Below are 288,358 nucleotides of genomic sequence, written 5' to 3' on the forward strand. Positions count from 1 at the left end.
ATACCCCCTGTTAAACTAAATTTAGGGGTATTCCCTGAGACTACCCAAGAAAAAAAAAGCAAGCCTGTCTTACAAAGGGGAGGCTAGCGAAGTACCGGAGGCCGCTGCGGTTGATAAAAAATATCAAAACTGATTTTTTTATCGCCACAGTGCGTGTAAAGTGAATGTGCAGTGATCAAAAAAAAATTTTTTTTTTGTCACTGCGGTGGGGCGGGTGTGGGCTAACGCACGTGTGGGCGACCGATCAGGCCTGATCGGGCAAACACTGCGTTTTGGGTGGAGGGCGAACTAAAGTGACACTAATACAATTATAGATCTGACCGTGATCAGTTTTGATCACTTCCAGATACTATAAAAGTACAAATGCTGATTAGCGATACGCTAATCAGCGAATAACGGACTGCGGTGCGGTGGGCTGGGCGCTAACTGATCGCTAACTACCTAACCAAGGGACCTAAACTATACCTAAAACCTAACGGTCAATAACAGTGGAAAAAAAAAAGTGACAGTTTGCACTGATCACTTTTTTCTTTTCACTTGTGATTGACAGGGGTGATCAAAGGGGTGATCAAAGGGTTAATTGGGGTTCAGGGGGGTGATCAGGGGCTATAGTGTAGTGTTTGGTGTACTCACTGTGAAGCCTGCTCCTCTGCTGGATCCAACCGGCGAAAAAAACCAGCAGAGGAGCAGGCAGCCATATAACAGATCATATTTACTAATATGATCTGCTATCTGGCACTTTGATTGGATTTTTAAAAAATCAGCAACCTGCCAGCCACGATCATTGACTGGCAGGTTGCTGACGAAATACTTCTCGATGAAATGCCGGCGCGAACTGCGCACGCGCGGGCGCATACTCGCGTCATCTCGCGTCTCGCGAGATGACGCGTATATGCGTGACTGTGCGCAGCGCTGCCACCTCCGGAACGCACATGTGCGTTAGGCGGTCCGGAGGTGGTTAATGGCTGTGTGTTGAGTTATTTTGAGGGCACACTAAATTTACACTGTTATACGAGCTTATACGTACACTGACTAATTTACATTGTATCAAACTGTCATATCCTTAGTGTTGTCCCATGAAAAGATATAATAAAATATTTACAAAAATGTGAGGGGTGTACTCACTTTTGTGAGATACTGTAGAAGGAAAGGCAGGGTTATGAGGTATATCAACAAGTAGGCTTTCCCAAGTGCTGTGTATAGGCAGCACCAATGATTGTAGTAATCCTCCCTGTGTCTTATTCTAAATACACTTTGCAATCTTGCTAAATAACCACTGGTGTACAATTTCGTTCTCATTAACTATTTCTGAAATTCCCAGGCTGTGTGGTGCAGATCTTAGTTCTGGATGGGCAATCCATGTCAAAGTGTGGTTGGTGCCAAAATACCATTTCCATAAGCAGTAAAGTCTCTCAGTTAAAAATGTTCTCTGGCAGGTCTCAGCCTCAGGAATGAACGTTCCCTGGGCCGGGTTTCTCTCCAGGCCTACTTCTCACACATGCAAATGTTGCTTCTAGTTCTGATAACTAGACACTCTCTGACCAGAAGGCAGGGCCAGCACATCACCCTGGAAAGTAGGCTTACACTGCCAGTGTTAAATATATGTTACCCATATATAACCATTTGGGATACACATTTAACAATACATCACAACATTTAACTGCAGTTATCCACTGAGTCACTGCAGATGAAACCCACCCCTAAATATTTTGGTTATGATTTTTAAATTATTATTGGACATGATAATGACAGCTGCCTAGTAAAGTTCATTATATCAGACTCACAGTAGCACCATAATGCAAACCTTATGAAAGTCTCTACAGTGCCAAATTTGTAGCAGCGCGCATAGTGCCAACCACTTATAGGGTTCACTGCTAAAGTGTAATGTCATGGTTCACATTGTAAAAGCTGTTAAAATGTTTACTGAGTTGATCTGTGCACAATGTATCACAAAATGCTATGTATAGGTAACAAATAGTTAACTGGCAGTGGTTTCTTACAGTTGCCGGGTAATGGACTGGTCCTGTGATCCTCTGTTTGGTTGGTAGATGGTTTGCTACTGAACAGGCAAGAGACGAGACCTGTTTTGTGTGTAGGCCAAGGCAGAAGTTCTTCCCCACAAAAACAACATGCCTGAGAGTGGAAAACTGCCAGAAAAGCAACTTTACTATGGATTATCCTCTAACATCGGTAAAGAGAAACTTTATATTTACTTCCAACCAAACGGGCCTGGTCAATGCCTCCACCATCTGCTGGCCCTTCACGTGTTCTTCTGCCTTGCAACCTGATACCCATTCAACACCTAGGGCACCCAGGTAAACACCAGGCAGGAGACCCCAGATGCAGGGTGTGTCCTGATGGGAAGAAGGATTGCACCCCTTCATTCACTGTCCACATAACTGGGATAAGCCATTGTGAGGTGGCTGGTGCCTTAGCCACCACTCACATCTGGTTTAAAAACTCCATGCCTCCTGCTGCGGGCCGTGGCACATTGATGCCTCCAATTAGAAATCTGCAGTGAAGAAGAATATCAATGGGTACCTCTTCTAGAGAATGCTAAATATATAACCCTTTTGCTTACTGGAAGGATGCATTGACATGGAAGTAATTATGGACGTATGGTTAACAGCAATGTATGTTAAAGGGCGTATACTACAAGTCTATGGTGATTGCATGTTTTATGTGGCTTCTGTAGGTATTCAGATACAAAGGTATGTGCAATAACTTTCCTAATCTTTACACCTACAACAATTCACTATGTCTGTATTCTGGGCGGAAACATAAGCTCTGTTTTATCTTTATTGTGGCCGCTCCTTGTAGCAAAATAAACTGGAAGCAGAATTTTACATGCACTTATGCCCTGTATGGGATTAGAGAAAAAAGGGAATATGAAACATTAGTGGATTAAGAGATTTCGTGAAGTTCAGAATATACTTTGCAGAGACAACACAACCACATTCTGAAATAGTAGGGGAAAATGCAGGTGTATTTTATAATAACCATTACAGGAGCAGAAGGCATTGAAATGAAGAAAGCAGATACTGTATGTGGCTGGAGAAATAGTGCAAATGAGAAATGAAGAAAGGATGTTCTCAAACTTATCAGGCTCCAGTTATTAAACTAATTAAAACTGACTTTGTAACCTACAGCAACCACTCATTTTTCAGAGCAATTTAAGAAAAAAATATTGAGAATTTTATTAGGCTTTTTTAACATACTAACAGTTCGTAAGGCTGAAAAAAGACATCTGTCCTTCCAGTTCAGCCTGTTATCCTAACTGATCCATTTTTTTTTTTTTTTACAGGATCTGTAAATAAAGGATTCTTTATGTTTCTGTTCTGATGGATCAGAAGAACGGAAAAATAAACGGTGATGTGAACCCAACCTAACCTATAATATTATTACACTCCAGAAATACATCCAGGCCCCTCTTGAATTCCTTTATTGCACTCCCCATCACCACCACCTCAGGCAGAGAGTTCCATAGTCTCACTGCTCTTACAGTAAAGAATCTCTTCTGTATTTGAAATCACATTTTTCCATCCCTCCCTAGCAATATTCTTTTTATGGTTTCTCTCTATATTGTATAATACTGTACATTAAAGAGCACCTTTCAGCAGAATCAAACCTATTAAACCAGGTATTCCTTCTAATTAAAATGATACCTGTCTTGTGAAAATCGGTTTGCGATAATCCCAACAATAGAAAAACACTTTTATTCTTTATGCAGATTAGGGTTTCCATGCATGGAGGGATGGGGCCTAGCCTTTCAGTGCGCATCAGCTCCTCAGCTTCCCAGGGCTGGCCACACTCCTTGGTACACTGAAACCCTCATATGCATAAAGAATAAAAGTATTATTTCTTGGCAATGCAAGACAGAAGAAAAATAAAAACGTTATGGCTGTTGAAATGTGCTATTTTTAATAATGCCTTCTTCTTGTGCAGTAGTGGGGCCTATAGACACCAGGGCCCAGGTTAGCCTGCAGCCTATGCACCCTCTATGAAGCTAACTGGACATTTCTGTTGTGTTATGGGCTGATAACATGACTTTAATTTGCAGGTACTGCCCCCTTTACAATGTTACTGTTATGATTTGCACTGTATATGATGGGCACAGTGACTGGCATGGCTTTGTGTCATGTGTGCAGATACAAGAGCATTGCACTACAACTTATAGTGTGCATTGAGAGTACAGAATGCTGTCCATTGTGGGGCAAGGGTGCATGGTACTGACAGTGCAGCTGGCAACCAGAGGAGATCTGTGGAGAGAATCCCGTGATTATGGAATGCCTTGACGCTACCTGACTGCTGTTACTTGGGTCTGCCCTTGGGGACTGGTGAATGCTCTTTGTATCCTACAAGATTGTGGAACACTACCAGCAGTACGGCATACATATTAGGACATCGTCAGACATCATCCACAACTCCATCCTCCGTCAGGCAAAACTCCATCAGCCCTCAGACATCAGACAAAACTCCGTCCTCCGTCAGGCAAAGCTCCATCAGACATCAGACAAAACTCCGTCCTCCGTCAGACAAAACTCCATCAGCCCTCAGACATCAGACAAAACTCCGTCCTCCGTCACCCAAAACTCCATCAGACCTCAGACATCAGACAAAACTCCGTCCTCCATCAGGCAAAACTCCATCAGACCTCAGACATCAGACAAAACTCCGTCCTCCGTCACCCAAAACTCCATCAGACCTCAGACATCAGACAAAACTCCGTCCACCATCAGGCAAAACTCCATCAGACCTCAGACATCAGACAAAACTCCGTCCTCCGTCACCCAAAACTCCATCAGACCTCAGACATCAGACAAAACTCCGTCCTCCGTCAGGCAAAACTCCATCAGACCTCAGACATCAGACAAAACTCCGTCCTCCGTCAGGCAAAACTCCATCAGACATCAGACAAAACTCTGTCCTCCGTCAGGCAAAACTCCATCAGACCTCAGACATCAGACAAAATTCCGTCCTCCGTCCCCCAAAACTCCATCAGACCTCAGACATCAGACAAAACTCTGTCCTCCATCACCCAAAACTCCATCAGACCTCAGACATCAGACAAAACTCTGTCCTCCGTCACCCAAAACTCCATCAGACCTCAGACATCAGACAAAACTCCGTCCTCCGTCAGGCAAAACTCCATCAGACCTCAGACATCAGACAAAACTCCGTCCTCCATCAGGCAAAACTCCATCAGACCTCAGACATCAGACAAAACTCCGTCCTCCGTCAGGCAAAACTCCATCAGACCTCAGACATCAGCTAAAACTCCGTCAGACCTCAGACATCAGACAAAACTCCGTCCTCCCTAACTCAAAATACGCCCTACTACACACACTCTTCACCTGACGGAGCTGCTAGCTGCTGGAGAGGCAAAGGACCTGTGATGACGTCATGACCATGTGACGAGTCACGTGTGTGGGAGGGGTCAGATGTGCACAGCAGCTGGTAGAGTGTACAGAACAGTAGCCATCAAATAGAGCTCTGTACTAGAGATGTGTGTGTAACCTGCATGTTGCAGGCTGTGTACTGTGTTACAGAGATGTATGTGTAACCTGCATGTAGCAGAGCTGTGTACTGTGTTACAGAGATGTATGTGTAACCTGCAGGTAGCAGAGCTGTGTACTGTGTTACAGAGATGTATGTGTAAACTGCAGGTAGCAGATCTGTATGTGTAACCTGCAGGTAGCAGAGCTGTGTACTGTGTTACAGAGATGTATGTGTAACCTGCATGTAGCAGAGCTGTGTACTGTGTTACAGAGATGTACGTGTAACCTGCAGGTAGCAGAGCTGTGTACTGTGTAGCAGAGCTGTATGTGTAACCTGCATGTAGCAGAGCTGTGAACTGTGTAGCAGAGCTGTATGTGTAACCTGCATGTAGCAGTGCTGTGTACTGTGTAGCAGAGCTGTATGTGTAACCTGCATGTAGCAGAGCTGTGTACTGTGTTACAGGGATGTATGTGCAACCTGCAGGTAGCAGTGTTGTGTACTGTGTAGCAGAGATGTGTACTGTGTTACAGAGATGTGTGTGTAGCCTGCATGTAGCAGAGCTGTGTACTGTGTATATAGAGCAGTGTGTGTAACAGCATGTAGCAGAGCTGTGTACTGTGTTACAGAGATGTGTGTGTAACCTGCATGTAGAAGTGCTGTGTACTGTGTAGCAGAGCTGTATGTGTAACCTGCATGTAGCAGAGCTGTGTACTGTGTAGCAGAGATGTATGTGTAACCTGCATGTAGCAGAGCTGTGTACTGTGTTACAGAGATGTATGTGTAACCTGCATGTAGCAGGCTGTGTACTGTGTTACAGGGATGTATGTGCAACCTGCATGTAGCAGAGCTGTGTACTGTGTATATAGAGCAGTTTGTCTAACCGCATGTAGCAGAGCTGTGTACTGTGTTACAGAGATGTGTGTGTAACCTGCATGTAGCAGTGCTGTGTACTGTGTAGCAGAGCTGTATGTGTAATCTGCATGTAGCAGAGCTGTGTGCTGTGTAGCGGTGCTGTATGTGTAACCTGCATGTAGCAGAGCTGTGTACTGTGCTACAGGGATGTATGTGCAACCTGCATGTAGCAGAGCTGTGTACTGTGTATATAGAGCAGTTTGTCTAACCGCATGTAGCAGAGCTGTGTACTGTGTTACAGAGATGTGTGTGTAACCTGGGAACTATAAAAAAGTGTAAAAAAAACCCATAAATATTCAGATCACCCCCCTTTTCCCAAAATTAAAATAAAAGACACATCATGGGTGTCGCAATGTGTAAAAACGCCCATTGTATAAAAATATATTCCCTATACGGCAAACAGCAAAACAGAAAAAAAAAAAGAGTCCAAATGTCCGATTCGCCGTTTTTGGTCACTTCATTTGCTACAAAAATGTAAATAAAAAGTGATCAAAAAGTCTTAAACACTCCAGAATGCTATCAGTAAAAAGTTTAGATTGCCCCGCAAAAAATGAGCCCCCATCCAGCTCTGTACACATAATTACAAAAAGGTTATGGGGCTCAAAATATGGCGACAAAAAAAATCGGATATATATATTTTTTTTTATCACTATTAAAACGCAAGAAAAACTATACATATAAGGTATTGCCGGATTCCATCTGACCTGTAGAATAAAAGTAATCAGTCAGTTTTATCGCACATCGAATGTCGTAAATAAAAATCACGTAAAACTGTGGTGGAATTGCTTTTTTTTTTCAACAGGAAGAATGGGCAGTTTTACCATCTGAGAAAATAAAGAGCCTCATCCACAACTACTACAAAAGACTTCAAGCTGTCATTGATGTTAAAGGGGGCAATACATGTTATTAATAACTGGGGCGTGTAAACTTCTGATCAGGGTCATTTGGGGAGTTTGTGTTGTGATTATGATTTATAAAGAGTAAACACCGTTGTTTGACATAAATGGCTTCAGCCGACAACTAACCACGAGCGAGAGAGAAGTGTCCGTGTTATCAATCATATTCTCTAAACAATGGTTAAAGGGGTATTCTCATCTTAATGATCACTGTTAAATCTGTTAATGATTTGACAGTGATAATTTTTCTAAATACATTTTATTACCCAATTCCCATCCTTTTTTAGAAAATAAGTCCCCTCTTACCTGATGTTGTCTTTGGTCTCCCCTGGTCACGGCCACCTCTCCTGTCGAATCCAGCCGGGCCACGCTTGCGCAGAAGACGGAAAATTCTCTCCCGGCTGGGCCGCGCAATGTCCTGAACGCGCATGCCGCTGCACATGCGCCATGATGACTTCTTCCTGGCCAGTATAGTACAGAGCTGCGAATGCGCACGCCGACTCTGTACTATACAGGCCAGGAATAAGTCACCATGGCACATGCGCGGCGCTGTGCGCGTTCAGGACATTGCGCGGGAGAAGAATACAGGAAGTGAACATCACGCTCAAGGAAGGTAAGTATGAAAAAGGGAAGATGAGAATACCCCTTTAAGAAATCATAAATTCTGCAAGGGTATGTAAACTTATCAGCACAACTGTAAGTAGCTGTGTGATATAAATCTGTGGAATATGGGAAGCACAAGAGGATGTGCACCTTAAATCCCATCTTTGTAAGGCCTCTTGCACATGGTCGCTGTGTGCCTGTGGTCGAATTGTGGACCACATACGGCGGTTCCGCAATACACAGGGCACCAGCCGTGTGCATCCCGCATCCGTGATGTCGACCCATTCACTTGAACGGAACAGAAACACGGATCTGATCCCCACAGAAGCACTACAGAGTGCTGGTTCCGTGGTGTTTCTGGCCGTGCCTCCGCACAGCAAAAAAGTAGAACATATTCACGGACCCATTCAAGTTGAATAGGTCTGGATCTGTCCCGGCCGATGCACGCACGTTGCCCGTGCATTGGGGACTGCAAATTGCTGTCCCCAATGCACGGAATGGACCAACAACGTTCATGTCCAAGAGGCCTAACACTTGTGATCTGTGTGAAGCGGCATATATGCATTCATGTTGCATGTATTTATTAATTAGGGTTACCAATTCTGAGTAACTCGGAGTGACTTTTTTTTTTGTCGTCATATTTTGAGCTCTATAACTTTTTTGTAATTATGTGTACGGAGCTGGATGGGGGCTCATTTTTTGCAGGGCAATCTGAACTTTTCACTGATACCATTCTGGGGTGTTTAAGACTTTTTGATTACTTTTTATTTACATTTTTGTAGCAAATGAAGTGACCAAAAACGGCGAATCGGACATTTGGACTCTTTTTTTTCTTCTGTTTTGCCGTTTGCCGTATGGGGAATATATTTTTATACAATGGGTGTTTTTACACATTGCGACACCCATGATGTGTATTTTTTTAGTTCTTTTATTTTCATTTTGGGAAAAGGGGGGTGATCTGAATTTTTATGTTTTTTTTTACACTTTTTTATAGTTCCCAGGTTACACACACATCTCTGTTACACAGTAAAAAGCTCTGCTACATGCGGTTACACACACATCTCTGTAACACAGTACACAGCACTGCTACATGCAGGTTGCACATACATCCCTGTACACAGCCTGCTACATGCAGGTTACACATACAGCTCCGCTACACAGCACACAGCTCTGATACATGCAGATTACACATACAGCTCTGCTACACAGTACACAGCTCTGCTACATTCAGGTTACAAATACAGCTCTGCTACACAGTACACAGCACTGCTACATGCAGGTTACACATACAGCTCTGCTACACAGTACACAGCTCTGCTACATGCAGGTTACACATACAGCTCTGCTACACAGTACACAGCACTGCTACATGCAGGTTACACATACAGCACTGGCACACAGTACACAGCTGTGCTACATGCAGGTTACACATACAGCTCTGCTACACAGTACACAGCTCTGCTACATGCAGGTTACACATACAGATCTGCTACACAGTACACAGCTCTGCTACCTGCAGGTTACACATACATCTCTGTAACACAGTACACAGCTCTGCTACATGCAGGTTACACATACAGATCTACTACACAGTACACCGCTCTGCTACCTGCAGGTTACACATACAGATCTGCTAAACAGTACACAGCTCTGCTACCTGCAGGTTACACATACAGTTCTGCTACACAGTACACAGCTCTGCTACCTGCAGGTTACACATACATCTCTGTAACACAGTACACAGCTCTGCTACATGCAGGTTACACATACATCTCTGTAACACAGTACACAGCTCTGCTACCTGCAGGTTACACATACATCTCTGTAACACAGTACACAGCTCTGCTACCTGCAGGTTACACATACAGATCTGCTACCTGCAGGTTACACATACATCTCTGTAACACAGTACACAGCTCTGCTACATGCAGGTTACACATACAGATCTGCTACCTGCAGGTTACACATACATCTCTGTAACACAGTACACAGCTCTGCTACATGCAGGTTACACATACAGATCTACTACACAGTACACAGCTCTGCTACCTGCAGGTTACACATACAGATCTGCTACACAGTACACAGCTCTGCTACCTGCAGGTTACACATACAGATCTGCTACACAGTACACAGCTCTGCTACCTGCAGGTTACACATACATCTCTGTAACACAGTACACAGCTCTGCTACCTGCAGGTTACACATACAGATCTGCTACCTGCAGGTTACACATACATCTCTGTAACACAGTACACAGCTCTGCTACATGCAGGTTACACATACAGATCTGCTACCTGCAGGTTACACATACATCTCTGTAACACAGTACACAGCTCTGCTACATGCAGGTTACACATACAGATCTACTACACAGTACACAGCTCTGCTACCTGCAGGTTACACATACAGATCTGCTACACAGTACACAGCTCTGCTACCTGCAGGTTACACATACAGATCTGCTACACAGTACACAGCTCTGCTACCTGCAGGTTACACATACATCTCTGTAACACAGTACACAGCTCTGCTACCTCCAGGTTACACATACAGATCTGCTACCTGCAGGTTACACATACATCTTTGTAACACAGTACACAGCTCTGCTACATGCAGGTTACACATACGGATCTGCTACCTGCAGGTTACACATACATCTCTGTAACACAGTACACAGCTCTGCTACCTGCAGGTTACACATACAGATCTGCTACCTGCAGGTTACACATACATCTCTGTAACACAGTACACAGCTCTGCTACATGCAGGTTACACATACATCTCTGTAACACAGTACACAGCTCTGCTACATGCAGGTTACACATACATCTCTGTAACACAGTACACAGCTCTGCTACCTGCAGGTTACACATACATCTCTAACACAGTACACAGCTCTGCTACCTGCAGGTTACACATACAGATCTGCTACCTGCAGGTTACACATACATCTCTGTAACACAGTACACAGCTCTGCTACATGCAGGTTACACATACATCTCTGTAACACAGTACACAGCTCTGCTACCTGCAGGTTACACATACATCTCTAACACAGTACACAGCTCTGCTACCTGCAGGTTACACATACAGATCTGCTACCTGCAGGTTACACATACAACTCTAAAACACAGTACACAGCTCTGCTACATGCAGGTTACACACACATCTCTAGTACAGAGCTCTATTTGATGGCTACTGTTCTGTACACTCTACCAGCTGCTGTGCACATCTGACCCCTCCCACACACGTGACTCGTCACATGGTCATGACGTCATCACAGGTCCTTTGCCTCTCCAGCAGCTAGCAGCTCCGTCAGGTGAAGAGTGTGTGTAGTAGGGCGTATTTTGAGTTAGGGAGGACGGAGTTTTGGCTGATGCCTGATGGAGGACGGAGTTTTGTCTGATGTCTGAGGTCTGATGGAGTTTTGCCTGACGGAGGACGGAGTTTTGTCTGATGTCTGAGGTCTGATGGAGTTTTGCCTGACGGAGGACGGAGTTTTCTCTGATGTCTGAGGTCTGATGGAGTTTTGCCTGACGGAGGACGGAGTTTTGTCTGATGTCTGATGGAGTTTTGCCTGATGGAGGACGGAGTTTTGTCTGATGTCTGAGGTCTGATGGAGTTTTGGGTGACGGAGGACGGAGTTTTGTCTGATGTCTGAGGTCTGATGGAGTTTTGCCTGACGGAGGACGGAGTTTTGTCTGATGTCTGAGGTCTGATGGAGTTTTGCCTGATGGAGGACGGAGTTTTGTCTGATGTCTGAGGTCTGATGGAGTTTTGGGTGACGGAGGACGGAGTTTTGTCTGATGTCTGAGGTCTGATGGAGTTTTGCCTGACGGAGGATGGAGTTTTGTCTGATGTCTGATGGAGTTTTGGGTGATGGAGGACGGAGTTTTGTCTGATGTCTGAGGGCTGATGGAGTTTTGCCTGACGGAGGATGGAGTTGTGGATGATGTCTGACGATGTCCTAATATGTATGCCGTACAGCAGGTTTCTGTACCTCTGCCACCCCAGCTTGGAAATGTGACCAGAAACTGAGACTGCAACAGGCTCACAGATGCCCTGCATACTTCACATACCATGACTTGCTCTGTCAGCTTAAAGGGAAGCTGTCAAGTGGATTAAGAACTATTATCTGCATTGCCACTTCAGTAGAAATGCAGATAAGAATACCCAATCAGTACTTTTTATTTTCATACTGCCCTCCATTCCCCTGATGTGTGCTGACAAAGCTTTGTTGAATTACACTGCTGAGCCGATTATACATAATGAAAAAGACCTCCTGAGCGGTAGCTCAACAGTCCAGACAATGTATTTCAAAGGAACTTTGGCGGTACACCCCAGGGGAACAGGGGGAGAAGTATGAAAATAAAAAAGGACCAATCTAAACTCACTATCTGAAGCACTATTTGTATGGAACTGCAGATAATAGTCCATAGTCCAACAGACAGACCCCCCTTTAACAGAGACCGCCCTGCCAAGTTGTGTGCCATTATGTTTAACCATCAAGCAAAGTGCCCATTAGAGACTGTAGCCACCAAGCTATGTGTCCAAAAGAAACTGTAACTACCAGGCTTTGTGTAAGTGCTTGTAAGTGCCAAGTTGCGTGCCCAATTGTGACTATAACCACTAAGTTCAGTGCCACCGTTTGATAACTATAACTGTTATTGCCTGAATAGGGGTTAGTTCTGTTGCTTTGAAACCTGCTGTATCTTCTTTAACTGAGGTCTCGTCCTCAAGTAAAGTACCATATTTTGGTCAAGGGCCACATCAGAAAATGACCTTCTTACAAGCATATCTAGAGTATACCCTAACCCTGGGTTCACACCTGAGCGTTTCTGAGACGCGCGTTTTACGCGCATATTTGTCACGCGTTTTTATGCACGTTTTTTGCAATAGTAAACGCGTGTTTGTGTGATTGACTGCAGTGTTGTCCAATGAGTCTATGGCCAAAACGCGCGACAAACGCCCCCAAAAAAGCTAAAAAACTTGTTTATGCGTTGGGCGTTTTACAGCGCATTCAAACGCGCTGTAAAACGCTCAAGTGTGAACCAGGGCCATAGGGAAGCATTGGTTTTCACGTGTTGAGCGTTTTGCAGCGCGTTTGAACTCACTGTAAAACGCTCAGGTGTGAACTTAGGGTAAAAGCTATTTTCACAGGATAGCCCTGGGGTGAACTCTTGTGTGCAGCTGTGAGCTGTGGGTCTCTCCATACTTTTAAGCCTCATTTAGACGGCCGTGTGCGTTCCGCAATTTGCGCACCGCAGATGGCCACAACCATAATAGAAAACGCCTATTCTTGTCCACTATTGCGGACAAGAATAGGATACGCTCTATCCTTTCCGCGTAGCCGCGTGGAATAGAACCACGGATGCAGACAGCACACGGTGCCATGTCTGCATCTTTGGCGGCCCCACCGAAATGAATGGGTCTGCACTCTTTTCGCAAAATTGGATTTAAAAAAAAGCCACTTCAACTTCTGCGTTTAATATTCCTTCCGAATAGTCTTGTGTGTACCCACTGTAATGCTGATACAATGGCAATTTATTTTTGTTTTTTCAGCTCCAGTCTCTATATTTTTAAATAAAGAATCCAACTGCTCTTTCATATACTGCCTGCAGATTGCTCTTCATTTTCACAGGTCTTGTAAGCAATCATTCAGGACAATTTCTTAAAAATGTTAAACTTTATTATATAATGCTAGTATTTATGACTAATAGGAAGTAGACAAGAATGTCTAATACCAATAGAGAAATCTATTACTTTCTTCTGCATCAATTGTATCACCATCCCGATGCAGAAAGATTCACTGACCTATCGTCACGTATGTGGCCCATTCATGCAGGGGCAGACTAGACAAGCTGAGTGCTCTCATATACTGAAATATTCTCTCTTAATAGTGTTCTTGTTTTACTTCTACTTCAGGCCTTTACAGTTGGTGTGCTGCCAGCTACTTGGGGCCCTCTCCCTCCCTCTTTGTGGTCCTCGGGCATATACTATAATTGCTATGCTTCCAATCTTCCTACACATGTCACACTGAATATACGTTTCCATATATAGTCTGCAGAGTTCAGCAATGTCTGCTAGAAATGGCTGTCATTCCAGCAGGTTAGCCTGTGGCCTGTGTAGACTCTACAATGTAGTTAAACCCTCTTATCCGGTGAAGAAAGAGGCTGAATGCAGAACCCTGAAGAGTAGTGATAAATGAAAAATACAAGCATCTGATCATATAGAAGGTTTAAGAGAGCATTATTGCAAATAGTGTAACACAAGATATGTTAAACAATATTTGTTACATGGGCTATCCAAAAAGATTTCTGGAAAATTTTTTGGGCAGAGGTATCGTTCAGAAAAAGAGAATAGTCTTGATAGTGCTACCTACTGGACATGACCTACCACGACAAGTGGAAATAGCCAAACCATATATCCATCCACAAGAGGAGCCAGTACCTCCCCTCAACAAAAAAATGATTAAATGGGTTATTCTATGACTAATGTAAAAAATTAAAACCAGATAATATATAGTACATAACAACCTCTTTCTAACAAAGCTAAAACCAGCCCTGTACCTGACATGGATCCAGAGATCTCCCCATTCATTGCTCTGCTAGATTTATATCAAGCTGGCAGCTGAGGGGGAGTGTCCTTTCTGCTGCAGCTCTCCCCTATCACAGCTAAAGAGGTAGTTGAAGATGAAACTGAGCATGTGCAGCCATCTCGGTAAGCCGGACAAAGAAATAAGAAAAAAGAAAACAGCAGGTGGCGCTATACAGATATATTTCATTGAATAACACAGTAGCACCAGGAGAGGTGTGGAGTGGGCTCGGCATGCATGTTGGTACCTGCATTCCCTGGATATAATGGATGCCATTTTGGCACCAAAGATGATAAAAATTAAAGCAGGCCCAGCATGCATGTGGAACTTATACTCCCTGAATTGTATGGTAGCCGTCATGGCACATAACAGGTAGAATTTAGTCTTAGGTTCCCGTCTTACAGAGATCGCCTTGACGTTTGGCAGACGGGCTCAAAAAATGTTGTACAAAATGTATGTAGTGTTTTTGGCACCAAAGATGATAAAAATTGAAGTGGGCCCAGCAAGCATGTGGAACCTACACTCCCTGAATTGTATGGTAGCCGTCATGGCACATAACAGGTAATTTAGTGTTAGGTTCCCGTCTTACAGAGATCGCCTTGACTTGTGGCAGACGGGCTCAAATAATCTTGTACAAAATCTATTTGCCAAGCATCTCGAATTTATAAGCATAGCATTAGCAATTATAATGTATTTTTGTACTTTATTTGGTTTGCAGAGAGCTGTTGCATTGTATGTTTAACTCAAGGGGAGGGTCCTTTATGCTGCAGCTAAGGGGGCGTGTCCATGCTCTCCTATCAAACTTCAGTAGTCAGCTGAAGGATGAAACTGAGCATGTGTGACCTTCTCAGTGAGCAGGTCAAAGAAATAAGAAAAAAGACCAAGAGCAGGTGGCGCTATACAGATAGATTTCATTGAATAACTCAAGGGCTATGCAAAAAAATTGAATTACATGCAATTACAAAAGTATTCAGATCTAGGTGCTGGTTTGAAAACTGTTGAATATTTTTCAAGGGACAACCACTTTAAAGATGTCAAAACTTTTGATGTCATAGACCCCCAACGATTATTTTAGTTATAGTTGGAGGTCTCAGCACACCGAACCCCACCAATCACTAAAATGAGGAGTAAGACGCGCTGTTTATTGTTACTTATGATGACAGGAAATGAAGATGGCCTCAGGGGGTATTCCTATCTGAGACATGGGGGGCATATTGCTAGGATATGTCCCCATTGTCTGATAGGTGCGGGTCCTACAACTGCGACCCACACCTATAGCTAGAACGGAGCGGGGAAAGTGTTGGATGGAGGACCCCACGTCTGGCCACCACCAAGCACTCTCCCTATTAAAGTGAATGGGAGCGCATCGCGCACGTGCAGCCATCGCTCCCGTTCACTTCTATGGGCCTGACGGAAAAAGCCGAACCAGCACTCAGCTATTTTTAGCGACCTCATAGAAATGAATAGAGGGTGGTTGCACATGCACTCTATCACTTTCATGGCTCCGTTCTCGGTGTAGGTGTGGGTCCCAGAGGTGGGACCTGCACCAATCAGACAATGGTGGCATATCCTATCGATATACCCCCATTGTCTGTCTTCAGCAGGAAGGAGAGACAGCACACAGCTGTGTGATTCTTACTCCTCGCTTTAGCGATCAGCAAGGGTCTCATCATTCAGACCCCCACTGATCAACAACCGTTTGATGTTGCTATGACAGATAAAAAGTTTTGCAGTTACTCTTTAAATAATAAAAGTTGAATATACTACCTTACTGGTTTTACGCTATTTCCCTTCAGTACCTCTTTAATAGCATGACTACCTCGGTGAGCAGATGACATGTTACCACATAGAATTGTTAGCAATGAGCAGGAGGATGCCAAAGGACTGACAGCAAAGGAACTGTTAGAAAAGTAATCATTCTCTACTATTGTCTCCTCGGCTTATCCTATATTAATGCATGTGTTTCTTGGTGCAATAGTGGTACTTTATATTAACAATGTTCTTAGAAGTGTTTTTAAAAAAAACATATGATGGTACCTGCTACAGGTGAAGTCAGTTAGACAGCAACTGACTGAACTGGCAGCGCTTATAATCTGGGTTCCACCTTGCATTGAAGACCCCAAAACAGCTCCTTTTTTTTCTTAACTAAAACATGTGAAAACGTGTAAGAAGTTTTGGATGAAGGATCTATAATGATGCTTAAGAATTTTATGCTTAGGCACCCTCCCACTGGAGAAAATGCCTGAAGTACCCCAGGGTTCCCAGCCACTGGCTGTTTAAAAGCCGGAGGAAGCGCGTGCGCCCTATAGTATCACGATCGGCGTAACTGTCACATACGTGACACGGAGGGAGGAAAAGAGGGAGGCCCTGCCCTAGTGAGAGGGAAGGTGGTGACCCCTGACTCACCTTGCGACTGGCGCCTGGCTGCCCTGTCGTCCCTAGACGGGTTCCTCACCCGTACGCCGATCACGTGCCTAAAACCCTGGCTTTCCCTAGGATGAGCCCTAGATAGTGAACAGGGCGGTGGGAACACTAGTCCGCACCACTAGCTCTAAAGGAAAACACCAAGGGGAGGACAGACAATACAAACTAAACATATAATCCCAGGAGGGCAACAACAGGAGACAACAAAAGCCCAACAGGGATCCGGAGGGTAGCACTCTGGAACAACAACCAGATTCTCAGCTCCAGTGGGTCAGCATAGATGTCCAGGCAGGAAGCTCTATAACTGGCAACAAGAGAAGTGTGAGAGGAGAATATAAGGAGTTTGGGAGTGGCAGACAAGAAACAGCTGAGGAGGAGAAGCTACGGATCCCTGAGTGAGACAAAAAGGATAGCAAGGCAAACACAGAAAACAAACACTAAGAAACACCGTGATCTTTAGACATAGAGCGCGCAGCCACCCGCTGCGACTTCCTGACCCCGGGTATAACGGAGTCAGATGTGGCTCTTGACACCCTCGTGACAGTACCCCCCCTTTCACGAGGGGCCTCCGGACACTCAGGACCAGGTCTCTCCGGATGAGAGACATGGAAAGCCTGAATCAACCTGTTGGCGTTTACCTCTGACGCTGGAACCCACATTCTTTCCTCGGGACCGTAACCCCTCCAATGCACCAGATACTGAAGAGAGCGGCGGACCCGACGAGAATCAACAATTCTGGATATTTGAAACTCCAGATTACCATCCACAACAACAGGAGGAGGTGGCAGCGGTGATGGTTCTAGAGGTGGAACATACTTCTTGAGCAGCGACTTATGGAAGACGTTATGGATCTTAAAAGTCTGAGGTAGCTCCAGGCGAAAAGCCACAGGGTTAATGACGGCTACAATTTTATAAGGACCAATGAACCTAGGACCCAGTTTCCAAGAGGGAACCTTCAACTTAATATTCCTAGTAGACAACCACACATAGTCATTCACTCCTAGGTCCGGACCTGGCGACCGTTTCTTATCGGCCATGCATTTGTATTTACCACTCATATTTTTCGAGTTAGCTTGCACCTTCTGCCATACCGATGAAAGAGATGAAGAAAACCGTTCCTCTTCGGGAACCCCAGAAGACCCCCCCTCTTTGAAAGTACAAAATTGGGGATGAAAACCGTATGCACCAAGAAATGGTGACTTGCCAGTGGATTCCTGACGGCGATTATTTATGGCAAACTCGGCTAACGGTAAATATGATGACCACACCTCTTGGTTTTCAGACGCAAAACACCTTAAATATGTTTCTAGGTTTTGGTTGGTACGCTCAGTCTGTCCATTCGACTGAAGATGGAAAGCTGAGGAAAAGGATAAGTGTACCCCTAAACGGGTACAAAAAGCTTTCCAAAACTTAGAAATAAACTGGGTTCCCCGATCCGAAACCACATCGGAAGGGACCCCGTGAAGCTTCACGATTTCACTGATAAACACCTGAGCAAGAGTCTTAGCATTAGGAAGTGCGGGTAGCGCAATAAAGTGTACCATTTTGCTAAACCTGTCTACTACTACCAAGATAACTGTTTTACCCGCAGACAAAGGTAAGTCAGTGATGAAATCCATTGATAGATGTGTCCATGGTCTATTGGGGATGAAAAGTGGCAATAAAGACCCTGCTGGACGTGTATGAGAGACTTTCGCGCGTGCACAAGTAGAACAAGTAGACACGAAATCTATTACATCCTGACGCAACCTTGGCCACCAAAAACGACGAGACAATAGCTCCAAGGTTGCTTTACTACCCGGGTGCCCAGCAAGTGCCGAATTATGATGTTCCTTCAATAACTCAAGACGCAGGTTTAACGGTACAAACAATTTCTCTGAGGGGCAAGAGGCCGGGGCGTCCCCCTGGGCCTCTAACACCTTTCCCTCTAGAACAGAGTGTACAGCAGAGACAACCACTCCTCTTTGTAAAATAGGTACCGGATCACTAACATTACCCCCTCCAGGGAAACTACGAGACAATGCGTCTGCCTTGGTATTTTTTGCCCCAGGACGATAGGTGATTACAAAGTTAAATCTGGTAAAGAATAGCGACCACCTAGCTTGTCTAGGGGTGAGACGCTTAGCCGATTCTAGGTACAGAAGGTTTTTGTGATCCGTAATTACCGTGACGGGGTGGATTGCTCCCTCTAAGAAGTGACGCCACTCTTCAAACGCCAGTTTAATCGCCAACAGTTCCCTATTTCCAATGTCATAGTTCTTTTCTGCTGCAGATAATTTTTTGGAAAAGAAAGCGCAAGGACGCCATTTGCCAGGAGACGGACCCTGAGACAATACAGCCCCCACTCCCACCTCCGACGCATCAACTTCAACAATAAAAGGCTGGGAGACATCAGGTTGAATTAGGACAGGTGCCGAGGTAAATCTCTCTTTTAGAGAGGAAAATGCAATTTTAGCGGCGTCAGACCATTTAGAAAAATCAGTCCCCTTCCTAGTCATGTCAGTAAGGGGTTTAACGATCACTGAATAATTTTTAATAAACTTTCTGTAGAAATTTGCGAAACCCAAAAACCGTTGTAGAGCTTTAAGGTTCTCAGGAAGATCCCAATCTAAAATTGCCTGGACCTTCCCAGGATCCATACGGAAACCTGAAGCAGATAATAGATATCCCAGGAATTGTATTTCCTGAACGGCGAAGACACATTTTTCAATTTTCGCATATAATTTATTCGTCCGTAGGACCTGCAGTACTTGCCTGACATGTACTTCATGTGTTTTCAGATCAGCCGAATAAATTAAGATATCATCTAGGTATATGACTACAAACCTGCTGATGAGATGACTAAAAATATCATTAACGAAATGTTGGAAGACAGCAGGGGCATTGGTCAGACCGAAAGGCATGACTAAATTTTCGTAATGCCCCTCAGGGGTGTTAAAAGCTGTCTTCCACTCATCCCCTTCCTTGATACGAATCAGATTGTAGGCCCCCCTAAGATCAAGTTTGGAGAACCACCTAGCACCCGCAATCTGATTAAAAAGGTCAGGAATGAGAGGAAGAGGGTATGGGTCTCGGACGGTTATCCGGTTTAGCTCACGGAAATCTAGGCAAGGACGCAGGCCCCCATCTTTCTTTTTAACAAAGAAAAACCCTGCAGCCACGGGTGAAGAAGAGGGTCTGATGTGTCCCTTGGCCAGACTCTCGGAGATATAATCTTTCATGGCTTGTCTCTCGGGACCCGAAAGATTATACAACCTGGACTTGGGTAATTTTGCACCGGGAATCAGGTTAACCGGGCAATCATAAGGACGATGAGGTGGTAGCTTCTGACAACCCTTTTCAGAAAAAACGTCCTCAAAGTCCGAAATAAATGTAGGTAGGGAAGCTATGGAGGCGATTAAGCAATTGTTATTTAAGCAATTCTCTCTGCAATGCTCACTCCACTCCAATATCTCCCTGGCCTGCCAATCCACCACTGGATTGTGCGCTACCAACCAGGGAAGACCCAATACCACAGGAGAGGGAAGGCCCTCCAGAACGTAACATGAAAGACGCTCCTTATGGTGGTCCCCTACCCGAAGATGTAAGTTATGGACAACGTGAGTGAGGTTTCTCTGAGACAGAGGAGCAGAGTCAATAGCGAATATGGGAATGGGTCTCTGCAGCGTACAGAGAGACAAACCCATAGTGCGGGCAAAATGGGCATCTATCAAATTTACCCCTGCTCCACTGTCTAGAAAAAAAGAAATAGACTCCGTCTTAACACCAAAAACAATAACCGCTGGCAACACAAATTGAGATGTTCGTATGGAGGAAACGTATACCCCCCGGCTGACATCCTCCGCACAGCCTGGGGTTAGTAGTTTTCCGACGGTCTTTTGTTTTTGGGAAAAGGAGGGACAGACATTAATGAAATGACCCTTCCCCCCACAGAAAAAACAAGCCCCCCACCTACGGCGAACCTCAGGAGGACGGACCTGACGAGAAGTTCCTCCTAGCTGCATAGGCTCATCCAAGTCAGTACAGACTAACTGCTGCTTGGGAGAGGTTACCGATTGCTCAGGAATTTTCGATCTCTCCCTAAGACGTCTATCTATCCTGATAGAGAGGGACATAACAGCATCAAGGGAAAGGGGGGTCTCATACAGCGCCAGCGCATCCTTAACCCTTTCAGATAACCCAGAGCAGAACTGACTCCTGAGAGCCGGGTCGTTCCACTGAGTATCCGTAGCCCACCTGCGGAACTCTGAGCAATATTCCTCTGCTGGCCGATCTCCCTGTAGGAGTCTCCGTAACTTCGACTCAGCCAGGGCGACACGGTCAGGGTCATCATATATGAGACCCAAAGCCCCAAAAAATCCCTCCACTGACCGGAGAGCCTGGGAACCAGGGGGTAACGAGAACGCCCAGGATTGCGGGTCCCCCTGAAGCAGGGAAATAACAATCCCCACCCGCTGTTCTTCATTACCTGAGGAGTAAGGGCGCAGCTTAAAATATAATTTGCAGGCCTCACGGAACAACACAAATTTGTCCCTTCCCCCAGAGAATCTGTCAGGAAGAACAACCTTGGGTTCTGTAACAACCTGGTTACCCATAGCAACCGCTGGGCTTACGGTCTGCTGCATTTGCTGCTGCTGTTGGAGGACAGACGCCTTCAATCCTGCCACCTCCAAAGACAGGCCTTGAAGCTGTTTTGCCAAAGCAGCAATAGGATCCATATTGGATTCTAAGTAGAGAAAAAAAAAAAAATTATATATATATTTTTTTTTTCTCAAAAAAAAAATAAGGGCCAGTTATAATATCACGATCGGCGGAACTGTCACATACGTGACACGGAGGGAGGAAAAGAGGGAGGCCCTGCCCTAGTGAGAGGGAAGGTGGTGACCCCTGACTCACCTTGCGACTGGCGCCTGGCTGCCCTGTCGTCCCTAGATGGGTTCCTCACCCGTACGCCGATCACGTGCCTAAAACCCTGGCTTTCCCTAGGATGAGCCCTAGATAGTGAACAGGGCGGTGGGAACACTAGTCCGCACCACTAGCTCTAAAGGAAAACACCAAGGGGAGGACAGACAATACAAACTAAACATATAATCCCAGGAGGGCAACAACAGGAGACAACAAAAGCCCAACAGGGATCCGGAGGGTAGCACTCTGGAACAACAACCAGATTCTCAGCTCCAGTGGGTCAGCATAGATGTCCAGGCAGGAAGCTCTATAACTGGCAACAAGAGAAGTGTGAGAGGAGAATATAAGGAGTTTGGGAGTGGCAGACAAGAAACAGCTGAGGAGGAGAAGCTACGGATCCCTGAGTGAGACAAAAAGGATAGCAAGGCAAACACAGAAAACAAACACTAAGAAACACCGTGATCTTTAGACATAGAGCGCGCAGCCACCCGCTGCGACTTCCTGACCCCGGGTATAACGGAGTCAGATGTGGCTCTTGACACCCTCGTGACATATAGTCAGAGTAATAGAGGCCTTACTGGCAAGCAGGCTGGAGCCTGCATGGAGGGACAAAGTGAGCCTGACTGCCCACCGCTGTAACATTTAAAGATGGTTCTGTAATTTTATCCAGCCTGATGAGCATCAACAACTCTTCTTCTGAGGTCCTAAGAAATCTCATTTGTTCATGTCATGATACACTTCCACAAACGTGTTAAGAAAGTCAGACTTTAATAGATCCATGTTTTTTAAATAAAGCAGGTCGCCCACTCATACCTTATTGTCATCCCATTGATTTAAAACACTGACACTAATTTTACCTTCAAATTATCTGCTAATCCTAAAGGTTTACATACTTTTGCCACTCACAATCATGTGATATTCGATTATTTTTCTGTGATGTATTTTTAGGTAAAATGTATGCAGAAATATGGGAAATTCTGAAGGGTTCACAAACTTTCAAGCACCACTGTATATGATGGAGAAACCTTGGTTAACATTAGCGTGTTGCTTTATACACTTACCTCAACTTTGTTATTTCCGCTATCAGTTCCTTTAAGATGTACCAGTACTTGATCTCACATGGATCTTGGCATTACAATGAATAATTGAGTGAGTCACTATTATGTTTAGATCTTAATTGGAAATGCATATGGTGTAGATTGCACTAGAGCATAATTAATGCAAGGCAGACTGAAACCCGATATAAAAATAAATATGATGTGTTTGAATAGTTAAACCAAGTAAATAATGAATGTATGATATGCACGTTTCTCCTAACCAAGCCAAATCTCCAGAGCTTGAGGACGCTTGAAATACTGAATATTTATTTTATATGTATAATGTTAAAGGGGCTGTCTGGGTTTAGATGTGAACCCGGACATATCCTCTTCTTCCCCCACTCAGCCCCTCTGACATGAGCATTGAAGCATTTCAGAGGATGCTCTCCTTTGCCCTGTGATAAATCTCGAAGGGCCAGGGTTTTTTTGTTTATATTTTTACACTGCTAGGCAGAGGCTTCTGCACAGGGCAAGGGCTTTTTCTCGAGATCCGGTGACGTACCAGGCTCTCCATGGGTGAAGCTAGGAGGAGGTTTCCGCCTAGCAGTGTTCTTGGTGACGTCACCGGCACTGATGGGCGGGCTTTAGCGCTGCACTAGCCATTTTACGGACTACGGCAGCACTAAAGCCCGCCCATTAGTGTCGATGGGATAACCGGGCTCACTGCTAGGCGGAAGCCTCTGCCTAGCTTTACCCATATAGTGCCCGGTACATCACCAGATCTCGAGAAAAAGCCCTTGACCTGTGCGATGCAGGGCAAGGGAGAGCATCGGAGCGTAAAGCGAATGGCTGAGTGGTAGAAGAAGGGGCTATGTCTGGGTTCAGATCTGAACCCGGACAACAACTTTAATAAAACAAACATATTACAAGACTTCTATAATCAGCAAGCATAAGATATACTGTCACTCAAACTGACTTTTCCAACTTGTTTCAGACGGAGAGACACTGGATGACTAGAATTTATATGGCTCCATATAGAAAAACTGTAGATGGGCCACATTTCTGAATGTAATGCAATCATAACTATTATTAGCTACAGCGATCAGTTAAATGCTATATTATATATTCAACAGAGAGGGAACCCTTATAGGAATAATAAACATCAGAAAGCCACCAATTTGTTTCTCCAAAAAAAGACAATGGCCCTGATTTATCATACCTACACTACAGAATTCTGGCATCAAAAAGTTTTTAATATAGTGCTTTTGCAACTTTTTGCACTTGCTCAAAATTTAATCGATTGCGCAAAATTTTGCGACTTTTTGCATTAATCTGAGACTCACTCCAATTTTATAATGTGGGTGGAAAACTGAGTGTGGTTAGCTATCTTAATGAGTTTCACCCCAGATTTATCAAAAAAGTCGCAATTTCACTCCAGAAGGAGGGTGGAGTATGAAAACTGGAGTAGCTTCTCTAGACAAAAGTGTTAGGTCTAAGGAGATGACAAATTTATCAGGTAACATGATTTATTTGATAAATATTGCATAAAGTGCTCCAATGCAGACTCAAGCAAAACTGACTTCAAATTTCCCGCTCATGATAAATTCCCCCCAAAGTTCTTACACCTGATTTGGCCCGTGAATCTCTAGGTGGATAGGTTGTATATTTGTCCAAGGTTCCTCACTTCATTTTACTAAAACTAACCAGAGTATGTGAATGACAGAGATCTGTGCAGATGTCTCTGTAATAGGGTTTGTTGAAAACACACTTTCAGGGCCTGTGTTGCTGGAGTGGGGAGAGAAGGGTGAACCCCCACTCTATGCGGACAGTCCGGGTCTTGGACTGTCCATATTAATTAGTCCATAGGTGTGCTGGTCTTATTTAAGGTCAGGAGCCCAGTCACACCTTGCTCTCAGCCTGGGAACAGGTCATCTGCTTGGAGCCTGTGAGAGCACATCAAGTGTATGCTGTCTGTTATTAGGCCAGTACTGGGTCAGTGAGGTTATCCTGCTGTATAGTCTGGTGATCAGGGGCACATTTAGATGGGCAGAATGTCAGGAACGAGTGGTCTCAAGCAACGGTCGTTCCTGATAATCTGCCTAAAAATCAGGCAGTCTAAATCCACCTTTAGGATAGGGCATGCCATAGTTTGACTACTCTAACTGTAAGGAATCCTTTTCTGTCTTGATGTCTATATTCCCGTTCCCCTACATATATAGATATAGGTATTCGAGATGTGGTCTTACAAGGGATTTATAGACGGGTAATATTACATGAGGATTACAGGTTTGTAACTCTGTTTTCTCATATATGCCTTTGCAGCAGCTGCTTAAAGGGAGTCTGTCACCTACTTTGAACGTTTTACACCGCTCATATCACATCATAGCACAGTTACCCAACATAAAAATAGTATCTGTATTGTATCTTTCACAAGCAGAAAAAAACACTTTATAAAGATATGCAAATTATGTCCCGCAAGTGCCCAGTGGTGGCGTTATGGCTGCAAGTGCCCAGGCCCCTCTCTGATGTGCCGACATAACCACTCCTCTTGGAGTCCTCTGGCCCACCCTCCTCTCCTAATTCATCCTCCTCCTCTGGCTTAGATCTCATGTGAGTGCCGGTTACTGCCGGGACCATGCGTGGACACGATTTCTATGCAGACAGCAGAGCAAATAGAATAGAAAGTCAACAAAGGCTATATTAGTAAGTGCCATATAGTCATCTTACATACACATTTCCTAACAGTAGCCAAAAAGTGCCCAACCCCTTTAAATATTGGGACAAGACCAACTTCTCAACTCCAGTCCTCAGGACCCACCTACCAGTCATGTTTTCAGGATTTTCTTAGTATTGAGCAGGTGATATAATTAGTGTCTATGCATCAGGATTTACCACAGGTATTCATTCTGTGGGATTTTCTCAAATCCTGACCGGTAGGTGGGTCCCGAGGACCGGAGTTGAGAAACCCTGGTCTAAAGAGATGAGATACAATGGTCTATCAATTACCAAGCTGAATTCCCTCAATACCCATAGATGAATGTCCTCTGGGCATTTGCTCAGATCTAGCAGTACAGTACTTTATCATGTGGTAAAATTGTGATATTTGGAGGAGAAGTTGAACAATAAGTATTAACTGGAAGACATCTGGCACTGGTAGTTCACTGGTAAACTCAGATGAAAATTATGTGTTTAATATCTCTGCCTTTGTCCTCAGCAATGACAATGCATTTGGAAAGTCTTCAGACCCTTTCAATTTTTTTAAATATTTTGTTATGTTGCAGCCTTGTGCTAAAATGAAAAACAAGATCAGTTTTTTTTTCTTCACGAGTCTACACTCAATACCCAGTTATGAAAACAGAATTTTAGGAATTTAAGCAACTTTATTAAAAAGGAAAAACTAAAACTTCACATCGACACATAAGTAGTCAGACCCTTTGCTATGAAACTTGAAATTTGGTTCTAGGGAGCTCCCATTTCTATTGATCATCTTTGAGATGTTTCTACACCTTGACTAGAGTCCTTCTGTGGTAAATACAGTTGATTAGACATGATTTGGAAAGACAAAGTTCTTTCTATATAAGGTCTCATCATCTTTTAGAGGGGCAATATTATCAGATTTTGTTTCTTTTTGGCATTTATAGATTCATTCAAAATGTGTAACTTTGCTAACTCAGATTCATGTTTACATGTCCTATTGAGTATTGAGTTCTTTGTAAGCCTGGAATGCTTGTTCTCGGCCTTTGATGTTTTAGTAGCGATGATAATGTTTGTAAAGCGTAGTGGAATCTGTTGGTACTATATAAGCAAGTTAAATAAATAAAAACATATTTTATATTTGTCTAGCTTTATTCAGTACACTCTATTTAGCCATATTGGTTTCCTTATGTTCCTGTGCATATTGTTAGCAGAGGGTATACATTTACCGCATGTTTCTTGTAATGTATCTTTCAAATTACCCACTAAGTTTATTAACCCTATTTACCCAGTCTGCAAAACTAAAACCAGCCATTTACTTGAGATAAATGTTGACTGACAAGCATTCAGCTGACGGGTGCCTTTCCTGATCTCCAAATACATGCATGCTGGGCTCAGCTGAGCAGTGTCCCCTCTATAGAGATGAGTGAATTGATTCTAAAATAATTGAATTAAACCCAAATTTTCCCAAAATTTGTGTCAAGTTCTAATTTTTGATAATTCAATTTAGGCAATTTTCATTAAAATGGTATTTCTAGATCAGAAGACAGGAAAGGTGAGGAAAGAGGATCACATGACCCCAGGCGGTGTGTGTGTGTACACACCAGCATGTATTTGCAGCCATAAAGCACACATTTTTGGACTATTTTTATAGACATAAAACATTATATAATTTTTTTTAAAGAGGCTGTTTGTTATCTGCAGCAGCCATTACGCTTACCCATATATGTTACTATGGTTGGCTTGGCGTTAAAGAGCTTCAAATCTGTTGTTTACAGTCTTAGGAGACCCCAGTATGTCATCCACAATGTTTCAGGGCCAATCGAGCACTTTTGATTCAGGATCAATTTATGTGTATCCAAATCAAATCGCCCAGCCTATTCAGCAGAATCAAATCTGAATGGAACTTCTAGAAATTCACTTGTCACTACTCCTCTATGCCAGGCAGCACCACCAATTAGGCAGGTGAGGCAATCGCCCCAGACGGCAGAGATGAGAGTGTGTGAGTGTGTGTGTGGGGTGGGGGAGTAGGCGGCGTCAGGGCTAAAGGAAATGAGCGCTTCCATTGCGGAAGCTCTCATTTCTCAATATTCAACTGGATGCTGTCCTCAGGACAACATTACAGCTGAGGGGCACAGGAGCAATGTCTCCCTGCCCCACTGTTCCTTCTGATAGGCTTCAGGCCTAGTGCCTGTAGCTTACCAGAGGCTGGTACATGCAGCACGATGACATCATCATCTCGCTGCCTCAGCCGGGCAGTGTACGGCGTGGGACTGCATTACTGACAGCTGCATGGAGGTAATTATATATGTTTATTTTTTTCATTTGACACTATGCTGTTGTCCAATATGGGGAAGGGGGAAAAGGAGCTCTATGGGGGCTTTATATACTGGCAAACATTATGGGAGGCACTATGGGAAAGAGGAAAGATGAGTACCATGGGGCTTCTACTGGGGGCACTATATAGGGGCATTATATACTGGCACAAATTTTGTGGGCACTATGGGGGCACATACTGGGGGCATTATATACTGTCACACATTATGTGGGACACTATGGGTAAGGGAGTGAGGAGCACTATGGGGCTTTTACTGGGGACATTATATAGGGGCATTATATACTGGCACACATTATGGGGGCACTATGGGTAAGGGGGGAGAGGTGCACTATTGGGCATCTATTAGGGGCACTATATAAGGGTATTGTAAACTGGCACACATGGGGGCACTATGAGGACATTTACTCTACTGGGGGCACTGAGAGGGTTTGTTTTTTGTACTGGCACAGATTATGGGGACATTTTTTGTACCAGCTCACATTATAAGGGAACATTTCTTGTACTGGTACACATTACAGGGACATTTTTGTGCTGGTGCACAGTATAAGGGGGCATTTTCTTTTTTTACTGGCCCATATTGTAAGGGCACAATGGGGAAAGTTTTGTGTACTGTACCAGTACACCAAATGATACCTTCTGGCGCAAAGACACGACCTCAGTAGATAAAGGATCTTTTATTAATGAGTGACCTCTTGTCACTCATTAATAAAAGATCCTTTATCTATCTACTGAGGTTGTGTCTTTGCGCCAGAAGGTATCATTTGGTGTACTGGTACAGTACACAAAACTTTCCCCATTGTGTTCCATATCGTTCCTCTGGAGAATTTGCTACTCCACCTACGAGGACTGAGAGATACCGGCTGCACCAACCCCCTGTCCTCACGAGTGTTGTGCCTACGTAGGTACAACACCATAAGGTGAGCACAACTATTGATGTCCTACGTACATACATTTTTATCGAACTTACTACCCTATGAGCGCCTTCCCATATTTTTTCGCCATAATTGCCATATTATAAGGGGGTATTATTTGTACTGGCTCACATCATGAGGGGGTATTTTTTTGTATTAGTGCACATTATAAGGGGGCATTTTTCTAGTGTCACACATTATAAGGAGAATTATTTCTACTGGGGGCATTATGGTGGGCTTTATTAATACTGGGGGACTATAGGGAACCTGATTACTAGTATGAGCACTATGGGAGAATTATTACTTCTGGGGCACAGTAGGGACATTAGTACTGTTAGAGGTACTATTACTACTAAGTGCACTCTGGCAGAGAATTATTACTATCGGTAGGACTTTGGGGAGCACTATTACTGTGGGGGGTACCCTGGCACAGTATCAGTTTAGCACTGTTATTAGAGTCAGGAGAACTCTTTACTGGGTGCAGTTATTTTTTAGGGCACTGAGTGCCAATATTGTTAAAGGGGGCACTATCTGCATGGTACTAGTATTTTCAGGGGGACAGTTTCTGTGGTAAAGAATTGGGGAGCACAGCTGGCATAGTATTGGGGTGGCAGAATGGGCTGTCCAGAAAGTGGGAGGATGATGAAAAGTAGGAAACTAAGATGTCTTTTTGTCAAACTCTGCAGAGACGAGATGCGGCTGAAAGAAATCATCATGGCGGTCTGGTGTGAAAGGAGATGAAGAAATAAAACATCTACATCAAAGGAGACTCACTGGATGTAATAGATATGCGGCGCTGTATTACCCTGTATGTTTTGTATTGCTGTATGTAATGTTAGGAGGGAAGAGGTTAGGTTGAGAATTTTTCATGGGTCACCGTTTAAATTTTTGCCTCAGGCAGCAGAAAGGCTAGGTGCACCCCTGAATGTAGCAAAAGAAAAATCGTGCTATTCCTATTAAAGTGGTTTTCCTTGTGATCCCTATTTCCCCTCTAAGCAACGGCAGTGATCACATGCGAAATGCTTTCATGGAGGGCATACTCAGATGCTTCTGCTATGGCCAATCATAAGTCAATAAGTTGATGATTTCTAGCAATGAATTGTACGTATGTATCACATTGAGCCACATGACAAGGCACACTGTTACGTATTGTAATAACTTACAATAACCTCTCTGTTCCCTGCTCAATTACATCTCACGATATATAGGGGAGCACTAAACCCTTGCAATACAGTAAGTGCACTGGCTTCTGCCACACAAGGGGTTAAGTCCCGCCTGCCAGCTGTGGTGAGCACTCCACCTCCCTGCCTATGAAGGAAGGTCTGGTAACAGGAGCCGCCTGTACTATCAGCTGTTGCTGTGTATTGTGTGTTTTCCCTTACTGCTGCCTGCATGCTCAGCATCCCATGTCTGTGTAACCTGTTGATATCGAGTTTCCTGAAATACATGTTTTAACATCTAAATTTAATTTGATGAGAATTCTAAAAATAATCTAGAAAAAGGTAAAGCGAGAAAAGATTCATATGTTTTAAAATTGCATGCAAAATAACAAAAGAAAAAAGAAAAACCTTTCTCGAGATCCCTTTTATTTTGGTAAATATACAATGCCTATGGTCAAATCCGAGGACAAATGGCACCAGGTGGGAGCAGCTTCAATGCCACTAGAAGTAGTTAAAGAGCTGTAATTATTCTAAGCCTGGGTGGAACTGACAGATGGTATTTGGCATTGAAGGTGTTAATAATTCTGAACGATTGACATGACAAGGCCCCACCCTCATACTGGGAGGGTGTTGTCGCTGACTGCTGACATGCGGATGTCCAGGTAAGCAGCTGCAAGATCTAATATGAATGCTGCCTGACAGGTCGAGTAGGAAACTACATGGGAGATGACCTGCAGAAAAAAGCAGTGCGAGGGCGTTTCTTGGCAGCATGACAGTGGTCAGTGCAGGTGTTCACAGCCCTAAAGCAGACTGAGAAGTTGTCTACTATGCTGGGCAAAGGGCAGACACTTGTGTGCTGAGGATTACTGGAGGAGGACATCTGAAGCAGCAGGAAAGGGGTGGAGAGGAATTAGCAGGACTTCCACTGATCATTGTGAAAATCCTTTCTCAGACAGTCTCGGAAACTCTTGGACATGTTTGAAGATGTGAAGTGTGGCTGAAGCGAATACAAGAATCAGACGTTTGGGTTACTTTTGGATTACTTGAACCTAAGCAAGATGATGCGATATAAAACAGCTTCAACAGTGACGACGACCTCAGAGACTTCCCAGAAATCAGTGAGTAGATATGCTTCTTTTGAGATACATATATGTTAACTTCCTGAATCACATATTGATATTATTTATTTCTCAGTAAGGGTACACTCACCGTTGCGACAGGGTATCCAGCAGAGAACAGCCTGCCAAATTTTGCTGGATTCTACAGTTCACCGCTAGATCCCCTTTGACTATAATGGGGTTCGGCAGTGATCCATCCACTTTCCGGCATAAATGCCAGAAAAAAATCGTTGCATGCAACGTTTTTTGTCCAGCCGTCAGCCGACATTTGTGCTACTAGATCAGGCATGTCACAGAGGCAAACGTACCCTAAGAGTGCGGACTAGTGTTGAGCGAACTTGTGTTTTAAGTTCGGCGTCTAAAGTTCGGGTTATCGAAGAATTGCGTTATGGATTCCACTAACACGGGCCATAACGGAATTTAGAATTATTCTTCAATAACCCGAACTTTAGACGCCAAACTTAAAACACAAGTTCGCTCAACACTAGTGCGGACGTATAGCTATGGCCACATGCGGCTGAAAACAGACTAACGTGGTTGGCACGGTTTTTTAATTTCATTGATAATGGGCACAATATTTTGCAGATAAGCAGCAGTTAACCATTAATAGCCACATAATTTTGCAGGTAAAACTGCGCGTGCTTCCAAAATTGTGCATCAGTTAACAATTTGAAAACGGAATTGAGCACATGGGTGTCCGTACCCTATGGGATCCTACAGTTAGGTATAAAACGTGTGTCAGATCATTTAAAATTTTTATAGCAATAAATCCCGGATATGAGTACTGAGAATATTATATATATATATATATATATATATATATATATACATATATTTTTTAATGGCTTATATTGCACCAGCGTATTCCACGGCGCTGTACAGATATTGTCATCACTCATAGGAAGACAGTCAACCTATCAGAATGTTTTTGGAGTGTGGGGGAAAACAGAGCTCCTGGGGGAAAGCTACACAAACACAGGGAGAACGTACATACTCCATGCAGATGAATCAATTTGTTGGATTCAAAACCAGGACACTAGTACTGCACGGCAACTCAGCCACCATACTGCCCATAGAGATGTATATACATCTCATCCATGGACACACAAATGAACCTTTCTGCCCCCATAGTAATGGTCCTCAAAATCTGCTCTAAAAATCTACAGTAGCTATTGCAGAAGACAAGTCATAAAGTGTAAGCAAATAATGGAGTTGCTTCAATGAAGTTTATTTCCACAAACTGAGAGAACATGTTAAATTGTTAAAGGCACATGGACTAGATAGAAGAGGGTCTACCAATCAGGATCCCCATCTATGAGAAGGAGCAGCTCTTTGCTGTGGTACTCTGCCCTAACTGTTCTGGACTCATTAAAATCTTGTACTGTATGGTCACCCATTCATTTTAAAGGGTACCAAAATACTAAATTAACCCTGCAGTGGGGGGGGGGGGGGGGGTCACTGGGGTTTGGAGAAGCCAGCCGAGGCCTTGGAGAATGACGCTGCCTTCTCACAGCTCACCCTACTTCACTTTTATTGATCATGTGGCCTAGGCGCAGATCAGTTCTGTTCGAGTGAATGGGCCTGGGCTACAATACCAAGCACGACCGATATATGTAACAACCGACAATGTACAGCGCTGTGACAAGTAAATTGTGAAGAGGGCAAAGCGTTCACTGGCGCTCCACAGCCTCCTCAAACAGCTGATTGGCAGGGGTCCCAGGTGGATCCTGGGTGTCAGAACCCCACCAATCAGATACTGATGACGTATCCTGAGGATAGGTCATCGGTATACCAGTTGGAGAACCCCGACAAACCTGTCGTGTTAATATTTAGCTCCCCAGCTCTACCTTTTTGAGCATTCACATCTATGGTAGCAGTCTAGCTATTTTAGGAGATGGATTCTGTTATGAATAATGTTATAAAATAATGCATAAATCTCCTGGATTCCAATGCAAAATCTATTTTAAAGCCCCCCAGCTACCATGTGCTAGCTATATTAATGCTGTCTACCTATGTCCATGAAGTCTTTCAGGCCCCATCAGGCACTAAAATCAACTATTAACTCTGCACCCCCTATAGCTACCCACCTGCGCACAATCGATTTTACCCTACCTTCATATTGATTTGTATTGTGTATTGTATCAAGAATAAAGACTTTGCTTTGGCTATTAGTATAAAACATATCAATGTTGGTAAACCATAATGAAAAAATGTTGTGTTTTATGTATTTCCTAAAACCCCACAGTGATATGTGTGGTTCAATTCAGGGGTTATCATATGGACACCAAAATGCATTCGTACTATGGCGGTCTTAGAATACAGCATAAATGTGGAACACAATGTGGAGACTTATCCATGAAATGGCACCAGTTTTCTGAAGGCTCGTAACACTTGCATACAGTTTATAATTTTGTGCATATTTTAATTCATTAGACCCTCTCCAGAAAATGAATGTGACCAAACCATGTAGTTTCCAAGCTTCAAATATGACGCACATACAGCACTATGTGCACTATCAGTTTTGCGGTCTAATGTCTACACTTCAGCTTTCTTGAAATAGCTCCTAGGCATCTTGATAAACCTTGGCTTTGGCCGCTTTTTTCATTCCACTTCTGAAGTGTCCTTGTCAAACATACAACCTTCATTTTGGAATGCTGGATTGCCGCATCGCCCTGTGTACGATCACACGGATGACTAACCATTACTAAACTACGTGTACAAGACTCAGATACTGTTTATGTAAATGTACAACGTCATAAAATGAGTTCTATGTAAAACTATGCTACCTGTGATTAGTGATTTGTCCAATATGACAGTGTGTGACAGTGTGTGGCTTTATTTGTCATCTCATTACATCTGTACAGTAGGGGGGAGATTTATCAAAACTGGTGTAAAGAAAAACTGGCTTAGTTGCCCAGAGCAACCAATCAGACTCCACCTTTCATTTTGTAAAGGAGCTCTGAAAAATGAAAGATGGAATCTGATTGGTTTCTGTGGGCAACTAAGCCAGTTCTACTTTACACCAGTTTTGATTCATCTTCCCCTATATATCACATCTTAATTAATTATATTTTCACATATCATTTGCTGTTGGCCGGTTCCAGAATGCATTTTAGTTTTGTTGGCCTAACCTTTCCATTTTAAGTGGAGCCGGATGACAGCTAATGTTTATGGTGAGATCCTGGCTATCCATGGACAGATGGTGTCAGGAAAGAGAAGGATCAGGAGAGCAATGAATTTTAATGCCCACTCGCTTTCTCTTGTCTCCCCAGTGAAAACACATGCACGCTCAGCCTAGCACGTATGTGTATGGGGGAGTGTAGAGAAATAGCTGTTGGCAGAACAAGTATACGACCAGAAACTACTGAAGGTGTCTGGGCACCTTTACAATGTAAATAGGCAAAATTTGTGTATCACTGTGGTGTCTGGGGCTACAAGTTGACATCAGTGCCCCACAGTACCTCATTTGTCTCGCAGTGGTCAAGGAATGGAATTTAACACTTGCAACTGGGTTCCCCCACAAATTTAAGGGAATGGATCCAAGTAAGAGATGAAAATAATGCTTGTAATTATACTTTCCTGCTAAAAAACCCTCTCCTCCAAAGAAGCACATTCATGATACCTTACATCTGCACCATGACTAGATTCATAGCATTTTTTGCAGCTATTTGGTTGTGTTTGAAGAAGTCACAGATATAGCATGGGCTCACCAAGATATGTGTAACCCCCCTCCCCATAATAAACAGTAACTAACATTATTAGGTAATTAAGCACCTAGAGTATTTGTGGGCCTTCAGGCCGATACATTGAATATTAGTTTATGGGCAATATTAGCAGGAGAATAAACATTGACCTGAGGTTTTTCAAGGGAACATACTCACTAGCTTGTTCTGTTACTTTTCTAGAATTTCATGTAAGTGATAAGTAAATATACATTTAGGGGGGACTTTATCGTTGTAGGTGTATTTGTGGCTTTTTAGACTAGAATTGCTTTGCGCACCTGTGCCAAATTTATGAAGATGGCACTCAGTTTTATAAATTTGGTTCAAGTGTCAATTGGTTTTGCAACTGTCAGTTAAAGTATGCCAGGGGGTTGTCTGGAGTGGAGATGCATCTTTTTGTGACTTTTTAAAAAGTTGTACATCATAAATGAGACATAAAAGTGTTCCAATCTGTAACCCAACCAACTTTTTACTCCACTTTTGAGGGTGGCAAAGCTCATCAAAACTTGCAAAAAAAAGGAGAAAAATCACTTGTGACATTTTTACTCCACAAAACTGTGATATTTGATAAATATCCCCCTTAGTCTACATAAATCTATGTGTAAAAGTCCTTTTACATGGACCAATAATTAGGTCAATTATTTGGGATGAACGTTTGTAGGAATGCTCGTTCCCGATAACTGGCCCTCTTAAAAGTGACAACAATCACCGGATGAACAGGCAAACAGCATTCAGTCGGTACCAAAAATCATCATTTCTGGGCAGCAGATTGTCCTGTATAAACAGGGATCTGCTGCTTAGAAACAATGATTCTCTATGGGGACAAGCAATCGCAGTAGCAATTGCGTGTCCCCATACAGAGATGATGATTGCTACATGTAAATGCAGCTCTCCGCTACCCTGAATATATCAGGAAGGAGATAATTATCAGGAATATTTGGTTTGTTCCTGATAATTGCTTGTAACATTGGTCCAAAGGGACCTTTAGTAACAAAGTTATGAAACCCACACAGTAGTCTCAGACCCTCCACCTTTCCATTCCCAGTTATGCTTGCATAAAAGGCAACAGATAAGCATTTGGCATCCAGGCCCTTCTTATACAGTGATATGGCCGTCACAATCCCCTCTGGCAGTGAGTCCCATGGTCTTCCTGCTCTTATAGGAATGAACCCTATGAAAGTGAAACCTTCTTTCCTTTAGACGTACAGGATTTCCTCTTGTCATGGTTACATGCCTAGGTACAAAAAGATCATTAGAAAAATCTCCGTACTTTCCATATTTGTACATTGTAATTAAGTTAGAAACCCCTAAGGTTTCCTTTTTTTTTAAACGTAATAACCCAAAGTTTAAGGGTACGGCTATGTGTTGCAGCACCTAAGAAAGGCCCAGTGCGGTCAAAACTGTGACGCCCTGATTGCTTTTTAACTGTGAATTGTTAATGTTCATGGGTAACCCACAAAACTACGTACAGTAATCATTAACAATGCACAGTGATAAAACGATCAGTTTGTAATAAACCACCCAAATACTGGCATGGCTAGAAGGGTTGCACAGTTCTAGCCACACCACAGCTCCTTCTGCGCGGCTGCATGGTCTCGCTGTGTGGCCATACCTTAATAACCTGTCTAGGTACTGCAGTGCACCCATTCCCTTAATTACTTTTTTTTTACGTTTTTCCTCCTCAGCATCTACTCTAATTCAGCTTTGTCATTCTTATACACAGGTGCCCAAAATTGTGCATTCCATGTTGTCTGACTAGTGAATTGCATAGAGACAAATTTATGGGGGTCAATGTTAGTCATATTTCAGGTGCAGATTGAGGCGCAAAGGTTAGTTGCGCGGCAATCGGTGACTTCTCCCCGCTTACGCTAGGTCTAAAAAAACTGTGAATGTGGCGTGGGTGGGGAATTGCCTGTCTCAGTTACCGTTTTCTACGCCTTTTTCAGGCGTAGAAAAATATCTAAATGTAAGATAGTCCTTATAAATGTGCCCCTATGTTTTTGTGATAAGCATCTTTGCCTCTTTTGATGCTTCCCATTGTTTTATTTGGCTTGGTATCAGCTGCCCGACAAGGGTGGTCAAAGTTCTGTTTACTTCTAACTAATGCTGAGTGTTTTACAATTTTTTACATAATTGTTAATCTTGTTTCCATCTGTAAAGGCAGTCTGATATTAAGAGACAAACGTCAGGGTACATAAGAGAAAGGGTTTGGATTTTTATAGCACTTTTTGGAATAAATGCACTTCAAAGGTTAGGATGCCGTGTGAGGCCTAAAAAGATGGAAATAAGTAAGAAATAGGTTACATTATTAAAGACATCATTCTGTTAACCATATCAGCCATAAGATCCTCAGTTCTCATGGCTTTGACTTCTCGGGATCTTGCTGTAACTAATAATTTTATTACAAGTCACGTCATTCAATGGTAATCACTCTTCAAAAGACGCAATTTACGAATAAACTGATCCTATTGGGTTAATTCCCTCAATTATGTACAAAGCTTTGAAAATTAAACTTTCTACGTTTTTTTTTTTTTAAATGAGCAAAATAGCTATAACTGTTGAGCAGATAAAAGAAGACTTGTGCTGGTTAATCAAATGATTTCTTGTGAGTCAGCTGCTGTGATCATCTGCTCTGTACTGTGCGTAAACTCTGTCTTGGGAGGACAGAGGCTTAGGGAATGTCTTCACGAGTGCTTCAATTCTCTACAATTTGTTTTGTTATTGAAGCAATGGGATTTCTGTCACAAGTTGAAATAATTGGCATGTATTCCATGTTTCAATTGAAACAGCAATGTAAAGGTGTTGTGTTTCCATGCAGGAGAACGTTATTTCAGTGCTGAAAAAGTCCTGCATCCCACACTTTACTCTACATCAGTGATGGTCCGTTCGCAGTGTTCACCAGCGAACACATGCGGACTGCCATCTTTAGTAAGGTAGACTCACCCGTCCTGCGATGCACAGGTAAGCCCTTACCTGTGCTGGTCTGAAATCAAATGCAGTCACCGGGAGCAGGCAGTTCCGAGAACAGCCGCCGGGGGGCCTTCATCAGGCTGTTCTCGGAACTGCCTGCTCCCGGTGACTGCATTTGATTTCAGACCGGCTCCCGGCACAGGCACAGATAAGGGCTTACCTGTGCATCGCCGGACGGGTGAGTTTACCTTACTAAAGATGGCAGCCCGCATGTGTTCGCTGGCGAACACTGCGAACTGACCATCACTGCTCCCCATCATTTGTGACAAACTCTGTGATGGAGCATTAAAGGCATTGTCTCACTTCAGCAAGTGGCATTGTCTCACTTCAGCAAGTGGCATTTATAATGTAAAGAAGGTTAAGGGCTCTTTCACACCTGCGTTATAGTCTTCCGGCATAGAGTTCCGTCGTCGGGGCTCTATGCCGGAAGAATACTGATCAGGATTTTCCTAATGCATTCTGAATGGACAGTCCGTCCTTCAGGATGCATCAGGATGTCTTCCGTTCCGGAACGGAATGTTTTTTGGCCGCAGCAAATAGCGCAGCATGCTGCGCTTTTTGCTCCGGCCAAAAATCCGGAACACTTGCCGCAAGGCCGGATCCGGAATGAATGCCCATTGAAAGGCATTGATCCGGATCCGGCCTTAAGCTAAACGTCGTTTCGGCGCATTGCCGGATGCGATGTTTAGCTTTTTCTCAATGGTTACCATGGCTGCCGGGACGCTAAAGTCCTGGCAGCCATGGTAAAGTGTAGCGGGGAGCGGGGAGCAGCATACTTACCATCCGTGCGGCTCCCGGGGCGCTCCAGAGTGACGTCAGGGCGCCCCAAGCGCATGGATCACGTGATCGCATGGACACGTCATCCATGCGCATGGGGCGCTCTGACGTCATTCTGGAGCGCCCCGGGAGCCGCATGGATGGTAAGTATGCTGCTCCCCCGCTCCCCACTACTACTATGGCAACCAGGACTTTAATAGCGTCCTGGGTGCCATAGTAACACTGAAAGCATTTTGAAGACGGATCCGTCTTCAAATGCTTTCAGTACACTTGCGTTTTTTCCGGATCCGGCGTGTAATTCCGGCAAGTGGAGTACACGCCGGATCCGGACAACGCAAGTGTGAAAGAGGCCTAATACAAGGCACTTATAAATGTATTGTGATTGTTCATATTGCCTCCTTTGCTGGATTCATTCATTTTCCCATCACATTCTACACTGCTTGTATCCAGGGGTTATGACCACCTTGCAATCTAGCAGCAATGACAGTGCTTGCTCACTATAGGAAAAAGCCCTGGCCTCTCTGGTGGCTGAGACCGTGGGCGTGCCTATAAGCAACATGGCCAGCTATTCTGGCCATGTTGCAGTACTGATATGAGTTGGCAGGTACGAGAGTTGGGGCACATGCATGGAAACCTCTGGAAGCAAGCTGTGTATAATGCGATGAATGAATGTGAAAAAAGAACAAAGCCAGAGGCAATATAAGCAATCACAATACATTAGTAAGTGCCTTGTATTAACTTTGTCTATATGATCAATCCATTTGCTGAAGTGAGACAACCCATTAAAAGTGTAGGTCAATTTGCTTAAATTAACGTCAAAAACCAGATCCATTAAATGACAAAGAAAGTACATGTTCAGGTACCCATACACATTAAAGTTGATCAAAACAGGTGATTTCAACCAAAATAATCAGCCAACCTTTGTCAGATAAAACATCTTTAGTTCAATAAAAAAATGTTTATGGACGAAAGATCTTTCTTTGAAAGAATGTTCCCAGAATATCTTTCATTCTTTCCCTATGTAACTGAACTTGTACATCCAGTTTGGACAACTGTAACGGCCAATATGGACTAAAATGTGTATGGCTGTGTCTAGGAAATGATCAACTTCTATCCAATGTGTATGGCTAGCTTTAGAACTTGTTTTAAAGGTGAGCATGTCATGTTAAAGATTTTACTACTTTATATTTGTCAGCACAAATCTAGGACCCTGATAATTATGTTATTGTTGGGCCCCTGGATAACAGGCAATTGTTCAACTGAAAGTGAAAAATTCAAGATGGCAGCTGGTGATCACTACTGAGTTTTCACTTGCCCTTAACATATCTTCCAGACAATAAGACCATTATTAATTTCTAGGTTTATTGTTCCTTTAAATAGAACATCTTGTTATTCAGTATGTAGACTGTGGCACAACTAGAAATGACCGGGTCTCACAGCAAATTTTTGAACTGCCCCCCCTCCCCCAGCAACTTTTTTGCAACTCCCGACTCCTGTGCAACCCCTACTCCTAAGGCTAGTCAAGATCGCGCTCTCAGTTGAGACCCGTCAGCCGCTCCGTCAGTTTCCTACAGTCTCACTGTACTGTATGTAATGTAATTGTATAATACTGTTGAGTGGGCCCTGACAATACAATCTTTTAGTCCTCCTCCTAGGTGGGCCCCTTTTAAGTTTGGGTCCCAAAGCAGCCGCTTTCCCTTTAGTTATGTCCCTGTATGTAGACAATAGCCATTCCTGAACCTTGAATACCTCCATAGAACAAGGACAAAGTGAGGGCTGGTAACATTTTTGAGCATGTCTCTTGCTGTGACTCTGTGGAAGTATAGAAGGGAAGCTGACACAAGCATTTCCTGTATATACACAGTCAGGATCAAAGTAAGAGTACAGCGGTCCAGCTATCATACATCTATTGTTACTAATATATTTATCAGTAAACTGGCTATTTCCGCCTTATTTATAAGTTTAATAAATATGATACCATACAAATCTCCTCAATATCATGAACTACAGTCAAGAAATATAGATGTTTTATTCTAGCTGCTGAAGTCAACGTATCCAGGAAAGTAAAGTGATTTTATGGTTGTGGTTCCGTGGTACTGTTTACACCCCTAGATGAAAGCTATCCAGCTGAATGTCATCTCTGTGGTCTGATTTATTATGCATTGGTAACTTTTGTTATACAGGTAATGCGATATGCAATTCTTAAGGCTACTTTTGCCATATATGTTGGGGTCCAGACCAACATCGACTCAGTCTGCATACCCCAGATTATTAGTGACCCACTGATACTTTCCTATTTCTCCTAGTTAATGGTATCATGCCATTTTAATATATTGTTTTGTAAAGATATGTATATCAGTTATATTTTATGCCTATTCAGCACTGATTTTCTTGTGCAGGTGTGTGGTATTCTTTACATGTTTAATGATGATCTCCGTTAATTCGATTCTCAAAATGAATCATACAAAATTCAGGTCCATTACAATCAGGGCTTTTTGAAAAATTTGGGTTGAATTTCTGAATTTTGGAATCAATTCACTAATCTCCAGAATAAATAAATGCAGAAGGTATTTGCTACTAAAATCAAATTACAAAATGTAAACTTCAAACTTTCATCAATTTATTTAAATGTTGTATTTAGTGTTTAGCACCGTCTTCTTGAAGACTCGGGTCCTGGGTTTAAATCCAACCAAGGGCAAAATCTCCATGAGGTTTGTAAGTTCTTGAGGTGTTTGCTCCCACCCTATAAAAAACTTACCAAATATGGGTCCAGCGTGTGCCTGACCTGCGTGTAAATCAGGACAGTCTCTGTACAGTTAAGTGGTGTATGTGCTATATAAACACCAAAAAATATGACAAACACAGTATTATGAATAAGGTGGTTTCTATCTCAATTTTACAGTCTATGTTAGGAAAAAATATATGCATGTGTTGTTTTTCAGTCACATTTATCAGTTACATGGCCTTTGTGCTGCTCAGTCCCATTACTGTAAATGGGATTGAGCTACAATGCCAAGCTCAGCCACCATACAATGTACGGCAATGTGCTTGGTATAATATTAAAAGGGTTTCTGGTGAGTGCTGCGGCCTCCTCACAGCTACCCAAACACAGCTCTGTACATTGTATAGCAGCTGTAGTTGGTTCTGCAGCTTAGGTCCACTCACTTGACTGGCACTGAGCTACCTATAGGCCATGTGACTGTGACGTCACTGGTCTAGGAAGAAAATGCGGCAATCACTGGAGCGTTTCAGCCTTTTCAAACAGCTGATCGACAGCTCTAGGAACAATATATAGGGGGGGCACATAAGATACCAAAGTCAAAAATGGGGGGCACTAATAATTCTCATCACTAAATCATACTACTGAAAAAACGAAATAAGTATATATAAATAAGATTACAAAATACGAGAGTATTGCGGTATGCAGGGATACCTTTTTATTGTACTAACCTAATACTTAAAAGACAAGCTGTCAAGAGTTTTCCTATCTTCCTCGGTATTGCTTCAGACCTGGGAAAGAGAGAAACACTCTAAAAAAAATTCTTTATATTTTAAAGCAGTTTCAGCAAACACCAGGGCTGTGTAAATAATCCTATATATTAAACATGTCACTAAAGAAGACCAATGAACAGACGCTCACAGGCTTATTCACAAGAGGGTGAAGAGTTTGGAGAAGGGAACAATCTAGGACGACATAACTGAATAGGAAAGTGAGCTGAACTGGAGAATGTAGTCCTATATTGTTCACTTCTCCTGACTTCTCCAAACTCTTCACCCTTTTGTGAAATAACCCTGTGGGTGTTGTTGGTGTGTGCAACTAATACTACTTATTCTGCTTTTAACACAGAATGCGGTGGTCAGGGGTGCATGTACCACAGGGGGCGCTGGTCAGGGGTGCATGTAACACAGGGGACGCTGGTCAGGGGTGCATGTACCGCAGGGGGTGCTGGTCAGGGGCGCATGTAACACAGGGGGCGCTGGTCAGGGGTGCATGTACCGCAGGGGGCGCTGGTCAGGGGTGCATGTAACGCAGGGGTGCTGGTCAGGGGTGCATCGCAGATAGAAAAGGTACTTCTGATGTGCTCTGTCCTTGTGCCTTCTTCCTCTTGGCGTGGTGGCAGGGGGAGGGGCGCACAACAATGTTTCCTGATGTTAAATCCCCAAGCCGTATTATTTTCTGCCTCTGCAGGTCCTGCTAGGCTGAAATACACAGGCAGCCAATGGCAGTGCTGCCGTCTCCCTCCCTGCCAATAGCAGCTGAGGTGGGCGGGGGAAGATTCACTTGGCTGTTGACTGCTGTGGAGCCTGTAGTGAAGCTGGTGGGCATCATGGGCAGTACTTTCAGTTTGGCAAAACTGACGGATCGCTGCTGTACTCAGGGCCGTCTTAAATTATGATTGGACCCTGGGCAAGAATTTACTTTTGCTCCCGGGATCCCGTCTTCCCACACCCTAGCATGCAATCACGCCCTCCACCACAACACACACACACACACACAAAAATCCACACACTTCGTAGCGTAGTAAACTTTAATAATGATGAGTGGCCACTAGAGGTGTTCCTTGGCAGTAATGTAAATACTGCCTTTTTTTTCTGAAAAGGCAGTGCACTGTTTACAACTAAAAAGCTTGCAGAGACATGCTATAGACACCAGAACTACTACGTTTAGCTGTTGTGGTTCTGGTGACTATAGTGTCCCTTAATATAGAGGGGAAAAAGAATCAGCACAAAAGTATCAAATGAAATGGCTGTATCATTATTCTAAAAATTAAAAAAGCACAGCTGACACAAATATATAGTATTTTGCAGATTCCTTTTTTTACTATGTGCAGATAGTACTGTACTACTAACCCCTCCATCCACCCCTACATACAGGGTAATACAGCACCACATACCCTTTACATCCAGTGACGTCTCTTCCCTCTTTCAGACCAGACCACCATTTTTCAGCCATTTCTCATCTTTGCAGTTTGACAAACAAAATCTTAGTTTACTACTTTTCCATCATCCTCCAATCATCTGGACAAATAATCCTACAACCCCCAATACTTTGCCGCTGTGCTCCACAATACTATACTGCAGAAACAGATAAACCCCCCGATAATAGTAGTACCATGCAGATAGTGCCCTTCAATAATTATTGGAGTATATAGTCGGCTGGATCACAAATGGCGCAAGTAACCACCTCACCAGGCACTTAAGTAGAGAATGAAAAATCTTCTTTATTGCATATTCTTTTTGCCATATAAAACAACGCGTTTCGGGGGTCTAGAGCCCCCTTCATCAGGTTAAAAGGCACCCAGCAAATAGTGCCCCTGACACTAATAGTGTAAACATAATGTCCCCCCTATAGCTACGCCCCTGTTTGGAGAAGTCCAGATATACGACATCCATTGATTCTCTGCGGTCAAGTCTTACCTTCTCATAGAAACTGATTAAATTAGTTTGACATGACTGATCATGAAGCCATGCGGCTATAGCGTTATTTGCTTATTTTCATTGAGGTACTCCAAGATAGCATCTCTTAGAAAACCTTCAAACAGTTTACCCATGACAGATGTTAAACTTACTGGACTATAGTTTCCGGGCTGTTTTTGGATCCTTTTTGAATATTGGCACCACATTTGCTATGCGCCAATTCTGTGGAACACTCCCTGTCAGTATGGAGTCCTTAAATATCAGAAATAAGGGTCTGGCTATAACATTACTTAATTCTCTTAGGATACGGGGGTGTATGCCATTTGATCCTTGCGATTTGTCTATTTGAATCCTTTTAAGACGCCGCTGTACTCCTTCCTGGGTCAGACAGGCCACTTTTAATGGGGAATTTACTTTTATATTCAGAATTTCATCTGACAGTTTATTTTCCTCAGTGAATACAATGGAGAGAAAAATATTTAATAGCTTTGCTTTCTCCTCATTGCTGCCTGCAACTCCCCCCTCATTACTCTGTAAAGGGCCGATACCTTCAGATTTATACTTTTTACCATTTATATAATTAAAGAACATTTTAGGGTTAGTTTTACTCTCTTTGGCAATCAATTTCTCGGTCTCTAGTTTGGCTGCTTTTAATTATCTTTTACATATTCTATTTTTTTCCTTACAGTTTTTCAATGCTTCCTTGCCACCCTCCTGTTTTAGTGATTCTTAGTGATTCTTTTTGTCATTTATTGCTTTCTTTACAATTCTATTTATCCACATTGTTTTTTTCTTGTTCCTTACCCCCTTTTATTCCCATAAGATATGTACCTCTCACAATTTGATTTTAGGATAGTTTTTAAAATATCCCATTTTGTAGCTGTATTTTTATTTTTGAGGACTTTGTCCCAGTTAGTTAGGCCTATGGCCTCTCTTAGTTGGCTAAATTTTGTTTGGTATTTTTGTTCCTCCCTGAGGAAACAATCTGGGAATCAGACCCCACCAATCAGATACTAATGACCTATCCCAAGGTTTGGTCATTGATATTTAATTCCTGGAAAACCCCATTTAAAATGTACATTAATTTTTTTTACGCTTATGTAATCTATCTGTTTTCTTTTTCACATGATTTTAACATTTCAAATTGAGTAGAAAAGTAGAACATCTATTTCATGAAGTAACTTACTAACCATAAGGGCCTGTTCCTTAAGGTAAAGTTCATGTGAACATTGAACTATGTGTCATCCCTGTGAGATTTGCAAGTCAAAGTGCAGGGTTGGGATCTATTTGTTACTGGAACATTACAAATAGAGAAATAGTGCTTTGCTAAACGGGGCTTAATGTGGCAATGGCAAGTATAAGCAAGGGAGCTTTTCAAAGTGAGTTCAGAAACGTCATCTCACTTCAGACTAAATCTCTGTAACTTCCTTTTTAGATTTAGTTATTGGCTTATAGAAACTTCCATAAGCTAGTTACTAATGTGTGTCTCTGGAAGGGTTGCCTTGGAATGAACTGTCTTGGGTATATATTTTCATTGGAACATAATTCAGGACTAGATTTTATTGAATGGGAAATGAAAATATTTCAGAAATTCGCTTTGAATATATTTATTTAGATATGAAGTAAGTTACATTATACACTTAGGGGACCATAATAAAGCAAATATCTTATCCACTGGTCCTACAGAAGCAACTCATTAAAGTATAAAAGCATAAAAGTATACAGACATAGTTAGGGCGCATGTAGAACCATAGACTGGCTGGATTCTGCCCATCTCAGCCTTGCACAGAAGTCACTAGAGAAATAGTGTGCAACTTGCAGCCCTCATACTCATTTGGATAAAGATACGGCCTTCCCTCAGTCCACAACACATATCCACATAAACACACTCTTCTGCCCTGCCATATTTATTGCAAAAAAATAAATAAATCACTGATTAAGCACCAGCTTGGTTGTTGCTTGTCATCGAGAATGGTTCAAGTTGACAGGACAGTGAAGGTAATCATACATTAATATTCAGATGGACATCTCGTGATCAGGCCAAAGCCTGTGATCCGGTAATCTCACCTTTCTGCTTCAAGACAAAGTGCACTGTTTTATTGGAAACCCTGATGTGACATGTGAGTAAGAAGAGTGACGCACCAAGTAACCACAGATAACCAATACTTTTTAGTTACAGTCTTCACATAGTAACTCATTGATTTACAACTACAATCCAGATAAAGAACAGGACAGTGGAATAATGAGGTCACGTAAAACAGAAGTACTGGATTTAGTTGAATATTATAAATCAAAGAAAATCATTTAAGAGCTGGAGTAAAGATGAAACCCCATGGCTGTCATGTGCCAAACACTTTGCTGACACATTGCTCAGGGTGGTTTTCAAATGAATTAAAAACGGCCTGTTTTTGAGGGCAAAATGGCTGTATACCTGTAAATTCAGTGGAAATTACCGTAATGATCAGACCCTTTAATGGTAGTGAGGACCATAAGTTGCTGGACGTCTGGGACACTGCAGGGAAGTAGTCAAAAACTGCACTGATGCTATTCGGGACTGTTAATGGACATGGTTTTTGTGTTTTGTATAGAACTATAATGCAGATTCTGTAGCTCTATATAAACTTTATCAGCAATAGTGTGTATGAAGACCACATGAATTGTGCAGAGTGAAATGTTAAAAGAAGAACTTCAAGGCTTTCGCCACAGAATAAAACTGGTCACGCACTAAAGATTTTGAATGGTCAAAAAGGCAATTTTTAGTCAATTTTCTACCAACTGTCTGTGCCTTTCCATGACTTAACCTATCATGACTGAAGCAGACCGAATGCAGTTATCTGTTAAAAAGTTAATGGTTGAGTACCTTTTTTTTTTTTACGGCTGTTGTGGAGTGCAGTCAGTTGAAATTTGTTCATGCTAAATGACTGTTCTGCCTCAATGGAAGTTCAGAGTAGGCCACAGATCAAGACAGAGATCTTTTGTCAAATTGTCATGCTTTTGTTGTGTCAAACCGCAACCTTCATAGACAACCATGAAGGACAAGTTGGCCTACTTAGGTGATCATGTTCCATGCTGCCTTATATGAAGGTCCTCTGTGATGTAACGAATAGTATTGTAAGAAAAAGAATCAAGTTTAAAGGGGTCCTTAGCGCTAAAGATATTGTTGTCCTATCCTATGGATAGGTCATCAATTTCAGATTACAGGCAGTCCAACATTTACCCCCCCCCCCCACAGTTCAGCTGTGGTTTGCGGTCCACAGCACCAGGAGCTATAATGTTTACGGAAATAGAGGCAGACAGATCCATACACTGTGTAGTGGCCGAGCTGAGGTACTGCCACTTAGCTCCCTTCAAGTAAATGACAGTTTAGCTTCAATAGCGCAAGAAACGACACAGTGTATGGAGCCTTCTCTTTCTGCTCCACATGGTTAGCTTCCAGTGACACAGCAGTCTGAAACAGCTGCTTGTTGAGGGGCTGGACAGGGCCGGAGCAAGGAATTTTGGTGCCGTAGGCAGATGAGGAAAATGGTGCCCCCCCCCCCCCCCCACCTTAAAATAACCAACAGGGCGAACAAAAAAAAAAAAGTACCCTCCTAACCTCATAATACACAGTTCAACTGCTGCAAAACATCACAGACACCTCAGCTGCTGCAGAACATCATAATACACCCCCAGTTGCTACAGAACCTCATAATACACACCTCTGCTGCTGCAGAACATAATAGAGTCTCATAGGACACATCTCACCTGCAGAACATCATACTAGAAGGTATGTATTATGATGTTCTGCAGCAGCTGAGGTGTGTATTATGAGGTTCTGAAGAAGCTGAGTGTATTACGATGTTCTGCAGCAGCTGAGGTGTGTGGTAATTCCTCAAATGATAGAATATGTTCTATTCTGTTCTGTATTGTGGAAGGAATAGTATTTTGCGTAACACGAGTGAGAAATATGCGTAACACGCATGTATCATCTCATACATTGGGGGCATACTGCTAGGATAAGTCACCTGATGTCTGATAGGTTCTGAGACCCGCACCTATGCTTAGAACGGAGCCCGCAAAGTGAAGGAAAGTGGACCGTGTGCCCTCCATTCATACTTGACACGCTGGGCTATTTTCCAAACTTCTACAGAAATGAATGGGAGGCTCACTGCGGAAGAACCGCCACGCTCCATTCATTTCTATGGGGCTGACAGAAATAGCCGAGCCAGCAGTCAGCTGTTTTTGGTGCTCTCACAGGAATGAAAGAAGGGCGGCCGCGCATGCATGGTCTGCTCTCCTTTACTTTGTGGGCTCCGTTCTAAATATAGGTGCAGGACCCAGAGGTGGGACCCACACCTATCAAACATTGGGAGCATATCCTAGTGGTATGCCCCCAATGTATGAGATGAGACGATCCCTTTTATCATCACAAGACTAGTAGGGCTGGGCCTCTGATGCCTCCCCGAAACCGTGCCTTTCCTGCTAATTTATTCTCTGCAGACTGCCACTGTGCCTGCCCTCTGCCCTGTCTGTCTTTTTGGCTCACTCTTGCTTGGGTGCCCGTCTCCCATATTTCAGGTAAAGGAGCCGGCTGTTTGCACCAAATCAGTCGCGAATGACCCATCACTAGTGACTGCCTGCCTCGCTTCCTGGGTGCTGCTTCCCACTGTCCCGACCCCGTACCTAGAATTAGGGAGGAGCTTTCTCCTTCACACTGATGGAAGCCTCAAGCTAACTGACAGACCAATGAGTGCTCATATCAGTATGAAGGGGAAGCGTTCATTGCCTACAGGCAGCCCACACTGAGACAGCTTGGCTTTCTTCTCCCCCGCACTGCCGATGCTTCCTGAATCCCACTCACTTGTCCTACACCCTAACAATGGCGCCCTCATGTGCAGGTAGCCTGCCACCAGCACTTCTTCCTGCCATGTCTCTGTCCAGCCCCCTAGCCAGTGATGATGCTATAGATTAGCCGGACCAGAGCTGGCTGAGCGCTTCTTCCCTGCTGCCTAGCCAGGGCACAGAGGAGATACTGACAGGAAAGGAGCGGACAGCGTGAAGCAGCGCAGCAGGGCAGGGGAGAAGCACTGACTGAGAAGTGAACTATAAGGAGGCCGCACTAGCCACTCATTAGGAGCATTTTTGCGCCCACTTATGGCTGGTAAAAGGTGGCGCCCTAGGCGACGGCCCACGCCCGCCTACTCTTCGTCCCGGACATGGTGCTGGATTTCGGACCCTCACCATTCTGATATTGAGAACCTATCCTGAGGACAGGTCGTCATATCCGTTGTCCTCTCCAGTTCACAAGCTCATGTTTGTGACACCGGTCAGAGTTAAGGGGCTTGTCCAATGTAGACCTGTGTAGCTGCTGCCTTCTGTAGTGGGATGATCACGTTTCAGAATAATACAAGGTATAATGTAGGTGGGTACTCCTGTCAGACTGGTGAAGAAGGATTATGATTCATATTATATACCTGAATCTTGTCATTTTTTTTATTGCTTTTGTAGACTTTCTAGGTGTGACAAAATACAAATGTGTGACAAGATATACAACTAGTTTCAGCAGGACTATAATAAATGTCTTCATATAATTAACAAAAGAGAATAATGAATAATTGTATTCTTTTAGGCTGAGACCACAGGTTCTTCTACTCCGTGATGCAAAACCTTTAATTGACCAAACCAAACCCTTAAACGTGGCACTAATCCTATTCATTAAAGGGAACCTGTCACATTAAACATGGTTTCTGGGATGCAGGCAACATATTACAGAGCAGGAGGGGCTGAGCAGATTGATATACAGCCTACTCTGTATGACTGTGCATATAGAGAGTAGTGTTGTGCACGAATATTTGAAAAGCAAATTTTTATCGCGAATATCGGCACTTCAAGAATTTGCGAATATTTAGAATGTAGTGCTATATTTTTGTAATTATGAATATTCGTTTATTTTTTTTAACGCAGTACACATTAGGTGATCATCCCTCCCTTCTTCTAGCTTGTGGGCCAATGAGAAGGCTTTGTCACAGCTTAGAAACATCCCTATCAACCAATAGAAAAGTTGCCTGCCCCTAACTATACAAGTTGCACGTATTGCGAAAAAATATGCGCATAATTAATTGCCGAAAATTCGCAGGCGCAAATATATTGGAGCACGCTATCTGCATATAAAGCTATTCTAATGTTCTGCCGTGTCAACCATTTTCTCCAGTCTTCGGAAACTTATACCAGCTTGAAAACTGTAGCATAAGTGACACACGCCGGTATTTTGCGCGCATTAAGCGAATAATACATTGACGATTTTCGCAATCAAGAATATAATCTCGAATTCTCAAATTCATGAATATGCGACAAATATTCTACAAAATATTCGTGAAATATCGCGAATTTGAATATTGCCCCTGCCGCTCATCACTAATGGAGATGTTAATAACTGAGGCACACGCCAAAAGTCCAGGTTTACATTTATTATTAAATCTATTTATGCATGAACCGCTACTCAAAGTAACAGTGCATGTGCGAGACTAATGAAGTGTCGCATTAACGGCAGCCATCTTGAAAGAGCCTTATTGGATCCAACACATTTTAATGCATAGAACGATATAAGGATAATAATGAACATGAATAATGAAGATGAATGAATTGGGTTCGTCCACAGCAGGGCAAATCAGATTCGCTCATCAATACGTCTTCCTTTTGACTCCAAAGCCCAGACTGAGCAGGAATTTAAATTTAAGGGGTTGTCCCATCTCCCAGTCTCCACAGCGAGATGGGATTAATCATCGCCCGCACCACATGCCTGGGCTTACGGAAAGAGCCAAGCAGGCCAACACTCCACTGTTTCCGTAACTCCAATTGTATTGAATTGGAGCTAAACAAGCTCTGAAACTTTGTAATGGAATCAGCTAAACTTGCTCTGCTACACTGTTTCCGTAGTTCCCATTCACTACAGTAGGAGTTACGGAAACAGTGGAGTGAAGGACTTCTTGGCTGTTTCCTTATGCCCAGCCGCCTGGGGCGGGCGCTTAGTCCCATTTCACTGTGTAAATGGTGAGATGGGACAGCTCCTTGAATAATATATACGTTATACTGAATCTTCTCCCATAGAATGATATATCAATCTGCTCCGCTCCTCCTGTTCTATAACATGCTGCCTGCATTGCATTGTCAATGTGAATGATATACAGTCATGAATGATAGTAAGATCATTTGAGCTCAGTTAATTGCATTTTTCAACATTTGCACCAAAATGGTCCACCAGCTCTGTACATGTCTGATAATCTTCTAAATACTTCTCATAAATAGTATATGTGCCTAGAGATGGCGTTGCGGATCGCCCGGTGGTTGTTTCACAGCGCTTGGCTCGCTTTCGGTTCGCCGAACAGGAGAACATATGGCGATGTCCGCCAGGACAGCCAATTCAGACATTTCAGCACATGGATACACCCCCTACCCTATAAATAAACCTGATCTGGCTGCCATTTTACATTCAGTATTTTGCCAGTGTAGGGAGAGGTTGCTGTGTGGAGCAGGGACAGACTGTTAGGGATACAAATCGCTAGCTAATAGGGCCATAAAAGTCCTTTCAAGGACTGGTATAGATGTGCTATCTGTGACATACTGAGGGGTGTGACATACTGAGGGGTGTGATATACTTATAATATACTTTCTAACATAGAAAATATATTATAGTGCATTTGTATTGTGCTGCAGTTGTATGCGGTTCTGCTGAGATACTGCAGCTATACAGAGGGACAAACGCTATTAGAACAACTAATTGCAACTGTTGTGATATACCAGTTGCCCCCCAAAAAACTGATTAAGGCACGGGTGTGATATACCTATAATATAATTTATATATAGTGCATATGCAGCATTTGTGTGCGGTTTTGCTGTGATACCAAAGCTATACAAAGGTAAAAATGCTACTAGAACAACTAATTTCAGCTGGTGTGATATACCTATAATATAATTTCTATGTAGTGCATTTGTATTGTGCAGCATTTGTGTGCGGTTCTGCTGCAATACCGCAGATATACACAGGGACAAACGCTACTGGAACAACTAATTGCAACTTGTGTTATATACCAGTTCCCCCCCCAAAAAAAACTGATTGAGGCAGGGGTGTGATATACCTATGATATAATTTCTATATAGTGTATTTATATTGTGCAGCATTTGTGTACGGTTCTGCTGAGATACCGTAGCTGTACAGGGGGACAAATGCTACTGGATCAACTATATTCAACTGGTGTGATATACCAGTTGCCCCCCAAAAAACTGATTGAGGCAGGGGTGTGATATACCTATAATATAATTTATATATAGTGCATTTGTATTATGCTATGCAGCATTTGTGTGCGGATCGGCTGAGATACTGCAGCTATACAGAGGGACAAATGCTATTGGAACAACTAATTGCAACTGGTGTGATATACCTGTTGACCTAAAAAAAACGTATTAAGGGGTTTGATATACCTGCTTCAAGCAAATACTCAATAAGGGGTTCTATATACCTGCTTCCACAATACTGCTCTTCTATAGGGACTTTCTAACAGGGTCATTTTGAATATAGGGACTTTCTCACAGGGTCATTTTAAAAATGATAGGCAAAGGAAGAGGCAGGCCATTCCACAGGGGTGGTAGGGGTCGGGAAGGTGCACCAGGTTGCTCCAGCAGAAACGTGCCGTTAACGACTATCTGTACGAACTCTGCGGCAGGACATCCTAAGTGGGAAGTTGGAGAAGGTGCGTGTGATTACGTCAGAGGATGCACCAGAGTTGGTTGAGTGGCTCACTCAGCCTTCCGCTTCTGCACCCTACTCATCCTCTGTATCTGCACCCTCCTTACTCTCTGCTGTGTGCACCCTCAAAGACACCACCACCACCACCACCATAGCCCCTCCACTTGAGTCAGAGGAATTATTTTCCCATCAATTTCCAGCCCATACCAATGCGCAGCCATTCTTGGCATTGTATGAGGAAGAGGAGGTAGCAAGGCCGCCACCCAGCGGTCTGACGACAGTACCCAGATCAGCCCAAGGAGGGTAGTGCCTGCTGTTGCTGTCTACTCCAAGATCTCTAATGTCAGTGTTGGTGATGGTGACGATAAATGACATGTCAATGGATGTCATGTGGGTGCCCACAAGAGAGGCAGAGGAGGGGAGTTCAGAGGGAGAGACGGAGCAGCAGATAGGGAGGAGAATGAGGAGAAGCAGGCAGAACTCGCAGTGCACAGTAGGCAAACAGCAGACTGCAAATGTATCTGGAGTGAGCCATCCACCATGCTTGGTCACATCTGGCGTTCCCAGGACGCCGGCACATGGCTCCACAGTGTGGGCTTTTTTTTTACATGTCAGCTGCTGACAATAGTGTTGCCATCTGCAGCCTGTGCTGTCAACGCATAGGTCGCGGTAAGCCCAACACTCACCTAGGGACGACTGCCTTAAGAAGGCACCTGGCCTCCCATCACAGAGCCCAGTGGGAGCAACACCGTCAGAACCCACAAAGCCACACTCCCGATGCTCCACATCCTGCCTCTTCTCCTTCTCCTCTCATCTCCAATTTGTCCTCCACTCCACCTTCCACCGTGCCTTCGTCGCATTCATCTGGCAAAAGGCAGGCTTCTGTGGCCCAAATGTTCGAACGTAAAAAGTTGATGACGCCGGATAACCCTCTTGCCCAATGGCTGACCGCCAGCTTGTCGGAGCTCGTAGCCTGCCAACTAGCGCCATATCAACTGGTGGACTCGGAGGCCTTTAGAAAATTTGTGGCCATTGGCACACCGCAATGAAAGGTCCCCAGAAGGGCATCCCAGAGCTATTTGGCCATGTTCAGCGGCAAGTGAATGCATCTCTGGCACACAGTGTCGGTGCCAAGATACATCTGACCACAGACACGTGGTCTAGCAAACACGGGCAGGGAAGGTACATAACTTTTACTGCCCACTGTGTGTACCTTCTGACAGCCGTCAAGCATGTAACCTGTGGCACCCATGTGGATTTGGTGTTACCGCCACGGATTGCACGCAGGCCTGTCTCTTCTTCTCCTCCTCAGCTGACTCCTCCTTTTCCACTGCTACCGCCTCTTCTGCTGCACCCCCCAAGCTCCCTAGAACCTATTCGACGTGCCAGGTGAGACTTTGCCATGCTGTGCTGCAGCTGTTGTTCCTGGAAGCCAAGAGCCACACCGGTCCTGCACTCCTTTCAGCTCTGCGGTCACAGGCCGATCAGTAGCTAACCCCGCTCAATTTGACAGTTGGTAAAGTGGTGTGCGACAACGACGCCAATCTGTTGAGAGCGCTGAAACAGGGCAAAATGACACACGTGCCGTGTGTCCCGAACTTAGTTGTTCAGCGATTCGTTGGCAAACACCCCAGGGTCCAGGACGTCTTGTGGCAGGCCAGAAAAATCTCTGGCCATTTTAGAAGATCTTACACAGCCATGGCTTGCCTTGCTGAGGTTCAGCGGCGACACCACTTGCCCGTCAGACGTCTGATTTGTGACTGCCCGACACGCTGGAACTCCACCTTGTATATGCTTGATAGGTTGCTCCAGCAGAAACGTGCCATTAACAACTATCTGTACGAACTCTGCGGCAGGACAGGTTCTTGAGAGCTTGTTTTTTTTTCACTGCGTCAGTGGCTGCTCATGCGCGATGCATGCAGACTTCTGCGGCCATTTGATGAGATCACCAAACTGGTCAGTCGCAGCCAGGGCACCATCAGTGACATCATACCTTACGCCTTCTTTCTGGAGCGTGCATTGCGTAGTGTCATTGATCAAGCCATTGAGGAGCAGGAGCAGGAAGATGAAAAACTAGCAATGCTGAATAAATTCCCAAGGGGGGCTACTCCATCTGAGACAAGTCAGCAGGAGTCTAAGGAGGAGTCAGAGAAGGATGGTGCCTGGGGGAGAAGAAGGAGCAAGAAGAGCAGGCTTTGAGGGGGACTTTAAACTTTTTGGGGATCCCTGGTGTTGTCCGTGGCTGGGGGGAGGAGATCGAGGATGACATTCTCCTGGCCGATGAGCAGGAGCCATGGCGCTCCACCGCTTCCAATTTAGTGCAAATGGGGGCCTTCATGCTCCAGTGTTTGAAGAGGGACCCCGTATAAAATGCATAAAGGCCAAGGACCAGTACTGGGTGGCAACGTACTTAGACCCCCGGTACAAACACAAAATGGCGGACATGTTACTAGCATCACAGATGGCTGTCAGAATGCAGCATTTTCAGGCCTTGCTGCAAGAGATGCTGCATTCTGCTGTTGCGGGCGCTGGCAGAGGAATTTACACCCACAGCGAAACAGGTGCTGGTACCAATCTTACCGCGCCTGCAGAAGGGCGGTTTGAAAATGTGTTGGTCACTTCGGATATGAGATCATTCTTGCAGCCAACCCATTGACAGCCGCCTTCCAGATCCAGCCTCAGGGAACACCTAGACCGTCAGGTTTCCGACTTCATCGGGTTAACGGCCAATGTGGCTGCTCTGAGAAGCGAGGAACATCTGGACTACTGGGTGTGCAGGCTTGACCTGTGGCCAGAGCTGGCACAATTTGCCATGGAACTCTTGGCTTTCCCCTCGTTGAGTGTCGTGTCCGAAAGGACGTTCAGCGCAGCAGGGGGGATCGTGACCGATGAGCGCACTCGCCTAGCTCATGACAGTGTAAACTACCTCACATTTATAAAAATGAATGAGGCATGGATCTTGGAGGAATTCAACACCTGTGATGACCACATTTAATTGAATTTCCTCATGCTAGCCCACTCATATCCGCACCACCCAGAACAAATAATGGTCCCTGTCTTTTGTAAATACAGTGGCATAAAAGGCCTTTTCTGTCGGGTGAATGCCTAATGTTTGGCACCTCGGAGGAATTCAACACCTCGTGTTATCGAATTTCAACTATTATAATTTGGGGGGTTTTCAATGGGGGGATTTAGTTAGCCATGTTTTTAATCCATTTTTATATTTTTTGTTCTTTTAAAGGGAGTTTGTCACCACATTTTTACATTATAGACCGCTTGCTGTCATGGTCTTACCTCCTTGCTGTTCCCTTCGTTTGACATGTGCTGGCGGCCATCTTGGTTTCTGGGTTTTCTTGTAGCCTCCCACCCTGCGGCTCCTCCTTCCCACTGGGAGGAGCTGGATGCCTAGCTCATATATATAGGAGGTCTGTGGCTTCAGTTCCTTGCTTGGTCCTCCTGTGTTCACATGCTTCCAAGACTGCTGCTGCTTCTGGTTCCTGATCCTGGCCTCGTCTGACTACCCCGTTGGTTCCTGATTCCGGCTTCGTCTGACTACCCCGTTGGTTCCTGATTCCGGCTTCGTCTGACTACCCCGTTGGTTCCTGTTCCTGGCTTCGTCTGACTACCCTTCTGGTTCCTGACCTCTGTCTCCGCAAGACCCTGCTTCGGTTTAGCCATCCGTTCGGACTTTGCTACGGCTTGCTCTTCAATAAAACCTTCTTATTTTCCACTTATCTCTTGTTGTACGTCTGGTTCATGGTTCCATGACATTAGGACCAAGCCATGAATTCTGACGGTACAGGGCCACCCTCGCTACCTACGCTGGTTGCCAGACTTGATCAGCAGGATCACCTGTTGGGTCGGTTCGCTGTGGCGTTGCAAACCCTGCTTGAACGCACGGCTCATTTAGCTTCCGTTGCCGATGGGTCGGTTGTCGCTCCTGGGCCCGCTCCTACTGCCGCTCCGGTTGTTGCGCCAGAGTCTACCCTGACACCTGTTGCTGCGCCTGTGGTGTTTCAGGGTATGACCGGTTCTGCCCCCCTTCCACAGCGCTTTGGGGGAGAGCCAACTCAGTGCCGAGGTTTCCTTAACCAGGTGGGCATTTACTTCGAGTTGCTGCCACATGCCTTTCCTACTGAGAGATCAAGGGTGGGCTTCTTGATCTCGCTGCTCTCGGACAAGGCCTTGGCCTGGGCCAGCCCTTTATGGGAGAACAACAATCCGGTGGTTGCCGAGTTTTCCGGTTTTGTTGCTTCTCTTCGGAAGGTATTCGATGTGCCGGCTCGTGCTGCCTCTGCTGCGAAGCTCCTTATGTCCATCAGACAGGGTTCACGATCCGTAGCTGAATACGCCATTGAGTTTCGTACCCTGGCAGCAGAGGTGGGCTGGAATAATGAGGCTCTGGTCGCTGCTTTCTCTCATGGTCTCTCGGATGCCTTGAAGGATGAGGTTGCAGCTAAGGACCTACCAGTGGAGCTCGAGTCTCTTATTTCTTTCCTGATTTTGATTGACACCAGACTCAGGGAGAGACCTTCCTTTAAGGAGAGCCTGCGGAGGTCTCCTAACAGATTGGCGCCTACGTTTGCTGTCCCACCCGTGCCTCCCTCTCCTCCCACGCCTCCTGGGGATGACTTGTCTGGGGGTGAACCCATGCAGCGGGGGTTTGCTCGCCTGTCTGAGGGGGAGAGGGTACTCCGGAGACGCGAGGGCCGATGCATGTACTGTGGTCTCGGTGGGCATTTTCGGTTGGCATGTCCGAACCGTCCGGGAGAACGCTCGCACCTGAGGTCCTGTCGGGGGCAGATCTTGGGTGGAGTCTCCTCGTCCCCGGTTTCCCGTGTTGACAAACCACTGATCACGGTTGTCCTCTCCTGGGTCGGGGGCTCGGTGACGACCCAGGCGTTGGTGGACTCTGGTGCTGGTGGTTTGTTCATTGATAGAGTGTTCGTTGCCGCCAATTCCATTCCTCTGCAGCCTCGAGGTTCCCCACTGGCTCTTGAGGCGATAGACGGCAGACCCCTTCTGCCGCCACACGTGACTCATGAGACCCTTCCAGTGGGGATGGCCATTGGTGCCGTTCACAGAGAGTCGGTCTGTCTCCAGGTTATTTCGTCTCCACACTACTCGGTGGTCTTGGGGTACCCCTGGCTCCAGAAGCATAATCCGACTTTCGATTGGAGATCGGTCGAGATCCTCTCGTGGTCACCGCAGTGTGGGGCTAGTTGCATCCATGGGCCTGTCAAGTTGCTGTGTACTTCCTCGGACTCTCTGTTGCCTCCTGAATACGAAGAGTACCGGGATGTATTCGATAAGGTGCGCGCGGTTGCCCTACCTCCGCACCGCCCATACGATTGTGCCATAGAGTTACAATCCGGTGCCGTTCCTCCTCGTGGCAAAGTCTATCCACTGTCGGTAGCGGAGAATGAGGCCATGGAGGAGTACGTGAGGGAGGCGCTTTCACGCGGACACATTCGCAAATCCTCGTCCCCGGCAGGGGCTGGATTTTTCTTTGTGAAAAAGAAGGGCGGCGAGTTGAGGCCTTGCATCGATTACAGGGGTCTCAATCGCATCACGATCAAGAACGCTTACCCGATACCCTTGATTTCCGAGCTGTTCGATCGCCTCAAAGGGGCCACGGTCTTTACCAAACTCGACCTGAGGGCGGCATATAACCTGGTAAGGATCAAGGCGGGCGATGAGTGGAAGACCGCGTTTAACACCAGGACCGGTCATTATGAATCCTTGGTTATGCCCTTTGGGTTGTGCAATGCGCCCGCAGTCTTCCAGGAATTCATCAACGATGTTTTCCGTGACCTGTTGCAGCAGTGTGTGGTGGTCTATTTGGATGACATCTTGGTATATTCTGCATCCATGGAGGCCCACATTCTGGATGTCAGACGAGTGTTGCAACGCTTACGAGAGAACAAGCTGTTCGGTAAGCTTGAGAAATGCGAATTTCACCGATCCCAGGTAACCTTCTTAGGTTACATCATTTCCGCTGAGGGGTTCTCCATGGATCCTGAGAAGGTTTCGGCTGTCTTACAGTGGCCCCAGCCCAGTGGGCTTCGTGCCCTGCAGCGCTTTTTGGGCTTCGCCAATTATTATCGGAAGTTCATCAGGGACTTTTCCATGCTAGCCAAGCCTCTCACGGATCTGACCAGGAAGGGCAGTAATCCTCAGGTCTGGCCGCTCGAGGCCATCCGAGCTTTTGAGGCTCTAAAGTCCGCCTTTGTGTCGGCTCCGATTCTGTCGCATCCCAACCCTGGGTTGCCTTTTGTCCTCGAGGTGGACGCGTCTGAGACGGGAGTAGGCGCCCTCCTGTCTCAGCGTAGAACACCAGAGGGTCCTCTGCTTCCTTGTGGGTTTTACTCCCGGAAACTGTCTTCCGCGGAGTGCAACTATCAGATTGGTGACAGGGAGTTATTGGCCATCGTGCAGGCCCTTAAAGAATGGAGGCACTTGCTCGAGGGCTCGGTGGTTCCGGTTCTCATCCTGACGGACCACAAGAATCTGACCTACCTCTCTGAGGCCAAGAGATTGACACCACGTCAGGCCAGATGGGCTCTGTTCTTGTCACGTTTTAATTACGTGGTCTCCTACCTACCCGGCTCCAAGAACATCAGAGCGGATGCCTTATCACGGCAGTACTCCGAGCTGTCCGGGGAGGAGTCGATTCCGACTACGGTCATACCCCCGAATCAGATCCTGGCCGCTATTCGCACCAGCCTGACTTCTCCTCTGGGTGAGCAGATTTTGGCGGCTCAATCTGGTGCTCCCTCTGGGAGACCCAACGGCAGATGTTTTGTGCCTGAGGAGTTGCGCACTCGGTTGTTGCGAACCTACCATAACTCCAAGGCCGCGGGGCACCCTGGAAAGAATCAGCTGTCCTGGGCGGTTTCACGTCTGTTCTGGTGGCCTTCTCTACGTTCCGACATCGCCGCATATGTAGCGGCATGCTCCGTTTGTGCCCAGAGTAAGTCCCCTCGGCACCTTCCGTTGGGCCTTTTGCAACCCATAGCCACCGGGGAGCGTCCATGGTCACACCTGGGGATGGATTTCATTGTGGACCTCCCTGCATCCCGAGGCCATACGGTCATTCTCATGATTGTGGATCGGTTTTCCAAAATGTGCCACTGTGTTCCTCTCAAGAAGTTACCCTCTGCACAAGAGTTGGCCTCGATTTTTGCCAGGGAGGTCTTCCGGTTGCACGGTTTGCCCAAGGAGATTGTGTCGGATCGGGGGAGTCAGTTTGTGTCCAGGTTCTGGCGCGCCTTTTGCTCCCAGTTGGGGATTCATCTCTCTTTCTCCTCGGCCTACCACCCTCAGTCCAATGGGGCCGCAGAACGATCCAATCAGGCCTTGGAGCAATTCCTTCGTTGCTATGTCTCCGATCACCAAGACAATTGGGTTGACCTCCTGCCTTGGGCTGAGTTTGCCAGGAACACGGCGGTGAACTCTTCCTCTGGGACGTCTCCCTTCATGGCCAATTATGGGTTCCAACCTGCCGTGTTACCGGAGGTATTCTCTCCCCAGGATATTCCGGCTGTGGAGGATCACCTTTCCGTCCTACGTGCTTCTTGGGTACAGATCCAGAGGTCCCTTGAGGTCTCTGCGCAGCGCCAGAAACTCCAGGCTGATCGCAGACGAGCGCCCGCTCCTTCCTACCAGGTCGGAGACCGCGTATGGTTGTCCACCCGCAACCTCAACCTTCGAGTGCCCACTCCCAAGCTGGCGCCTCGCTTTGTTGGTCCCTTCCGAGTGCTTCGCAGGGTAAACCCGGTAGCCTATGCCCTTGCGCTTCCTCCTGGCATGCGGATCTCCAACGTGTTTCATGTCTCCCTGTTGAAGCCACTGGTGTGTAATCGTTTCACTTCCTCGATTCCTCGGCCTCGTCCGGTCCAAGTGGGCAATCGTGAGGAGTATGAGGTGAGCAATATCCTGGACTCACGCCTGGTCCGCGGCCGGGTGCAGTTTTTGGTCCATTGGCGTGGTTATGGTCCAGAGGAGCGTTCCTGGGTTCCCTCCGCAGATGTCCATGCTCCTGTCTTGCTCCGAGCCTTCCACGCACGCTTCCCTCAGAAACCGTTCCTTACTCCGCGGAGGAGGGGCCCTTGAGGGGGAGGTACTGTCATGGTCTTACCTCCTTGCTGTTCCCTTCGTTTGACATGTGCTGGCGGCCATCTTGGTTTCTGGGTTTTCTTGTAGCCTCCCACCCTGCGGCTCCTCCTTCCCACTGGGAGGAGCTGGATGCCTAGCTCATATATATAGGAGGTCTGTGGCTTCAGTTCCTTGCTTGGTCCTCCTGTGTTCACATGCTTCCAAGACTGCTGCTGCTTCTGGTTCCTGATCCTGGCCTCGTCTGACTACCCCGTTGGTTCCTGATTCCGGCTTCGTCTGACTACCCCGTTGGTTCCTGATTCCGGCTTCGTCTGACTACCCCGTTGGTTCCTGTTCCTGGCTTCGTCTGACTACCCTTCTGGTTCCTGACCTCTGTCTCCGCAAGACCCTGCTTCGGTTTAGCCATCCGTTCGGACTTTGCTACGGCTTGCTCTTCAATAAAACCTTCTTATTTTCCACTTATCTCTTGTTGTACGTCTGGTTCATGGTTCCATGACACTTGCATAGCGCTGTAGCATAACTGTAGATGATTCAAATGGTACCTTTGTTGTGTTCTTGTGAAGTTCACCCGAGGCAAAAATGGACTTTTATTCATATGTAAATGAGGGGTCACAAGTGCCCAGGTTTGGCGTTCACTTCTTTACTCATATGCACGCCCCAGCCTCTGCCTCTGCCAGTCCTTCTCTTCCCTTGCGTCCTCCTTTTCTCCCAGCGAGATCCTGCGCCTGCGCTCTCCCTTGCTGGGCCGGGGCATGTGCACTGCATCACTATATCAGGAATATTAGATTTAAACTTGGCTATACACATTCAATAGTTCTCAACTCCACTGGAAACATGCACACATGGATCAGATGAGCATACTTGTTTATTTTAATGGAAAGAAGGGAATGGTCTTTTCCGATACATCTGCCGTCAGTAGGCTTCCATAAGTGTTATATAGTCGCCCAATCCCAACCTTTTAACTAATTTGTATGTAGCTTAATTCTATATGTAAACCAAAGTTCAATGATGAACATTTTAATATCCTACAGTCTACACTGACAATGACAAAATCCAGACCATAGTTCAACTGAGAATTTACAGCTGGACGTGAAAGTAGCTGCTCACTTATGGTCCCTCACAATTTGTTTAGTTTTACAGGAATGTGAGGCATTACTCATATACGTTATAATAAGCTGATAAGAGACTATTCACACAGACTCAAAGTTCTGTCAAGGGTATCTCTACTATCACACTGAGTTCAAGGCGTTGCCAGGTTAAGACAAGTATGGCCTTCAACAAACTTAAAAGTGCAACCTCAAATGCTGAAATATCGTACCTACAACGCAGTCACATTATATATTGTAGTCACTATACAGTACTAACAATATCACCACTATACAAGGCCTAGATAATAAAGCCAAACCTTAGCATTACCACTCCAACAGTGACTCAATACCATCATATTGTGAATGCATAAAAATCATATAAATATACAAGTACCAATATCATCACCATACAGTGACCACATATTGTTATATACCAGTTATACACTGGTGCCCTGCAGACTGGGATTACAGTACATTTAGAATGAATGACTCACAGGTGATGTATCCATCTTTTCCACCTGACCCAGTCCACCATGTAGACTTCTTCCAGCCACAAGTTATGTCTGCAGAGTTTGCAAACAAACATGATTGGTTCCTTATTTCTCCACCACCCTACCCATCCTGTTGCTACCCTTATTACTGTACCTACTTTATTGCACAGTGAACCCAAATGCTGTACTTTAGAAATAATGATGTCATAACTATATTTAGTCCCCCCAAAAAGTGCCACATGTGAACAGTATAGCAGCAGAAAGATAGTGCCCCCAACAATTATAGTGCCAAACAGTGCTACAGACATTAATTGTGCTCCAGATAGTAATAGTGCACCACATACTAAAAGTGAACACCTTGTGTTCCATAAAATAATAGTGGCCCCATAAACTACTAGTGATATTCTCAAAGTCCCCAAGCAGTCATTGTTCCCATTTTAGGTCCCATACAGTAAAAGTACTTTTCATAGACTGCTTTCACATTAGCACTAATGATTTATGTTGTTTGGCTCCATTGTAGGATCAGAACAATGAAGAAAACAGAAGTGCTGGATCCAGCATATAACTGAAACTAGTGGCACCAGATGGATCCCATTGACTACAATAGGGTCCATTAGGTTTCTATTAGGGAGGTTTTCATATTACCAGAGAAAATAGTCATGCATGCAGGACTATTTTGTCTAGTATTTTTGATGGACCCAAACTGAGCCTCCCACACAGATATGAGCCTTAGTGAAGCTGTTTTTTCATTGACAGTATTGTCAGACAATTATCTATATTGTATACCGACTACACTGTGAATATAAATCTGGCTACAGACATATTGATACACACATCGGTGTAATCAGGAACATGGGATTTTAACCTCATTGTTGACCATTGTAGAGGTTTTTAATGATCATGTATAAAAGTGAATCAAGTATTAGGTGGTAAGGAGATTTTTTCACCCATTGTGGTCACATGAATGGGTGATCTGGTATTATGTTAATGCCCCAAACAATAATAATGGCAGCTTTGACAACTATATGTCCCCTTTCTGCCACAATACAGTAATAATGCTCTCCTTTTGGGCCTCCTAGAAAACAGTGCATCATTATTAGTACAAATCCCTTTCTGCCCAAAATATTAATAAGAACCCACTTTGAGCTCCCACACAATAAAAATGCCCACCCATGTGCTCCCTAATAAGGAATAGTTCCTGCTCATGGGAAAATCATGCCCCCTCAGTACGAATTCTACTCCCTTTACCCCAATCCTACAGAAAGTGCAGTGAATTCAGTGTCCCTGGGCATTCTGTGTGCGGTTTTGTAAGCAACATGTGGCCTAGAGAATGGCCGTGTCAGGGTCTATGGCTCCGTGCTCTGCCATAGGAAAGAGGTGCTCCCCCTCCCCCTATAAAGGGGAACCGGGGTAAATGTCCATTGTCCAGATCTACAAGGGTGCTCCTGTGGGAATGGGGCCCTAGGTAATTGCCCGCTTCTAATGCCAGTCTTGTTTGGAGTTGAGGAATAATCATGCCTTGAATTATTTGTGTTTATTACTTGTTATGATTATTGATACTTTGAAAAAACATGTTCTCACTTTAAGGGTCCATTCACACGTCCGTAATTTGGGTCCGCATTTCTGGGATCCACATCCACATTTTCGGGATCCACATGAGTTTTTTCGGGATCCGTAATTCCGTTCCTGAAAAAAATAGAACATGTCCTATCCTTGTCCGTAATTGCGGACCAGAAAAGGCATTTTCTATTATAGTGTCTGTGATGTGCGGTCCATGTTTTGCGGATCCGCAATTTGTGGATCTGCAAAACACTCAGGGGCGTGTGAGTGGACCCTTAGGCCTTTTTCACATGACCCTTTTTTTTTCCCATTTACGGGACGTTTTTTGCGGTCCGTATATGGAACCATTCATTTCAATAGTTCCGCAAAAAAAACTGAATGCACTCCGTATGCATTCCGTTTCCGTATTTCCATTTTTCTGTTCCATTGAAAGATAGAACATGTCCTATTATTGCCCGAAAATCACGTTCCGTAGCTCCATGGGTCCAAGTCAATGGGTCCGCAATAAAAACGGAACACATAGAAATGCATCCGTATGTTTTCCGTATCCGTTCCATTTTTGCGGAACCATCTATTGAAAATTTTATGCCCAGCCCAATTATTTCTATGTAATTACTGTATACTGTATATACCATACGGAAAAACGGAACAGAGAAATGAAAACGCAATGAAAACAAAAAACGGAACAACGGAGCCGTGAAAAATGGACCACAAAACACTGAAAAAGCCATACGGTCGTGTAACATTAAAGAGGTTTTTTCTGTTGATCAATGTCAAAAAGCCAAATTATATCAACTGTAGTTCAATGTTCTTATACAGACATGTTTTGACAAAGGGATGAACACTTTTTATTAGAAATATATACAGATGACATAAGTTTCAATTTGACAGATATTTCATGATGGCATGTGAGCTAAGCTCACATTAAACATGATGATAGTTGGGGTCTGTTCACATCACGTTTTTGTCCCACATTTAACATATACTTTGGAGAAATGGAAGCAAATGTGTAGCACTCTACCTTTCCATCCTGTACAGTCCAGCAAACAAGTATACATTAACAGATACCTGTTTTTTTAAATGGAACCCTATGATCTTAGGCTACTTTCACACTTGCGGTAGCTTGTTCCGTCGGCGGAATAGTCTGCCGGATCCGTGCTAACACAAGTCCACCGTGCTGACGGAAGTCCGCTCCGGCCTCATTCACTATTATGAGGGTGGGCATTTATTGGTTCTAATTATGTCTTAATAATATTATTAAAAGTTATATTTTAGTGAATTTCATAAAAATATATATATAATGCTATCACTCATGTATAAACACAACTTATTCGGTAAAAGACTGAAAAGACAGGTACACTTTTTAGGCTACTTTCACACTAGCGTTCGTCGTTCCGCTCGTGAGCTCCGTTTGAAGGAGCTCACGAGCGGACCCGAACGCCTCCGTCCAGCCCTGATGCAGTCTGAATGGAGCGGATCCGCTCAGACTGCATCAGTCTGGCGGCGTTCAGCCTCCGCTCCGCTCGCCTCCGCACGGACAGGCGGACAGCTGAACGCTGCTTGCAGCGTTCGGGTGTCCGCCTGGCCGTGCGGAGGCGTGCGGATCCGTCCAGACTTACAATGTAAGTCAATGGGGACGGATCCGTTTGAAGATGCCACAATATGGCTCAATCTTCAGTCGGATCCGTCCCCCATTGACTTTACATTGAAAGTCTGGACGGATCCGTACGAGGCTATTTTCACACTTAGCTGTTATATGCTAAAATAATGCAGACGCATCCGTTCTGAACGGAGCCTCCGTCTGCATTATTATGATCGGATCCGTTCAGAACGGATCCGATCGAACGCTAGTGTGAAAGTAGCCTTAACTAGACATATGATTGCAAAAAAAAAAAAAGGAAAATGCAGCAAAAAAGGCAAGTAATGGCAAAAGCACTAAAATAAATGAGTGAAACCAGCCTTAATAAACTCTTGAGGAATTCTTGAGACATTTATAGCATATATACAGGATGTGAGTCCCAACTCTGGAGCTCCAACCTTCCTGCAGAAAGAGGATGAATCAATGGAGGTATGAAAACGATGTGCTGTCCTGAAGATAGATTGTGGTCCCACCCCTGGGACCTGTTTCTATGAGACATTTCTGGTATGTTATGTGGTTCTGCCATAAATGTTTACGGTGAGAATACATCTTTAATAAACTTGAATAACCAATAGGCCAATATGTTCTAGTACTGATAATATCACATTCCACTATGCTGTTTTTTCTTTTCAAATACCTTGCCAGACCTGTTGTGTCATATATTAATCACTTGTGGCATGTGGCTCTAGGAACGCGGCGCACACCCTGGAGTGTCCCTGTTACATAATTGCACTTCTACCTTCCTTCATTTGATAAATCTCAGCCTTATAACAGCATTTGCAGTAAACTGGACAAGAGAATTATGTTCTTTGTACGATGTTTGTTAAAAGATGCTGTAATAAGTTGTGTCCCGTCTCAAGTGTAAAGGATCTTACATGGTTGTAAGCAACATTAATCCTGTGTACAAAGTAATAGATTTTTTTCACAAAGGCAAAACCTGCAGCCGGTAAGGAAAGCCTTAATGTCCTATCACTAAACACAAACATAGAAGATGCTAATAAGCCTTCATGAACAAATAAAAGACAATAAGTTTGGTGGGACATCCTCCCCCCCCCCCTTCCCTCGCCAAACACCCCCATTTTGGGAAAGTGGTGAGGCTGGCAGAAAACCGCCACTTTGCAACTCCCCCCCCCCCCCACAAAAGTGGCATCTCCTAATGATAAATCAGGGCCCATAATCTACTCATAACCACTTTTATATCCTCTTAATCACAACTGCATGTCATTTGTGTAATGCCGGTCATTACTGACTTCCAGTTACTGTAAAAATATAAAAGATATACATGGAATAGGAAGTAATGAGCTTGCCAAACTGCTAGGTAAGGGTGGGGTGGGGTTGAGTGGAAAAATACCTTTTGTGTAGATTATATCATCCAGAGTAGTGTGAATATGAACTGTTATTCTGCTAGGTTCTGCCCCTGCAAGTGCACTGGAGGTGGATCTGAGCTAAGAAGTGCTGCCATAGGGAAGTGAGTGGACGATGGGGGTGGTAGTTGTAGCTTTGAATGTGATGGTACTACTCCCATGCAGTGAAAGGAGGGCGCATTCTATCTTCCCTTGGGGCACACCCCGGTATTGGGGATCCTGCCTGGTGGTAGTTCGGGTAGATGGATTAATTGGGTGCAAGGCAGGATCAGTGGATACTGAAGACAATAATCAGGATGTTGGTTGTAATAAACAAAGTCTCTCTTTACTAGGTTGATGAAAGGGATTGTAGTACAAGTAGCAGCAAGGCACAGTTCCAAAGTACATCACAGTGTAATACCGCAGCGGTGGTCATACATACACACTATAGAAAAAAGCACCAGCCTATGTGAGCTCCCACGGCCCTGGCCACCAGAGAGGCCGACACTTTTTCTGGTAGTGTGCAAGCATGGCCAACGCTGATGGATTGCAGAGTGGTTGTAACCATAGAAACGAGCAGTTTATAATGTGATGGAAAAATGAATCCAGGCAGCTCAGGAGACAATATGGACAATCACAATACATTAGTAAGTGCCTTGTATTAACTTTCTCTACATGATAAATGCTATTTTCTGAAGTGACAGAACCCCTTTAAAGCTCCATCACAGAGTTTTTCACAAATAGCACTGAAATAACGTTCTCCTGAATGGAAGCCTAACAGGTCCAATTATAGTCTCCCTTCCTGTCGGTTATGTGCCGTATCTGGCACTTCCTTTATTTTAATTCTTCTGCCGCTATAATAGAGAAAAAATTAAATAAAAAATAGTGCTGATCTGAAGGAGCCCTAAGGGTCCATTCACACGTCCGCAATTCTGTTCCGCATTTTGCGGAATGGAATTGCGGACCCATTCATTTCTATGGGGCCGCACGATGTGCAGCCCGACTCCGGAAATGCGGACCCGCACTTCCGGGTCCGCAATTCCGATCCCTTAAAAAATAGAACATGTCCTATTATTGTCCGCAATTGCGGACAAGATTAGGCATTTTCTATAAAGTGCCGGCGATGTGCGGTCCGCAAAATGCAGAACGCACATTGCCGGTGTCCGTGTTTTGCGGATCCGCGGATCTTAAAACACACACGGATGTGTGAATGGACCCTAACTTTATTAAGAGTAATTAACCCTTTGCAGAAGTCCTTCTGGGGTACTGCATCTGTATTGAGCTGCTTCGTAGCCCCGCCCCTTTGTTACGTGTGACAGCTGTGGTTGGTCTCCTGGTTGGATGCTACTGCTATCACTCTGAAGCAGCTCAATGCAGAAAGAAAATATCAAGTTACAGAGAAGCTCCACCTCCTGAGCACTTGCAGGAGCAAAATGTGGCAGAAAAAAAATCATATTCACACTACTCCTTTTTTTGTGTAGCTTATATTATTTTTTTACTGCTCTCCCCAATTCCTACCTAGTGCTATCAGCAGTGTAGCAAATACTGTACTGCAGTGATGTCAGTATACAATAAGTACTGTATGTCAAGTAAGAATAATATACAGAGAATAATAATACATGCAATGAAAATGGGAAAAAGCACATTTAACACAGTATAGACTGCATTGAATATTCATTGTACATACTGCATTCCCAGTATACTATTCTCATGGGATATAATGTACTGTCCTGCTAGTAAAGTTCTTACCGTAAGGAGAGTATAAATGAAATATGTATACCATGAAGATATGGAACTGTATGTTTACTATCTTGACTGTGTATACTTTCTGCAGTCTGTCCTCGCTGTATAAAGTGTGCATTGTAGCCACTGTAAGGACTTTACAGTCATGGCAATTTATCAGGAATATTTGGTAAAAGTGTGTATTATGACAAACCCATATAATAACATTTGCAAAGACAGGTGCACTCTGCGGTCTTACTAAACCCTCATACTGATGTTAAAATTGAGAGATTAGTCAACATATCCTACTGTGGAGGACATGTCTGAGCCCGAGCACCGCGCCAAGGTTTCTCAAGTAGCCCGGGACCTAACACTCTCCTACCTGAGCCGTATGGGCGATACCAGGAGCCAGTGGGCAAATTACAGGAGCATGAGGCCGACTCACAAACAGCTCACCAGTTACCTCCAGCATGTAACCATGCTTACAATGGGAGGAGGGAGGAGTCTGCGAGTCCCACTCAAGACTGGCTGGTATGGCCCAGGCCTCACAGGTGCACCTAAATGTGGCCTGTGGATGGAAAACAGGCACATTTAAATTGGAGTTTATACACCTCCAAGCATTTTTGCTGGGGATCGCCATTAGAAACGGGCTACAAGTGTAGTATTTGCTCCCCTGTATAGACATGCACAACTGCATATGGCTTTGAGCACTTCCTGCTTGTTTAACACCACGCCATTTTTTCTTATGACAAACCCAGTCATAAGGCAATCCATGACCCACCCACCGCACCCCTGGCAAAATCACACCTTTGACAAACCCTGCCTCAATGCGTTTATGTAACCACAGTGTTCCTAAAAAAAAAAAAAATCTAATCTTGCCAACCATGAGTTAGTGATTTTGAAATGCTGTGCTTGCACAATAAGCAATACACATAAAGATCACAGCAGTGAGTCAATCCTAGAGGGGTTGACTACAGTGGCCTCCATGGCAGCATGGGAATCCGGTGTAGTCACTCACTAGCTGTGGTGTGTGCTGCTTGGCTGCAAGCTAAACATGGCTGGAGACTGTCAAGGGAATACAACGTGTGAAAATATAGTTCATTAGCAGGTTTAAAGGAATCCCTAATATATTTTATGATTCCAGTTGGTTATAGACATACAAAATCCTGACCCATTTTTTTATCATCGTAAACATTCTGGTTAATTGAGATGATCACAGCAAGACATGAGTGTGAGACTCTTGAGGGAGAACATACTTTTTAGACCAAGACAGGAGAAGCACAAGTAAATTCTCTGTACATGTAGCAAGCTTTACGCCAGCCAGGGGAGAATGCATGCGTAATATGGCAGTTATTTTAGATTCCATCGAGGGAAAAAATGTCAGTGTGTAAAAGTGATGACACACACTAGTGTAGTAGGGGCCAATAGTCGTTATTAAGGTATGCATGCGTTATCTTATTAACAAACAAAGCAAATGTATGATTATGAATAGTGGCATTAAGAAATTAATAAATAGGACACCCATAAAAACCAGTAAGTAACCATTTAGTTGTTTTTGTCCTTTTGTAATTTTTTGGTTATATTTTAGTACTTGCATTATATATACTGTATAGAAGACACTATTACTAACAACATGTCTGCAATGTAACATATTATCATTCTGTGATCTACAGGGGAACATCTGCCGGCTACGTCTCACATTACCTGCCGATGGGGCATCAAAAACAGAACAGAAAGATTTTACCAAGGAAAAGCAATCACATGTAAGTAAAAGGGCAGTAAATAGTTAATTATTAGGGTTGTCCAAATAATTCTAAAATCCTCTTTATGCCACTAAATGCATTGAAATAAAAAAAATCCTATACTCACCTGTTTCTTTTCGCGCTTCTCTCAATAGTTAAAGGTAAAACCACACTTACCAACTTTTGGGAAGACACATGAGGGATATTCCAAAGTGGACTATACAAAATGTCAGAGCTTTATGCCTCACCCCATTCATATAGACCCTCTTAACATATACAGAATCCAGACCACCGTAACAAAGACCCCTTAATAACTGCCTATAAATGAATACTAATTCTACCCAGAATCCCCTAAACTAATGGAAAGCCTGGACCATACATTCTAAATACAAACCACGACCACCTAAATAAATATGGACCACAGACCATACCCACTAAAAATACAAACCCAGATTTGATACCCCTGAAAAGGCAGACCTCAGAACCCCTGGGGACTATATAAAGTTTTGCTATATAAGTTCTCGTGTCTGTATACAAGAAGGTCAAGGACTTCTGCAGATCTCAAACCAGACATGCAGATACTTACTTACTGCCGGCAGTGGTGGCTGGGAGAGGAGAGAGGTGCAGAAACTGGAAAAGGCTTCTTTCACACTAGCATTTCTATTTTCCGGTATTGAGATCCATCATAGGCTTTCAATGGAGTTCATGATAAATCCATCATTGTATGTTAAAGATAATACAACCAGATCCGTACATAACAGATGCAGACGGTTGTATTATCAGTAACGGAAGCGTTTTTGCTCATCTCTGCCGGATCAGGCAAAACACAAGTGTGAAAGTCGCCGAAGTTATGTCTGGCACCTGGGGGATTTTACAGCTCTTCTGGAAGATATCCCCTTTTTCTGTGATTCCCCTGCACATGTGAATTTTCTGCAGTGGAATTTCGAGCAGGAAAGTAGATTCTATTTTCACAGGAATTCCACAAGAAATACGGCAACAAAATCTATACAATTTAGTGTGGACTTTGCTGTTGCAGATTTGCGTCAGATATGATCCACAGCGAACATACCACATATGGTCCTACATTTTCAACTTCATAACAAAGAGTTTGCATGACACACTGTGCTGCTGGCTAGCTCAATGTCAATTATGGGCATCAGCTCAACATATAAAAGGTTTACAAGTTCAAAACACATTCCTCGACTGTGTAGCTGCTCTTTAATTGTGATCTGTGGTCACCTAAAGTAGTCCGATGGCTTATATATAATATTACTCATTAATAAAAAATAAAAATCCTGCAGTTCAAAATGGTCAGAGACAATAATGAAGAGGCTATAAAATTAAAGATTTTAAGGTGTGGTTCAGAAATTTTCAGAAATTTAAATATAAGCAAGGAACAGTATAAAATAAAAAATAACCAGTACTCACCTGTTAATTCTCCCTGCTGCTCCAGTGGCGCATCTCCGGTGCTGGTCCTGCATCACATACACCCTTCTGATGACTGCTACAGCAAATCACTGGCCCCTGTTCACATGTTGTATATGCAAGCATCAGCGCTGAGGCCAATGATTTGCTGTAGAGGTCAACAGAATGATGTATGATCATCATCATTGGTCATCGTTGCAGGACCATCAGGTAACCAGAGCTGCACCACCGGAAGGGCTGGGGGACTTAACAGGTTAGTAATAGATTTTTTTAAATTTATATTATTCCCTAGTACGTATATGTCAATTTCAGAAAATTCCATTTAGACATCTTCTGAGAGGTCACTGACACATCAGATCCATGAACCTGTGACTCTTACTGATCTCTAGACAGAAAGGTCTACAAAGCTCATCTGTGCCCCGTGGTGCTATGTTCTGGAGATCTTTGGATCTCTGAGTTTAATATCGGAACTGACACAACTCAGCCAATGTAACTGTATCTGATGGACAGACACTTAAATCATGTACCTGCTGTCCACTCTAGAAAAGAGATGATCCTGGATAGGACCCCTCTCTCAATTAACTTGGTATTTCACAAAAGTGTATGAGAAAACATACTGGACAACCCCTTTAATGAAAATATTGAATCAGTCAATTACATGCAAGCAACTCAATGCATTAAAATGTGCAGCTATGATTACTACGTGTTTAAATGCAACATCATATTGGAGAACAAAATGTGATCTTTGTGACGATGGGATGATTGATGGTGTAAAACAGGTTGGTTTGAATATAAAAAATTATTGGCCTCTTTTAGATCAGTGAATCCCGGACTTGTGCCGTCTATGTTCTCCATGGACAGCAAGTGACATCAGTGTTTTTTCATGGACAGTGGGTCTGTGGTGACACCACGGAAGCATGCCCTATTTATGTCTGTGATTACCGATCCCTCATGCACATTTTATAGGTTTTGGGTCTGTGAAAACCATGAAAACATAACACAGATGCCATCCATGTTTGGTCTGTAGTTTTCACAGATCATTATTAGAACATTCTCAGAAAACCAATTTTCAGCTTAGCCGTGTCCATAGAATACAGATGACAAATGGAGGACAAAAATCTGAGACACGGACCAAACACACATCCTTCATGGACAACTTCACGGAAGAACCACTGACCAACTTGCCATGGATCTCATCATGGACATGGGTGTGTCAAGGAGGACTAGCTATGTCTGCAGAGTTTACAGAGAATGGTGCACAGAGAAAAGCATCTGCCCTCTTACACCAAGAAACTAGGGTTTTCATTTTTAATAAACCATATGTACATTATGCTGTGTGGTGCTTGTCCATGCAGCCATCTGATGTAATTTCATGAATGCATTGTCCATCAGCTTTGAAAAGAGCCATTAGAACATGCAGTCAGGTGACAAGGACAGTGTGTTAGAGAATGGAGGAATAAACCCAATGGGTGATATATATATATACAGTATATATATATATATATATATATATATATATATACCATTAGTGTTCTTAATACGTATTTTAATTTTTGTGCCCTGGGAGTAGAAATTTTTGGAAACTCATGGCCACAATAATACATGATATCAAGATTATCAGCATTGGCATTGTATAACCTAGAACTTTGTTATGTAAAACAAGACACATACAAGTAGCTCTTTGTTGAATTATTGGCAACATGCTAATGTTTGCTTTTCTGCACAGTTTTCTTCCTGTATAATATTTATGTGTCCTTGCCATTCTGTTTGTTATTTTTGGCAATTAGTATGTGAAACACATTACTTCAAAGACAATGGGATAAAAATCCCTAAATAAGAAGTAGACCTTGTAGAGAACAGATGTTATATCATACTGTAGCTTGGCATAAAATTTTATTCTAAATAAGTATATAATTGTAGCCTGATTCTTTACACTGTTACCTCTCGAATTTCCTAACACCATGTCATGAACCATACTAAAAATAAACTCCCACGTGACGGGGAGACGTGATGACGTAGGTGCAGCTGCGTCGCCCCCTCCTCCTCCTCCACCTCGCCACGGTCTATTTTACTTGCCGGGCGGAACATGCCTTTGAGCGCTGGAGACGCCACACGCGGACCTGACTTGATGACTACCTGCGGGGGTGCCACGCTGTAACATCCTGCTTGGGGCTCCCTGGGGATGGTGCACCCGGCTTCTTCTGGATCTGGTCTCCCTGTCTCTCCTTCCTGCCAGCATCTAAGTAGGTCTGAAAACCCCTAGCCTCGTACCTTTTGCCTCCATGTTTAAGCCACCTTGCCTTGCTGCTTTATATTTGCCTCTCCGATCCTCCTGCTAACATCCAGGAATTAGTGGCTTCCCGGCTCATCCACAATTTACACTCTTGCGGCTTCTTGGTATGGATTCCTACGAGCCTGACAGTGGATTTGTGATGGTACCGCTTTAATTGAATATGAACTGCTGCTACATTTCTTCTACTGTATGAAGGCCAGTGAGATTAGCCCATTCCGTTTTTTTTTCTGCTTCTTTTTTCTTTTGCCTTTTGCTGTGGTTTATATCAACGAATAGGACACTGTAGAATCAGATAGAATCAGAGAGAAGGGGGGGAAAAATAAGAAAACAAAGGGAAAAAAGGGGGAGAGGAGAGAGAAAGGAGAAAAAAAAAGGGTCCTAAGCAGAAAAAAAAAAAAAGGCCTGAGAGAGGTGAATAAATTAACAATGGGGCATGGCTGGGCACAACCGGCCGGAGGGACAGCCCTTTGGGCACGTTAGGAAGGTACTTACCATATACATAAAACCTATTTTTATCACAAATAAAACTATAGGTGGGGGTAAAACTAGTATATGTTTAATGACATAATGGAGACTGATATGATGATACCAATATCTCTGTATATCGGGCTGACAGAATCCCTTTAAATGCGGATGTGAAGCTTCTCTCAAGGGTTTAAATCAATTATACATGCTGATCAGAATGGCTTCATTCAGAATAAAGGTACCCATTATAATCTGCATTGCTTGTTTGCGAATATACAATATACAATCCTCCGGGGAGTTTCTCACTCCATCCTGTCTCTTGATTCCTCTACGGCCTTTGATAGGGTGGAGATTTCTCTGGAAGGCTTTAGAAAAAAAGGATTTTGCCGATAGGTTCATAAGTATGATTAAGCTTTTGTATAAGTCCCCTAAGGCGAGTTTGAATATTAATGGGAGCTTGACAAATAGCTTAATACTGAATAGGGGTACCCGTCAAGGGTGCCCACTTTCTCCTCTACTATTTGATATTTATATTGAGCCTCTTGCGGCTAGGATAAGGCAAGATTCTAGTGTTGAAGGGTTTGGGATATCAGGAATAGAGGATCACATCTCGTTATATGCAGACGATGTGTTATTTTATATACATAATACTAATATTACACTCCCAATAATTATTCAAATAGTTAATTCTTTTGGTGAAGTTTCGGGTCTTGATATTAATTGGGCAAAAACTTTGCTTATGCCTGTAGACAGATTTGAGCTCCCCAATGAGGGGTCTTTGAGTACGTTAAAAACTTTGGATTCTTTTGAATATTTGGGTATGATGATATCACCTAAGGTCAAACATTATCTGCACCTGAGCCAATAGAATATTCCTAGTTAAGATGGTGATTTTACCCCAGCTCCTCTATATTCTTAGGAATTTCCCAATATGGATTGAGGATACATTTTTTAAACTAATGGAGAGAATTATTAATGACCTACTCTGGGGCAGGAAGTGTGTAAGACTCAAAGTGCAACATCTCTATAAGCCGATAGAGCAGCGAGGGCTGAATCTTCCATATTTTAAGGGCTATTTTATATCTGTACAGTTATGGCTTTACTGCGAATGGAAGAAAAGTCCACTATGTAGTACCTTGGTTATTAGCTGTGCGCTGCTGTTCCCCTGCTTTCCATTTTCCATGATCCTGGGTGCCGCACTCAGCGGTGATCTATGGTCAGTGCTTCCTAGTCACCGCTGCAGTCCTGGGCTCTGTCTGTGTGGGTGCTGTGGTTCTGGCATCTGCTCCACAGTTTCCTCTCAGCCCTCGCCACAGCATGCTTGCTGTTTGTTTTCTGCAGCACTTCCTTAAGGGCCGGCGTACGTCTCTTCCTGTGCTTTATGGGTTAGGTCATGTAACCTCGCTGACCAATCCTCGCCCTTCTGCACATATATAAGTGGCTCAGCCTCATTACCAGATGCTTCAGTGTCAAGGTCTTTGTGCTCTGCTAAGGCTCCTGATAACCACTTGTGTTCCTGTGTTCCTGACTCGTATTTGTGTTATTGGATTCTGCTACCCGTCTGATCCCTGCCTGCTAGTCTTGACTCTCCTATTGCCGACCCAGATTGCCTGACCTGTACCTGTCCTGCCTGCCCTGACCTTTTACCTGTCTGACTAAGCCTCTGCCTCATACTTCGGTCCTGCACTGTTGCTCCTGGTAACAACTCCGCCTGCTGACTATGCCTGTACTTCTGGTACCTTTCTCTGGTACCTCCTAGACCAGCTGCCTCGTGTGCCTATCCTCCTCAAGAGGTAGCGACCTGGTGTTACCCTTGGGAAAGTCTATCCCCACCATCAGGGGTACTGTGAAGAATCGAGGGGTTCACTTAGACAACGCCCTTAGAGAAGGTAGGACATGTGGCACAGTGGGCTCACACCCGCTGGTTCGTGACACATATGATAGCATGTTTACCTTATTGGAATCTTGACAATTATTTAATATAAAAACGGGATTATAGAGAGGCTGGGAAATTGTTTACCAAGTCCTGGTGTACTATTAGAGGATGGTTGGGAATAAAGGGATCTTTATGTTGTACCCCTCTTAATAATTATTATTTTCAGGTGTTAGATGAACTGGTAGGGTAGGGTAGAGTATTGGGTAGAGTATTGGCAAATATGTTGCATAGGTGGTGAGGAATGGAGATGTACTTTCATTTTTGGAGTTAGCACAGAGAGACAATATAACTAATCTATCTTGGTTTAGATATCTTCAGTTACAATCAGCACTTTCTAGTGTTAAAGAAAAAGTTGCCAGTATGGCTTAATAAATGTGGGTTGAGAAATACTTCTAATTGTTCACGGTGTGCCTCACTTAGGGCTGATTATTTGCATATGTTCTGGTTCTGTGAGAACTAAAAGAATACTGAGGTGCAGTTGAACTTTATTACCCAAAAATTGAAAGTAGCGATTCCTTTAAGGGTAGAATGTTGGATTTTGGGTGACCTCTCCAAGATAAATTGCCATAAATATAAAAAGATTCTTCTGATAAAAATCATGTTTTTGGCAAGACTCTTGGTTACACGGGTGTGGTTTTTACAAAATACTTCAAATCTGGGTATATGGTTTAACTTGGTCAAAAAGACTAAAAGGTATGAGAAGGTGCTATATAAACAAAGAAATATAGAGGAAAAATGGACTATGATATGGGGTGTGTGGAGATTCTAATATTCCTGGCCTTAACTTCTCCTCTTTAGGGAGACGCATTGCAAGTGGAGGGAGGGTACTACGGAGTGGGTTTTAAAAGGAAGAAAAGTAATAATGATTTTGGTATGGATTTGTATAGAAAATAATTGTTTGATTCTCAATGAAAAAAATAAAAATAAACTCTCACAAACCCAGTGAGGAGGATCACAAAGGAACCTTTTGGAAAGAAGCCAGAGACCTTGATTATATTTTATAAATGGAGTGGGTTCTGACAACTGATATTAATACAACACTGGTACCTACTGTTATTTAAAGGATTAATAATGAACTTGCATACATACTAAAATAAATCCAGCCATCAAAACACACATTTATTCACACCTAAACCGATACACAAATTGGAAAGTATGCACGCATGTATCTCATGTAATTTATTCTGTATTACTATGTTTTCTCGCTCCTCTCTATTATCATACCATGCTTTATGAAAAGAAAAAGATGCAGACGAGCGCTTAACAAGCTCTGGTTCCAATGCCACCAGATGTAAAGCAGCTATCCTATAAGTCAATATTCGACCCTTTAAATAGGCCCTGAGACATGAAATAATCCAGCACCTCATCTGCAGACAGCTGTTTCGGGTGATTGTCCCTCATCAATGCAGAGCGGAGAGTACTGGCTTAACTGGTTGAGAGGCATAAGTCAGGATTTGGGGGATAACGAGAGATAGTACCCCCCCCCCCCCCCCAAATCCTGACGTGTGCTCTTCTCATGTTTTTGCGGCCCTATTGAAGTGAATGGGTCCAAATCCGAGCTTAAAAAAAAATGCAACTCGGATGCAGACCCAAACAACGGTTGTGTGCATGAGCCCTTTGAAGGACATTTCACATAGGAGAAAAATGACAGAAAACACATGTTTGAGAGGGATAGAGAAAACATGCTGAGAAAAATGAAATAGGAAAGCATCTGAAGAGAGGGAATGTCCTGAACAAGTATCGGTAAATGTAAAAAAAAAAAGTGCTTTGTAATTGGAATAGCAGCACAATACTGAGGCTCCTGAATGGCATTTAGTGACTTGTTTTTGTATACATCCGTGAATCAGAGATCATGTTCCCAGGGAAGCAGGAAAAACACGTCACCAGAAAGCTCTTATCAGTATAGCCGCCTGCAGCTGCTAAATGAAGGCTAAATACACTACAGTATATGGATAATTTATCAACAGTTTATCAGAAAGTTAAAAATCTCGTTCTTTCTAGTGTGGGAACAAAATTCAGGCCATGAGTTGGTGTGAAGGGAAAATGTATAATTTAATAATGGTATTTCTTCTGCGAATGCTCTTTATCAGTTTATATACTAAAGCTGTGCTGTCTCTGCAAATGATGCAGAGATGAATAGATCAGCACTATGTATACTGCTAGCAATTTTATATGATTTATCATAATATAGTATATACACTCCTCTAAATTGAAAATTGCAGCACCAAGGACAAGCCAGAAGGTTATACAAATCGAGGAAGTAGCAGGTATCGCTAAGATCTGCAAATGATCACATTTTCAAGCACCTAGCTCCAATCTGTGGCTTATGGGAGAGTCATAAAAGCCAGATTGATTGCACCGTTTTTTTTAGGCACATGATACCTGAAAAATAGGATCAAGTTGTGTGTGATGCCTTCTGTTTGTCGACATGCCAGTTATCTCCAAACTGAGAGGGACAGAATCCGTGAACTGAGAGTCCTTAGTTTATTACTTCAGCAGATCCTGGTGGTTGGGAGAACATCAAAGAACTGTAATGACAAGGTGAACCGTATGTATGCATGAATTGCCTGATTAGAAGAAGAATGTGTAGTAATCCATTCTGTACTACAAGTAAAATTGGACATCACATCTCAAGCCTAGGGCGACAGTGTCTACACAAATCATCAGAAGACGTTTGCATGACAATGGGCTACAAGCCAGATATCTAGCTATAGATGTCCCATTGACACCATGCCACTGCTCTGAAATGCTATCACGTTGAACAGCAAGATAGCAATGAAGGCTGGAATGGAGCTCTATCCACTTCAATGATGAGTCCTGCATTTGTCTCGGATACAATAACAGGCGGAGATTGGTCTAGAAAACACGTGGCCAATGCAACAAGAGAACATAACACCTGTCCTACTCCTGGGATTATGGTGTGGGGTGGTGTTGTGTAACCGGACCCCTCTAGTCTTCATGTCAGGTGCACTAACATCTTGGCGATACATTGATTTCATTGTGGAACCAATGATACGGCCATTTCACCAAAATGTCCCAGGAGCTGCCAGCAGTGGATCTTGTGCATTCAGTGTGGCAGAACATTCCTCAGACAACTATTAATAACCTCACTGTTATCATGCTAAGGCATGTATGTGCATGTATTTCTGCTTGTGGTGCTCAAACTCAATACAGAATAAATTGAGATGTTTTAAATATTATTATTTTTTTTACATTTTTTGTCATTTGCTGGTTACTCACATGTCTATCAATCCTGTGATTACCATAATTCCACGACTTTACCTTCTTGGTGTTGCAATTTCAATGTTCAGGAGTGATATAAAAACATTATTACTATTACTGATAATAATATGATTACTGCCAGGAGTCCTTAGTCAGTTCTCACCACTGATTGACAAAAGACAATGGGGCAAACCTGAACCAATTTAAGGTTTGATTTCTTTGTTTGATTCTCTAACAAAACCCAGGTTACTTACTCATTTGATGGTCTCCATGAAACACAATTAATTAGCTAGTCTTCATGAGGGGTACAACTGAATAATTTGGTCTCCAGGTAACCCAGTCTACACTGAAGCTTCTACCTATGGTACACAGAGTTGTACATGTCACTATCCCTTTTGGTCCCACTAATAACTAAAAGCCTCCTATGGGTCAACCCCACTTAGGCTGGCAATGCTCTTAGTCTATACCACTTCAAAAATGGATTGCACAATGAGCCTGAGTAGTGATTGTTGAGTTAGCTTACTGTCTGCTTTCCTGATGACTTGGTCTTGCATGGTAGAACCATATTACTGCACCATTCAGAGGTTCACCTCAGAGGCAGGGAACCTTTCACATAGTTTTCTGCAGACCACTATCGTACCTCCTTCCCTCAATTTGCCTCTGCAGAATGTTAACCTTTCTTAGGCTCTAGATGCGCCATGCTCCTAAATGGTGGAATAGACTTTTGGCCTGATTGTCAACAATAGGCACAATGCAATGAATTTACAGGCTTTCTGCTATTGGTGTCAAACCTTCCCTTTTATCATTATACATTTTTACCACCATGCACATTTTTCAATTAGGTTTTTCAAAATAGGTTCATTGGACTACTCAATACTCTAGTAGTTGCCAAGAGTACTATCATTCTTGGAGTGAACCACTGCAGCCTATCACTGCAGCACCCAGGAGGATATTGTGACCTGCCATCCGGACAGCTTGCAAAACAAGGGCGTCCAAAACAACATAATACAATATATAATGGTATTATGTTGGATTTACCTGCTGGAGATGTGAACATAGCCTTAGGCCGAATGCACACGGCCGTGAGCGGTCTGTGGTAACACGGCCTGGATTCCTGCTGAGAGCAGGAGCACACGGCGTCATTGGTTGCTATGATGCTGTGCGCTTCATGCCGCCGCTGCACTACAGTAATACACTCGTATAGATCATACCAGTGTATTACTGTAGTGCAGCGGCGGCATGAAGCGCACAGCATCATAGCAACCAATGACGCCGTGTGCTCCTGCTCTCAGCAGGAATCCAGGCCGTGTTACCACGGACCGCTCACGGCTGTAAAAACACGGCCGTGTGCATTCGGCCTAAGGCTATGTTCACATCTCCAGCAGGTAAATCCAGTAAGTCTGTTACAACAGAGGGACAGACTACCAAAGTTGCTGCATCGACCATAATGGGATCCAACGAGTTTCCAGCATAAATGCCGGATTTCTGCATTTCTTGTAGAAAGACGATATTTATGCCAGAAACCTGCTGGATCCCCGTCGGATTCCTATATAGTCAATGGGAATCTGGTGGTGTGCAGCAGTGTGTAGTGGTGTCTGCCTATTCAGGATACAGTAATTGCAGTAGTTTGTTCTTCTGCTAGAATAGACTATTGGATGTACCTGCCAGAGATGTGAGCATAGCCTTAGCTAAGTAATCAGTCCATTAAAGAATCAGATAACCATTGTAAATAACACAACTGCAGTCCATATGCTGTGGTGAGTACACAGTTCACCCTCCTTACTGGAGTAAAAGTATATTACTGTCACATAAACATGGTGTGTGTAGGTACATGGCAAAGTATTTTGATCTATTAATGCTATCAATTTGCCTTTTCTGCCTTCATCTACATAGTGGGATAATCATCCACTGGAATAAACTAGAATTTGTTCTTACATGGTTAACACATTTACTTTTTTTTTTTTTTTTACAAACATCTGAATGTGTTTTCAGCAATGTCCATTGATGCTTTTGTAGTGACATCTCATTGACGCCATGTATGCAAAACAACTTGAAGACTGCATGTACAACCATTATGCAGTTTTCATAGGATCAGTTTTTTATAGGAGCAGTTCTAGTGACAATTTCTTTGAACAGTGTCTTTAAAAACACAGTAATATATTGCTTATGTTTTTACAGTAGCAGACCTAGTCTGTGCACTCTTGGTGCCATTTTGTGGCCAAATCCAAAGGGCATGAATATAGAAAGTTCACTTAAAGCAAAGAACGGCAAACAGGAAAATACTTTAGATCATAAATTAAGTTTATAGAGATAAAACTAGAGATGAATGAATTGATTCTACAGAAATCAAATATGTTACGCATTTCCTAAAAGATTCTAATTTTGGCAAATCTAAAATTTTTCTGATTCATCTTGCGCAAATTTCTCAAAGTGGCAGACACCATTATGAAGATCAGAAGGCATCAACCACCAAAAAAGGAAAATATCTTTAGCAGTTTTTTTATGGAAAAAAATCTTAAAGTGCAGTGTGTTATTAAACAGGCTGTTTATAATCACCGGCTGCCATGCTTTACCCATATCTGTTGCTGTCACTTTGACATTATGAATTTTGTATTGACGTTAAAGAGCTTGAAATGGGTTTGGATACGGTCTTAGAAGAGACTGAACTCATTGAACTTGATAGCTGATTCGACCAAGTTGGACCCAAAAGTACTTTTGTGAAATTCGCTCATCTCTAGATACCATCAAATCATTAAAAGCGTTTTACGAGATTTAAATACTGATGACCTATCCTCTGATCGGTGAGGGTCTGACACCTGGGGCCCCCGCCCATCAGCTGTTTGAGAAAGCACCGTGGCTCCTGTGAGTGCTGCAACCTTCTCTGTGCTCACCAAGCACAAGGTCGTAGGTTTGATAGCAGCTGTGCTTGGTATCGCAGTTCAACCCCATCCACTTATATGGGACTGAACTGCGCCAAGGCGACATGACCAATGAAATTGTCATCACTCGGCCTAGGTAAAGCTGTGAGAAGGCCGCGGTGCTACTGTGAGTGAAGCTGCCTTCTCAAAAAGCTGATTGGCATGGGTCCTGGGTGTTGGACCCCCACCAATCAGATACTGATGACCTATCCAGAGGATCATCTTGGAAAACCCCTTCAATATGTACTGTATTGTTTTACTATGGACAGACTTAGTCTGCATTGAATCTCATCATAGTAGTAAATTAAACCCTTGAAGAGAATTTGGCAAGATGAGATCTAAGCAGAGAGAGACACTTGAATGAAATACTTAGAAGCTGTATCTTTTGCATGCAATAGGCTGACAATGTTCAACTGGCTTTAGTGAAGTAGAAGTTAAACATGAAGCAATGACTGGAATGTTAACTGATGCTGAGGTCTAGGCATATAGTCATATTAGGATGATTTGTTCTAAGGACTGAATCACAACTAGCACTGACTAGCTGTAGGCACTTTAAAGAGGACCTTTCACTCGTATACAAACTAAAAACTAACTCTATCTGTGGGCAGAGCGGCGCCCAGGGGCCCCCCTGCACTTTCTAGTATGCCTGGGCGCCGCTCCGTTCACCCGGTATAGGTTCAGGTGTCTCAGCTCCATCTGTTGTATTGGACTGATTTTTTGTAGGAGGCGTGTCCCTTGCTGCAGTGCTGGCCAATTGCAGCACACAGCTCATAGACAGTCTATGAGCTGTGTGCTGCGATTGGCCAGCGCTGCAGCAAGGGACACGCCTCCTACAAAAAATCAGTCCAATACAACAGACGGAGCTGAGACTCCGGAGCCTATACCGGGTGAACGGAGCGGCGCCCAGGCATACTAGTAAGTGCAGGGGGACCCCTGGGCGCCGCTCTGCCCACAGGTATAGTTAGTTTTTAGTTTGTATACAAGTGAAAGGTCCTCTTTAATGTCCATGTGTAAGATAGTTGAAAACTGTTAGCGTTAGAATCAACTGTAAAGCATAAAAAACAGCAAAACCCTGTGATGGATATCTGCCATGTGCTTACTGGAGTGCAGGAAAGTAGTAGCTAAAATAATAAAACTAGATCTCTTTGGCAATAGGTGACTTGTAAGGAGCACAAAAATTCTGACCAAGTCCTTAGGATAAGCCAACAGTGGTCGTTGATGACACCGATCAGTTGAATGAACGGGCTGCAATACAAAAACAGCCACTTGTGTATGGACATTAATGTGTCAGTACTGCCGTCATAAGGTCATACATTCTGCTAATTACTGGAGGTCCCAGAGGTGGCACCCCGTGATCATGCATTTATTTTTCAATATAAAATCATGGAACACTCCTTTGATTATTAGCACTGTTATATGTGACAAATGTACTAACATATCCAAAATCATATGAAGTCAACTGCACCTATGGCCAACCTCATAGTATTCATTAATTGGATTGGTACAGATACACAAACCCACCAGCAAAACCAAGGTAAGTTGTCAAGCCAATTGTCAGTGCTTCTGTGGCCAAAGGTCCTTTAACATGGCCAGATTTCTGTTGGTAGTTCATGCAGATTGACAATATAGCAAGCTGATTGGTGCTAGGTTAAGGAGCTTCACAAAGCAGAGCCATTTGTATACACTGTTGTCGGCAGCACATCCTGTGTTAACACAAGGCAATGTGTTGCTGACAAAAGATAGTTTTTATGATAGCATCAAAGATTCAATTAGCTAAATGATTGACATATTACAGGGGCCAGTGATCAGGAATGAACTTCTCTTTGGCTTGTGTGAAACGGCCCACCCCCCTCCCTCACATCGACCATACCTCCAAGGTAATTTACTGGGAGCAGAATGCCCCCTTCCCCATGCAAAAACCTTGTGGTAACCATTTGGTTGCTATGGCAACCCGGGGCCTTTTGAAGGCTTCAAGGCCTGTCATAGTTATAAGTTCCTATTAAGCCCTGCCTCATCGGGGAGCACATCAGAGAAACAGAGTAAGCAGTTGTTCTATACATGTATTACTTTAATAAACCCACTAATGACCAGACTTTAAAAGGTCTTAATGACCAGAAAAATGTTTTTCTTGTTTTAATTTTTCATTGACTTGGCTATCTAATGCCTTGTTTTATGCAGGAGAAATTGTATTTTTGTTTGGAATTTTTTGGGAGTTCATATAAAGGCAAAAAATTTTTGGGAAGTTTTTTGTTTTTATACCATGTCTTACACCAAATTACATTATCCATGATTTTTTCAGGTTAAGGTTATATAAATACCTTATGTGTCATTTTTTAAAATTAACATTTAGAGGGGTTCTCTGATGTTTACACATTGATGACCTATCCTCATAGGTCATCAATGTGTCATCGGCAGAGGTCCAACTCTCAGCACCCGCCGATCAGCAGTGATGAGCGGCAGGGATAATATTCGAATTTGCAATATTTTGCAAATATTTGGGCGAATATTCGTCATATATTCACAAATTCGAGAATTCGTGATCTCCATTCATTATTTTCTTGATTGCGAAAATTGGTAATAGGAAAATTCACGATAAAAATTTGCAATATGAAAATTCACAATCAACACTACTCCTAAAGTCAACGATATTGCAGCCTTCTCATTGGACCACAAGCAAGAAGGAGTGAGGGATCATGGGTACTGATAATAGAATAGAATATTCGCGATTACGAAGATATAGCACTATATTCTACAGGGTGGGCCATTTATATGGATACACCTTAATAAAATGGGAATGGTTGGTGATATTAACTTCCTGTTTGTGGCACATTAGTATATGTGAGGGGGGAAACTTTTCAAGATGGGTGGTGACCATGGCGGCCATTTTGAAGTCGGCCATTTTGAATCCAACTTTTGATTTTTCAGTAGGAAGAGGGTCATGTGACACATCCAACTTATTGGGAATTTCACAGGAAAAACAATGGTGTGCTTGGTAACTTTATTCTTTCATGAGTTATTTACAAGTTTCTGACCACTTATAAAATGTGTTCAATGTGCTGCCCATTGTGTTGGATTGTCAATGCAACCCTGTTCTCCCACTCTTCACACACTGATAGCAACACCGCAGGAGAAATGCTAGCACAGGCTTCCAGTAGCCGTAGTTTCAGGTGCTGCACATCTCGTATCTTCACAGGATATGCTGCATGGGGACATTCCACTGCTGAGGCCAGTCATTGACTGCAGTGGTGAATGTGACTCTGTCCATCCAGAAGTTGAAAGGACAGGAACCATCGCAGAAGAACAGCAGAATAGAGCGGTAGGGAGCAGGCAAGTATCCTGTTTTCAACAGGTGCAACAGACTTCACTTCAAATTAAAAAAAGTACAAACATCTGGATAACACCTTTAAAATTGTTGGGTGGTGCAAAGCATTTTGCTAACATCAGCTTTACATGAGAGTTGTGTGGTCACTACATATAGTGGATTATTTAGGGCTACACCAAATCTGGTATAAAATATCTCAGGCATAACAAACCATAATTAGGTCACTGTGCACTTTCTCCAATGTTATATTCTGTTTACTAATGGCTGGCATGTCTTTATATCTTATCAATAAGCAAACAAAGTAAGTTCCCCGTTGTACAACAGATTAATAAGGGAATGGAGACTGCCTAGATTTTTGTTATGCATCAAGTTAAAGCTCTTTTACACTGGCCATGGGTGGGGCCAAATTATCGGGAATTAATGATCCAACAAACACTCATTCCCAATGATTAGCCTATGTATATGTGTCGCCGATCACCCACAAACAAATAAAGACCTTTCATTGCAGGGACACCTGATTATTTATACAGCACATAAAATCATCTTTAGTTAGAGGGGATGATTGCTGCTGGGCTCTGACTGGCACACAGGGGAACAAGTGAATCCCCCGGTTGGCCTCTAGTCCCCCACCCTCTGCACATGGCACATTAGACTGACTACATCTAGGCAACCCATAACATTTCAACAAGCCTATGTTCATAAAAAAACTGGGTAGATTATTTGAATAGCCAACTACCCAATTTATTATTATAGATGAATTGGATGGCCGAGGTGACAACAGCCAGTATCCTGTTTTATCAGGAACCTGCCTTCTCGAAGTCTCTATAATCAATCATCCTTAGGGTCTTGCTGCTGCCTGCTGCTGTGTGGGCGGATAATATTTGCATGCAGCTATACAGTGGGCCCCCAGAACGAATTTTACAGGTGGGCCCAAGGCACCCAGTCCGAGACTGATGGTTACATGTAAATGCAGCGAACGAGCAAGCAATGACTGATAACGAACGGTTTGTTCCCGATCATTACCCTGTGTATCGGCCATGTTTATAGACCCTTAGCATTTTTTTTATCTTTAGCGTTCTCTAGGCAATATCTTAGAAAGGAGGAAGATCTCACAATTATACTGTAAGTTGATGCTTGATCTGGTTATAATGGTAGATGGAGTGAAAAAAAAGCACAAATTCACACCGTTTTATTAGAGAGTGACTCAAAGGATAGCTCAGTACTGCATTATTTCCTAGAATATACTCTAATTGCCCTTCTTCTACATGATTGTGAGAGACCGAAGACTTGTATGCCACTTTGTGTAGCTGTGTGACTAAGAGAACAATTTTCTACTCAAATATATTGGTTGTGAACTCATCAGACTCTATCATCTCATGAGCTCCTCATCTCATGATTTGTAATTTTTCAGTCTTCCCTAGTCATAACAATGATAAGCACTAGAGCAGTCTGAAACGCGTCAGCTTTGTTAGTCCATGTGTTTTAAACTGAAAAAATAAAGCTACTGTTTTATTTCTTTTGGATTTTACGTATGTTCCAGAACTTCCAGTGTCTCTGCGTTACGCACATAGAGATTCTGGTCATTGGTAGCCAGTCATTGGGGTGCTCATGCTGTAGGTGGCATAGACAGTACATATTTGTTGGCAGGAACAATTATAGTTGCTGAGATCACCTCACCAGTCTGTGGCCGGTTGCAGACATTGGATTTATAGCAGATCCCACCAAATTTATTTGAACTGCCAGACAAGTTCAAATGTCTATAGCTAGTGCTACTATGAAAACAACATTAATACAGAACCTATCAGCATTGTGCCATGATTGAACATCCATCTGCTATATAGGACATCTGATCCTGCAGGCGTGCTCCCTTTTATCTCTCCTTCCTACTTGGTAATTGACATTCGGCAGCTTAGCAAGAAGTAGGGAGTAGATAGGAGGATGTACTGCAGGATGCTTGTTTGTAGTCTGTTACCATGAAGACACATAGGTCTAAACAGGAGCTGTAGACCCAAAATGGTATTTTCCAAAGATGTGCAGTACATGGCCTTTAAATTGAATCTTTCACCAGAAATTCACTTTAAAAGTGTACCTACACCTTCATACAGTTTGCTTTTAAACTATTCAAAATACCATTAATTCAATTTTGTAAAGTATTTTAGCAATACTAATACAAATTTTAGCATTTTACTGTCTTCATGTCAAAATAGGCTCCCAGAGTTTGATCCCGTCTATAGCACTTTTGACCGTTGCATATACAGAATCTGTACACAGTTGCAATGCATGTGTGTACTGATTGCACCGTTCTACGAGGATAGGTGCTGCAGTGTGCTCAGTACTGACAGGAGAAGACAGTGCTGCTCCTGTCCGTCGGCTCTGCTCAATGCTCTGCATAGCACATCACAGCAGGTTACCCTACACCGATGTGCACAGGCAGGAACAGAGATGTGCTGTGCAGAGTCCCGTTCCACTAAAGCCTGTAGATTGTATAAAAGGGTAGGATACTATAAACCAGGTGAAATGTCTTGTAGGGCTAGCTCATCTGAATATAATTATACCTTTTACGTAGCACTCTGTAGCTTCATTTTGGAGATAAATTACTTTATAATATAAATGAGCAGTTTAGCATAGAGGATGGGCCCAAGTCACTTGGTGCACCCTTGCTCCTCCTGCTTCCTCTGACAGCCCCTCCTTTTCCTTCTTGAGTGACAGGGCCAGGTGAGATGACTGTGCAGGATTGGTTATGTCAATCAAGAAGGACAGGGAGGACTGGCAGAAAAAGCGGAAGAAGCAAGGGTGCACAGAGTGGCTAGGGCCTCTGCTCAGTGCACTAAACTGCTTAATTGAATATGGATTAAAAGTTTTTTCATTTTTTTCCAAAATGATGCAATCAGTGTTGAACTGACCCACCAGAGCACCGGAGAATCCTCAGGTATGCCCAGGCTCTGGGAACATAGTGGGCGGCAAATGTCCAAAGAAAAAAAAATTGGAGCTACTTTTGGATACAATAACCTGCCACTGGGGTAGTTGAATCAAAACCTATTAGACTTTATTGATGTCCAGTCTGACACTGGAAGCAATGGTATCTAAGTGAACAGTATCATTACATTCAGATGAGCTAGCCCTACAGTGAATTTCCTAGTGACAGAGGCTGGACGATCAGTATTCAATCATCAGGTAATTATTTTTCTCTGACACAGAATAACTTCATAATCCAGAAATAAGACTGGTGATTGAACATAGAACATATAATGTAATACAATATAATCAATTAGAAAACAAGTGATATTAGGATATTACAGAATATCTTCTCGGATGTTCTCTGCTCTTCAGAGATATCTGTCAGAAATAGAAAGTTGCACCTTCCAAAGAACAACCTTTAAATTGGTGGCGTCATCACTTCATCTATAGAAGGCCAGGTCAAAGAGCAAGACAGAGATTGATTGGTCAATTGTCTGTGATTTATCGATTTAACCTATGGAAACTTTTGGCAACTTACATGAGCAGTAAGTTGTTCAGGCAGTAGTTGTGTAAAATCTCTTAAGAGGAGACATAGTAGAGTCAAGTAGGTACTGTACCTCTAGAGACAAAGTGAGGTGTGTCATAATCTCCACTGGTGTCTAAAAGTCTTTGAGCAATGTTCAGCAACCTGTAGTCAAAGGTGGAGGGATTATAAAAGGATAACACTGATCCAATGTATTTCCTCCCTTCCTAATTATAGCAATGTAATGATGGCACATGTTCCACTTGTTCTTAGGTTTGGTTTCATTGAGAGGGAAATCTGGAATTATGTCCATAAATAGCACATGGATGAAATTTTGTATTACATAATATTTCACATTCAATTATCGTAATTATCTTTTTGTGTGGGCTGAACTATTCGCTACCTACAGTTCTTGTTTGTAGTATTTATATGCTATGAGTCAGTGGCATAACGATGCTTCAGAGAGAACATGAGACAATTATTATTGTCAATAGTACTGTACAATTATTATTAATAATTTTTATTAGAATTCTTCTAGTACACCTTGAAGAATTCCTTTTGTATGACACATTGAAACTTGACTTTCAATATTATGCACGTTATTATCCTGCAGTCTACTGAAATGAATGTGGTGCAGTGTGTGCTTTGTTACATAATATAAAATTGCTAGTCATCACTAGATTTTCCTAGCACGCTAAACTGTACAGAGAAAGAGATGGGGGGATTTATCATAGACCAATATTTTACGGTGGTGTATGATAACCCTTGTTCTTCTGCAGTACCCCGGAGCAGGGGGTATCTGCAAATGGTTTGTGATGTTATGTTTTTTACTGTTATGTGCACATAGCATGGCCTGGTATGGCTGGCAGGGACAGAGTGAACCACTGTGTTCCACCCCTCTCAGGAAGGGCAGGAGCGGGCTGGTCCTACTTCCTGACTAGAGAGATAGAGGGGAGGCTAGTGTGTGAGGAGGGAGGAAACAAGTCCATGTGCTCATTCTCCTTAGGCCTCAGAATCCAGAGACTAACTGATCTCTGTGAAAGTTACTGCTTCTCCTACAGCAAGGAGGAGAGAAAGAAAGAAGAATCTGCATGGGAGTCAGCAAGGTAACCTGCAACTATAGCTAACCAGACTTTTCTGCTTGTGAGAGATTACAGTTAAGACGCCCATCACACTTAACCACGAGCTGGCCAGACATGCCTCTAAAAACCTGTATCCCGCAGTGGACACTACAGCCATAATTATCCAATCACAGTTGCCAGACAGAGATTCTAGTGAGAGAGACTTTATCAGGATATCATACCAAGAGTGATATTATTTGCCATTTTGCCAGCCTTCATACTTCACTGTAAAAAGAATTTGCACTTTGTCCAGATTATTGTTGGATGTACTACAACCCCTGTTTAGCACTCAGGAAAAAGAGATGTTTATTCTTCTATCTCTGTCCTGGTTTTCTGACTCCTACTTCCTGACGCCTACTCCACCGTACGCTGGCCATTCCACTACATGCCCTGCCTTGCACCCATCCAAGCACCTAACACCACGAGAACCCCAGCGACCATTAGGCAGGAACCCCAGAATCAGGGTGTGCCACTGCACAGCCCTAGGGAGCAACAACCTGAGGGAGACCACCGCAACACATCATATTGTAAGAGCCACTACCATCCTCCATTCTGGCTTCTCACGGGCTCACAGCACTTCCAGAGGATGATTTAATTAATGACGAGGCACATGCCTTGTCATAAATTAGGCACAGCTCTTGCAGTCTGTGCGTGTTAATTGAAAACTATACCAGCACCTAGCTGGCGTAGATTTCAGTCTTCTTTTCACCAGAAAACTGGCATAAAGGGCAGCAGAGAAACATTACTTGAACAAAATGTGTCTCAAGTGGCATTTAAAAAGTCGCAAACACTGTGTTTGCAACTTTTTCACGCCAGTTGAAGGGAATGATAAATTCTCTGCTGCCCTTGCCACTTTCCCAAATAACACATTTACATTGATCTATTGTATAAGCATAATTTAGAAACCTCTCCATTGAGGCATTTTGTATACCTTTTTATCAAAATGCACAGACCCACTCACCATGTCAAGGTGGCCTCTTTTAAGTGGGTTCCTACTCTAATCTGTCACAAAACGATATAGCAACCACTGCCGCACATGCATTTGGCAAGACCCGGTAGCCTGCCAACAGCTCTACTGTCAGGCCAAGCCTCCATGGCACTTTTCCCCACCAGTCCACATGCACAGCATTACAGCAGTGATAGCCACCATGCAGCACAGCACAATGTGAAGAAATGTGAACCCAGATATTTTTATGTAAGGGTTAATAAACTCCTACTCAGTCTCAGTTTGGGTTTCTGAGACGACATAGAGAGGTGGGCTTTTGTGATTTATTCACATGATGCAGTGCTACATGATGGCCACTGTTAATGTGATTCTGTGTCTGTGGGCTGGTGGGGCCCAGTGCCAAGGGGGCTTAGCCTGATAGAAGGGGTGATGCTGGGTCTCTCACAGCTTGCAGGTGCTGTGTTGTGGTGGTGGCCTTCACCATGTGGTACTGCATGTTTTTAGAGTAGTGACCCACTCATGGGGCCACCTTGATGTGGTGAGTGGACCTATACTAAGAGCCTCAATGGACATGTTTATAAATGATGCTTAGAAGCAATAGATCAATGCCTGGCATGTGGATGCGCGATCCATGTTTTTTTTTTTTTTTACAGACTGGCACATTTTATAGAGCATGCCAAGTAGTCAGTTAATGAACAGGAGGATATGGTGGAGAAGACTCCACAAAACTGAAAGTTAATACAAGGTTTGCAGAATTAGAAAAAGGGCCTTTTACTGAAGCGTGGCACCGTTCCTGTAAAAACACAGATGCCACTTTAAACATAAGGTACACAATACTAGTTAAAGTGGTTGAGAAGTACTAGTATTGTATATTGATGACCTAGCCTAAGGATAGGTCAACAATATCAGATTGATGAGGGTCCGACTGCGTGAAGAGGCTGCAGTGCTCATCAATGATTACCTGTGCACCGTCTAGCTTGTAGGTGCAGTGCAGTTTAACTATAATTGCCCGTCCCATTCACTTGAATAGGACAAGCAGTTGTAATTACCTCTACTCCTCATTGCTTGCAATCTCTATTTGGGTCTCTCTCCAAATGTCTCAGCATGAATAAGGGTCCATTCACCCTTCCACAAGTGTTTTGTGGTCCGCAAAACACGTACACCAGCTATGTGCATTCCGGATTTTGCGGACTGCACATGGCCAGCACTATGATAGAAATGCCTATCCTTGTCCGGTGCTTCGGAGAACAATAGGACATGCTCTATCTTTTTTTTAAATTAATGGGTCCGCACCCATTCTGCAAAATTGCGGAATGGATGCGGACCCATTTTTGCAGATGTGTAAGAATAGGTTGCAGGCAGCCATTTTAAATAATTTCCAGAGAACCCCTTTAAAGATACAAAATTCTGTTTTAATGTGACACCAAGTATAATCTGAACTTGTCCCCAAAAATGTCTAAGCACTGCTCTGTTTCTATTCTGTTGCTATCGTCATGCCGTAAAATGGATAAGGAGTATAAGGAAAAGACCGGTTAGAGGATTCCACTCTGTTTAAGAAATTTGTACCGGTATACTTTTATTTCAGGAATTGAAGATAATAGAGTTTAGGATAATGCTGGGAGAACAGGGTAAGCAACTGATCCGTGGCAGTGTGCGTGACCAGCAGGTGCATTGTACTATCAGTTGCTGCAATTGCAGAACACTATGACACTTGATATGTTCAGTGTTGAACATACAATTTGAGGAAGTAGATGCTGATTGTTAGAGAATAAGTAATATGAACTCACACATACTTAACATTCATTCTATTTTTCAAATTATTTCATATTATAGCAAAACATCGATTACATACACCACTAAAACTTAAAATAAAAAATAAAAAACCTGTAAAATGATGTATAGATTTGAACTGTGAACACTTAAGGACAGTGTTTTCCCAGACATCCAGCCTTGCTTCTTTGTACCAAAAATCCAGAGCATTATGTTATTACTCTATAAACTGTTAAAGGATAACTGTCACATTTAGACCCTAATTTCAATTTTCATATATGTAGTTACTAATAACATGATATTCCAGAATCAGTTACTATTAGACTGACTTACCCCATATTTAATAAGATTCATCCCTTAGCAACCAGTCTGCATAAAACTGCAATCTCACTATTCAGTTAAGATGGTCGCCACTGCCTTCACCCTGAGGCTAATCCCGCCTGCCCTCACTAGCCAATAACAATAGCCCCCAAAAGTGTCAGTAACCAGAGCCCTCCCCCCTAAAGGGTTAATCTCCTGCAGCACAAAGGGGTCCTTTTACCACATGTTGCTTTCATGTATACACTGAGCAGATGGCAGATCTCCCTTCCTTGGTCTGCGCTGCTTCGACTCTGCATTCTCCAGCTCTGCTGAGTGAGGGAGCGTCTGCCAAGAGCAGGGACAGGGAGAAGTGCACACAGCCCAGGCACTGTTATCAGCTGCTGGGGAGGTCCTGGCTTTAATCATTTACTTACAGTCCCTGGCTATCAGTAATGTGACCTTGCACGCTGCGTGCTTCTGCATCCTCCGTCCTTCAACAGAAGGACCATGCCTAGCAACCCCTATTTTAAGCACAGGTAAAAGTAGGCAGTACAGGGAACAAAAATGTGGAATTAAGGGGTAATTGAATGCACAGTGAAAAGTTGAAATAGGGCCTCCAAGGAGATATTAATCACCACAATCCAATACTCCCAAAAAATATATATACGACAGTTATCCTTTAAGTAAAGATAAAAACATGACACTCCCTGACTTGGCACATCAATTTGTTGGGTGTTTTACATGGCATCAGACCTATCTTTTATGTTAGTATTGATCTTTGTTCTTTGTTCATTTTAAGTCAACTCAGAAAGGATTTTAGCTGTCCTTTCAGATTATCACTTCCCTCAATGCTGTAACATTGGAAACACTGTAGATCCTCTATAATTAATGAATTACAAGTGGTTCCTGCTGGGTTCCAGCTACACAATGTAATGCTTTATGTGCAGTGTCAATGCTTTAGGGATTGTATCTATACATTACTGAGTTGTATCAGTTTTCTATTTTAACTGTTCACTATTGTGTATGTTTTCATGTATGTAAAAATTTTTGAATTTGCTTTACTTGACTGCCTCGTTGGTATAAAACCAAATTGCAAACACCACACATGTAATATGAAAACATTTTTATTGTGTCACATATGAAAGACTTACGCATAAGTAACAAAAGATATATAAAATCACTGCAGATAAGTGCTGAGAAGGTGAGAACCCCACAGTTACTAGGTCCCCAAGTATGTCTCTTTTATAGAAATGTCACAGTTAAATGAGATGTGAAATCCCTAATACAAATGTACCATGAAAATGACCCCTAACATTGCCCTGTCAATCAAAACAAAATTATTTTTACTATATTGTCCAATGTATCATCAGAACATGATATATATCATTTTGAGCGGTAATAGGGGATAGGGGTCAGTAAAAGCAAAAAAAGGAAGAGACCACTGTGGTACTCAGCAGAAGTGGCCCAAATCATTAAAAATAAAAAGCATTTTGTAATTATAAAAAAAACAGAGCAATGAAGATAAGGAAATCTACAAGATTAGGCAGAAAGAGGCCAAGCAAGTTATAAGAACTTCTAAAGCACAGGCAGAAGAAAAACTAGCTCAGTCTATGAGAAATGGGGATAAGACATTCTTCAGATATATAAATGAAAAAAGGAAATTAAAACAAGGAATAACTAAATTAAAAACAAAGGACGGAAGGTATGTAGAAGAGAATAAAGGGCTAGCCGACTGCCTTAATGAATACTTCTGTTCAGTTTTTACAAAAGAAAAAGAAGGAGAAGGACCTCCACTAGAAAGGATGACTAATAAATCGTTTGATGCATGTGTCTTTACAGAGGAAGATGTTCTAAGTTTGCTGTCTAAAGTGAAGACAAATAAGTCACAGGGGCCTGATGAGATACACCCAAAATTATTAAAAGAGCTTATTGGTGAGCTGGCAAAACCGTTAACATATTTATTTAACCAATCATTAGTAACAGGAGTCGTCCCGGAAGATTGGAAATTGGCAAATGTCGTGCCTATTCACAAGAAAGGTAGTATGGAGGAATCGAGCAACTATAGACCAGTGAGTCTGACATCAATAGTAGGCAAATTAATGGAAACCCTATTAAAGGATAGGATTGTGGAACATCTAAAATCCCATGGATTGCAAGTAGAGTTGAGCGAACACCTGGATGTTCGGGTTCGAGAAGTTCGGCCGAACATCCCGGAAATGTTCGGGTTCGGGATCCGAACCCGATCCGAACTTCGTCCCGAACCCGAACCCCATTGAAGTCAATGGGGACCCGAACTTTTCGGCACTAAAAAGGCTGTAAAACAGCCCAGGAAAGAGCTAGAGGGCTGCAAAAGGCAGCAACATGTAGGTAAATCCCCTGCAAACAAATGTGGATAGGGAAATGAATTAAAATAAAAATTAAATAAATAAAAATTAACCAAAATCAATTGGAGAGAGGTTCCATAGCAGAGAATCTGGCTTCCCGTCACCCACCACTGGAACAGTCCATTCTCAGATATTTAGGCCCCGGCACCCAGGCAGAGGAGAGAGGTCCCGTAACAGAGAATCTGTCTTCATGTCAGCAGAGAATTAGTCTGCATGTCATAGCAGAGAATGAGGCTTCACGTCAGCCACCACTGCAACAGTCCATTGGCATATATTTAGGCCCAGCACCCAGGCAGAGGAGGGAGGTCCCGTAACAGAGAATCTGTCTTCATGTCAGCAGAGAATTAGTCTGCATGTCATAGCAGAGAATGAGGCTTCACGTCAGCCACCACTGCAACAGTCCATTGGCATATATTTAGGCCCAGCACACACACAGGCAGAGGAGAGAGGTCCCGTAACAGAGAATCTGGCTTCATGTCAGCAGAGAATCAGTCTGCATGTCATAGCAGAGAATGAGGCTTCACGTCAGCCACCACTGCAACAGTCCATTGGCATATATTTAGGCCCAGCACACACACAGGCAGAGGAGAGAGGTCCCGTAACAGAGAATCTGGCTTCATGTCAGCAGAGAATCAGTCTGCATGTCATAGCAGAGAATGAGGCTTCACGTCAGCCACCACTGCAACAGTCCATTGGCATATATTTAGGCCCAGCACCCAGGCAGAGGAGGGAGGTCCCGTAACAGAGAATCTGTCTTCATGTCAGCAGAGAATTAGTCTGCATGTCATAGCAGAGAATGAGGCTTCACGTCAGCCACCACTGCAACAGTCCATTGGCATATATTTAGGCCCAGCACACACACAGGCAGAGGAGAGAGGTCCCGTAACAGAGAATCTGGCTTCATGTCAGCAGAGAATCAGTCTGCATGTCATAGCAGAGAATGAGGCTTCACGTCAGCCACCACTGCAACAGTCCATTGGCATATATTTAGGCCCAGCACACACACAGGCAGAGGAGAGAGGTCCCGTAACAGAGAATCTGGCTTCATGTCAGCAGAGAATCAGTCTGCATGTCATAGCAGAGAATGAGGCTTCACGTCAGCCACCACTGCAACAGTCCATTGGCATATATTTAGGCCCAGCACCCAGGCAGAGGAGGGAGGTCCCGTAACAGAGAATCTGTCTTCATGTCAGCAGAGAATTAGTCTGCATGTCATAGCAGAGAATGAGGCTTCACGTCAGCCACCACTGCAACAGTCCATTGGCATATATTTAGGCCCAGCACCCAGGCAGAGGAGGGAGGTCCCGTAACAGAGAATCTGTCTTCATGTCAGCAGAGAATTAGTCTGCATGTCATAGCAGAGAATGAGGCTTCACGTCAGCCACCACTGGAACAGTCCATTCTCAGATATTTAGGCCCCGGCACCCAGGCAGAGGAGAGAGGTCCCGTAACAGAGAATCTGTCTTCATGTCAGCAGAGAATTAGTCTGCATGTCATAGCAGAGAATGAGGCTTCACGTCAGCCACCACTGCAACAGTCCATTGGCATATATTTAGGCCCAGCACCCAGGCAGAGGAGAGAGGTCCCGTAACAGACAATCTGGCTTCATGTCAGCAGAGAATCAGTCTGCATGTCATAGCAGAGAATCAGGCTTCACGTCACCCACCACTGCAACAGTCCATTGTCATAAATTTAGGCCCAGCACTAGTGTTGAGCGGCATGTCCCATATTCGAATTCGCGAAATTTTGTGAATATTCGAAAGAATATTCGTAAAATATTCGCGATTATTCAAATTCGTTATTATTTCGCATATGCGATAATTCGAATTATCGCATAATACATATGCTATGCAAAATTCACATGTGCGCTAATGAAATCGCCTTACGAAGATTCGCAACTCAATTCAATCACTAATGTATGAATGCAATGCCCTTTGCCTCTGTTCTGGGACAAGTGTAGATATTCGCATGTGCGCTAATAAAATCGCCTTACGAAGATTCGCACCTCAATCACTTTCTAGGGAATGTGAGACTTTTGGGAATCAATCGAGATACAGTGGGGGGTGATGACAGTAGTTGACAGAGTACAGATCAATGTAATCTGTAAGGTGGAAAGTAAAATAAAAAATACGAATATTCGTAAATCGAATTTTACGAAGTTCTACGTATTCGCGAATATGGTGCTATACTATATGAATGCACAGGCCTTTGCCTCTCTGTTCTGGGGACAAGTGTAGATATTTGCATTTGCGTTAATAAAATCGCCTTACGAAGATTCGCAGCTCAATTCAATCACTAATGTATGAATGCAAAGCCCTTTGCCTCTGTTCTGGGACAAGTGTAGATATTCGCATGTGCGCTAATAAAATCGCCTTACGAAGATTCGCAACTCAATTCACTAATGTATGAATGCAAAGCCCTTTGCCTCTGTTCTGGGACGTGCCGATATTCGCATGTGCGCTAATAAAATCGCCTTACGAAGATTCGCGCCTCAATCACTTTCTAGGCAATGTGAGTAAGATCTGAGCTGTTGGACCTTTGGGAAACAATCAATTATATGTGTACTGTAATTTTGTGGGGGGGGGGGGGAAACAAAAAACGAATATTCGTTTTTACGAATATATAGCACTATATTCGAAATATTCGCGAAATCGCGAAGTTGCGATATTCGCGAAAAAAATTTGCTTTTCGAATATTCGCGCTCAACACTACCCAGCACCCAGGCAGAGGAGAGAGGTCCCGTAACAGAGAATCTGGCTTCATGTCAGCAGAGAATCAGTCTTCATATCATAGCAGAGAATCAGGCTTCACGTCACCCACCACTGTAAGAGTCAATTTTCATAAATTTAGGCCCAGAACCCAGGCAGAGGAGAAAGGTCCCGTAACAGACAATCTGGCTTCATGTCAGCAGAGAATCAGTCTTCATATCATAGCAGAGAATCAGGCTTCACGTCACCCACCACTGCAACAGTCAATTGTCATAAATTTAGGCCCAGCACCCAGGCAGAGGAGAGAGCTCCCGTAACAGAGGATCTGGCTTCATGTCAGCAGAGAATCAGTCTGCATGTCATAGCAGAGAATCAGGCTTCACGTCACCCACCACTGCAACAGTCAATTTTCATAAATTTAGGCCCAGAACCCAGGCAGAGGAGAAAGGTCCCGTAACAGACAATCTGGCTTCATGTCAGCAGAGAATCAGTCTTCATATCATAGCAGAGAATCAGGCTTCACGTCACCCACCACTGCAACAGTCAATTTTCATAAATTTAGGCCCAGCACCCAGGCAGAGGAGAGAGGTCCCGTAACAGAGGATCTGGCTTCATGTCAGCAGAGAATCAGTCTGCATGTCATAGCAGAGAATCAGGCTTCACGTCACCCACCACTGCAACAGTCAATTGTCATAAATTTAGGCCCAGCACCCAGGCAGAGGAGAGAGCTCCCGTAACAGAGGATCTGGCTTCATGTCAGCAGAGAATCAGTCTGCATGTCATAGCAGAGAATGAGGCTTCACGTCACCCACCACTGCAACAGTCCATTGGCATATATTTAGGCCTAGCACACAGGCAGAGGAGAGGTTCATTCAACTTTGGGTAGCCTCGCAATATAATGGTAAAATGAAAATAAAAATAGGATTGAATGAGGAAGTGCCCTGGAGTCCAATAATATATGGTTATGGGGAGGTAGTTAATGTCTAATCTGGACAAGGGACGGACAGGTCCTGTGGGATCCATGCCTGGTTCATTTTTATGAACGTCAGCTTGTCCACATTGGCTGTAGACAGGCGGCTGCGTTTGTCTGTAATGACGCCCCCTGCCGTGCTGAATACACGTTCAGACAAAACGCTGGCTGCCGGGCAGGCCAGCACCTCCAAGGCATAAAAGGCTAGCTCTGGCCACGTGGACAATTTAGAGACCCAGAAGTTGAATGGGGCCGAACCATCAGTCAGTACGTGGAGGGGTGTGCACACGTACTGTTCCACCATGTTAGTGAAATGTTGCCTCCTGCTAACACGTTGCGTATCAGGTGGTGGTGCAGTTAGCTGTGGCGTGTTGACAAAAGTTTTCCACATCTCTGCCATGCTAACCCTGCCCTCAGAGGAGCTGGCCGTGACACAGCTGCCTTGGCGACCTCTTGCTCCTCCTCTGCCTTGGCCTTGGGCTTCCACTTGTTCCCCTGTGACATTTGGGAATGCTCTCAGTAGCGCGTCTACCAACGTGCGCTTGTACTCGCGCATCTTCCTATCACGCTCCAGTGCAGGAAGTAAGGTGGGCACATTGTCTTTGTAGCGTGGATCCAGCAGGGTGGCAACCCAGTAGTCCGCACAGGTTAAAATGTGGGCAACTCTGCTGTCGTTGCGCAGGCACTGCAGCATGTAGTCGCTCATGTGTGCCAGGCTGCCCAGGGGTAAGGACAAGCTGTCCTCTGTGGGAGGCGTATCGTCATCGTCCTGCCTTTCCCCCCAGCCACGCACCAGTGATGGACCCGAGCTGCGTTGGGTGCCACCCCGCTGTGACCATGCTTCATCCTCATCCTCCTCCACCTCCTCCTCATCCTCGTCCTCCTCGTCCTCCAGTAGTGGGCCCTGGCTGGCCACATTTGTACCTGGCCTCTGCTGTTGCAAAAAACCTCCCTCTGAGTCACTTCGAAGAGACTGGCCTGAAAGTGCTAAAAATGACCCCTCTTCCTCATCCTCCTCCTCCTCCTCCTGGGCCACCTCCTGTTCCATCATCGCCCTAAGTGTTTTCTCAAGGAGACATAGAAGTGGTATTGTAACGCTGATAACGGTGTCATCGCCACTGGCCATGTTGGTGGAGTACTCGAAACAGCGCAACAGGGCACACAGGTCTCGCATGGAGGCCCAGTCATTGGTGGTGAAGTGGTGCTGTTCTGTAGTGCGACTGACCCGTGCGTGCTGCAGCTGAAACTCCACTATGGCCTGCTGCTGCTCGCACAGTCTGTCCAGCATGTGCAAGGTGGAGTTCCACCTGGTGGGCACGTCGCATATGAGGCGGTGAGCGGGAAGGCCGAAGTTACGCTGTAGCGCAGACAGGCGAGCAGCGGCAGGATGTGAACGCCGGAAGCGCGAACAGACGGCCCGCACTTTATGCAGCAGCTCTGACATGTCGGGGTAGTTGTGAATGAACTTCTGCACCACCAAATTCAGCACATGCGCCAAGCAAGGGATGTGCGTCAAATTGGCTAGTCCCAGAGCTGCAACGAGATTTCGCCCATTATCACACACCACCAGGCCGGGCTTGAGGCTCACCGGCAGCAACCACTCGTCGGTCTGTTGTTCAATACCCCGCCACAACTCCTGTGCGGTGTGGGGCCTGTCCCCCAAACATATGAGTTTCAGAATGGCCTGCTGACGTTTACCCCGGGCTGTGCTGAAGTTGGTGGTGAAGGTGTGTGGCTGACTGGATGAGCAGGTGGAAGAAGAGGAGGAGGAAGCCGAGAAGGAGGAGGTGGCAACAGGAGGCAAAGAATGTTGCCCTGCGATCCTTGGCGGCGGCAGGACGTGCGCCAAACAGCTCTCCGCCTGGGGCCCAGCTGCCACTACATTTACCCAGTGTGCAGTTAGGGAGATATAGCGTCCCTGGCCGTGCTTACTGGTCCACGTATCTGTGGTTAGGTGGACCTTGCTACAGATGGCGTTGCGCAGTGCACACTTGATTTTATCGGATACTTGGTTGTGCAGGGAAGGCACGGCTCTCTTGGAGAAGTAGTGCCGGCTGGGAACAACATACTGTGGGACAGCAAGCGACATGAGCTGTTTGAAGCTGTCTGTGTCCACCAGCCTAAATGACAGCATTTCATAGGCCAGTAGTTTAGAAATGCTGGCATTCAGGGCCAGGGATCGAGGGTGGCTAGGTGGGAATTTACGCTTTCTATCAAATGTTTGTGAGATGGAGAGCTGAACGCTGGCGTGTGACATGGTTGAGACGCTTGGTGACGGAGGTGGTGGTGGTGGTGTTGGTGGTACATCCCCTGTTTGCTGGGCGGCAGGTGCCAACGTTCCTCCAGAGGCGGAGGAAGAGGCCGAGGCGGCAGCAGCAGAATAGGCCGAGGCGGCAGCAGCAGAAGAGGTAGCAGGGGGAGCCTGAGTGACTTCCTTGGTTTTAAGGTGTTTACTCCACTGCAGTTCATGCTTTGCATGCAGGTGCCTGGTCATGCAGGTTGTGCTCAGGTTCAGAACGTTAATGCCTCGCTTCAGGCTCTGATGGCACAGCGTGCAAACCACTCGGGTCTTGTCGTCAGCACATTGTTTGAAGAAGTGCCATGCCAGGGAACTCCTTGAAGCTGCCTTTGGGGTGCTCGGTCCCAGATGGCGGCGGTCAGTAGCAGGCGGAGTCTCTTGGCGGCGGGTGTTCTGCTTTTGCCCACTGCTCCCTCTTTTGCTACGCTGTTGGCTCGGTCTCACCACTGCCTCTTCCTCCGAACTGTGAAAGTCAGTGGCACGACCTTCATTCCATGTGGGGTCTAGGACCTCATCGTCCCCTGCATCGTCTTCCACCCAGTCTTGATCCCTGACCTCCTGTTCAGTCTGCACACTGCAGAAAGACGCAGCAGTTGGCACCTGTGTTTCGTCATCATCAGAGACATGCTGAGGTGGTATTCCCATGTCCTCATCATCAGGAAACATAAGTGGTTGTGCGTCAGTGCATTCTATGTCTTTCACCGCTGGGGAAGGGCTAGGTGGATGCCCTTGGGAAACCCTGCCAGCGGAGTCTTCAAACAGCATAAGAGACTGCTGCATAACTTGAGGCTGAGACAGTTTCCCTGGTATGCATGGGGGTGATGTGACAGACTGATGGGGTTGGTTTTCAGGCGCCATCTGTGCGCTTTCTGCAGAAGACTGGGTGGGAGATAATGTGAACGTGCTGGATCCACTGTCGGCCACCCAATTGACTAATGCCTGTACCTGCTCAGGCCTTACCATCCTTAGAACGGCATTGGGCCCCACCATATATCGCTGTAAATTCTGGCGGCTACTGGGACCTGAGGTAGTTGGTACACTAGGACGTGTGGATGTGGCAGAACGGCCACGTCCTCTCCCAGCACCAGAGGGTCCACTAACACCACCACGACCATGTCCACGTCCGCGTCCCTTACTAGATGTTTTTCTCATTGTTATGGTTCACCACAACAACAAATATATTATTTGGCCCAATGTATTGTATTCAAATTCAGCGGGATATAAATTTGAGGCCTAGTATTTAGGCGCTGGGTGACCGGTATGGATTTAGTGACAGAATTAGACTTGGAAATGCACAGAAGCGTGTGTGTGAAGTTATTCTGAATGACCCTATGTGCACCTTCAATATTATATACCCTTTTAGGGATAGATTTCAAATAGCTCTGATATAGCAGAAACCACTAAATTATGAAATTGCTAAATTGGGAATTGTACTTCAACCCAGAACAAAAAATGTGCTTTGACGGACACTAAATATCTTGCCCAGCAACAACAGTACAGCGGTGGGTAACGAGAGATTTAGAGGGATTTAAATTTGAGGCCTAGTATTTAGGCGCTGGGTCACCGGTATGGATTTAGTGACAGAATTAGACTTGGAAATGCACAGAAGCGTGTGTGTGAAGTTATTCTGAATGACCCTATGTGCACCTTCAATATTATATACCCTTTTAGGGATAGATTTCAAATAGCTCTGATATAGCAGAAACCACTAAATTATGAAATTGCTAAATTGGGAATTGTACTTCAACCCAGAACAAAAAATGTGCTTTGACGGACACTAAATATCTTGCCCAGCAACAACAGTACACCGGTGGGTAACGAGAGATTTAGAGGGAATTAAATTTGAGGCCTAGTATTTAGGCGCTGGGTCACCGGTATGGATTTAGTGACAGAATTAGACTTGGAAATACACAGTAGCGGGTGTGTGTGAAGTTATTCTGAATGACCCTATGTGCACCTTCAATATTATATACCCTTTTAGGGATAGATTTCAAATAGCTCTGATATAGCAGAAACCACTAAATTATGAAATTGCTAAATTGGGAATTGTACTTCAACCCGGAACAAAAAATGTGCTTTGACGGACACTAAATATCTTGCCCAGCAACAACAGTACAGCGGTGGGTAACGAGAGATTTAGAGGGATTTAAATTTGAGGCCTAGTATTTAGGCGCTGGGTCACCGGTATGGATTTAGTGACAGAATTAGACTTGGAAATGCACAGAAGCGTGTGTGTGAAGTTATTCTGAATGACCCTATGTGCACCTTCAATATTATATACCCTTTTAGGGATAGATTTCAAATAGCTCTGATATAGCAGAAACCACTAAATTATGAAATTGCTAAATTGGGAATTGTACTTCAACCCAGAACAAAAAATGTGCTTTGACGGACACTAAATATCTTGCCCAGCAACAACAGTACAGTGGTGGGTAACGAGAGATTTAGAGGGATTTAAATTTGAGGCCTAGTATTTAGGCGCTGGGTCACCGGTATGGATTTAGTGACAGAATTAGACTTGGAAATGCACAGAAGCGTGTGTGTGAAGTTATTCTGAATGACCCTATGTGCACCTTCAATATTATATACCCTTTTAGGGATAGATTTCAAATAGCTCTGATATAGCAGAAACCACTAAATTATGAAATTGCTAAATTGGGAATTGTACTTCAACCCAGAACAAAAAATGTGCTTTGACGGACACTAAATATCTTGCCCAGCAACAACAGTACACCGGTGGGTAACGAGAGATTTAGAGGGAATTAAATTTGAGGCCTAGTATTTAGGCGCTGGGTCACCGGTATGGATTTAGTGACAGAATTAGACTTGGAAATGCACAGAAGCGTGTGTGTGAAGTTATTCTGAATGACCCTATGTGCACCTTCAATATTATATACCCTTTTAGGGATAGATTTCAAATAGCTCTGATATAGCAGAAACCACTAAATTATGAAATTGCTAAATTGGGAATTGTACTTCAACCCAGAACAAAAAATGTGCTTTGACGGACACTAAATATCTTGCCCAGCAACAACAGTACACCGGTGGGTAACGAGAGATTTAGAGGGAATTAAATTTGAGGCCTAGTATTTAGGCGCTGGGTCACCGGTATGGATTTAGTGACAGAATTAGACTTGGAAATGCACAGAAGCGTGTGTGTGAAGTTATTCTGAATGACCCTATGTGCACCTTCAATATTATATACCCTTTTAGGGATAGATTTCAAATAGCTCTGATATAGCAGAAACCACTAAATTATGAAATTGCTAAATTGGGAATTGTACTTCAACCCAGAACAAAAAATGTGCTTTGACGGACACTAAATATCTTGCCCAGCAACAACAGTACAGCGGTGGGTAACGAGAGATTTAGAGGGATTTAAATTTGAGGCCTAGTATTTAGGCGCTGGGTCACCGGTATGGATTTAGTGACAGAATTAGACTTGGAAATGCACAGAAGCGTGTGTGTGAAGTTATTCTGAATGACCCTATGTGCACCTTCAATATTATATACCCTTTTAGGGATAGATTTCAAATAGCTCTGATATAGCAGAAACCACTAAATTATGAAATTGCTAAATTGGGAATTGTACTTCAACCCAGAACAAAAAATGTGCTTTGACGGACACTAAATATCTTGCCCAGCAACAACAGTACAGTGGTGGGTAACGAGAGATTTAGAGGGATTTAAATTTGAGGCCTAGTATTTAGGCGCTGGGTCACCGGTATGGATTTAGTGACAGAATTAGACTTGGAAATGCACAGAAGCGTGTGTGTGAAGTTATTCTGAATGACCCTATGTGCACCTTCAATATTATATACCCTTTTAGGGATAGATTTCAAATAGCTCTGATATAGCAGAAACCACTAAATTATGAAATTGCTAAATTGGGAATTGTACTTCAACCCAGAACAAAAAATGTGCTTTGACGGACACTAAATATCTTGCCCAGCAACAACAGTACACCGGTGGGTAACGAGAGATTTAGAGGGAATTAAATTTGAGGCCTAGTATTTAGGCGCTGGGTCACCGGTATGGATTTAGTGACAGAATTAGACTTGGAAATACACAGTAGCGGGTGTGTGTGAAGTTATTCTGAATGACCCTATGTGCACCTTCAATATTATATACCCTTTTAGGGATAGATTTCAAATAGCTCTGATATAGCAGAAACCACTAAATTATGAAATTGCTAAATTGGGAATTGTACTTCAACCCAGAACAAAAATGTGCTTTGACGGACACTAAATATCTTGCCCAGCAACAACAGTACAGCGGTGGGTAACGAGAGATTTAGAGGGAATTAAATTTGAGGCCTAGTATTTAGGCGCTGGGTCACCGGTATGGATTTAGTGACAGAATTAGACTTGGAAATACACAGTAGCGGGTGTGTGTGAAGTTATTCTGAATGACCCTATGTGCACCTTCAATATTATATACCCTTTTTGGGATAGATTTCAAATAGCTCTGATATAGCAGGAACCACTAAATTATGAAATTGCTAAATTGGGAATTGTACTTCAACCCAGAACAAAAAATGTGCTTTGACGGGCACTAAATAACTTTCCCAGCTACAACAGGACAACGGTAACGAGAGATTTAGAGGGATTTAAATTTGAGGCCTAGTATTTAGGCGCTGGGTGACAGGTATGGGTTTAGTGACAGAATTAGACTTGGAAATACACAGTAGCGGGTGTGTGTGAAGTTATTCTGAATGACCCTATGTGCACCTTCAATATTATATACCCTTTTTGGGATAGATTTCAAATAGCTCTGATATAGCAGAAACCACTAAATTATGAAATTGCTAAATTGGGAATTGTACTTCAACCCAGAACAAAAAATGTGCTTTGACGGACACTAAATATCTTGCCCAGCAACAACAGTACAGCGGTGGGTAACGAGAGATTTAGAGGGAATTAAATTTGAGGCCTAGTATTTAGGCGCTGGGTCACCGGTATGGATTTAGTGACAGAATTAGACTTGGAAATACACAGTAGCGGGTGTGTGTGAAGTTACTCTGAATGACCCTATGTGCACCTTCAATATTATATACCCTTTTTGGGATAGATTTCAAAGAGCTCTGATATAGCAGGAACCACTAAATTATGAAATTGCTAAATTGGGAATTGTATTTCAACCCAGAACAAGAAATGTGCTTGAACGGACACTAAATAACTCGCCCAGCTACAGCACTAGGGACAGATTTAGCTGGATATAAATTTGAGGCCTAGTATTTAGGCGCTGGGTGACCGGTATGGATTTAGTGACAGAATTAGACTGGGATATGGCCAAAAAATGAACAGACTATTGCTGGTTAAATGCACTTGGTGTGACAGCTTCACCCTGATGTAGGCTTTAGCCAAAAAACAACCACACCATTGAGGGTTAAATGCACTTGGTGACAGGCGCAGCTTGCCCCTGATTTTGTATATGGCCAAAAAATGAACAGACTATTGCTGGTTAAATGCACTTGGTGTGACAGCTTCACCCTGATGTAGGCTTTAGCCAAAAAACAACCACACCATTGAGGGTTAAATGCACTTGGTGACAGGCGCAGCTTGCCCCTGATTTTGTATATGGCCAAAAAATGAACAGACTATTGCTGGTTAAATGCACTTGGTGTGACAGCTTCACCCTGATGTAGGCTTTAGCCAAAAAACAACCACACCATTGAGGGTTAAATGCACTTGGTGACAGGCGCAGCTTGCCCCTGATTTTGTATATGGCCAAAAAATGAACAGACTATTGCTGGTTAAATGCACTTGGTGTGACAGCTTCACCCTGATGTAGGCTTTAGCCAAAAAACAACCACACCATTGAGGGTTAAATGCACTTGGTCGCAGCTTGTGCTGGCGCACCACAAGACACAAAATGGCCGCCGATCACCCCAGAAAAATGTGACTGACAAACGGTCTGGGCAGCCTAAAAACAGTGAGCAATTGAGGATCAGCAGCTCAATGATCCACAGCTGCAGATCGATCAGTTAATCAAGTCCTTTGGAGGAGTTAATCTGCCTAATCTCGCCCTACTGTCGCAGCCGCAACCTCTCCCTACGCTAATCAGAGCAGAGTGACGGGCGGCGCTATGTGACTCCAGCTTAAATAGAGGCTGGGTCACATGGTGCTCTGGCCAATCACAGCCATGCCAATAGTAGGCATGGCTGTGATGGCCTCTTGGGGCAAGTAGTATGACGCTTGTTGATTGGCTGCTTTGCAGCCTTTCAAAAAGCGCCAAGAAAGCGTCACAAAAGCGCCAAGAAAGCGACGAACACCGAACCCGAACCCGGACTTTTACGAAAATGTCCGGGTTCGGGTCCGTGTCACGGACACCCCAAAATTCGGTACGAACCCGAACTATACAGTTCGAGTTCGCTCATCCCTAATTGCAAGATGAAAAACAACATGGGTTTACTTCAGGGAGATCATGTCAAACAAATCTTATAGATTTTTTTGACTGGTTGACTAAAATAATAGACGGTGGAGGTGCAGTAGACATCGCATATCTAGATTTTAGTAAGGCTTTTGACACTGTCCCACACAGAAGACTTATCAATAAACTGCAGTCATTGAGCATGGACTCCCATATTGTTGAGTGGATTAGGCAGTGGCTGAGTGACAGACAACAGAGGGTTGTAGTCAATGGAGAACATTCAAAACAAGGTCATGTTACCAGTGGGGTTCCACAGGGATCTGTACTGGGACCAATTTTGTTTAATATCTTCATAAGTGATATTGCAAAAGGCCTCGATGGTAAGGTTTGTCTTTTTGCTGATGACACAAAGATATGTAACAGGGTTGATGTTCCTGGAGGGAAACACCAAATGGAAAAGGATTTAGGAAAACTAGAAGAATGGTCAGAACTCTGGCAACTGAAATTTAATGTGGATAAGTGCAAGATAATGCACCTGGGGCGTAAAAACCCAAGGGCAGAATATAGAATATTTGACACAGTCCTGACCTCAGTATCTGAGGAAAGGGATTTAGGAGTAATTATTTCAGAAGACTTAAAGGTGGGAAGACAATGTAATAGAGCAGCACGAAATGCCAGCAGAATGCTTGGATGTATAGGGAGAGGTATAAGCAGTAGAAAGAGTGAAGTGCTTATGCCGCTGTACAGAACACTGGTGAGACCTCACTTGGAGTATTGTGCGCAGTACTGGAGGCCATATCTCCAGAAGGATATAGATACTCTAGAGAGAGTTCAGAGAAGAGCTACTAAACTAGTACATGGATTGCAGGATAAAACTTACCAGGAAAGGTTAAAGGACCTTAATATGTATAGCTTGGAAGAAAGAAGAGACAGAGGGGATATGATAGAAACTTTTAAATACATAAAGGGAATCAACTCGGTAAAGGAGGAGAGCATATTTAAAAGAAGAAAAACTACCACAAGAGGACACAGTTTTAAATTAGAGGGGCAAAGGTTTAAAAGTAATATAAGGAAGTATTACTTTACTGAGAGAGTGGTGGATGCATGGAATAGCCTTCCTGCAGAAGTGGTAGCTGCAAATACAGTGAAGGAGTTTAAGCATGCATGGGATAGGCATAAGGCTATCCTTCATATAAGATAGGGCCAGGGACTATTCATAGGATTCAGATATATTGGGCAGACTAGATGGGCCAAATGGTTCTTATCTGCCGACACATTCTATGTTTCTATGTTTCTATGTTTCTAATAGACCAAACTATCACTATTCTGAATCCAGAAGGAGATCTAGATAGTCTCCATAATAAGGACCAGGGAATATATGCAATGTACAAAAGTACAAAATAAAACTGGCACTGTGAATAAGTAAGACATACAGACCAAGAGCTTGGGGGAGCACAACAACCCCGACGTACGTTCCGCCGCGCTTCCTCTGGGGACGTGTCCATCTCATGTAGACCCACACATTTATACCCTATTCAATCCAATGTCCCCCTCCTACATTGATTAATTATAAACTATTCACCTGGAGATGATTGGGTAGTAGAGGCAATCATTCCAGCATGGTACAGGTGGTGTTCTATGCAATGGCCTCGGGACATTGCGAGATACAATGAGAGCGCCTGGACAGGTCAGAATGGCCAAATCCAGCAACTTCTACCGGGCCAGCTCTCCCATCTCTAAAAGTCTCACACATGCGCATTAGGTGGGGAGCAAAGGAACCGCCGCTCAACCGTGTCACACCAGCAATTCCCTCCCCTCGGCCGAAAGCCGGGTGCCATCTTAAGGAAAGGCATATTGCCCATCTCATATTAAATAAGAAAACTAAACCAATAATAATAATTGCAATCTCTCGCTGATATGACTCAGAATAGTGATAGTTTGGTGTATTACCCCTCATAATGATATATATCATTTTCTGATACATTGGACAATATAGTAAAAATCTTTTTGTTTTGATTGACAGGGCAATGTTAGGGGTCATTTTCATGGTACATTTGTATTAGGGATTTCACATCTCATTTTAACTGTGACATTTCTATAAATGAGACATACTTGGGGACCTAGTAACTGTGGGGTTCTCACCTTCTCAGCACTTATCTGCAGTAATTTTATATATATTTTGTTACTTATGCGTATGTCTTTCATATGTGACACAATAAAGATGTTTTCGTATTACGTGTGGTGTTTGCAATTTGGTTTTGTAGATATGTCTCCACACATGATTTTTTTGTTATATGGTGGTTCTTGTTTGGTTCTTTGCCTCGTTGGTATACAAAATGTCAGTTCTTAATCCATCAGAAATGTTGTCATTGAAAATCTTATATGCAATTCGCATAAAACATGACATTAAAATGTTAGACAATTTCACATGGTACATTTTCTTGGTGGATTTTGAAACAAACATTTTCAGTAAAGTATAGCACAGTATATGTTGGTAATATGGAAATAATATGGAAACGTATTTATACCACCAAACTAATATGTAGTTCTATCTGGTCTTCTCTTAAAGTGTACCTGAGTTTTCAAAAAATGTTTGCATAATGGCTGTGCTTCTTTCTACAATCATAACTGTGAAGGAACAGTTATGTTTTAGCTTTCCTATTTCCCCCCCCCAGCCATATTATTCCCTGTTTCAGCTGCACAGCTAGACGTATTTCACTCAGAAGCATAGGGAATTTCCCTTCTGCCAGAACTGTACTGCTGTGATGTCCTTTCCCTTACTTCCCACTATGTTTGTTTTCAGCTATGGAGCTCACACAACAGATAAGGAGGGATAAATCACACTTATAGATACACAGAAGCTTATCTGCTCTCCATAAGCAGTGTATAGGCAGTACTTCTATCAGGCTCAGGAGCTTAGCTAGCTCTAATACACCCCCACTTCCTCTCAGGTGTCTTCTGAGTATCTGTTACCAGGAACGGATCTTGCCTGACAATAGGCAGTTGACTGCAACTTAAGTGGAAGTGAGAACCTCTAGTGGTCATGACTTTACAGCTTTTAAATGATTTAGGTTTGTTTTACACTTGAGTTTGCAGACCTGGCAGGTAGTTTCGGATGGGAAGAGCCTGCAAGATCTGGCATAGCCAGATGCTGCCAGAATGCCATCTGGCCCCATTAACTATAATGGGATCCGGCAAATATGCAGAGAAATGGCTGGACAAATACAGCTGCGTGCAGAGTGGTTTTTGTCCAGCCGATTCCTGGCATTCTATGGTGGAACAGACTGCTGGCAGTATAAGGCAGGCCTAAGAGATTTACCAGTTATACCATTCTCTATTAAATGAAAATGTGTGAAGGTACAGTAACTATATTCTATTCTTATCAGTTTGATAAGAATTTAGCTATAATGAGTGTTTGAGCTGGATGGACAGATTCAGCCTTATATGCTATGTAACTATGTTATCTGTTTGGAATTCAGAGATAAGGGCTATACATTGAGCCATCAGAACAGCAACATGACAGGACTCACTGTAAAACAGAAGGTAGCACCTGCATAAAGACTAAACATTAACCCTGTAGATGATTTTATTTTATTTTTTTATTAAAGACTAATTGAAAAAATGTTTTTTAGCCCAAAGTGAGTAAAATGCAATCACAAAAAAATTCCCTCACCACCCCCTTTAAAAACAAATGTATGTTCACCACTGAAATTAGGTAAATCACATTTTATTTTTATTATTCATTATGTAATCAAAAAAGTGGATTAATTCATGTAAAAAAACATAACCTTTCATCAGAGGTCCTGAGTGGCTGACAAAATTTGTTTCACCGAATACTGAACACGTGAGGCTTCCGGTTTGTACTATGTAAATGGTATGGTTAGGAGCTGATTGATTCTTTTCTTATGTTTACTGAATTTGTATGTGATTGTTGTATCATTAAATCGGCTATTGCTATTGCACTTGCACTTTATAATCATATTTTTTAATATGAATGGTAATTTTTACAGTGTAGGATTTTCAGCCATTAAATTATAATTTATTTCATTTGTACTTTCATGTACCTCTTAGCCTAAAGAGTCCTTTCCATATGCTCATTCATCAGGTAACTGGATCTTTTGTGCAGCACAAAAAATCCTCGTTTCCCGGTGGCAGATTGTGCTGTGTAAACACGATCTGCTGCCGGGAAACAACGAGTCTGTATGGGGAAGAGAGATGGCATTACCGATCACTCCTCCCCATACTCTGATCGCTACATGTAAATGCGCTAGTCTTCTCTGCTAGAGATCAGCAGATTGTTGAGAAGGAATGCTTCCTTCCCAACAATCTGCTAGATCATCGTCCCCTGAAAAGGGACCTTAAGTGTTGGTATGTAATTAGCCTGTTAGGAATTGCTCCATCCATTAAATTTGCTTTGTTTTCTATATTTCCTTGTGCTGTTTCCTAGTTTATTTATATGGATTTCTCCACTTTTTACTATCTTTTTTGTGATCAGTAGTAAAGATATATAAAAAAGGAAATTTGTAGCAGCACAACAATAAAAAAAGGCAAAACCTTTTTAGTGGTGGTGCCAGCAGCGTTGGATGCCAGTCTGAAGCTCACCCAGCTATGGGTAGTACATGTAAGGAAACCGCAGCACTCACTTATCTTCTGTCTTCCAAAATGTAATCACCAACTTAATGCAAAGTTTCGACCGGTGTGGTCTTTTTCAAGCAAAGCAGAGCTCCTGAGCCTGATAAAAAAAACTGCTTCTACACCACTTCTAAAGATAACAGGTGCCTCCTGATTTTTTTTCTAGAGCTGAAAACAAACATAGTGGAAAGTAAGGGAAAGGACATCACAGCAGTACAGTGCTGGCAGATTCCACAGAAGGTAATAGCCCCCTGCTTCTGAGAGAAATGCATCTAGCTGTTCGGCTGAAGAGGGGAATAAGTAGGCTGAAAAAGACTATAGAGAAGTCCAAAAATACCTATTCCTTCACAGTTATGATTGTACAAAGAAGCACAGCCATTATGAAAACATTAAATTAAAAACCAAAGTACATTTTAACAATTATCAATAAATCTATCTGAACATAACATCACAAGAACATTTTTTATAATGGTCCAACATCAACTAACCAGGTACATGGAACAGTCTGTGTGTGACGTGTTGTCAATGCCTAAACTGCCTTACATTGAACTAATCTTTTTGTATTTTTATTATTTTTGGAATAATTTTTAATTTCAGATAAATTTACCATGCTATTAAAAGACAACTCTTGTTTTCTTACTAAGGTGGACTCCAGACGTACAACTGACAGAAGAAAACGAAATGGCTTCATTTCTGATAGCAACCCATCTGAGCCTCCAACTCTTGTGAGACATTTTACTTCTATATTGCTCTTTTTTGTAACACTGCAAATTTATTTAAAGGAAACTTGTCATCATGACATGCAGGCAGTATGTAATAGACCAGAAGGCACTGAGCAGATTGATACAAAGTTTGGTGTGAAAAGGCTATATACGTCCTATCTGCACATACCTCGTGCCGCTAGCACATGTATAAGCGTCATGGCAGCTCTTTAATCCAAGCACTGCAAAACGCTTGGATTGAAGCTTTTTCCCCTGCACTGCCACTATCACGGACAGCATACAGTCCAGTAATGCCGGCAAGGGACCAATTAGAGTGGTCCCTTTCTGGAGATCGATCCGATTGGTTAGTCTGTGCAGATGAGAGCCTGAAATCAGGTAGTGTGTGCTCCGTGCCACCAATCTGTGGGCCCCATCTGTGCCCCCTGCATCGATCTGTACGTGCCCCCCCATGCGCCCTGCCTCCAACCTTTTTTACCAGCCATGCGCACTCCCTGCCGGAGTTTGTGTAAAACTTAAATAAATAAGAAAAAGTATACATATTAGGTATTGCCTCAGCCGTAACGATCTGCTCTATAAAAATGTCATATGACCTAACCCCTCAGGTGAATGCTGTAAAAATAAATAAATAAAAACAGTTCCAAAATAACAAATTTTTTGGTCACCTTGCCCAAAGTGTAATAATAAATGATAAAAAAAATCATATGTACCCAAAATGGTAGTAATAAAAACATCAACTCTTCCTGCAAAAAAAATGAGCCCCTGCAAAAGATGATTGGCAGAAAAATAAAAAAATAAGGCGTTCAGAAAATGGAGACACAAAAACATAATAAAAAAAATGCTTTATTATGTAAAACTGAAACAAAGAATCTAGACATATTTTATATGTAACAATCTGCTCTATAAAAATAGCACATGATCTACCCTGTCAGATGAATCTTCTAAAAAATACAAAATAAAAACAATGCCAAAACAGCCATTTTCTGGTAACCTTGCCTTACAAAAACTTAATATAGAGCAACTAAAAATCGTATGTACCCTAAAATAGTATAAATAAAACTGGCATCTTATCCCCTAGTTTCCAAAATGGGGTCACTTTTTGGGAGTTTCTACTGTAAGGGTGCATCAGGGGGGCTTCAAATGGGACATGGCATCTAAAAACCATTCTAGCAAAATCTGCCTTCCAAAAATCATATGGCTTTCCTTTTCTTCTGCGCCCTGCCGTGTGCCCTTACATCAGTTTACAACCACATGTGGGGTGTATTGCAGAATCAGGGTCATAAATATTAAGTTTTGTTTGGCTGTTAACCCTCGATGTGTTGAAGAAAAAAAATGATTAAAATGGAACACAAACAAAGTTTGTAAAATCAGTTTTGAGAAACTTGAGGGGTGTAGTTTCTACAGTGGAGTCATTTATGGGAGGTTTCCACTATGTAGGCCCCAGACTTGAACTGGTCCTTAAAAAGTGGATTTTGGAAATTTTCTTAAACATTTTAAGAATTGCTTCTAAAATTCAAAGCCTTCTAACGTCCTAAAAAAATAAAATTACATTTACAAAATGATGTCAACATAAAGTAGACATATGGGGAATGTTAAGTAATAAATATTTTATGAGCTTTTTTATTTTATTTATCCTTTCTGTTTTAAAAGCAGAGAAATTGAAATTTAGAAAATTGCTAATTTTTTGAAATTTTTGGTAAATTTGGGATTTTTTTATAAATAAAAGTGAAATATATTGACTCAAATTTATGACTATCATGAAGAACAATGCATCATGAGAAAACAATCTCAGAATGGTTTGGATAAGTAAAAGCATTCCAAAGCTAATAGCACATAAAGTGACATATGTGAGATTTGCAAAATTAGACGTGGTCACGAAGGTGAAAAATGGCTTGGTCTTGAAAGGGTTAATGACCAGAAATTGTTTTTGTGATTTAGTGCACTTGGTGGTGTAGCGACCCTAACTTTTTTTATTTGTTGGACTACCAAAATATTTTTTGTGTTACCTAAGGCTTTTTATTAATATGCTTAAATGTTCATTAAATATTTTAAAAAGTAATAGCTGCTAATTCTTTAAATATACAAACTGACACAAAAATGAATTATTAAAATGAATTCCCATTTTTTTGTCAGTCATTTTGATGTATAACATGTATAGTTTCATGTGCATGGGGTGACTGTGGTGAGTGACAGGTTTGGTTAGTATAGGCATTATTATTATTTTTTTTTACATTCTTCTTTTACTTGCATTCTTTATTATATTTTTGTACTTTTTATGCCCAAAAATATGTCTCCCTAAGAGGTCATTAACTTTTTTTTTACATTTTCTCTTTTACTTTATATTTTTGCACTTTTTTTGGCGCATAATATGTCCCCTTAGAGGTCATACATTTTCATGGTAACTGGGACATCCACAGGAGCCCAAGTTATATGGAAAACAGCTCCCACAGGGACACACAAGCAGAGCTTATCAGGGTCTCCTAAGGCCCTGCAGCCAGGGGCGTAGCTATAGGGGGTGCAGAGGTAGCAGTCGCTACCGGGCCCAGGAGCCTGAGGGGGCCCAAAGACCCTTGAACCACATGAGAAGACACCTGTTTTATAGAAGGTGCATGCTGGCTGGAGGGAAGGTGTTAGGTCAAGAATTTGGCATGGGGGGGGGGTGCCGTTTCAATTTTTGCCTCAGGCAGCAGGAAGGCAATGTGCTTCCCTGCCCCTGGCCACAAAGCACTGAGGGAAGGGGGGCCCAAGCTAAACTCTTGCACCAGGGCCCATGAGCATTTAGCTACGCCCCTGCCTGCAGCTGTCCTATGCTCGAGAAACCTGGTGAGCATGTGATTGCCAGGTCCAATAGAGCAAGCTGCAAAGCCGCTTCCTCTATTCACTTCATAGCGCTTATTGAGTGCTACATACAGAGCAATGGAGAGGGCAGAAGCTGTCCTCACTGACAGCCAGGGACCTGACCTGCAACAGCCAGAACTATATTCTGGTGCTGTACATGTATACCGCTTCAGATTAAAGTCATGCTGCAAACGTTTCTATGTATGCTAACTGCACAAGGCATAGACATCACGTATATTATAGTCATGAAAGGGGCCTTTACACAGAAACTGCTATAAATCACTAATAACAACTCCCCTATGTATAACTGAACCCAGAAAGAGCAGAGATTTAAATGTATAAATTATTGAATTTTCTCCCACAAAACTCAGCTCTGCTCAGCTCCTCCTGCTCTGTATCATGCTGCCTGCAGATTGCATTGTATTTTCATGGTCACTTGGTTCTCTTTAAAGGGGTGCACAACCTCTTTAAAGAGAACCTAATAACTGCCTACTCGTCGGAGGAAGTGAAAGCTGTATGAACATGCAGCAAACGCCTCCACTGCATGGACACAAGTGATTGCTACTGCGATGGCTCGTCCCCATACAGATTCATTGTTTCTATGAAGCAGATCCCTGTTTACTTAGGGCAATCTGCTGCAAGGTAACAATGATTTAGGTGTCAGCATCAACAATGCTTTTATCCAATGAAGGAGCTGCGGCTTATTTTTAGACCTTTTTCTATGCCTAAAACAAGCATAGAAAATGCCCGCCCATCCCCTTCCCTGACACACCATGCTCACTGCTTTAGATCTGGCATCAGCCGGAAAAACTCGCAGATTGCACCGCAATCTGCGCCAGAAATATGCCTAAGGGTGCATTCACATCACCGTTTAGCTTTCCGTTCTTCTGATCCGTCAGAAGAAGAGAGAGAGGAAAAAAAACAGGTTCCAGTAAAAAAAACTGATCCTGTTGCATCAGTTTTAGCTATTTCTGTCTGAGATCAGTTTTTTACATGGGAAAAAAACTGCATGCAGTACTTTTGTTTCCATCTAAAAAAAAAGGATCTCAGACAGAAATGGCTCAACGGATGACAACTGATGCAACAGGATCAGTTTTTTTAATGGATTCTGTAAAAAAAAAACTGATCCTATGCAATCCTATGCATGACTGATGCAACAAGATCCATTTTTTACAGGATCCTGTCCTCTCTCTCTCTCTTCTGACGGATCAGAGGAACGGAAAGCTAAACGGTGATGTGAATGCACCCTAACATAGGCGTAATTCTGGATAGTAAATGAGCCCCATACATTTCTGCAGTTTTTGCACTGGCCACTAAGCCTATTAACAGGCACCACTTCTTGTTCTGTAAAATCACTTTACTGCAGTTCTATATCATTCTAATCCTGCCTGTAATAATATCACCTCTGTGTATAGATAAGACAGGTTCCACCAATCACAATTGGTGATTTTCAAGTTCAGAAAACAGAATAAAAAAATCTGTAATCAGAAAATAAAATCAGAGTCTGGTTTTAACCTTCAGATAAAATCTTTGGTGACACATTTCCTTTAAGCAGTCAAGTTTGTAAGTAACATTTCAACCTACAGCAGAAGGTATCAAAAGGGCAGGAGGAGGACAGCAGCTGTCAAGAGATTAGATTTATGAGAAAAGTATGTTAATGATTTACTTTGTGGACTGGTGTGAAGGCTTTGCTGTTTACATTTGCCTGGTCAGGATTTCCAGCTCTTTGAATAGTTTAATAATACTACTGACAGTGGGCACCCACTATCACTCTAAAGGTGCATTTACACGGCCTGAGTATCGGGCAGATTATTGGGAATGACCGTTCCTGCAAACGGTCATTCCTGACAATCTGGCCATGTAAATGTGCCGTAAATTTATTTTTATTTTACTCACTTATATAGCGCTGACATATTCTGCAATGCTTCACAGACATTAGCATCACTGTCCCCAATGGAGCTCACAATCTAAGTTTCCTATAAGTATATCTTTGAAGTGTGGGAGGAGACCGGAGTACCCGGAGGAAACCCACACAAACACGGGGAGAACATACAAACTCCATGCAGATGTTTTCCTTGGATGTTAAACAGGAAACGCTCGTTCATCAGGTGATCCTGTCGTTCATACGGGAACCACCGATCATGGCTTCTGAGCAGCAGATCATGTGGTCTAAACAGTGATCTGCTGCTCAGAAACCATGATTCTGGCAATGGCGATCCGTCGTCCTCATACTGTGAAGGAGATTGCTGCATGTAAATACAGCAGTCTCCTTCACTGAACGAGCAGCTGACTGTGGGGAATCGGCCGCTCATACAGCCCATGTAAATCCAGATTAAAGAGGTTTTCCCATGAAATATATTCTACACTTTTCAAACCAGCACTTAGTGATGAACACTTTTGTAATTGCATGTAATAAAAAATTTAGCACAGCCACTCAGTTATTCAATAAAATGTATCTGTATAGCGCCACCTGCTGTTTGTTTTTTTCTTATTTCTTTGACCTGCTCACTGAGATGGCCGCACATGCTCAGTTTCATCCTTCAACTGCCTCCTGAGCTGTCATAGGGAGAGCTGAGACACGCCCCCTTATCTACAGCAGAAAAGCCACTCCCCTTGAGATGCCAGCTTGATATAAATCTAGCAGAGCAATGAATGGGGAGATCTCTGGATCCATGTGAGGTACAGGGCTGGTTCTAGCTTTGTTGGAAAGAGATTGTTATGTATTATATGATGTCTGATTTTAATTTTTCACATTAGTCATGGGATAACCTCTTTAAAGCAACTTCCTACATCTCTTAACTGGTAATAAAGAAATGAGCTTATGAATACACCGGTGTGACTCACCTTTACTTGTTGGGAGACCTGTACACTGCTGTTGCTGAGATGCCCTCTGCCATCTTTAGGTGTTTCTGTTTCATCAAATTGCAGAATGGACAAGGAACACATTTTTGCTAAATAAGAAGATAGTGCCAATCTGCATAACTATCTAAAAAAAATTATAAAAAATATTTGCTTATTTGTACTTATGTTTTCCATTAGTACCCTGTGAACCTTGGCAATGGCCAGTTCACCAGCATTGTAATTCTACAAAGCTACAGTCAATGTGGATAAAGTTGCATGGGTTTCTGTGGACACACACACATTTAACATCAATTGAAGATGTCCATTAAAGGGGTTTCCAGTGATTAGATATTGATTACGTGTCCTCAGATCAGTGGGAGTCGGACACCCGGTCAGCTCTATCCACTGTACACTATCTTGGTATCAGATGTTTTTTTTGGTCTTATAAACTATGTTACTATTATTACAGGCTATAGCTACTAGAGATGGGTCGTTGATCCAGGGAGTTATTTTGATTGCCTGATTGGAGTCAGGAAGGAATTTTATTCCCCTAAAGTGGGGAAAATTGGCTTCTACCGCACATATTTTTTTTTTGCCTTCCTCTGGATCATCAACTTGCAGGATAACAGACTGAACTGGATGGACAAATGTATTTCTTCAGCCTTATTTTTAATTGTTATGACCTTCATGACACTCATAATGTTATTTGCTTCCCTTTTCATATTTTAGAGCTGGTTGTCATCAAATAACAGCACAATGAGGAAGTTAAATGTGTATTCCCATCTCAGCCATTAATGGCTGGTATCAGAATGTGCATACAAGAAGCTTTCCTAACTCCTATAGAATTGAATGGGCACTATGGAAACACGGTAGCACATTGACTTATGGAAACTAGACATCTCGCTTTGCTACATTGTTTCTTTAGCTTCCATTTACTTACTGGCCACCATAGCCATGAATGGTGGTGATGGGAATACTCCTTTTAAAGGGAATCTGTCAATACATACCTTGAAATAAATCCAGATGACATGATGTCAGCAGATTATAACACTCTTTATCCCATCTTTATACGTGGCCTAAATGTAGACAAAGAAGTCCCCTTGGTACAAAAAAGCCACTGCCGTTGCAACTGAGGCTCTGATCATTTTCTTGCCAGACCATGCCCTCAATGCTTTGACCCACTCCTGGCCCTGAAATCTTATTGCAGTGCATGCACCACTTTGATTTGCGCACTCGCTGTATACTACTGAAGCTCACCGGGCTCATGGAACCTGTACTGCGCATGCAACCATCAGCCCGAAGAGCTTCAGTCCAGGAGATTTCATGGCTAGGTGTGATTACCTCTACTGTACCTGGCACTGTAAGTCAAAGCAGTGAGGGGCAGCAAATATAACTGGGCTGATGAGTCTCTGGTGCAACAGTAATGCCCTTGTTGCCCCAAGGAGCTATTTCGCATAAAATGAAATTGCTTATTTCTCTGGATCTGGGCCACGTATAAAGATAGGAAAAAAAGCATTAGAATCTTCTGACAAGTCCACATATTCTACTTCAAATGGATTTATTTCAAGGCATGTGGTGACAGATTTCTTTTAAGTAAGCCTCAAGCAGCCATAAAACTCCTTGGCCTTTATATTTAATTTAGAGAAGGAGAAAGATCAGGGAAGCAGGCAGAAGAACTGTGAACTGAAACCCCATGCCTTAAATGAAAGAATAAACCAAAAACTTGTTTAGAAGAACAGGTTTATGGTGAATTATTCAGTAATTAATATACTTATTATATAGTTCTTCATTATGTCTCTGTTGGGGCTTTCCCACCCAGTGCAGGATGAGACATACCTTGTCCTTTATATGAATACATCTAGTCATCAGCGCCATAGGGCTGTTAATACATTACCCACAGCACAGTATCATCACCACAACTGATTATATTTTTGCTATTTTTTTTTTGTTATATTGCACAATAACCAAAGATCTTATTAAATTTAAAGTCAAATTTCACTATAACCAATCATTTATAAATCTGATATTGATATTCTCCAGCTGGAAAGAACACTATGAGCTACCAATCATTAGTAAAATAAAAAGTTGCTAAAATTAGCCTTGTTCTACAATGTACTGTAGATATTTGGTTGGTTATTCTAATTATTATGACTGTCTTCACAGCACCTCTATTCCGTACCTAAAGGAACTCAGCCATCTGAAACAGCCTCGCATGGAGTGGTTTATGGAGTCGTACAAAGGACCGAAAACAACCATCAAAATGAGGTTGTTGTCTATGAATGGTCCTCCCATCAACTGAAAGAAGAAATGAATTATATTAAAGATGTAAGTGTAGTGAATTTGTCCACATCATGGACCGTGAAAGGGGTTGTCCCACAAAAAAACATTCTACATTTTTTAAACCAGACCCTGTTTATCAATACTTTTGTAACTGTTGGTAATTAAAATGTATTAGAGCTACTGAGTGATTCAATGAAATGTATTTGTATAACCCCACCTGCTGTTTGCTCTTTTCCTAATTTCTCTGTCCTGCTCACTGAGATGGAAGCAAATGCAAAGTTCTTTCCTTCAACTGCCACCAGCTGCAGTAGAAAGGACATTCCCCCTCATACATGCCCCCTAAACTGCCAGCTTGAAATAAACTTTTCAAAGTAATTGGAGCAATGAATGGGAAGATCTCTGGATCCATGTCAGGTGGTTCTAGAAAAAGTCATTGTCACTGTCATGTACTATATAATATCGATACCGAAAATGTTTTATAGGAAACTTTTATAAAAGTATAAGAGGTTTTCAAATTGACATAGATTAGGGCAGTGGCCTCCGACCTATGGCTCTCCAGCTGTTTGATGCAGCTCTCAGTAAATGCTTGTAGGTTCACAACAGCCTGGAGAACACTGGTATTTCAAAACTCAGTTTTTGAATTATGGGACTGGTAAATAATTCCAAATGGAACTGAGATTAGCTGGGCCATCTCACAAGTTTATAAAACAAATTTGCTTTTCTTGGCCTAATGTGTATACAATTGTTATTGCACCGCAGGTAAGAGTGACCTTGGAAAAGATAAGAGAGAGAATGTTTGGAGAATATGATGATATGAAAGAGAAAATTAAACGTCTTTCTCAAGAAATGAAGGTAAATGCTAAAACTCAACATTGTACTATAATAGTTTATGGTTCTTACTGTCACTATATGCTTATAATTCACTAGCAATCTGAACTGTTCTATTACTAAAGGTGGCCATTCACATTAGATAGTAGTAGGTTGATGGTTGAGCTGCACTACACATACACATTTTAGTCCATATTGGCCGTTACAGTTCTTCAAACTGGCCATACATGTTCAGTGACACCGGACGATGGACAAAAGATCTCAGAAAGTCTTTTGAAGAAAGATCAAATTTTGTTTGTTTAGTGCAAGAAAATTTTAGACATGGCCAACTTCTTTTCAGTGATAGTCTGTCATCAGTCAGCTAAAGCGATCATTCGTTATTACATCTCATCTGACGATGATCGTTTTGGATGGAATAATTCATTTTGATCAACTTAAAGAGGATCTTTCATGTTTTTTTTAATTTTATTTTTAGTTTAGATAAATACATTTCCTTGCAGTTGATGCTGCCACCCGGCCGTTTTTATTTTTTTTTCTTCAAATATCGCTCCTACGCCCCACTGTATGTTAATACTGAGCATTGGTACAGGGAGGAGGAGACACCAGGGTTTCTCAATGGGCGTCTCCTTCTCCCTGGTTGTGCCGCGATCCAATCACAGTGGAGAGCGTCACAGCCAGGGAGAAAAAAATCTCACCTTCTTCCTGGCTGTGATGCTCTCCACTGTGATTGGATCGCTCACATCCAGGGAGGAGGAGACACCCATTGAGGAACCTGGCATCTCCTCCTCCCTGTACCGATGCTCAGTATTAACATACTGAGCGGGAAAACTTCAGGGGGCACAGCGGGGCATAGGAGAGATATTTGGAAAAACAGGCAGGGTGGTAGCAAGGAAAGGTATTTATCTAAACTAAGAAAAAAAACATGAACGGTCCTCTTTAAGTCTAATGTGGACGCCCTCACTCGTGGCAGAATTTTCTACCAGAAAATCCACTGGTGCCGATATTTTGGTGTGAATTAGGGTGCAGATTTTGTTGTGAGTTTCCTGTATGAAATTCTCTCCATCCAACTCAATGGTAAATTGGATCTCCGGAAAACGCTGCAGAAAAATTCACACATGATTTTTTTTTAAATAAATAATATATGAGTATTTTTACTAACTTCATTTACTTTTATTTAACAATGTATTAAAGCTCTCACGAATGATCAGTGGTTTCACATTGCAACCATGTGTTTCATCAATATAAATCATGCAGAAAAAAAGTGCATTGCAGAACTTCAGTAATTTATGATCATTTATGCCTGATTTTTCTGTATGGTAATTGGTCTTGGGCACAGTATTGATTTGAGGATAAACCATAAGACTAGGTAATGATCAACTGGAAGTGAATCAAAACTATTATTGCTTCATCTAAATGAGCTTGTAGATTAGCTGAAGGACTATCGTAAATCTTCCTGTTTAAAGGGAACCTGTCAGCGGCAAAAGCCATCCCAAACCGCCAGCAGTACCTTCAAGTAGTCGGCAGTGAGTTTCTAATGATGATTTTCTTACTGCATTCTGATGAGGCAGAAGTATGAAAAACATTCTTTTATCCTCCGTCCGCGCTATTTTCCAGTCAGGCTTGAAGTCAAGGGGGCAGCGGCCTCCTTGCTTCAAGTCAAGGTAACCGCGCCCCCTTCCCTGCCCCTTCTCCTATGACTGGCATAAGCGCGGTCAGTCACAGCGAAGGGGGCATGGTTACCTTGACTTGAAGCAAGGAGGCCGCTGCCCCCTTGACTTTAAGCCTGACTGGAAAATAGCGCGGACGGAGGATAAAAGAAAGTTTTTCATACTTCTGCCTCATCAGAATGCAGTAAGAAAATCATCATTAGAAACTCACTGCCGGCTACTTGAAGGTACTGTTAGCGCTTTGGGATGGCTTTTGCCGCTGACAGGTTCCCTTTAAAAATGTCTACATAAAAGCCCTATTCATGGAGTATTTCTTTTGTTTTAGGTCTCATCAGCACAGCAAGAACTTTTGGAGAACCATACCCAGGCACAAGCTTCTGCCATTGATAGTCTTGGTGACATCAATAGCTCTCTAAATGCTTCATCAATAGAAATACAGGTATTATTTCTTAAACATAGATAATGTACTGTCCTAGTATTGTTAGAAAAAGCATCATGAATTAATCTGGTAAATAATGTGATATTTCTCCCATGTATCTCTATACTAAATACCAATTAAAATACACATAGAAAATAAAGCCAACTCCTGTACTTATAGGAATAATTCACAGATGGTGACAAAATGGTCCTCAAAGGGGTATTCCTATCTGGGACATTAATGGCACAGTGATATGGCATAAATGTCCGATAGGTGCAGTCCCCACCTCTGGGACCTACACCTATCTAAAGGACAGGTCCTTCTGTGACTTCAAAAAAATCGGGTAATTGTCTCATTTATTTTTGGAAATCCCATAGTAGTGAAAGGAAAGCACACTGTGCTATATTTATTGAATGGTATTTAATATAAAGAGACATAGGAGAAATATCCTATCATATAGTGGATTAATTAATTCTTTATTTTAGCAATGCTAGAACAATTCCCCAAATAAATCATTTGAAAAATACCCCTGCGAAAAACAAGCATTCATGTCGATGGAAAATAAAAAAAGTTATGGCCTTTGAATGCAACAGTGAAAAAATTATGTTTGGTGTTAAAGAGGAGCTGCTACCACCCCTGAAATATCAGTTTTATGAAGAATTGTAAAAAAAATTCTTATAACTCTGTGGTGTGTTGTTCCTCTTTTATTGCTCCTAGAAAGTTAAAAATAAATTGCCAACTGGGTGTTACCGGGGGGTGCCACTTCATGCTCACACACTATCCGGTTAATGCTGGCAGTGTCTAGGAAGAACAACAGAGGAGCAGCAAAATGCAGAATGATAAAAAAAAGGAAGAATTGAAGAATTTCTATTTTATGGGGAATATGAGGTCCTCCTTAACCCTTTCATGACTGGGTGATTTTCCTTTTTTTTTTTCTTTTTTTTTCTCCCAGCCCTCCCAAAACCATAACAATATATTTTTACTTTAAAGGGAAACTGTCATCAACTTTATGCTGTCCATACTAACGGCAGCATAAAGAAGAGACAGGTGAGTTGATTTCAGCGCTCTGTCTGTCATTTATAAGTTAAAAGTAAGTGGTTGCCGAGTACCAACATCACAATCATTGCAGTCTGGGCCTGGAAAAGAGTCCCGGCCACCTGAGAAGAGTCCTGGTTATTCATGATCTCCTGCTCTCCTGCCCACCTGCTGATGTCTGACAGTCTTCTACCTAGTCTTCTCCCTTTCTCTCTAGGAGAGAACTGCCAATCAGCAGGTATGTGAGAGAGCAGGAGATTATGTATAACCAGGACTCTTCTCAGGCAGATTTGACTCTTTTCAAGGCCTGGGCTGCAATAATTATGATGCTGGTTCTCAGCAACCACTTACTTTTAGCTCATGAGTGACACACCCTGAAATCAGCATTTCTGTCACTAATTTATGCTGACCTCTATAACTTTTTTAGTATTTATGTGTGCAGAGCGGTGTGAAGACAAATTTTTGGTGGGGCAATCTGTACTTTTCAGTGATACCATTTTGAAGTGTCTACCACTTTTTGATTGCTTTTTATTAAAAAGCAACCAAAAAACGATGAATGGGCCATTTTGCCTTTTTTTTCCAGTTTTGCCGTTTTCTGTATGGAATTTTTTTTTTTTATATTTTAATAGTAGAGGCATTTTTGCACACTGGGATACCTATGATGTGTATTTTTTTATTTTTATATTTTTTCCCATTTTGGGGAAAGGGGTGTGATTTGAATTTTCATATTTTTTAATTTTTTTTTAATTTATAAAACCTTTTTTTTAACATTTTTATTTTTTTTTATAGTTCCCATAGGGAACTATTACAAGCAATCAATGGGTTGCTTTTCTCATAGACACCAATGCATTAGTAAAGGCTCAATTATATTTACATGTATCTTTAGGTCATAGACAGTCGCTCAGATTTAGTAATGTGTCCATGGCTATAATGTGTCTAAAACATGGCTCTAATTGGCCCCATTTTGGCGCCTTTTGGCATAACTAAGGTTTGTACTCTTTTCTATGACTTGAAAAGGGGGTGTGAATTATCCGAAATAGGTAGGGCATCACATGAAAGGGCATGGCCTAAGGCTACTTTCACACTTGCGTTCAGAGTGGATCCGTCTGAGACGGATCCGCTCATATAATGCAGACGGTGGATCCGTTCAGAACGGATCCGTCTGCATTATATTGTAAAAAAAAATTCTAAGTGTGAAAGTAGCCTGAACGGATCCGTCCAGACTTTACATTGAAAGTCAATGGGGGACGGATCCGTTTGAAGATTGAGCCATATTGTGTCATCTTCAAACAGATCCGTCCCCATTGACTTACATTGTAAGTCTGGACGGATCCGCTTGCCTCCGCACGGCCAGGCGGACACCCGAACGCTGCAAGCAGCGTTCAGGTGTCCGCCTGCTGAGCGGAGCGGAGACTGAACGCTGCCAGACTCATGCATTCTGAGCGGATCCGCATCCACTCAGAATGCATTAGGGCTGGACGGAAGCGTTCGGGGCCGCTTGTGAGCCCCTTCAGACGGAGCTCACAAGCGGACACCTGAACGCTAGTGTGAAAGTAGCCTAAGGTGCACCGCCTTAACACCCATTTGACAATGCCGCAATTCTGGCATAAAATTCTGTCTCAAAATGAGTCAACCAGTAGTTGGCACAGAGTCAGAGAACAGTGTCTATCCCTGTCTATTCATCATCCAGTCTGAGCCCCTGTGATAAATCTGCTGCAGGTCTAGACAGCCGCTCTGAAGACAGGTTTACATGGCCTAATGGTTGGGCCGATTATCGGGGACGAGTGTTACTACAAACAGTTGTTCCTGATAATCCTCCCATGTAAGGGTGCTGCTGATCATCTGATGAATGTGCAATATGCTTGTTCATCGGGTGAATTAGTTGTTGATGCTGCCCATTAAATCATCGCTCCTGGGCAGCAGACTGTGCTGTGTAAACAGTGTTCTGCTGTCGTGAAACATTGAATCTGTATGAGGACAAGTGATTGCAGTAGGCATCACTCATCCTTATAACAGTGGAGGAGATTGCTGCATGTACAGTAAATACAGCCCTTTACCTCCACTGACAAGCAGGCAGTTATCGAAAAGGAATAATTCCTTCCCGATAATTGCCTGCTCCGCCGGGCAGTCTAAATGCTGTATTAGTAATTTTAATTTTACAGTCACAAAAATAATCTTTGGGTGTCACTTTTTTTTTTAAAGACTCATCTGGTAGCATTATTGCTCATCTTCATCTTTGTTTCAGAAAACACTAGTTGATATGACTTTGGAAAACTGCAACATTAAAGATGAAGTGAAGAATCTGAAACATTCCTATAATGACTCTTTAGATAAACTGAAAGAAAAGCAGTGTTTGTTGGAAGCGGCACAAGCTGAAAACCAGTTGTTAAAAGTAAAGGTAAATACAATCCCTTACCACGGTCATACTGCGCATAGCTGCTTAGTGTGATTTAGGGTTTAGGAGTGCTAAGCATAACATTGCACTTTCCGGTTAGTACACTGACTACAGTCCTTATGCTATACAGTTTTAAGCTGCATCCTAGCGATTTATTGGCCCAGGGGGTCACCAGTCCTGAGCCTGCTCCATATATCTCACTTTGGCCATATACATAAGATATACAGTTGAAACCAGAAGTTTATATACACTATATAAAAAGACACATTTGCATGTTTTTCTCAATATCTGACATGAAATTAGAATAAACCTTTCCTGTTTTTGGTCAATTAGGATTACCATCATTATTATTATTATTTGCCAAATGCCAGAATAATGAGAGAGAGAGAGAGAGAATGTTTTAAGGCATTTTTAGTACTTTCTGCAATGTCAAAAGTTTACATACACTAAGATTACTATCTCTCACATGGCTATCCAATTTAGGATTTTATCCCTGTGAGAATCATCCCTGCAAAAGCCAGCTCTTACATTCACTCAACCAAATAATTCCCACACACCCAAAAAGAAATGAAATACAAAATAAAAAGCTACATAAATTGCAACACAGAAGGCATCATCTATATGATCATGTGCACACTATGCAATTAAGCTTACATAGGCAGTACAACCAGAAAACTGAAGGTGCGTTTTCATGAGCATCTGAATGATATCACCAGCAAAAATAAAAATCGTAACATCTCTGGCGCATCGCACTTTTTGGAACAACATAATAGTAAGGTTGCGTCCCTCAGTTTAATTGGTATAGAAAAAGTTAAATTATACAAGCGAGGGGGCAGTTTCAAAAAATTATTATTAGAGATAGAAGCTTTCTGGATTTTTACCTTAAACACAGCTCACCCGTATGGAATGAATTATCATACAGATATTTTATTACATTATTAATATATGATTGTTTCTCATTCCTGCATTATTGTATATCCTGTCATTATATGATTTACTCACATATATTTTTTAGTCCAAGTCAGTTTTCAGCCACAGGCATGTACATCAAGTTAATATTATTTACATTTTACCCTACACCTGCACTGCTGGCCTTCCTTAACATTTCAATTGATTTAATTCCCCGCTTTTTGCTTAAAAAGCAGTTACATGCCTGTATCTGAATACTTTATACTCTGAATCCATGAAGAAGATCTGTCTTATGGTTGAAACGCATTGATTTTATGCAGGAATATTACTTATTTATACATTTTTAAAAATAAAGAATCATTGATTTAACTCGCTGGATCCATTTGGACTTTTTTGTTGCATCTACGTTGGGTGTGAACACAGCCCGGATCCGTGCAGAGCAGGTCAGAGCACCTTTACCACTTGAGAGCTGGACTTCGTTCTATCTACAAACTAAGATTACTACGCCTTTAAACAATTCTGGACTGCCCATATGATGATGTCATGTGTGTGGAAGCTTCTGTTAGGTTTGTTAGGATGTATTTAAATGCACACCTGAAACACACTGCATCTTTGTGTAGCATCATGGGAAAGTCTAAAGAAATCAGCCAAGATATCAGAAGGAGAATTGTGGACTTGCACAATTCTGGCTCAACCTTGGGTGCAATTTCAAGATACATGAAGGTGCCTCGTTCATCTGTACAAACAATTATACGCAAGTACAAACAAGATGGAAATGTCCAGCCATCATACCGCTCAGGAAGGAGAAGGTTTCTGTGCCCCAGAGAAGAACGTGCTTTGGTACGACATGAGCATATCAACCCAAGAACAAAAGCAAAAGACTATGTAAAGATGATAGCGGAAGCTGGTAAGATTGTGTCAATATCCACAGTAAAACGAGTGCTGTATCAACATGGGCTGAAAGGCCACTCTGCCAGAAAGAAGCCATTATGCCAAAAGAAACATAAAAAAGCCAGATTAATGTTTGCAAATGCACACAGGAACAAAGACCTACATTTTTGGAGACATGTCCTGTGGTCTGACGAAACTAAAATTTAACTTTTTGCCCATTATGACCATCGTTCTGTTTGGATGAAAAAAGGAGAAGCTTGGAAGAACACCATCCTAACTGTGAAACACGGGGTTAGCAGCATCATGTTGTGGGGTTGTTTTGCTGCAGGAGGGACTGGTGCACTTCACAAAATAGATGGCATAGATGGCATCATAAGGAAAGAAGATTATGTGGAAATACTCAAGCAACATCTAAAGACATCAGCCAGGAAGTTAAAGCTTGGGCGTAAATGGGTCTTCCAAATGGACAATCATACTGCCAAACTGGTTACAAAGTGGCTTAAGGATAACAAAGTCGATGTTTTGAAGTGGCCATTACAAAGCCCTGATCTCAATCCTATTGAATATTTATGGGAAAAAATGAAAAGGCAGGTGCGAGCAAGGCGACCAACAAACATGGCTCAGTTACACCAGTTTTGTCAGGAGGAATGGGCCCAAATTCCGACCAACTATTGTGAGAAGCTTGTGGAAGGATATCCAAAACATTTGACCCAAGTCATACAGTTTAAGGGCAATGGTAGCAAATATTAATGAAATGTATTTAAGCTTTTGACTTTGCAGAAAGTAATAAAAATGCCTTAAAACATTCTCTCTCTCTCTCTCTCATTTTGGCAAATAATAATAATGATAGTAATCCTAATTGACCAGAAACAGGAAAATTTTATTCAAATTTCACGTCAGATATTGATAAAAACATGCATATGTGTATTTTTATACATTGTGTAATGTAAACTTCCGGTTTCAACTGTAACTCGTCTGCCATCTAATGTGTATGGAAGCCTCCCAACTCTCTCCTAATGACAAACAGCAGGGATCAAGGAAGATGGATTTCAATATGTTTGATCCTTTGTTCTCATTGGACCATCTTCCTATTGAAATAAACATCAACTTTAGGCTAGTTTCACACTAGCTGCAGGGGACTCCAGCAGGCTGTTCCGGCGGGTGAACAGCCTGTCGGATCCGTCCTACTGCTAGTTCACGTGTGCCCCTGGACTGCCACTCCATCCCCATTGACTATAATGGGGGCGGGGACGGAGTTCTGCCGGCAGCATGGCAGCGCACGCCGAGAGGCGGCGGACTAAAAGTACTGCATGCAGGAGTCCTCTGCCGTTAGTGTGAAAGTACCCTAAGTCAAAACTGAGCATTCATGTTTATGGTAACCTTTACATACAAAAAAAACTAAACAAAAGGCCACAAGGGTATGAATGTAGAAAATACCTGGAATGGATAATTAGAACGGCGTTTAAAGTTTTCCTGAACTTTAAAAACAACTTTTGTTATGTCATAGTGACTTATCAAAGGTTTTATAGGTGAGGATCCAAGTGCTGAGACCCCATTGATCTCTAAATTGAGCCTACAGAAGTGCTCACACTGAGCGTTGTCTCTCATCTCTGCAGGAGAAGGAATCGACAAGGGCTCAGAGACTTTCTATTGAGATTGTTTAATTATATAATATTATATAATACTTTACTTTAGTACTTTAATATTTTGTAAAGTACTATTCTTTAAGGAAATTGGTGACACTTTGTACACTGCATATAACAGGATAGTGCTATAAAGAGCTTGTCCGGCGCAGGAGTCAACCAACCCAATGCCCAAAACCTTTGCCACATTAGGAAAACAAAACAAAACAAAAAACACTCACTTGTCCACAGTCCCGCCTACGCACATCATGGCCCCATTCCCAGCCACTTCAGGTCCCTGCCAGTACAGGAAATGGCTTGGTCCAGTGACTTCTGCAGCCAAACACTGGCCTCAGCAGCCACAGGACCAAGTCATTTCTGGCCTGGTGGGGACCTGAAACAGGGCTGTGGTGCAGAAAAGGTAAGACTATAGACAATTGAGTGCTTTTTTTTAATTTTTATTGGACACAGGTTCCAGTGATTCAGATGATCGGCTTGTAGGCCGGACAACCCATTTAAATAAATACCTGATATTCACTTCCAAAACATTTTTTATCTGATCCTTTAATTGATTAGAAGTAATATTACTTATGTTACTGCACTGGCACAGATTACTGATATGAAAGATTGTTACCGGTTATATCTGTAAATTATGCCGGAATATAGGTCCACTTTTGAAATAAATTCCACCACTTTTTTTTATTTAATGTGTTATCCGCACTGTAACATTACCTTCAATCTTCATCTAACCTTATGTGTGCCTTGGACTTTGTCCCGTTACTCCTCCCAGTGATATATAAAATATTATTCTCCATTTAGCCTATCCACATTGAGCACATTCCAGTACAAGACAGCTATCAGATCAATGGTCCTTGTCCTTATCTTGAATATGTACTCAGGTGACTCAGGTATGAGGTTTAACCCTTGCTTACATTCTTCCTAAAACAGATAGAATCATCTCAAGAAGCTAATGCTGAAGTCATGAGAGAGATGACACGAAAACTTTACAGTCAGTATGAGCAGAAAATACAAGAGGAGGAGAAGAAATACGCCACAGAAAGAGAAGCCATGATTGTATGTGTTTTAATAGTAAATTTCATGTATCCATAACTGTTATGTGGTATCTGGTTTATCCATACCCTGGGTTTGGTCATTTATAGATTAAAAATGTATATGAGTGAATAATGTCTTTTAAAGGGTTTGTCCAGGATTAAACAATAAGGATCCCTTCTTCCAGAAACGGCATCAGATATGGTCATGGGTTGTGCCTGCAATTTCAGGTCTTTGACGGGGGGGGATTGTAACACCCAAGTTGTCAATATATTCGTAAATATTCAGGAGGAATAACTGAGGAAGAGATGAGGGTTAGGAGAAAATTGCAAGAAAATTATTTACTAAAACAGACATGTCAGATGTGGTGAAAGATCCTCTTTAAGTACATCCATACAGGATGTAGACAAGTATATACCTATCACTTCCTTAAAGTCACACAGTCAAGTAAGTGAATATAGTTTCTTACTGCAGTAAGGCCTGTATCACAAGAGTGTATTTCATGAGGATGTCATCAATACTGCATCTGTATTACAGATCCATAATACTGATGAGCGGTCTTCCAGGAAAATGAATGATATAAGACAGCTCATTTGAAGTATTACAATAATAGTGACATACAGATGTAGACCAAATGACACATGGATGATATACAAATGCATACATATTTTGAATACTCTCCATAATCTTCAGTAGGGTTTTCCTCTAGTAAAATGGATGAAAGTATTGTATTCTGTGTTGTTTTACCTGCAAAAATTGCACCTAAAATATGGAGTTAATACAGATGAAAAATAGGCTCATGTGAAAGAGGCCTAAGAGATCACTATATAAACTTAATATAGAGAATAAAGATAGTTAGACACAGTTACGGTAACTGCTGATTGCATGTAACTATCCCCCGCTCAGCTACTTTTATCCATTAAAATTATTCATTATAGTATCTGTTTTTCAGGCCCAGGCTAAACAGTACATCAAAGCTATTGAAGATGCCAGTGAGAAAGTTACAATTGCAGAAGCAAAAATAGAAGAACGAGATTTAAAAATTGTAGAACTAGACAAACTAGTTCAGAGAATGCATCAGGTACCAGCACTGATATTCTAAATCTTTTTTCCATGGTCTCCTTCATGCCTGTAGTCTTTGTTATTGTGGCACTTTCTACCATGCCACTGTCTATATGTCTGTAGATATATAAACATAAATGTTCTTTGTAGGAACGGGAACAACTTCAGGTACAGCTAACAAGACACGAGGAACGTATTTACAGACTTGATCAAAAGATGGAGATAACAGCGTCAGAACGGGCTAGGTAAATACTTATCAATCAATTATAACTGGTTCATATTCTATCCAGCAGTCAGCATTGTGGTGCATCTACCTGTTGTAATTCTCACCTTATGTGTGCAGAGGAAACTAGTTAAAACACAACCATAACATTATACACATTCAAGTCACATTATTATGACCACTTCCTACCTTCAATGTCAGCAGCATAAAGCTCATGAAGGAAGTCACGTGTGTTAAGCGGGCTTAGTGGGTATATAAGGTGTGTGATAGGCTGTCTGCACACATATCCCTCGTTGCTGTCATAGGTAACAGGGCCAATTAATCAGAGTTGCAAAAATGTTTGATTCTTGGTTTTCAGGCCAAGGGTGGCAGTATTTCTGAAAATAAACAGTTTGTGAACTGTTCATGTGCTGCTGTGATAAAAGTGTACCGGGAGTAGACAGATGGCACCATTGCGAAGAAGCGATGTGGAAACTGCAGAGCACCATATGCCATTGATGTGAGAGGTGACTGTTAGCTATGAAGGTTCATGAGGGTAGACCGACATGCTACAGTGGAGCAGCTCATTGCCAAAGTGAACCAGAGGACTACCAGATGTGTGTCTGAAACAACAGCTCTGTGAACCCTACTGTGTATGGGGCTCCGAAGCAGACAGATGGTCACTGCACCTCTGGTAACAAAGTTACATCTGTAGAAAAGGCTTCAGTATTGGATCTGCACTTCCGCTGATTGGCAAAGGGTTGCCTTCTCCGATGAGTCACATTTTCTGCTTCATCGAACAGATGGATGTTGGTGAGAAACAACATAGAACAAACATCCTGCAACTATTGCTGGTAGAACACATCTGGTAGTGGCAGTGTTATGGTCTAGGGAATAAATGTTTTTGTGGCATTGTCTGGGCCCACTCATCCATGTGGAAGGAATTCTCAACTGATTTGTGTATGAATCCATCCTTGATCACATACAACCAAACATGCTGATTGTCTTCCCTGGTATAGATAGGATCTTTTAGCAAGACAATGTATCACATGGCTAGAAATGTCTGACATTGGTTGGAAGAGCGTGACCAATACTTACAAGTACTACCCCGGACCCCTAATTCTCCAGACTTGAACGCAATTGGGCAACTCAATCGTCATGTTCACTCTATGGATCCTCCCCCATGCACCCTCCAGCAAATGTAGGATGCACTGCAGTCAGCATGGCTCCAGATACCTGTGACAACCTACCAGGATCTTATTGAGTGACTCCCCAGACTTAAACCCAATTGAGCATCTGTTGGACCACCTTGATCATCATGTTCGCTCTACAGATCCTCCCCCACGTACCCTCCAGCAGCTGTGGGATGCACTGCAGCCATCATGGCTCCAGAGACCTGTGACAACCTACCAGGACCTTATTGAGTCACTCCCAACCATCTAGCTGTTGTCTGTGCTGCACACAGCGGTTACTCTGGAAATTGGCAGGTGGTCATAATAATATGACTTGACTGAATAGTAACCCCTTTGAGATACTGTCAGTTTTCTGGTGTGAAAATACAGAAATTTACGACAGCTGGGAGGCTGCCATAGATTTCAGTCTGACACCTGGCCTGCTGGCGGATGCCTGAGGCCTGTGCCTTGGCATGAATTTGGCGCATTCTCCATTTGCTTATTAATTAGGTAATCGGCGGCAGTATTACACTGCCAGATGAACGCTAACAAACATTCATATGAATGCTCCTTAGCAATTATCTATTGGTGTAATAGGGCCTTAAGTTTACACTGTCTACAATTTAAACAAGATTAATAAACCTGCCCCATTGTGTTGACCACTGCATCTTGCTTCAGGGCTTTAAATTATCTTTGCAAATGTACTTATATAATAGCAAATTGCCAAATTAGGAAGAGAAGACCCATCACTTTAATTGTGTCCTCAAGGAATACTTTGGGGGACACTTACTATTGGGGCTGCACTTAAAGTGTACCTAACCTTTCAACTATAATAAATAGCACAGTGTATGTACATGAGAAATAACTCTATTACTGGCCATTGTATTCATTTGTATCTGGCATTTTTTAAGCAGTTTGTGCATGCTAAATGTCTAGTTTGCAGTTCTCCCAGAGATGGTGGGTAGAGACCTAGTTGCCGTCCAATGTGCACTGAAAGCAGGGAAGAATATGTTTCCAAACCTTCTCTTACTCACTTAGTAGCAGCCCCAGAATCATGGAAGACATTACAGAGAAGTACTGACTTGTACTGATATGGTTGTAAAAAAAGCACTTGGGCTAAGATAAAAACTTTAACCTATTTAACTGCAGCAGTCTTTGTCTGTGTGTCTCTCGCTCTGCTCCTACTCACTCCTCTCCCTATCCTCTCCATAGACTTGTATTTAGATGTGTAATACAGTCCATTGAGGGGCATTTATCAATGTCTTTATTCCACTTTTGTGAGTCTGTGCACCATAATTGGCAACTTTTTCAGCTTCTTTTTTAGTCTATCGCGGCCCACCGGATTTACTTGCACCAGTTTCTCACTTTACTTTGTCCTTATCAAAGGCCCTAAAAACAGTAGCAAAAAATATGTAGAGAGGAAAATATGGAATTAACCAAATTAGAAAAATTCATGTTACCACTTATTTAATCATTTTGTTTCCTTAGGACTCAAAATTTAGAGGAAGCTGCAACCAGTTTACGGGAGCGTATTAAACACCTAGATGACATGGTTCACTGCCAACAAAAGAAAGTAAAACATATGATTGAAGAGGTGAGGGAAACCTAGATATAAGAATTGCTTGGAAAATTTTGAAGAATATTTTTGGCATCTGTGACATTCATTTGGTGGTCTCCTATATTAACAAAGCGTTCTGCTCCAAAAGAAAGGGTATCCCATAAAAAATGTGGTTGTGCACTAGATAGTTTTAGTACTGTAGTTGGTTGTTGACCACAGAACCACCTATAGCAGTTGCCTGTCCCAGATACTAACAGTGTCTCCTGGTATTCAGGAGGGATGAATTATATAACAACTGGACAGTCGCAAGAATAATATGAAGCACATATCAACACTTGCAGGCAATAAATATAAAGAGACTGATATATGACAGGAACCGAATAATGATGGTAAATTAATGATGAAGGAACACATAGATGAAGGAGTTTTCACTCAGGTAATGAAGCAGACAGATGATTACGGTCAGGTAATGAAGCAGATGGATGCAGATAACCAAAGATGAACAACCAGACCACAGCTGAGATTAACTAACTCTCCGTGAATCTTTCCATGTATCTATGTAAGAACACAGCGGTGAGAAAGAGATACAGGGTCACTTTGGGGACTGCTGCCAACAAACTAAATCTGCTACCTATCCTCCTTCACTACTCTACTTAGTAGATCTATGGGTATCCCTAGTTTATTACCAGCAGAAACCTAATCAGTAGACAAGGGGTAAATCCTTAAACAACCCAAAATTAATACACAGGAAGGTCCAACTGAAATGTTGCATTATTCTGAGCAAACAAAACAAACAGACGTCAGGGAAACTAAAATCACAGTCCCTGACAAGCAGTCACTGTCTGATTTAAAGCCCTTGTCTGCCTCTGGGTTTGCATGCCGAGTCAGGGGCCTAATTGGCTTGGAGTCCAAACTCACTGATAGATTGACTAGTTGGGGCTTGGTTGGTTGGCATGCAACCCTTCTGGAATGGTCATGCATAGGAATGTAGATGGGTAGGTTTCTGTCTCTAAACACTGCTCCTAACATCAACCCCATTGACCCTCAATGTCCCTATATATCCCGCTCGGTGCATACATCACTCAAATTAAGACCAGTTTTACTCTGCATCAAATTAAATTGAAGTAAATATATACTATATATAATACATATAGTGCAACTTTCAATAAAATGTTGGATTTTGAAGTCCATTTTTCTTGCAGTGAGTAAGATAATATCAGAAACAAATTCTTACTCCAGCATAAGAAGGAGTTTAATATTAACTATCAGATGTTAAAATTAATTCTCATCTTTGTTCTTTTTCATTTTAGATTGAGCTTTTAAAGAAAAAGGTCCACTACAAGGATTTACTTATCCAACAGCTTCTAGAAAGAATAGCAATGCTGGAAGGAGAGGTAAGGATAGAGCTGTTATTTGTACCATTACATTAACATCGATTTAACAGGTCATCATAATAGGTCAGACATATTCATTGGTGGTACAGTCAACTGTTCATTTTATTCTAATTTACACTCATGTTAAAGGATGGACGGCATCATCCGGGCACAGGTGACTCTCCCGGTTAGGCAAAAAGTCAGTCACACAGTGTCTGGGCAGCCGGGTGAACTAGCATAACCACAGACTTAAAAATGTATGTTATTCTTCAACATATTTCCTCCTGTATTCACTGCTCAGTAATCCCTGTTGGATGACCTGCCAAGAGAAGTGAGGTGAAAGGAAACGACAACTTCCATGAGCACATGCCTGGTTCAGATTAACTGGTTCAGTAGGAATGAAATATATCAAATTATATTTCATTCCTACTGTGCTATTAGCATGAAAAACTAAATACATACAGCGGATATAAAAAGTCTACACACCCCTGTTAAAATGTCAGGTTTCTGTGCTGTAAAAAAATGAGACAAAGATAAATCATTTCAGAACTTTTATCACATTTAATGTGACCAATAAATTGTACCACTCAATTGAAAAACAAACTGAAATCTTTTAGGTAGAGGGAAGAAAACGTGGGATGTAGCAGAATTAGGCAATCACATTCAAAATCATGCTAAATAGGAGTCAGCATACACCTGCCATCATTTAAAGTGCCTCTGATTAACCCCAAATAAAGTTTAGTTGCTCTAGTTAGTCTTTCCTGAAATTTTCTTAGTCGCATCCCACAGCAAAAGCCATGGTCCACAGAGAGCTTCCAAAGCATCAGAAGGATCTAATTGATGAAAGATATCAGTCAGGAGGAGGGTACAAAAGAATTTCCGAGGCATTAGATATACCATGGAACACAGTGAAGACAGTCATCATCAAGTGGAGAAAATATGACACAACAGTGACATTACCAACAACTGGACGTCCCTCCAAAATTGTTGAAAAGATGAGAAGAAAACTGGCCTGGGAGGCTACCAAGAGGCCTACAGAAACATTAAAGGAGCTGCAGAAATATCTGGAAAGTACTGGCTGTGTGGTACATGTGACAACAATCTCCCGTATTCTTCATATGTCTGGGCTATGGGGTAGAGTGGCAAGACGAAAGCCTTTTCTTACGAAGAAAAACATCCAAGTCAGGCTCCCAAAAGCATGTGGGAAAAGGTGTTATGGTCTGTTGAAACCAAGCTTGAACTTTTGGGCCATAATTCCAAAAGATATGTTTGACACAAAAACAACACTGCGCATCACCAAAAGAACACCATATCCACAGTGAAGCATGGTGATGGCAGCATCATGTTTTGGGACTGTTTTTCTTCAGCTAGACCTGGGGCCTTAGTTAAGCTAGAGGTAATTATAAACGGTTCTAAATACCAGTCAATATTGGCACAAAACCTTCAGGCTTCTTCTAGAAAGCTAAACATGAAGAGGAACTTCATCTTTCAGCATGACAACGACCCAAAGCATACATCCAAATCAACAAAGGAATGGCTTCACCAGAAGAAGATTAAAGTTTTGGAATGGCCCAGCCAGAGCCCAGACCTGAATCCGAATGAAAATCTGTGGGGTAATCTGAAGAGTTTACCTCCCCTCTGTACCCTTACTGCAGACTGCTAGCAATTCATACATAACTTCTAGTAGAAATAATAAAGGAACGGCACAACATAGAGCCATAAGAATAGATGCTCCAGGATTGTTGTTACATAGGGAATGCGTGAAGCTATTAAAGCAGACATGCCAGGAGTGGTGAAAGGTCCTCTTTAAGCTAGTAGAATGAATATATGTATTGAGTTTTTCATGCTAATAGCACAGTAGCGAGTGGTGAAAGGTCTTCTTTAACTACAGTAATGAACTTGCGTATAATATTCAGGGATTCATTAATAGATCCTGATTATTTGACTACCACCTGCTACACATCTTATGGGTCTGACCACCACAGATACCCGCTTGTCAGCAGATCTCACCAAATGTAGCCAGCCCTCCCAGCTTAAACATACCCATGTTCAGTCATGGCTAAAGCTATCCATACATATAAGATAGCTGTCAGCTGCCCTTTCAGACAACAGCTGCCACTTCTGAGAGATGAGGCTGCCGCCAGATGACTCTGGCAGCAACCTATTTTTCTGAGAACTAAAAGATAGGGCAGCTAAAATTTAACTTGCCAAAATCTTATTTCTCCTGACACAGGGGGCAGACTTGAAGGTAGGGAGGTCCTGGAAATTAGTGAAGAGGTGGACTTGGGCACTTGGGAGAGCTGGGCTTGGGCTCCTTGAACCGTTGTCCATGCCTAGCTGGGGACTTTGAGCCTAATTAGAATTTTCTGGTTTTCAGAAAGATGGATAACCCTGACAAAGATATAGTTTTAATGATGGTAGACACAGCTACATTGCATTGGCTGAAGAGAGTGAAAGTAGGTGACAGATTCCCCTTAACTGATCACTAATATTGCTTTAACTTTGTAATTGACTTACATTAAAAATTCAGCCCCTGATCTCAGCTGATCAGACATGTCCTAAGGTATCTAATTAATCACTGCATTCCTACTGCCTCCCGCTAACAAGGCAATAAATCTTATTCTATTGACAATGCTCTTCTAGTTTTTCTAAGCCAAATGTAAAGTGTTTACACTAGTTCAATATTTAAAAATGTTTAGGTGTTAGTGAAATTATTGTAGAGTGATACAGAAGATGATAATAACTATTATAATGTACACATGCATTTCCATACAGAAAAGAATATATTCATAAAACAACTAAGTTCTCTGTCTCCTGTCCCCAGTCCCCTCGTCCGCAGTCAGTATCAAACTTTGGTTTATTGTAACATGTAATCATGGAGCCCATAGCAAAGCAAGTAAAGAAGCCCACTCTACAATAACTATTATCACTGAGAGTGTTAAAGAAAGGGAAAGATTATAATTAATTCCCCTTCTTGCCCTTTCAATGCTCTGCATTCCAATGTATACTACCCTCCTCCATTTCATTCCCCCTATTCTTATTGTAGAGGCCCATGCACTTGGGCCTCCTTAGCTGGGACTGCTATCCTGTTAGTTATAACCATGACCCATAGGAAATAGACCATTGAGTCTTCAAAATCAGTTCCACATGGGGTAGTCTTCTGCTGGAGTCTTGTGAAAAAACTCTCATGTACAAGGATGGCAGTTAATCTCCAAAGATCTTTGTGGTGCATGATTTCCTTAAATGATTATGATGAATTAAGCTAATTAATTAATAGAAAGCTAGGAAGGTTTTACTGGCTTAAAGAGCTTCTTCTTGTGATTACTGGTACAGTACGTGTACTGCATACGTAGATAAAGGAGGGGCATGTGTAAATTCATACTCCATATCTATACATTCTTTATACATCAACTGAAATGAATGTTGAGGGCCATGATCACCTTTGTCATCAAGAAGGGACAAAAGAAGTATGACTTTGAAGTCAGAATAACACATGGTTTGTTTGTAACCATTGAGACACATAGGTTTTCATAGGAGCTGTATAAGCACATAGTAGGATGGTTTTAATCAAGGCTATTTGCAAAGTTGCTCCTTCTTTTAAGTTCATGGTTATACGTTGAATACGTTAAATACAACCTGCTCTATATTAACTAGGTGCTCTTTAAAAGGACCTTTTCAGCCATGAACATTTTTTCAAAAAGGGTCTACAGTGCATTAATAAACAAGACTCACAGATCCTCGGCCGTTCAATTGTAATGCTTGCTGGGTCCCCACTGGTCTCTACTTCCAGGTCTTACTTTGCCACATAAGAAATGCCAAGAAATGCCTGCTCAGCCAATCACTGACTGGGGTGGCACACGGTTGTGGCCAGTGATTGGCTGTTCGGGCATTTCCTGTGTGTTGAGATGTGACCAGAAAGTAGAGACCAGCAGATCCCATAAGGCATGGGAACAGGAGTGGCAGGGGATTGGTGAGGTGATTATCAGTTCTTTACATCAGTATGAGTAACCCACATATAAAACATGTAAGTTATTTAATTACTAGGAGACACAAGAAGTTGGTGCTGCAATCATCTGATATAGAGATCCAACTCTTTTGTGTCCTCATAGGACAGCCCAGGGCCACAGCTAGATAGCAGGAAGTAAACTACTCTAAAGGAATCATCACTGCAGGCTCCAAAGAGCAGGGTGGACTGGCCATAGACCCCATAAAGAAACTTCCTGGTGGCCAATGCCCAGAGGGCCTCCAGAGCCCTCCTCATGGCTGCCGACCAGGTACATAAGGATCTGATGCTCTCAGAATTAATTTAGGAGCATCAAGTACCTATGCACCTGACTGGTGGCACGGTACTATTTGGTTCTGCTGAGGCTGTATTTTGTGCTGCACTGTGGTATTTGGTTCTGCTAGGGTAGCATTTTGTGCAACCCTATGGTATTATAGCCCCTGCCTACTTCTGTTGGCCATGCCTATTTGTGTTGACCCTCCTTCTGTCAATTTGGACATGCCTAAAACATGGGGGTCACATTTAGGGTTTTTTCCGCTTTAAGCTTCCAGTCCACCCCTGCTAAAGAGGATACAAGGAATTTGGGATCCATGTGAAATGGATGGATTTGTACATATTTATTTGTGAACGTGATACTGGTTAAGCAGCACGCAGATACTGAGACAGTAGTTCTTTTCCACTGACATGCATTCTGTCTTCTGGCTATATATCTGATTTCCATACTTAATGTGGATGTTCCTGTGTTGTAGACAAGCATAATGCTGCAAGAATTCACTTATTAGTAAAACTTTTCAAGAATGCATTTACCTTGATTAGGCTTTGCACAGCAGGATATTAAATGACTTTGAAGAGTTCTGTATTATTCAGTACCTCGGTATCTCACTCAAGCTATTGCTATAATCGTAAAATGCACACAGTCCTTCCCCTAGAGTTATATTAACTTGCATGGCATGTTATGAGAAGGCAATTTTACGTGATAATGCAATACCGATTATTCTTTATCCTTAGGTTCAACCCCTAAATTGGTGAAAACTGCATGTAACTCACATGTGAAGTTATGCAAATATTGCGTGTCATTATTAGTACAGTGTGTGGCAGGACTGCATCACAAGACCTTGCATGAGATAAACCGCACTGGAGCCCCAGCTTTGGTTGTTCTTGACATGACTACAGCATAGGGTGGTGGCAAGATGCAGAACTCCTGTAATAATTGGACATTGTATGGCATTACAATACAGGGTAGAATGTAAAGCAATCATGGGTGGCAGGTTACAAAACCTAGTCACCTCATCATCATTACCTGACAATCCATTGTGTTTGTAACTGTAGAGAAGGAAGAATTTTATAGTGACTATGGCTCATCATGAGTTGCCACATCAAAATTAAAAAAGAAAACTGTCAGCTCTCCTGACATGTTTGTTTTAGTAACTGTTTGCAGTCCCCATGTAATAACATACAATTATGGAGCATGATTTCATATGATTCTATGTTGTGCCATTCCATTTTTGTCCCTACTATAACTTTCTGAATCAATTGTTAGTAGGGTTGAGTGAACCCAAACTGAAAAATTTGGGTTCGTACCGAACTTTAGGATTTTTTGACCCCGGACCCGAACATTTCAGTAAAAGTTCGGGTTCGGTGTTCGGCTATTTTATGGCGCTTTTTGAAAGGCTGCAGAGCAGCCAATCAACAAGCATTTAAAGGGGTTGTCCAGGTTCAGAGCTGAACCCGGACATACCCTTATTTTCACCCCGGCAGCCCTCCTGAGCCTGGCATCGGAGCATCTCATGCTCCGATGCGCTCCCGTGCACAGGCACAGGGCACAGGCTCTTGTGTTTTCAATAACACACTGCCGGGCGGTAACTTCCGCCCAGCAGTGTGTTCGGTGACGTCACCGGCTCTGAGGGGCAGGCTTTAGCTCTGCCCTAGCCGTTTTACTGGCTGCCTGTCAGCCCCATAGAGAGCCCGGTATGTCACCGGAACTCAGAAAAATGCCTTTGCCCTGCGCGATTTAGCGCAGGGCAAAGGAGAGCATCGGAGCATGAACTGCTCCGATGCTCATGTCAGGGGGGCTGCCGGGGTGAAAATGGAGGGATGTCCAGGTTCAGCTCTGAACCTGGACAACCCCTTTAACTCTATGCCCTTAGAAGCCATCACAGCCATGCCTACTAATGGCATGGCTGTGATTGGCCAGTGCAGCATGTGGCCCAGCCTCTATATAAGCTGGAGTCACGTAGCGCTGCACGTCACTCTGCTGTTACTAGTGTAGGGAGAGGATGCTTCTGCTGTGAGGGAGAGAATAGGAAAGAATCTTTAATCAGAAGTGCTTGTTACTCAGCGATCTACCTAGATTTAGTTTTGTGGGTGCAGTGCACAATCTATTTACCCTGCCCCGAGCTCAGTGCACCATCACAGCATATGTGCTTTTGTGACATTCAAATCCAAGCTTAAAATACTGCAATAATAATCTGGGTTTTAAAAAACACCCATTTTTGGCAATACCCTCCATCTTGGGCCTCTGCCGCATTAGTCAGTGTGCAATTTAAGCTAGAAATACAGCTATAATTTTCTGGGTTTTAAAAAATACCCTTTTTGGGCAAAATACTAAATTTTACAGCCCTTGCTGCATCTGTACGTGTGAAATTCGAGCGTTATATACTGCTGTCATATTCTGTTATTCAAAAAAACACCCATTTTGGGCAAAATACTTTTTTGCGGCCTTGTCTGTATCTGTCGGTGTGAGATACATGCTTTAGATACTGCTGTGCTATTCTGGTATAAAAAAAACACCCATTTGGGGCAAGATACTTAATGAGCGGCCTTGTCTGCATCTGTACATGTGAAATTCAAACCTTATATACTGCTGTCATATTCTGTTATTCAAAAAACACCCTTTTTGGGCAAAATACTTAATTTGTGGCCTTGTCTGCATCTGTACGTGCGAGATAGACGCTTTAGACGCTGCTGTGCTATTCTGCTATAAAAAAATATATATATTTTGGGCAAAACATTTTTTTTGCAGCCTTTGCTGCATCTGTAATTGTGAGATACACCCTTTAGATACTGTTGTTCTATTTTGCTTTAAAAAAAAACACCTATTTAGGGCAAAAATCTTAATTTTGCAGCCTTTGATGCATCTGTTATTGTGAGATACACTGTCACGGGTAGAGTCACGGTAATCAAGATAGAGCGGAGGTGCACCTCCTGAGCTGCCACCCGGTCCTCTGTCCTGCCTACTTGCACCACCCGCCCTAGGTGACAGAGCGCAACTGGGCAACAGTCCCTAACCTACTAAGTGCAAGCAGAGAGAAAGAGACAGCAGGAAAGAGGACAGCCACTGAAAAGTAACAATAAGCAGACAAGAGGTAGAACAAAAACGGAAGGCGAGGCGGGTCAACTAGCCGAGGTCAGTCCAGGAGGTCAGGTCAGAACAAGGAAAGAGGCAAAGACAAATCCGTGAACAAGCCGAGGTCAAAATCCGAGAGGTAGCGTCAAGGTACAGGGAGCAGGCAGAAGAGGTGTCAAATAGGCGGATCGAAGTTCAATTCCAGAGGTAGCTTAATAACAATAAAGTACACATCCTATACATACACCCTTTAGATACTGTTGTTCTATTCTGTTATTAAAAAAACACCCATTTTGGGCAAGATCCTAAATTTGAGGAGAGCGTCAAATAAGGAATGTGGCCCAGGTCGTGGTGCTTCTGGTGGAGCTCCTGTTGCAGGGAGAGGATGTGGTCGATCTGTGCCAGCTACATGCACAAGTGAAACACCTTCCTCAGGTGCGAGTGGGCGGTATTTAGTCGGGCCGAATGCGGCTCTACGAATGGTGAAGCGAGAACAAGTACAGGCGATAGTAGATTGGGTTGCTGACAGTGCCTCCACTTCCTTTTCATTGTCTCCCACCCAGTCTCCTGCTGAAAGATCAGAGTTGGCACCTGCAGCCGATGTCCATCAGTCTTTCACCTCACCCCCTTGCAAATCAGCCAAGCAGTCTGAGCCCCAAGTCATGCAGCAGTCTCTCCTGCTTTTTGATGACTCTGCTAGCAGGTTTTCCCAGGGCCATCCACCTAGCCCTGCCGCAGAAGTGGAAGAGATTGAGTGCACCGAAGCCCAACCACTTATGTTTCAAGATGAGTACATGGGAGGACCACCGCAGCACGTCTCGAATGATGACGAAACACAGGTGCCAACTGCTGTGGCTTTCGAAAGTGTGCAGACTGACAAGGAGGGCAGGGGTGAAGACTGGGTGGAACATGATGTGGAGGACGATGAGGTCCTCGACCCCACATGGAATCAAGGTCATACGAGTGACCTGTGTAGTTCGGAGAAAGAGGCGGTGGTCGCACAGAGCCACCAGCACAGCAGAGGAGGGTGCAGGGTGCAAAAGCGGAGTGGCCATCCCCTAGACAGTACGCCTGCTACTGCCCACCGTAGCAAGGGACCGAGCACACCAAAGCCAGCTCAAAGGAGTTCCCTGGTGAGGCAGTTCTTCAGACAATGTGCTGACGACAAGACATGAATTGCACGCTGTGCATTCAGAGTCTAAGGCGAGGCATAAACCTTCTCAACCTGAGCACAACCTGCATGACCAGGCATCTTAGTGCAAAGCACGAGCTGCAGTGGAGAAGACACCTCAAAAACCAAGAAAGTTTTCTGACTCCTCCTGCTTCCTTTTCTGCTGCAGTCTCGGCCTCTTTATCTACCTCTGGAGTGACAGTGGCACCTGCCACCCGCAAACAGAGGATCTTCCAGCAACACCACCACCTGGGTCACCAAGCATCTCCACAATTTCCCACGGAAGCATTCAGCTCTCCATCTCCCAAACACTGGAGCGGAAGAGGAAGTACCCCCCTACCCACCCACGATCCCTGGCCCTGAATGCCAGCATTTCAAAATTACTGTCCTTTGAAATGCTCTCATTCCGTCTGGTGGAGACGGAGAGTTTTAAAAGCCTTATGGCGGTGGCTGTCCCACAGTACGTCGTGCCCAGCCGCCACTACATTTCCAGGCGTGCCATACTTTCCCTGCACAAGCAAGTGGAGGACAAACTCAGGTGTGCACTGCGCAACGCCATCTGTGGCAATACGTGGATACGTGGACCAGTAAGCACGGTCAGGGACATTATATCTCCATAACAGCACACTGGGTAAATGCAGTGGCAGCTGGGCATGAGGCGCATAGCAGTTTGGCGCATGTCCTTCCACAACCGAGGATTGCAGGGAGCTTCAGTTTGCCTTCTGTTGCTTCCTCCTCCTACTCCTCTTCCTCATCCTCTACCGGCTCCTCATCCGGTCAGCGTTAACCACCAACTTCAGCACAGCCAGCGGTAAAGACAGCAGGCAGTTTTAAAACTTATCTGTTTGGGGGACAAACCCCACACCGCACAGGAGCTGTAGACAGGCCTTAAACAACAGACCAATGAGTGGTTGGTGCCAGTGAGCCTCAAGCGTGGCCTGGTGGTGTGCGATAATGGACTAAATCTCGTAGCAGCTCTGGGACTAGCCGGTTTGACGCACATCTCTTGCCTGGCGCATGTGCTGAATTTGGTGGTGCTTAAAAATTACCCCGATATGTCAGAGTTGCTGCACAAAGTGCGGGCCGTCTGTACGCGCTTTCGGCGTTCTCATCCTGCTGCTGCTTGCCTGTCAGCGCTGCAGCGTAACTTCGGCCTTCCCGCTCACCGCCTCATATGCGACGTGCCCACAAGATGGAACTCCACCTTGCATATGCTGGCCAGACTATGCGAGCAGCAGCAGGCGATAGTGGAGTTTCAGCTGCAGCACGCACGGGTGAGTCGCTCTGCGGAACAGCACCACTTCACCACCAATGACTGGGCCTCCATGCGAGACCTGTGTTCCTTGTTGCACTGTTTTGAGTACTCCACCAACATGGCCAGTGCCGATAACGCCGCTCTCAGCGTTACTATCCCACTTCTATGCCTCCTTGAAAAAATGTTGCTGGCGATTATGGAAGAGGATGTGGCATAGGAGGAGGAGGAAGAGGAATAATTTCATAGAGTTTCCGGCCAGTCATTCACAAGTGGCTCCGAGGGTGGGTTCCTGCACCCACAAACACCAGGTAAACAATTGTCCAGCCAGGGCACAGTTCTGGAGGATGATGAGGTGGAGGATGAGGAGACGGAGGAGGAGGAACCGTGTTCACAGCAGGGTGGCACCCAAACCAACTCATGGCCATCACTGGTGCGTGGCTGGGGGGATACAGAGGACACAGATGATACACCTCCCACAGAGGGCAGCTTTTCGTTGCCTCTGGGCAGCCTGGCACACATGAGCGATTACATGCTGCAGTGTCTCCGCAACGACCGCCGAGTTGCCACAATCTAACTTGTGCTGATTACTGGGTGGCCACGCTGCTGGATCCCTATTACACGGACAACGTACCATCCTTAATTCCGTCACTGGAGCATGATCGTAAGATGCGCGAGTACAAGCGCACGCTGGTAGAAGCGCTGCTGGTGGCATTCCCACGTCACAGCAGGGGCACAATGGAAGCACAATGTGAAGGCAGAGGAGGAGGAAGAGGTCGCCAATGCAGCTGGGGCACCACCAGCGCCTCAGAAGGCAGGGTTAGCATGGCCAAAAGTGGAAAAGCTTTGTCAGCTCGCCACAACAACCAGCACCACCAGCTGATATGGAACATCTTAGCAGGAGGCAGCATTTTAGCAACATGGTGGAGCAGTATGTGTGCACACGCCTACACATACTGGATGATGGGTCTGCCCCCTTCAACTTCTGGGTCTCCAAATTGAGCACATTGCCTGAGCTTGCCCTTTACACCTTGGAGGTGCTGGCCTGCCCTGCCGCCAGTGTATTGTCTGAACGTTTGTTTAGCACGGCTGGAGGGGGTTATAACAGGTTATATTTCCAAATGTTTTGGGGGTACCCTAATTTAAACAAAAAACTAAAAAAGTAAACCAAAAAGCAGTGTTGGCTACCTCCTCCTCCTCCACCGCCACATCCACCGCCTCCTCAACTTCTTACTCCATATGGACCTTGTCCTCCAAGATCAAGATTTTTTATTTATTTTTTACGTATTTTATGTTATTTGAAGTCATTTCCGTATCCACATTTTTATGCAGAGCACTTGCCATGCTCTTAACCGCATTATTCTGCCTTCTGCAGCCCTCTAGCCCTTTCTATGACTTTTTACAGCCATTTTAGTGCTCAAAAGTTCGGGTCCCGAACTCGAACTTTTTTGTGAAGTTCGGCTGAACCCGAACATCCAGGTGTCCGCTCAACTCTAATTGTTAGTAGTACTACAATAAATGTCTAACTGGGTGTTATCAGTTAGGGGTGTGTCCCTCCACAGCGTGGCCGCACTGATTGGATAGTGTCACAATGTGCAGGAACATCCGCCCAACTGGTAATATCTAGATGGACCTTTACTGCAGACTGTTAGCAATTCAGTCATAAAATTCTATTAGGAAATGCAAGTAGTTACTAAAACAGACATGTCAGGAGATGGTGACAGGGATGGCTGCCAATGTGATGTGCAAACTTTTCTGACCAAATACTTCCAGCTGTACACTGAATACTTGCTGTGCCTATTGATGACATTCTGTAAACTATGCCTATGAGGGTAGGGCATAGACAATTATAGCAGCATGTTGAGTTAATTTGAAAAAGCACTGAAGCGGTTTTTCTACAATCTGTATCATTTTCGATAAGGCTTCCGTCACAAGACCATTTCAGAACAATGGAAATCTATGGGCATATTCACATGTCTGTTTTTGTAGGTCGAGTCCTATTTTGGCTGTTTTCACAGACCGACAGCCCCCATACAATTGTTTCTTAGAAAGCATCCATTAAAAAAAAAATTGCCGTTTTTTTGCCTGTTATAACTGTGCATTTAATAATAGGATTATATCAGGGCTCCATTTGCTAGCATATGCTGAAACACTATAAGCAGGGGCGGACTGGCCGTAGATGCTACAGGGAATTTTTCTGGTAATCCGATTCCCATAGGGCCACCTGAGTCTCCTCACTGCTGCTGGACAGGTACATACTACTGGGGGAACTATAGGGGTCATTATTACTGAATGACTACTGAAGGTAGGGCTGGCTTGGCGTGGCCCACATCTTACATCCTAAGCCCCTGCTCTATATCCATATTAGAGACAATTGGAGGAGGACAGAATGTGGCAGCTATTGATGGCCACCTCAGAGGGACAGCATCTGGGGAGGTATTTTGTGCTGCACTGTGGTATTTGGTTCTGTGGGATGGTATTCTGTGCTGCACTTTGGTATTGCTCACCCTGCCAACTTGAATTGGCCCCATCTACTATACTTGTGTTGCCCCATTCTGTCAACTAGGATCCACTTACAACATTGGGGTCACTTTTATTTATTTTTTCCAGGGCCATTTTAAGTTCCCAGTCCGACCTTGAGTATAAGGATTATCATCCTAAATCATTTGTGTTCTATTTTAGAATAATGAATTACAAGATAAGATGGAATACCTGATGGCAAATCAACCAAAGGAAGCCCCAGAAACCAAAGATGCTTCAACTTACTGCGAACCTCCACAAATGTAAGTAATAGACACCTGGAAATAGGAAACCTCAGTCACGGAGGGTGACGCTCAGAGAGTATTGTGAGCACGCTGCGTGACTGTGAATGTAAAGGAAGGGGAGTGGAGGAGCTGATCCTGCTTTGATGATAATGAGATGACTGCTTTCCCTGCAGTACAAAAGCACAAACTGAAAAGTAACAGCTAGTGTGTCAGCTCAGTGGCCAGTGGGAAAGCTGCAATTTCACTTAGGGCCACAAAAAGGCCCAGTTATTTTTTGAATGTCACTCTCCGCAGAACCTGACAAAGCCTTTAGTCATTTAGATGTCCTGTTTTAGCATATTTTAGTTTTGTTTTTTTACTTTATCTGTAGATAGCATTTTTACCCAGAACATAACAGAGAAGAAGAATGAGAAAAGCAGGATCATAAACCAGACGTACTGGCTTTTCACAAAGCCATGAAATGTTTATTCTATGTCTATTGCATTCCTTTCCTTAAACTAGTGTCTTGCCTATTACAATCAATATTATGCTAGTAAACATTTTTAAATGCCACTCCTTGTTTCGGCACATATTTATTTTATCAGAGCTTGTTGTGGAATGGCATGCATGCATTACAACGTTTTGGGCTTTTAAGACTACATGTGCGCAAATACCATGTATGACTTGTAGTAAAAGAGTTGTTTGACCAAAAGGAAAAGGTTGTGTGTGTAAAACAATATTAAAGTGGCACCCTCCTTATGAAGGTCCTGCCGATCCAGCATCTCCTGTCTACAACGTTTCTGGTCCCTGGCGTACCGGAAGTGATGTGCGATTCCCACTTCTGCAGTCAATCACTGGCCTCAGTGGTCACACGTGCAAAAACATCAGGTCACTGCAGAGGCTCGCTGGTCAAGTGTCGTTCTTGCTCATGTTACTGCTGAGACCACGGTGTGACTGCAGCGGTCACGTGGCTAATAACAGCACATCTTCAGGAATGGCAGGAACTGGAGCCGCAGCATTAGATTGGTGGAGCTTCAAAAGGTGTGTGACTTTTTTTTTTATTATGTCACACTGTTCCTCCAGCCTCTGCTTAGTTTTCTTTTTTGGTCGGACATACCCCCTTAAGGGGGTTGTCCAAGCTAAATAAGTACTTCCCCAGCATTATTATAATAAATGTAATAAGGTAACAAAGTTATACTTACCACCTTTCTCCCCTGCTCCTTCCAGCGCTGTGCTCTGGTCCTGCAGTGCTGAGGTCATCTTCCTGGCTGCAGTGGTGACATTCTGTACACAGCAGTGATGTGGTGTGTGGAACTTAACCACCGCTGCACTTGTTATTTTATTATATTTATTACCGCTGTGGAAGTACAGTATTTATTTAACATGGGAAACCCCTTTAAGCCTTACTAAGTCAGAGATTTGCAATAGGCGCATACATACTGCATAGTTTTGATATAGACAATAACTAAAACAGTACTGCTACTATTCTACTTGGTAATAAATAACATTTCTTATAGGCTTTCTGAACAATATCAATGTATTCTGATGTTTATCTTTTCCCTGTCCCAACAGCTGGATTTTACAGATGTTGTAACCTAAATGCTACCTTCTTTCCCCTTGTTACTCAGGGAAACAGTGCAGCCCCAGCAACCGCGGATAGTATTGGCAATTACTCAGTCCAGTAAGAAACTGTATAACTACGACCCAGAGGTAGGCAGGTAAGGACCCTATATTAGCTGACTAGGAAACACTGAGTAAACACTTGAGATGACCATCTGATCTAAATATCAATACAGGTATGTATATACCGTGTTAGAGTGCATGCACATCCATTGCTCCATTCAAACGGTGGGCACAGTGGAACACAGTACCAGTGCTAGGACCCCCCGTGACCAGGCACTTTCCTGTGGCTAGGGGATAAATCGATTACGGGACGACCCCTTTGACTCATGACCTTTTCAATATTAACACAGAAGCAAAAATGCCTTTTCTATTGTATCTCGAAGGTCAATGATGGTTTGTAACATTTGTGTTCTTTATTACCACGCACACAGCTTTTCCTGTGAATAGCAGTACTGTTTCAGTTCTATATAATTTTACATGTTCATCAAACCGTTGTATATTGCTACACCTTTTGTACAATTAAGTATGAGCCGTGCCTTTGGTAACCTTTTGTTCTAAGGACCCCTGGGTATAATGTAGCAAGAACAACATCCTGTTCTCTTCACTGTAGTAAGCAATGCTAACAAAGCTTCAAATGGTCCCACCCAAAACTGCTTGACATGTGTTTCTTTACTCAGATTGTCTGAGACCGTAGTTCCTATTGTATGTGGTAATGGAAAAACCGTGTGGAAAAAGCAGATCATTTCAGTGCTGTGTATTTTCTCTTAACAGTGATCCATCGAATTCACCTGCAAGTATAAACACTACAGAGTAAGTTTTAATTTATACTAAAGAATATGTACAAAATATCAGCATAGGACTCTAGGCGGCTTGTTTCACTAATATAGATAAGGGTACGGTCACACAATCAGATTTCTTTATGCAGTTTTAAAAGCCAAAACTAGGAGTGAATTCAAAATAGAGAAGTCATATGTGATCGTTATATTTTCTCTCCTTTTATGATCCACTTTATGATTGTGGCTTACAAAACTGCATCAAGAAACCTGATTGTAGGGCTGTAACCAATTTCTTAGAAATGGTGTGCATCTTTCATAGTGTATGCCCATGGTGGCCACTATGGACCTCAAGGACCATATGTGGCTTGAAGGCACGTACCCAACTTCACGAGAAACAAGAGCTAAGTCTAGTTGTGGATGGGATAAGTGCTTTATTGGGGCACTGTGGCTGCCACATTTGTTTGGGTAATGTTTTGGCAGTAACTATCAAGTGAGCATGGTGATATGATTGGAAATATTTTCTACCATAATTGAGGATCCTGAATCGTGGCTAGCCATTTCTGTGCTCCAAAAATCCACTGACTCGGCCCCCAAGGTCTATGATATCAGCAACAACTTTAACCAAGAATTAAAGAGATTGTCTCCAAAAGGCAACCGTTTTTGCTACTGAAAATGAGCAGCTGATCGGTGCTGATCCAGTTTTATATGAATAGCCATCCATGTAATACATGGAAGTGTAGGTCCACCAGAGTGAAAGCCTTTTTTTTTTGTAGCAGACCTCCGCTTTGACTCATAGAACAGGGTCCAAAGCAAGGGATCCTCTCTGTGAAGTCCATATGCTCTGATAGGACTTATGGAAATGGTCTAGCTTAGGTTTATATGGCATGATTTTGCAATATGTAAATTTTCCATGATTGGTATGATAACTGTGAAGAATTGTATTTCTAATCCACACATCCATCAATATAATGCAAGTGATTACTGATTACAGTCTAACAATAGAGGATCATGCATTCTTCTACAGACAAGTACAAACCATGTGGTAGCAGAGATTTTCACCTGTAGTTATTATACAAGTATTGTATAACTACAGTTTCCCCCTCCTTTTCATAGGAGCGATGGCTGTCAAGGAAACTACATCGAACCCGACTCCAAAAGACCTCCTCAGAGATCATACACCCCTTACATGAGAGTCCTAGAGCTAAGTATGAAGAATAAAGTGTCCTAAGTTCAAGATCACTGAAGAGGAGGAAAAACATTCCACAGAAACCTCTTTCCTTCTGCATTCAGACTCCAGTGCAATGCAATATGGCACGTGCAAGCAATAGCAGCAAGACTGTTTCACAGTATGAAAAGCTATGATTTTGGATCAGGTGCTAAAACGATCTGAAAAACATCACAATGGGATCTGAAGGCTGCCTGGCATTTTAGCTCCTAGTGTATAACTTGCCGATCCAGGTATGGATCAGTAACAAGAAATAACCATTTGCAGCACTCCACTTTGGGTCTGGAATATTTGTCTCTGTCAGCACTACATTGATCTTTTATGTAAATGCATTTCACTGTGAGATTTCTCTATACACTATCTATAGCTGCACTGCATACTTTTTTACTGCACTTACTACTATTCAACTCCTGATCAAGAGTGACCTACCACAGTACCACACCTCAACCCTTCGAGCAATAGGAAGCTCTCAGGCATGCTTTCCATGCACAATCAATATTAGAACTGATGCAAGAAGCATGGCAGAGCTCATTATAGGGGTTTTCATGGACAATAAAAAAAAAATGGGCCAGACAATGTTAAAAATAGAAAGAATTACTCCCTTCCACCACTCTTCTGCCATACTGACACTTCTCCGTTCCTGGCCATGAAAGGCCAGCTCAACCACTCAATGGCTGAGGTGGGTCACCACTAAATTTCTCCCTGGAAAACTCATTTAATTTAACATGGTAAAAATATGGTTAAAATAGTTGTCTTATGAAGATGAACTGGCCCGGGGATGAGTTGATTGCCATGGGTCTAGCTTTTGAAACCACTGACGATCAGCTGTTATAACAGGGGACATTGCAGCCATTACATTTAGCATTACATTGCGCCATTAAAATTAACCATCTGCCACTGATACTTAGCGGCTCTCTGCACTGACTCCTAAATATGAGACAACCCCTTTAACCCAAGAATGGTTGGAATGTCTAACTTTATACAGAACATATGTGAACGTTGCATCTTTATGGAACTCATGTGCCTTATTAACATTATATTATAGTTGTGTAACAATGCAATTTATAAGAATATGCAATTAAACTGATTCTTTAAACGTCAGGTCAAATGCTCTTCTCACAAGAGTCATATTTACTATATTTATATTGTTTTATGAATCACTGCCTAAAATCAACTACAGTAAGACCTGTATATATGCAGATAGCTCTGCCTTAAAGGGGTTCTCTGGGAATTAAGACAATTAAAATATTCAAATATTACTTTATTATAAATATACCTTTCATTAGTTATAATGGCTTGTTTTGTCTGGGGAGCAATCATCAGGGGAAATAAAATGGCTTCTGGCCTATTAGTACACAAAAAACCTGTCCTAATCACACAAAGGACACGTTCACAACACCGAGCTAAAGAGCTGCCTCCTCCTCCTCTCCTCCTCTCAGGGATTATGGTCCTGAATAGTGTTTAATATGATTGCAACGTGCGCCTTCCCCCCAGGGCCTCTATATCGCGTCCCAGGTGTAGTAGGAATGCCGACTGGTATAGTGCGGCCTAAATGTCTCTTTATGTGTCACGGTGCTCCTACCTGGACCCCAGGCTTTAGCTCTGAAGCAATGAAAAGCAGAATAATTTAGGGATTTGAAAGAACTTGAGTCCAGACCTTGAGATGAAGTTCAACAGCAGCTTTACTTGGAATAAACGTTTCTTCCAATGGATTTCAGGCTTTGTCTTGGCTCCTGCAGGCTTTAGCATTAAACTGGCAGGCAAACTCAACTCTGCTATATTTTTCTCTTTGACTCTGCTATACTGACAAGCTTAAATAGTATCTTTGCTTTCTTGTTGATGCTGCACTTTCTCTCTGTAGTCTGACTCTAGGTTATGCCAGGGAACTTTCCTCCTGGCTCCTCAAGCTATAGGCTTCTGCCTCCATGACCAACAGAGCTTAGGGTGCTCTGTTGGTCATGGAGGCAGAAGCCTACAGAGCTTAGGGTGCTCTGGCTGGCGTGGGCACGTCCAGCAGAGACGTGCACCTGCACACCCTTTCCCTTGCTGGGGGTAAACTACACCAACTAGAACTGGTCCCCACCCTTCCTGCAGGAAGTAGGACTAGCTCACTTCCCTACAGAGGGGGGTTAGAATGGGATGGTAAGTTCCATTCTATCTAAGTACAGCTTTGCCATATTTGCTGCCACCTGCTGGTGAACTAGATATAGACATGAACATAACAGTTGCATAAAGATATTAACACCATATAAAGGACCTGGACAAAAATACATAAGATGACAGATGTGTTAGCCCATTAAAGACAGTAGCAGGGTGCAGGAGTGGTAACAACACTGGAGTATTACATGATCTTCAGCTGAATCTCTGTAGGAATGTAGCTCATGAGGAGACATGAAGTACAGAGAGGAGGTGGGGATGTGGCTAATGAGCAGCAGCACTTGAATGCAGTCTCCATTACCATAGCCACACATTCCCGCAGGCTGTCCTGTCCATCCTCTCTGTACTTCATCTCTCCTCATGAGCTCCATTCCTACAGAGATTCAGCTGAAGATCATATTAAACTCTATCTATCAGGATCATAATACCTGCTAAGTAGGAGAGAAGTATGAGGCAGCTGTTTAGCTCAGTTTTGTGAAGTAACTTGTCCTGCTGTGTGAATAGGACAGGTTTTGTTTGTACTAACAGGACAGCGGCCATTTTATGTCCCCTGATGATTGCTCCCTAGACAAAACAAGCCATTATAACTAATGAAAGGAATTTGGGAATATATTTGTAATAAAATAATATTTAAGTATTTTCATTTTCTTAATTCCTGGAGAATCAATGAAAGTGATACAATCACAGACTCCTTTACCTCACAGCACATTGCATTCCCAATTAAGAATGGTTTAAGACTGATGGAAGTGCAGACTGTTGGTGTTCTCTTTTGTTTCTGTGTCTATTTAAATGTATGAGGTTTTGAATGGCGTTAGTGTGCTTTACAATGTTTGAGTGGTAGACAGTAAAGTTATACCGTATTAGATTGTAAGCTCCTCTGGGGCAAGGATAGATGGTGTATTTTCCGTAAAGGCTTTCTGGAATATGTTGTATAGTAACAAGCAATAAACATAAGCAATGCTATAATAAGTGGGTTTTAAAACCTGAGCTGTTACCACATATACCGTATGTTGTTTATGTTGATGACCAAAAGAATCTGAACTTAGTACTTTAAATGTCTGTAAATATTGTTAATATAACTACCAGCAATGGCCATCAGAACGTTGTAAAAGCATTATAACCCTACCTTTATGTCATCTGTGTGTTTATTCCATGTTCAGGAAAAGCTCTTTCATTCCTATGAAAAACAGCTCCCCATTGCCCAGCTGGGAAGGCTATCCTTTTTTTTTAAGTTCTCAAGCCTGCTGCCCAACCCCACTGTTTTCTCCTCACCTCCCAAAGCTTTTTCCCATGCATTGCCATGACATCAGTGGAGATGGGTGAAAGCCTTGGGAGGTTAGAGGAGGAGAAGACAGTGGGAAAGGGTGGTAGGCTTGGGCACTTTGAAAAGGAAAACCTGGCCAGCTGGGCACTTTCCTTGTACCCAGATGACATAAAGGTATGGTTATAATGCTTTTAAGATGCCTCGATGACTGTTGCTGGTAGTTATATTAGGGGAATTTACATGACACACTCCCTTTAAAATATACAGCGGTCAACACTTATCCCATGTACAAGATTTTTCCCAGTCTTGGAAAAAACCCTTTAATCAATATTCTGTGTTCTGCATTCTTCCTTAACTAGTATGGTTGGTTTATTAGAGTTAGGTAACACAACACAGTATATACAGCATAGCAACTTCAGAAGCTAGTACACTGTAGATCAATGTTCCCCAACCTGTAGATCTCCAGGTATTTCAAAACTACAACTCCCATCATGTCCGGACAGCCTGCAGCTAGCAAATGCCCTGCTAGCTGCAGGCTGTCCAGACATGATGGGAGTTGTAGTTTTGAAATAGGGATGGGAGTTGTAGTTTAGCAACAGCTGGATATCTACAGGTTGGAGAGCACTGCTCTTGGTAGTTTGCAATGATATTAGGTAGCAGGAGAAGACTTCTGCAGACCCACTTCCTTTAGGCCATAGGCCGATATTAAACACTGTAAACTGAGACAGCGTCAGCTATTAAAACCCAACATTAGCATGAAGCTACTATACGTGTACTGTATACTTAGGATCAGCATCTAGAGGTGAATTGTATAGGCCACATTCAGCACTGGCATAATATCACATGTAAACGACATCATTAATGGATGACTGGTATCCTAATATGGAGCCATTCATTCAGTGACTGGAATGGGACCCATGAATTATTTATTTCAATATGTTTAATACACTTGCAAAGCATGCTAAAAGTACACTGTATAAAGTAATAACATCATCGACTAATGGGTTGGCCCATATGCTGCCTATAATAATGTCATCTCTACTATAGCTTTCATTAAAGGGGTTATCCCAATGATTGATGTAAAAAATGAAAATCAGACATCATATTGTACATGACAATCTCTTTCCAACAGAGCTAGAGCTAGCCCTGTACCTCACATGGATCCAGAAATCTCCACATTCATTGCTCCAATTGCTCTGCTAGATTTATATCAAGCTGGCAGCGCAAGGGGAGTGTCCTTTCTGCTGCAGCTCAGGGGGGTGTCCTTTCTGCTGCAGCTCAAGGGGAGTGTCCTTTCTACTGCAGCTGGCTCCCTATCAGAGCTCAGGAGGCAGTTGAAGGTGCAATACAGATACATTATATTGAATAAATCAGTGCCTATGCTAAATTTATAATTACATGCAATTACAAAAGTATTCAGATCCAGGTGCTGGTTTGAAAACTTTAGAATACTTTTTGTGGGAGAACCCTATTAACTTTAGACACTAAGGTCTCATGCACACAAACATGTCTGTATTTTGGCATATTTATGTTTCTCAGTTATTATTCTGCATCAAATATTTTCAAAGTACAGTACAATACATGGTGAATGAAATTTTCAAAAAGTTATTTACATCTAGCAAATATAAAGGCATCCTGCGGTTTATGTTGTGGATTTTACCCCTTACAGAGGGGGCACTAGTAGGTGGATGGAGCACTAACCTCATGACTACACAGTAGACTGTGCTTTTTTCTGTATTATGTGATACCAGCAAATAGCACATTATTTTCTGTGCTGTTTGTGCTAATAGTGCAGTGCATATGGTTCCTAAAAGTGACTCTGTCACCCCTAAAATTTATTTAAAAGCAAGCATACTGCCATATATATATTTTAACTTTTATGCAAATTAGGTTTTCAGTGCACCGCAGACAGAGCCGCTCCATTTGGTGCAGCATCGTTCCGCTAGTGACGCTGCCCAACCTTCTTTCTCGTTTGATTGACAGTCCATGACATTTAAGAGCCAGTAGTCATGACACTGGGGAAGCCACTAAACAGAATAGCTCCACTCACACTGCACTGAACACCTTAGTTGCATCAAAATAAAAAGAAGCATTTCTCAGGATTAAAGGACCAGATTTTCTTAAGAAAGGTAAGATTATGGTTTGGTGTGCCGACTGTACATGGTGCTATATTTACTTTGAAAATTATTTTAGAGATGACAAACTCCCTTTAAAAAGCTGAAAATGCATACATAAAAAAAATATTTGGCACATAATTTGGCACTTAAAGGCATTGGGCTAATTATCATTTTTTCAGTAGGTATTTTTTTAAAAAATATTCAGCCGTATCTGCAAGAGTTAACAATTAGTCTCTTTGCAACCTGTCACCTTCTGTTTCTTTGTGTAACTCTTATCTCTGATCTTCTGACCTCATATAGCTTGAAGTGTTTATGAGATCAGAAGATCAGAGATAAGAGCTAAACTGAGCTGTCAGATGATGGGATTCAAAACAGAATGTGACAGCTTGCAAACAGACAGATTTTTAACGCTTGTATCTCAGAAATGGCTGAACATTTTTAATATCTACCAATTAAAAAATGCTCCTGAAAGTGTAATACAATATGGCATCAAATGGTGTACATTCACTTCCAGATCCATTTACATAAAAAAAATTAACATGGAAATGGGCCTTAAAGTGTCCACTGTACAGAGGAACGCAAAGTCCCTACATACTATGGAGTCGTAGGCACTGTGTGTGCCGCCATATGGTTCTCTGTAAGAATTATACTAGGAAAAATCCCTCCTTAATACAGAAGATCAAAATCGGACCCAATAGGAACTCGTTTTATGATTCTCAGGCTCTGTCCAACTTGTATGGAGCCATAATACAGCCATGTGCATGAGACCTTTGTGTGATTTTTTTGCTTTCCTAAGAAAAGTTTTGACTGTGAACGGACAATAAATATAATATGGAATATATTGGGTTTAGTCACGGTACAATTATCTCTGTCTCTCATAAGATTAATGTGTATGTATATATTAATATATAGCTACAACAGATTTTTTATACTGGTCAACTTATATCTGGAATATTTGGGTGTAGTGGACATATAACAATATATGTTAATCAGGCCTGCCGTGTACATTTATCTGACAGAGTATAATATATATTATCTACATGTAAATACTGCCATGTGCCTTAAATGAAGCTTTCCTAATATGATGTTTTAAATATGTTATGATATTTTGCAGTGTTATAAGATTATACAGATTCCATACCCTAAATGTAACCTCAATGAAACATACTGTATTTTGGTAACATTCCAGCATATTTTAATTTGGGTGACAAACCTACTGCAAGAAATATTCAAACAACTTGTATCATTACATAGGGATTTTATAATAAAGGACTGTACATAGAATTTAATACTTTGATTGCAAATGTATCTTTTGTGAACTTTATTTGAAAATTCATACATAGACATGATTTCATTACAATCATTTGGTACCATTCAATAAAAACTTGTATACCGCTCATTCTCCTATACCCCTCACCCCCCTAGGCAGTTCTGCAAGTGGAGGCAACCAGTCCTGCTCATATTCTAGGACCAGTTGCCGACAGCCATTTTAAATAGTGGTACCTTGGAAGCGAGCCCGAGTTCGGAAATGTTTTTTTTTTTACGGTAGAAATCAATTTATGAAGTTATTACGCAAAGTCTCGAGAGACTTCGCAAAGTAATGACTTCAGCTCATTGGAGCCAATACGCTCGCTCCGTACAGTATTCTAACGAAGTTTTATGCGAATCGACTTCGGATGAAACATCCGAAGTCGATTCACTCATCCCTACCCATAACCCATACATTCTATATATAAAAATATATGAAAGGGGACATAATAAAATATTTTAGTTACACATGTGCTATTAATAAAAAAAAGTCTATTTTTCACCTTTTTTTTTTAAAACATTTTCCTGGTTACCAAAAATTTAAATCAAGAAACCCCCTTACATAAAAATGACAAAAAAACAAAGCTCCATGTATAACAGGAAAAATACGCAAAAATCATTTACATAAACAAACGGAAAAAAAAGTCTTTCAACGAGGCATGTACTAAAAAACTGAAAATGCGCCTGATCAGGTGAGAATGGCATGGGAGTGCATACTGGGCGCTTTCAAATCGCCACTTGCAAGCCCAGCCATGGGAATAATAGACCTGCTGAAACATCTGGCTTCCCGTATACATCATTGGTATATTTTGGCTGGCTGAAACCAAACCTGAAGAGAACCTAATAGTCTGTATGCCAAATCTGGTATGGTTTGCGTGCTTCCCATTATTTCTATGGCAGAAGAGTAACCTAATTACAGAGAACCAGGTCGCATGCCTGCTTTCAGAAGATGTAAGAAAGTCGGACACAGCTAAACTCCCTTCAGAAATATTAAAAGCAGTACATCTCTGTGAAACAATCTGTCCCTAGGGCTTAGTTACTGACAAAGTGTGCTGTGCCACTAGGGAGACAGACACCTTTAAGGGCCCATTGATTATTTTATGAAGCTTGTCTACCAGGCAAGAGTCCCCCAGGGGTATTCTTACTAGTGGTGTTCACAGCATTCCCCAAGACGGAGAATTAAGTTTTATAGTTTCTATAAAATTGGGAAACTGCTTGACAGCACTTGAAGCTCAGACTGGATTATGTGACTCCCCAAGTGCCAATGCTGCGAACACCGCAGTGACCCAGCGTTAGCTGCCATTCACATGAATGAGTGCTAACAATGTATAGCTAGCTTATACTTCTGGAGGAAGAATGAAATGCATAACGTCGGCCTCCGAACGCTTCTTATGGAATAATTATCACATAAATGTGCACAAAGCATCACCGAATGGAAATGAACGCAGAAGAGCGAAGGAATTTCCAGGTCTGTATTCATTTGGAAGCAGTGCAAGTCTTTTTCCACTGTACAAGACAGCAGTGCGGTGTGTAACATATTCAGAGGGCAGAAATAATGGGTTAAAGAGAACAACGCACTCATGTAAATCTCTGCGAGACTAAAGCCTATTTAAATAATAATGGTTATTTTTAGTTAAAAGTGACTTAAAGAGGACCTGTCCCCTCTACTGACATGTCCCCTCTACTGACATGTTTAGTAGCTACTTGTATTCCCCATGTAATAACCATTCTGGAGCATCATTTCTTATGACTCTGTTGTGCCGTTCTTCTATTATTCCTCTTAGAGGTTTAGGAATAAGGGAACCTGAACACGCTGCAGATTTTGTTGCAGAATTTTCTGCGACTAAAAATCATTTTCATTCATCTCAATGGGGCTTGCACAAATCTATGTGATCGGCGCTAATGACTGGAACTGATTTTCAGTCTTGGAAATTTAAGCAACAAAATCCTCAGCATGTGGAGGTATCCTAAAGGTTCAACTGGGTGTTACCAGTTTGGGGGGGGGGGGGGGGGGTGTCCCTGCACAGTCTCTTGCAGCCAGGCTTGGACTGGCCCACAGGGGTACAGGGGAAACCCCTGGTGGGCCCCTGAGCAAGGTGGGCCCCTCGTCTCCCAACCCCTTGCACAAGTGGCACATAACACATTAAACTTACTGCACTACATACATATATTCAATGTACAGCACCTCAACCAGCCTATGGTTATATAACAAACTTGTTAGATTATTTATTATATTTGAATGTATCTGTAGGGTGGGCCCCCAAAATAAATTTTACTGGTGGGCCCTAGGTACCCCAGTCCGACACTGCTTGCAGCACTGATTGGACAGTATCAGTAAAAGATGCTCCAGAATGTACTAAATAGGCATGTCAGTGCAGTGATCAGGAACGAGTTCACTGACCCCACTTTAATGCAGTGACAAGGTCAGGTGGATAATATATCCTGTATTTGTCGTGACGCCAATTGCAGTGTGCGCAGGGGACTATCCAAGGGCCCTTCCCAAGGTGTTATAGCGCACGTCCCAGATTAGGAATGCCAGAGTGGTGTAATGGCCTATAATGTCTCTATAGCTTTGTGGTAGTTATGTCACTGTGTCTCCTACCTGGGTACGGCCGGACTCCAGTCCTGGCTCACTTGCAATAAATTTGAGTCTAGTGATAGTAGGAGTAATAAAGGAACTTGAGAGAATAATTGATGTCCAGACCTTTAGATGAAGTTCAAATGTTGCTTTACTTGAAATAACTTGCATCCAAGCAGTATACAGCTTTGGTCTCTTGGTCCCAGCAGGTTTTGGCAATCATTGGCAGGAATGAATACTTCTGCTTTAAATGTGGATCTTGCAGGATAAAACATCTGCTTGATAGCTCTGTAACTGTGGCAGGATTAGCTTCTGCACTTATATGGTACCTTCTGCTTTATGGGGACAGACTAGCTGAGGAGGAATTGGCTTCTCCTAGGACTCTGGACTTATCTCACAGATGGATTCTCAGGGGATGCTTTCTTCCTGGAACTCTGCAGGTTGTCTGTAGTTTCTGCTTTCCTCATCCAGCTGAGCTGAAGGTGCTCAGACTGGGTATATGGCCAAGTCTCAGCCGAGACTGTCTTCCCTATACAGGGGGTTTTCCTGGACACTATCACACAGCCTTTCCCTAGCAAGGGGGGCAGCTACACTGACTCTAACTTCCTTCTCCACCCATGATGCAGGATGTGGGACCAGCTCACCACTCAACAGAGGGGGAGCTAAGCTGGAATAATCCATTCCAGTCCAGATACACTAAACACTAAACTTGTACCTGTCAATGTGTTGCTGCCACCTACTGGTAACCAGGCAAATTACATGAACAATTGCATTTAACATAGGTTTATATGCACATTTGTGGAGGACATGATATAAATTACATCAGATGACAGTATAAGGCTGGTTTCACACGGGCGTTGCGGGAAAAGATGCGGGTGCATTGCGGGAACATGCACGATTTTTCCCCACGAGTGCAAAGCGTTTTAATGCGTTTTGCACGCCCGTGAGAAAAATCGCCATGTTTGGTACCCAGACCCGAACCCGGACTTCTTCACAGAAGTTCGGGTTTGGGTTAAGTGTTGTGTAGATTTTATTATTTTCCCTTATAACATGGTTATAAGGGAAAATAATAGCATTCTTAATACAGAATGCTTAGTAAAATAGGGATGAAGGGGTTAAAAAAAATAATAATAATTTAACTCACCTTAATCCACTTGTTCACGCAGCCCGGCTTCTCTTCTTTCTTCTTCTTTGAGGAAAAGGCCCATTGGTGACGTCACTGCGCTCATCACATGGTCCATCACACGATCCACCACCATGGTGATGAGTCATGTGATGGACCATGTGATGAGCGCAGTGACGTCACCACAGGTCCTTTTCCTCACAGATCATCAAAGAAGAAGACAGAAGAGTAGCCGGGCTGCGTGAACAAGTGGATTAAGGTGAGTCAAATTATTTTATTTTTTAACCCCTCCATCACTATTTTACTAAGCATGCTTAGTAAAATAGCAGTGCAAACAGTGAAATCCGCAGGGGAAATCTGCAGCACACAGATAGACATGCTGCTGATTTCAATTCTGCATTGCAGGTCAGTTTATACTGCAGATTGCTTTTGCAGCGTGTGGATGATGTTTCTAAGAATATTAATCACTTAGCTGCTACTGTAAAATGCTGCGCATCTGCTGCAGGCGAATCCGCTGCGTTTCTTTCCCATGTAGACATACACTTAATTTCAAAGGTTACCATGGCCAAAACTGATGAGGTCATGAAGGGGTTAAACAGCCCTATGAAACAGTTGCTTGGACCGGATGCTGCTTTTTGTTTCAGGAAAATACATGTGTTGTAGACACTGAATAGGAACCTTCATTGTTCACTTCCAGTAAAGCCTCATTCACACGTCAGTGATTTCCATCACCAGGATTGGAGCCTCCACAGGCATAAGGTATAAGGGAAAGATCTGCACCCGTTCTGTGTTTTGGCTCAAAATCACTGACCGAACACTGACATGTGAATGAGGCGTAAATCTGTCCTGGTAATGTGATGATCACATAGGTGGGAGAACATATTCATTTCTAACATCAGTTTGAGTGACATGAAACAGATCCTCTTACGTAAAGAAGGTCTGCAGAGAGGGCGCAGTAGAGGAAACTTACTCCAAGACCATTCCGCAACAGAGCGTGTGGAGTGACACACATCTCTGTATCATTGTCTTGTGATATCAGAATATAGTGTTCATAGGAATCTACAGGTGAAACTCGAAAAATTTGGATATCGTGCAAAGTTCATTTATTTCAGTAATGCAAATAAAAAGGTGAAACTAATATATGAGAGACTCATCACATGCAAAGTGATATATTTCAAGCCTTTATTTGTTATAATTTGGATGATTATGGCTTACAGCTTATGAGACCCCCAAAGTCACAATTTTGAGGTCCCCTTTGCTCAGGGGGTATGGATTAATTAGCTGACTAGAGTGTGACACTTTGGGCTTAGAATATTGAACCTTTTCACAAAATTCAAATTTTAAGTTGCATTAATGCAATTCCTTTTAATTTGCATTACTGAAATAAATGGACGTTTCCACGATATTCTAATTTTTCGAGTTTCACCTGTATTTTACAGACAGACAAGCATATGATAAATCCTGAGACGCTACCAGCAGTTTGTATCATTATATGAAGTAACAGCACCCCCTAGTGATTTCTATCAGTAACACATACAAACCACTCACGTTTATTTCTACTGCACGCAGTTATACGCTCTCCTGTGGTCTTAAACATTGCCAGAGGGGTCTGACAGTGGCTTATTCCCCTCTCCCACCAATAAATATACACATTAATTAAACCAGGTATAAACTTCAGCGGAATTGGGCAGTGTGTTTGAGAGGGGCGGGGATGGCTATAAAGTCTCTGCTAATGACATCACCGATGTCTCTAGCGTATCGCTAGTTTACATATTCCCATGTTGGCATTAGTCCTAAGTTAAAAGGACTCCAATTGCAAGAATCCCATCCTTACCCCTTTACCTGATGTCCGCACTGTGTATACCCCCTTCCTTCCCTCTATACATTCCTGCGCATGAACACGGACTTGGTCCTCACACCTCAAGCCCATGTCTACGGTGCATGTCAGAAGACTTAGTCTCTCTTCCCTACAGATCACCGATTTCACTTATGTCTCGAGACTTAGGCTACTTTCACACTAGCGTTAATATTTTCCGGTATTGAGATCAGTCATAGGGTCTCAATACTGGAAAAAAACGCTTCAGTTTTATCCCCATTCATTGTCAATGGGGACAAAACATAACTGAACAGAACGGAGTGCTCCAAAATGCATTCCGTTCCATTCTCATAGCGGAGAGCAAACTGCAGCATGCCGCGGTTTGCTTTCCGTCCTGGTATGTGGAGCAAAACGGATCCGTTATGACCCACAATGCAAGTCATTAGGGATGGATCCGTTTTCTCTGACACAATCTGACACAATAGAAAACGTATCCGTCCCCCATTGTCTTTCAATGGTGTTCATGACGGATCCGTCTTGGGTATGTTAAAGATAATACAACCGGATCCCTTCATAACGGATGCAGATGGGTGTATTATCAGTAACGGAAGCGTTTGTGCTGAACCCTGCCGGATCCAGTAAAAACGCTGGTGTGAAAGTAGCCTTAGTCTCTTCTTCATCAATTAGCTTTGCTCATTTGTGCATGCCCAAATACTTCTTTGTTCTTCACTCTATTTTCAATAGAAATATTCATGTATACATTATATTGTCTATTTCTTATGATCATGATTTTTTTATATTATCATGGATTTATTTATAACTAGTCATGCAGTATGCCAACAACCAACTAAACAAAAATTAGGGAATAAAATGTTCAAAAAATCATGATTTCTTTCTTTATTATTTTTATATCCACCATGAGTCAATCATGTTAGTAATATTTGTCATTTAACTCTAATTCCATCATACTTGATGTTCTTTCTCATTATTTCATCACGTTTGTAAATTATTAGAGATAATCTTGTTTACTTTCCTTTATCATAGATTCTCTAATTTTTCATTTGAATAATAAATATGCTGTTAATCATGATTCCTATCTCAAATCAATCAAAAGACGCTTTGCGATATAAACAATTTTCCTAATTTTAATGACTTCCAGTATTATTATTTTTATATTATTTTATCCCTATTTTATGTGATTTTTCTACATTTATATGATTTTTATTAGTATTTTGGTTTATCCTATACTACAATTTCATAATAGCTATTCATGATCAAATAGATAGAAATACTATGGCATTATTAGGTACTTCTGAGGGGGGGGGGGGATAGAAGGGAAGGGGGAATTTTTCAAATAAATATATATGGATAAATATTAATTAGAGACATCTTCCTGCCACATTATAGTCATCCTCTTTTTTCATCTATAATAATCTATTTTTGAGCCACTAGTCAGGGAAATTACACATATGTCAATTCTTCATTGAGTCCCAATGGGGTTAGGCTTTTCAGGCAATGTATCCATTTTATTTCTTCTTCTTGTAACTTTTTATCAATGTCTCCTTGTCTTGGGCCTATCTGCATTTTCTTTATACCCCAAAGTTTGAGGTTTTTAGTATCTCCCCTATGTTTATCCTGAATATGTCTTGCAAAGGCTGTATCTGAGTCTGTATTAATACAACTTAGGTGTTTTGATATCCGTCTTCTTAATTGTTGTATGGTCTTTCTATAACTTGGGGCATCCACATTCAATAGCATAGATCACTGTGGATTTACAAATAATGTACTCCTTAATTGGATACTTCCTATTGTCAACTGGATTAGTGAAGTCTTTTTTAGAGACCATCTTGTTGCAAAATATACAATCTCCACAGGGGTAAGAGCCCCTTATCGACAACCATGTGGTTTTTTGTTCTTTTTGGTTTTGCTAGTAGTGACTATGCACCAAGTTGTCTTTTAGGTTTCTATCCCTTCTATATGTAATTGTTGGATTGGGTGGAATCTCTTCTTTCAACTCCTCATCTGTCATCAAAATGTGCCAATGGTGCTTCAAGGTGTTCCTGACTTTTTCATGTTGTACATCATATGTACCAATGCATCGTATTATTTTCTTATTTTCAGTTGTTTGCTTATGACTTTGTAATAAAGTAGTTCTTTTAGTATTTTTAGTTCTTTTAGCTCTATTGTATGCCTTGTGCAAGTCTTTTTTAGGATAGCCTCTGGCCCTAAATCTTCTATATAAAAGCTGACTTTCTTGCTCAAAACCTTCTTTGGTTGAGCAATTTCTCTTAGCTCGTAGGTATTGACCTACCGGAATGCCTTTCTTCAAGGCTGGTGGGTGATAACTCTGCAGCGTCCCACTACGTGTGTGTGGGCACTGCTTAAAAGCACTTTTTGGTCTTATCAATGTATTGTGCTGTATTGTGGTACTTTGTACTATTGTATCTGCAAAATCCCTGTTACCAGGCAGATTAGGTGTAATTTATACATCCCACCACTAGATGGGGGATAAAACGTAGGTCTTATATATACCTAGGACAGGCCTAGAGAGGTTGTTGATTAGTTGAGACCAGAGTTCAGATTAGTGGAGACAGGTCAGTGTGGAGATCAATACTTAATAGACTGATGCTGAGAGTGAAAGAGTGCAGATCTAGCACTTCTTCTCTAAATGAAAGTTTAGTCCAGAAAGGGACCAATGAACAGATGTATCTATCCAAAGGATAAAAGCCACAAGTCAGGCATCAAGGACCTTTGAGATATTCAGGTGAAGGATACTATAGCCTCCGGCAACCTCACCCAAGGATTGCACTGATATTGAAAATAACCCACTGCTCCAAACTAAAACCTGAAAAGCCTAGAAACAGTGGATTTGCAGAACCAACTCTGTATCATCAAGAGACTGCATTTTTATACCGCTGCAACAAAAGACATCAACAGTAAAAGTTGTGAGTTGCATTTCACCACTGTCTACCTCATTATTACTACTAATGGTTGTACCACCATTAACAGTACTGGCGTCACGACAAAAACCATCAAGGGACTCAGCCGCAACAAGCACCCTAAGCACCCCTAACATTAAGGGCACCTCATCCACCATCTTGGCTGATGCTTCCCTACACAGAGCGTGCCCCGGAGGATTTCGTGCTGTCCACCTCAACACTGTGCAGCCAGCCCAGGGAGGCTTTCTGCTAACCGTGAGTAAACTGATGAACTTTGTGTTATAATCTGGCCCCTCACGTGTTGCCCCTGCGCTACTGGCTGGCTGCAACTCTCCTAATGGAGAAAGTTGTTAGTTGAGGTGGTCTTCCTAAACACTTCTGTTTTGACACTCCCATCAGACTCATGGGGCAATTTTCAGGTCTAAAAAATTAAGATTCTTTTTGTGTATTTCAGCATTAAACTTAAGACCTATTGTGTTGTTATTTAGTGTCTCTAAAAATTATAAAAAGTGTTTTTCAGTGCTCTCCCATAAAATTAAAATATCGCCTATGTAACATCCCCAAAATAAAACGTGTTTAGTGAAATCAATGTGTTTTTCCGCCCCACTGGGCGGCACCCTAGGCACTGATCCTCAAGTGCCTAGTTACAAATACGGATCTGGCTTCACCCATTGTGTAGTGGATGAAGCTCCAATTCACTTCAATGGGAGAAGCACTGTGGTTACCAGCTCCTTCAACTGCACAATGGATGGGGCTGTGTAGTTATTATTATTTATTTGAAAGCGCCATTAATTCCATGCCGCTGTACGTCAAGAGGCAGTTACTCATACATAATAGAATAATAGAATAAACAAGAAACTATTAACAGACTGGTACAGAGAGGAAGAGCTTACAATCTACAAAGTTCTGGGACTGAAGATACTCAGTAGAGTATAAGTCATCAATATCAAATTCCAGACATGCACCGTTAAGCCTTTATAGCTGGTGACTAGGGCAGTTATACACCCAGGCAGTGTTCCCAGTAAAGGCTCACACATCCATATCCTTATTGTAGATGCAAATACTTTGACTCTGCTGCATCCAACCTATGCTTCAGGATGTGTCTCATGGTTTTTTCTCTGTGGTTCATCCTTTTTTATGTTTACAAAAAATGTCAACTTTTTTTTAAATAAAATTTTAAGCATTTGTCTGTGCAATGGATCAGTAAAAAAAGGACAGAACGCAGATGCTATATGAGTTCTGTCAGTGCTTTTCATGGACCCATAGACTTTTGTGGTCCACTAAACAGGCTAAAGTAGTACATCTCCATTGTTTTTCCACTACCCTATGGTCAGCAAAATGTGATATATGTGCTGTCCGTGGAGATGTGTGAATAAGCCCTAAGTGAGTGATCCAAAACAGCGTCAAACAAATATTGCCATCTATAACCCAAATAATTAGCTTCATGTGAGCCAGATATACAGTGCCATGTAGTATCCAGTTAAATTGTTTTATGCCCAGGAGGTTAGACAGAAAAGGCTCATCCATGTGAGTACAGTACAACAGAACCGCAATCAGATAGAAAATAACGGTGTCATAAATCTCTATGATGCAGACAGTTTGGGTAAGGGGAGCCGCAGTCAGCCCTTAGTCATCACACATCAAATTATAGCCCAAAATGACTTTTTCATTGAAAGGGGTGGCAGTCACAATCCATAACGTGGCTGTTTTAATAAATCAAGAGTGAGGTATACTGGGACTCATTGCTCCAAACCTGAAGGCTACAATTTGATATAGAAGCATGTGGACTAGGGCCACAGGGAAATCTGTGGCCCTGCTGTCATACCTGACAGCATTGGCAGCATGTTATATGTGTAGTGTACGGGAGAGTAATACCCCGTCACTACTGAAGGGTCACTTGGGTATTGTCGTTCCCCCTGTATTTAAGGGGAGGTTGGTATAGAATATCTTATAATGTCATGCTATGTATTTTCCTGTTACTGTGAAACGTGCATTTGCAGGCCGGCTAGGGTGTAGTTCCAGCTCTGAGTCACTAGAGGGAGCTAGGGAACCCTAGGTTATATAAGGCCCAGTCAGGAAGTAGTAGTAGTGTGTTCAGACAGTGGGAGCAGAGGTCAGAAATGATCCTGTGTCTGAGGGAAGGCCAGGCTATGGGCCTGTGAGAGCATAGCAGGCCTGAAGCCTGCCGGCTAGGAGAGGGTAGTAAAGGCCCTGTAACCGGGTTCCGGATCCAAGGAAAAGGTTCCCCTCCTGAGTCATCATCCGTTTAGCTGAAGCAGCATAAGCAAGCCACCAGCCAAGACACAGATTACCACAGAGGCCGATCAGATAAAGCAAGAGGTACTCAAGATAACAGAGGAGGTACTAGATAAGGACAGCTTCAAGGGTACGCCAGATAAAGGGCATTAGACCTTGGAGAGCAAGTCACATGTGTCAGGACCAGTCAGGAATAGTGTGCAAGCCGCCTGTACGGCATCTCCTGCAATCAACACTCTGTATTATACATTGCTAAGACCGGCCATTCTGTACTCCCAAGAACCACCTGTATCTGTATGGAAAACCAACCGTCTTTCATGGAACTGTGCTCTACCTGTGTCCATGTATTAACCTGACTGATATTCAGTAAAGTTCCAGTTTTTGTTGGCTACCCTATGCTTGCTTCATTCTTTTATAACATCATACACGGCGTGTCACCGTTTAATTGACACTGGCGTCACGAACTGTTAAATACCTGCCTGTTCCAGTATTTGCCCCAATTGAAGACGACAGTGGATCCCAGGTTAGTGAGTCGATCTGGACTACAAAGCCCAGCATACACTACTGACCCCCTGGGACACTGCATCGCTCTTTTTGGCGTCACGAACAGGATCCGCATACTTCTGAAGTGCAGAGAAGTGTGAACTGTGTGCTTTAACTATTCCACCACCGTATTGCAAAGACTGTAACCTTTATTCCTAATCTGTGGATTACAATTGTGCCTGGGAGGAATCGGATGCGCTGTACTGTGTTGCGCTACCCCCAGAGAGAAAAATCGTATTTGTGGACTGTGTTTTATTGGACTTTTCATCATCCTGCTTGCTGTCAGTGAATTGCGGCATCAGGACCCTTAAAATGGCCGCCGACGCCATGAGGCTTTTTACTGCGCCATCAGGATGTGCAGAGGCGCGAATATTTGGCGCCGAAACCTTCCAAGAAGAAGGAGGAGACGATTGCCCTGGAGCGCCACCCACCTTGAGGAGTGACGACATGGCTGATTGCTTTGAAGAGTTACGCCTGGGAGGCGGGGCTCAGAGGGAGATAGACTGGCCCAGTGCGTGGGAGGAGTCAGAGTCGCAGCAACCAGGAAGAGAAGAGATGGCGTGTGCTGCAGAGAGAGAGGTTGAGACCACGTGCGAGTGGGGCGCCACTCCACCGGACTTTCCGGAGTTGGGGCCGTGGGACCCTCTAGCCTGGACGGCCACCCCCTGGGCCCAGGCCATGGACTTAAGCATCACCCGACCTGAGTCCCCACCGATCCGTCGCCGGCATGCAGAATGGCCGGCTATCATGGAGGAGTTGAGAGCCGCGGTGGCAAAAAAGAACACCAGCCGGAAGAAGCGGTTTGAGGAGATGGCTAAGTCCATACAAGGAGACTCCTTTCCGGGTAAGCCCCAGCTAGAAAGGCGCCGCGGGATCGTGGTGTCCTTTGATAAGGAAAAAGGCTACGGGTTTATCCAGGAGTTGGGGACTGGCCGGGACTTCTATGTAAACCGGCGATCGGTGAAGCGGCACTACCTCCCGGAGCATCTCCACAATCTGACTATGGGGGAGATCGTAGAGTACACCCCTGCCGAAAGTCTAAGGGGCCCCTACGCCACCGCAGTGACTCGCCCGAAGGCGCCGGCTGAAAACTGGGACTCTGGGAAAGAGAGGTCAGAACCAGTAGAGACGGAGAGAGCGCACGTGGAACAGGCCCGAACCACCCATCTGCAAGGCCAGGCATACCTCAGTCCCGACGTTTTCTGGGAGCCCATCGTGCTGCAGGGGCTGGAGGAGCGGTATCCCCCTCCGGATGCAGTGAGACGTGAGGAAGAGAAGGAGCGGCAGGACAGCTGCCAGGAGAGCAGAGGAATGTGCTGAGGCCCGGCGCCAAACAGCAGCTGCCATTGTTACCCCAGCGGCCGCACCCCCTGAACCTCCGGTAGATCCGACCACCTGCACTAAAGCGGAACTAGAGGACCTACGCAAGAGGGTGTATTGGGTGGCGGACCTCGGGTACGCAGGAGGCGTGCGATGGTTCCCGTTTCCGAGGACGGATGCTGAAATGGAGGCCATGAAGGACAAGCCTCCCCCTCTAAAGATTGTCAGGGGTGACGGTTTCCAAATGTGGCCGGCCTTGCCAGAACAACTGCTGCAGGTTCCCTACATTGACTCGTCATCCGAGGAAGAACATGATACTCGTCTGTGAGTACTCCTGCCCTCCTGTCTATCTCCTTAATGGCCGTTTGTCCCTCCAGTTGGCAGAGCTGGTGAAGCTCGCTGCCAGTTACCCACGGCCGGTGGCATCCTAGTTAAATAATGTGCCACTGTGTATCAATGCTTCCAGCTGCCTTTGTTTTGTTTGGGACATCCGGTTTGCTGCTACAATCCCAGTTGTGCCTTATTTTGCACTGTTTTTCCCTTTTTACCCCCATTTCAGGTTGAAAAGACATTTTTATGTCAGCACTATTTTAAAGGGTAAGCAGGACTTGCCAGGATAACAAGGCCCTGGTATTGTCAGAGTCCTGTATTGTCATTTTATATATGTGCTGCTGACAGTATTTAATAACCGGTTTTTTATTCAAGTATATGTGCCCAGAGATGGACTTCCTATGTGCAAGCCTCTGAGAGGTTAATTTATTATGGACTTATTTATTGTCATGGACTATCCTGGTTCTTTCAACATCCGCTGTGCCAGGTCAGCGCCCCCGTTCCACTCACTATCCTGTGAAAAAGAGAACGACGCCCCTTGTCACCAGACTTCACCATTTCCAATTGGGTCTGATAAGAGTGTAATGGACATATATGCATGCATGTGTCTTTCTCTATTTCAGGTCATGATTCCAGTTGGGCGGGCCCTGATGGAGTACGAGGTCGTACTCAGCTTAAAGCAGCGGGGTATGTAGTGTACGGGAGAGTAATACCCCGTCACTACTGAAGGGTCACTTGGGTATTGTCGTTCCCCCTGTATTTAAGGGGAGGTTGGTATAGAATATCTTATAATGTCATGCTATGTATTTTCCTGTTACTGTGAAACGTGCATTTGCAGGCCGGCTAGGGTGTAGTTCCAGCTCTGAGTCACTAGAGGGAGCTAGGGAACCCTAGGTTATATAAGGCCCAGTCAGGAAGTAGTAGTAGTGTGTTCAGACAGTGGGAGCAGAGGTCAGAAATGATCCTGTGTCTGAGGGAAGGCCAGGCTATGGGCCTGTGAGAGCATAGCAGGCCTGAAGCCTGCCGGCTAGGAGAGGGTAGTAAAGGCCCTGTAACCGGGTTCCGGATCCAAGGAAAAGGTTCCCCTCCTGAGTCATCATCCGTTTAGCTGAAGCAGCATAAGCAAGCCACCAGCCAAGACACAGATTACCACAGAGGCCGATCAGATAAAGCAAGAGGTACTCAAGATAACAGAGGAGGTACTAGATAAGGACAGCTTCAAGGGTACGCCAGATAAAGGGCATTAGACCTTGGAGAGCAAGTCACATGTGTCAGGACCAGTCAGGAATAGTGTGCAAGCCGCCTGTACTGCATCTCCTGCAATCAACACTCTGTATTATACATTGCTAAGACCGGCCATTCTGTACTCCCAAGAACCACCTGTATCTGTATGGAAAACCAACCGTCTTTCATGGAACTGTGCTCTACCTGTGTCCATGTATTATCCTGACTGATATTCAGTAAAGTTCCAGTTTTTGTTGGCTACCCTATGCTTGCTTCATTCTTTTATAACATCATACACGGCGTGTCACCGTTTAATTGACACTGGCGTCACGAACTGTTAAATACCTGCCTGTTCCAGTATTTGCCCCAATTGAAGACGACAGTGGATCCCAGGTTAGTGAGTCGATCTGCACTACAAAGCCCAGCATACACTACTGACCCCCTGGGACACTGCATATGCAATGATGTGCATGTTTTTACTTCGGGTCCTGGCCATTTCACTAGTGATCTGCCCCATCACAAAGAGATGGACAGCTCAGTGGCTCACTGGTGCCTTGCAGCGCTGAGGTCCTGCGTTCAAATCTGACCAAGGACAACATCTGCATGGAGTTTGTATATTCTCTCTGTGTTTGTGTGGGTTTCAACCTAGTACCCTGGTTTCCTCCCGCACTCCAAAGACATACTGATTAGATTGTTTTATAGCAACAGCAGTTTTCTGCATCCCAGACTGCATTGATCTATGTGATCAATGCAGAGAGTGAAGGGAAAGTTAAATGTGATAAGAACCCTGCCCTGACATCTAGTGGACAATGTATAAACTGCAATAATTTACTTCTTTCGTTTTATTGAACAAATACAATAAATGAAGCAATACAATAGTCCTGAAGACATATACATACACCATATGCATACATACTTCACCATAATCGTAATAACAATAAAACATAAGGCAGATCATACATGAGAAACATACAAAGGTCATTCTGAGAGAAAAGGTCTATCTGGATGCAGCAATGATAGCATCAGTCAACATATGAGTCGAGAACAGATTTTTTGCAGAGGAGCACCACGATCCCCAGACCCCAAAGAACTTGGAGGAGCATCCCCTATTTCTGAAGACTATATATTCATATGGAATTATTGTATTTACTAATACTCTCCACTGGTTTACGGAGGGACTTCTGTCTCCCATCCACCTACTGGTAATTGCTATATCTTTTCGTGCCAAAAATAGAACTTCCAGTAGAAAGATCCTGGTGTAATGAAGATAGGTGGCCTCGTCAAGGATACCAAATAGGCACATCAAAGGAACGGGGAGGTTCAGTAGGTTAGATAGAAAGTCTGTAATTGCCTTACAGAACCTCTTGATATATGTATAAGCCCATATGAGATGCCAGAAGTTTGCTCCGTCTGTTGCGCATCTGTGGCATCTAGAATATGATAACCTACCCATTCTATATAATCGTGAGGGAGTTAGATAGCTTTGGTGTATAATACATAGCTGTATAAATGTATTGTTTATAGCAGGAGATAGTGTAGGTGATTCCAAAACATCACTAATTTCTTCATCCCTGAGGTCCAGGATCGCGGCCCTCCACTTAGCAATGACTGGGAGCTGGGAAGATTGGGTAGGTAGATATATCTATTTGAGCGCCGCTGAAGTGATCGTGCTTTAGTTGCAGATATCTATAAAATGCTTTTCTAGGTAATTCACAGCGAGTGCGCAAGACATCAAGTGTAATGAAAACATTATCAATATATACATCACTTAAAGTACAAATATCGTGCTCTTTCCAGAATTGATGCCCAGGAAGGGAGATCAAAGAGGGAAACATAGGGTTATCCCACAGGGGAGTCTCGGCCAGGCTTCCCTGAAATGCGTGAATCCCTTTACATGCCTCCCACACCTGTATGGCAAATTTGTGAATTGGTAAAAGCACTCGTGGGAACAGCCGCGGCCCCTCCAGCACCAGCCACAAGGATTTGAGATTCAAATACGTGACTAAATGTACCTCAGAGTTAAGCTAGCTGTTCATAAGGAGACAGCCATGCCACAGCAAGGCTTTTGGAGATACTTTTATAACCCTTTCCAGCCTTATGCAAGTCAATAATTCTTAATCGTAGGTCTTCTGAGAGCTCTTTTGTGCGAGGAATCATTCACTTCAGGGAATGCTTCTTGTGAAAAGCAAACCCAGAACTGGTGTGTGTTTTTTATATGGCAGGGCAGCTGTAACCAACACCTCCAATCTCATCTCATTGATTGGACTCCAGTTGGCTGACACCTCACTCCCATTAGCTCTTGGAGATGTCATTAGTCTAGGGGTTCACATACTTTTTCCACCTGCACCGTGGATGTTTACATGGTGTGTTCAATAAAAGCATGGTAACATTTAATTCTTTGTGTGTTATTAGTTTGAGCAGACTGTGATTGTCTATTGTTGTGACTTAGATGAAGATTAGATCACATTTTATGACCAATTTGTGCAGAAATCCATATAATTTTAAAGGGTTCACATACTTTTTCTTGCAACTATATAACGGGAATAAGGCAGATTTGGGCCAATTGATCCGTAATCCAGAAAAATGACTAAAAGCATCAATTAAGGAAATGGCTCTAGGGAGAGTGTCCTCCACCTCTGACATAGAAAACACCATGTTGTCAGCATAGAGACCCAATCTGTCCTCCCTCTCTCCCACTCGGATACCCCTAAACTGTGAGTCGCTTCGAATACGTATGGCTAAGGGCTCTATTGCTAATGCGAAAAGTATTGGGGATAGCGGACACCCCTGTCTAGTACCCTGATCCAGCTGGAAGTAAGCCGAGCAAATGCCATTTACTAGGATGTTAGATCGTGGGTGATTGTACAAAATTGAGACCCATTTGATTAAATTGGGCCCAAAACCAAAGCATTGAAGAGTAGCTAACAAATATGGCCATTGGACTGAATCGAAGGCCTTAGCGGCATCTAATGATGCCAGTGCCCACTGTTGTTTCTGCCTAAGACCTATTTGAGTTATCACCTGCACTCTTCGGATGTTATCAGTGGTGGATTTACCCAGCATAAATCCAGACTGGTCAGGGTGAATAATACTGAGGATAGATCTAGTCAGACGAACTGCCAGGATTTTAGCCAAAATTTTGCAGTCTAGATTCAGTACAGATATAGCCCTATATGAACCTCAGTCAGTCGGGTCCTTACCCGGTTTGAGGAGAACTACTATGGTAGCATCATATAATGATAGTGGTAGACTCCCTTCAACAAAGGAATCTTTATATATTTAAAGCAAGAGGGCCGCCAAGGCATCTGCATATCTGGTGTAGACCTCTAGTAGCAAGCCATCTGGGCCGGGGGACTTCCCATTCGCCAATGAAGCAATAGCATCAGCGATCTCAGAGGATTTTATTGGGGCATCCAACAATACTACAGCCTCATGTGACAATTTGGGGAACTCAAGTTCCTGGAGATAGTCTAAGACCTCCCCTGAAGTATACCCTATCCGTGACATATATAGATCCTGATAAAACTCCCGGAATCCCTGAGCAATATCGCCGGATTCCGTTATCAGACTAGTATTTTCAGCTTGGATATGGAGCACTGCAGGTGAAGCCTGATTCTGATGCACTATGTGAGCTAAAAGCCTTCCAGACTGATTCCCTAATTCAAAATACAGTTTACGTTGTGCTTTTTCTTTCAATAAGGTGAGATATTGGCGTCCCTTCAAGAGCCATTCCTCGTTATTCTGATCCGTTGGGTCTGCCACATACACCCCCCCCATCCAACCTGGTACACTCAGTTGCCAATTCCTTATCCTGTCTAGCTGTAGCCCATTTCACAAAAGAAATAGACGACTTCAGGCATCGCCTCAAGTATGCCTTCAAGGTCTCCCATACTAGTGACACATCCTCATGAACTTCATGATCAGACATAAATACTGACAATTGAGCAGAAATGCGGTCAGAGGGTGAGACTAGGGTAAGCCAAAAAGGGTGGATTCTCATGGAATGGCCCTCCTGTCTAGTATTAGCCACCAGAGTTAAATTCAAGGGAGAATGGTCAGAAACACCCCGAGTACAATATTCTATATTGTAATCAGCAAAACATACAGCTGGATTGCCGAAGGCATAATCTATACAGGACAAGGTATTATGACTGGCAGATCGGCATGAATAGACAGCAGCGTCAGGATGTATAAGACGCCACATATCCATCCACCCCACCTCCTCCAAAAGTCTGGCCAATGGTGACATGGAATCGCCCGATCCCCCAGGAACCCCACCTGAGTGAAATCTGTCTAAGATTGAGCTTAGCGCCATATTGGAATCCCCCATACACAACACTCGAGCAGAAGGGTATGACGCCGCAAATACCACCGCCTGATGTAAAACATATAGGGAGGAAGGAGGAGGCATGTATATGCCCATGATGACATATAGGGAACAGTTAATATATGCTGCTACAAAAATGAATCCCCCTTCAGGGTCAATCAGTATCCTCTCAACCTCCCACCGCAAAGATCTGTGCCCTAGCAGAGAAACACCCCGGGATAAGATAGTGTGACAGGAGTGTTGCGCCCACTGGACCCAGGGTTTATGGATCCTTTTAGTAAGGTCTGGTGTTAAATGTGTCTCTTGTAGGCACAAGATATGGGGATTAAACTGTCTGATTGCTGAAAACACTATAGTACGTTTCCTAGCGCTCCCTAGACCCCTAATATTCCAGGACATTATACGGATGTCTGCCATCTCAAACAATCATGAGAATAATAATGCAACCCTCCCGCCCAATTTGTTCTCAGCATCCAAGTGACCTATTGTGAATAGAAACACATACCAGTATTGATCTGATCTATGAATGGAATAACAGTACATATCAGAAAAAATCAGTGTAGTGACCATAAACATACTGAGAGGCATCTAGGGTTTGAGTTTAAGACTCAAAAGCTTATTCTAAATACCCTGACATTTAAGGCTACTTTCACACCTGCGTTCGGTGCAGATTCGGATCTCACAAGTGGACCCAGAAACGCCAGTGTGAAAGTAGCCTAAGTTGAAGATGTCAAGACGTGGCAGTAATCTCACGGGGTGTGCTAATGGCATTATTTTCCACTCGCACAAAACAAACTGTGCAACAACCTTTGAAACATGGACCCCAACTTCGCAATCTATGTAAAACGCAAACATAACAAAAGAAAATAAAGAGTCAGAGGACAGACAGTCTCTGAAGAAAATATCCCTTGTGAGGTATATTCCATGGCTCATGAGCACCAGAAGCCAGAGCCTAATAAGACAGAGTAAGTCCCATCAGCATTCAACTAAGGTGAGGCATGGATCACTGCTGTAGGCCTTAAACACATGGAGGAAAAGAGAAGATAGATAAAGAAAAAAAGTAGGGGAAGGGGGGGGGGGGAGAAAAGAAAAGAGGAAGGGTGGCGGGAAAAGGAGAAAAGAAAGAGAAGAGAGAAGAGGCCCAAGAGAAACCTGGATTCCGCTTCATCCTTCATTAGCAAAGGGAGCAGTAGGGTAAGTCCTTAGGTAGGTATTCATCTCGGAGCTCTTTCCGGTCGGGCTTTGCCATCAAGCCAGTTGGTAACCTCCAACGGTGTGTTGAAGAACTTGGAGACTTCCCCGTCCGCAACTCTCAGCGTGGCAGGGTATGCCATGGAATACAGTAGGTGCAAGTCTCTGAGCTTTCTTTTAACAGCGATTACAGCTGCCCTGTGTTTCTGGAGCTCCGCCGAAAAATCTGGAAAAAGCATGACGGTGGCGTTTTCAAATCGCAACTCTTTCTTGCGGCGGGCTAATTGTAAGATGTGGTCTCTGTCGGTAGAATTGGGGCTAACATAGGCCTTGGAGGCGCCCCCGGTGGCAGTGGCTTGGCTGGAACACGATGGACCCATTTAACAGGAAAGTCAAAGGAAAAGATGACGTCTGGAAAAGTTTACTGCAACCACGTGGTCACAAACTCACATGGGTTATTGCCCTCCGCTCTCTCCAGAAGCCCGATAATGCACAGATTGTTACGGCGTGACCGATTCTCACAGTTGTCACATTTTTGTTGCCAAGTCCACCTTCTTCTCCAACGCCGAGAGTGGCATGGGAATGGAAGTGGTGCGGTCCTCCAGGGTGGATACTCGATCCTCTGTTTCTTTAATCCGTTCCCGCAGATTTTGCATATCTTGCCGCAGATCAGGCCTAGATCAGGGATGCTCAACCTGCGGCCCTCCAGCTGTTGTAAAACTACAAGTCCCACCATGCCCTGCTGTAGGCTGATAGCTGTAAGCTGTTCGCGCATACTGGGAGTTGTAGTTTTGCAACAGCTGGAGGGCCGCAGGTTGAGCATGCCTGCCCTAGATCTACTTTCACCTCCTCCATCTTCCCAGACAGAGAGGAATGACAGACAGCAATGGCATGGAGGAGTTGCTCGGTGACCTGTTTCAGAGTAGGCTCGGGCTCCTCAGTGGAATCCTCGACAGGGGCAGATGAATCACGCAGTGTAGCTGGCGTGAGCGAGTGTGCCCCTGAACCTGCGCTATCCTATTGTTCAGGTCGGACAAACTCCCGGAGCTTTTCAGCTGCCGACAGGGATTTGTTTCGAGACATTCTCGGTCCTCGGGATCTTCCCGGTCTTCTCCCCTCTGTAGAGGAAATGAGGTAAAGTCCAGGATAATATAGAAGTTAGGCCGCTGTTTTGTCTGCTCATGTGGGCTGCTGGCCAAGCCCCCCACAATAATTTACTTTTAAAGAGGACCTTTCACCACTCATGACATGTCTGTTTTAATAGCTTCATGCATTCCCCATGTAACAACAATTCTGGAGCATCTATTCTTATGCCTGTATGTCGTCCCATTCCTCTATTATTTGTACTAGAAGTTATGAATAATTGCTAGCAGTCTGCAGTAAGGGTACAGAGGGGAGGTAACAAGTTGGGGGGGGGGGTGTAAATGCACAGTCTGAAAATGGCAGCACTGATTGGATAGAGTGAGTCTGTGCAGGGACACCCCCCCCCCCAACTTGTTACCTCCCCTCTGTACCCTTAGTGAAGGCTAATAGCAATTCATTCACAACTTCTAGTAGAAATATTAAAAGGGATGGCACAACATAGAGCCATAAGAATGCATGAAGCTATTAAAACAGGCATGTCAGGAGTGGTGCATTCTCGTCCTGCGATCCTTCCTATACCCCATGTGCGGTGCCGCGATCAGCGACAGGAATCCGGCTGTTACTGACAGCCGGATCCCTGCTGCATCCACCAGCATAGGTGATAACGCCGATTACAAAAAGTGTAATACCAAGTGATCAAAAAGTCATAAGCACCCAAAAATAGTACCAATTAAACCGTCATCTCATACCGAAAAAATTTAGACCCTACATAAGACAGTCGCTCAAAAAATAAAGAAAAACTATGGCTTTCAGAATATGGAGACACTAAAAAAATATTTTTTTTCAAAAATGCTTTATTATGTAAAACCGAAACAAACATATTTGGTATTGCCGCGTCCGTAACAACCTGCTCTGTAAAAATACAACATGATCTAACCTGTCAGATGAACATTGTAAATAACAAAAAATAAAAACGGTGCCAAAACAGTTATTTTTTGTTACCTTGCCTCACAAAAAGTGTAATATAGAGGAACCAAAAATCATAGATATCCTAAAATAGTACCAATAAAACTGCCACCTTATCCCATAGTTTCCAAAATAGGGTCACTTTTTACGACCACATATGGGGTGTTGCTGCAAACTACAGAATCAGGGCAATAAATATTGAGTTTTGATTGGCTGTTAACCCTGGCTTTGTTAATGGAAAAAAATTATTAAAATGGAAAATCTGCCAAAAAAGTTAAATTCTGAAATTTCATCTCCATTTTCCATTAATTCTTGTCGAACACCAAAGGGGTTGACAACGTTTGTAAAATCAGTTTTGAATACCTTGAGGGGTGTAGTTTCTAAAATGGGGTCACTTTTTTGGAGTTTCTACTCTAGGGGTGCATCAGGGGGTCTTCAAATGTGACATGGTAGCTTAAAATTATCCCAGTAAAATCTGCTTTCCAAAAACCATATGGCGTTTCTTTCCTTCTGCGCAATGCCGTGTGCCTCTACAACAGTTTACAACCACATATGGGGTGTTTATGTAAACTACAGAATCAGGACAATAATATTGAGTTTTGTTTGGCTATTAAACCTGGCTTTGTTAGTGGAAAAAATTTATTAAAATGTAAAATCTGCCAAAAAAGTGAAATTCAGAAATTTCATCTTCATTTTCCATTAATTCTTTTGGAACATCTAAAGGGTTAACAAAGTTTGTAAAATCCGTTTTGAATACCTTGAGGGGTGTACTTTTTAAAATGGGGTCATTTTTGGTGGTTTCTATTATGTAAGCCTCACAAAGTGACTTCAGAGGTCCTTAAAAAGTGGGTTTTGGTATTTGCTATTAAACTTCTAAGCCTTCTAATGTCCCCAAAAAATAAAATGGCATTCCCAAAATGATCCAAACATGAAGTAGACATATGGGGAATGTAAAGTAATAACTATTTTTGGAGTTATTACTATTATAAAAGTAGAGAAATTGAAATTTGGAAATTTGCATATTTTTTTATAAATAAAAATGAATTTTTTTTATTCAATTTTACCACAATCATGAAGTACAATATGTGACGAGAAAACAATCTCAGAATGGCCTGGATAAGTAAAAGCGTTTTAAAGTTATTAACACATACACTCACCTAAAGAATTATTAGGAACACCATACTAATACGGTGTTGGACCCCCTTTTGCCTTCAGAACTGCCTTAATTCTACGTGGCATTGATTCAACAAGGTGCTGATAGCATTCTTTAGAAATCTTGGCCCATATTGATAGGATAGCATCTTGCAGTGGATGGAGATTTGAGGGATACACATCCAGGGCACGAAGCTACTGTTCCACCACATCCCAAAGATGCTCTATTGGGTTGAGATCTGGTGACTGTGGGGGCCATTTTAGTACAGTGAACTCATTGTCGTGTTCAAGAAACCAATTTGAAATGATTCGAGCTTTGTGACATGGTGCATTATCCTGCTGGAAGTAGCCATCAGAGGATGGGTACATGGTGGTCATGAAGGGATGGACATGGTCAGAAACAATGCTCAGGTAGCCCGTGGCATTTAAACGATGGCCAATTGGCACTAAGAGGCCTAAAGTGTGCCCAGAAAACATCCCCCACACCATTACACCACTACCACCAGCCTGCACAGTGGTAACAAGGCATGATGGATACATGTTCTCATTCTGTTTAAGCCAAATTCGGACTCTACCATTTGAATGTCTCAACAGAAATCGAGACTCATCAGACCAGGCAACATTTTTCCAGTCTTCAACAGTCCAATTTTGGTGAGCTTGTGCAAATTGTAGCCTCTTTTTCCTATTTGTAGTGGAGATGAGTGGTACCCGATGGGGTCTTCTGCTGTTGTAGCCCATCCGCCTCAAAGTTGTGCGTGTTGTGGCTTCACAAATGCTTTGTGGCATACCTCGGTTTTAATGAGTGGTTATTTCAGTCAACGTTGCTCTTCTATCAGCTTGAATCAGTTGGCCCATTCTCCTCTGACCTCTAGCATCAACAAGGCATTTTCACCCACAGGACTGCCGCATACTGGATGTTTTTCCCTTTTCGCACCATTCTTTGTAAACCCTAGAAATGGTTGTGCGTGAAAATCACAGTAACTGAGCAGATTGTGAAATACTCAGACCGGCTCGTCTGACACCAACAACCATGCCACACTCAAAATTGCTTAAATCACCTTTCTTTTTGGAGTTCAGGAGATTGTTTTGACCAGGACCACAACCCTACATACATTGAAGCAACTGCCATGTTTGATTGGTTGACTAGATAATCGCATTAATGAGAAATAGAACAGGTGTTCCTAATAATTCTTTAGGTGAGTGTAAAGTGACACTGGTCAGATTTGCTAAAAATGGCCTGGTCCTTAGGCCACTTTCACACGGGCGTCACGTTTTGGCTCAGGATGCGTCCCGGGTGCATTGCAGCAAACCCACGCGAGTAGGTACGCAATTTCAGTCAGTTTTGACTGCGATTGCGTTTCGTTGTTCAGTTTTTATTGTGCGGGTGCAATGCGAACTAAATGTGGTACCCAGACCCGAACTTCTTCACTGAAGTTTAGGTTTGGGTTCAAGGTTGTGTAGATGTAATTATTTTCCCTTATAACATGGTTATAAGGGAAAATAATGGCATTCTTAATACAGAATGCATAGTACAATAGGGCTGGAGGGGTTAAAAAATAAAAAATTTAACTCACCTTAATCCACTTGTTCGCGCAGCGCGGCTTCTCTTCTTTCTTCTGGACCTGGGTAAAGGACCTTTGATGACATCACTGCGCTCATCACATGGTCCATCACATGATTCATCACCATGGTGATGAATCATGTGACGGACCATGTGATGAGCGCAGTGATGTCACCACAGGTCCTTTTCCTACTGCACAGCAAAGAAGAAGAAAGAAGAGAAGCCAGGCTGCGCGAACAAGTGGATTAAGGTGAGTTAAATTATTTATTTTATTTTTTTAACCCCTCCAGCCCTATTTTACTAAGCATTCTGTATTAAGAATGCTATTATTTTCCCTTATAACCATGTTATAAGGGAAAATAATAATGATCAGGTCCCCATCCCAATCATCTCCTAGCAACCATGCGTGAAAATTGCACCGCATCTGCACTTGCTTGCGGATGCTTGCGATTTTCACGCAGCCCACTTCTTTGGGGCCAGCGTTGTGTTAAAAATGCACAAAATAGAGTATGCTGCGATTTTCACGCAACGCACAAGTGATGCGTAAAAAAATCACCGCTCTTGTGCACAGCACCATAGAAATGAATGTTTGAAATGCTGTTACGGGACCTGCTGCTACCCTCTGTCTGTCCCCATTGAGTGTTTAGATCTTGACACAGTGACTTGGCATCTACTATAGCGTAAAACCCATGCCAAAAGGTTTTCTGGAGCTGGGTTTTCTGACTAAAATGCATCATTTTAGTGCTTTATTTTTGGTGTATTTTAGGTGGAAAACCCAGCTCCAAATGTTACATGAAAGGCTATGGAATATATTAGTCGCAGTACAAACACACGTTTTTTATAGTGCCTTTTTTGACACTACATTTTTTTAAACACGGTAGCATGTGTTAAGCCAAAAAAAAACATTGCTGGATGAGGAGTGGATTCCGTATTATAAGTTATGGAAATTCATAGAGAAAAACCAACAAAGGCATAGAGCTGTGTTTCAAGAGTTGCTAAACTTTATTGAAAGAAAACAGAGGTATAAAGCAAATTTCTGGATCATTTCCAACTGAAGACGTAGTTAAACATTTACAACATTAACTCATTAAAAACACAATCTGAAATGAGCACCACCTCATTAATCACTTAATAAGTCTGCAATTATGTGAGATCTAACAAAACAACTAGTTGATCATACCGGATCTAACAAATATCTTCCAAAATAGCTAATTGTTTGGTCAATAAGGGGGGACTGATGATGGGTTAGCCCCCCCCCCCTGCAAATAACTGTTAATATCTCTACTTCTGTGTGAGATCTAACGCAAACAACAATTGATCTAACCTGATCTAACAAAGATCTAACCAACTGCATATGTTTTGTTCAAAAATTTTGATATGGGGGGGCTAACACGGCTGAGGTTCTCTTGGCTATACGCCTAGGCCATCTCCTTAAAGGGCTTCTGTCAGCCCACTAAACCCTTTTTTTTCCCCCCGTTAATATTAATCCCTACACTGCAAGCTCCCTGTACATATGCTAAATATTCATTTTCGTTCAGTAGATATTGTTAAAAATCAAGTTTTATAATATGTAAATTACCTTGCTACCAGCAAGTAGGGCGGCTACTTGCTGGTAGCAGCCGCATCCTCCTCTCATCATGACGCCCCCTCCGCCGTTTGATTGACAGGGCCAGGGAACGGGTTCGTTCTCTGCTGGCCCTGTTCGAATTCAAAATATCGCGCCTGCGCCGTACCTTTCTTTAATCGGTGCAGGCGCACTGAGAGGCGGCCTCTCTCCCGGCCGCTCCATCCTCAATGCGCCTGCGCCGGGTGTGGATGTGACGTTATCGGCGCAGGCGCATTGAGGATGGAGCGGCCGACAGAGCGGCCGCCTCTCAGTGCGCCTGCGCCGATGACGTCACATCCACACCCGGCGCAGGCGCATTAAGGATGGAGCGGCCGGGAGAGAGGCCGCCTCTCAGTGCGCCTGCACCGATTAAAGAAAGGTACGGCGCAGGCGCGATATTTTGAATTAGAACAGGGCCAGCAGAGAACGAACCCGTTCCCTGGCCCTGTCAATCAAACGGCGGAGGGGGGGTCATGATGAGAGGAGGATGCGGCTGCTACCAGCAAGTAGCCGCCCTACTTGCTGGTAGCAAGGTAATTTACATATTATAAAACTTGATTTTTAACAATATCTACTGAACGAAAATGAATATTTAGCATATGTACAGGGAGCTTGCAGTGTAGGGATTAATATTAACGGGGGGAAAAAAACGGTTTAGTGGGCTGACAGAAGCCCTTTAATCTTAACTGTGGGTGCTAGCCACATGCTGGTACTCCTGACGCTTGTTAAGATTCCTTTCTAACGAGCGTTGGTGGGGCAAGGAGTTACAGTAACTTTCCCCAAGAAGCTGTAAAATGGCAGTATGAAATACAAACATGGAGGCTGAGGACACAACATGGAGACTTAACCCTCACACATGCTCTGTTTGTGTTTTTATTCCCTCATTTTCAAGCACATCCATTGGTTTTTCATCCTGCAATGTGTGTTGCATTTTTGTATTTCTTTTCACAATGCTGCACAGGAGTGACATTACAGAGGGTACATTCGCTTCCAAAAAGAAAAAAATGCTGTTAAAAAACTCCTTTGCTCATATACACTATTTGGTCAAAAGCACCTAAAAACGCGGCATCAAATCAGGCATTTTTGTCATTTTCACGGACCCATAGACTTCAATGGACGTGCTGGGTCCTATCAAAGTAGTGCATGTCTCAGTGATTTTTTTTTGTGACCCCTGATCAGTAAAAGAAAATACTGAAATGTGAACAGACACTTAAATCAATGGGTACCTGTGCTGTCCGCAAAAAATGTGAACAGCGCACATCAGTGAAAAACAGAAATGTGTACATGTCCTTATTGTCGCATTACGGACAAGGAAAGGAATGTTCTATTAGGGGACAGCTCTTCCATTCCACAAAATACGGAATGCACACAACCACTCTTCATATTTTGCGGATGCGCAATTTACAGACTGCAAAACATCCAATGGTCGTATGCATTAGCTTTTATAGATTCCTTATTGTTCCTGCACTGGTGATTCTGGTCTTTAGGTGGCAATGGTAGCATGAATGACATGTCACTAGGGCAATTCCCTGCCCATAGAGATGTCACATTATAACAGTTTGTGAAGAAGAAATACTGCAGCAGCTCACACTCACTATGGGAAATATTTCACAATTTCATGTTCAGTATGAAATTATTTCCTACACCCAGGTCCAGGTGCACCCAGACCAGACCCCTTATTCAAAAAAAGAATAACAAAAACTGTGGTAAAAAGTAAGGGCTTCAGAAACATGGCGCCAACTGCATCGCTAAACCTCCGTAAACGAACGGTCACATGACACGGTGAAGTCAGTGTCATGTGACCGTGATGTCATCAAGGTCCTGCCAGATGATGAGAACTACTGTGAGAAGCACACGCCTGTGATTCCATAACCCGGCATGTCTGGCCCGGTGGATAGAGGGCAGCAGGGACCCGCGGGTGAGCTGCGCGGGAAAACTTTAGGGGAGCTCACCGAGATCCTGGAGCGACAGGAGAAGCTGCTGAGTAATAAGTATGAGGTCTCCATGGCCGGGCTACATGTACATGGCGGGCACGTCTCAGTGTCAGTGTGGGAACCTTCCCTGTGTGATGCGGCTGTTTCATCATCAGCACTCACTACACTGCAACCTCCTTTTTACACACACACACACACACACACACACACGTATGTGTATGTGTGTATATATATATATATATATATATATATATAATGTGTGTGTATGTACACACACACACCTCCTCCCAACTTTTGAGAAGCCCAAGGAGGGACAGTGTTAGTGACATGCTTAGGGCTCTTTCACACCTGCGTTCTTGTCTTCCGGCATAGAGTTCCGTCGTCGGGGCTCTATGCCGGAAGAATCCTGATCAGTTTTATCCTAATGCATTCTGAATGGAGTGAAATCTGTTCAGGATGCTGCGCTTTTTGCTCCGACCAAAAATCCTGAAGACTTGCCGCAAGGCCGGATCCGGAATGAATGCCCATTGAAAGGCATTGATCCGGATCCGGCCTTAAGCTAAACGTTGTTTCGGCGCATTGCCGGATCCGACGTTTAGCTTTTTTAGAGTGGTTACCATGGCTGCCGGGACGCTAAAGTCCTGGCAGCCATGGTAAAGTGTAGTGGGGAGCAGCATACTTACCATCCGTGCGGCTCCCGGGGCGCTCCAGAGTGACGTCAGGGCGCCCCACACATATGGATGACGTGATCGCATGGCACGTCATCCATGCGCATGGGGCGCTCTGACTTCACTCTGGAGCGCCCCGGGAGCCGCGCGGACTGTAAGTATACCGCTCCCCCGCTCCTACTATGGCAACCAGGACTTTAATAGCGTCCTGGCTGCCATAGTAACACTGAACGCATTTTGAAGACGGATCCGTCTTCAAATGCTTTCAGTTCACTTGCGTTTTTCTGGATCCGGCGTGTAATTCCGGCAAGTGGAGTACACGCCGGATCTGGACAACGCAAGTGTGAAAGAGGCCTTAGCCCACTGTTGGAAATTTACACTTAAAGCACTTTCACACTAGCGTTATTCTTTTCTGGCACTGAGTTCTGTCCTAGGGGCTCAATACCGGAAAATAACTGATCAGTTTCATCCCCATGCATTCTGAATGGAGAGCAAACCGTTCAGGATGCATCAGGATGTCTTCAGTTCAGTCTTTTTGACTGACCAGGTAAAAGATAAAGGCCGCAGCATGCTATGGTTTTATCTCCGGCCCAAAATACTGAACACTTGCCAGAATGTATTAGTGCCGGAAGACCGGTAAAAATGTGAAAAAAAAAATCGAAACATATGACAAACGGACAGATGGATCCGTTCTTGCAATGCATTTTTAAAACGGATCAGGATCCTGATCAGTCTTACAAATGCAGGCAGTTCCGGCGACAGAACTTTCTTCCGGATTCCTCTGCCGCAAGTGTGAAAGTAGCCTAAGCCTTTCCTATAGCACCACTGCCTATCTGTACACAGCCAGGCCTGCCCAGTCCCCTTAGTGCCTGCTTACACTAGCTGTGCCCTCAGTAATGTCCCATTAATGCCCCCTCACAGTAGGAGTGCCCTGTTATTGTCCCCACAGTTAGACCCCTTTACAGTCTTAGATATGCCCCCTTCACGGTAGTTATGGTCAGATATGTTTCCTTTTCAGAGGAAGTAAAATAATCACAAAAAAACCCAGTAAATTTCTAGTTCCTCCAAAGCTGGCGCTCCCCAGCAGCTGTACGATGCGCTGCTGGTCTGTGGGGGAGGAGCACAGAAGCCGATTCCCAGCTCCTCCTACACAGACCAGCAGTGTGATGTGTGACAGTGCATCATGGTGAAGCGGGGAGCAGACGGCTCCCTGCTTCACCATTACAATCCTATGGACACAGACAGCTGAGAGCGGGACATACCTCAGCCATTCCAGGACAGTTGGGAGGTATGCAGTTGCACACAGAATGCTCCCTCACATTACTAGTGCTCCCCTCACACCAGTGAAGCCTCTTTAGCTTCCTAAAAATACATTCACCTATCCTTGTTCCCCCAGTGAATGGAGCACATCATCCCCTGGACCGTGTTCGTTCCTGCTCAACAGGAGCTTGCGGGGGAGAGCGCAGGCCAGCGAACAGTGGAGCAGGGAGATGACTGTGTGCCGGTCGTATATAGTGACCTGTTATCACCCTCAACTTGTAATGTCACATGACGGGCGCCATGAATCCTCAGATGCCAAGGCTTCTGATAAGCCCAGTACCGCCCTGACACGTAATATTAGAACAGAGGGTTCAGCCTGTGTAGCCTAGAGAGGTGGAGTGATATTTCGGCTCTAGTGTAAATATACCGGGCTCTATTGTAAGCCTAGCGATTAGATAAAGTGATGGTGGATAGAGATTGCATTACTGTGTGTTTGTAATATTTGATTCGTCATCATTGCTAAATATAATGACTTTATTATGAACCCAGAAAAATGCGGGTGGGGCAGTGCAGTCGTCCAGTGTGCCCTATTTACCGGTGCGTTTCCTACACTTTGCTGGGGGTAGAGAGAACGCCTATACAAATGGGCAGTTCTACACAACAGCAGTGTCTATCGCAAAAGCATGAAAACACCTGCCAAAGACACCACAGGATAGTCAAAATAGGGCACTTTGTTGGATATCACTAAAAAGAAACAATTCATAAAAAAGTGATAATCACTTGCAAAGAAGGGGAGCAGCAGTGGTATACATATGCAATTAATAACCGAGAACCTCGGCTGGAGATATATACTGTGTGTATGTGTGTGTATATATATTACATCTGAACATGTACTAAATGCTGTAAGGGGAAAAAGAATCTCCACTAATGACATGAAGAGGCACAAATAATTAGAAATATGGCACAATACGGGCCAACAAGCTGACTCTCGCCACAACGCACGTTTCTCATATGGCTTCTTCTGGGGGGGTATACCATGGTACCAGCTTGTGGCCGGTATTACTTCATATTTCTAATTATTTGTGCCTCTTTTCATGTCATTTGTGGAGATACCTTTTCCCCTTATAATATACGGTCAACGGACCAAAATAATCCCTTTAGGGGTCTCTAACTGATACTAAAATGTATCTTTATTCATGCTATATTAAAATTGTGATTCAATAATTCTATAAAGGAACACCTAATATTAAAACTATCAGAGTACAGTGCGGTATGATATATATTAGATTCTCATATACATTCAACTTTCCACTGTTGGTTGTTGCTACCAGCAACTCAGGGATATAGTCCCAGTCAACATGTATTTGTATATATACACCTATCATGGTGCATCACCCATCAAAGGAACAGTTTTATGTGTTGATGTATCACTGGTTTATGACAGATTTTGATATAACTGTCACTACCTTCACATTGCAATAGTGTTGGCAGGGTAGGAGTTTATCATTTCTATTTGTAACCCCTCAGTCCAACATGCTGCTAGTGCGTGGCCGCTTATTCACAGTGGACGGCACGTCTCTACTGTTCGAGGCTCTCAATATGTGTAGCGTATCACAATGTGAAGGTAGTGACAGTTATATCAAAATCTGTCATAAACAAGTGATACATCAACACATAAAACTGTTCCTTTGATGGGTGATGCACCATGATAGGTATATATACAAATACATGTTGACTGGGACTATATCCCTGAGTTGCTGGTAGCAACAACCAACAGTGGAAAGTTGAATGTATATGAGAATCTAATATATATCATACCGCACTGTACTCTGAGAGTTTTAATATTAGGTGTTCCTTTATAGAAATATTGAATCACGATTTTAATATAGCAAGAATAAAGATACATTTTAGTATTAGAGACCCCTAAAGGGATTATTTTGGTCTGTTGACCGTATATTACATTGATTATCATATCCCGAGGGTCTCTATTAGGGCGTTAGATTTGATTCTACCTTTTCCCCTTATAACATTTAGCACACTGTTGGGATGTGTTAGATTTTTTGTCTGTTTCTTTTTAGTGATATCCAATAAAATACATTTTTTATTATCCTGTGATCTGCCTTTAGTAGGTTTTTCATACATTGCTGGGGGTAATTGCATTGAATAGAATTGTGCTGACGCCAGTGCTATCACACTGCACTGTATGTTATTTGTATGTGCAGGGAAATCTCCCATTCACCTGACAGAGGCCGGACGTGCCTTTCTACCCCTGGTTGGGTTGGTATATGTCAGCATATCTTTTCTGTGCTGTATGGATAAGTGCAACAGTGACATCATCAGAAAGTCTAGTATTTAATATGGGAGCCTATACCGCTGCATACCTATTTGATGCCGCCCATTAGCAACCTTACAGGGGAATGTCACTCCCATCGGTGAGATCTTTTTGTGGGTGTCCCATTCCCAGTGATTATACCGATCCAGTGTACATTTGTTGTATGAGCCCAGTGTATACTTAAAGGTATCCATGAGCACCCATTGATCTAAAGGAGTGATGCGCCTTTACAGTGGCATCCATCAGAGGTATAAATAAGGAGCTCCTCCTGACCTATATCTCAGACGTATACAGTGGGAATGCACCCTTACACAAGCCTGCTTGTCATTCTATTGTAGTCAGTGGTTAAGTGTACACATGGCCGTGTTTACACCTCTGTACAAGAAGCCATGTACTGTCAGATCAGGAAAACCTTTCCCAAAGCATAGCATGAATGTAAGGCTGCTGTAATGGGTTGTCCCATTAAGACCACTCCTGTGGATAGGGGATATAGGTCTGATCGGTGGTGGTCTGACTGCTGGAGCCTCCGCTGATCTTGTGAACGGATCGGTGGTCACGCACCCCCACTGCCGCTCCATTCAGCTCTGTGGGGCAGCCAGATTTAGCTGAGTGATTGTACTTGGCTATCTCAGGCAGCCCATAGAGCTGAATGGAGCGGTGGCGGACACACGTGTGTCTGCCGCTCCACTAAGACAGGGGGCCCGGGCCCCCGTTATTGTGATCGGTAGGGCCCTAGTGGTTGGACCCTTTCCAGTCAGGCACTTAAGGGAGTTTTCTCATCTGAGACTATTGCTAGGATATGCCATCAATGTCGGATAGGTGCAGTTACCACTTCTGGGCACCTATCTTCAGAACGCAGAGAGAGCACCGCATAAACTCGGCCACCCTCCATTCACTTCTATGGGAGTTCTAAAAATAGCAGTCCTATAGAGGTGGATGTAGAGGTGGCCGTGCTCTCTCCATTCTCTTCAATGGGACTTCTGGTATTTTCAGAACTACCATAGAAATAAATAGAGCGTACGCCACTCATCTTAGTGATATGCCCCCAATGTATGAGATGACGCAACCCCAGTCTTAATGGGACAACCCTCTAAACAAATGAAAGTCCTTTATTTTTAGCCCCCTAGATGTGTAACTTTAACACCCTAGCTTTTTCGGCTTCTGGACTGATTCAGTGATGCTGCCTCCATCTATTATACCTTTTGTCTTTGTTTGGATGTTTTGTCTTATAGGAAATTTATTGCTAAACTTCCCGACCGAGGAAAAAAGATTTCAGATTACGCTGAAAAGGTCCGGACAAGTATTGCTGAACTTAATCGACGGCAGAATGCCATAGATCTCCTTTCAGCATTCAAGTCACAATTTCAGGAGCACGAATGTAATATAAGAAAGAATGCCGAGATCTCAGAAGATCAGGGAACACATGTGTCCTCAAATGTGGGAGAGGGGGAAGAGACCACCTCTATTCCTGCTCATGGCAAAAGCTTAGGGTTTGCACATGAACTGGAGACAAGCAGCTCTCCCATGAAAATCACTGAAGAGACCTGCTGTGATGACTCTCGCACAGATGAGAATTCAGCCGATGCTCTGGCCAATAGCCTGAAGGTGATCAGTATTCAAGAAAGTGGGGCTAAGGCAAGAAATGGCCCCTCGGAGACTACTGTAGATGAAAAGACCAGGTCCAGCCCGGGTACCAGTGGAGCAAAGAAGTCTCATTATATTGATGTTATAGAGAAGAGGTCAATGAGCCCAGTCCGGAGAAAGGAAAAATTCAGAACAAACAGGTATACACATATTGGGGTAGTATCGCATTCTGCCAGTTAAAATAAAAGGGACAACTATATATTATGTGGAGGAACCAGCACTGCCCTCTGTGACAGCTATGTGCTGTAATGGTCAGGCCTGGCCTTCATGAAATGACCCTGCTTCCTTCTCCCCTGTGCTGCTGAGGGCACACAGAGTGCTGTCAGCAGCGCGATCTGTGTTCCCAATAAGTTATCGGAATATCGGCAAAATAGATACCGATAACGGTCAAAATACTGAATATCATCCGATAATATCGGTAAAACCGATAATCGGTCGATCCCTAATACTTGGCATTCCCTTTGTCAGTCACCGATTTCAGAAAGCGCAAACATATGAACTTGGGGTACTTTCACACTTGTATTGTTGGATTTCGGCAGGCAGTTCCATGGACGGAACTGCCTGCCGGATCCGGCAATCTGTATGCAGACGGATACTATTTGTAGACGGATCAGAGTGCGGATCTGTCTCGCAAATGCAGCGTGCTGCGGTATTTTCTCCGTCCAAAAACCGTACAGTGACTGAACTCAAGACATCGTGACGCATACTGAACGGATTGCTCTCCATTCAGAATGCATTAGGATATAAAGGATCTTTTTTTTTTCCGGTATTGAGCCCCTAGGACGGCACTCGATACTGAAAGTTTAACGCAAGTGTGAAAGTGCTCTTATATACAGTCATGGCCGTAAATGTTGGCAGCCCTGAAATTTTTCAAGAAAATGAAGTATTTCTTACAGAAAAGTATTGCAGTTACACATGTTTTGCTATACACTTGTTTATTCCCTTTGTGTGTATTTGGAACAAATCCAAAAAAGGGAGGAAAAAAAGAAAATTGGACGTAATGTCACCAAACGCCAAAAATGGTCTGGACAAAATTGTGGATAAATAAGATTGTTTCAAGCATGTGGTGCTCCTTCAAACTCACCTGGGGCAAGTAACAGGTGTGGGCAATATAAAAATCATACATAAAAGCAGCTAAAAAGGAGAGAAGTTCACTTAGTCTTTGCATTGTGTGTCTGTGTGAGCCACACTAAGCATGGACAACAGAAAGAAGAGAAGAGAACTGTCTGAGAACTTGAGAACCAAAATTGTGGAAAAATATCAACAATCTCAAGGTTACGCGTCCATCTCCAGAGATCTAGATTTGCCTTTGTCCACAGTGTGCAACATTATCAAGAAGTTTGCAACCCATGGCACTGTGAATAATCTCCCTGGGTGTGGACGGAAGAGAAAAATTGATGAAAGGTGTCAACGCAGGCTAGTCCAGGTGGTGGATAAGCAGCCCCAAGCAAGTTCCAAAGATATTCAAGCTGTCCTGCGCGAACTATCCGTCTACATTTAAATAAAATGAAACGCTATGGCAGGAGACCCAGGAGGGCCCCACTGCTGACACAGAGACATAAAAAAGCAAGACTACATTTTGCAAAAATGAACTTGAGTAAGCCAAAATCCTTCTGGGAAAACGTCTTGTGGACAGATAAGACCAAGATGAAGCTTTTTGGTAAAGCACATCATTCTACTGTTTACCGAAAACGGAGTGAGGCCTACAAAGGAAAGAACACAGTACCTACAGTGAAATATGGTAGAGGTTCATTAATGTTTTGGGGTTGTTTTGCTGCCTCTGGTACTGGGTACCTTGAATGTGTGCGAGGCATCATGAAATCTGAGGATTACCAACGGATTTTGGGTCGCGCTGTAGAGCCGAGTGTCAGAAAGCTGGGTTTGAGTCCGAGATCTTGGGTCTTCCAGCACGACAATGACCCCAAATATACATTAAAAAAACACACAGAAATGGATGGCAACAAAGCGCTGGAGAGTTCTGAAGTGGCCAGCAATGAGTCCAGATCTAAATCCCATTGAACACCTGTGGAGAGATCTTAAAATTGCTGTTAGGAAAAGGAGCCCTTCCAATAAGAGAGACCTGGAGCAGTTTGCTAAGGAAGAATGGTCCAAAATTCTGGTTGAGAGTTGTCAGAAGCCTATTGATGGTTATAGGAAGCGACTGATTTCAGTTATTTTTACCAAAGGGTGTGCAACCAAATATTAAGTTAAGGGTGCCAATAATTTTGTCCAGCCCAATTTTGGAGTTTGGTGTGACATTATGTCCAATTAGCTTTTTTTCCTCCCTTTTTTGGTTTTGTTCCAATACACACAAAGGGAATAAACATGTGTATAGAAAAACGTGTGTTACTGCAATACTTTTCTGTGAGAAATACTTCATTTTCTTGAAAAATTTCGGGGCTGCCAACATTTACGGCAATGACTGTAATACAAGGTTTACTAAATCTTTCCCAATCTGCTGGGATTCTCCTGCTGTCTGCAGATTGCATTGCAGGTCCTAATTAAATAAACATTTTAGTAGGATGTAGCTACATTTTGAGTTTGCCATTGCTTTCTGATTGTTGGGGGTCAGATGTCACTTGAATGAAGCAGAGTTCCAGCGAGCACCACTTTGCAGAGACTCTCGGGATCGGTGGTGGTGGTCTTGGCAGTTGAATAACTAACCATCACAAAGATTTTGGTCTGTCCTTGTGACATGTAAACTCCTTTTAAAAGGGTTTTCCTAGCGCAACATATCGCTAGGATATGCCACATAGGATATGGGATCCACTCCTATCTTATATTTCTGGCACACTCTAAAGATTTGGCACAAATGTTGAAATAAGAAAACCCCTTTAACCCCTTCACGCATTTTCACAAGCATGTAAGTGGGGGAATGTTGTCTTTGGCCGCATCCCCACGTACATGTATGTGTTCTGATCCAATGGGTGCAGGAGCCGAGCCCCTGCTCTATCTGCCAGCATCGCTGAAAATGCCAATGCTGGCGGACTAACCCTTCAGATCCTGCGGTCAATGCTGATGGCGGAGTTTGCAGAGGGAGGGGGGCTCCCTTTCTTACTCCGTCGGTCTCCTGCGCTGAGGTGACGGGGTCGGTGGCTTCTATGGCAGATATGGAAGCATAGGAGACTCAGTTGAAAAATTGATGCCCCATAATGGGACAAAAATGAAAAGTAAGAAATAGACATGTTGGGTATCGCAGCATCTCTAACGCTAAAACTGTGCCAAAATAGCCATTTTTTGTCACCTTGCTTCCCAAAAGCATAATAGTGATCGATTAAAAAGTACTATGTACCCCAAAATGGTACCGTAACTCATACGATCTTTAGAAAGGTAAAAAAAACAATTGACTCTGAGAAAATGGCAACACAAAAACAGGTTATTTTTTGTCAAAAATACTTTTATTGTGTAAAATTGCAAAAAACAAAAACAAAAAAAAAGTTTTTTTTTTATTAGGCATCGCCACATCCATAATGAACTGCCCTATAAAAATATCACATGAGTTACCCTGTCAGGTGAACACCGTTACATCACCTTGTCCTGCAAAAAAGGAGCCCCTATAGAGACGATCGGCAGAAAAATAACAAAAATATGAGTCTCAGAATATGGCGACACTAAAACAGGATTTTTTTTCAAAAATGCTTTTATTGTGTAAAAATGCAAAACAATAGACATATTAGATATTGCTGTGTCCGTAATAAGCTGCTCTATAAAAAGATAACATAATCTACCATGTTAGGTAAACACCATAATAAAATAAATATAAATTGTGCCAGAAAACCATTTTTTCCATACTTCGTCAAGGTTTTTTTTTTTTTTTTTACTATAGCTCTCCATCACTCGTTCTTCGTTGTTGTGTTTTTTTCTTTTTTTTTTTCTTATTATTTTTCATGTCCCCCTCCCTCTCCCTATGGGTGGTGGGTGGGTATATAATAAAGATAAATTGTAATTATTAACTGTTAATATGGATCTTTTCTATTATTTGGATTGATGTGTTTTTTTGGGTATATATGTAGATGTTTTGTATGAAATTGAAATAAAGATTAATAAAAAAAAAAAAATTGTGCCAGAAAAGCCATTTTTTGGTCCTCTCATTACAAAAAGCGAAATATCAATAGATCAAAATGTATCTACCCCAAAATGGTGCCAATGAAAAAGTCACCTCATCCCACAAAACATAAGACCCCACAAGATCACTAGAAAAAATAGGCTTTCAGAAAATGGGGACTTTTTTTTTTATTTTTTCTTACAAAAATGCTTTATATAAAAGTGATGTAACGTAAAAAAAAAAAGGTATATAAAATTGGTGTCTCCGTAATCGTATTGGCCAGCAGAATAAAGATAATGTCATTTTTCCCGTACGGTGGACACCATAAAAACAAAAACCAAAGAGCAACGACAGAGTTGCTTGCTTTACCCTGCTTTTGAAAAAGCTAAATACAGTGATTAAAAAGTTGTATGTACCCCAAAATAGAAGCAATAAAGATGGCAGCTCATCCTGCAAAAAATGGGGGGGCTTATGCAACATTGTACTGGAAGAAATGAAATGTTTCATTTTCACAGGTCACTTGTAAGGGGTTTCTAGTGTAGGAGTACCTTAGGTTCTCGTCAAATGTGACGTGATTTATATCAAACTGATTTAAATCACTAGTCAGTAAGGCTTGATTTAAATCATAGTTTTCTACATTTAGACTAATTCTTGCTAGTTTAACTTATAATATGCAAGTAGATGAAGATTTGTAGAATAACAACTTTTCATGTTAGTTTGATTAGGGTGATTCTGTATTCATAGGTTTGAACTCTGTAACATATAATATGTTTTGCTGTAAAGAAAAGGCATGTGATCTCTGCTGAGTCAAATTCAGTTTTGAGAACTGCAAAAGTAAACCAAGCTTCTGTGATAATATCTTGTAGGCAAAGAAACCGCCCAATAATCTTTCAAAAACCTCTGGAAGAGCATGACATTGTGAATGGATTAATGGAATTTACTTACCAAAATTTTTTTACATTTACAGCCTTATTCTACATAATTAAAAAACAAATCTTTATTTCATGATGGAATAACCTTTGGATGGTAATATATTTTCCTCAAAAAGCATTTTATATAAAAAAAAAATCAAATTTAAATAAAAAAAATCATTGATTTTTATCCACCCTGATGGCACCCAAAAATCATTCCAGCAAAATCTGCTCTCCAAAAACCATATGGTACTTTTTTCGCTTCTGCGTCCTGCTGTGTGCCTATACAACCCCCCTGTGAATTATGTATTTAAACAAAAATGTCCAATGATAGGATTAACCCCTTTGAAGATGCAGCTATTTTGGGCCTTGTGCACCTTGTTGCCCTAGGCTGAGAGCCATAGCTTTATTTTCTTATCGACTGATCTGTTTAAGGGCTTTCATTTTTGTGGGACAAGCTGTAGTTTTTATTGGTACCAGTTAAGGGTACATATGCAATGTAGATTTTATACTGTTTATTTCTGAGGCAGAATGAACAAAAGAAGTGATTATGGTATTATTATTTTTTTTTATTAAGGGATAATTAACACCGTTTTATAGGGATGGGTTATTATAGTTGTGGTGATACCAGTCATGTACTTTTGTATTTCTTTATATTTTGAGAGGTTAAATGGTAGGATGTGCTCCTGTACTTTACATTTCTAGGTCTGTGCACTAGGTGTGTGGCTGCGAGGCCATGCCTGTTCACTCCACTACTAGGAGTCATCAAATCTGTAGAACACTTCTGTCCTCCATGTAGAGGAACAGAGGAGCTCCTGTCTTTTTCAGAAAGTGATGTGTGTAGCTATCAAACAGCCACCACGTTACTTCTAGCTCCTAGCCTCCACAGGTTAGCCACAGGCACAGTTCATGGCTGATCCTTCTTGCTGGGCACATTGCCTGCTGTGTCAGAGATTCGCCTGCTCTATGTGCTGTCCTTGATGTCTTTCCTTGGGACCTATAAAAACAAAACTATACATTTAGATAATATCTTCTGATGCCCTTTAACCCCTTAAGGACACAGCCCTATTTCACCTTAAGGACCAGGCCATTTTTTGCAAATCTGACCAGAGTCACTTTAAGTGCTGATAACTTTAAAACGCTTTGACTTATCCAGGCCATTCTGAGATTGTTTTTTCGTCACATATTGTACTTCATGACACTGGTAAAATAAAGTCAAAAAAATTATTTTTTTTGCACCAAAAAATACCAAATTTAACAAAAATTTGGAAAAATTTGCAAATTTCAAAGTTCCAGTTTCTCTACTTCTGTAATACATAGTAATACCCCCAAAAATTTGGATGACTTTACATTCCCCATATGTCTACTTCATGTTTGAATTATTTTGGGAATGATATTTTATTTTTTGGGGATGTTATAAGGCTTAGAAGTTTAGAAGCAAATCTTGAAATTTTTCAGAAATTTACAAAAACTCAATTTTTAGGGACCAGTTCAGGTCTCAAGTCACTTTGCGAGGCTTACATAATAGAAACCACCCAAAAATGACCCCATCTAAGAAACTACACCCCTCAAGGTATTCAAAACTGATTTTGAATACGTTGTTAACCCTTTAGGTGTTGCACAAGAGTTATTGGCAAATGGGGAGGAAATTTGAGAATTTAATTTTTTTGTCTAAATTTTCATTTTAACCCATTTTTTCCACTAACAAAGCAAGGGTTAACAGCCAAACAAGACGGTATCTTTATTGCCCTGACTCTGCCGTTTACAGAAACACCCAATATGTGGCCGTAAACTACTGTACGGCCACACAGCGGGGCGTAGAGTGAAAGGTGCGCCGTTTGGTTTTTGGAAGGCTGATTTTTATGGACTGGTTTATTTACACCATGTCCCATTTGAAGCCCCCTGATGCACCCCTAGAGGAGAAACTCCCTAAAAGTGACCCCATCTAAGAAACTACACCCCTCAAGGTATTCAAAACTGATTTTACATAAGTCGTTAACCCTTTAGGTGTTGCACAAGAGTTATTGGCAAATGGCGATGAAATTTGAGAATTTTATTTTTTTGCCTAATTTTCCATTTTAACCCATTTTTTCCACTAACAAAGCAAGGGTTAACAGCCAAACAAGACTGTATCTTTATTGCCCTGACTCTGCTGTTTACAGAAACACCCCATATGTGGCCGTAAACTACTGTACGGCCACACAGCGGGGCGTAGAGGGAAAGGTGCGCCGTTTGTTTTTTGGAGGGCTGATTTTTATGGACCGGTTTTTTGACACCAAGTCCCATTTGAAGCCCCCCTGATGCACCCCCAGATTATAAACTCCATAAAAGTGACCCCATCTAAGAAACTACACCCCTCAAGGTATTCAAAACGGATTTTACAAACTTTGTTAACCCTTTAGGTGTTGCACAAGATTTAATGGAAAATAGAGATACAATTTCAAAATTTCACTTTTTTGGCAGATTTTCCATTTAAATTTTTTTTTTCCAGTTACAAAGCAAGGGTTAACAGCAAAACAAAACTCATTATTTATGGCCCTGATTCTGTAGTTTACAGAAACACCCCATATGTGGTCGTAAACCGCTGTACGGGCACACGGCAGGGCGCAGAAGGAAAGGAATGCCATACGGTTTTTGGAAGGCAGGTTTTGCTGGACTGTTTTTTTTGACACCATGTCCCATTTGAAGCCCCCCTGATGCACCCCTAGAGTAGAAACTCCAAAAAAAGTGACCCCATTTTAGAAACGACGGGATAGGGTGGCAGTTTTGTTGGTACTAGTTTAGGGTACATATGATTTTTGGTTGCTCTATATTACACTTTTTGTGCGGCAAGGTAACAAGAAATAGCTTTTTTGGCAGCGTTTTTTTATTTTTTTATTTACAACATTCATCTGACAGGTTAGATCATGTGGTAATTTTATAGAGCAGGTTGTCACGGACGCGGCGATACCTAATATGTATACAATTTTTTTTATTTATGTACGTTTTACACAATGATTTCATTTTTAAAACAAAAAAAATGTTTTAGTGTCTCCATAGTCTAAGAGCCATTGTTTTTTCAGTTTTTGGGTGATTATCTTAAGTAGGGTCTCATTTTTTGCGGGATGAGATGACGGTTTGATTGGCACTATTTTGGGGTGCATATGACTTTTTGATCGCTTGCTATTACACTTTTTGTGACGTAAGATGACAAAAAATGGCTTTTTTTACACCGTTTTTATTTTTATTTTTTACGGTGGTCACCTGAGGGGTTAGGTCATGTGATATTTTTATAGAGCCGGTCGATACGGACGCGGCGATACCTAATATGTATACAATTTTTTTTATTTATGTACGTTTTACACAATGATTTCATTTTTAAAACAAAAAAAATGTTTTAGTGTCTCCATAGTCTAAGAGCCATTGTTTTTTCAGTTTTTGGGTGATTATCTTAAGTAGGGTCTCATTTTTTGCGGGATGAGATGACTGTTTGATTGTTACAATTTTGGCGTACATGCGACTTTTTTGATCACTTTTATTACCTTTTTTTGGGAAGTAAGGTGGACAAAATTTCAATTTCATCATAGTTTTTTATTTTTTATTTTTATGGCGTTCACCGTTCGGGTAAAGTAACATGACCGTTTTATAGATCAGGTCGTTACGGACGCGGCGATACCAAACATGTGTAGGGAATTTTATTTTTTTAATTTTTAATCAGTGATAAATGTGTTTTTGATTTTTACCTTTTTTTCACTTTTTTTTTTGACCCAGACCCACTTGGTTCTTGAAGATCCAGTGGGTCTGATGTCTGTATAATACAGTACAGTACAATATATATTGCACTGTACTATATTTTACTTACACTGAACAGATCTATGCTTTCAGCACAGATCTGTTCAGCACCATGGACAGCAGGACGCCTGAGAGGCGTCCTGTTGCCATGGGAACCTTCCCCGTCTGCTCAGTTATGGTCAGAACTGCGCAGACGGGGAAGGGTAAGGACGGGGCTCTGGGGGGGCTGTCTGGGGGCTCTCTCCCTCTCCATCGGGGGGCTGCAAAGGCACTGCAGCCCCCCGATCGGAGAGGGAGGGAGCTCCCTCTTACTGTTAACTTTTTCCATACAGCGGTCCTTACGGACCGCTGTATGGAAAGGGTTAAACGGCTGACATCGCATCACCGATGTCAGCCGTTTATACCAGGGTGCCAGCAATGTGCTGGCACCCTGGTATACCCACTGTACACCAACGATTACGCAATAGGAGGCGGGCGGGGGATCGCGATCCCGCCTGCCGCACCGCCCGCCTCCCGCACCGCCCCCACCGCCCGCAACACCCCCCCTGCACCTCCCACCGGGCTAAAATCATTCAGAGGTGCAGGGGGGGTGATAAATATATATTTTCGCCACACTAAAGTTTCTGATCGCCGCGGTCAGGGACCGCAGCGATCAGAAACTGCAGAAAGCGCAACAAACCGCAGGTCTGAATTGACCTGCGGTTTGTTGCGATCGCGGACATGGGGGGGGTCACGGGACCCCCCGCGCATTTAGCCGAGGTGCCTGCTTAATGATTTGAGCAGGCACCTTGTTCCGATCACAGCCGGCCGCACGGCAGTGATCGGAACAACACATGACGTACCGGTACGTCATGTGTCCTTAAGGACTCGGGAAACATGCCGTACCGATACGTCATGTGTCCTTAAGGGGTTAAGATTTTATTTGGTAATACCCCAATTATTTCTCTGTAGCCAGTGATTGGCAGCTCTATAACTGGCAAAATTTTGCTAATCTGGCATTTTCTGGCCTTCCACAGGTATTCTAAACAATCAGATGCGGACACACTCGCAAACACTTCTTGGAAATCTGCAGTACACATGCCAATGCTGTTACTGTTGTTGGCACAACAGCGTCAACCTTGTAGATCCAGTATCAGCACATCAGTGTTGTGCTTTTGTAGGGCACAAGGATTGGTTACTTTACCATGATATTAAAGTGGTTTTCTGGGACTAACATACTGATGACCTATCCAAAGGCTAAGTCATCAATATGTGATCGGTGGAGGTCCAACACCTGGCAGCCACAGGTTCCAGTAGTAATGGTGTTTGGTGGCCGTTCTCCTGTACTGCAGCTCACCTCCAGTCCACTTGAATAGAAGCATGAACTGCAGTACCCGAGAATAGCCACAACACGGCGTACAGAGCTGTGGTGTTCCGATTCCGTACACTGTTTTCTTTGCTGCTAAAAGCTGATTGGTTGACGACCACAAGTCTCATATTGATGACATAAAGGGGTTATTCAGCAGACCCCCAGCGTTGACAAACCTGCGGAGTGAATCCTACTTACCTGATCTCCTTTGCTCCCTCTGCAGATCACCGGTCTCCCTGTCGCAACATCCAGTTTGACATGGACACTAGTGACTTGTCTCCCCTCCGTGAATCATGTCACTGGGTCATGTGCTTTATCTATTTATTGGCTGCAGCAGCCATGTGACCCCCATCAAACCAGATACAGGGAGACGGACAATTTGCAGAGGGAGACAGAACCCAGCGGCGGGGATCAGGTATGATTTGCCACTCTGGAGGGTCTAACAGTAAGTTCCTGGTGGTGAACAACCCCTCTTAAGGTCCATTCACATGTCCGTAAGTGTTTTGCAGATCCGCAAAACACAGACACTGGCAATGTGCATTCCACAATTTGTGGACCGCACATCGCCGGCACTATAATAGAAAATTCCTAATCTTGTCCGCAATTGCGGACAAGAATAGGACATGTTCTAATTTTTGTGGAAACGGAAGCACGGATGCAGAAGTGCGGATCCGCAAATGCGGACAGCACATTCCGGCCCCATTCAAAATGAATGGTTCTGCACCCGTTCCGCAAAATTGCGGAACTGATGCGGACCCATTGACGTGTGAATGGACCCTTAACCTCTGGATAGATCATCAATATATAGGTCCTGGATATTAAGGAAATTCCACCAAGCGTAGAGTTACTACATAAATTCTAGTTGATCCAGCGTGGGAATATTTTGATCAATGTCAGATTATAATTTCCAAATCATAAAATCTGAGATTAAAGGATTTTTCTTTTACTTTGCGAAGCAATATTTTGGGATACCATTAGAAACCATTACGCACATTGGTAACAAAAGTCTTTTTTTTTTTTTTTTAGATTGCCATCAGACTCAAACTGCTCGACTCCAAATCAATCACCGGGAGATAAAGTGCTTATAATGTCTCCCGAAGAGAGAAAACTACATGACAGGAAACATCTGGATGACATCACTGCTGCGAGACTTCCGCCACTTCATCACTCTCCAGCCCAGTTACTACCTCTGGAGGAATCTCTAGCACTTCAGATGGCACAGAAAGTTACTTATGAGGTAATTTTCTTCCTTTCATGTTTATCTGACTCGCAGACACAGCAAGGCAAAGTGAAGGTGACCATTATAACCAGATTACATTTTGTAGTGAAGGAAAGTAACGTTTTTAATTGGCACAGTTTTGAAATTCTGCTGCACTAACTGCAGGAAAATGCTCCAAACTTTTTCAGGGGCCTGTGCCTCTTAATAAATTTGGTTCTTCTTACCCCAGCTGTCTTTTTGTTAAGACTGGTGTATGAAATGTCATTCTTAGTGAATTAGCCCCAGGTTATTTCTGTTCTCGAGTTTTTTGTTTTTGTTTTGTTTTTAGCTTCCAAAATCTAGTAAGAGTGTTCTGTTCATGGTTTCCGTTTATTGACTTATAATAGGGTCTATTGAGATTTGTCTCACAGTAAGGCTTCTTTCAGACATCCCTGTCAGTATACAGCTGCGGTCTCGCTGTGTTGCATTGTAGCATCCTGCTACAACGATCCATCGTAGTGTAAAATGTAACAGCCAGCAGGGGAGCACTTTTCTTGATGTGAGATTAAGGGCTCATGCACACAAATGTATTTTCTTTCCGTATCCGTTCCGTTTTTTTATTTTTGCGGACCTTATGCGGAACCATTAATTTTATGGCAAAAAAAACGGAAGGTACTCCGTGTGCATATTCCATATTTCCATTCCACAAAAAAATTGAAACTGTCCTATTATAGTCCGCATTACGGACAAGGATAGTACTGTTCTGTTAGGGGCCAGCTGTTCCGTTCCGCAAAAAACCAAATGCACACGGACGTCATCCGTATTTTTTGTGGATCCGTTTTTTGCAAACCGCAAAATACATACGGTCGTGTGCATGAGCCCTAACTGTGAGCCTGCAAGCTGTGAATTAACCCTTTCCTGCCCTGACTGTGCCAGGAAGCGGTTAATTCACTTTTTTCCCCTTTCCAGTAAAAAATATAAAAAAAGATTACATAAAAATATTTTTCTATAGTAATATTTGTGAAATAACAGATCAAAAACAAGCAAGGGTGCATTCACATCACCATTTAGCTTTCTGTTCTTCTGATCCATCAGAAGAAGAAGAGAGAGAAAAAAAAAAAAAAACAGGATCCTGTAAAAAAAAAAAAAAACATCCTGTTGCATTAGTTATGCATAGGATCTGTTTTCTTACAGGATCCAGTAAAAGAAACGGATCATGTTGCATCAGTTGTCATCCGTTTGAGCCATTTCCGTCTAAGATCCGTTTTTTAGATGGAAGCAGAAGTACTGCATGCAGGTTTTTTTTCCATCTAAAAAACGGATCTCGGACAGAAATGGCTCAAACGGGTGACAACTGAAGCAACATGATCCGTGTTTTTTTTTTTTTTTTTTTTTTTTTTACTGGATCCATTTTTTTTTTTTTTTCCCCTCTCTACTTCAGAACGGAAAGCTAAACGGTGATGCGAATACACCCTTATGCTTATACTGATTCGCTTGAATCAAGCTGCATTGCAGTGTCTTACATAGTGGGAGTTCTAAAGTGCCGCTGGGCAGGTAAAACCAGTGATACAACCAATTTGTTCTCAGAATCATTGGGGATCCAGCCGTCAGACTCCTACTGATCAGAAAGTGTTGGCATGTCCTAGCAATATGCTATCACTTTTGTGAGAAGAAAACTGGTGGAACCCAATGGACTGCAATATCAGACAGCATGGTCTCTCAGGGCCAATGATGCCCATTTTGTGATATCTGCATTGAACAGAGCCTAACATAACTTTCACTGATATATAAAGCATACTCAGTGAAACAATGGTGACAGTTTGCTGCCTGACGTAACAGTGCTCCCCTTTCTTTCCCACATGGCAATCGGAGCAGAACCATGCTGTGTCATTTTTTGCTTATTAACCTCCTTAGCAATTAGTTATCACCAATATGCTTTTTTACAGCGGTCTCTAAGGGACCTCAGGCTGGGCGCTGCACAGGTCTCCTGTCCAGTGGAGAGCAGGGGCTCGGCTCTCGCATGAGAGCCGGGCTCCTGCACGAATAGCCCAGACCACCAGAAGCGCTGATCTGGTCCGTTTAAGCATTACAGAGGAAGCGGACACCTTCTGTCTCCCATCAGCACCCCTCGACTGTGATTGCGGGGTGCTGATGCATTGGCATATGGTAGTCTAGGGCCCAATGAAGGCCACACGCCTGCCTTCAGTGAGTTCCTAGCAGGCTGAGGCTCTATGGTGCAGCATGTTGGTGGTTGTCACTGTAGCACTGACAGAATAATATATTTAATAAGCAATGCAATGTATTATAGAAATGATCAAAAGATCATCTAATAAAGTCCCCTTGTGGAACTAGTAAATAGTAAAAAATAAAAAAAATAAAAAAGTTGTTGTATTAAGTTTTAAAAAATACACCTTATTTCCATAGCATCATCACGACGGCATACAAGGAGATTGACCCCTGACCTCTGTAGGGGCAGGAACAGAGAAAGGTTAAATACCCTCCTCCCACCACCAACACCAGTGTTTCCTGTCCCTACAGAGGACAGAGCAGAGAAAGGTCTCCCTGTATGCAGGGAGATGAAGCTAAGAATTCAGTCGTGGATACCTTAGGAAATCGCCAGCATCCTGCATGGCGTCCCCCTGCCCTCCCGCGGTCCAGTACTAACGCTGGGCAGGGGTGTAGGGCTCTACCTCGTCCCGGTTTTCGGGGCCTGTTCCCTGGCGCAGTCTCCCTCCCGGCATTATCGCGGCAGCTGGGTGCGCGCCGGCGCATTGGGCGCATGTTTATGACGTCACGGCCGGCGACCCGGAAGTGGCGGCAGAGTGGAGCTTGGGCCGAGGCCTGAACCGGACGAACGCTCCCAGGATCGGTCCCCCACTGTGTGGAACCCTTACCTATGGAAGAGGCGACCATGTCGGTACCGGAGCGGTCCCCCAGAGCTGAGCCGCCGCCAGCGCTTCTAACTGTGAGTCCCCTTCGGGGGTATTTATGAATGGGTCAGGGAGTCTGTTGATCCCCCTCTCCCACGATGATATAGGGGGGGGGGGGGAGAGGAGGAGCGGGCTCTTGTCTCCATGCTCAGTGCAGCTACGGCAAGGCGCAGGCTCCTACATCCCCCCCCGCCCCTCCCCCACCCTCCTCTTGGGGGGCCATACCCCTTATACTTTGCCGTTTCATCTCTTTTAGGCAAAAGAAACCCCGAAAAAGATGGGGAAGTCACTCAAATGTGTCTCCTGCTCTAGTAGACTCCCTGACGGCTACCCAAAAAAACTGTGCGAATCTTGTATTTCAAATATCGTACGGGATGAGGCACCCTCCCTAAAAGAGGAATTAAAAACTATGATTCAGGAGGAGATCCGTTCATCCCTGGCCCACCTGTCCACTAATCCCCCCGTTTTGCCGCAACCAAAGAAGAAGCGGGCTAGATCCCCATCCCCCTCTGATATAGAAGTCGTTGCAGAGGAAAGTGCCCACTCTGTTAAGTCTTGGGAGGAGGGGGAGAGAGTCTCTGACTCAGACGACGATGGACGTAGATATTATTTTTCTACGGACGAAATGTCCGACCTTCTGAAGGCTGTGAGGTCGACCATGGGTGTGGAGGAGGTACAACGTACCCATTCGGTACAAGAGGAGATGTTTGGGGGCCTGAGGGTTAAGAAGACCCGTGTGTTTCCCATCAATGAAAGCATTAGGGATATGATCCTTGATGAGTGGACAGACCCAGAAAAACGGCTGGGAGTCCCGGCAACGTTCAAAAATAGGTTGCTATTTGATCCGGAGGAATCTAAAATTTTTAATGAAATTCCCAAGATTGATGTACAGGTGGCCAAAGTGAACAAAAAAAACGTCCCTTCCATTCGAGGATGCCTCCCAACTCAAAGATTCGATGGATCGTAAGGCGGACAGTCTTCTCAGGAAATCCTGGGAGGCGTCCATGTTTAACGTTAAAACCAATATTGCGGCTACTTCAGTCACCCGGTCCATGTATCTTTGGTTGGGAGAGTTGGAAACTCATATTAAAGACAGAGCGTCTAGGGAGCAGATTCTGGATTCTCTCCCCCTTTTAAAGTCGGCCACGGCTTTCCTGGCGGATGCCTCTGCCGAATCAGTCCGATTCTCCGCCAGAGATGCGGCGCTCTCCAATGCAGCTAGGAGAGCCCTCTGGATGAAGTGTTGGTCGGGGGATAAGACATCTAAGTTAAAGCTTTGCTCCATCCCCTTTTCCGGAGAATACGTGTTTGGCCCGGTGCTAGATAAGATCCTAGAGAAGGCCGCGGATAAGAAGAAGGGGTTTCCGGAAGATCGCCCTTCCAAACGCCGGTATCCTTTTCGCCCCTCCTCGGGTCAAGAAAAGAGCTACAGGGGAAAAGGGAAATCAGGGCGTTGGAGTTATCCAAAAGGAGGAAGAGGTCAGTCCTTCTCCCAGCAAAAACCTTCAGATAAGCAATGACGCCGGAGTGGGGGGAAGACTCTCAAGATTCCTGGGATCATGGGAATCCATCTCCCAGAACCCCTGGATTTCCAAGGTAGTCGGTACAGGCTATCAGATAGAGTGGTCTTCAAGACCCCCAAACAAATTTTCTCTGACACGGTTCCAAACGAACCTTTGGCAAGGAGTCCAGAAACTTCTTCAGATGAATGTAATCTCTCCGGTCCCACCTCTAGGAAGAGGCAAGGGTTTTTATTCAACTTTATTTTTAATCAGGAAAAAAGAAGGTACCTTTCGGACGATCATAAACCTGAAACCTCTAAACAAATTCATCCGTTATCAGAAATTCAGGATGGAGACCCTAACATCTACAATCCCTCTGTTAAGCAAAGACGTCTTCATGTGCACAATAGACCTGCGAGACGCTTATTACCATATTCCCATTCACGCCAGCTCTCAGTGTTTTCTCCGGTTTGCAATCCAGGATATATCAGGAAACGTCCATCACTACCAGTTCAGAGCCCTTCCCTTCGGGATTTAGTCTGCCCCGAGAATATTTACCAAAGTGGTGGTAGAGATGGTTGCCTTCGCCCGAAGACAGGGACTCATGATAATCCCCTATTTGGATGATTTCCTTCTGGTCAGCGAAAGTCGCAGCCAAATCAATTCGAATCTGAGGGTCTTTCTCTCCATCCTAGACGACCTGGGGTGGATCGTAAACGAGGAAAAGTCCGTCCTCACCCCCTCAAGGGAAGTTCGATTCTTAGGTATGATCCTGGACTCCCGAAAGCAAGCAGTGTTCCTACCTCGAGACAAAATATCAGTTCTCCAACAAAAGATCAGGTCCTTTCAAAAGAGAAGATCTTGCTCTATCAGAGAGGCGATGAGCATGCTGGGCCTGCTGACATCTTGTATTCCGGCAGTCCCCTGGTGTCAAATACACTTCAGACCCCTTCAGTCCTGGATACTGAGTGTCTGGAACAGGTGCCAATCCTCTCTAGATCGCCATGTAAGTCCTCCATCTCGGATTCTGCAGTCCCTAAATTGGTGGAAAAACCACGAGAACCTATCCCGGGGAAATCCCTGGCAGAGGACTCCCCAGATGCAGGTAATAACAGACGCAAGTCTGTCTGGCTGGGGCGCAAAGGTCGGGGACCGTATATTTCAGGGCACTTGGCCAGATTCGATCAGATCCCAATCATCAAATTTCAGGGAACTGAGAGCAGTCTGGGAAGCATTGAGGGCGGCAGAGGAAATGTTGTGTCATCATCATATAAAGGTGCTATCGGACAACACTACAGCCATTGCCTACCTCTCCCATCAGGGGGGAACCCGGTCCGTAACCCTTCAGGCGCTGACAACAAAGATCTTTGCTTGGGCAGAACAGAAGGTGGCCTCTGTATCGGCAGTTCACCTGAAGGGGATACTAAATCAAGAAGCAGATTTTCTCAGCCGCCACAGGATCGATCACACAGAGTGGTCTCTAAGTCCAGAAGTCTTCAGGTTAGTAGTAAGAAAATGGGGGTTGCCCGACGTAGATCTGTTCGCCACCAGGGCCAACTCAAAAGTGGAAACATTCTGTTCCCTAAACCCCAGGGACAGGCCTCATACCTTAGACGCCTTCGCCATCCGTTGGCATTGGAATCTATGCTATGCCTTCCCTCCACTTCCTCTAATCCCGAAGGTGGTGCAGAAAGTTCTCCAGGACAAGGCCACGGTGATTGTGATCGCTCCCCTGTGGCCAAAGAGAAGTTGGTTCTCATCTCTCCAGAGACTTTCTCTACAGGATCCATGGCCCCTTCCGGTGCAGGGGACCTACTCCAGCAGGGTCCAGTTCTACACCCAAACCCGCAGTTTCTGAAATTAGCAGCTTGGATCCTGAGTTCCAAACCCTGAAACTTCAGGGACTATCAAACGAAGTTATTGCTACTCTGAAAGCTTCCAGGAAGAAGGTAACGTCAGCAATCTACCTTAAGATCTGGAAACGTTTTTGTTCTTGGAGTGGGGATGAATCGCCACATTTACATAAACCTAACATCCAAAGAATACTGGACTTCCTACAGCGAGGTCTAGATCTGGGACTTAGGCCCTCTACCTTGAAGGTCCAGATCTCAGCCCTGGGTTGTTTTTTTGACCAAGATATAGCCGGTCATCGTTGGATCAAAAGATTCATCAAGGCAGCGACGAGGCTCCGCCCAACGATCACCGCTCGTGTCCCTTTCTGGGATTTGAACATCGTTCTTACAGGCCTTACCTTACCGCCCTTTGAACCCATGTCTGACTGTCCAATAAAATTATGGTCCTTGAAAACGGCCTTCTTAATTGCGATAACTTCGGCCCGCAGAGTAGGAGAATTGCAAGCCCTATCGATCAGGGAACCCTACCTCCGTATTCTAGATGATAGATTAATTCTCCGTCTGGATCCTGGTTTTCTCCCCAAAGTGGTATCAAATTTTCATCGGAGCCAGGAAGTTACCCTACCTTCCTTTTGTCAACACCCTGCTAATGACAAAGAAGCCGCATTTCACTCTCTGGACGTTAGACGGGCAGTCTTAAACTATATCACTGTGACGGAAAAGTTTAGGAAGTCGGACAGCTTACTAGTTCTCTTCGGAGGAAGACTTAAGGGCCAGAAAGCCTCCCGGTCATCTATAGCCAGATGGCTCAAAGAAACTATTAGTCTTTGTTACCAATTACAAAATCTTACATGTCCAGTCCACATTAGGGCCCATTTCACCCGGGCCATGTCCTCCTCTCAGGCTGAGAGAGCTGGGGCTTCTCTAGAGGAAATCTGTCGTGCTGCCACTTGGTCCAGCATTCATACCTTTTATAAAGCACTATCGCCTGGATCTTTCCAGATCATCTGATCTGTCCTTTGGGCGGAAAGTCCTCCAGGCCGTAGCCCCCCCCTTAACTGATATATTTTTTATATCTCCTTGTATGCCGTCGTGATGATGCTATGGAAAGACCGGAATTAGACTTACCGGTAATTCTGTTTCCATGAGATCATCACGACGGCACGTTATTCCCTCCCTTGATTCAAATTATTTGACCTACCCAGGTCTCTAGAAGGTATGGAGTAATACCTTTTTTCTTGTTTTTTACTGTTCACCACCACCGGGTTGCTCTGTGTGATTTTGGAAACACTGGTGTTGGTGGTGGGAGGAGGGTATTTAACCTTTCTCTGTTCCTGCCCCTACAGAGGTCAGGGGTCAATCTCCTTGTATGCCGTCGTGATGATCTCATGGAAACAGAATTACCGGTAAGTCTAATTCCGGTCTTTCAATTGTATGAATAAAAAAAATTGCTAAACTAAAATCCCTTCCACATGTTTGGTATCACCGTGTCCATAATGACCCGCACTAGACAGGTATCATGTAATTTTTCCCAAACAGTGAACAGAATTGCAGTTTTTGCTTATTTGCCACAAAAAATTAATAAACAAAAAGCGATTAAAAAGTGTTAATGTATATAGCTGACTATAGGACACACTTTTTCCCTTCACCGATGACAGCACCATAGAGAGATAGATCCGGCCCCTCAACTGGACAGGAAGCCCCAGAGCAATCAAAAAGGAACACCCACTTCCTCCCTCAGTGTGGTTTCCTGTCCTCCGCACAGAGGAGCATGGAGAATGCAGCCTCCAGGGCTGTGAAACAAGGAACACCTTATGGATTGAACTTAGGTTATACAGCGAAAATATTTGTGTTGTGTGGTTGGTATGACTCTGGTGCCTTTAGCATTATTGATAGGTTTGAATATTTGGCTTCGGGGCCCGGTGGACTGCCTGGTGGCTTCGGGGCCCGGTGGACTGCCTGGTGGCTTCGGGGCCCGGTGGACTGCCTGGTGGCTTCGGGGCCCGGTGGACTGCCTGGTGGCTTCGGGGCCCGGTGGACTGCCTGGTGGCTTCGGGGCCCGGTGGACTGCCTGGTGGCTTCGGGCTGAATGCCATTGTTCTTATGTTGGTTTCATTGAATTCTGCTGCCTGTCTGGCTGAACTCCTGTGCAGGCTTGGCTGTATGCCTGTGTGGCTTAACGTTTTTGCATCTATGCCAGCTTTGTTGAACACCTGGTTGGCGGTCTATCTATGCTTGCTTAACTGAATGTCTTGCATCTATTCCTGCTTCTTTGAACGCCTGGTCTGCTGAGCACCTGTACATCTATGCCTGGTTGGTTGAACTCTTTTGCGTCTGTGCCTGCTCATCTGGCTGCCTTTTGAGTCTGTGCCTGCTCAGGCATTGATGCCATGGTAGGGTTCCATCATGGATGCCAGATTGCGAGAAAATTTTGAGATTTTGGCATCTGAAGTTCTTCTGGTCCTCCAGTAGATCTTGAATCACGGGGTTGGGAGTGAGTTCTCCGCTATGTGCTCCCTGAAGATTCAACAGTGCAGATGGCATACCTTGGAAGGGCCATTTGTCTAAGAATATAATCTGCACCGAAGGAATCGGTGTTTAGCAATCATCTTCAGTTTGATCATTTTTCGTCAAGATAAGTACTTCTCGAAGAATGTTTTGTTAAATCTGTTACAATTAAGGTTAACACTTGATGACAAACCAATATATAATTTATTTTATAAGATTATCCTGGGTTTAAGGTATAAAATAGAAATTCCTAGGTTAGGATGTTTATTGTCCTCACCTTTTTAGTTTGGACATCTTGTTAAGCCTTTGGGGTCTTCTTAGCTTAAGACTACTTTTCAAGCACGTCCCGAGGGGTGCTTTTTATCTCTTGTATTCGATCTCTCTATGGTTCTGTCATGGGTGAAGGGAAAAATTATAATTACACTTACCGGTAATTTGATTTTCCAGAACCCATGACAGCACCTCTCTAATTCCCTCCCTGGTGCTTATGGTTGATGAGAATAGTTTCTGTCTTTCAAGTAAAAAGAAAAAGGAAGAATGACATTATAGGAATTCTATTTTGTACAGCTTCTACTGATCTTCTGTGGAATCAACACTGAGGGAGGACGTGGGTGTTCCCTTTTTGATTGCTCTGGGGCTTCCTGTCCAGTTGTGGTGGCAGATCCATCTCTTTATGGTGCTGTCATGGGTTCTGGAAAATCCAATTACCGATAAGTGTAATATCTTTATCCTCCAACTCTGAGGGGAAAAGTGGCAGTGCGTCTTATGGTCTGATCTGAGGCTGATGGAGCTTTTGGATCTGATCTTTTTTTTTTTTTTTTCCTTCTACAAATCTTAGGTGTGTGTTATAGTCTGGTGCGTCTTATAGACTGAAAAATATGGTATGTTCCCCGAAATGTTACCAATAAAAAGTACAAGTCATCTTGCAAATACCAAGCCCTCACATACCTTTATATAAAGAAAAGTAAAAAAGTTATGGGTCTTGGGATGCAGCGATGCAAAAACAATATTTATTTTTTAATGGGGTTTTTTTGTGCAAAAGTATTAAAACGTAAAAAAAATGTATTTGATATCAGTGTAATCATACTAACCTAGAGAATAAAGTTATCCTGTTATGTATGGCGAAAAAATGAAAGCTGCAAAATTCAGAATGTAAAACTCAATGGTGGTGGTGCGTTTTTTTTCTACCCCCCCCCCTACTCGAAAGAGTTAATAAAAGTTCATCAGTAAGTTGTGTGTACCCCAAAATGTTGCCATTAAAACTATGACTTGTTCTGCAAAAAAAGCAAGCCCTCCTATGGCTACATTCACGGTATGGAACGATGAAAAAATTTGCTTGGTTGCTAACATCAAAAACGGGTCACTAAGAGGTTTTCCAGCAGTAAGATAAGGACGTCTTATCCTCAGGAATAGGTAATCATTATCTGGTTAATGAGAGTCCGACTCCTAAGGCCTCTTTCACACGGGCGTCAGTTTTTTTTTGCCCGGATAAGAGGCGGGTGCGTTGCGGGAAAATGCGCGATTTTTCAGCGCGAGTGCAAAACATTGTCATGCGTTGCACTCGCGTGAGAAAAATCGTGCATGTTTGGTACCCAAACCCGAACTTCTTCACAGAAGTTCGGGCTTGGGATTGATGTTCTGAAGATTGTATTATTTTCCATTATAACATGGTTATAAGGGAAAATAATAGCATTCTGAATACAGAATGCATAGTAAAACAGCGCTAGAGGGGTGAATAAAAAATAAAAAATAATAATTTAACTCACCTTAGTCCACTTGATCGCGAAGCTGGCATCTCCTTCTGTCTCCTCTGCTGAACACGACCTGGGGTGAGCTGCTGCATTAAATAGAGGTTAAGGACCTTTGATGACGTCACTCCGGTCATCACATGGTACGTCACATGATCTTTTACCATGGTGATTCACCATGGTAAAAGACCATGTGATGACCGGAGTGACGTCATCAAAGGTCCTTAACCTCTATTTAATGCAGCAGCTCACCCCAGGTCCTGTTCAGCAGAGGAGAGACAAGGAGATGCCGGGCTTCGCGATCAAGTGGACTAAGGTGAGTTAAATTATTATTTTTATTTTTTTTAACCCCTCTAGCGCTGTTTTACTATGCATTCTGTATTCAGAATGCTATTATTTTCCCTTATAACCATGTTATAAGGGAAAATAATAATGATCTGGTCTCCATCCCGATCGTCTCCTAGCAACCGTGCGTGAAAATCGCACCGCATCCGTACTTGCTTGCGGATGCTATGCGATTTTCACGCTTCCCATTCACTTCTATGGGGCCTGCGTCGCGTGAAAATCGGACAATATAGAGCATGCTGCGATTTTCACTCAACGCACAAGTGATGCGTGAAAATCGCCGCTCATGTGCACAGCCCCATAGAAATGAATGGGTCAGGAATCAGTGCAGGTGCAAAACGTTCACCGCACGCATCGCACCCGCACGGAAAACTCGCCCGTGTGAAAGGGGCCTAAAACCTCTGCCACGACTCGTGCTCATCACTCACATGACCTAGGGGCAGCTCAGTCCCATTTAAGTGATTGGGTCTGGGCTGCATTAGCAAGCACAGCCGCTATATACAATATATGGCGGTGTGCTTTTTAAGCTGCGAAAATAGGTTATGAATATTTTACTCCCGGGTCAGGGAATCTGGGTAATAATAGTTTATTGAGGTATTGTACATAAGTGAATATGGCTTCTCCCTCTGCTCTCTGAATACACCCTGAGTGCCTAACTCTAGCTTGACCCTACCATCCAAGCTTATAGTTATAAAGAGACACACTGCCTACCATGTGGCACATAAAATCTCACATCCTCCTCTGCCATCCAGTGGCATTCACCCTCGAGAGAACTCGTTCTACCCTGTATCACATCTCAGAGCTCTTGTATCTGGTTTCTTGGTTTTTGATCAAGAATATGTTGTGCCTGCTTTATGCATGAGATGCATATCTATGTGATTTTCAGTCATCCACGTGTAAGTGTGGATGGAGAATAGGTTATTCCATGCAGGACTGCTGAGAAAGTTCCATCCCAGTCATGTCCTTGCAGTTCTGTTTGCAGACACGAGCTGACTTGTACGGCCAACTTGTCATTATGGGCAATGAAATTTGTTTGCTGTGTATTCTACTAAGGCATTCACATTTTTATATCCATAGGAAAAACAAGCTAAGTATGCCGCACAAAAGCTTTTCGAGAAGCTGAACATTAAAATGGGACCTTTTAATCCTGAAGGAGATTCATACATGAAATACAGAGATCCCAGAGCTGACGAATAACCTGCGGGTGGATTTGTGGTGTGATTACCACAATGAAGATTGGGAATATATCACCCTGGTTGGCCTTATATACGTGAAACTGATGCATGATGGCTATATGTAGTGTACAAACTAGTATGACTAGCAAATGGAAGTTCACTGTGCATCTAATGCTTACTCATATGGTTTCTCAATGCGCTTTTCCTCCTAAAGAAATGTTTTTTTTTACAAATACATGGTGACACCGCTATTGGGGCTCATTCAGACGGTCGTATGCTGTCTGCAAAAATGTGGATCAGTTTTTTTGCAGCTCAGATGCTGTCCCATTCACTTCTATGGGGCCCTTTTCTTCCATTGCGTGACTCGGCAAAACAATGTCCTTTACTTGTCAGTGAAAATCAGGACATGGCCATATTGAAGTCTATGGATCAGCAAAAAAACGGAATGCAATCCGTTTTTTTTACAGACATGCTGAACTGTCCGCAAAAAAATGGATCCGCATTTTTGCAGGCAGCATACGGCCGTCTGAATGAGCCCTTACACATACAGTTCAGTGAGCCATGGGTTTCTTGGCTAGAGTTATTTTTTATTTTTTTTCTTTGGCAGCTGAACATATCTGCAGATTCCAGTATAACCTTCTAAAATGAAAATCTTAAAATTTTTTATATTTTTTGCAGTCAAAACCAATATCGCACTAATTTTACAATCATGGAGGTGCAGGACCCTGAGAAATAGGGCGGTCCTTGAAGGGTATTCTAGGAATTTATGACTGATGACCTATCCTCAGTATAGGTCATCCGTATCTGATCGGTGAGGGTCCAACCCCTGGGACCCCCGCTGATCAGCTGTTTGAGAAGGCACTGGCGCTGCTGTGAGCACCGCTCCCTGCTCAAAAAGCACAGCACTGTACATTGTATGGTGGCTGCACGCACAGCCCCTTTAATTTTATGGGACTGAGCTGCACTTAGGCGACGTGACCAATGAACGCGTATTCACTAGATGACTCGAAGAGCGCCGCTGCCTTCTCAAGCAGCTGATCGTGTTGTGGGCCCCCCACCAATCAGATACTGATGACCTATTCTGAGGATAGGCCATCAGTTATAAAGTCTTGGAAAACCCCTTTAAGTCTCTGCTCGTCTGATCAGCAGATATCCTCTTCACTTGTCTAACAATATTTGCTCTAGTCAATGTATGTTTCATTTATCTCTGAGAAAGAAAATCACTGGTGACCCCACGACGCTCCATTTCACAGGCAGGGAGACATATAGCAGCTCTATATTATGGGGAACCCACCAAATACCTCATAGCTCCGCTTCCTGGATCCCTGTGAGTGTGTCATGTCTGGGGTTACTGTAGTCAAGCCCGACTTTTCAGGTTTTGAGTGGATTGAGGCTTTAATTATATTTTCTATTGAATTATTTTTAAGTAATTTAATTATTTGTACGTTCTGCTCTAAAATTATATTAGGTAAATATTTTAGGGAAAATCATATTTAACATGACCCTTCAGGCCATGTGTCAATTACCTGATAATCATCTTTTTATCACTGATGGTTTAGTAATCTGTGCTTTATAACAATGATTAAAGGGAACTTTCACTGGCTTATTCTCGGTGAGATGATCAGTAACGAGCTGTCATAGGAACGCTTGTTATTGCTGTGTAAAATATCTGCTGCCAGAAAGTAATGAGTCAGTAAAGGAAAGAGTGATGGCATTAGCGATCACTCATTCCCATACTGTTGAGGAGATTGCTGCATGTAAATGTAGCGTTCTCCTTCACTGACGAGGGAAAATCTCCTGCATAATTGGCTTGTGTAAAGAGGCCTTAAGCCATTGTTGTAAATCTGTTCTTCATGCATAGACTTCCTGGTGATGCCTGTGATAGGCTTGTGTTTATACACAGCAGCCAATCCAGAGCTGCAGGGGGAGGAGACAGCAGCTGCCTGAACCAATAGTGAGAGAGGAGGTGTGTCTCAGACTACATGTAGACACTGTAGCCAAGCTGTAGTCCAATGGAGCTGAAATAAAAAGAAGCCAATTAGCATGATCTGTGCAAAATAAATAGCAGCTAATCATCTCCTGCAGGCACTGACTTACATAAAAGCTCCTGACCAGAGTCGCTTCAAATACTTTATGGACGTATTACCAAATTCAGCTTTATCCTAGAAGATTTGTATTGGGTAGAGGTCATGTGGTATACTATCTCTTATGTGGATGGGCCATCTCCTGAGCACTGGATAGATATGAGTTCATAAGAATGATGGCGGCAAATGCCAAATGTGTACCTTATGTGTTTCCTAGTGAGGAGGTAAAAGAGAAAACGCCAGTATGTATGGAGTTTGCCTTTGACAGGATAAGCCATATGTAAATCCACCCCAAAAAGATAAAGAATGGAGACCGCACTCCTTAATGCAAAGTTTGATCCTTTTAAAGGGCATCTGTCAGCATATTTGTATCTATTGAACTGGATGACCTGTCGCATACATGCTTGGAAGCTGAAGGCATCTGCATTGGTCCCATGTTCATATGTGCCCGCATTACTGAGAAAAATTATCGTATGTTTTAATATATGCAGATGATCCTCTAGGGGTAATGAGGGCGTTTCTGTTACCCCCAGAGGATCTGATCTCTCTGCAACTGCTGCAACCTCTCCACTTTCATTGACAGGGCCAGTTGTGATGATATTTTTACTGCCTGGCTCTGTCAAAGTGCCGATGGCACGGCAGTTGCAGAGAGCTCTCATTGGTCCTAGAGGCTCATTTGCATATATTGAAACTTAATTTTTCTCAGTAATGCGGACACATATGAACATTGGACTAACACAGATGCCTTCAGCTGCCAAGCACACATGTAACGGGTCAGCCAGTTTTATAGGTTGAAATCTGCTGACAGATGCCCTTTAATTCCATATGCAACCTTTTGGCTTAAATAATCTTTTCTCAAATATCTTTAAGAAAAAAAAATTGCATCTAAAATTTAAAGGATCACCAAATTTGCATTAAAGACTGCTGTCTCCATTCTTCATCTATTTGGGGGAATTGTACCTCACCCATAGGAGGCATGCACCCACTTTCCCCAGTACCTGAAGTGCTGTCTACATCAAAACTTACAGTTGCAAAAAAAAGTATGTGAACCCTTTGGAATTATATGGATTTCTGCACAAATTGGTCATCAAATGTGATCTGATCTTCATCTAAGTCACAATAGACAATCAGTCTGCTTAAACTAATAACACACAAAGAATTAAATGTTACTACGTTTTTATTGAACACACCATGTAAACATTCACAGTGCAGGTGGAAAAAGTATGTGAACCCTTGGATTTAATAACTGGTTGAAACTCCTTTGGCTGCAATAACTTCCAGCAAACGTTTCCTGTAGTTGCAGATCAGACATGCACAACGGTAAGGAGTTATTCTTGACCATTCCTCTTCACAGAACTGTTTCAGTTCAGCAATATTCTTGGGATGTCTGGTGTGAATTGCTTTCTTGAGGTTATGACACAGCATCTCAATCGGGTTGAGGTCAGGACTCTGACTGGGCCACTCCAGAAGGCATATTTTCTTCTGTTTAAGCCATTCTGTTGTTGATTTACTTCTATGCTTTGGGTTGTTGTCCTGTTGCAACACCCATCTTCTGTTGAGCTTCAACTGGTGGACAGATGGCCTTAAGTTCTCCTGCAAAATGTCTTGATAAGGGTCCATTCACACATCCGCGTGTGTTTCGCGGATCCGCAAAAAACACGGAAACCGGCAATGTGCGTTCCGCATTTTGCAGACTGCACATCGCCGGCACTAATAGAATATGCCTATTCTTGTCCGCTATTGCGGACAAGAATAGGACATGTTCTATTTCTTTTCGGTATCGGAATTGCGGACCCGGAAGTGCGAGTTTGCAATTCCGGATCTGGGCCGCACATTGTGCGGCCCCATAGAGGTGAATGGGTATTTTGCGGAACGGAATTGCGGATGTGTGAATGGAGCCTAAACTTGAGAATTCATTTTTCCTTTGATAGCAATCCGTCCAGGTCGTGACGCAGCAAAGCAGCTCCAAACCATGATGACCCCACCACCATACTTCACAGTTGGGATGAGGTTTTGATGTTGGTGTGCTGTGCCTCTATTTTCCACACATAGTGTGTTTTTCTTCCAAACAACTCAACTTTGGTTTCATCTGTCCACAGACTATTTTGCCAGTACTGCTGTGGAACACCAGGTGCTCTTGTGCAAACTGTAAACGTGCAGCAATGTTTTTTTTGGACAGCAGTGGCTTCCTCTGTGGTATCCTCCCATGTAATCCATTCTTATTTAGTGTTTTACGTATCGTAAATTCGCTAACAGGGATGTTAGCATATGCCAGAGACTTTTGTAAGTCTTTAGCTGACACTCTAGGATTCTTCTTCACCTCATTGAGCACTCTGCGCTGTGCTCTTGCAGTCATCATTACAGGACGGCCACTCCTAGGGAGAGTAGCAGCAGTGCTGAACTTTCTCCATTTATAGACAATTTGTCTTACCGTGGACTGATTAACAGCAAGGCTTTTGGAGATACTTTTATAACCCTTTCCAGCTGTATGCAAGTCAACAATTCTTATTCGTAGGTCTTCCGAGAGCTCTTTTGTGCGAGGCATCATTCACATTAGGCAATGCTTCTTGTGAAAAGCAAACCCAGAACTGGTGTGTGTGTGTGTGTTTTTTTTAAAGGGCAGGGCAGCTGTAACCAACACCTCCAATCTCATCTCATTGACTAGACTCCAGTTGGCTGACACCTCACTCCAATTAGCTCTTGGAGATGTCATTAGTCTAGGGGTTCACATACTTTTTCCACCTGCACTGTGAATGTTTACATGGTGTGTGCAATAAAAACATGGTAACATTTAATTCTTTGTGTGTTATTAGTTTAAGCCGACTGTGATTGTCTATTGTTGTGACTTAGATGAAGATCAGATCACATTTTATGACTAATTTGTGCAGAAATCCATATCATTCCAAAGGGTTCACATACTTTTTCTTGCAACTGTACCTGTAAATCCATCCCTTCATATCAGAGGATGGGCTTTTGCAAGATCTCAAAATGAGCGAATCTGTGAACATTCAACTTGTCAGTGCTTCTCCAAGGAGCAAACTAATACAAAGCTATGTTTGTCGCATATAATAGATTTAAGATTCTAATATAGAGTCTTATGTGACCTATTGCTCTTCAGCGGTGGAGGAAATGCAGAGGAGGTGCATTTTCACTGTTCTGTACTCTTATCTCAGTTTTCTAAAATGAATATTTCACTAGTACGTTCACTGAATCTATGACTTTGTGTGTTTAACATAGCCCATTATAACAGTTTTATCTCATCTTGGAGTAAATTGTCCAGATCACCAAACCTTAGCAGTAAGTGCTCTGTTCATATGCACATTTGGTAAAAATTCCCTGTATATATAATGTCACAAAAAACACATGGGTTGCTTAGCAGTTCTCATTATTTATTGTGTAATTGAATATTTTTTTCTGTATTTATTAAGATCTATTATAGAAACTGCTAGAACCTGTTTCTAATTGTTACTTCCCAGTCAAAAATTCTCAAGATTCACATTTGATATGTCTAGTATTCTTTAAATTTATTTTAACAATGGCTTTATGTAAAATATCTGACAATTTTTACAGGCTGTATATTGCAGTAAAATATTTTTCTATGAAATGTGTATAGTGTTTTTGATGCTATGAAAATTTAAATTAGAAATTCAGTTTAAAATTTAAATTCTAATTTAAAGCTGTTGCATTGCAGAATGTACCCTTCTTTTAACTGAAAGGGTTTTTCCAGGAGGTAAATATTGATGACTTATCTCCAGGATAATAGCAGTAAAGGACCAGCACTCACGAATGGTAATCTTGCATAAACTGTTTATTGCCACATGATTGGATGCGATTCGGCTCAAGTTTGAGCCTTCTTCAGACAAACTTGAGCCGAAACGAGTCCAGACATGTAGCAATAAACAATTTAGGCAAGATTACCATTAGTGAGTGCCGCTATAATTTGAACCGGATGCCTTCCCTAGGACACGTGCACCACACCGCTACCGCCAGAGTGCCGACTGATGTACATAGAAACTATTCTCTCCACCATAATTCAGGCGGTCTGACGCTCAGCAGCCTTATTAAACAGCTATTTGTAAAGGGCACGGCCCTCAGGAGCGGCTTGGCCTCTCCATACTATATTAAGTACAACTCTGTACATTGTACAATGCCTGTGCTTGGTATTGCAGCTCAGTCCCTATAACTTGAATGGGACTGAGCTGCAGGAAGGCTATGTGATCAATGGATATGACAAAACAGGTCAAGGAAAAGTCCACATCAATCGTCCAAGTGCTGCAACCTCTTCCAACAACTGTTTGGTGAGGGTAACGGGAGTCTTACCTCCACCACCCTGATATTGATGAACAATTCTGATGATTGGTCATTGATATAACATTTTTGGGAAACCTCTTTAAACTTGTACCATGTCTGCAAATTCTGGAATGTTGGATTGGATGGTGAGGCGGAGAGCAGTGTCCTGTGTGTCATTGTTCCTCCAGTCATCATCGCTGATTAAACGCTGGAAGGAAGAAGCATCTTATGACAACCCTTAAGAGGTTCTCCAGGAATGAAAATACTTAAATATTTTATAATAAATATATTCACAAATACATTTCATTACTTAGAATGGCTTGTTTTTTCTGGGGAGCAATTAGGAGAAATTAAATGTCCGCCGACCTATCAGTACACACAAAACCTGTCCTAATCGCACAGGAGGACAAGTTACTTCACCGCAATGAGCCATAGTGCTGCCTCATCCTCTTCTCTACTCTGCTTGTCAGGAATCATGATCCTGAATACAGATGAATCTCTGTGGAAATGGAGATGATGAGGAGTCATGAGAGGAGGTGGGGATGTAGCTAATGAGTAGCAGCACTTGTTTACAGTCTCCATTACCACAGCAACACATTACTACAGTCTGTCCTGTTCGTTCTCTCTGTACTTCATGTCTCCTCTTCTCCAGGAATTCTCACAGAGACAGGTTTTGTGTGCACTGATAGGTCGGCGGCCATTTAATGATTGCTCCCCAGAAAAAACAAGCCATTCTAAGTAATGAAATGTATTTGTGAATATATTTATTACAAAATATTTAAGTATTTAAAAAAAAAATTTCATTCCTCGACAAAATAACTGCTGAATACATGATATCATTAATCCAACAAAGATAATGATGCTCAGTATATACGGTTATCTTTTGGATATCTAAATAACTGCTGAGTACATAATATCATTAGTCCAATAAAAGATACAACTTTCTATCTAGATGCCAGATACACTGTTCGCCGATATTCAGATATAAAATTATAGGGGCCCAATCTTGTTGCAATTTGCAACACCACGCTTAGGCTACTTTCACACTAGCGCTTGATCGGATCCGTTCTGAACGGATCCGATCATATTAATGCAGACGGAGGCTCCGTTCAGTACGGATCCGTCTGCATTAATAACTTAGAAAAATTTCGAAGTGCGCAAGATGCCTGAGCGGATCCGTTCAGACTTTCAATGTAAAGTCAATGGGGGACGGATCCGCTTGAAGATTGAGCCATATGGTGACCTCTTCAAGCGGATCCGTTCCCATTGACTTACATTGTAAGTCTGAACGGATCCGCACGGCCAGGCGGACAGCTGAACGCTGCAAGCAGCGTTCAGCTGTCCGCCTGTCCGTGCGGAGGCGAGCGGAGCGGAGGCTGAACGCCGCCAGACTGATGCAGTCTGAGCGGATCCGCTCCATTCAGACTGCATCAGGGCTGGACGGAGGCGTTCGGGTCCGCTCGTGAGCTCCTTCAAACGGAGCTCACGAGCGGACCGACGAACGCTAGTGTGAAACTAGCCTTAGAGGCACCTAGATACCAACGCGTTTCGCCCACAGCAATAACCTGGGCTCATCAGGGGACACCCAATGCAGTGTCAATAGATTGAATATGAGGCGTTGATGCAGACCATCAGTGGTGCAGACGGACCGGTGTAGTGACCATACACACCAGTCATCCCGTGTGATCACCCTGACTATTCACTCCGGGGCACGCAAGTACCATTAATACATGAAATTGGGTGCAGCATCTTCAATGCACCACACTTGCCCTAAGCTTATGGGAATCGCTTTCACTAAGAAATGTTGAGGAGGGGTTTCTTCTGGTCCACAGGTCGGACTAGACAGTGAATAATTATAAGAATTGTCTGCTGTGAATGACAAATTTATTATTGTCATTGTTGATTGTCTGTTATCTATGTTTATTATCGATTCCTATTAGGACACTGCATTGGGTGTCCCCTGATGAGCCAGGGTTATTGCTGTGGGCGAAACGCGTTGGTTTCTAGGTGCCTCTAAGCGTGGTGTTGCAAATTGCAACAAGCTTGGGCACCTATATTATTATATCTGTATATCGGCGAACAGTGTATCTGGCATCTAGATAGAAAGTTGTATCTTTTATTGGACTAATGATATTATGTACTCAGCAGTTATCTAGATAGCCACAAAGATAACTGTATATACTGAGCATCATTATCTCTGTTGGATTAATAATATCATGTATTCAGCAGTTATTTTGACATCCATAAAGATAACTGTATACACTGATTATCATTATCTGTGAGAAAAAACATTGTATATTAAGCATTCGTTCATAACCAATGACTGTATACTGAGCATTTATCTAATATCTATTATAACAACTATGTGTACCGAGCATTTATTATTTTTTTTGTACTTGGATCAGGCCATAATAGCCTATGTCATCTACCCATAGGGTTATTCTAGGGCATACAGGAGATTCCTGAATACGGGATCGCCCCTATCGGGGCGGCTATTCAGTTTTTTTAGGCAGGGACCACTAAGAGGAGGGTCAGCATTAGGGAGTGGCCCAAATTAAATGCGACCACCCTGCCTTAAAAACTGTCTCCTCCAGCTACTTCAGGAGCATCTTATCCACAGTATACCCAATGCTTATCCCCTTATGCATTGTCGTTTTTCTTTTCTTTTGTGTTATTTGCGGGACTTTGTTATTTTATATGCAAACTATTAAAGGCTACGTTTTATTACAGGGGTACTCTGTGACTAAATTATTTATTTATACCACCTTTAAATATTTTCCCTCTGACGGTATATTGTCTTAGCTGTGAATCCCTCATGTGTGATCAGGACAGGTTTTGTGTGAACTAATGGGACAGGGGCCATTTTGTTTCCCCTGATTGCTCCCCAGACAAAACGAGCCATTATAAATAATGAAAGGTATTTGAGAATATACTTATAATAAAGTAATATTTAAAGGGCTTCTGTCAGCCCACTAAACCGTTTTTTTTTGTTTTGTTTAATAATAATCCCTATACTGCGAGCTCTGTATACATACGCTAAATAATCATTTTGGTTCAGTAGAATTTGATAAAAAGCTATTTTTATAATATGTAAATTACCTTGCTGGTAGCAGCTGCATCCTCCGATCCTAATGACACCCCCTCCGCATTGTGATTGACAGGGCCAGGGAACGGAATCGTTGTCTGCTGGCCCTGTTTGAATTCCAAATCTCGCACCTGCGCCGTACCTGTCTTTAATCGGCGCAGGCGCACTGAGAGGCGGCCGCTGTCTCGGCCGCTCCATCCTCAATGCGCCTGCGCCGGGTGTAGATGTGACGTCATCGGCGCAGGCGCATTGAGGATGGAGCGGCCGCCTCTGTGCGCCTGCGCCGATTAAAGACAGGTACGGCACAGGCACGAGATTTGGAATTCAAACAGGGCCAGCAGAGAACGATTCCGTTCCCTGGCCCTGTCAATCACAATGCGGAGGGGGCGTCTTTAGGATCGGAGGATGCGGCTGCTACCAGCAAGGTAATTTACATATTATAAAAATAGCTTTTTATCAAATTCTACTGAACCAAAATGATTATTTAGCTTATGTATGCAGAGCTCGCAGTATAGGGATTATTAGTAAACAAACAAAAAAACTGTTTAGTGGGCTGACAGAAGCCCTTTAAGTATTTTAATTTTCTTAATTTTCAGAGAACCCCTTTACCAAAACAACTCTTAGCATCTTTTAGTTTAAACTGACCTGTCAATCGGATATATGAAATGTTTATGTAACTGAAGTAATGGTTGCAGGTGAAATAGTTCCAGTATGCATAAAATCAGTCACATGGTTAAAAAAAAAAAATCAACTATATATAGATACACACACTCATTGAAAAAGCATAATGCAACCAGATAGAATTGTTGGATTGCTACAAAACTTGCCATGCAGTTATGTGTCAGGCAGCTATATAAATCATTGCAGGTGTGGTCTGATTAGATACTGTGTTTTGCCACAAGAGAGAGTGAAAGTGATTCCCCCGCTGCCCTATACAAAAGCTGTCAGAGGCGTCTTCTGGGTAGTGTACATCTTGGTGAGAGATCGTTGACTGCTAGACATGCCTCTACGTCACACTTGAAGACACTTTGCCCAGTTGACAGACTTTGAGAGGGTGTGCATCATTGGACTGAGAGAAGTAGAATGGCTGTTTCAACAAATTGCCCACCAATCAGGCCGTTCTGACCTTGCTGTCAGGAGGTGTTGGGAGCAGTGGTTATGTGAGGGCCCTCAGTCATGGTGAACAGGCTTCGGATAGCCCAGACAGACAATCAGTAGAGAGAGGGTTGTTTGATCCACCAACAAGCATGAGCAGCACCCACAATTTCATTTTACATCATCCAGACACAGATGGCACCTTCATTGCCCAGACCATTTACGGGCACTTTGCAGAAGGAAATTTGGTGTCATGGCAGCAGGGCCGGCGCCACCTGTAAGGCGACCTAGACAGCTGCCTAGGGCGCAATTTAGCAGGGGGTGCCGGCCCCGTGCGGTACAAAAAACAAAAAAAGCGTTGGTTAAGTGGCGGCCGGGCCGGTCCTGCCGCAAGTTTTTTTTTTTTTTTTTTTTAAGTACGGCAGCGGGCCATCCCCCTGCACCAGACGGCTGCCGCACTGCCCCGGGCTGGCGCGTCTATGAGAGAGGGACTGACAGGAGGGAAGCGCCTCTAATGTAGCATGGCCGAGCTCTGTTCGGTCCACAGTACAGGAGCTTTTGTTTCCTGTACCCGGCCGGACTCACAAGAGGAGAGGGGACAAGAGAGTGACAAAAGAAGGGGGGGGGGGGGGTCAAGAAGAGAGTGACAAAAGGGGGGGGGTCAAGAAGAGAGTGACAAAAGAAGGGGGGGGGTCAAGAAGAGAGTGACAAAAGAAGGGGGGGGGTCAAGAAGAGAGTGACAAAAGAAGGGGGGGGGGTCAAGAAGAGAGTGACAAAGAAGGGGGGGGAAAGAGAGTGACAAGAAGGGGGGGGGGAGAAGAGAGTGACAAAAGAAGGGGGGGGAGAAGAGAGTGACAAAAGAAGGGAGGGGGGGGAGAAGAGTGACAAAAGAAGGGGAGGGGGGGGAGAAGAGTGACAAAAGAAGGGGAGGGGGGGGAGAAGAGTGACAAAAGAAGGGGAGGGGGGAGAAGAGAGTGACAAAAGAAGGGGAGGGGGGAGAAGAGAGTGACAAAAGAAGGGGAGGGGGGAGAAGAGAGTGACAAAAGAAGGGGAGGGGGAGAAGAGAGTGACAAAAGAAGGGGGGGGGTCAAGAAGAGTGACAAAAGAAGGGGGGGGGTCAAGAAGAGAGTGACAAAAGAAGGGGGGGGGTCAAGAAGAGAGTGACAAAAGAAGGGGAGGGGGGGAGAAGAGAGTGACAAGGGAAGGGGGGGGGAGAAGAGAGTGACAAGGGAAGGGGGGGGGAGAAGAGAGTGGACAAGGGAAGGGGGGGAGAAGAGAGGGGAAGGGGGGGGGAGGAAGAGAGTGGGAAGGGGGGGAGAAGAGAGTGACAAGGGAAGGGGGGGGAGTGACAAGGGAAGGGGGGGGGAGTGACAAGGGAAGGGGGGGGGAGAGTGACAAGGGAAGGGGGGGAGAGTGACAAGGGAAGGGGGGGAGTGACAAGGGAAGGGGGGGGGAGAGAGTGACAAGGGAAGGGGGGGGAGAGAGTGACAAGGGAAGAGGGGGGGGGAGAGAGTGACAAGGGAAGAGGGGGGGGGGAGAAGAGAGTGACAAGGGAAGAGGGGGGGGGAGAAGAGAGTGACAAGGGAAGAGGGGGGGGGGGAGAGAGAGTGACAAGGGAAGAAGAGGGGGGGGGGAGAAGAGAGTGACAAGGGAAGAGGGGGGGGGGGGAGAAGAGAGTGACAAGGGAAGAGGGGGGGGGAGAAGAAGAGAGTGACAAGGGCAGAGGGGGGGGGGAGAAGAGAGTGACAAGGGAAGAGGGGGGGGGGGAGAGAGAGTGACACGGGAAGAGGGGGGGGGGGAGAAGAGAGTGACAACGGGAAGAGGGGGGGGGGGAGAAGAGAATGGAGTGACAAGGGAAGAGGGGGGGGGAGAAGAGAGTGAAAGGGAAGAGGGGGGGGGGAGAAGAGAGTGACAAGGGAAGAGGGCGGGGGGGGAGATGAAGAAGAGTGCAACAAGGGAGAGGGGGGGGGAGAAGAAGAGAGTGACAAGGGAAGGGGGGGAGAAGAAGAGAGTGACAAGGGAAGGGGGGGAGAAGAGAGTGACAAGGGAAGGGGGGGGAGAAGAGAGTGACAAGGGAAGGGGGGGGGGGGGAAGAAGAGAGTGACAAGGGAGTCCCCAGAGCCAGACTGCAGCCAGAGACCAGATTATCTTATTGTCCTGGTGGTAAGTAGACAATGCAATATGTTTATTATTTAATTGTTTAGTTATTGATTCTATATTGGAAACTAATTTACCTCACATTAAAAGGACACTATAGTCCCAGAACCAGTACAGTTTAATGTAGTGGTACTGGTGTCTATAGCCTGTTCCTGCAGAGAAAAGACACTGTACAGTACTGGTGTTAAAGGAGCACTATAGTGCCAGGAAAACAAACTCGTTTTCCTGGCACTATATAGTTGTTAGGAGTGGGGCACCCTCGTGTCCCCCTCCCACTGGGCTGAAGGGGTTAAAACCTCTTCAGCCACTTACCGCTCTCCAGCGCCGGCACTGGAAACTCTTCTCCCCGATCCTTCCCTCAGCTACGAATGCGCATGCGCACGCATTCAAAACTATGTTCTGCGTCTTCCCACTGTAATTTTCACAGTGAGAATCGCGGAAGCACCTCTAGCGGCTGTCAGGGAGACATCTACAAGAAGCTTGATTAACCCTAAGGGAAACATAGCTGTTCTTTTAATTTAAATGCTGAGAAAGGGGTGGAACATATGTGATGTCATGATATGGGCAGATCATCTGATAGGGGGGCGGCAATTTTTATCTTGCCTAGTGCGGCAAAAATCCTTGCACCAGTAATTAAGTGTCCTACCGTTGGCAGTCAGCCACCATCACCTTGCAGTGGTGTCATGAACGAGAAACCTGGATTGCTACATACTGGAACTGTATCGACTTTATTGATAATCCAGGTTCTGTTTGGGATCTCATGACTGTCAGGTACAAGTAGTCTTGTTCTAAGCGCTTCAGTCCTGTCCTGTGGAGCGTAACCCTGCTACAACTGCTGGTGTGATGATCGGGCAGCAAAAGCATAAGACAGTCGGTTACCCCTATTGATACTAACAACTCAGCCATATGTGCAGTACATCCTGCAGCCACATGTGTTGCCTCTCATTGCAGGGCTTCCAACTGGAATTTTTCAACAGGATAATGCTCGCCCACACAAAGCAAGGGCTTCCCAGGAATGTCTGCCAGATTGCAACACTCCCTTGCTCTGCCCAATCGCCAGATTTATCACCAATCGCGCATCTATGGGACCAGCTGGGATGGCAGCTTTGGTAACCTAGGAGTGTGCAGGATCTACAGGCCCAACTGCAACTTCTGTGGGCAAATGTAATGCAGGATACCATATGTAACTTGTATGCCTCCTCTCATCATGCATCCTCTGCCTCCATCTCAACTTCTGACCAGGCTAGAGGCGGCCCACTAGGGCAGTGTTTCCCAACCAGTGTGCCTCCAGCTGTTGCAAAACTACAACTCCCAGCATGCCCGGACAGCTTTTGGCTGTGCGGGCATGCTGGGAGGTGTAGTTTTGCAACAGCTGGAGGCACACTGGTTGGGAAACACTGCACTAGGGTACTAGAGACTCATTTCAATTTTAAAGTTTTTCCCAATAAACTTATCCTTTCACTCTAATATTGTCTTATATTGTCATTACATTCACACATAGAAAGTTTCATTTGATTGTAACAACTCTTTCTTTGTGTATTATTATTTTTTGTCATTGATTGTGTTTATGATACTGGGCTGGGACTGAATTACTTTAGGCTGCTTTGGTTTACTGTCTTGTCTCTGTCCAGAAAAGCAGTGGAGGATTGCCTAACATTAGGAGAAACTTGAAAGCTGAGAGCCTGATACAAGCAGGGGGGTGCAAGGTAACTATTCCGTTCGTTCTGAACAGAACCTTTTAATTGTAATTGCACCAGAAAACTGTTCTACAGGCACTGCCTCATTTGTAATACCGAATAGTTAATTCTGGTCATGCTTGCCAGATTCCTGCTTCTGATCGATGAGATTTATAAAAGGCGGTGCTAAGATTAGTACTGTGTTGTGTAAGCAATTGCAATGAAAAATTAAAAAATCTGTTGTCAAATGTATTTGGAAGGGGTGGTCAGTCAGTTTGTCCACATTGATTGGGTAATCTCATCACAGACTTTTATAGCCTATCCACAGGATAATGGTGGATTTACACGTGCTGATATTCGTGAAGATTATCTGAGGGGAAGTTCCTGCAAATGCTTGTTCCTAACAATCTGCCCATCTAAAGGTGCAGCCGATTACCCGATGGATGAGCGTAACACTCGTTCAGTTCGGTTAAAACTAATTAGTGCTGGCAAGTAAATAATCGTTTCTGGGCAGCAGATTGTGCGTCTAAACGGCTATCTGCTGCCCAGAAATAATGCAGCTGTATGATGATGAGTGATGGCAATATCTATCGCTTGTTCTCGTACTGTGGAGGTGATCGCTGCATGTAAGTGCAAGGCTTCACCCCCACTGAACGAGCAGCTAGTTTTTTGGAAGGAACGCCTCCCTCCCGATAATTGGCTGCTCTTCTGTACGTGTAAAGGTGGATTTACATGTACAGAGGAGCAGCCAATTATCGACAACTGGTTGCTCGTTTAGTGGGCGTGAAGCACTGCATTTACAGTACAGACCAAAAGTTCGGACACACCTTCTCATTCAAAGAGTTTTCTTTATTTTCATGACTATGAAAATTGTAGATTCACACTGAAGGCATCAAAACTATGAATTAACACATGTGGAATTATATACATAACAAAAAAGTGTGAAACAACAGAAAATATGTCATATTCTATGTTATTCAAAGTAGCCACCTTTTGCTTTGATTACTGCTTTGCACACTCTTGGCATTCTCTTGATGAGCTTCAAGAGGTAGTCACCTGAAATGGTTTTCACTTCACAGGTGTGCCCTGTCAGGTTTAATAAGTGGGATTTCTTGCCTTATAAATGGGGTTGGGACCATCAGTTGCGTTGTGGAGAAGTCAGGTGGATACACAGCTGATAGTCCTACTGAATAGACTGTTAGAATTTGTATTATGGCAAGAAAAAAGCAGCTAAGTAAAGAAAAACAAGTGGCCATCATTACTTTAAGAAATGAAGGTCAGTCTGTCCGAAAAATTGGAAAAACTTTGAAAGTGTCCCCAAGTGCAGTCACGAAAACCATCAAGCGCTACAAAGAAACTGGCTCACATGCGGACCGCCCCAGGAAAGGAAGACCAAGAGTCACCTCTGCTGCGGAGGATAAGTTCATCCGAGTCACCAGCCTCAGAAATCGCAGGTTAACAGCAGCTCAGATTAGAGACCAGGTCAATGCCACACATAGTTCTAGCAGCAGACACATCTCTAGAACAACTGTTAAGATGAGACTGTGTGAATCAGGCCTTCATGGTAGAATATCTGCTAGGAAACCACTGCTAAGGACAGGCAACAAGCAGAAGAGACTTGTTTGGGCTAAAGAACACAAGGAATGGACATTAGACCAGTGGAAATCTGAGCTTTGGTCTGATAAGTCCAAATTTGAAATCTTTGGTTCCAACCACCGTGTCTTTGTGCAACGCAGAAAAGGTGAACGGATGGACTCTACATGCCTGGTTCCCACCGTGAAGCATGGAGGAGCAGGGTGTGATGGTGTGGGAGTGCTTTGCTGGTGACACTGTTGGGGATTTATTCAAAATTGAAGGCATACTGAACCAGCATGGCTACCACAGCATCTTGCAGCGGCATGCTATTCCATCCGGTTTGCGTTTAGTTGGACCATCATTTATTTTTCAACAGGACAATGACCCCAAACACACATCCAGGCTGTGTAAGGGCTATTTGACCATGAAGGAGAGTGATGGGGTGCTGCGCCAGATGACTTGGCCTCCACAGTCACCGGACCTGAACCCAATTGAGATGGTTTGGCGTGAGCTGGACCGCAGAGTGAAGGCAAAAGGGCCAACAAGTGCTAAGCATCTCTGGGAACTCCTTCAAGACTGTTGGAAGACCATTTCAGGTGACTACCTCTTGAAGCTGATCAAGAGAATGCCAAGAGTGTGCAAAGCAGTAATCAAAGCAAAAGGTGGCTACTTTGAAGAACCTAGAATATGACATATTTTCAGTTGTTTCACACTTTTTTGTTATGTATATAATTCCACATGTGTTAATTCATAGTTTTGATGCCTTCAGTGTGAATCTACAATTTTCATAGTCATGAAAATAAAGAAAACTCTTTGAATGAGAAGGTGTGTCCAAACTTTTGGTCTGTACTGTACATGCAGTGATACCTCCACAGTATAAAAATGAGTGATCACTCATCCTAATACAGCTGCATTGTTTCTGGTCAGCATCTCCTTGCTCTGTGTGGTGCTGCACGGATGCTTCTTATTGCTAATCAGTTTTTGTTATAACTCTGTGCGGCTGACCACACTTCTTAGCCTGAGCAATTAGGCTCCTAGCTTGCAAAGTTGTACTGTTTTCTATTGTCTGCCCGTGTACCAACTTGTGCCTGTATACTGTTGTGACCCTTTTGCTGCCAGCACAAACTCTGCCTGCCCTGAACTGACTTTGTGGTTTGACTGTTCCTTTGGTGCCTTGCATTGGTGTCTTTGACCACCTTGGGTCAGCTGTCAACCACAGCTGCCCTACAGTTGGAGGTAGCAGTCCGGTGTTTCCCAGCAGTGAGGTCTGGATCCCTGTATAGGGGTTAAAGGGTGAATACGGGGGAGCTACCAGCATAACACTCTTAGGTTTATCCCAAAGTCAAACTGGTTGGTTGAAACAGTGGTTCCACACCCACTGCCGTATCATATAAATTACAAGTCTTACTGAATCTTTTCTCACAAAACTTTATAGCCATCTGCTGAGCTCCTACTCTATAATATGCTGCCTGCAGATTGCATTTTGTGGTGAGAGGTTATCTTTAAAAATACATTTGAATATTTCTGTATTACATTGGATTATGCCTGTCAGTGTTAGAGTGGCAGGCAGCCTATTAGGCCCTGCTTTGGCTCACAGACATAGCAGGCTTTGGAGCCTTTATTAGGTTCTTTCCCAGCCACCATGGCAAACATTGGCACCTTGCAGTGTTGTTGCTGGGGTGCTGAAGGGGTTGCAAAGGAAACCCATTTCACTATAAAAATCAATTGCTACATAAAATGACCCTATAGAATCTAGATTGCCATTGTCCAACCAATCACAGTAAGGTTTTGACAAGCAGTCATCTTACCTAATATCCTTATTTTCCAAGAACTATAGAACTAAGAACTATTATGAAGCACTGGGCTGTAACCCATTCATTTTTATAAATGTGTCCTAAATACACTTGGTCAGATTATATTGTTAATTAACTGTCAACCTATATATTTCCTCTTTTAACAACATTCTAAAGAGAAAATACCTTTCAGATTGCAATGTCACTTGTAACAGCCCAAAAGCTATATCGGAAATCATGTAGGTGTCCCATGAGATACCCCTTCAGTTGTTTAGTTGACATAAAATAATAAAGTTGCTGTCAATTGCTTAACTACAACAGTGTGTCTGCTATCACATCCTGGATGAAATGTAGATAAGGAACTTCATAGTTTTGCATTTCTTTAAAATGTATTCTTAAACTGTTTTACCTGGGCATTGCATGATTTTCTCGTATCCCATTAATTGATCTCAAACATATTAAAGTAGTTAACATATTATGAGAATAATTGGCTTGTCAAATTAACGCATTGGCATTCTTTGTAATATAAAAATACAGATTATCTAACCCTGCAGATAATTCATTTTAGCAATAAAAAACATACTGGTCAGAGGTTTGCAATGTCCAAGATCGCAGTGGTCTTGGGGTACATTTTTGTGAGTGACAGGGCTTGATATCTCACCTGTTCCTGACAATCTTGTGCCTGCTTCACTGCTCCAGGTTATGGTGCAAGTGCAGAGGTTCGACTTCGCTACTGGAGCAGCGATTGCGCATTTACCTGCGGCACAGGCACAAAATTGTCGCGGCCGGGTCAAATGTCTGACTCTGACAATCAAGTGGCAGGGGGTCATCCTTAGGCACTTGGACACCCCGTTGCAGGTGCAGAACCCTGCTTGATGAGACTAATAAATGTTTACAAATCGATACGTTCATCTGTAGACTGTGACTACACAGTCCTATGTACAGCAAGCTCTGATGCACCGTGTGTTCTGACACCTTTCTATCATAAAGAAATGACAATTCAGACTCCTGTACTCCACTTTGCTATTTAAGTAAATGCTTTATTCAAAGAGCGGTTTCCAGTAAAAAAAATTAAAAAAAATAACGTTTTTCGGCATATAGCCTTCTTCAGCATAACTGGTTGAGCCGCATGGATAGAAGAAAAAGCATGAGGATAAAGTACCCACAGCGGGTTGCAGAACGCTGCAGTGGTATGGGGCTCTATGGCCCTAGCTAGTGTGTGATTGAATAAGGCAGTAGCCTATAGGAAAGACTCCTGTACTCCACTTTACCATTTAAGTAAATGCTTTATTCAAAGAGCCTGGGAACCATCTCCTGTTGCCCACACACTCAATTGGAGTACCATCCAACCTTACAACATTTACTGCACCTTTCTATCATAGCCAGCTGGAACTTCTTTAGCTATTTGTCCTACAGTAGCTCAGACCAGATGGACCAGCCTTTGCTCACCACATACATATAAAATATATAAGGTGGTTACAAGGGTTAAAACAAGTAATGTAATAGTAACTTCAAGGGCTAGATGGGAAAAGGAAATTGGAATAATAGAGGATAAATTTTGGGTAGCTATAATTACTTACCCTTTTTAAAGTGTCCTTTAATGCTTCGCATAGAATTTCCCAGTTTTTGTTATTTCTTGCTACGTAAACTGCCCCCTACTCCAGCTCAGTTAAAAAGAATGGGTTTGCCATCACTGCTTTGTGAAAATGCTTAAAAGCAAAATAACAAATGCTTTATTCAGTTCTATATGATTTAAATAAGTTAGCAAAATATCTGAACTCAAAGAGCGAGTCTAAAGGCAGGCAAAGTTAGGATGTGCAACACGTGCCCTCCGGATTTAACAATACTGTGGAGGTATACAGTGATTTGTCTCACCATGTTAGTGTTGCAGTTCCCACTCAAAGGAACAAAGATGGTTGCCCGAGCACCCTTACCAACTTTTGAGTGTGTCAGTTATAATGTGGGAGCACCTAATGTTGGTACGATACAGGTCCCTGGGCAACCAGATTGAGGATACAGTAGGGTGACAGTGGATGCCAGTCAGATAAGTGCTATTATGTGGGTATCTTTCTGGTTAGTGATGCACTGCTGTGTGCTTGTATTGTTAAGATATGTAGAACCCCTATAAGTAGACTAATGGTGGAACCCAGGGCAGAGAGTGATCAGTTTGCAACTGGAAGTAAATAAAATATTAAAAGTTTACATAACCCCCTTTCACTATTTTACATATAAAACTATATTAACAATAAAAAAAAAAAACATATCAGGTTTTGCTGCATCTGAAAATGTCAGCTTCAGCTCTGTGGATGGAAATATAAAAAGTTATGACTGTCAGAAAATGACAATGCAAAGAAAATTAAAAAAAAATGAAAACCTTTGGAAAAAAAATCTAAAGTTAGTAAAGAAAAAGAACTATATGAACTGAAAATAAAAAAAGTTATGACTATTGGAACGTGGGGAGACAAAAACAGAAATACAAAACCAAAAATGGGCCCGGTACTTAAAGGGCATCTGTCAGCAGATTTGTACCTTTGAAACTGGCTGATCTGTTACACGTGCGCTTGGCAGCTGTAGACATGTGTTGGGTTGGTCCTTTGTTCATATGTTCCCTCATTGCTGAGAAAATGAAATTTTAATGTATGCAAATGAGCCTCTAGGAGCAATGGGGTCAGATCTCTGTAATAGCAATGGCCCCCTTGCTCCTAGAGGCTCATTTGCATATACTAAAACGTCATTTTACTCAGCAATGTGAGCACATATGCACATGGGACCAACACAGATGCCTTCAGCTGCCAAGTGCACATGCAACAGGTCAGCCAGTTTCATAGGAACAAATCTGCTGACAGACGCCCTTTAAGGGATTAATGATCTTTTTGTCTTACTGCAGAAAATGCAGAGGGGATAGGTTCCTGAGCCAGCCAGATGTCTTACAAGGAGACACAGAATAATGAGGAGTTGGGTGGGTGGACATGGCTAATATCCTAAAAGGCAGAGAGATTTTTTTTTTTTTACTCTAGTATGATGAAAGAAATAAAGGTAGAAAATGTTTGTTTTTATTTCTGTATGCATTTTAAAGGAGCCATGTGCGACTATGCTTGGCCATACAGCTTAGCCATTCAAGTGAATGAGGCTTAGCCATATCTGTATGTATATAACCTGTGCCTCAATAAGAAATGAATATGCCTCTTTCCTCTGCTGATCTGTGGCAGTCATGTGGGTAAAATCCACAAGGATCATATATTGATGGTCTATTCTAAACAGTCAGTTGCAAATCTTGGGAAAGTCCTTAAAAGTTCTGACTTTCTCACTTGTGTGCAATAAAACAGCTTTTTACCTGTAACATTAAGAGGCCATTAAAGGGGTTTGATCCCGAGGGTTGTCTGGATTAGAGATAGCCTTGTGGTTCGCCCAGCGGTCGTTTCACGGTGAACTTTTTGCGTTCGCGTTTCGCTAAACATGCGAACATATGCCGATGTCCACTGGCGCCATATTCTTTTGCATTGTGCCGAACTTTGACCCATGACACATCCATCCGGTGGGACAGGACAGCCAATTGAGATGTTTCAGCATATGGACACCCCCCCCCCCCCCACCCTATAGAAGAACCCGATCTGGCAGCCATTTTACATTCTGCGTTTTGCCAGTGTAGGGAGAGGTTGCTTTGTGGAGCAGGGACAGGCTGTTAGGGACACCAAACGCTAGCTAATAGGGCCACAAAAGTCCTTTTAAGGACTGGTATAGGTGTGCTATCGATAGGTGTGATATATTTATAATATACTTTCTAACATAGAAAGTATATTATAGTGCATTTATGTTGTGCAGCAGTTGTGTGTGGTTCTGCTGCGATACTGCAGCTATATAGAGGGACAAACACTATTGGAACAACTAATTGCAATCGGTGTGATATACCTGTTGCCCCCCAAAAAACTGATTGAGTGGTGTGATATACCTTCTTCCACAAAATATTGATTGAGGGTTGCGATATACCTGTTCCCCCAAATAAACATGGTGGTGTGATATAACTGTTGTGGTGAAAAAAATAATTGAGGCGTGTGATATACCTGCTTCCACAGAATACTGATTAAGGGGTTCGATATCCCTGCTTCCACCAAATATTGATTGAGGGGTGCGATATCCCTGCTTCCACAAAATACTGATTAAGGGGTTTGATATACTTGTTTCCACCAAATATTGATTGAGTTATGTGATATACCTGCTTCCACAAAATACTGATTAAGGGGTTTGATATCACTGCTTTCACAAAATACTGATTGAGGCCTGTGATATACCTGCTTCCACAAAATACTGATTGAGGGCTGCAATATACCTGCTTCCTCAAAATACTGATTAAGGGGTTCGATATACCTATTTCTACCAAATATTGATTGAGGCCTGCGATATACCTGCTTCAACAAAATACAGATTAAGGGGTTCGATATACCTGTTTCCAACAAATATTAATTGAGGGGTGCGATATACCTGCTTCCACAAAATACTGCTCTTCTCTAGGGACTTAGGCACAGGGTCATTTTGAAAATGACAGGCAGAGGAAGAGGCAGGCTGTTCTACAGGGTTGGTAGGGGTCGGGCAGGTGCAAGTGGGAAGTTGGAGAAGGCGTGTGCGATTACTTCAAAGGGCGCACCAGAGTTGGTTGAGTGGCTCACTCAGCCTTCCGCTTCAGCACCCTCCTCATCCTCTGTATCTGCACCCTCCTCACTCTCTGCTACGTGCACCCCCACCACCATAGCCCCTCTGCTCGAGTCAGAGAAATAATTTTTCCATCCATTCCCAGACCTTACCGATGTGCAGCCATTCTTGACATCGGATGAGGACGAGGAGGTAGCAACAGCCGCCACCCAGCGGTCTGACGACAGTACCAACATCAGGCCAGGGAGGTCCCCGCTGTTGCTGCCTACTCCAAGATCTCTAATGTCAGTGGTGGTGAAGGTGATGATGATGATGATGACGTGTCGATGGACGTCACGTGGGTGCCCACAAGAGAGGAAGGGGAGGAGACTTCAGAGGGAGAGACGGAGCAGCAGAGAGGGAGGAGAAGCAGGCAGAGGCGCAGAGCACAGTAGGCAAAAAGCAGACTGCAAATGTATCTGGAGCGAGCCATCCACTATGCACGGTCACTTCTGGCACTCCCAGGACGCCTGTACATGGCTCCGCAGTGTGGACTTTTTTTTTATGTTTCAGCTGCTGACAATAGTGTTACCATCTGCAGCCTGTGCTGTCAACGCATAAGTCGCGGTAAGCCCAACACTCACCTAGGGACGACCGCGTTAAGAAGCCACTTGACCTTCCATCACCGAGCCCAGTGGGAGCAACGCCGTCAGAACCCACAAAGCCACACTCCTGGCACTCCACGTCCTGCCTCTTCTCCTTCTCCTCTCTCCTCCCTTTTGCCCTCCACTCCACCTTCCACCGCGCCATCGTCGCGTTCATCTGGCAGAAGGCAGGCTTTCGTGGCCCAAATTTTTGAGCGTAAAAAGTTGATGATGCCGGATAACCCTCTTGCCCAACGGCTGCCTGCTGGCTTGTCAGAACTGCTAGCCCACCAACTACTGCCATGTAAACTGGTGGACTCGGAGGCCTTTAGAAAATTTGTGGCCATTGGCACACCGCAATAGAAGGTCCCCGGAAGGAGATATTTATCCCAGAAGGGCATCCCAGAGCTATATGGCCACGTTCAGGGGCAAGTGAATATATCTCTGGCACACAGTGTCGGTGCCAAGATACATCTGACCACAGACATGTGGTCTAGCTAACACGGGCAGGGAAGGTACATTACTTTTACTGCCCACTGAGTGAACCTTCTGACGGCCGTCAAGCATGTAACCCGTGGCTCCGGTGTGGATTTGGTTGTACTGCCTCGTATTGCATGCAGGCCTGCCTCTTCTTCTCCTCCTCCATCTCCTCCTTGGTTGACTCCTCCTTTTCCACTGCTACCGTCTCTTCCGCTGCGCCCCCCAAGCTCCCCAGAACCTATTCGACACACCAGGTGAGACGTTGCCATGGTGTGCTGCGACTGTTGTGCCTGGAAGCCAAGAGCCACACCGGTCCTGCACTGCTTTCAACTCTGCAGTCACAGGCCGATCAGTGGCTAACCCCTCTCAATTTGGTAAAATTGAAGTGGATAGCTCACTACCTTTTCAGAATGAGACAGGTGCTCTAGTCTTTACTGATCACCCAATCAGTAAAAGGTAAAAGTAGGGAAAAAAAGAATATAAGACTGGCACTCAAATATGTGGATCACATGGAAAGTGGCAATTTAATATATAATATATATAATGTAATAAAATCAGCACAAAATAAGGAATAAAAAGAAGTACAATATCACACAATAAAATATAACAATTATGAATAAAATGCCGCAGGGTACTCGCACACAAGTGGTGGCTTATCGAATTATAAAAGATGCAATGTTGGTATCAATCAGTCGTATAGGAATATGTGCACAGTCTTTTATATCGTCACCAAGGGATGGATCCTTCACAGTTTGGCAAGTCACTTCCTAGTGCATAAAAGTACATGCCAGGAAATATTCCCCTTAATAGAAACAATCGGATATACACTCTGTGTAGATACAGTAGCTGGGTCCGGTACAGGAAGACCTATTGTTCCAGCTGGTATTGGTAATTGTATACGGGTGGTGAGTGAGGCATAGGCGTATATCTTACCCGTATAAAATCGGGGACAGTAGTTGGAGATTGTATCTCTCAAGCCGCTACTCACCACACCGTACCGCTTCCTTTTCTTGCCGTTGGCGTCCTCGTCCGAGACTTCCGTGTCACGTGACGTTTGTCTCGCGGGAATGGCCTGTTTTGTCCTGCTATTATCGGACTGTATTTGAATCAAAGATTATGGAGCGCTCCAATTGTCAGAATATCTTTAATCTTTCGTAATGGATACGGTTCTTTCTTTGTGGGGGTGAACCTCTCTCCCCTTCCTCAGTGGCTCCTCAGAGCGCTGGAACTCCACCTTGTATATGCTTGATAGGCTGCTCCAGCAGCAACATGACATTAACGACTACCTGTACGAACTCTGCAGCAGAACAGGTTCTGGGGAGCTTGGTTTCTTTTCACTGTGCCAGTGGCTGCTCATGCGCGACACATGCAGACTTCTGCGGCCATTTGATGAGATCACCAAACTGGTCAGTCGCAGCCAGGGTGCCATCAGTGACATCATACCTTATGTCTTCTTTCTGGAGCGTGCATTGCGTTGTGTCATTGATCAAGCTGTCGAGCAGCAGGAGCTGGAAAATGAGGAAGTCGCAATGCTGAATGAATTCCCGGGGGAGGGGGGGGGGGGCTACTGCATCTGAGACAAGTCAGCAGGAGTCTAAAGAGCAGTCAGAAAAGGATGGTGGCTGGGGGGAGGAGGAGGAGCAAGAAGAGCAGGATTTGAGGGGGGCATTAAACTTTTCGGGGATCCCTGGTTTTGTTCGTGGCGATGAGCAGGAGTCAGGGCGCTCCACTGCTTCCAATTTAGTGCAAATGGGGGTTTTCATGCTCCAGTATTTGAAGAGGGACCCCTGTATAAAAAGTATAAAGGGCAAGGACCAGTACTGGTAGGCAATGTACTTAGACCCCCGGTACAAACGCAAAATGGCGGACATCTTAGCAGCATCACAGAGGGCTGTCAGAATGCAGCATTTCCAGGCTTTGCTGTGAGAAATGCTGCATTCTGCTGTTGCAGGCAAATCCTATCGCGCCTGCAAGAAGAGGGTGGTTTGAAGATGTGTTGGTCACTGTAGCGGATTGTATTTAGCCTGGCCTGTTTGGATCATGTAGGACGACATTCGGTTGATTGTATGGCTATGTATTGTAAACTGTAATGTTTACTGTGTTGGATGCATTGCTTTTCTGTGCCTCCTCCCCTCCCCCTTTTTATTTCCTGTCCCATTCTTTTCCCAGCAGGGTGTGGTCTCAGGGACACTGAGAGACCAGTAATCTAGCTGTTCTGTCCCTCCTCCATCTCCCATCAGCCCTTGCTATTGTCTGTCCCCACCCTTCCTTGTACCATGGTCATCTATGTGCCCCATTGTATGTAAATAAGGCTGTTGGGGGGTTTAAAGTGTGTGCCATGTCCAAATAAAGTTAGTTCTGCTCCTGATGCTGTGTGTCGTCCAGTCATTGGGATTGCTGTTGGGATATTATTGGACTATTTTGCCTGCTGGAATTACTACTCTATGGATTTATGATACTTGTTCCTGAGCCTCACTGGGATCTTAGGTGGAGATTGGCTGTGGAATATCAGCTCTCCGCTACAGTCACTACGGATATGAGATCATTCTTGCAGCCAACCCATGAGGCATGGATCTCTGAGGAATTCAACACATGTGACAACCACATGTAATTTAATTTCCTCATGTCAGCCCACACATATCCGCCACCACCCAGAACAAAAAATGGTCCTTGTCTTATGTATATGTAGTGGCATAAAAGGCCTTTTCTGTCAGGTGAATGCCTAATGTTTGGGGCCTGTACTCCACTGGCCTGCAGTAAAATTGTTATCCAGTGATCGCCTAATGTACCTACAGCCACATCATCACAAGATCTTTTCTGTCAGGTGAATGCCTAATTTTTGGGGCCTGTACTCCCGTGGCCTAAAATAAAAAATGTCTAGGCTCCAGCAGGGCACATTTTTGAGTGTTTCCCTTTAAGGGTCCATTCACACGTCAGTATTTTTCTATATCCCGAATTTCGGTCTGTTTTTTGCGGCTCCGTTGTTCCTGAAAATGTTTCAGTATGTCATCCGTTTTTTGCGGATCCATTGACTTTGTATTGTACCAGGATCCGATTTTGTGGATAATAATAGGACAAGTTTTATATATTTTTTCGGACATGCGGAACGGAACAACGGACAGCACACATTGTGCTGTCCGATTTTCTTCAGGACCCATTGAAAATGAATGGGTACGCAACTAGTCCAAATCTGTTCCGCAAAAAAACGGAACAGATCTGGAAAGAAACAACGGACGTGTGAATGGACCCTAAGAGGCATAAAAATGGCCCCTGATATAAAATACATATTTTTTGTTGGAATTTTTGCCAATGATCCCCCTCTGGTATGTCACTGTCCATGTTGTGGGACTATTTGTGCTCTTCTATTAAGTATTTGGTGGCTGCAAATATGCCCTGAAGGTTTTTCAAGTTCGCCTGCCATTAAAGTCAATGGGGCCCTCCGTGAACGCGCGGTTTGTGAACATCGTGATCACTAGTCTGGATATGTCATCGGTATCTCATCAATGGGAGTCTGATCCCCACAACGGGGCTCACAGTAGTGCCACGGCTTTCTTGCAGCTTTGCCTAGGCCATGTAACGTTACATTCATTGCTCACATGGCCTTGGCGCAGCTTAGCTCCATTGAAGTGAATGTACGGTGCTTTGCTTGGTGAACTTGGAGAGAAGACCGCGGTGCTACTGCAAACACCAGTGCCTTTTTAAACAGCTGATGGGGTCAGACCCCGGCCATTCTGATACTGATGACCTATCCTGAGTGAAACCTCTTTAATAATTGAAATAACCTCATACTTTTATAAAGCAGAGATTTAAAATATTACGAGAATTTGAAATGCAAGCATAGTTCTTAATTATACAGTAATTATTTAATATTTACATAAATCTAAAAAAAACTTAAACAATTGAAAAAATAAACATTTCAAGCTGTTTTATATTGAAGTTCTGCTTCATCTTTATTCTAAAGAAACACAATTAGCTATGATAAGCACACTTCATTAGTGTTTTCACAACACATTTATATCAGCTGAGGACTAATATCTTGTGACTTTTAGCCTCACAATTTAATGGGAAACATCTTCAAAGTTTCAGAGGTAATCAGAATATTATCCAAGGATGATACCCTGTGATGCTCCCTGATAACCTTTGTTAATTGACATTAGAACTATGTGGGAGCAATTTAAACAAACATCTGGACACTGAGTTTAGACGTTCTCATTGAGAAACACCAGACAAATCTGCAGGACTTGCAATAATAAATATTTCAGCACAATCTAAATGAACTGATCTCAAATCCTGTTTTCAATTACCTGAGTTTTTAAGAATACAGCATGGTTAATCATACTCGCCAGGAATTCCTTTTGAAGATAGTTTGATTTTTGCTGCTTATCCTTGCTTTAAATGACTTCATTTTCTATATGTAATAAGGGAATCCTTTTGGCTGCGATACATAGGCAGACTAATGTAGAAAAATGATTTTTAAGGAGGAATTGTTTTGATTGATTTCCCTCCATAATCATAACATTTTTTGAAAACTGATTATTTCTTGATAAAGTAAATTTTAATGTGACTTGGGACATTTTTGTGCCAGTATGTGCAATTCCATATATGTTTTTTGATCAGGTTTTGATTATTGTGAGATAATGTGAGAATATATTTCACATTACTGTACACTCGTTACAACACATCATTTTTTCAGCTGTATTTTTATATATTTTTTATTTTTTTTTAAAGGAAGAGGAACATTACAGAAAAAATATCCATCAAAACTAAAACAGGGACTGGCCCTTAGGATGGGTTCAAGATGAAAATGCTGGACTGAAGATGGAAGAAAACAATATAATCCTGATAGCACATTGGGAAAATGAAAAATAGCAATATAACCTATAGATTCAAGATATTACTTCTAGAGTCGACAAGTTATCTCCAGAACATGAGGAATTTGACCCATCTAATGGAAGCAAGTGACCCATCCATATGAAGAACAATATATGCTCATATCCTTGTGGATATTTTAAAATGTGAAATTTATTTGAGCAAAGACAACTTGGCTTAGAACATTGAGAAACACAATACTATCCTGTCTTGAAGAAGGACAATAAGGTGCTCCATTCTTACTCATCTTCTTTATGTGGTTATAGAGTCTAGTCTAGATGGGTGGCTGGTTTGCTTTTAGCAGCAGGCTATCAAACATCTGGCTGTCTTGATCTTAAGAAGAACTAAAGTCAAGCTCTAGAGCAGGGGTGGCCAACCCGCGGCTCGCGAGCCGCATGTGGCTCCTCGGACCTTCACTTGTGGCTCTCAGAGGAGCGCGCTCTCCTCTACATATGCGGCTCGCAGGGAAGAGGGCCAGGGATATCGCAGGTATTGAAATATTAGCAGCATAGGGGAGAAGGAAGAAGAAAGCAGTCCCCCCTCCCCCCTGTGCTGCTGCCGCTCCCACCAACAGAGGGGAAGAGGAGGGGAGGGGCTGTTGCCACTGCCACCAATGAAGTTAACTCACTCATTTATTCAAATACAGGTGGCGGGTGCTGGCTTCAGAATAATATAGCCCGCACCCGACCTCTATCAGAGGTAGCTGATCCCTAAAGTACTGCACCTGAGGGGGTTAACTGCTGGGGATCGCAGCACCATCATAGAGGCCAGGTGTCTGCTATGTGATTCTGCCGGCATCCACTTCCTGTATCTGTATTAAAGGTTAATTGTCATTGGTGGCACAGTGCACCCCCCCCCCCCCCCCATAATACTTGGAGGCCCATGTTCTGACCTGACGCTGTGGACGTCAGGTCACTGTGGAGAGGTAGGATAAGCCTGCTACACATTTTTATTTTATTAAAGTACTGATCATGGGGGTCTTATCTGACATGGGGGTAGTATGAGCTCAGATAAGACCCCCAAATCCTCGCCAGACCCCCAAAATAGGCCTGCCCAGTGCTCACATAAGACACCAAAAATCAGACACCCCATGCTCACATCTCCCCTTTGTCAAATCACCCCCCCCCCCCACACATTATCTCAGAATGGGGGTGGGGAGTCATCAGAGCATGGGGCGGTCATCTGAGCATGGGGCGGTCATCTGAGCATGGGGCGGTCATCTGAGCATGGGGCGATCATCTGAGCATGGGGCGGTCATCTGAGCATGGGGCGGTCATCTGAGCATGAGGGTGTCATCTGTGCATGGGGTGTCATCTGAGAAATCTTGAAACACATTGTGATAAACAAAGATTGCCAGAAGTCTCACTAAAGCTGTCTGCATTACAGGTAGGAAAGGTGGTTTAAATGCACTTTTAAATGTTTGATAACTCAATTGCAGTAATACTGTTGTGTGCACGCATATTTGTGTAAACGTATAGCTTGTGGCTACTGGCAGTTATACTTTTTTTTTCTGGCTCTTTGTGTCTGTAAGGTTCGCCACCCCTGATCTAGAGGAAAAGGCTACCAAACAAAACAGCTATTTACTGGTGAGAAATGGACTCCACAAGACCTCTGTAGGTGTCTAACAATCACTTTTTCAGCAATTTGTGTCACAGTAACTCTTCTGTGGCATTGGACTGGACGAGCTAGCCTTTGTTTCCCAAATGCATCAGTGAGCTTTGGGCACATGCCTGGGAAGCATGCCTTTAGCACACACTTCAGACTTCCTCCCCACTCTCCCATATACTTACATGTTCACTTCGCCTTATTCTTCTCTCCTCCAACATCATCTGTTGGGGGAAAGTTGGCAGCTCCCATACACATTAGATTGTCGTCCGAACTCGCCGTTCTTGGCAGGTTCAGCTGACAACACACTAATGCGTATGAGGGCCTTTAATATACAGTGCACAGATGATTATAGCTTTATTTGTTCCACGATACAATATCATACAGTTCATCTAAAAGCTTGGTACTAAAGCTATTACATCGCACAGTGATGTGGTGATGGTTTTGGGAGGGTTTCAACTGACAGGCCTCCTTTAACAGTACTAGAGGATAAAGACTGTCAGTAAGTATATATCACGGACATTCCCGCGACAGGTGGCCGGAGATCGGTGAGTCTGGCAACACGTTGTTTGATCCGACATGTTTTCTGTTTGGATCAAATGACTTCTGTGTTGTTTCTCGTGATTGCCACACCTTCTTTCCACAGGTGTGGCTATTATGGTCATTTAACCTTCTCTATGTATTGTTGTTTCTTCCACTATGCTAAGCAGTTTATAGTTTCAGTTTAAATTGTAGATAGCTGGTGTGTAGCTCTCGGCTGAGTTCCTGGTGCTGCCATAGCCACTTGAAGTTAAGTGTATTCTTTCCCTTTTGTATATATATTTTTTTAAATTGTGTGTTGCATTTCCCTGTCATTTGTATTAAAGCCTGAGAGAGACTCCTGTTCATCCTTCCTTTTGGAGGAACAGGTTGTCTCAGTCCTGACATTAGTAACAGGGTCCTATAGGGTGAGTTAGTACATTAGGTATTCCTGTGTATAGGGGTCTGTTCATACTGGTAGTTAGAACTTTGATTAGGGTTTTACTAGGAGGTGTCCATCTCCTTTCCCTAGTTTCCATGCCTTATTCCCTCACCCCTTTCCCTCCTATGTTCGGTGTGGTGTTTCCCTCCCACACCCGAATGGGACATTATAAACTGCCAAAACCATCATTTCTTTGCTTGTTTCAGTACAGCCATGGATCTTATTGCTGCACTGGCCGGACAGCTGCAGGGGCTGTCTTTGGAGGTAGCTGACCTCCGCACAACCGTCTTGCAGATCCAGAGACCACAGGCTGCTGGTCCTAGTGGTGGTTATCAGGCCTGTCTCGAACCTAAAGTTCCTGCCAGACAGATTATCTGGGGGAAGTGATAATTTCATTTTGTTTAGGGAGGCTTGCAAATTGTATTTTAGGCTACGTTCACACTCATCTGGGGATAATATTCAGAGAGTTGGTGTGCTTATTTTGTTGCTTAAAGGGGATCCTCAGTTATGGGCTTTTTCTCTGCCGACCGGATCGCAATCTCTCCGGTTGGTGGATGAATTTTTTAAAGTTCTGGGTCTCATCTATGAGACCAAGCTACGTGGCCTTCGTCAGGGAGAGCGTTCTGTTGAGATCTATTGCTCTGAGTTTAGGAGGTGGGCTACAGATACTGATTGATGGAACTATCCGTCTCTCCGTAGTCAGGTCTGTCAGGGATTATCAGAGAGACTTAAGGATGCTTCGGCCTTTCTTCGAGAATCCTATCAATCTTGCAGCACACATTGATAGACACCTGAGAGAGACATCTAGGGGCCCATACTCTCGGGACATACTATCACATAACGTATCGTCTTCCTCTGACACTTTGGGTGAAGATACTCCTGGGTTTATCGTTGTAGGAAGGGAGTGTGTTTTTTCTGCGGACAAAAGGGACATTTTATCGATATATGTCCATGCAAAAGGGGACGTCTAATTCTCCTCTGACTCTTGGAGGGGTGAGAGGGGAGTCAGAGAACATGCACTTGTCTTTGACTGGTAGTACCCGATTTCTCCTGACTGCCGAGGTGGCGCTAGAGTCAAAGACTGTGGGGATTGAGGTGTTTATCGACAGTGGAGCAGAGGTGAATCTGATCGATGCTCAGTTTGTCCGTATGCCCGGGTTGTCTCCAAGTGCATTAAAGAAAAAAAAATCAATTTTTGCTATTGATTCTGCACCTCTTACTCAGAAGTGTTTATCTCAGATGGTACATGACATCCGATTAAGAGTGGGTGACCTCATCAGGAATTCATCTCGTGTTTTGTGTTGGAGGGTCTCCCTGCTCCGTTGGTTCTGGGTTTACCATGGTTAAGCAAGCATAATTCAACCATCGATTGGCAAGCTAGACAGATTCTGAATTTGGGTTATTATTGGGTTGACAATTGTCTGAATACATCTTTTTCTGCTTTAACCACTAAAACATTACCCTCTTTTATATCTGTTTTTGCCAATGTATTTTCTGAAAGTGGATGCCAGGATTTACCTCGGCATCGGGAATATGATTGTCCTATCAACCTTATTCCCAGAGCTAAATTGCCCAAATCTAGGTTGTATAACCTTTCTTGACCCGAAAGAACGGCCATGAGAGAGTATATTTCCGAGAGTTTGGCTAAAGGACAAATAAGACTGTCCAAATCTCCAGTGGAAGCAGGGTTTTTAACAATAGAAGATTGGCACACTAATACATACGGAGCAACACGGAAACAAGCTTCACAATTTATTACAACTGTATATACTAATTAAAATACAATACAATAAAAATGCACATGAGGATAAAAATAAAATTTAATTAAAATGATGTCCGATACAGTATTCCCAATAGATTCAATTGATGGCTCCCAATATCCTTGGTCACCTGTTGTTAATGTGGAATCAACCACTGGTGAATTTCACAAACAAGTTGCAGATATACCAGGGTATGTCCTGCTCTGCTAGTGTGAAGAAATTGCGCATGGATTGTGGATCCTATTTTGATAAATGGCACAATGTTCATAAAGCTGTGTAACACGTGTCTCAATGGTTTGAGCTGTAATAGGAATGCACCCAATTTACAGGTATCACAAGGTAGTGGTTGGAACTATTTTTGATGGACAATGAGATGTCTCAGCAGCAAACAGGTGCGTTCCTCCACTTCTAAATGCAGCCCACGCACTTTCCAAACACTTTAAATTCAATATTTTGGAGAGTGAGAGTATTCACAAAATTTCGCACAAAATGTTGCATAAAAAATCTGCATGAAAAATCGTATGAAACAATCGTATGAAAGATCGTATAATAAATCGATGCTGACGGTGTTCACAAGATATGCATTAAAGTCAATACCGGTGACCCACGTCGGCTTACCTTCTCTTGTACCCAGCTGGTTTCTTGTATTGTTTGTTATATCCGGCTGCAGGCCGGCGTCCCCGCTTCTGTTACTGTCGGCGTCTCGATGGTAGGTCTGTTTGTCATGTGGGCTGTACTCCCAGTGTTAATCTTCCAGCGGCTTAGAGCGATATTTACGATGCTTCTATTTTCATGTCCTCGAAATAATTGTAGATAACAGTGCACTGTTCAATCGCAACTCAGGTTCTTGTGGGGTGAAGCATTTACCAGATGCGTTTCGGGAATAGCTCTCCCCTTCTTCAGTGGCAACACCCCTTACAAGTGGATTATGGGTTTTTATACCCTTCAATGGTCTTGTGAAAAGAAGGATGTGGATTCCTTGAATGCAGATTTTTCACATATACGATTATTCTATTGATTTCATAGCATTTCCTATTACTGTGACTACCTGAATTCGCTTGTATATTTCATAGTCAGTGAGATTTTGCTATTTTTCAAATATTTTTGTTCATGCGGTTTTGATGCGATTATTCTGTGTTTTTTTTTCTTTCATGATGCGTTTTTCCTCTCTTAGTGCGTTTTCTTCATATTGTTTGAATTTCTCTATACTGGGTTTACTGTATATCATATTTAGTTTAAATTGCATCCCTAATCCCAGTTATAAGAAAATTACCACATATATTTTATGTTTATGGTGATTATTCTTTATCAAAGAACACATGTATGTTAATTTTATACATTTTATACATGTTCCCCAAAAAGACAACCAAGATTTCTTCAACCCAGAATGCCTTCTCAATGACTGTGAAACAATTCCTCACATGTAACTCCTCCAGTGTAGTCTATCTAATCCAGTGCCCTTGTCCGAAACAGTATATTGGCCGAACTAAAAGACAGCTAAAAACCAGAATATCAGAACAATAATATCACAAAAGGATGTGAAAACAATCTGCTATCTAAACATTTTAAAGAGATGCATAATAAGAACTGTGGAGGCCTATCATTTATGGCGCTGGAGAAGATAGACATACACTGGAGGGGGACCACATAGAGAAGATGCTGAGAGCTGAATCTAGACGAATTTATGATTTTGGGAGTCTGATACCAATGGGGTTACACTCAGAATTAGAGATTTTTGGCTTCCTGTAGTTGAAGGGTCGTCCACCCACGTATTCACGGAGGATCACATGTCCGGCTGTTTATCAGCACTGCGATCCTCCCTGCATTATGGGTGTACGTCGCCTGATTCTTCCCTGAACGTGCCAGACCAACAATAATACGGCCGAGATACCGCCTAATGCATTTGAAGACAATTATTTTAACAAAATGTATAAAATCAACATAACGTGTTCTTTGATAAAGAATAATCACCATAAAACATAAAATATATTTGGTAACTTGCTTATAACTGGGATTAGGGATGCAATTTCAACTAAATATGATATAAAGTAAACCCAGTATTGAGAAATGCAAACAATATGAAAAAAAACGCACTAAGAGAGAAAAAACGCATCATGAAAGAAAACAAAACGCACAAGAATCGCATCAAAACTGCATGTACAAAAATATTCGAAAAATAGCAAAATCTCACTGACTATGAAATATACAAGCGAATACAGGTAGTCACAGTAATAGGAAATGCTATGAAATCGTATATGTGAAAAATCCGCATTCAAGGAATCCACATCCTTCTTTTCACAAGACCATTGAAGGATATAAAAACCCATAATCCACTTGTAAGGGGTGTTGCCACTGAAGAAGGGGAGAGCTATCCCCGAAACGTGTCTGGTAAATGCTTCCACCCACAAGAACCTGAGTTGCGATTGAACAGTGCACTGTTATCTACAATTATTTTGAGGACATGAAAATAGAAGCATCGTAAAATTCGCTCTAACCTGCTGGAAGATTAACACTGGGAGTACAGCCCATGTGACAAACAGACCTACCATCGAGATGCAGACGTAACAGAAGCCGGGACGCCGGCCTGCAGCCAGATATAACAAACAATACAAGAAACCAGCTGGGTACAAGAGAAGGTCACCGGTATTGACTTTGATGCATATCGTCAGCATCGATTTCTTATACGATCTTTCATACAATTGTTTCATATGATTTTTCATGCTGATTTTTTTATGCAACATTTTGTGAATACTCTCACTCTCCAAAATATTGAATTTAGAGTGTTTGTAAAGTGCGTGGGCTGCATTTAGAAGTGGAGTAACGCACCTGTTTACTGCTGAGACATCTCATTGTCCACCAAAAATAGTTCAAACCACTACCTTGTGATACCTGTAAATTGGGTGCATTCCTATTACAGCTCAAACCATTGAGACACGTGTTACACAGCTTTATGAATATTGTGCCATTTATCAAAATAGGATCCACAATCCACGAGCAATTCCTTGCCACAGAAATTTTCTGCACACTAGCAGAGCAGGACATATACCAAAGAAATATCTAGGGTATCTGCAACTTGTTTGTGAAATTCACCAGTGGTTGATTCCACATTAGCAACAGGTGACCAAGGATATTGGGAGCCATCAATTGAATCCATTGGGAATACTGTCACGGAGACTCATCAGGATCACGTTAGACAGGTGTTACAGATCCTAAGAGATAATAAATTGTACGCAAAATTAGAGAAGTGTGTTTTTGCTGTACATGAAGTGCAATACTTGTGCTACCTGCTCCCATCTTCAGGTTTTCGAATGGATCCAGCGAAAGTCCATGCTGTATTGGACTTGGATCGACCCGAAAATCAGAAGTTTTTTGGGGTTCACCAACTATTACCAAAAATGTATTCAGAACTATTCGACAGTGGTGAAAACCTTAACTCACATGACTAAGAAAGGGACGGATGTTTCAGTGTGGTCTGATTCGGCGTTGCGAGCCTTTTCTGCGGTTAAGGAGTGCTTCGCTTCTGCCCCTATATTGGTGCAGCCGGATGTGTCACAACCTTTCATTGTAGAAGTGGACGCGTCCGAGGTGGGGGTAGGAGCAGTCTTATCGCAGGGCCGTCACCTGGTAAATGGCGCCCATGTGCATTTTTCTCTAAAACAAAACTCTCTGCCGCAGAGAGAACTTACGATGTGGGTAACAGAGAGTTACTGGCCATTAAGTTGGCTTTTGAGGAGTGGCGTCATTGGTTGGAAGGGTCTATTCATCCGATCACGGTGTTCACGGATCGCAAAAATCTGGCTTACCTGGAGTCGGCTAAACGACTGAAACCGAGGCAGGCCAGATAGTCTTTGTTTTTCACCAGATTAAATTTCATCGTGACTTATTGTCCTGGGGTTAAGAACGTCAAGGCATAGTTTTCCTAGAGGTGGTGATTTTGAAAATCCAAGTCCGATACCGTCGGAGGGGGTGGTGATATCCGCTCTATACCCTTACCTATAGGTGAAGGTGCTAGAGGCTCAGGGAGATGCACCGGAGTGTGAAATTGTTTGTTCCATCAGAATTGCATCATAACATGTTTGAGGAACATCACTGTACAGTTCTTACGGGACACCCTGGGAGTAGATCCACTGCCGACCTCATCTCTGGTGGCCGGGGTTACGTAAGTGTGTTGAAGACTATGTGTCGGCCTGTAGTATCCGTGCACGTGCTAAGGTGACACATACTCTACTTTCTGGATCTCTACTTTTGTTTACCATACCGTCCAGACCATGGACTCACTTGTCTATGGATTTTATTACTGATCTGCCTAATTCGTCTGGAAAGACAGTTATTCTAGTGTTAGTTGATCATTTTAGTAAAATGGTGCACTTTATAGCATTGCCTGGCCTACCTAATGCTAAAACACTTGCGCGTTTGTTGACAACATTGTGAAACTTCGTGGCGTTCCCTCTGACGTGGTCATGGATCGTGGGATCGTAGTTTGAGTCCAGATTCTGGAAGGCGTTTTGTACTTGGCTGGGGGGTACAACTGTCTTTTTCTTCTGCTTTTTATCCTCAGACGAATGGACAGACGGAGCGCACTAATCAGAGTCTGGAGACTTAAGATGTTTTGTCTCTGAGAACCAAGAAGAATGGTCCTCGTTTTTGTCTTTGGCAGAGTTTGCCATGAACAATATTGACAGGAGTCCACTGGTAAGTTGCCATACTTTGGGGCATATGGGTTTCATCCGAAATTTGGCACGTTCTATGGTTTAGTTACTTTCGGTATCCCTGAGGAGAAATATTTTTTGTCATCATTTCTTCTATATGGTGGAAAATTTAAAATAACTTGATGAATATGGGCAATGTCATGGAAGGTGTTACAGGAAACTAGAAGACACAAATGGAGATCCGACTGACTTGATCCAAAACTAAGGAACAAAAGGGTAAGCCCTGTAACAGCCCTAGCTCTCTCCCTTACTGCTCAGCCTATGCAGAAATCTCTATGGTAGATAATTGCATACCCTCGTTCCTCGACTGTATGACACCTGAACACCCTATAATAGTGAGGGGACACGACTACCAGCTCCCTACACTTAATATGGAGGGAGTCAGGGTCACCTAGGATCAAGCCCACAGGAAAACAGAAATAAAGAAACAGACTTATCTTGTGGATGCAGCAGTAACAGCTTCTAGCTTCAGCACAATCCAGGAAGTTGTATAAACCGCAAGGTAAGGCAGTATGGAGAGGAGATATATAGGGAGGCAATCACTGCCAATAGATGACAGCTGGAAGAGAGAGGAGAGATGTCAAAACAAAAGCAAAACAAAAGAAGATTATGCAGGAGGAACTGAAGAACGTCCATCAGCACTTCTCAAAGATCTGGTGATGACAGTACCCCTCCCTCTACGAGTGGACTCCGGACACTCAGAGCCCACCCTCTCAGGATGGGACCTATGGAATGCCCTGAGAAGACGAGTGGCCTTAATGTCCGCCACTGGAACCCACATCCACTCCTCAGGACCATAACCCTCCCAATGAACGAGGTACTGAAGAGAACCGCGGACAATACAAGAGTCCACAATCCTAGAGACCTGAAATTCAAGGTTACCATCAACCACAATTGGAGGAGGAGGCAAAGAGGAGGGTACAGTGGGTTGAACATAAGGTTTTAATAGGGACTTGTGAAAAACATTATGGATCTTCCAAGTCTGAGGAAGATCAAGACGGTAGGCAACAGGATTAATGACGGACAAGATTTTGTAAGGCCCAATAAACTTAGGACTCAACTTCCAGTGGGGTACCTTCAATTTGATATTCTTAGTAGACAACCATACCAGATCACCAACATTCAGGTCCGGACCAGGCACACGTCTCTTATCCGCCACACGCTTATATCTCTCACTCATGCTCTTTAGATTATCCTGAATCTTTTGCCAAATAGATGACAAAGACGAGGAGAATCTCTCCTCATCAGGTAAACCAGAAGCCCCCTCTCTAGAGAATGTCCCAAACTGCGGATGAAACCCATATGCACCAAAAAATGGTGACCTATCAGAGGACTCCTTACGACGATTATTTAAAGCAAACTCAGCAAGGGAGAGAAAAGAACACCAATCCTCCTGATTCTCCGCCAAAAAACAACTCAGATATGTCTCCAGATTCTGATTGACATGCTCTGTTTGACCATTCGACTGCGGATGGAAAGCAGAAGAGACTGACAACCAAACCAAGCGAGAACAGAAGGCCTTCCAGAATCTGGAAACAAACTGCGTACCCCTATCAATGACTATGTCTGAAGGGATGCCATGCAGTTTGACAATGTGATCAATAAATGCCTGTGCCAGCGTTTTAGCATTGGGCAAGCCAGGAAAAGGAACAAAATGCGTCATTTTGATAAAACGGTCAACCACCACCAGAATCACAGTCTTCCCCGAGGAACTAGGCAGGTCTGTAATGAAATCCATGGACAGATGTGTCCAAGGACGGAAAGGAATGGGTAATGGAAGGAGAGGACCCGATGGCCGTGAATGAGGGACTTTGGCACGAGCGCAGGTCTCGCAGGCTGCCACAAAACCCTCAACCGAATTACGAAGAGCCGGCCACCAGAATCTCCGAGCAATGAGATCCACTGTGGCTCTACCCCCCGGATGCCCAGCAAGGACAGTATCGTGGTGCTCCTTAAAAACCTTGTGTCGTAAAGTGAGAGGCACAAACAACCTCCCAGGAGGACAAAGATCAGGAGCCTCTGCCTGGGCTGCCTGAACCTCTGCCTCCAATTCAGGATAAAGAGCAGACACAACCACCCCTTGAGCCAAAATGGGACCCGGGTCTTCAAAGTTCCCCCTCCCGGAAAACAACGTGACAGGGCATCCGCCTTCACATTCTTAACCCCAGTGCGGAACGTGACAACAAAATTAAACCTTGAAAAGAACAAAGACCATCTGGCCTGTCTCGGGTTCAGACGCTTGGCTGACTCCAAGTAGGCCAGATTCTTATGGTCGGTAAACACGGTAATAGGGTGTCTGGCTCCCTCTAGCCAATAGCACCATTCCTCAAAAGCTAACTTGATGGCCAACAACTCCCTATCTCCCACATCGTAATTTCTCTCTGCGGAGGAGAGTTTCTTCGAGAAAAAGGCACACGGTCGTCATTTGGCAGGAGAGGGACCCTGAGACAAGACCGCACCCACACCCACCTCAGAAGCGTCCACCTCAACTATGAAGGGCAGAGGGATATTAGGTTGTACCAAGATGGGAGCGGAAGCAAAACTCTCCTTGATACTAGAAAAGGCCTTACGCGCCTCTACCGACCAGGAGGAAAAATCTACCCCCTTTCTAGTCATATGAGTGAGTGGTTTAACAACAGAGGAATAATTCAAAATAAACTTCCTGTAATAATTAGCAAAACCCAAAAAACGCATCAGCACCTTCTGATTCTCAGGAAGCTCCCACTCAAGCACAGCGCGGACCTTCTCGGGGTCCATGCGAAAACCAGAAGCGGAGAGAAGAAACCCCAGAAATTGAATTTCTGGAACCGCAAACACACATTTTTCCAGTTTAGCGTACAATTTATTCTCCCGCAGAATGAGCAAGACCTGACGTAGGTGGTCTTTGAAATCAGGAGAAAAAAAATCAAAATGTCATCTAGATACACTAGTACAAATTTCCCCATTAAATGATAAAAAATGCTGTTCACAAAATGCTGAAAGACGGCTGGAGCATTCATCAAACCAAAAGGCATAACCAAATTCTCAAAATGGCCCTCAGGGGTATTGAAGGCCATCTTCCATTCATCTCCTTCTCTGACCCTGACCAGGTTGTATGCCCCTCTTAAATCCAACTTGGAAAAAACTTTAGCCCCAACAATCTGGTTAAACAGGTCCGGGATCAGAGGAAGCGGATAAGGGTCACGAATTGTGATACTGTTCAGCTCCTTGAAATCCAGACATGGTCTTAAAGAACCATCTTTCGAGGGTCGTATGTGTCCCTTTCTCAGGCTCTCAGAGATATAAGCACGCATAGCGACCCTTTCAGGTTGGGAGAGATTGTATAAACGAGATTTAGGCAGCTTGGCGCCTGGGATGAGATTAATAGGGCAATCGTACTCCCTGTGAGGGGGCAGCTCCTGAACACCACTCTCAGAAAACACATACGAAAATTCTGAGAGAAAAGATGGTACAATCTTAGTAGAAACCTCTGAAACAGATGTCGTGAGGCAATTCTCTCTGCAAAAGTCACTCCAACCATTTATTTGCCTCGCTTGCTAATCAATGGTGGGGTTATGTTTAGTAAGCCAGGGTAGCCCCAACACTAGAGGAGTAGGCAACCCGCTTAGGACGAAACATGACACATCCTCAACATGAGTATCACTCACAATCAAACGGATATTGTGAACTATGCCCTTTAACGATTTCTGAGAAAGTGGAGCGGAATCAATAGCAAAAACAGGTAGATCCTTTCCCAAAGTGCATACCTGGAAACCATGTGTTATAGCAAATTGATTATCAATGAGATTGACAGCTGCTCCGCTATCTACAAAAATCTCACAAAAAATGTTCTTGCTCTCTAGCGCCACCCTGGCAAGTAGGACGAAACGGGAACTACAAGCAAACGGAAAACCTTCAATTTCCGCATCAACCTTGCCAATAGTAACAGATGGAAAGTTTTTAGAGGATTTTTTTCTTTTTGTTTCTTTATTACTTTCAAAAAACTCCCTGAATCTCCTAGAGGGACAAACATTTGCCAAATGATTTATACCTCCACAACAGAAACAAACCCTCCTCTGAGAGCTGAATCTTCTATTGTCAGAGGCAAGCAAACCCAGCTGCATGGGCTCCTGCTCAGAGGGGATTGAGAGAGACTGAGAGCCCTGCGCACTGAATAAGACCGCCGTACTGTCCTTGGACTGAGTATGACAGGAAGGAGTGATCTCTCCTCTCTCTCTAAGATGCCTGTCAATACGAACGGCCCGAGACATGGCAGAGTCCAAGGAGGTAGGTCTCTCATGAAAGGCAAATGCATCTTTCAATCCCTCTGAAAGACCATGGCAAAATTGACTTCGGAGGGCAGCATCATTCCAACCAGTATCAGCTGCCCATCTCCGAAATTCTGAACAGTATATCTCTGCGGACTGTTTACCCTGGCATAAAAGACGTTGCCTAGACTCAGCCAGAGCAATACGATCTGGATCATCATATATCTGACCCAGGGCTAAAAAAAATGCATCCACTGAACGGAGGGGCCGTGCCCCCACCGGCAGCGAAAAGGCCCAAGACTCAGCGTTATCCCTGAGCAGCGAGATGATGATCCCCACCCTCTGCTCCTCATCACCAGAGGAATGGGGAAGTAGGTGAAAATGGAGTTTGCAAGCCTCTCTAAAACGAACAAAATTCTCACTACCCCCGGAGAACGTATCCGGGAGCGAGATCTTAGGCTCAGAACAAACTCCATGAACGCAAGCTGAACCGGTCACCTGAAACTAAGATACAGTTTTACGGAGATCTGCTACCTCCAATGAAAGACCCTGCATGCGTTCAGTCAAAAGTGAAACCGGATCCATGCTTGAGACGGTTTAGGCGGTTTCTAATGTCACAGAAAGTGTTACAGAAAACTAGAAGACACAAATGAGGATCCGACTGACTTGATCCAAAACTAAGGAACAAAATGGTAAGTCCTGTAACAGTCCTAGCTCTCTCCCTTACTGCTCAGCCTATGCAAAAATCTCTATGGTAGATAATTGCATACCCTCGTTCCTCGACTGTATGACACCTGAACACCCTATAATAGTGAGGGGACACGACCACCAGCTCCCTACACTTAATATGGAGGGAGTCAGGGTCACCTAGGATCAAGCTCACAGGAAAACTGAAATAACGAAACAGACTTATCTTGTGGATGCAGCAGTAACAGCTTCTAGCTTCAGCACAATCCAGGAAGTTGTATAAACCGCAAGGTAAGGCAGTATGGAGAGGAGATATATAGGGAGGCAATCACTGCCAATAGATGACAGCTGGGAGAGGGAGGAGAGATGTCAAAACGAAAGCAAAACCAAAGAAGATCATGCAGGAGGAACTGAAGAACGTCTATCAGCACTTCTCAAAGATCTGGTGGTGACAGGCAACAAGTATAAACGTGTGGCTGACATAAACATATGAATGGTCTGGACCTAAGTGTGTGTGATTTTGTGTGGCTGTCCACAAGAAATATTAAGTTGAAGGTTCCTTCTTGGAAGTTGGGTCTTAGGTTTATTGGTCCATATAAGATCACTGCCATTATTAATCATGTAGCTTTTCGTCTTGAACTTCCTCAGGCTCTGAAAAGTCATAATATGTTTGCAAAATCTTTGTTGAAGAGATATGATGAACCTTTGGAGTCCTCCCCCTTGCAACCCACTCCTGTCATGAAGGACAGCAGTTTGGAATTCCAGATCACCAAGATAATTGACTCTCGAGAACGCCATAGATTTTTTGCTGTTTCGTCCACTATGCTATACGGTTTATAGCTTCAGTTCGAGATGCAGATAGCTGGTGTGTGTATCTCGGCTCAGTTCCTGGTGCTGTCATAGCCACTTGAAGTTAAGTGTTTTCTTTCCCTTTTGTATTTTGTTTATGTTTTTTGTCTGTTGCAGTTCCCTTTCATTTGTATTAAGGCCTGAGGGAGACTCCTGTTCGTCCTTTCTTTTGGAGAAACAGGTTGTCTCAGTCCTGAAATTAGTACCAGAGTCTATAGGGTGAGTTAGGACATTTGGTATTCCTGTATATGAACTCACCTACCTCTGGGGTCTGTCATACTGGTAGTTAGTCAGGACTTTGATTAGGGTTTTACTAGTTTCCCTCCTTTCCCTAGTTTCCAGGCCTTATTCCCTCACTCCTTTCTCTCCTATGTTCGGTGTGGTGTTTCCCTCCCACACCTGGACGTGACAGTATAGTTAAATAACCCAGCACAGCTGGCATGTGCATTGTCAACTTGCTGCATTTTCTGACACAAACGGCTGACCAATGATGAGGTCTAATATGAAGGAGGATATAGACAGTCGGAAGCACTGGATATAGTAGAGATATTTTTAATAAACGCTGGATTTTCATAATAGTGCGCACCACTCATGTTCTTGGTAATATTCATGACGTATTGACCGTAGTGCCGAGAGGTCAGGGGCTAGGCAGATGTCTCATAGAAATAATGATCAGACATCTCCTCATCTATTGCTAGCCTTGCTGTCATAGCTTCTATATCTATCTGTCTGTCCGTCAGTCTGTCTGTGTATCTCATCTTTAGTCACTTTTCATCCATGTGTAATCAAACACTGCACACTCTGAACAGGATTCATTATGTTCTTACCGAAGTCCATCTGGCTTTTTAGTTTGATCCAACTGTCCCAAATGGTTTCTGACTGATTTATCATCATCATTATTATTATTATGTATGTTTTCCCCATATGTCTGTATTAAAGGGGTATTCCAGTTTAGCAATATTCTAATAGTGATTGCTTATCTGCCACGTTTTCCTTTACTCCATCATGGTCACGTGACCTTTTCAACTGTTTTGGTTCTCTATCCCAATGACATCATGTCTACATCTGAGGTGTGGCAAGGCTTGTAAGGCTCATCTGTGTGGACACAACGTCATCAGTGACCTTGCGTGTTCTGCTCATTCTCCTGGACCCTGCCCTGTAGAGGTGATATCAGCAATGATTCTGGGTCTTAGCGTGGGGTTTTTCCAGCAGGGCTTCAAGCAGGCTTGGATCCAGGGCTGCCATCAGAAATTTTAAGGCTCCATACGGGCAAACTGTGTGCCTCTCCCCACCCCCCCCATTTATTATTTACACTGTTTTCCAATAACCATAAATAATATGTTGACTATATTGTATGGCTTTTTATGATTACCGTTAAACTGTAAAACTATAAGTAAGGCATAAATTAGAAATTACATTTTTACTTTCCAACTTTTTTTCTGTTGTGGTAAAAGTTAAAATTTTCAGCAAATTATTGTTACTAAAAAATAACAAAGCAAAAACCATTAAAGTTTGTATAACAGCCTTGGTATGAAACATTTCAAGAAATAAAAAGATATGAGTCTCTGTTTGAAATACTTGTTCTCTCTAGCGCTGCAAATCCAAAAGACGATGTGGGAAAAGTCCGCTATGTAGATAAATGTGGAGGAGGATTGCGCTGCAGGAAAAAATCTTCTTGTAAATGTAAGCTCCTTATGGAAGTCCTAAACCATTGGGATCACAGACCAACTTTACAACCTTCACTGGTATGGAAATCTGTCCTTTCGATCTGCCCGGCCGCTTGTGAAGATTCTGCCAGGATCCCTTTTGCATTTCTCCAGAGAAGTTCTGTAAGTACAATTGTCTTGCAGGTGTGCACCATGTCCTTTCCTACTACACCATAGTGTTTTCCTTCCAGCAGAGCCCTATAGGAAACATCGTTCAGATCTCTACGTGCACTTACCTATCTGGAATCTTGTGAGTATATCCTGTTCACATGGTGCGTTTGATGTTTGAACTCGCTACACCATAGTGCGTTTTCTATACCACAGATTTCCATACCAGTGAAGGTTGTAAAGTTGGTCTGTGATCCCAATGGTTTAGGACTTCCATAAGGAGCTTACATTTACAAGAAGATTTTTTCCTGCAGCGCAATCCTCCTCCACATTTATCTTGGTATGAAACATCACAAAACATTATTTGGTATCCCTGTAATCATATTAAGCTGTACAATATAGTGAACATATTATTTATGGTGATTGGCAGATAGTGCAATTTTTTTCCTTTCCTTTCAGTAATATACTATTTATTTAGTCAAGCCTGTGAAGAAGATAACTTTTTAAGCACTAACAATTCAGCCCTTCTAACAGAGGAGGTAGACATTGCAGGGCACCGCCAGATCCACATCGTAATCCACACTGTAATAGGATCTGATGGTGATCCAGTGGGTTTTTCGGCATAAATATCGGATTTCGGCTGGATAAAAAAAATACTGCATGCAGCATTTTTGTTGGAAACCTTCCATTTCCCTGTCAATAGGGATACGGCAGTGTTCGGCTATTCAGATAACATATGTGAACAAACACATCGCATGTTCTTTATTTAAAGTTATTTTGTGCTCTCCTTTTTCATACATTCCAGTGTTTTTACAGAGTAACAATTAACCAAGATTGTTTTGGGTATTATAACTCCTTCTCCTCTGCTCCTAGAGCTTTCTTGGGACCGGATATAACTTGGAAGCAGACTGTACCTCCTCAAATCTCCCATTGTTAAAACATTGCTTCTGTCCCCTAAAAATAGAAAATATGAGCAAGAAAATATGAACAAGCCCGGCGCTTTTTAGGGAACCTGTCACCTGGAATTTGGGTATAGAGCTGAGGACATGGGCTGCTAGATGGCCGCTAGCACATCTGCAATACCCAGTCCGCAAAGCTCTCTGTGCTTTTATTGTGTCAAAAAAACTATTTTATAGCTATGTAAATTAACCTTAGATGAGTCCTGTCAGAGATGAGTCCAGCGTTCTCTGATTCTGAGCCCAGCCCCGCCCACTGTGAAGGAGTCCAGCACCGCTCCGCATCCTCTGAATCTCCTTCTTGCTCCCCGACGTCACAAAGTAGAGCACCGTAATCTCGCGATGCGCGAGCTAGTGCTTGGGCAGTTCATTCTCTGAGGATGATGCCAGCACAGGGAAGGAACACTATGCACTATGCCGACACTGCGCATGTGCTAGCTCATGCATCGCGAGATTACGTGCTCTAGCTTTGTGACGTCGGGGAGCAAGGGGGAGATTCGGAGGATGTGGGGCGGTACTGGGCTCCTTCACAGTGGGCGTGGCTGGGCTCCGGAAACGTTAGTAGCCTCATTTACATATATATAAAATAGTTGGTTTTTTTACACAATAAAAGCACAGAGAGCTATGGGGAATCGATATTGCGGATGTGCTAGCGGCGATTTAGCAGCACATGTCCGCAGCTCTATACCCCAAATCCAGGTGACAGGTTCCCTTTAAAAGTATATTCTCTTCTCAGGCATTCATGGCTCAGCCCAGCATACCCATCTTATGCAGAGGACAAGCTTCCAGAGTTACAGAAAAGGCCAAGCAGGCTGTGCTGCTCCATTTCAGTAACTCCCTTAGATGTGAATGTGATTTATGGATACAACAGAGCACAGCAAGCTACACCTGTTTCCTTAGCTCTACATTTACAGAAACAGCTCCCATTTGGTCAGCTGAGTATCAGCCACCAGTTCCAAGACAGCCACAAGCCCTACTCAGGATTGATGGGGCTACTGCAAATACCTTCAGATGGCCATTTTGATTTCTGTCCCTGCATGTGGACCTCCATATGGCATCACTTGAATGGATGAGACTCAGACGGAAAGCAGACAAGAACGGTGCACGTTGCAAGTTTCTCTTCATGGGCCAACTGACATGTAAATTGCACCATTTACAGACTGAACAGCGCACGGACAGACTAGACTGTTGTCTTAATCAGTCCTTATCAGGTGTTCTGCTAGTCTGAAATGTAGAGTAGAGAATGTTGAGTATAGTGATAAGTGAAACAAGCTTTGGATGTTCCCTCCGAAGTCTCTTTGTTCATAACTTCGGATTAATACCGTACAGAGATCGGTCTCCATACAGTATTAGAATGTATGGGCTCCAATGAGCCGAAGTTAGTTATTCACTAAGTTGCATGTGACTTCATTGAATAACTTCGGTAATTGAATTTTAAAATGGAAACCACTTTAAAACTTGAAACCGAACTCAAGGTACCAGTTGGAACTGAAGCAGAGTTCGGTTTCAAGTTTTAAAATGGTTTTCCAATTTACCAGACACCATGTTACAATAGGCACAGTTGGGGTAGATAAAGTAATCAATAATTGTTTTCAGATAAGGTTGGTATGTTGGTCCTCAAAGGTATAAAAAAAAATAATCTGGCTCCCTGATCAAGCACAAATACTAATTGTCAGCCAGACAAAAAATGTTACATGCAACAGTTTTTGTCTGTCCGAAACCTAGCATTTATGCTGGATATTGGCCGGACCACCGCTGGACCTCGTTGCAGTCAGTGGGGATCCGCCAATGAAGTAGAGGATCTGGCAGGCAGCTCTGTGCCGAAACAGCGTGTTGGATCTCCTAACGGAGATGTGGACAAGGCCTAAAGGATCAGCTCTTGAAAGGGACATGTGGAACACTAAAAAGTAGTGATGATCGAGCACCAAAGTGCTCAGGTGCTCTGGCCAAACACATTGGGATGCTCGGGTGCTCTACCGATCACCCGAGTATAATGAAAGTCAATGGGAGAACCCGAGCATTAAACCAGGCACCCCCGGCTCTGAAGAGGGGAGAGTGCCTGGTTCATAGGAAAAGGTCAGAAATTGATGGAAACACCACCGACATGGTTCTGGAACAGCATGGGGAGGATGTCTGGCTGCATCTTGGACTCCCAGGTCGCTGCTGGGAACCATGTTGTCCGAGTAGTACGCCACTTTTATAGACTGACAATAATATGCGCAAAACCATAAAAACATAAAATTGATTTTAGAGGAAAAAATTGTTAGGAAAAATTCTTTCCTGTATATTTACTTGTATATAAAGTTCAAGTTCTGCAAAAAAATTACAAGCAAGAGGCACTCCGATACAACCTGTATATCACATAAAGGAGGGCCTTATTCACATTGTAGTACAATTGTTCATGTAGTGGGACTCCTACACTCATAAAGCCTATGCACTAAGTGAAAGGGCTGCCAAAAATTGCAAGGAACCGGCACTCCAATACACCCTTTGTTACACATAAAGGAGTGCATCATACACACCATTGAAAAATTATGATTGTTGGCCTGCTGGTGACCCTCTAAAACATTTGGAGCAAGGGCCTGCTGATCTGACCATCTAAAACATTAGGGGCAAGGGCCTGCTGCTGAGCTGACCCTCTAAAACATTATAGGTGAGGGTCTCCTGCTGAGCTAATCATTGAAAAAATGATGGTTGAGGGCCTGCTGCTGAGCTAACCCTCTAAAAAATTATATGCCAGGGCTTGTAGGTGAGCTGACCCTGTAAAACATTATATGCGTGGGCCTGCAGGTGAGTTGACCCTGTGAAAGATTGTAGGTGCCAGCCTGCAGGTTAGCTGACCCTGTAAAAGATTGTAGGTGAGGGCCTGCTGGTGAGCTGACCCTCTAAAAGGTTGTAGGTGAGGGCATGCAGGAGATCTGACCCTCTGAAACATTATACGCAAGGGCCTTCAGGTGAGCTGACCCTGTAAAAGATTGTAGGTGAAGGCCTGCTGGTGAGCTGACCCTCTAAAAAATTATATGTGAGGCCTGCTGGTGAGCTGACACTGTAAAACATTGTAGGTGAGGGCCTGCTGGTGAGCTGACCCTGTAAAACATTGTAGGTGAGGGCCTGCTGGTGAGCTGACACTGTAAAACATTGTAGGTGAGGGCCTGCTGGTGAGCTGACCCTGTAAAACATTGTAGGTGAGGGCCTGCTGGTGAGCTGACTCTCTAAAAAATTATATGCGAGGGCCTGCAGCTGAGCTGACCCTCAAAAACATTATATGCAAAGGGAATATATGCGAGGGCATTATATGCGACGAATAAGCATATTGATATGATGGAAGAGGAGGAGGAGGAGAAAAGGAAGATTCAACCATATACCCCTGTTTGTGGTGGAAGGGGTTCATGGGAATACAGTGTATTCAGTACATTATAAACAACACATTTAAAGTGCCTTTATGTTCATCAGCTTTCCTCTGGTGGAGTTGAGAAGTCATGGTCAATCAGGACCTTGTTCATTTTTATAAGAGTCAACCTGTCAGCATTTTCAGTTGATAGGTGGATACGCTTATCTGTTATAATGCCACCAGCAGCACTAAATACCCTCTCAGACAAAATGCTGGCGGCAGGTTAGGCCAGCACCTCCAAAGCGTAGAGCGCCAGTTCGTGCCACGTGTCCAGCTAGGACACCCAGTAGTTGTAAGGCACAGAGGGATCATTGAGGATGCTGACACTGCCTGCTATGTACTCCTTCACCATCTTCCAAAATGTTTTTCTCCTTGTGACACTAGGCCACGCATCAGGGTGAGGGTGCTGGCGGGGTGTCATGAAACTGTCCCAGGCTTTGGAGAGTGTTGCCCTGCCTCTGTTGCCCTGCATGCTGTGTGTTCCCCTTGTCTCCCCTCCTTGGTTGGCCAAGGAATTACGGACTCTGCCGCCAGCGTTGTCAGATGGAAATTTTTGGAGCAATTTTTCATCAAGGATCTTCTGGTATTGCACCGTTTTGCTCGTCCTCTTCACCAGAGGAATGAGAGATGAGAAGTTTTCTTTGTAGTAAGGGTCGAGGAGGGTGAACAACCAGTAATCAGTGTTGTCTAAAATGCATATAACGCGCAGGTCACGGGAAAGGCAGCCTAACATGAAGTCAGCCATGTGAAGACTTTGCTGTCGTCATCAGAAGGATCACTCTCAATCTCCTTATCCTCTTCCTCCTCTTCTGCCCACCCACGCTGAATAGATGGAATTAAACTTCCATGGGTACTACCCTTTGTAGCGGAGGCAACCGTTTCCTGCTCCTCCTCCTCTTCATCGTCCAATTCAAGCTGAGAAGACGAACTGAGGGTGGTCTGGCTATCACCCTGTGTAATATCTTCCCCCATCTCCACCTCTTCCACATGCAAAGCGTCGTCTTTAATTGTGAGCAGCGAGCGTTTGAGTAGACACAGAAGTGGGATGGTTACGCTGCTTATAGCGTTATTGCCACTCACCATCTGTGTTGATTCCTCAAAGTTTCTTAAAACCTCATAGAGGTCAGACATCCATGCCCACTCCTCGCTTGTGAATAGCGGAAGCTGACTGGAAAGGCAACGACCATGTTGCAGCTGGTATTCCACTATTGCCCTCTGCTGCTCACAAAGCCTGGCTAACATGTGGAACGTCAAGTTCCAGCACATGCTCACGTTGCACAACAGCCGGTGAGTTGGCAATTTCAAGCGCTGCTGACCAGCTGAAGCTGTCAATGACTTGCGGAAATGTACACGCACGCGGCGCACCTTCACCAGTAAGTTTAAGATGTGGGCTAGGCATGGGATGTGTCTGAGCTTGCCGAGCTCCAAAACCGCCACCAAGTTATGGCCATTATCAGACACAACCATGCCTGGTTGTAGGTTGAGTGGCGAGAGCCACAGCTCAGTCTGGTCTCTTATCCCCTGCCACAGCTCTACGGCGGTGTGCCGTTTTTCCCCTAAGCATATCAGCCTCAGCCCGGCCTATTGCCGCTTCCCCACTGCAGTGCTACACTGCTTCCAGCTACAGACTGACTGGTGCTGCACCCGGATAATTCAGAGGTAGAAGTGGAGGAGGAGACGGAGGAGGAGAAGTGGGGGTTGGAGCCACTAACGTTGGTGTTGGCGGAAACCCTGATCGACGTAGGGCCCGCAATACTTGGCGTTTTCTAGCACCTCTCGCTCCCGGCCTCCACAACATTCACCCAGTGTGCCGTCAGGGAAATGTATCATCCCTGGCCAAATGCACTTGTCCATGTGTCCGTGGTTAAGTGGACCTTCCCAGTAACTGCGTTGGTCAGGGCACGTGTGATGTTAAGGGACACATGTTGGTGTAAGGTTGGTACGGCACACCTTGAAAAATGGTGGCAGCTGGGTACTGCGTAACGTGGGACGGACGCTGACATCGGGCTGTGGAAGGCCTCAGTGTCCACAAGCCTAAATGGCAACATTTCCAGGGCCAGTAATTTGGAAAGCTGCGCATTTAGTGCTATGGCCTGTGGGTGGGTGGCTGGGTATTTGCACTTGCGTTCAAATGCCTGGGGTAAGGACATTTGTATGCTGCGCTTGGACACGGAAGTGGATATGGTCGCTGATGGTGAGAAGGTCCAGGTGCAGGGCGGAGGCATCCGGGCCTGCACCTTCAACAAGGGATTTGCCAGCACATAACACAGGGGAAGAGTAGGCAGTGCTGTGACCCGCAGACAGATTGTGGACCCAGGCGTTCGGCCCACCTATTACGGTGCTTTGATGCCATGTGGCGGATCATGCTGGTGGTGGTGAGGTTGCTAATGTTCACGCCCCTGCTCATTTTTGTATGGCACAATTTGCAAATTACAATTGTTTTGTCGTCCGCACTTTCCTAAAATAAAGTGCCAGACTGCGGAACACCTACCCCTTGGCAAGGGAGTTCTCCGGAGAACAGTTGCGGGCCTGTTTGGTGTGGCCCGCCTTCTCCCTTTTGCCACCCCACTGCCTCTTCCAGCCTGTTGTGGTGCAACAGATACCTCACCCTCTGTACTGCTGTACTCGCTCGGCCTTTCACCTTCCCAGATTGGGTCAGTGACTTCATCGTCCACCACCTCCTCTTCCACTTCCTCACTCTGCTCATCCTCCTGACTTGTTGACCTAACCACTACCTCAGTGACAGTTGACAACTGTGTCTCATCCTCTTCATCCACCTCATTGAACAGTAATTGCCGTTCCCCACCGTCATCTTCTTGTGATTGTGTATGCTCAAGAGTTTGGGAATCAGGGCACAAGATATGTCCCTCTTCAAGCTTGCTTGACGAGGGGGCCAAATCAAGGAATGGTGCTAAAAAGAGCTCCTCGGAATATCACTTGCTTGCCCAGACTCTCCATGGTGGGAGGAAGGAGTATCAGTGTGAGGATTGGGTTGAGCAGACTCTTGGCTACTGAGACTGGTCTTGGTGGAAGACAGGGTGGCGCTTAACCAACTGGAAGCATTATCTGCTGCAATCCAACCGACCACCTGGTTGCACTGGTGTGACTTCAAGAGTGGTGTCCTGCGCTGCCCTGCAAACTGGGACATGAAGCTAGGTATCGTGGATGATTGTTTTTCTTGTGCTCTGACAGCAGGCACCGTTTCACCGCGCCCAGGGCCGCGGCCTCTGCTTGCACCATCGGCATCACGGCCACTGCCCCGTCCCTTACTGCTCGCCTTCTTCATATAAAATGTTATATCTGATTGAAAGTCTGTCACGCGTACAGTAGCGTAGGATTTGGAAGTGTATGTGCAAACAAATTAAAAAAGGTATTTGGGATGTGGAGACATCACACAGGAGATATATACCGCAGATAATCTCAATGCTGTCACCAGCGGCTAATGTCACAGGTATTTAGGATGAGGAAACGTTATACAGGAAAGGTACCACCGGTAATGTTACTGTCCGCAGTGTCTACTCTTAAAAGTACACTGTATGTCACAGATATTTTTTGGATGCGCACACTTTACACTGGAGATGTGGCGCAGCTAATGTCACTGTCTGCAGCGGACACTGTCTACGGAAAAAGTACACTGGATGTCAGATATTTTTTGGATGCGCACACTTTACACTGGAGATGTGGCGCAGCTAATGTTGCTGTCTGCAGTGGCCTAACTATTGTAAGCTATTTAGCGCAGGATGCGCTAAAAATTGGTATTGCTGCCACACACAATAGTCTTTAGAAGGACTTTTGGGTCTGTAAAGTTTTAGCAATTTAGCGCAGGTTGCGCTAAAATATATAGATTGCTGCTGCCACACACAATAGTCCTTAGAACGACTTTTGGGTCTCTGAAAAGTTTTGGTGGTAAAAATATTCTTAAATCCCTCCCTACACTGTCTGTCCCTCCCTTAGCACAGCTCTCCCTGACTAAGAATTAGACGAACATGCGCCACCGGGTGCTATATAGCACCCGATGACACGTTCCAGCCAGCCAATCACTGTAATGCCAGTAGCCAACATGGCTACTGGCATTACAGTGAGGGCAGTACTTACCTGCAGATTTATTGCCTGCGTAGCATCCAAGAAACGTGCGGGGCGGAGACTCGAGCATTGTGCTCGAGCACATGCGGTATTTCGGCTGAATACCGCCATGTGCCGAGCATCGAGATGCTCGAGCCGAACTAGTGTTTGGCCAATCATGCTCGATCATCACTACTAAAGAGTTAAAACCACTATAAATTTGGCTATTTTGAAATTACAGGTTTACTACAAGACATCTCTTTCCATTTGCATCCCTCAATTCTATTTAGAAAGCTTTTGATAAATGCAGGATGCAATATTTAAATCTAGCACGTCAATCCAGAAAGTAGGCCCCATGATATAATGATGTTTTTTCCTTTCTCATCTCTTCACCTCATAAATTATCTGTAGGCAGAACAATTTATCATTTTAACGAAGCACGGCTATGTCCTTCTTCAAATAATTTATTTGCTAGTTATAAACGTATAATTATTAACATATTTCTCTCTACGTGTTTTTCTCTGCAGAAATTCGCTTTATCATCTCTTAATGGTTGGCCACTCCTGTTACAGAGGAATTTGCTACAATGAAACAGAATCTCTTGCTGTTGCCAATTAGGACTGTACACAGAAAGATCAGATTTGAATGATTAACATCTTTGTAGTCATGTCCCAATTATAGAAGCGTTTACTACACAAGCCGTGGCTAGTTAATATTTTCAATATGCCAACTATGTATGGAACATGGAACAGGGCAATCAGTGATAGACATTAGCCAAACAACCTGATTTCAGGAGGGCAACTTAAAAACTTGGTGGGCAGAGGTTTGATAAATAGGTTCATAGAAATGAAATGACGTCTTCTGTATAGATATAAAATGAACAGTGTATATATAGGTGCTTAGGTAGAAATTCCACAAGCAGTGAAATTCAATGCACATGTTGAAAATGTTCAAAGAGGTTATCCCACATATATAAAACTTGTTTTTACTCACATATCTCCAGGACTTTCTTCCCTTTCTATGGAAGGGCATCAGCTCTTCACAAGCCTGCATCTCTTGGTATGCATTGCAATTAAAGCCTTATGCACACAACCGTATATATTATATATCTGCAAAATACAGTTCATGTTTATGTTGCATCTACATTTTGTGCATGATGCCTTACTCTTGTTAACTCCTCTGCGTTAAAATAGTCCTTTACATGTAGCCCCAGGTATCAGTGGCGTCGCCGAGGGGGCTCTTGTTACTGGCACATGGAGGGGCTCTTGTTACTGGCACATGATGGGGGGGCTCTTGTTACGGTACTTTTACACTAGCGTTTTTCTTTTCCAGCATAGAGTTCCGTCACAGGGGCTCTATACCGGAAAAGAACTGATCAGGCATATCCCCATGCATTCTGAATGGAGAGTAATCTGTTCAGGATGCATCAGGATGTCTTCAGTTCAGTCATTTTGACTGATCAGGCAAAAGATAAAACCGTAGCATGCTACGGTTTTATTTCCGGCGAAAAAAAACTGAAGACTTGCCTGAATGCCGGATCCAGCATTCAAAATACCGGAATGCCGGATCCGTCCTTCTGGCCTGCGCATGCGCAGACCGGTAAAAATTTGAAAAAAATATATACAAGACGGATCCGTCTGTCAACATGACAAGCGGAGAGACAGATCCGTTCTTGCAATGCATTTGTGAGACTGATCTGAATCCGGATCCGTCTCACAAATGCTTTCAGTCACATCCAAATCGGCGGATCCGGTGGGCAGTTCGGACGATGGAACTGCCTGCCGTATCACACTGCCGCAAGTGTGAAAGTAGCCTTACTGGCACATGATGGGGGGGCTCTTGTTATTGGCACATGATGGGAGGCTCTTATTACTGGCACATGATGGGGGGGGCTCTTGTTACTGGCACGTGATAGGGGGGCTCTTGTTACTGGCACATTGGGGGGGCTCTTGTTACTGGCACATGATGGGGGGCTCTTGTTACTGGCACATTGGGGGGGCTCTTATTACTGGCACATGATGGGGGCTCTTATTACTGGCACATGATGGGGGGCTCTTGTTACTGGCACATGATGGGGGGCTCTTGTTACTGGCACATGATGGGGGCTCTTGTTACTGGCACATGATGGGGGCTCTTGTTACTGGCACTTGATTGGGGCACTTATTACTGGCACATTATTGGGGGCACTTAGTACTGGCACATTATTGGTGGGCACTATAGGGGCATCTACTGAGGCCACAAAGAAGGGGTATTTTATATGGGGGGCTCTTTACAGTAGCATTTTATACTGGGACACATTATGGTGGGTACTATGGGGAAGAAGGGAGAGGAGTACTATGGGGTCATCTACGGGGGGCACTAAGAAGGGGTATTTTATACTTGAAAATTATGGGGGACACTGAGGGCATCTACTGGGGCACTATATATGGGGCATTTTATACTGGTACATTATGGGGGGCACTAGGAGGAAGGGGGGAGAGGAGCACTATGGGGCATTTACTGGGGGCACTATATAGGGGTATTTTAAACTGGCACATTATGGGGGCACTATGGGGACATTAGCTCAACTGGGAACATTACAAGGAGAATTATTACTACTGGGGGGCATTATGGTGGTCTTTATTACTCCCCCATGGTATGAACCCCCTAGTAGCAGCACCAGCCTCTCCCTGCTCTGCGACCCCACTGCCCCTTCTCCAAATCCTTATTGTGAAATCTTTCTCATTAGGATAAAGCACAACATCAGCTCCGCCGAGCCCCCGGCCAAAGTGTTGAAGTGGTGTCAGAGATCCCCAAGGGCCAAGCCAAGTAATTGTAAGTTTTCATGTGAAATATGTTTGTTATACACATATAGCATACACTGTACACCACAATATACAGTATACCGTTACACTGTGTAGTCTGTTCTATAAGCACCATTGTTTTGTGCCAGCGGACAGAAAATAATCTGAAAGTGCCCCTCCCGAGTCCAGGCTCTGGATCCGCCACTGATCTGGACCGCTCACAGGACCTGCAGAAATCAACACTCGCTCGGTAACAACTAACAGGCAGTGCCTGTAGGCTGTAGCCTGGCCTTGTTACCGAAGCTAGCCGAGTGGTGTAAGGTTAAGGTACTAGTAGATTTAAAGGATAACTGTCACATTTAGACCCTAATTTCAATTTTCATATATGTAGTTACTAATAACATGATATTCCAGAATCAGTTACTATTAGACTGACTTACCCCATATTTAATAAGATTCAGCCCTTAGCAACCAGTCTGCATAAAACTGCAATTTCACTATTCAGTTAAGATGGCCGCCACTGCCCTCCCCCTGAGGCTAATCCCGCCTGCCCTCACTAGCCAGTAACAATAGCCCCCCAAAAGTGTCAGTAACCAGAGCCCTCCCCCCTAAAGGGTTAATCTCCTGCAACACAAAGGGGTCCTCTTACCACATGTTGCTTTCATTTATACACTGAGCAGACGGCAGATCTCCCTTCCCTGCTCTGCGCTGATTCGACTCTGCATTTTCCCAGTCTGCTGAGTGAGGGAGCGTCTGCCAAGCGCAGGGACAGGGAGAAGTGCACACAGCCCAGGCACTGTTATCAGCTGCTGGGGAGGACCTAGCTTTAGTCATTTACTTACAGTCCCTGGCTGTCAGTAATGTGACCTTGCACGCTGCATGCTTCTGCGTCCTCCTTCCATCAACACATAGACGGACCTGCCTAGCAACACTATTTTAAGCACAGGTAAAAGTAGCAGTACAGGGAACAAAACTGTGGAATTAAGGGGTAATTGAATGCACAGTGAAATGTTGAAATACGGCCACCAAGGAGATATTAATTACCACAATTCAATACTCCAAAAAAAAATAAAAAATACGACAGTTATACTTTAAAGTTAAAGTTACTGCAGGATATGGATTACAGTTTAGAAAGAAGTAAGAAGAGACCGGCAGCTACGCGATCAAGAGGAGAAGGTGAGTTAATTGTTTATTTTTTTTAACCCTCAATTGACCACCTACTATGCATTCTGTATTAAGAATGCTATTATTTTCCCTTATAACCATGTTATAAGGGAAAATAATAACATCTACACAACACCAAACCCAAACCTGAACTTCTGTGAAGAAGTTCGGGTCTGGGTACCACAGTAGTTTTTTTTTCACGCGCGTGCAAAACACATTGCACCCGCGCAATAAAAACTGAACATCGGAACACAATCGCAGTCAAAACTGACTGCAATTGCGTACCTACTCGCGCGGGTTTGCCACAATACACCGGGACGCATCCGGACCTAATCCGGACATGCTCGTGTGAACTCAGCCTTATAGGGAGGGGGATCTGTGGATGACACTGTCATGGGGTGGATCTGTGGATGACACATATAGCATAAGATGCTATTTACGATATGTGTCATCCACAGATCCCTCTCCATAACAGTGTCATCCACAGATCCCCCTCCATAACAGTGTCATCCACAGGTCCCCCTCCCTAGTGTCATCCATAGGCAACTAGGACATGTTGAAATAAAAAAAATTGGAAAGCTAGAGACGCCACTGCCAGGTATACATATAATATGTAACTCACTCCCCCTAGAGAGGAAGAAACCTAAAGGACGTATTAGTCCACAGTTTCTTCCGTCCAGAACCATTAAAGACAACTTGGTTGAAATCAAATGTTACTGGTACTTACCCTTGTGGGAACTGTGTCTATTGCCCGCTTGTGAAAAAATGTCGGTCCTTCGTAAATCCTGTTGACAAAAAAGAATATCAGATTAGACAATACATCAATTGTAAAACCAAAGGCATTGTCTATGCCATCCAATGCCCTTGTCTTAAAATTTATGTTGGTAAGACATCCCAAGAATTTAGGAGAAGGATGTGTCAGCATATTAGTAGCATCAATACCCTTGCAGACACATCCATCTCGAAACATGTAAGAAGTCATCATGGGGGAGATCAAAAGGTCCTGAAGTTTTGGGGCATCTGCAAAAAAACTTTAGGAGCAAGGAAAGGTGACTTGGATGCCATCCTTTTACAGGAGGAAACCAGGTGGATTTATCGCCTTGACAGTCTGAATCCAAAGGGTCTAAACGAAGAATTCGCATTTACTGCCTTTCTATAAATACTGGAAAATATTAATAAAGTGATCAGTTTTTCAAATTATCTTAACTACCAACAAGGGTTCGGATTATCAGTAGAACCTATAGCTATGCACAGACACAATATCAAATTAACAAGTTTGGAATTTTTTGTACCGTATTCAAGTTTTAAGATGAAAATAACTATACAAAACCATACATAATTATGAGAACTATTAGTCTTTTTCTACGCTGTTAAGTGACCAACCATATTACTTCCAGGAGTGGCAAGATGCTTTCTGTGCCTCAATTTAAGTTTCTGCTGTCATGTTGGTGATCATCAATATGTACAAATTGATCTGTGAGGAGTCAATTATTGGTATGTGGGCTTTGGTTCCTCTCCCCTCTGCCCATTTATTCTGCTTTACCAAGACATATATTGATGGATTCCGCCTTAGTAGGATATAGATTGATGGATATCAATTAATAGCATATTTTTAGTCCTATATTTAATAGAGAATTATGTCCATCTCTCTCACAATGATAAGTACAATTATGTCTCACCTCTGTGTCAGCAGATATAATTGAGTTGGGCCCTGCAGAAAGTTCAGTTTTCATTCAGAGTTCGCGCGCATGTTTTCGCCGTGCAGCGCATGCGCATTAAGTCGCTCCAGTGTAGATCTTATGTCGGAGTTCTGGCGCATGCCCTCTGCGACATCGTGACGCCTGTGATGACGTTAATGGAGATGCCTGGCACAGGGTGATGACGTCAGCCGGCTCCTTACATGTTGATTGGTCACTGAAACGTTCCGCCTCCGTTGTTGATTGGCTAATCTCTCCTGTCAATCACGAGGACACCATTTAGCCTTCCGGTACATTTTTTTCATTCATTGCTGCCCGTTACCCCTGATGAAGCCAGCGAGACTGGTGAAACATGTTGGGGGGCAGTTCTAGGTTTTAATTAGCAGACAAGTGGCCCCCATCTGCTAATCACCACCAGTGACTTAGTTTCACCACACGATCAGTCACATCTTAGGAGAACAGCAATCCTGCTAGTCCTGCACACACCAGCTGAATGTCTAAACAGTATAGCGATCGCTTGTATTTAGGGACAAACTGCACAGTGATGGTGTTTTGGTTGCAGTGAGGGTGGATATCATAAATCCTCCTCAACAAAGGGTAGCACTTTGCGTCACTTGCCACTTCAGGTGCTATTAGGCAATTCCGCTGACAATAGCATTTTGATATGTTGGCACGCATCTAGCCAGCAATAAGCAGTGGCTTGGCCCGTCCAGTGGCAACCTCTCTGTATTGACAGTGAGCATTTATAGTGCTGGTTTGGACAGTTTGGCACTTACCAGTAGTGTATATGTTCCGTTTACCACAGCCAATGCCATCATTTATGTGCTAGTGTCCCCTGAGTATGCCTAGTGTATGGTGGGTGGGTGTCAAAAAATCCCTCCATACATCCAAGGGCTAATAATCTGTGCGATTTGTCGCCTACAGCTGCCAAAAAATTGGTGTTGGTAACAGCATACAGACACGTGGTTATCCACTTTGTCAATAAATAATAGTGGCTGTGTCTGGCTTATGGGCAAATCTCTTGGCACTAGCAGGTCCATACACCCTCTCAGGGTAGTGTTTTATGCTGGCAAATAGTAAATTGGCAAATAGTCTATCAGTATATAAGTGGTATGATGACATCAGTCTCCCACTATTGACATTTGCCACTATTAAATAAACTTTGCCGGCAGCATCTAATATCACTCCCTGTGGGTATATGAAATTGGTTCTGTTCTTCCCCTCTTTTTTGGAGTGAGCAATCCAGTATATCACTTCCTATTGATTACATATAGCATTTGTGTGGTGGGCCACTACTGTGTTTTTAACACTCTAGTAGTTATTTTGTGTTTTTTCTGTGTTACTTCAAATGTGGTTCACTATGTCTAGTGACACTTTTTAACAATGTGTTCAATAAAAGTGAAGTATTAAAGTAACCCGGGCCAAGATAGGTTTCTATTGCCTAATTAGGCATTTGTAAATATACTCCCCCTAGAGAGAGATATAGCTACAGTTAGGTCCATATATATTTGGACACTGACACAAATTTTGGTTTTATTACCTGTTTACTAAAACATATTCAAGTTATAGTTATATAATGGACATAAAGTCCAGACCTTTAGCTTTCATTTGAGGGTATCCACATTAAAATTAGAGTTTCAGCTCCTTTACATGTAGCACCTTGTTTTTAAAGGGACCAAAAATAATTGGACAATTGACTGAAAGGCTGTTTCATGGGGAGGTGTGGGCAATTCTCTCATTATTCCATTCTCAATTAAGCAAATAAAAGGCCTGAAGTTGATTTGAGGTGTGGTGCTTGCATTTTGAAGATTTTGCTGAGAATTAAATATGCGGTCAGAGGAGCTCTCCATGCAGGTGAAACAAGCCATCCTTTATCTGCGAAAACAGAAAAAAAAAATCTGAGAAATTGCTACACTATTAGGGCTCATGCACACGACCGTGCCGTTTTTTGCGGTCCGCAAATTGCGGATCCACAAAAAACTGATGCCGTCCATGTGCCTTCTGCAATTTGCGGAACGGAACAGGAGGCCCAATATAGAAATGCCTATTCTTGTCTGCAAAATGGACAAGACTAGGACATGCCTCATAATTTTTGCGGGGCCACGGAACGGAGCAACGGATGGGGACAGCACACAGAGTGCTGTCCGCATCTTTTGCGAACCCATTGAAATGAATGGTTCCGTATAAGGACCGTATACTGAATCAAAATATGGCCCGTATACGGAACTCAAGAAACCTTTGTGTGCATGAGCCCTTAGGAGTGGCAAAATCTAGAGTATGGTACATCCTGAAAAAGAAAGAAAGCACTGGTGACCTCAACAATGCAAAAAGACCTGGACGCCCATGGAAGACAACAGTGGTGGATGATGGCAGAATAATTACCACGGTGAAGAGAAACCCCTTCACAACAGCCAACCAAGTGAACAACACTCTCCAGGATATAGGAGTATCAATATCCAAATCTACCATAAAGAGAAGACTGCATGAAAGTAAATACAGAGGGTTCACTGCATGGTGCAAGCCACTCATAAGCCTCAAGAATAAGAAGGCTAGATTGGACTTTGCTAAAAAAAAAAAAAAAAAATCTTAAAAAACCAGCACACTTCTGGAAAGACATTCTTTGGACAGATGAAACCAAGATCATCCTCTACCAGAATGATGGAAAGAAAAAAGTATGGCGAAGGCCTGGTACAGTTCATGATCCAAAGCATACCACATCATCTGTATAACACGGCGGAGGCAGTGTAATGGCTTGGGCATGCATGGCTGCCAGCGGCACTGGGTCTCTAGTGTTTATTTATGATGTGACACAGGACAGAAGCAGCCGGATGAATTCTGGTGTTTTCAGAGGCATGCTGTGTGCTCAAATCCAGCCAAATGCAGCCAAACTGATTGATCGGCGTTTCATAATACAGATGGACAATGACCCAAAACATAAAGGCAAAACAACCCAGGAGTTTATTAAAGCAAAGAAGTGGACTATTCTTAAATGGCCGAGTCAGTCACAGGATCTGAACCCAATAGAGCATTTCACTTGTTAAAGACTAAACTTCAGACAGAAGGGTCCACAAACAAACAGCAACTGAAAACCGCTGCAGTAAAGGCCTGGCCGAGCAATAAAAAGAGGAAACACAGTGTCTGGTGATGTCCATGAGTTCAGGACTTCAGGCAGTTATTGACAATAAAGGGTTTTTAACCAAGTATTTGAAATTAACATTTTATTTACTATTATTTAATTTGTCCAATTGCTTTTGAGCCCATGAAATGAAGGGATTGGGTTTAAAAAAATGCTTTAGTTCCTCACATTTGTATGCAATCATTTTATTTAACCCACTGAATTAAAGCTGAAAGTCTGAACTTCAACTGACTCTGAATTGTTTTGTTCAAAATCCATTGTGGTAATGTACGGAACAAAAATTAGAAAAATTTTGTCTCTAACCAAATATATATGGACCTGACTGTATATACTTGTATGACGGATGACGAACGAATGAGATCACTATACCAATACTGAGAGAAGGAAGACAGCAGTGAAACTATTGAGCATGTTAGTTTATGGCTAAATGCGGGAGAAAGTGGAGCAGAAGGTGGCTTTACCAGAGAGGAAAATATAATCTACATACGAAAACTAAAATTATTTTTATTGCATGTATGTTGAAATATTCTAAATTATCATTTTATTGGATAACCCCTTTAAAGAGGACCTGTGTCTTCTCCTGACCAATCTGTTTTAGTAAGTATTTGCTTTCACTATGTAATAACAATTCTGGCACATCTATTGTTATGACTCTATGATGTGTTATTCCTTAATTATTCCGGCTAGAATTTTTGACTGAAAATCCAGATAAATGATACCAGTAGGTTAGGTGGTGTCCCTGCACAGTCTATTACTGACACGTCTAATTGGATAATATAAGATAAGGGACACACCCTCAACACCCATCTGGACCTTCACTGCAAGCCGCTAGTAATTTATTTATAACTTCTAGAAGGAATAAAAGAGAAATATCACATCATAATGCAATAGGAATATCTGTTCCATAACAGTGCATTTCTGTAGAGGGAAGAGTTTAGTGAAGAGAGCAGGTATTAGGTGGCAGAGTAGAGTGGCCAGCCAGCCTTACATTGAGAACTACACATGTGTGGATGGAAGTGGGGAGGATGTATTACGAACAGGAACTCTAGGGATAAGTACAGATGGGGTCAAAGGTAATGAAATGAGTGTTAACATGGCAGATAATATGCTGAACTACTTCTAGGAGCCACATATAAGCAATCTTGTACCATCTCTCATCTCACAAAAACCATTAATGGTGGAAACATCTTCCATTTAAGAGTTGTATGACCATTTCTGTTCAAACGGGGAATATGCAGGCCGTGTCAATAAAACCATGTAACTAGAATTCCTGAGGACAGGGGTGGACTGGGAACTTAAAGTGCCCCTGGAAAAAAACCTAAATGTGGTCCCATGTTGTAGGTGGGTCCAAGTTGATAGAAAGCAGGGCAACACAAGTAGGTAGAGCCAACAGAAGTAGGCAGGGACATCATAAGCCACAAGTAGACAGGGACAACAGAAGTAGGCTGGGTCAGCAATAGCATAGTGCAGTACAATACCGCCCCAGCAAAACCAAATACCACAGTGCAGTATAAAATACTGCCTCATCACTATACTGAGGACAGTGATGCAGTTGAATTCAAGAGGGCACCTGCAGCTGTTCACCATATGCATAGGTACTTGATACTCCTAGAAATGCTGAAAGTATTATATCCTTATGTATCTGGCCATTGGCCATAAGAAGGGTTCTTGCGCCCTCCTGGTCATCGGCCCACTGGGCAATTATCTCTGTAGGGTCTACGGTCAGTGGGCCCCTGTTTGAAGATACTTTTGCTATATTTTGTACAACCTAATGGGTTGAGACTTCTTCTGTACAAGAATGGATACATGTTATTGGACATATCATGGTATATTATTTACCTTTATCTGAAGGAGACAAAGCTGTTGGTTGAACAACTGTTTGGCCGACAGCTAGTGAATGTGTATGGCAGCATTTAGACCTCCCTTTGACGTAAGACTGAATGATATACGCCGTGGTATCTAGCTTTATTTCCTGTATTAGTAATTCTGATTTCCTTAATGATCTGTACAGTGAACACACTGAAGCTATATCTAAAAATGACATCCAAAGTATGCCCTCCAAAATATCATATCACTTCTGTAATTTTGTTTTGGCAAAGGTTTTCTGCTAGTTGAATTAGACACATCCAGTACTTAATTGGGTACGAGTACTGCACTCAGACACCCATTCTGTCCCAGCCAACTTGGCTGTTATATAGGGCAATAAAATTGGATTCCTGTCAAGAGGTGAATTTCTAGTAGTTTTATTAAATACATTAAAATTGATTGGTATTGATTGCTGGCCGAGAAGACTATTAAATCACTTTGAATGAGCTGCGGGATTAATGTTTTATTTAAAGAAAATGAATAGGAGACAACATTCATCCTGTGTAATGAGCAAGATGAGAGGGCGCTAGTAAAAATCATTAGTATCATTTTAATGCCAATTCTATGTAAAAATTATATAAGCCTTTTTTTCATTAGTGACGCTAATGCTAATTCTTTGTCAGTGTACAATAAAGAGCAAGGTGAGAAGTGGAAGGCAGATAGAACTGTAAAATTTTAGCTATGTTGTTTAGTACATAGTTGCATACTGGCTTTATGTCCTTAAAGGGAACCTGTCACCGGGATTTTGTGTATAGAGCTGAGGACATCTCAGGGACAGGACTCATCTCAGGTTAATTTGCATATGTATCAAATCTTTATTTTAAAAGCACACAGAGCTACGGGGACTGGGTATTGCGGATGTGCTAGCGGCCATCTAGCAACCCATGTCCTCAGCTCTATACACAAAATCCCGGTGACAGGTTCCCTTTAAGAATCCATCATGTCAGATTTTAGTAATAGAACCTATTGACCCAAATGGGTTGCTCAGGTTTAGTTTTTTGTTAACCAGTGTGGGGATTCACTCTGGTAGGCCGGTTAGCGGACGCAGTATAGAGGCAAAGGTCTAGGTTGTAAATCACTCTTCAGTGTTTATTCACACATAACATAACACAACAGTGACTTTTCAGGTTTGGTGCTTGTTCACACGCAGAAAAACAAAATAAAGTTGACCTGGTATCCTGGGTGTCAGTTCACACCCGGCTGAATGCTCAGCCTCAGAAAGTCCATTTGCAGGCTTTAAGGCGGCCTGCTCGCCTGACACACAGTCTTCAGACCTCAGCACAGAGATCTCCAGAGCTTCACTGTCAGAGGGAGGTAATTCACACCACCTGATAGTGCTGGCAGTTTTTTTTATAAGCCTGCCAAGACCCGGCCTGGCACGTGGGGAGTAGTCACCCACCCAGCACTTTGACTACTCCTAGTAAGAGCCGTCTCGGATAAGCTATTTACAGCCATACTAAATAGCAAAGTGTCAATCAGCATTAGCTGCTGCTGACATAAAAATACCGGCTTTTACTTCACTGAGGCCAGGAATCTTGGTGACACATACCTACCATCAATGATGACCCCTTGTACCTTCCTACATACCTCCCCCCCGATACAGCATCTTCTGATGAACCACAAAACGATGAAACATCAACTCGGCCTTCTGTTGTTAAGGTTCACCATCAACTATTACAATATTTTCCCAAGCCCGAGATAGTGTTGGGTCCCGGTGCTGTGCTGTACCAAAATTTTCCACGGAGACGGTGAGGTCTGCCAACTCAGGACCCGGCGGTAAATCCTCCACGTCTCCCACCATTACACTCAGTGGGGTTGCCTCTCCCTCTTCTACCGCAGTGGCAGCCACCCCTACCGCTGGCCTTTCGGTCTCAGGTTTTCAGGGTTCTGGTTTCCCCCCTGAGCAAGGCCTCTCTACTGGGGTTACACCTGTCTCACGGGTATTGATAACTTTCGTATAAGGCCACAGTGCCGGGAAACCCGGGAAGTCTCTCCCAATTAGAAGTTCATAATGTAAATTGGTGGCAACGGCTACCTTGTGAGTCCACCTGCCGGCCACCGTGGACAGAGACACCAGGGCGGTGGGATAGTGTTTTAAGTCTCCATGGATGCACATGACCCTGACTTTTTGGCCAGTATACTCAGTGGGCAGAACCTGGCAGCTCTTACCAGGGACACCAGACTCCCTGAGTCCAGCAGAGCCACCACCAGAGTGTCTCCCACTTCCACCTGGCACAGGTGGCTATTGTCTATAGTCTCGGGGGTACCTGTTGCACACAGCTTCCTGGCATACAATGAGTGGTGGTAGCCATAGTTAGTATCCATGGGTTTGCCCCAATGAGGACAGTAGGCCCTTATGTGGCCAGGCTCATGACACCGCCAGCAGACCATCGGAGCTGGGTCTGCAGGGGGTACATCCTGGGTGGGTTTTGCTGGCACCAGCCGCCGGGTCTGGGGTGGAGATTTCTGGGTTTGACTGCCCCCCTCCCAAAAGAAACCCCCCTGTAGATTCCTGGTAGCCTCATAGCACTCCACCAGGTCGACCATCTCAAGGGCATTACCAGGAGAGGTAATCTCTGTTCTGGAGCGCCTCGGCTCAGCCTCAGAAAGTCCACTTGCAGGCTTTAAGGTGGCCTGCTCACCTGACACACGGTCTTCAGACCTCAGCACAGAGATCTCCAGAGCTCCACCGTCAGAGGGAGGTAATCCACACCACCTGACAGTGCTGGCTGTTTTTTATAAGCCTGCCAAGACCCGGCCTGGCACGTGGGGAGTACTCACCCACACAGCACTTTGACTACTCCCAGTAAGAGCCGTCCTGGATTTACAGCCATACTAAATAGCAAAGTGTCAATCAGCATTAGCTACCGCTGACACATGAAAATACTGGCTCTTACTTCACCGAGGCCAGGAATCTTGGTGACACATACCTACCATCAATAACTAGTTCAAGACCTGCTTATAAGACACACCTGACTATAAGACACACCCAGGTTTAGTAGAAAAAAATATGTTCTACTTAATAAACTTTCCTTGGTGGTTTAATAAAGTGGAGTGGAGGGGGCTAATAGTTTTAGTCAGCTCCTGTTAAACGTAGTCAGTTGCATGTGGTAATCTCATTAAATGTACCATGTAAATGGTCGTAAACTATATATGGCCACACCGGAGGGCTCAGAAGGGAAAGAGTGCCGTATGGTTTTTGGAGGGCAGATTTTTGCTGGAATAATTCTCTAGGCCCATGTTGCATTTGAATACCCCCTGATGAACCTCTACAGTGAAAACCCCCAAAAAGTGATCCCATGTTGGAAACCACACCCCCCAAGGAATATTTCAAGGGGGGTAGTGAGAACTTTGTTTCATAGAAAAAATAAAGACTTGTCCATGAAAATGATAAATTGCATAGTTTACATGAAAATATCACTTTAGGCCCAAATATTTCATTTTAACAAGCGACAACAGAAGTGCACTCCATTATTTGCTATCCATTTGCCACTGAATGCAGCAGCAACAACTCATATTGGGTCATAAACTGCTGTGTGGGCACACCGCATGGCATAATATTGAAGGAGCACCATTTGGCTTTTGGAGGGCAGTTTTTGCTGGGATGGTGTTTGGATGCCATGTCAAATTTGAAGAGACTTAGGTACCCCTGAAAAGGAAACCAAAAAGTGACTCCATTTCAGAAACTACACCCCTCTAGTTATGTTATTCATTGAGGGGTGTGGTGAGTTTATTGAGCCAACAAGTGTTTCATAGAATATGGAAACAGTTGGCTGTGAAAATGAAAAAAAAAAATAAAATTTTTACATTTTTTCCAAATTTTTCACAAGGGTTAACAGGAGAAAAGGCACCCACAACTTGTTATGCATTTTATCCTGAATATGGAAACACCCCATTTGTGATCGTAAACTGCTGTTTGGGGGCAAGGTCACGTTCAGAAGGGAAGGAGCGACATATAGATTTTCTAACATGGAATTTACCTAAATAGTTTTAGGGGTTATAACTTTTTTTAAAAATTTTTTGTTAATGAGCTGTGTGAGGGCTTGTTTTTTGCTGACAGATTTCAGTTTTTTATTGGTACCATTTTGGGGTAAATAACACTTTTTTGATCACCTTTATATAAATTTTTGGGAGGCGAGGTGGGCAAACGTTGCAATTCTGTCAGAGTTTTTAATTTGTATTTTTTATGGGATTCTCCATGCAGTATATATTATATGATAACTTTATTCTGTAGGTTAATACGACTATGACGATACCACATTTATATAGTTGTTTCCTGTTTTAGTAATGTTTTAGCGTAAAATAATTTTTAATTAAAAATAAGTTAGAATTTGCATTGCAACATACTAACATCCATAACATTTTTATTTTTATACCAATGTAGCTGTCTGATGGCTTGTTTTTTGCGGTACGGATTGCAGTTTTTATTGGTATCATTTTGGAGTACATATGACTTTTTTGATCACCTTTTATACCATTTTCTAGGTTGAGAGATGGGCAAAAATTACAATTCTGTTATTGTTTTTCATTTTTAATGGCTTTCACCATGCAGGAAAAGTAACATGAACATTTTATAGATCAGGCTGTTACGGATGTGCAATACCAATTGTGTGTAGTGTAAAAACGCTTTGCAGTAAATATATGTAAGGGAAGAAAAAAATCAATATACACTGGAACACCTTCCCACTTAAAATATACCTTTTATTATTAATCTACTAAAATCTGGCCTACAGCCGGATTACATGTAACAAGAGAGTCAGGAAAAACATATACTATACATATTATGTCATAATGCATAGAATCAAGGGGTATACAGGTAATACACGTGAGTACAACCACATGAAATTGTTCTGTATATGATACACAAATAGCTAAGGAGTCAATCCAAATACCAAGAACCAATGTTTAAGACTCAGTGATCGCCCAATAAATATAAGACCATCATGGAGTAACATTTATATAGCATGGTCAGTTTGAATATGAGGTGTTTTGTGGTTACTCACGGTTAGCTGAGACACCAAGGATAAGATGTTTCTAAACCAGGTGGTAATCCAACACTGGTGAAATAAATCAATCAGGTGGTCATTTAGCACTGATGGAATCTGGGGTGGTCCAGAGGCAGTCGCGATGAAGGAAAAAACTTTTGAGAAATAATATCCATTGGATTCAGACACTCCCTTGGAAAGTTAATATAGGGAGCCCTACCTACACATTACCCTCCGTTACTCTGACTGGACTCAGCCCAGGGATACCCCTTGAAGGTAGAGGCTCCCTGTCCTCGTGCCTAGCCTGACTCACCCTGTATTACCCTATCCTCAGTGATCTAATGCAGATAACATAACTAAGACATATAAGAAAACATGAATCCCAACGTTACGTTTCCCCAGCCAGTATGAATTTTGACTGGTTCATCAGGGGAAGAGGAGAGAGATACTCCTACAGCAATGTCTCATAATAGAGATCTCCGATATCGTGTCCCTCCAGGAGTATGAGCCCAGATGCAGGCAATAGATGACCGGTGTCCCTAAGTCTGAATCAAAATCAGCGCTTTTTAAAGTATCCACCCCTAATTAGTCCCTCCTCCCTAAAACACTACCCTCTCCTATGGAAGATAAAACCAAATTCTGCATTGGTCTCTGGTGTAACTTTGGTCCCACATATGAGTGAAAGTACTGTATTAATAAGTTAAAGGGCTTCTGTCACCCCCACTAAACTCTTTTTTTTTTTTTTTTGGGGTACTTATAATCCCTATCCTGCGATATAGCTATACATTATGTTATTAATCATTTTCGTTCTGTAGAAATGTAAAAAACTTACTTTTATAATATGCTAATTACCTGTCTACCAGCAAGTAGGGCATCTACTTGCTGGTAGCAGCCGTAAAAAAACCACCCCCTCCTCCTGTTTATTGACAGGTTCAGCCGCGATCTCCTCCTCCGACTGGCCCTGTCAGCATTTAAAAAAATCGCGTGCCTGTGTTGATTCGGCGCAGGTGCTCTGAGAGAAGGAGGCTCGCCTCCTAAGCACTCCCTCAGTGCGCCTGCGCCGATGACGTCTTCTTTTTCGGTGACGTCATCGGCGCAGGTGCACTGAGGGAGTGCTGAGTAGGCGAGCCTGCGCCGAATCAACACAGCCGCGCGATTCTTGAAATGCTGACAGGGCTACCCGGAGAAGGAGATCGCGGGTGGCCCTGTCAATCAACAGGAGGAGTGGGCGTTTTTTTGCGGCTGCTACCAGCAAGTAGACGCCCTACTTGCTGGTAGACAGGTAATTAGCATATTATAAAAGTACGT

General features: G+C 43.3%; 2 protein-coding genes across 4 annotated transcripts; both read left to right on the forward strand.

The window, feature by feature from the left end:
* Positions 1-30,617: 30,617 nt before the first annotated feature.
* On the forward strand, positions 30,618-155,286 carry LOC122927654 (myocardial zonula adherens protein). 3 transcript variants are annotated; one of them, XM_044279700.1, is made up of 17 exons: positions 30,618-30,639; positions 30,930-31,095; positions 70,339-70,428; positions 113,616-113,696; positions 121,533-121,694; positions 122,409-122,501; positions 124,470-124,583; positions 127,843-127,995; positions 132,363-132,488; positions 133,417-133,545; positions 133,677-133,771; positions 136,389-136,494; positions 137,769-137,852; positions 150,286-150,386; positions 151,976-152,065; positions 152,742-152,780; positions 153,860-155,286. In XM_044279700.1, exons 2-17 carry the CDS (start codon positions 31,036-31,038, stop codon positions 153,972-153,974), a joined length of 1,638 nt encoding a protein of 545 aa, XP_044135635.1. In that variant the 5' UTR covers positions 30,618-30,639; positions 30,930-31,035; the 3' UTR covers positions 153,975-155,286. The 3 variants fall into 3 exon arrangements, with proteins under 3 accessions (XP_044135635.1, XP_044135634.1, XP_044135636.1); XM_044279699.1 differs by lacking the exon at positions 30,618-30,639 and having other exon boundaries at positions 30,646-31,095; XM_044279701.1 differs by lacking the exons at positions 30,618-30,639; positions 151,976-152,065 and having other exon boundaries at positions 30,646-31,095.
* Positions 155,287-188,676: 33,390 nt separating this feature from the next.
* POLR2M (RNA polymerase II subunit M) lies at positions 188,677-220,748 on the forward strand. Its single transcript, XM_044279703.1, has 4 exons — positions 188,677-188,823; positions 194,259-194,810; positions 205,772-205,982; positions 217,907-220,748. The coding sequence occupies exons 1-4, from the start codon at positions 188,711-188,713 to the stop codon at positions 218,024-218,026; spliced, it is 996 nt and encodes a 331-aa protein (XP_044135638.1). The 5' UTR covers positions 188,677-188,710; the 3' UTR covers positions 218,027-220,748.
* The last annotated feature ends 67,610 nt before the right edge of the window (positions 220,749-288,358 follow it).

This window comes from Bufo gargarizans, chromosome 2 (assembly GCF_014858855.1).
Source record: "Bufo gargarizans isolate SCDJY-AF-19 chromosome 2, ASM1485885v1, whole genome shotgun sequence".
In the NCBI taxonomy this organism is placed as follows: domain Eukaryota; kingdom Metazoa; phylum Chordata; class Amphibia; order Anura; family Bufonidae; genus Bufo; species Bufo gargarizans.

What these genes read in the sequence shown, in the direction of transcription:
- POLR2M (XM_044279703.1), top strand. Translation starts at nt 188,711, where the DNA reads ATGTCTGGCCCGGTGGATAGAGGGCAGCAGGGACCCGCGGGTGAGCTG. An exon ending in GAGAAGCTGCTGAGTAATAA is followed by an intron (nt 188,824 to 194,258) that starts GTATGAGGTCTC and finishes TTTGTCTTATAG; the next exon opens with GAAATTTATTGCTAAACTTC. An exon ending in CACAGAAAGTTACTTATGAG is followed by an intron (nt 205,983 to 217,906) that starts GTAATTTTCTTC and finishes TTATATCCATAG; the next exon opens with GAAAAACAAGCTAAGTATGC.
- LOC122927654 (XM_044279700.1), top strand. Translation starts at nt 31,036, where the DNA reads ATGATGCGATATAAAACAGCTTCAACAGTGACGACGACCTCAGAGACT. An exon ending in GTCTTTCTCAAGAAATGAAG is followed by an intron (nt 122,502 to 124,469) that starts GTAAATGCTAAA and finishes CTTTTGTTTTAG; the next exon opens with GTCTCATCAGCACAGCAAGA. An exon ending in TACGACCCAGAGGTAGGCAG is followed by an intron (nt 152,066 to 152,741) that starts GTAAGGACCCTA and finishes TTCTCTTAACAG; the next exon opens with TGATCCATCGAATTCACCTG.